A 225,047-nucleotide genomic window follows, 5' to 3' on the forward strand; every position below is an offset into this window, starting at 1 on the left:
TAGCAATTAGATCTTGACCAGTATAGAGAAATCAAGTTCAGCCATTACATGGTAAGGCCTGACTCTGAGATACAGGTAGTTCCTTCTAAACAGCTTTGATCTGAAATAATCAAATTTGAGAGCATTTGTTTTCCTGATGAGATAGAGTGCATCTGAATTCATTGGCAAAATCAACAAATTAATAATTAGCCAAAGAATTGTTTGCTAAAAGCAGTATTATTAATAACTCACTATAGCTTGCTAGCTATTGCAGATATGATGAACTTTAATAATTATCCTATTTTGTGGTGACCATACAATACATGGAATTCTTTTTGTTTCTTTACATCTGCAAACCCTCGTTTCCTGCAAATTTGACATAAACATGCATCATACTGCATTTTGACATGGTTCAAAAGAACTCCAATACAGTCTCTGAAGAAAGAACCCTCATTCATAGAGTGTTATATCACATTTCCACCAATGCCTGAATAATAATCATCCACATTAATATGGATGAAAAACAGCAGCTGAGCTATGGATAAGCATTCTGTTTGGAAGTAAATCTATATTATGAATAAAAAGATCATATATTAGGTTATGACAGCAATGTACTGTAGTACAAAAGCTGTTGTCATTTGTTGAATCTCTAAACATTATAGCTTATTTGCAGATGGTATATTTGTTTACTGAAACATCTTTAAACCACTTTTCATCTTTGCAAATAGAGTTAACTATGCACAAGTCAGATTTCAGCTATCTAATAAATCTATTTATATGTATTTGCTTTAATTGGTTTTTGTATACTGTTTTAATCCTTGGTTTTATGGGTATGTGGCCTGGAGTCACCTTGTGTGAGATAGGCGGTCATATAAATTTAATAAATAAATAAATAAATAAATAAAGCCTCGGCAAGTTGTAATACTTGGCTGGCCTTCTCTGGGCTTGAAAGTTAAGCAGGGTAAAACAGTTGCCTATTTTACCAGCAGGCTATAGCAATTAAAAGGTAAAGGATCGCAAGTTGCTTAAGGCAAAGAACAGACTGGGAGCTAGGGCCAGAGGCATCTGACCCATGGATCCTCATTAAGTTTTGGAAAGCTGAGATACAAAAAATTTGCCAACCGTCTGTTTGACTTAATATCAGAGGCTGGGAAGTATTTCATAATAAACTTTAAACTGATTTTTTGTGGACCTATATTTCTGCTGCCCCAACTGAAGCCACCACCAGAAAATTTATTTCTAGGCCAAAAGAATGAAGAGAATGTGAACACTGCTGGCTGTGTCTCCTATCTTCTTCCTTCATATTAGTTCAGAACATTTTTTTAAAAAGGAGCGAAAAGGTGGATCATGCCTAGTTTTGTTTCATTTGTGCAAAAAAGGTGCAAGCCCTTACAATCTTAGCTTTATAATAGCTGCAGTTCTCTTCTTTTCTGTCAAAATGTTCCCTTTTTTTGCCTTTCTTTGGGATAAATGGGGGGGGGGTTGTTACATGCCAGCAGTGAGATGGAGCCACATATTGTCCCATTTCTGAGCTGCCCCTGAAATTTCAAGCACATAAAAACAGCCAGATAGTCCTTGGATGACTGGTTCTGCACTCTCATACTACACTTTGTCAGCTGCTTTTCTGTTTCTTCTGTCTTGGATTAAATCACCTCCTAAGCAATTAATGATTCACTAGGCCGGAGTCTGCAGTTTCATCTCATTTATTTTTAAAACTTCTTTCCTTCCTCCAAATGGACCTCTTTTAGGACTAGTGGAATCACTATCACTCTGAACCTAAATTAGCTAGGCATATTGTGGGAACCCAGCTGCAGAGAGATTACCTTGGAAAAGCTATGCGGCACCAATTACAAAAAGATGTAGTAGTCCCCAGGTTAAGAACACCCAGGTCACGGAGGGCGGAGTTGGCGTCGCGGCGATACGGCGGGCGATCCTGGGCTCCCAGGATCGCAGCCGATATCTCCCCCCCCGGATGGTCCCGATGGACCTAAGCCGTCCCGTAGAGATGGCGATCGCAAAGGGCGCGTCCTGTGGATCTCAGGGACACCGCAAGTCCCAGATTGATCCCAGGAGAAGCTCTTGAAGCCGGCGGAGGAGAGGCAGCCATTTAATGACTGCGAAAGCCGGGACAGCTCCAAAGGAAGAAGAAAGAGAGGGGTGTCAACCGGGTGAGATGGACCTTTACTATTCAACTATTCTTAGAGAACACCTTAAGTAACTTAAAGAGATTTTTAAAAGTGAAGAAAAGTGGATTAAGCGGCGAGATTGAGCCTTAAAAAAAAAGGGGGGGAAAAATCTTTTCTTTTTAACTTTCCCTTTTTAGTGGAATTGGCAAGATGTTTTTCTTTTAAAAAATATATTTTTAACTGGACTGGCTTTTTCTTTTCAATACTCAATAATCTTTTATCTCAAGCTTCTTTTTTGATTAAGATTTTTCTATTGTTATAAGAAATTTATATTTTTTGATTTGGAAATGGGGAAAGTGGAGTTAAGAGAAAGTAAATGAAAGAAAGTTGCACTGCCATCTAGAGGCTCGATATAGTGTCTTTTTTTTCATTGTGACGTATGCTCAAGGACCCTGGGCTTTCTAAAAAGATAGTGGGATGTGCATGTTTATACAGGTGCCATCCGAATAACTATAAACAAGAAAGCGGAGTTGAAAGCGACTTTGAAAATATTCAAGATGGAAAGTTTGAGTTAGTCACAAGAGCCTTGATTAGTGGCAGTAGCTCTTCTTTCTGCTAGAAGCTCTGCTTTGCTCTCTATTCCCCCCCAGTTGGATTTTTAAAGAGATCTAGCCTTTCCCCTCCTCTTCTTCTTTTTTCTTTTGCTTTTTTTTTTTTTCCTTTCTCTTGGCAAGAACAAAGATAAAGAATCCTTTGACTTAATGAAGGTTTATACAAGATAATAGACTATACGAGAAACACAATGCAGAAAAAGATTTTTAAACTATTGAGGATGACTATAAAAAACTGGAAGAAGAGCTGCAGAAATTCCCGCAAAAAAAAAAAAAGATATTAAAGCTAAAATGGACTTAATTAAACATAAAACGGGATCAATGGAAAAGGAAGAAATAGCACAAGAAATCAGAAACACTAAACAGAATTATTTTGAGGCTTATAAACTGAGAATCAAAAGGGTTAATCAACTGATAAATGAAGAGGGACAGACTTCTTCTTGGTACTGAGGGTGAGAAAAAGATTATACAAGATTATAATGGAAAATCGTACTAAGAGAATGCATAAAAAGAAGAAGTAAAACAATATTGAAAGAAACTACTCCAGATGCCTAAAGAAAAAACGAGGGGAATACAACAATGATGGAACTGACAGAAGCTTCAAAAGCAGAATGCTTGAAAGGACATTTATTATTGCTTTCTCTTATCCAATAATATAGAAAAAGGAATAAACAGCCAGATATATTGGGATATTGAATGAAAAGGGTGAACTTAAAACTATGCAAGCGTTTGAATAAGGTATAAAACTGAGATATATAGTAAAGAATTGTATTTGATTGTAAATGTTTTAAGAGATTAGACTAAAATTCATACATGGTTGGATATAGTAACATATAGATTTTAAACTAGAGATATTTTTGTTGAAACATGTAGTGAAGAATTAAGTATGTTTTGATAGTGGTTAGAACTGTAACTTTTAAGAATTGGAAGAATGAAAAAGTACCTATGCAGGAGGAAGTTATTGAAAATTATGGAATGTGCAGAGATGAGTTAAATTGATATTTGAAATTAGAGTAAGAAGATAAGCAATTTTATATGACACGGGATTTGTTTTATTAATGATTGGATGAGAAAATATAGTAATGTAATGGATTAGGAAATTTTATAATAGAAATTTGATATTAATTATTATATATATACACATATAATCGATGGATAAAAATGTATTACTAATCCTATTGAAAGCTAAAATTTCTTGTAATAAATGATTCTATAGACTAGCCATGAATGATTAATAATTGATAATTGATAAGTATACAAGTATATTTTGAATAGATGATATGAGAATTTAAGACTATGAAAGGGGCACCAACGAGTTGGTAACTGGTTGACACACGGTATAAAATGGAAGATGTTTTTTTTATGCCTTTGTATGTTTTTGTTTGTTTGTATGTTTTGTGTTTGTTGTAAAGAATAAAAAATTTTATTAAAAAAAAAAAAGAACACCCAGGTCACAAATGACCCATAGTTAAGAATGGAGCCTATTGTAGCAAAATTTGAGTTAAATACAAAATGATTTGAGTTAAATACACAATGGTTCAAGTTAATTACACAATACTACCTATGCAGTATTATACAATAATACTGTTCCAGCTTGCATACAAATTTGACTTAAGGACAGACCTTGGGAATGGAACTCTTTCTTAAACTGGCAGAAATACGCTTTAAACCTGGGAAACAAAACTTTAGGAAGAAATTCTGAAGGGCTCCGCTGTAATCTCAATAAAGTAGAGTTCCAATCAAACTGGTGGCTTCCTGGTCCGGCCTACCTCTAAACACTGAGTCCAGCCCTCCAACTCACTGGCTTAAAGGTATGGCACTTTCCCTCTTTATTTACCTTTACACTTGCAGAGAAATACTGTGCTGATTTGAATTAAACCAAACCAATCTACATATTACTTCTATCTTTCAATCTTGTTTCCCTTTATCTAAGCCAGTGCTCTTATTTTAATCTTAAAAAACCCCTCACAACAGAAAGTACTAATCCAGTGTTTCTCAACCTTGGGAACTTTAAGATGTGCGGACTTCAACTCCCAGTATTTCCCAGCCAGCCAAGCTTGTTGAAGTCCACACATCTTGAAGTTCCCAAGGTTGAGAAACACTGTACTAATTTAAAGCTCTTAAAGGTTAAAAATTGTATAGCAATGCTGAATTGCTTGTACATAACATGTGTTTTGTGTGTGTGTGTGCCAGTCAGTGCGGACTCCTGGAAATTGCCTGGACTGCCTGCATTTTCTTGGCAAGGTTTACAGAAGTGGCTTGCCAGTTTCTTCTTCCTAGGGCTGAAAGAATGACTGGCCCAAAGTGAACCCAGCTGGCTTCATGCCTAAGGTGGGACTAGAATTTACAGTCTTCCAATTTCTAGCCTGGTACTTTTAACTACTACACCAAACTGGCTCTCCGCATAATGGTTTATAGGTACAGTACATTTAATCAGAAACTATTACTACTTGGTACACATAAGGAATTAACAATCTTTGTTGTTAGATTAAAAGGTTAATTTCAAGAATATGACTTTGTGTTAGCATGTTCTTTGCCATTTAATCAAACATTGTTCTAATTTGGTACAAACAGCTTGGAGAGGAAAATTGGATAAATTTCCCAATGCAGACAAAAAAGAAACAAAGCCAGTGTCTCCCAGATATCCATATAAAATCCATTTACGGATTGAGGCAAAAACTAAATTAAAATTTAAAATGTCTTTACATTCAGAACCATTACTTTCCATTCCAGCAGCCTATTATGCCTTCTTGTTTATTTTTTTAAAAACAACAGTGTTAAACCAAAGAGTGGAATCAAATGGAATGCCACAGGGTTTGGTCTCGCCCTGTCCTATTTAACATTTTTATTAATGACTGAAGAGATTTACTAAATTTGCAGATGACATAAAATTGGGTGGGATGGCTAATATTGTAGAAGACAGAAACATAATTCAAAATGAATTTGTAGATTAGACAAGTGGGCCAACACTAGAGAATGAAGCTTAACAGAGACAAATGCAAACTTCTTCATTAGGAAAAAGAAACCAAGTGCGCAGGTTTACAATGGGGGATATTTGGTCTGGTTATAGTACTTGTGAAAAAGATCCTGGAACACAACAGTGAAGTATGGTTGCTAAAAAGATAAATGCTATTTTAGTCTGCACCAATAAAAGCACTATTTCCAAATCACAAAAACAGTTTCACTATTGGTCAGACTTCATTTTAAATTGTGTGTCCAGTTCTGGACACTGGACTTGAAGGCGGCTTTGGACAAACTGGAACAGGTTCAGTGGTGGATAATCAAGGAATTAGAAATTAAACCCTCTGAGGAAAGTTGGAAGTATCAGGAGCGTTTAGCCCTGAGAAAGGATAGTAATCTTTTCTGGGGGGGGGGGGAGATGAGAACACTTTTCAAGTACTGGAAGGGATATCAGAAAATCAAGATGTTCTCTGTTGTTCCAGAACTCAGGACAGAAAATAAATTATAAAAAGGCAGATTCTTGGAGAATGTTAGGAAAACCTTCATAATAGGTTAGGGAAATCCAAAGGGGTTAAAGCTGTGCAATGCTTTGGACTGAGTTCCAAAAAGGTGCTTCAGGACACACAGGAGCACAAACATAACATTCAAAGCAACCACATTTATTCCTAGGATTGGGTCTCATGCACACACACCTACATACATGTATGCATATATGTAGCACAATCATCCCTTCCAAGGATATGCAGTGTGATTCCCTCGATCCTTTACATTTTGTATTTTTTTAAAAAAACACCTTGAGTGATGCTATTAAATGATATTTTCATAAGTAAGTTTAACAGTTTGTGTGGTTTCATTTCTGTTGAAGGGCAGTCCTTACTTTCATGATATAACTGTCATAGACATAATTTTATGAAGTCATCTTAAGAGTTGCTCCATTCCAAATTCTCAAGGAAGTGTTGATTGGAAGATCAGTCAAATATCATTTCTGGAGAAATGAATGTGCTAAATATAATTACAGCTATTCATTACCTGAATCAGGATAATAACACTTATCAGCTTGAGAAGCATGAATAGTAAAAAAAATACCACTGCTTGCAGAAATGTCACAAAGACCTGCATATTTATGTAGTTATTTGAATTACGTATCACCAAGAATTGCATAATGATTGCCCATGTATGATTTTGTTCATTTAGATGAAGCAGTGCAATCTTCATGTTATTTTTATCTCAAGATTTCTTCCACTGATCCCAACTATTGTTTAGCCAAGCATTAAGACCACTTTAATTGCATCAGCCTTACACATCAACTAAAAATACACCAGGTCTGAATTTACTCTTTATGATGAAATTAAATCATGAATGAAGAGTAGTTTTTAGATACTGCACACAATTATATTTGGGGATCATTCTAAAAATAAGAATGAATTCATTCTATGCTTGTTGTTAAAAAATAAGGTTTAATTATAAATCACCCTTTTAATGAAATCCAGGAATTTAAGATTCACTTTTTAAATGAAGATTAATTTAACATTAATTCAAGTTTTTAATGAAGATTATTTCAATTCCTTTTATATATACACTATATTATTATTTTGTTAAATTACAATACACCATCACCAAATTACATTAGTTTAACCATATTTAATGTTGAATGAAGTTTTGTTTGTAAAGATTTTCTCTTACATAAGTGAGCAACTGCCCCTTTTCTAGTCTTACTTTCTTTTACAAACCTAACTAGAAATAAACTCATATCTCAAAGGTATTGCAAAGTAGTGCTGGTGTCAGTTTGGGAATGAAGTAGAAAATATTAAACCTCAGATTTTTGCATTCATATAGAGTTAGACGAATGAGCCTCCAGCTGTCTGCCTGCATTGTCTATTTTTTCCCAAACTGATTCTGGCACCTTGCCAGCAGATCTTGTTCTTACAGTTCTTTATGTGTAATTAGTATATGAGCATTCAATTAAATGAATGTCAATGGCTTAGCTCATACACTGCCAAGCCACTGTTGGTTTTAACCATAGTTTGTTGAATCAGCCATAATGGTGGGGTAATGCTAAAACATAATAATAGAACATAAGCTATGATTTGCACACTATAATGAGTGAATCTAAATGTATTTAGCTTCAAACAAACAAATCATACTATTGGCATGCTACATGATCAACCCAACTGACACAGACAAGTGTGGAATTAATTCAAGATCTTTCTGCTTTAATTATAATTTTCTAGAACATTGATTGCATTCATGTTACAGGAAATCACAGGATGGTTGATTCAGTTTTCAGCTAGCATATTGTATTTGAGTGAATAAACCATCGTTGAACAAATCATGGCTTATTATCATGAGGTAATCTCAGTGATGAAAAACGGAACTTTAATATTATGTGGAATAACAGATTTCTACAGATATCTAGTTTATTATACATATTTATTTAAGGTTCCTCTAATATAAAGCCAATGAAGACGCTTGAGCCTTGTCCGTCCGTCCGTCCTTCCTTCCTTCCTTCCTTCCTTCCTTCCTTCCTTCCTTCCTTCCTTCCTTCCTTCCTTCCTTCCTTCTAAAAGTAATAACAGAAAAAGAAAAGAAAGAATAAAACACAAAGATAATCAAGACAGAAATACATACATTGTCAAGGAAGGAAAAAAACGCGTAACAAGTGCTTTAAAAAAGGTGAAAAAAACAACAGTAAAAATAAAAAATATATAATTATAACAGTAAACAGTTTCAATTCTATATATGCTTATCTAATACAAATATTATGCAAGTAAAATATATTTATTCTAATATACTTATATAACTATCATGCTTTTTTTAACCTATTGTATTTTGTATAAATGAGTCCCATATTTCATTATACTAGTCCATACAAAGTCTACGTCTGTTGGCAATCCACTCATAGATGGCAAGTATAATCAGGTCTTCAATTCATTGAGTGAACGGGACCACTCGTTTATCTTTCCAATGCTGCAATATCAGTCTTTTAGCCACAGTAAGGGCACAGAGAATCCATTTACATTGTCCAATTGTCAAATTCCATGTACTAGGCATGTAGTTCAAAAGAATATTATCCTCTGAAAATTTTAACTTTTGTCCTGTAGTCACATTTATATAGTCCACTACTTTCTCCAAAACTTAGTAAGTATAGAACATTGTAAAAACATGTGTTTTAAAAAAGCATTATCCTTATTACTTCTCCAACAAAATGCTGTCCTTTTCTATACAAACGTAGTGGACTCCAATAAATTCTAAATATTACTTTGTTGTATAAATTGTAATTTAAGATCCATTGACACTCTTGCTATAGAAATTAAGACTCCTTCCCATTGTCTAGGCAATATGGGAACCTCTAATTCTTTATTCCACTGATTTCTTAGCATCTGCATATCAAATTGATTTATTGATAACAAATATTTATAAAAGTCAACAGTAGATTTTTTAGTTTTAAAGGATTTAACAAGTTGTTCTACTATCTCAGGTGTCTCAGAAGCTGAAAATGCTGCTGGTCCAAACAATGTTATTAACAATACTGCATCCATCCTTGCTCTTCTTGACCTCTCAGAGGCTTTTGATACCATTGACCATGGTTTATCCTTTTGGGCTGACCTGGAGAGTTGGGAGTGAGCGGCACAGTTTTGCACTGGTTCTCTTCCTTCCTCCAAGGCCAATCCCAATCAGTGTTGATTGGGAGTGAGAGGTCCAGCCCACGGCCCATCCCTTGTGGGGTGCCGTAGGGTTCAGTACTCTCTGCTCCTTTTTAACATCTACATGAAACCACTGGGTGAGATCATCCACCACCGTGGGATGGGGTATCATCAATATGCAGATGATACCCAATTATACATCTCCATCTTGGGTGACCTGAGTGATGCCGTGACCACCCTTTCATGGTGCCTGGAAGCTGTGGGGGTCTGAATGGGGTACAAAAAGCTTCAGCTAAACCCTGGTAGGACAGAGTGGATTGGAGGTCCCTCTGTATCCAATAATTTACCATCTTTGATTTTGGACAGGGTTGCACTGCCCCAGACAGACCTGATGCATAATCTGGGGATCCTCCTGGACTCATGTGGCATGCCAGTTATGCCCTTTCCTGGATCAGGAGGCTCTCCAGTCAGTCACTCACACCCTGGTCATCTCTCGGTTAGACTACTGCAATCACTCTACATGGGGCTACCCTTGAAGAGTATCCAGAAGCTATAGCTGGTTCAAAATGTGGCCGCATGATCTTAGGTGCCCCAAGGATGGCACATATAACACCTTTGCTGCGGGAGCTGCATTGGGTGCTAGTTTGCTTCCGGGTCCAAGTCAAGGTGTTGGTTATCACCTTTAAAGCCCTTCATGGCATGGGCCCAGGTTATCTAAGGGACCATCTCACCCCCATCACATCAACTCGTCCCACCTGGTCAGGTAGAGAGGGCATGTTGAGGATCCTGTCAACGAAGAATGTCAGTTGGTGGGGCCTGGGAGGAGAGCCTTCTTTGCTGTTGCCCCCGCCCTTTGGAATATTCTCCCCCCAGAGGTGCGGTGGGCCCCTACCCTCCCAGTGTTCCAGAAAGGACTAGAGACCTGGCTCTACCAGCTTGCATGGGGTAATAAGAGTTCTAATCAATCTGGGGGGTGGCTGGTGCCCTGATGACACTCCCTGACCTTTGTCAATTCCATTATTCCTTGGAATTTATTTATTATTTATTTAAGACTATTTTTATATTGTATTTTAATCGATTTTATCTCCTCTGTAAACTGCCCAGAATTGTTTTTTTAATGATGTGGGTGGTGACAAATTTGATATATAAATAAATAAAGTAAATAAATAAATTTTGTAGCTGTAAATATTGCCATTGGGTTGCATCTTATAGATGACATTTATCTCTTAACACAGCATATGTTAAAAATTCATCTTCATCATCTATCAATTGGTCCGAGCCTTGTATTTCTTTAAGTCTGGTTAGTCTATTAAATAGTTTATCAACAAATAAAAGAAATAATGAAATATAAATCTACATATAAATATATTCAGAAGTTAGTTCCAATCTCTCACTTGTTTCTAGTGGGTTTAAGACTGCAGTTTTAAACAGTTATTTGTACAGAATTTAGTTGATTAACTGATTAATAAATACAGTACTTCTAAAAGTGTACATATTATATATAAAACATCCACCAAATATCTTTACACTGAATATTATTGTTAATAACTATGAGTTAAAAATACAAATGTAATTATAACTGAAACATAAAAAGAATTAAAGAATAAACAGCATTCACAAGTGCAGACTCTGTCAGCTGACAAGTTAGCATAAATGTCAAAAGTCTCCATATATTTTTAAGTACAAATAACTGCATCTTAGAAATAGCATTCTCCCTGCTGTCTCACAGGAGGGCATACTTCTTTTAAAATATCATGTGCAATTTTTATAAGTAAAAATATAGATATTTTTGTCATCTACATTTGTCATTTGAGATCCAGTTTGGTGTAGTGGTTAAGGAATCAGGCTACAGACCATGAACTGGGTGACGTTGGGCCAGTCACTTTCTCTCAGCCCTAGGAAGGAGGCAGTGGCAAACCACTTCTGAAAAACTTTGCCAAGAAAACCGCAGGGACTTGTCCAGGATGTCTCTGCGAACTGGACACAACTGAATGGATTAAAAAAAAATGTTTATCTTTAATTCAAAATTCTTCCATGCATTAGAACTTGATTTCCCAAAAGTCTTATGGGAGTTTCAATTCCAACTCAGCTGAGAAACATGGTGCTCTGTATGCTGGTGAAGCCAACATGGTGGAATAATGTACTGTTTAATTGCTATGAGGGATATGAACCAAAAAAATCCTATAGGCATAACATACTAAAATGTTGTGGGGAAAATGCCCACTTAAATAAGGAACCAAAGCATTTGGACATAGATGCAACAAAGTATCTTTAACTGACATGCACAACCCACAACCACAGTGATCGCAAGAGGAACAGAGAAGAGCCCCAAGGTCCGCAAGGTTACAAGTTATATACCCTCTGGAAATGATACATGGGACTTGTAAAAGCACTATAAATTGTAACACAATCTTTATTTCAGGAATGTAGGATCTGAGAACAATGTGGGGTGAACTTAGATTGGCTGACCTGGCATGTCTACATTTTCCGCTTCTAAGCCCACCCTTTCTATTGATACAAACACCTTCTAACATAAAATCTAACATAAAAATGTCCTTTATTGTACCCATACATTGACTCCTTTCACATCACAGAAAAAACAACAACCTGGTTTTTTGTGATTTGTCTCCATTCCTTCCAGGGTCATCAGGCAGCTTCAGCTTGCCTGTTCTGGCTACTATGCAGTTCAGTATCATGTATGCAAGGAGAATATTATTTCTCCTCCAAAGAAAGTAAAAACATATAGCAATAATACATTAAATGACCTAGAATTTGCTGCTTTTTCATGACATCTAAAATAATCTGCCTATAGCACCTGTCACCGACTACTGAAAAGTCCAATGACTTAATGAGGGGAACAGGCCTATCATTACAATTAAGTCTTGCGGAAGACATTTTCATAAAAGTTGTAGAACTTCAGATTCCCAAGAGAAAATAAAGGACTTTTATGAGTTTTAGATTTAGCTAAAATTGCTATAGGCTTCTCTGGTGATCACTTGGTGTGGCACTTTCTGTATGGTTGCCCCAAAATGAGGAAGATGAGCTTGTTGACTTTTTAACAAGTCTTACAAATATATGTTAATATCTTTCAAGTCTTGATAGTTTTCCATTTTAGCGCTTCATTTTAGTGGTTATTGCAATGCTTTTATTAATCTGCTTTATGTTTTCATTGTAAACTGCAGAGAGATTAGGGTTCTCAGTGGTATAAACATTTAATAATAAATAAAGATAGTGTACATTTTAATTGTAATGGGAAATTGAAAGCATATTTTCAATAGAGCTCTTGTGGATTTTATCTAATGTTGTGCAACATAGAAGGAAGCATAATTTTATGCAACATTTACTATGATACATTTTGTTTTTATGAAACTTTGATAATTTTGCATTCTTAGAGCAAGGAAAGTAATAATGGGAGAGAGAATTTTCTTAACCAAAATCAGTACTGTATTTCTTTTCTTTAAAGGTTAGTATTTGAACTCAGAAATGCAAGACTGCAGCTTTATAATATTGGGTCCACCTTTAAAAACAAGTGTAACTTTCCCCCCATATATAGTTATCAATACTTTAATATTTGAGTGAATTATAATTGACAATTTTAGGTATTCTGTAGCAAAATTGTTGTAATGTTTTTTGTTTATCTTCTAATCAATGGAATATTTTTATAAAGGAAATTTGGGGTGATGAATTCTCAAACCCAAGCAAACAATAGTGCACTGCTATTAAGTGCTTGCTTTAACTATCGTTCTAAACCTGGACTTAAACAAAATGTAGAAAAAAATATGCAGATTTGGTGCCCCCTGATGTCACGTAAAATCATCTAAATGTGGAACAATTGGATATCATTATTAAAAATTTAGATCTAGAAACCCAACTGGCACATAAGAATAAATCACTTTTATTGCTTTACACCTTCGTAGGGGTCACACATAATGCAAAGCTATTACTCTCTGGGGGAGGACTGAGCACATTGTATGAACCCAACCACTGATTAGTAAACTATGGCTGACGGCTTAACATAAGCCTACATCTGATTACAAGATCTCTGAAACCAAGTTATCTCCCTGTTTCTCTCATTCTCTCTCTCAGTTTCCTTAAAACAAGTGAATATTTTTCTATCAGTGGACATTTCCAGTTATTTCTAATTAGAAATCCTATCTGATCAACTACAAATAAGTTCTTAATTAAATTCTCTACCCAATTTATCACTTCCTTTTTTTATATAAATTTCATTGAAGTTTTTAATAAACATAGTAAAAACTAATGCAAACTAAACTAGAAGAAAAAAAAGAAAAAGATAAGTCCAGAAGGTATAGAAAAAAGAAAAAGAAAAAAGAAGAAAAGAAGAAAAGAAAAAGACAACAAAGGAGTGGCTTCCAACCTTCATCACACCAAACATAAGCTAATATAGTAACTTTTCACCTCCTTTTAAAGTTACAAATAAAAAAAACCCTCTTCTCCCCATAGCCTAACTTTTATCTATACACAATCCAGAAATCTTCATCTTTTCAGTCCTAGTTCAGCAAAAAGTCTGTTAGGAGTTATCAGAAATATCAAACAAATAGTTTATCCCTGGCCAAACTGTCCAACTTTATATTCCTTCTTTTTGCTCTGCACAATCTTGACCTTTAAATTATTCTTGTGGCATCACAGGATTTGATCTTTCATCACTCTTTGCCATTTAAAAGGAATCTTCAAAGCTTTCACCAGCCTACTTTGCAAATCCCATAAAGAGGCATCATCCAAAATATCTTGTTGCAGCTGTTCCATGTCCAGAACCTTTTCTTGATTTGTCTTTTGTATACTCATTTTGGTAATCTCAATTTGTTATCTTCCATGCTTTCAAACTCTATAATGTCTATATAAGGTAAATGTTTTTTAAAGTTTTTCTCATCATCTGTGATGGAAGACATGAGCAAGGAGGATCGTGGCACAGAGGTCCAAGGTCACAGGGAGGGAGAGAGGAATCCCAAGCATCTCCTCAGCCCTCTACCAGAGCGTGTGAAAGTGAAGAGACGGAGACTGGCACCACCCTAAGGAATTCAGAGTGTTTAGTTGCTGTCGTTAGGGGTTAGAGTTAGTCTGGTGAGATTCTGTCTAGTAGGTGTAAGCTAATAAAGTAACTGAACTGTTCCTGAACTGTCCCGCTGAGTTTCTTGGGCTGAACCTGACACCAATCTCACCAGACTCCCTACTCCCTTCAAGAGGGAGGAATTTTTAAGTATGGCAAAATAGGGGGCTAATATGACCTCCCCAGCTTTTGGTGGCAGCTTTGTTACAACATGAACAGCAAGTAGATGCGTTGATTAATAATCTACAAGCAGCGATGGGTCAATTAGCACAGCAGCTCAGACAAGTTGGCCAGCAACTTCCCACTCCACTGCTGGTGTTGTTGCGTTCTCCTGGAAGCATGCCATAGAAGTATGGAGGTGAGGTGGAACAGATGAGAACCTTCCTGGCGCAGTGCGAGTTATTCATGGATGGCAGACCGGCGGAGTTTCCTACGGACCACACGAGGGTGTCCTTTGTGCTGAGTTTATTGAAGGCAGCTGCTGCTACATGGGTGACCCCCCTGATAGAGGCAGGCAATCCGGTGCTCAACAACTATCAAAATTTCGTTGGCGCCTTTAGGGAGCATTTTGGGGATCCAATACAGAGACTGATTGTGTGTCAGGACATTCACAAGCTCAAGCAGGGTGGCCACCAGTAAGGTTGTACATTGTGGATTTCGAGTTGTTGGTGGGGGATGTTGAGTGGAATGACACAGCTCTCATTGACCAATTTTGGGAGGGGTTGTACCCCGAGCTTCGGTGTGAGTTGATAAAGCAGAGCATTCCAAATACTCTGGATGATCTCTATCAGCTCTGTATAGTAATTGATGCCAGGCTGGAGGACTTAAAATAGTATTTGCCTTCCAATCCTCTTGGTCCCTTGCAGTCTCCTCTGGCATTTCTCTCTCCTCCTCGTGTTGCAACAGCCGAATTAGCAGAGGGGGAGCTGATGCAAATCGGAGCTGCTAGAAAGGCGGTTTCAGGGGAGGAGAGGCAAAGGAGGAGTGATCTGAAACTCCTGTTTTACTGTGGAGCCCCAGGGCATATGGTGAAAGCATGTCTGGTGAGGAATGTGCCAGCGGGGACCAAACACATACAGCAAACCTCGACCAAGCGCACAGGTTCAGTCCTGGTGCCGCAGCAGGGAAACTTTCAGAGCCCCTCTTTTCAGAGCTCACAGGGGAGGGCATCAAGCAGTTAAGGAGAACTCATTCTGGAGATGACAGGCAGGCATTTATACTAGTTCTCATCACAGTAACCTTGGATTCTGGCTCCAAGATAGAGTTGGAAGCTCTTATAGATTCAGGGGCTACCATAAACTTCATAGATATTCAAACTGTGCATAAGTGGCAGTTGCCTATGGTGGATTTGAAGAAACCCATGGAGGTAGAGACTACAGATGCCCAGCCACTGAAGGTGGGTCTAGTGGTGCAGTCTACGGTGCCCTTACAGTTGACCATCAACGATCATACAGAGCTTTTGCCCCTGTATGTTATGGCATCTTTACAAGTGCTGGTGGTGTTAGGCACTTCATGGCTTAGACTTCACAACCCTACTATAGACTGGACTGCGGGAACAATCTCATTTTCCTCTCCTGACTGTCAGCACCACAAGGCACAGGGAGCCATCCTCTCCATTTCCAAAGGAAACATCCAGGTGGGGGGAGGGGGTTTACCTCCAAGTATGCTGGTTTTGCAGACATTTTTGGAGAGGAGGAGGCCACAGCCCATAGAGACTGTGATTGCACAATTGATTTGAAGCCAGGGACGAAAATCCCGGCAAAGAGGCAGTACCCCATGTCTGTAAAGGAGTTGGCTATTCTCAAGGAGTACCCGGATGTGAATCTAAAGAAAGGTTTTATCAGGCCATCAAAGTCACCAGCTTCAGCTCCCATATTTTTTGTGCCAAAGAAGCCAGACCTGCAGGCTTTAGGGAACAGGTCTAGCAGGGGAGCTTCCATGCGCACAGTCCATGATTACAAGAAGCTAAATAAGGTAACCATAAGGGATCATTATCTACTGCCATTGATATCAGATCTTTTAGACTGGCTACAGAAAGCCCACATTTTTACAAAGCTAGACCTTAGAAATGCTTACAACCTCATTCATGTCAAGGAGGGGCATGAGTACCTGACTGCCTTTGATACAAGGTATGGAAAATATGAATACACAGTGATGCCATTTGAGCTTTCTAATTGAGGGGCGGTGTTTTCCAGATTAATGAATCAGATTGTTTCTGACATAATTGATTCCTATGTGGTAATTTATATGGATGACATTTTTATATATTCTGGGGATGCTGAGTTGCACATGATGCACATCAGAAATGTACTGCAGAGACTGAGAGAAAAAAGCTTTTTGCCAAGCTGGGGAAGTGTGCATTTGATTTGCCTCAATTGGATTATTTGGGATTCAGAATTTCGACAGAGGGGCTGCAAATGGATCCAGCCAAGGTGCAGGCAGTGTTGTCTTGGCACCCACCCCGTAATGTGAAGGATGTGCAGCATTTCCTGGGCTTTGCTAACTTTTACAGAAAGTTCATCCTGAATTTTGCTGAGAGGGTCAAGCCCCTCACACAACTGTTAAAAAAAGGGAAGAAGTTTGCTTGGGCTGAAAAGGAGCAGGCGGCTTTCCAGGAGTTAAAGCAGCTTTTTGCCTCCCAGCTCCTCCTCTTTCACCCCGAACCTTTGCACCAGTTTGTCCTGCACACGGACATTTCTGATGTGGTGATAGGAGCGATCCTGTTGCAAGCTGAAGAGGGGAGCAGGGAGAAATTGCTGATGTGCGCCTTCTTCTCGCGCACACTCTCTCCCACGGAGAGGAACTACGATATTTTCAACAAGGAGTTGCTGGCAATTAAGGCAGCTTTCCAGGAATGGAGGCAGTGGCTGGAAGGGGCAAGGTTTCCCGTGTGAGTGTGCATGGACCATAAGAACTTGGAGTCGTCTTCTAAGTTCTGGAAAGCCTTTTTTGGGTTACTAAAGGTCCGCGTTCATATGTTTTCCGCTCACCATCCTGCTACCAATGGGGAGGCAGAGAGGACTCACCAGGTGTTACAGCAGTATTTGCGGTGCTACACCACATACAGCCAAGAAAATTGGACTGCACTTCTTCCCTTGGCAGAGTTCTCCTATAACAATTTGCTGCACTCATCGATTGGGATGTCCCCTTTTCAACCGCTGTATGGGGTAAACCCACAGGTGTTGCCAGAAACCGTGCCGCAAGGAGGGGTGCCGGGTGCAGCACATTTTCTTAAAGAGCAGCAGGCAGCTCAGCAGATGTTGAAGGACCAGCTGGCAAGGGTGAAAGAGGCATATAAGAGGTCTGCTGATGCCTGCAGGCAGAGAGGTCCACAAATTTCGGTGGAGGATAGGTTCTTAGCTTCCGCCAGGCCCTCAAGAAAATTGGACTCTCGGTTCGGTGGGCCTTTTAAGGTGTTGCAGCAAGTGAACCAGGTGGCTTTCTGCTTGCAGCTGCCACCTTCAGTGAAGGTCCATCCTGTGTTTCATCGCTCCTTGCTAGTTAAGGAGGCTCCGCCAAGTCCCTTGAAAACACAATTTCCCCCACCTCCACCAGTCATAATCGAGGGAGAAGAGGAATACAAGGTGGAGGCAATTTTGGACTCTCGCAGGAGAGGTAGGGGACTTCAGTATCTGGTTCACTGGAAAGGCTATCCTGAGGCAGAGTGTTCCTGGGAGAATGTGAAGAACGTCCATGCCCCGGAGTTGGTCAGTGACTTCCATTGGCATTTCCCCAGCAAGCCGAAGCCTCGTATACTGCCCGGCACTCCACAGGTTAAACAGTGAGCAGAGGCTGTTGAAAGCAAGCTGGAGGAAGGTTTGATGGGGGCCTTCGGGTCAGAGAGGGCTGGCGCACGGAGCCCGCAGCCTTCCACTTCTGGCTTGCATTTTATAGGGGGGAGGGGGGCTGATTCTACTAATGCTGTAGCTGTTTTGCAGGGCCAATCGAATGAGTTGGGGGAGGTGCCAGGAAACGCAGAGCCTCATCACATGTACTTTCATCTCTGCCGCCACTGCCCAGCTCCCATGAGAACTCAGAGGGAGAGGCTAAGTGTGAGGAATGAGGTGATGTGATGGAAGACAAGGAGGATCGTGGGTTGGAGGTCCAAGGTCATAGGGAGGGGGAGAGGAATCCCAAGCATCTCCCCAGCCCTCATAGCATGTGAAAGTGAAGAGAAGGAGACTGGCACCACCCTAAGGAATTCAGAGTGTTTAGTTGCTGTTGTTGGGGGTTAGAGTTAGTCTGGCGAGATTCTGTCTAGTAGGTGTAAGCTAATAAAGTAACTGAACTGTTCCTGAATTGTCCTGCTGAGTTTCTTGGGCTGAACCTGACATCATCTTCTAAAATTTATCCATTGAAATTTGTATCCTTTCTTAATTATTAGTTAATAATATTTCAGTCCATGTTTCAAAAAACTTATTAAGATAAGAAAAAGTTATAGCTGGATTAGCCATTTTAACTCTTTCCTGTCTGGTCCTTTAGTTCCCTTTAGTGTCCATTTGTTCATCAAGCCTGAGTTCCTAATATGGGTTTAGTTCTGTTTCAGTCATTTCCCACGAGTATATATTTAATTGTTTTTCAAATCTTACAGCAAAAATAACCAATATTGCAAATCACTCTGGTCTCCCAATCCATTTAAAATTTTCTTAAATCAAAATCCTTTTTTTTTTTTTTACTTTTTGCCAATTATATATTATTTTAAATCCTTAAATCTTTGTTTAAAATTTTTTAAATCCAAAGAAGAAGGTAAAACTCACTAGGTGTCAAATTGAGCTTGCCATTTTGAAGGTCCCTAATATCTATAAAGTGATTAAATTGAACATTCTGAATGTGATTAGAAAGTGAGTTCAGCTGGCTTAGTGTCCTTATAAAAGGCTCCACCACTGTTGAGAGCAAAGATGTCATCTCCTTCAGCTCCTGATGCTCAAACCCATGGGACACTGCTGTTTTACAGTCTCCTTGAGAAGAGCTGCCATACAGAGCAGTCATGAGTGATCTCCCCTTCTCCCCATCTCCAGAGAGATTCGAAGGACTGGTCTACTTGCCAGTTTTTTGTCTTCACAGTGGTCATCATCGCTGTTCATTCGCAGAAACATCTTCAGTCAACCATGACTCACACCAGAAGCCCCCAATCTGTCACTTCCAACATGCATTGCTTCTGTTTGCTGCACTTATTTGGGGTAGATCTGTATGATACAAAGAACATAGGACTACCACAATCCTGGATCAACTTTCCCTGTCCGTGTAAAATCAAGTTCAACTTACCCATGGGTTTACATCACTGTAATATAACATGTGTTATCGTAGGCAGAAATATATTATATCAGTATCAAGATTTAAATTAAGACTAGGCAATCTGTGACCCATTGGGTCATCCTTTCAGAGATATTTCCTTACCTAAAGAGAGAAACAGAATGACCACAGGCAGGCAAAAAATCAGTGAGAGTGGGAGCAACTTCTGACTTCTTGCCAGCTTCCCTATTGACTTTGCTTATGGGAAGCTGGCGAAGAGCCTCAGAAATCACTCCTCCTCCTTAGGTGACTCATGGAACTGACTGCCACTTTGCTGGGGGGAGGGGGAACAAAGGGAGCTGTGGACCACGAGGAAAATTGCACCCCTGCTCCCCATCCCAGCATGTTCCCAAGGGCCCCCTCCCTCTAGGGAGGAAGAGGGCTCACCCATTGACTACTGATGCCCCTCAGCCAGCCCTACCTTGCCAGGAGGCATCCGAGTCTCTCCCTCGTCCTTCTCTCACTACCCACCGCCATTAAGAAATTTCAGCCTAGGATCCAAATAACCATTAAACATCACCAGAGATAGCAACTCCTTATTTAACCATAATCAAATAAACCAATTTTGTATTTTTTTTCCTTCCTCCCAGCAATTCTTAAGTCCCATAAATAAAGTTCTAACTTCCACTATCTTTGTCTCCTCTCTTGGAATTCTTGTCATCTTTATCCAGGTCCATTTGTAATTTTTGTGTAGTAACTCCAGTAGGTCTCTTATATTCCAATTTAAAAAGGTAATCCACATCACTCTTGTAATACATTATTTGTATGTCTTTTTTAATTTTTAAATTATAATCCAATTACATTTGTAAATCCAATGTTTCCATCTCTATCTTGTAGGTTATAATTTTTAAGTCCACCTTAAAGTCCATTGTGGTTATCTTCAAAGGGATTTGTTCCTCTTCAGTAACTTTTGGTTCCAATATATAGTTAAATAACTCAAGCATTTCTTGAGCTAATAGCAAATGCTTCCTTTAACGTAGCCATCTGGTGCCCTCTAGTGATCAACCTTCAAAGTCTTGTTATCAGCTTGGAATGTAAGCAAGAAAATTATTCCCGCGTGAGATCTTTCTAATTAACTTCAAAATATTTCTTTAAATCAATTTCATCCAAACCCTTAGCATTTAAAAACTTTCCTAAAACAAAACTATAATCACCCTTTTGCTGTATATGGCAAAAAACAAAGAACTTACAAAGCTGGAAACACATAGTTTTCTTTCTTTTTAAATGGATCGAAGAGAAACTCACCCAGTGAATACTAAACTTGCGGTTCCAAAGGTTTTTCAATCTTAAAAAACCAATAAAAGAAAATTAAGCTCCAAAGTGGTTAAAAAGAGGTTTGGTCGAAACTTAAATCCATAAAAGACTGAATCAATGGCTTAGAGCATGATGGAACTTGTGACTCCCAGCTGATCGCAAACAACTGCAAAAACATCGGTTTCTCCCGCTTACTCACAAAAGCCAGCTGTCTGGAATACATATGAGTAATCTCAAGATCTCTCCTTGATCCAGAGAGAATTTTGGCAGCCAGATCCTGCATCCAGCTGCCTTTTCGGCCATAACACACCCCGTGATCCACAGAGCAGGGAAAATGAAGGGCATTATTAGCCATTCCTCACCAGAAGTCTATGCAACAACAATTTCAAAGTTTAAACCAAGTTGGATAAATGCCTCACCTTTCTTTTCTTCCCTACACTAAGTGTTTACAAATTATGTAGGAAGAATCACAGACAGAGCTGTCCATGTGAGGGTTCTTTCTGTGTATTCACTGAGCCTTGTTTAAATGCCTAAAAAGGGCTACACTTTGCAACATATAATGTCATCCCTTGTATCTACACACTGTCAGTGCTAGGAACTAAGCTCTTTTAATATATTGGCAGTAGGAACTATGTCTCTAAAACAGCAGACAAGGTATAAGATTGTGTACTCTAAGTACAAAACTTCATAGTAGCATGAAAAATATGGATTTTATTGTAACTATGTTGTCATCGTACTAATATTAATAGAGAGCTAAGGATTACTCTGTGCCCCTTTTTGTGAAACAACGAGTAGGGTAACAGACAAAATGATGATTTCACTACTTGTTGCCTTTGTTCCCAGAGACACACAGACACACATAGAGCACATGCTCTTAGACTCTCCTCCTGGTAGGATGTAGTTACCCTAAGTGCTAGGCTCTTCCTATTCCTATTAGAAATTTCCTGTAAATAAATCACCTTCTATTATAGATATAAACGTTTCTTTAATAATCCTTACTCAGGACAGATTCCTGGACTCAGGAATGTTCACATGCACATTCAGAAATTTCAGCTTCCAACAGTTAGGAGGCATAAGCAGTTTCCTTCCCCTCTGCCACAGCCATTTCTCTCCACTAGCACTATGTTTACTAAGTCCCTTCCATGCCTATCATGCCTATCATCTGACTCTACTTTTGATACCAACTTCTCTGCAGGCCTCCACTAAAGTACAGGAAAGGTAAGCATAGCCCCTCGACTTTATATGGGGAAGGGGCTGTATGACTCGTATTCCATTTAAACTGCATTCTGAAACGACCAGACCTCCACTGTTCTGTTGGGGAAGAAGAGGGGATACTTTCACACTATTCTACTGAACAGCATTCTGAAATATGTATTTACTGTTAGATACAACAGGCTATTTTTCTTTATTGAAGTGTACAAAAAATAATGAGGGATACTGAACTGGTGGCTTTGGACAGTTTCTCAATATTTCACAGAATATTTTGTCAATTTCAATCAATTTCTCCCATTCCTAGTGAAGTAAGAGACCTGACTGAACTAAGAGTCAGTTTCAATTATCTCAGTCTCATGAGAGTATACAGTCATGGCAGGATCTGCATCCCTCTCTCTGAGACTATTTCTGCCTTGGCATCTTTCCATATCTTTATTTCATGTTATTGTTAATTCAATAGTGGAAAAAGGCCATAATGTGGGGCAATGATCAGCCATCCCAAATGTAGGAGAAATTGCTCCCCAAAATTAGAGAGATAAATGTTGATCAATATAGGAGAGAAATGAGATAGTCACTAAGTTACATTTTACATGTAATGCTGTCCCTCCCCCCCCCCTTTTTTTGCAATTATGGATGAACCGGCACTGAGTAAAGTTTGCTGTTGGATGCTAGAGCCTGAAAGGTTGAGATAAGGTAACCATTAGGAATATAGGTATAGAATGTTTTAAACTTACTGTGGACAAAGTTCCTTTATGTACAAGTTCATTTTCCCTTTGTTTCCCATCATGAAAATGCTCTTTTCTCCCACATGCACCTTCATAAGATATAGCCTTTACAAAAACAAAAATCTCAAGTGTTCTCAGTGATGATGCCATAAGAATTGTGTTCCCTTGATACCTACTAGTTAACATCTTTGTCAGAAATTATTGGCTCTCCAGCGGTTCGAGCCCAGCTCCGCGGGACAGGGTGAGCTCCTGTCCCTTGTCCTAGCTCCTTGCTCACCCAGCAATTCGAAAGCTATTCCATCTGCAAGTAGATAAATGGGTACTCCCGTTTAGATGGGAGGAACCGGCGGTGCTGCGCAGGGGAGCAAAATACCGGTGCTGGCCGAACTCCGAATGCAGCCGGCATGAGCGGCGAGCGGTGAGGAAGATCTACGGAGGAGGAAAAGCCCGGATGACCCCCTAGCGACCCCTGCCGGTCACACAGTGTAATTAATTGTATAATTGTATTATATGTACTTTGTGAGCTGCCCAGAGTTCCCCATTGGGGGGAGATGGGCGGACAATAAATCGAATGTAATAAATAAAATAAATAAATAAATGTTTTCTTCCCAAAATTTACACCTATAGGCTTCTCTTTGGAGGTATGGCCCAGGCATCTCAGCTTCAGACAGTTCCCTGGAACCACTGGAACCAATGGTTCTAGATACTTTAGTATGGCTTAGCAGAAAAGGGGTCGTCCCACTGCCCTGCTTGCATCTGCTGGCTCCTGAGTTGAGTTTGGAAATCATGCATCCATTTCACCACTCACAGGGAGGAGCCAAGTGGCACAAGCATGTAGTGAGTCAGATATGCTTATTGCCAAGCCATATGGTTTAGTGTGTCATTTGAACATCTCCAGGATATCACTGTGGTACATTTGCATTAATAGAAAGTAGTGTTTTATATTTTGAATTGTGCTTTTTAAACTTTTGTTAGTTATGCTACATGTTCATCTGAACAGAAAGATGAGCTGTAAATCACATTAAAAATAGTAACTGAGGGAAGATTGAATGACTATCGGGGAAGAAAGTATGAGGGCCACCCAATGCAGGAACAGACCCACCAGAGTGCATTCCTGAATTCAGAAAATAAATGAATTTTGCTTACTGCTCCAAATATTTAATTATTCGCACCAAGTTAGTCTCCCGTGGGGAACATTGTTATTGTGATACTCACAGAGTACCCCCAAAAGGGATGAAAGACATCCACAAATCTCTCTCCAGGCATGGGGAAAAATGCCCATCCATCTCTCTTGTATGATTCCAATGTAGACTCCCTACTAATCTTAGAAAAAGGTTAAGCAAAATGGGTGAATCTTCATCTGGATTGGAAGAAAGGAATATATGAACGAGATTGTGTGTGTGTGTGTGTGTGTGAATGCTGTCCATTCTTCACCTCTGGTTTAGGAGATAAGTGAATAGTATTTATCCAACAGTGTTGGCTAAATGCAAGTGAGCACTCACTTTTTTCTTCCTTGCTTCCTTATCTGCAAACTACCTTTAGTTCCTAATCTAGCCACTTTGCAGAGCCAATCATGTAAAGGCAATTAAACTCCATGGGAAATGTTTAACTTACCCAGAAGTTCCTTTCCTTGATTTTCATGGAGTTATTCTCACTTATAGCCATATGTGAATCTAGAACAAAGCCTACATATTATTTTATTATTTTTAATTAGATCTCTTTTTTAAATATTGGAGGTACTTGACATTAGATTAGATGTCTTCTTTATGAATCTGAAGCTAAGTGATGCCTTTAGAAGAGATAGCATTACAGTTAGTTTACATATACCAAAGAATTAGGCATACTTCCCTGTCTCTGAAAATATATCTTTCAAATATATTTTAACAATATTTTTCTAAGTTCCAGCTGAACAAAATTGAAATTAGCTTTCAAAGTAAAACTTTGTGACTTCACTGATTAATCCATAATATTTTGTGATTCAAATAAAACATTGAAAAAATAAACCATATGCGCAAAGAATTCTGCCTGATGATGATGATTATGCGCCATCAAGTCAGTGTCTTAGCCACCACATAGATAAGATTTTCTTCAGGATAATTTGTCCCAACCTGATCCTTCAGATCTTTCAATGGTGCACTCATCACTGCTATATCTGAATCCATCCAGTTTGCTAGTAGTCTTTTCTTTCTCCTTCCACCTTTCTCAACATTATAGACTTCTCAAGGGAGCTGGATCTTTGCATAAAGTGTCCAAAATATGAAAATTTGAGTTTGGCCATTTGTGCCTCGAGTTGAGAACACTGGACTGATTTGTTCTACATTAATGTTTTTTTCTTGTCTATCATGGTATTCTCAGCAGTCTTCTCCAACACCAAAGTTCAAAAGAATCAATACTCTTCCTATCCTGCTTCTTCAAAGTCCAACTTTCGCTTCCATAAAAGTGTCACAGGGAATACCATTGCCTACATGACTCTGATCTTTCTAGGTACAGACATCATAGCATGACTGAGGGGAAAATGCTGTCTAGAATGCTAAAATGCCCAAACTCTTTTAATGACATGGTATGAATATAGTACAGTGTGACTAGAGATACACATAGCAACTCTCTGAATATATTTTAATTTGTGCTTATGATATCAGTGACATCATAACTCACAATCACTTACCTTGGATGAATGTTGCTAAAGGCCTGATGGAAGCTTTTTTGCTTTTTACTGGAACATATTCATTTTGTTCTGACTAAGCATGTTGTACAAACTTGGCTAGTTGTGGTTTAATAAACCATGGCTAAATAAACCAAGGCTTACAACAATTAAGTAATGTTTGTACTAGAACAGTAATTTGTACTATCATTTCTCTCTGCTCTGCTCCTGTCGGTTGTATGATTTTGGAACATTCCAGATCAGAGCAAAACATACCCTCTTTACAATAATTTTTATATAGACAAAGCAACAGGATCATTGTTTTACTTTATTTTGAATAAAATTATTTGTAGCCAAGATGTTTACTGAAGCTGTTTCCAAATGATGTTTTTAATCTGCATCATTCTGTCCCATTTGTAGAATTTCAGCAGAGATACAAATGATGTTGTTTTCCACTCGCAATCATCCCATGTTTGGTTTCTCCTTCTTCTCTGTACCAAAAATCTCATATGGAGGGAAATATTATTACTATTGTTAGTGTTAGTGTTTGATGCTATTCATTAGGAAGTATCCTGACTCTTTGTGCTTGCCTCTCTCTATGATGCACATAAAAAAAGAGGCAGAACTTTAATCGCATGGTTGCAAACATCAACCTGACTGCCCCCTTCCCAATCAAGAACACCTCTGTACATCCCAATTCATTTAGACAGTAACATGATGCCAGATATAGTTTTCAGTGGCTGGACTTGCAGATTCCAGTAAGTCATAATGTGGTTTCATTCTGGCTTGACATCTTTGTAATCCCAACCATTTGAAGCTTATTTGTAACTAAAATAGCTAAACAAAACATGGCTTATTACAGTGTGAACTTAGCCAGTAACTAGTACAGAAAGGAGGGCCACAATAGGATGCCACAGATCACAAGTCAGAAGTCTTCTAAATGCTGACAAATTGGGAACTGCAGGCACGTTCATGGACACAGTTCAGTCATTTCTGATTGTCTCCTCTTGCCAATATGGCTAAACATATTGGGAATCTTCAGTGTATTTATGCATGTGTGTGCATTGGCTGAACTAGTTTGTTACTCTCCTAATGAGCCAGAATTTGAAACCAAGTTTTTTTTTCTTATTTATTTATTTATTAAACCAATTTATATAGCTGCCCATCTCATCACAGGTGACTCTGGGCAGTGTACAACAAAGCTAAAAACAATCAATGCATTACAATACATTAAAAATATAAAAAACAAAATAAAACAGAGAATAAAAGGATGTTAAAAATAAGGGAACCACCTCACTAATTCCCCCGTCTCCTGCTGGCATAACCAAGTCTTAAGGTACCTCTGGAAGCTCAACAATGATGAGGCCAACCTCCCCTCAGGGGGGAGAGAATTCCACAGAGCAGGCGCTGCAACAGAAAAGGCCCACTGCCTGGGGCTTACAAATGTACCTCCCTAGGCAACAGAACCCGTAACATGCCCTCTCTGCTGGATCTGGTAGGACGGGCAGATGAAATTGGGGAGAGGCGGTCCCTCAGGTAGCCCGGCCCCATGCCATGAAGAGCTTTAAAGGTCAACACCAGTACCTTGAATTGGTCCCAGAAACAAACTGGTAACCAATGCAGCTCACGTAGCAAAGGTGTAATGTGTGTTCTACAAGAAACAGACATAACTGCTCATGCCACTGAACTTTGAACCAGCTGGATATTCTTCAAGGGCAGCCCCATGTAGAGCGCATTGCAGTAGTCTAACTGGGAGGTGACCAGGGCATGAGTGACCGTGAGTAGTCCCTCTGATCTAGGAATGGGTGCAAGTGGTGCACAATACAAAGTTGTGCAAAGGCCCTCCTAGCCATGACTGCTACTTGGTCTTCAAGCAGGAGTTGTGAGTCCAGGAGGACCTGCAGTTTGCACCTAAGGTCTATTTGGGGCAGTGCGACCCCATCCGGTACAAAAGATGGTAAAATCCTAGAACCAGAGGGGCTCAAAATCCAAAGCCACTCAGTCTTGCCAGGGTTCAGTTGAAGCCTGTTGTTCCCCATCCAGACCCTCACAGCCTCCAGACACCGAGATAGGACACCCACAGCATTGCTTAAGTTGCTAGGGGAGGAGATGTACAATTGAGTATCATCATACCTCACCCCATGCAACAGATGAGCTCACCCAGCGGTCCCATGTAGATGTTAAATACGAGAGATGAGAGCAGGATCTCTCTTCCCCAATCACCACTAATTGGAACCGACCCTGGAGGAAGGAGGTGAACCAGCACAATACTGTGCCATCCACCCCCAATTCTCTGAGTTGGTCCAGAAGGGTACCATGGGTGATGGTATCGAAAGCCGTCGAGAGATAAAGAAAGGCAAGGACAGATGCACAACCACCATCCCGCCCATGCCAGAGATCATCCAAAAGCACGATCATTGCTGTTTCTGTACCATACCCAGGTCTGAACCCTGACTGAAAAGGATCCAGATAATCCACTTCATCCAAGGTCCTCTGAAGCTGCTGCACAACCACCTTCTCAATCACCTTCCCCAAAAAGGGGAAGATGGATACTAGAATGAAAATTGTCCAGTATCGTGGGGTCCAGCGATGTCTTCTTGAGGAGGGGGTGAACCAAAGTCTCCTTAAGGGGTGCAGGAACAACCCCCTCACTCAAAGAAGAATTCACTATCGCCAGAACCCATCCACACGACACCCCCCGGGCTGCTTTCACAAGCCAGAAGGGGCATGGATCTAGAGAGCAGGTGGCTGAACTCATAGTCCTAAGGATCCTGTCTACTTCCTCAGCTCCAACAGGTTCAAACTGTTCCCAGATAACCAAGCAAGACCCTAGGGATCTCCCACAGACCTGCAGCAAAGTCAGTGTCCAACTGTGAATGAATCTAAGTGACTTTCTCTGACAGATACCAAGCAAATTCCTCCACACGACCCTGCAAAAGGTTGCCCAGGCCCCCTGTACCCAAGAGGGCCCATATCACCTGAAACAGGGCTGCGGGGCAGCGATCTGCGAATGCAGTAAGGGCAGAGGAGTGCTTTCTTTTTCTTACTTAAAAGAAACCTACACATAAGATTTCAGTGCATGTTATTATTTATTTCTAGTCATAAAATACTAAATAAATGTTTGTGGAAGACAGGATGTCCTTTTTAAAAAGATGCAGAATGGTTGCTTCAGTTTATCTCAAACAGGAACCTCACCATTTGAGAGTGATAAGAACTTTTCTTCTAAGTTCTTTGTAAGATCTCACCTAAACAAATGGGCAAGATTGGTAAGATCTTTGTTTAAATAAATTGGTAAGATTGGTAAGTGTAAATGAATTGGTAAGATCTTTGTTTAATGAATTGGCAGCTAGAAGCTAATTTTATAAATCTGTTGAATTCCATTTTTAAAGTGTCATTTTGTCCTAATGATTTGTTTAGGCCTACTATAATTTGAGCTGCAAAAATTTCAGAAAATTAATCGGTATTTATTTGCAGCCATCTAGCGGTCATCTGAATCTTTGCAACCCAGATACAGAAGCTCTATCCTTACTTTCAGCCCTGTGCGAAAAAAAGGAACTCTATAGGGAATTAGGGTGGGAAAATGGTCAGGAAAGGATTTGTACAACATTCTGTTTCACCAATTATTTACTATCTTTGTAGATACCCAGAAAAACCCAGAATAATATCTGTAACACTGCATGAACAACTGCTAGGGTAGATAAAGCCAGAAGATGTAGTACTTTTTCCACCATCATTCCCAGAGCATATTCTTCTAACATACAGCTAAAGTATTATGTTAGGACAGAAGTAATGTAATACCTGGTACATTGCTGATGCTAAATAAACCTAATTAAATAAAAAAATAACAGCACAAATAGTCAGTTAGTCAAATAGAAGGCTACTTTGGTGAGGATTAATGACATTGTTGTTGTTGTTCAGTTGTTAAGTCGTGTCTGACTCTTCGTGACCCCATGAACCATATTGTGCCAGGCCTTCCTGTCCTTCACTGCCTCCCTGAGTTTGCTCAGTTTCATGCTCATTGCTTCAGTGATGCTATCTAATCATCTCATCCTCTGCCGTCCTCTTCTCCTTTTGCCTTCAATCTTTCCCAGCATCAGGGTCTTTTCCAAGGAGTCCTCTCTTCGCATTAGGTGACTAAAGTATCTGAGCTTGAGCTTCATTATCAAAAATTTTTTAGAGCTACTTGGAATTGCCCTCCGCTCTTCCCCAGTAGCATATTGGATACCTTCTGACCTGAGGGGCTCATCTTCCGGCGTCATATCTTTTAGCCTTTTGACATTGTCCATGGGGTTTTCTTGGCAAGGATACTGAAGTGGGTTGCCATTTCCTTCTCCAGTGGACCACATTTTGTCAGAACTCTCTGTCATGACCTGTCTGTCTTGGGTGGCCCTGCACGGTATAGCTCATGTCTTCACTGAGTTACGCAAGCCCCTTTGCCACGACAAGGCAGTGATCCATGAAGGGGATTAATGACATATCCCACAATAAATGGAAGAGTTTTTTAAAATAGTAATGGAACACTATTCATTTTATATCTATAAGAAAATAGTTGTGAGCGATGTGCCTATATATTAGGCTTTATATCTGTACTTTAAAGCTCACTGCATCAGTCAATGCGATACAAGACATAGTCTCATATTTATAGTGTTCAAAATCTGAATACAAATCTCTTTTATGATGTAGATAACATGTGATGGCTGTGATTGCTACCCATAATAATAGAATGGCGGAAATGAGAAAGACAATTGCATTCCATTGAGATTGAAGGTATTATTTAAGTGTGTGTGCCTTCAAGTCAGTTTTTGACTCCTGGTGACTGCCTGGACTAGTCCCTGCAGTTTTAAGTCCCTGAAGTTCTATTATTTAAGTAGACTGCAAGTAATCACATTTTATAAAGTGGAATTAGGCAAAGCACAGTGGATAACACCTGTATCTTGTGAAAACATATTAGGATCTTTGCTGAAAAGAAATAACAAATATTTTGAAACAAAAGTTTCAAAATAATCCTATTTTGAAACTTCTTCAAAAAGATTGGCCCATATTTAGTTTTATTATATATATGAAAAACAGCAGAGATACAAGGAAAGATAGTCTAAAATACAGAACAGAAAAAAAATTCTGATTGCAAATTTATAAATGAATAAATACTACAAATATTCACTTTTCCCAAAAGATTAAGTGCATCTCCTGTCCACAGATTGCTCGTCTCTGCCATAAATCTTGGTTTCTATAAACCATGACAGGGTACACTCTATATTCTAAGCTAAAATTAAACAAGCAGCATTATGTCTTAGTGTGATAAGTGAACCAAGCCACTGTAGTTGGTAAACTATGTTTAGTGTTGTGTTTGAACTTGTGCTTATTCTAGAAACCAAGATTAAAGCAAACCAATCTTGAAATGATGTACAACCCAGTCAGGCTAACTTTAACTTCATTATGTTTAGGCTTAGGCATTTCTTCACCAGTGGTTTACTCCACTTTGTGAGATCACATGGTACAGACCAATCCCAATGTCTGTTTGGGGAGCTGAGTCAGTTTATTTCTGACTCTGCTCCACTTTCTTAGAAAGTACCTTGCTATTTTCCTTTGAACAGCTGTGCTCCACAGACTTTACAGACAATCTGTTTCCCTCTTGGTGGACATCCTTGCCTCATCTCACCTTCTGGAGCTCAAGTAATTTATTAGTATCTCTCTCTCCCCCACTCCCCCCCCACCCCCCAGGATTTCAGCATTATGTTCCTCTGTATATATTGGTTAGAACTGATAATCTGACTGACACATACAAACTTACACTCTTCAGCCATTGTAGCAAGAGTCAACATTGAGCACAATAACACATTGGTTATTGAGGAAACTAGCAAACTACAAAATTGCTGATAGGCTGTTCTTTCACCTTCACAACTCACATGGGCTTTTAAATGTAGCAGAATGATAGCAAACCAGCTGGGAAGCTTTTGGAAAAGATAAAATTTTACTGGTATTTGTTATAAAAACTTTCCTTGCATAACTTATCATCATAGCCCTCCTCAGCCACCAAATTCATGCAGATACATATAGTGGAAAGCATGGAAGGAAAGAGTGCCAGCCCTGTTCCCCCCCCCACCTTTTTATGTGGGAGTGAGGTGACACTGGGGCAGGAGACTTATTGGATTAATTTCCTTTCATGTAGTTTTAAACTGCTTTGTGGGGAATTAAAGCGTGGAAATGCTGATGATCTGGAAGTGCTTGTAGTGTTTCTGAAATGAGAACCGCTAGCATTACAAAATTAATGAAATGAGAACAACTAGCATTTTGCCAGTATTCTTTTTTCTTCCTTCCTTATTAGATCATTTCTGGTACGGAAAAAGGATGAGAATGTAATATGAAAATACAAAAGAGTTACAAATAGGAGACACTGTTGTCTGCACATCCTGTACAATTCTGAACTTATGCCTAGACAATGGTAGAACAAGCCTCATTTGGAAGCGCACACAGTTACAGTAGAGCACTTTTGCTATATATTCTGTGGAACCTACATATATACATCTTTTATATTCTTAATTTTCACTTAATAAACAGTCAGCAAACCATTAATACTTTGTTGGATAAGACGTGTTGTATGGAGAATGATCATGAGCACTTACTGGATAATGCCTGGGATATTATAATAATATCTAATTATTCTTTCTTTCTTGTGTACACTATTGTATTGCCTGTGAAATAGTTTTTTTTATTGCATTTTCCCAGCATAGTGGTACTTTTAAAAAGATTAACACATTAATAAAGAGGCTATCAATGGTGACTAATCATATATGATCATTTATTAACTGGGTTCCTAGATGTCCAGTATTGGAAACTGTATGCCTCTCAATACTAGTTGTAGGGGAACACACAAGATGCTCCGGATATACTCATGGCCTGCTGTGAACTTCCAAAGGCATCTGGTCAATCTCAGCAAGGAGAGGATGTTGGACTACAGGCTCTTCCAGACAGGGGTACAATCCTAATAGTGGGTGACCACAGTAAGCCATAACTGAGTGCTTATCATTGTGATAATTACTGAATTATCATTGGTGTTCTGTTCACTGATGAGGAAATCACATTTTAAGCAGCAATTGTCCCCATAGAAGCTATAGCGTATGGCTGCTTTGCGTTTTAAGGAGCGGCCTGTGTTCTCACTAGAAGTTGGTTATCAGACCTGGACTGCAAAAAACTGGAATGACCAATCCTAATTGTTATAGCCTGTATTGGAGGGCACACTTGGCTTGACTTTTTTCCCAGGTCCTTCTGCAATCTTACTGTGGTGGTACGATGGCATGGATCCAAAATAAACAGTAATTTTCAAATCAGCCTAAGGAGTTTGAAAGGCAAATGAGATTTTGCCACATAAATGCTAACAATTTACTCTCTCTCTCTCTCTCTCTTTCTGTGTATGTTTAAGAATGGGTGCATTTTTAGGTGCAATACTCAGGAACAGGATGAGATGAGCTAAATAGTACTGATTGGCTCATGGTTCTCTGTGCTCAGTTACAGGCCTGAAAAGGCAAGTACTAACTGGCTTTCATTTTTAGTGTGTTCTGTATACTTACAAAAGGATAAACATTCCCATGCTCAAAGCCTCTCAGTGTCTCTAATCAAAACGGCCTGGATCAGCCCTGGCTTGAAATGGAATCAGAGAACTTGGAAGACAGAAAGGCTGATTGCTGGGAAGTACATTGATAGGATCTAGTACTGCTTATCCTACTGGCATGGTTGACAGGACAAACTGAGCAAGTCAACCTGATGAACGAAAACGTGCAGGCCAGTATCTTATTCCCCACTGTGGTTAACAGGCATACCTTAGGCTAATTCTGTTATGCAAATCTATGCCATTTACGTTTATTAATTTATTGAATTTATATCCTGCCTTTCCTCTAGGAACTCAAGAGCAAATGTTCCACAACTGGCAGCTGTTCTGAATTTACACAACCCAGGTAGCTTTAGGTAAGCTTTCTACCTTTTTTAAAGAGCAGTGTGAGGTGATAGGGATGACAGTAGCACAAGAGAGTGGGTGCAGGAAAATATAGTACTGCATTATGCTTTAGTATATCATGCAAACTGTCCTATTACAGAACTATTCAATTTTTTAAGGGAAAGTAAACACAGCTGAGGCTACGTCCCTGCCCTGCAGAAATGTCCATAATAAGCTTTTACCAATGTATTGAATAACCCATATTTTCTTATTTCAAAGTTATAATAACTCTTCTCCAATACCAGACCTCTGATTCTTTTTTCACTATTGAAAATAAATGGGAAAAGTTCTATTTTCTATAGCTATGCCAGGCTTGATATACAGCTTGCCATGCCTGACCTACTGAATGAGTAGCTCTGGTTTAAATACGGATCACAGTAAAGGGGGGAAAGTTTTTCTTCTGCTACTTTGAAAAAACTATATAACCCATGTTGTTCTTTTACAAACATCAGGGCACAGCATCTCGATATTTATTTACTAACTACAAAGTACAAAAGAACGCACTCGGACTGAAATCATTTTAAAAAAAGGAGCCATGTCAGCCTGGGGTAGTTAAAAAAACCAAAGGAGTTGGTATTTTAAAAGCGGACACACTGAAGGCTACAATGCCACAAGGCTTTTTATTATTCAGGAGGGACATCTTTAAAAATTGGAACTGGAGAACACAGAAGGACGTTCAAAATTTGAAACCGCAGGCCCACAGAAAAATAGTAATTACCTCTCACGTGGACCCTTTAGAAAGAGATCCAAGTGACTGTACATTTATTTGCATATGTACCTGCAGCCTTTCTCTGCTCCCTATATGGACATCTGAAGCGAGTCAAGCCGAATCATCACCAGCCAGTCTCCTCCCCCGGCAGGTGTTATAACAAAAGCCCTCTGAGTCGGGGTCTACGCCCGCCCAGGGGGTGGTGCTGTCGAGACCGTCCCGAGCTCCTCCGCCGCCTAACCCCAAGCCTACCCCAGGCGGCGGCGGCGGAAGTGAGTGTAGGGGGCAGTATAGGAATTTCCTGTGACGTCCCGGGCCAGACTCCATTAGGCTGCGGCTAGGCAGAAGAGCCACAAATCGACCAGCTAGTGGAGAGGAGTGGGCCGTGCGCCTGGGCTGCCAGGCGGGGGCTGTTTCGGGCCGCGTTCCCTGGCGGAACCGTAGAGAGAGTAGCAGCAGCTGCTGCTGTCTAAGGGCCCCGGGGAGAGGGACAGCTCCCCCGTTCCTTACCCCGCCACCTCCCCCATCCCACCCTACCCCTCCTCCCCTTCCTCGCTCCCCCCCCCCCCGGCTTCCCACCACGGCCGCTCTCGGCGAGGAAACTCTGGCCTCCGCTTCCTCCTCCTCCGACTCGGACACCGGCGGAGCCTCCCCGCCACCGCGGAAGAAAGCGCGGGCCTCCCCGGCGGCGGCGGCGGAGGGAGCAGGAGAGCCCGGGGCTTCCGCGGGCAGAGCAGGCCTCACCTCGTCTTCATCCCCCTCGCTCTCCTGCGGGCTCGCCCCCCCGACTGCCACCCCCCTCAGAGCCAGCGGCAGCGCCATGCAGGCCAACGGAGCAGGAGGGGGTCAGCAGCAACAGCCGCCGCCGCCGCCGTCATCGTCGCAGGGTCCGGACCTGGGCTGCCTCAACGCCCAAAACGGCGAGGCCTCGTCGGGATCGACCACTGGGGAGCAGTTAGCTCACGCCAATGGGTTGCTGCCGTCGGCCAACAACGGCGACGGCGGTGGCGGCGGACCGAGCGTCAATAATGGGGTCTCAGCCCCCGGCGGGCCCGCGGTTGAGATGGGGGGAGGCAGCGGTGTCGGCGTCGGCAGCAGTGCCCTGAAGAAGAAGAAGCGACTTTCGCAATCCGATGAGGACGTGATCCGGCTCATCGGGCAGCACCTCCACGGTTTGGGCCTCAAGTAAGTGGGGCGAGCATGAGTCGCAGTGCATCCCCCCCAAATAATGTGTGGGCTTAAACCTGAGAAATGTGTGGGGGAGATCGTCCGGAGGATGAGTTTGCCCACCATGTTGTATTCCTAGCCGCCTACCCTCGCGTTGCCTTTGGGGGGAGATTTTGAGGTGAGGGTAGATGGATGATATTCCTCTTGTTTAATGTTTATTTTTGTAAGGAAGCAAAATCAGATGATTGTGAGGCGGGAGTATGGATCTAGGTTTGTGTTGATGGGAACAACTCTGGCAGACTTGTTTATTTTAAGAGCTGTTATATACCTGAGGGAAAGAGGCCAACACTTCGTATGTTGATCCATATTTCTCCAGGGGGACATTTTTTGTTCAAAATTAGCCTGTTACTATTTAATATCAAAGATAGAAATGTGAGGGCTAATAAATCTAGTGAATGTAGAGATGAAGGCAGTGAGATGATCAGGCCTGTTTTTCAGGCCTAGTCCAATGTGAACTTCGTATTGAGAGAACAGGTAGAACTTCTGTCATCTGTGACAGTAGGGAGGCCCAACAGCACTTTATTTAAAGGCAAATAGATTACAGAGATTGTATTGGTAAACTAGCATTTTGAACACAATAGTGTATGAATATTTCTTTGTTTAGGTGGGTCTAATACAGAAGTGTTTAGATTAAAAGAATCTACAGATATAGATGTTCTATAATTTTAAACTTGCTGGATAATTTAGATTGATAATGTTAAAACTGAACTTATGTCTACCTATGTCTAACACCCTTGGAATGTACCTAAAATTAATGTCAGATATGTTGACTCTTATGTAGCTTGCAGCACTGCAGTACTTTGAGCTGAGTAATAGGCATGCACTGGAGTGGGGGAGGGTGAAAAGCAAATAAACACAGTACAGTAATTTGGATTAAAACCTGACAGTAGTATAATATAATAGCTAGTTTAATTTTGAGACTTTATTAGGATGTATGGGAATATAGATATAGTGTCCTTGGAAAACTAAGGCCTTTATAAGCTGAGAACTTGAACCACTATAGGAATGGATTGGTATTAATTAACTTAGAACACAGAATAAGCATATCATTGACACAAGGCAAGTTTATAGCAAGAGGCAACAATTTGTTACAGACGTTAACATAGTGAAAACACTTTAGTTTTTACATAATGGGGGGAGTAGGAATCTAGGTTTATAAATCTATTAAGTAAAATATTTTTTGACAGAAAAATAGTGGGAAAAAATGTCATATTTGCTGGAATGTATTTTGAATAGTCCAGGTAATTTTTGTTATATTTTTAAAATATGTTGGACTAAGGCTATAATGGAGGGCTTATCTATAAGGATAAAGAATGGTCAACTTTTTAAGAACACTATGCCTCTCTCTCACAGCCAGACTGTTGATCTTCTCATGCAAGAGTCAGGATGTCGTTTAGAACACCCTTCTGCCACCAAATTCCGCAATCATGTCATGGAAGGAGAATGGGATAAGGTAATAAAAGAGGCATAAGGTTGCCTAATTGTAACAGTGATTGTAACCTTATGCATAGTGTCTTGAAATTAAATCCAATCTGTTCATTACAATGAAGCTTAATTCTGAGTAAATTTTCACAAATCTAGGATATTAATTTATAGATAATACAGTATATATCACCAGTTTGGGTTTACCTTTTTTTCTTTCTCTTACTGTTTTTTAACATTGCATTTTATAGGCTGAGAACGACCTGAATGAACTGAAGCCATTGGTGCACTCTTCTAATGCAATTGTGGTAAGAGAGGCTCTTCAACAAACTCTAGATATAAATAATTAACATATGTTTCTTTTTAATAGTTTAAGTTGATGTGCATGTTTAATTATATCTGTATGTCAACAGCAATATAATTTTTTCCAATTAAAAAAACCCTAAAGAAAACCCTAGTGCTTAGTACGCAAACCTTGGTGTTTGAACATCCCGATGTAACAATGTGGCTAAATTACATATATCTTTGGGATGTTGCTTAACTTGTAGCCAGGCAATAAATACAGTTTTTACATTTTATTTCTTAGTGAAATCATTCGGTGTGTGTAATTTAGGGGCATGGTTATTGTACAGGGTTGGCATATTTGTACAGTTACCAAGTATGTCATCTTGTTTTTTATTTAATAAAGCAATAAAGTGATCACTTTAGTGTTAACTGAGGCATATAGTATATAGAATAATGTCTACAATTAAGTAATTAACAATATATGTTGAATTAAAGAGACCTTAAAGATATCGCTACCACCTTTTCCCCCTTTTCTTTGTATGTTTTTTATTTTACGCTTATATTTGACAAAAGTGCAGCTTATTTTCCTCTAATTCAAGTGGAAAATAGCCCTGCTTCTAAAAACAGAGGAATTGACTGATGTCTACTTAGCTTTCTTGTGGTTGCTCTGTGTGTTATCAAAAGAATATTTTTCCTATTCTTTGCACCCTCCCCCATTGTATTGGAAGTGGTGTGTAAAACAGATGTTTTGCTACAATTATGCTTCTCTATGAAAGTATATATTGTTTTATTCAGGTTGAAGGCTAATCAAGTTAATTCTTTCCTCGAAGCAAGTACTTCCATATATCTTTCTTATGAATGGATAGATGATAACATAACTTATAGAATTTATGTAGTATACTAAAAAAGAATATAATCAAGTACTAAAAAGTGAAGAGGTCATGTAAGGCCTGATGAGAGAAAATGACAAAATATAATTTTTGTAGAACACTGTTTTCTGTAAAAGTAAAACTAGTTCTGTATGGATTGGAAATGGTGTGTAAAACAGTTTAGTTTTTTGTGCATTTCCTTGTGTTTGGATACCAGATGATGTTGAATTACAAATCTTAATATTCCTAAATGTTGAGTAGAAAGGATTAGTCTTATAATTCAGCATCATCTGGGGATCTTTTTTCAAAAGGCTATAGATAGCAAATCATGTTTTTATTATATAAATATACATAGGCTAATTTGCTAAAGGTATATTGAGCTACACTGGAATTGTCTTCTGTTGTAAATGGAACAAAACATTCTTAATCTTCTCTTGTAGATGAAATTAATACATTTAAAATATGTCTAGGTTAGAAGAACAATAGTAAGAAAAATCTTTCATTCTGTAAGATGTTGGTGTGTAAAATCCATTCAGTTCATAAATAATTGAAATTGAGATATGGAGGTACCTTTAGAATCATTCTTCGGTGCACTTCAGTTAGATTTATAAGAATGGATACCATAGTATTGCCTCTAGCAGTCATGTTCATCTTCATACCCAAATTACTGTATTGTGTGAAATGGGAAGGCTCAAAATCATGTCCACTGAATTATTTTCCTGAATGTATTAATTTGATATATTTTGCTTGGGAAAAATGTCATACTCTGAAACATGTTGCAGGAAGCAGCTCAGCGACTTGTGAAGTATTGCTTTGTGGGAAGTGATAACCTGTTTTGTTAAGGGAACTCAATGAACTATAATTTTTTTAAAGTTTAAGATAATCCTGGTTTGGGCAACTGACTGTAAAGTTTGATTCAGGCAAGCATTTACTTTATTAGGAAAATAGTTGATTCTTCAAGTGAACCTTGGTGATAATTGGACCCCCCCCCCCCATGACTTAAAGGGTAGAAGTAAAGTGATAGAAGATTTCTGTGATGTGTGGTGGCTGAGTTATATTGACATTTTGCATATTATATTACAATGTTTATATTGGATTATATTATGGCCGGTCTAAAATAAACTTTTGTATCTGCTGGTTGAAAGGCAGTATTCTCTTTAAAAGCTATATTTAGAAGCTATATTCTTCCTCTCATCTCATCCTGAAGACTAAAAACAAATAATAGTGCTAAAACATGCAATACCATGCTCCCCTTCATGGTAAATGATATGTATGTTTGCTCTTTTACTGACTTGATATCAAAAACTAACATAGAAGAAGTTTTCATAATATTTTTGAAAGATGTTTAGACCTGAAATTTGATGGATTGTCAGGAAAGGAATTCTGCAACTGGGTCAGTCATTTCAAAAATTTCCTATATATGCATACATATTCTTGCAATATATGTAAAGCTGTAACAAAGAGCTGTAGTCTGTTGATATTTTGGATCTTTATATGGATTTCCAGATAAACTATCTTGAGCACAGATTATTTAATGTTGTATAGCCTGATCCTCTAAATGTTTATTTAGAAGCAAGCCTCGCTGATCCCATTGGAGCCTTATTACTAAGTATGGACTTAAATGTTTATAGTGCTGTTCTGAATTGTACCAATTTTACTAGGGACTCTATATCTTTTTTTTTTTTTCCTTCATCTCATTTCAAACAGCGGTCATAGAACTGAAAGTTGACATTTAACTGTCAAGGCAACCAATACTCATTGCAGAAATCTAAGCTAAGGTGTTCCATACAGTTAGTTGTCCAGTATCTTTTTGAATGCATCTAGTAAAGGATAATGTATCAATTATAATCTTAAATGGATTCATTTTTGTGTGGCTTCCGAGCATCTTGTTTCATAAGAGTGTTAAAGAATTAGGGATGTGCAAAATGCTTCAAAGTTGAACCATTTTGAATTCACAGAGTCACATTTCAAGTGTGAAACAGCTATTCTGAGTGTAGAACAAGTTGTTTTGAGCATTATAGAAGGGTTCTGAGCTTGAAACCACTGTTATGGGCACAGGATGTTTCTAAAGCAGTTCTAAAAGCTCTATTTTGCATGCAAAATGGTGTGTTTGAATTTGAAACATTTCAAATTGAAATGTTTTACACATCTTTAGGAAACCTGCCAGATCAAACCACAAGTCCTCATGCATACAGCATTGACAACCCAGGTTCCTCTAGGCAATCCACAAATAGAGCATGAAATTGGCATTATTACTCTGGTATTGCTTGGTATCTATTATTTATATCTAATATTTAGTCTACTGCCATGTGAGTATTTTTAGTCATGATATAACAACAAGAGCACTTTTAGGACTGCAGAACTTAAGTTGGACTAATGAGGTAGAGCACATTGATGAAGCCTAATGACATTTCTCTATTCTCCTACCCATTTGCTTTGATGAGACCTGCAAGAACTTGCCAAGATGGTTTCTTAAGGGGCCCACTTGTAGCACTGTTACCATATTTTATATTCTTTTCTTTTAAGACAAAACAAGCAACACTGAAGAGGAGCCACAGCACACTCACCATTGCCATGCCACACAAAAGTCTAACAAGATCAATAAGGTTTGGTTTCTTATCCATTTTTAAACAGAACTCATCAGTCGAGGCCACAGCTCTAGTTTGGAAGTCATACATGAATATGTATGGTTCTAGAGAAAATGAGAGCCTCCACACATGCCTGCCTTGAGTGGTTGGGTATATTTCATAAATATATCCAGCTGGCAGTTCTTCACAATTTTATTCACAAATTGCCATCAGCATAAATTATTTCTTAATATAGTGTCCAACAGTCCTTTAGTATGTGCCATTGAACTTCTTGTGGGAGAGTCCATTTGGTTCCCCTGCATTCTTTAGAGCAGCTGCCGCAAAATGATTGTTGTGAACATGCTTTGCAATGGTTACTGCATTTGTCTTAGTTTTTGAAGTAACTGTTGTCTTTTGCTAAGTATGTAAAGTTAGTGCTGCATTGTATGTTATTTTAAGATCCTTCTAAGTTGTTTATCTTGGATGCATTTGCACTATGAATGACAAGGCTGGATAGTAAGGATTTGAAATTATTTGTAGTGCTGATATTTGTAAATATATAGGAGTGTTTGCATTTTCTGATATATCAGATATTTCATAGGAAAGATGCTCCATTCTTTGAGTACACAAACCCATATTATTGAATTGTATTGCCTAACATATTCATCAGTTTACTTCCTGTAAATGCTCTAATGGGTTGACTATATCCTGGTTGAAGTGATTGAACTATATTAATGAAATACACATTCTCGGTTATGTGGAAAGAAGAGTTTGTTACATTTTTCTCATCAGTTGCTTATTGCTGTAATCTTCTGGTTTTTATTACAAAGTTATGTATGTCTATTTCTGTGTGATTTGAGTTTTTTTTTCTTTTTTGCAGCTGTGGGTGATATGCTATGTCTTTGTGGCATATGTGATGTTGTTGAAACAGTACTGTCAGAAAACTCTGAAATATTAGATAGTGATCATAACATTAAAAATGATGCAGGTCGACTGCCGTCAGAGTATTGTATTTTGAGGATGGATCCGACTGATCAAACAAGTAAATGCAGTTAGTTTACCTACTCTTTGTTTAGCATTACTGAATATGTGCACTTACAAAAAATAGAACAGAAGAATATCTGCCGGTTTAATTGTGTTAAACTACCAAAATGTAATAACTGTATTTTTGTTCAGCTGTGCAAATCCAAGGACACAGAACTACTCTGTGACAGGAAAAAAGAGCATGATGATATGCTAATCTAAAGATCCTATGCATGCTACCTTCACTATCTTCAAAGCAGGAACAGTTCTAATAATGATGCTTCAGTTGGACAACCAAGCCTTGCATTTTATAGGCAAGCACACAAAATTCAAATCTAATCCCAAGCATGCGAACTTTATGCTTACAAAACTATAGATTTTATAAATAATAACATTAAAATATTAACAAATTGGGGTCCTTTAATGCCTGCTTTCATTATTAGGTTTTAGCCAAATAGAAAGTACTCTTCAGGACTACAAACATATTCCTCAAATCATCAGAATTGCAGGACTGTGTTCTGCTCCCATCTGGTTTATATGTAAACTTCTCCTTGCCTTTTTGCCCAAATATCATATATCCTTCTTGCCCAAATCTCTTCTGTCACCTCATTCTCTGTTTATTGATTTTTATACTTTTAAAGTGTGGTCAGTTACTGGGTCTGTTAACTTATCTTTTATTTCTATATTCTAGCAAGTAGAATATTATAATCAGTTATAGTTATCTCTGAACTATGTTCAGCTTTTTAAAAACCTTTTAAGAAAAAATTTAAAATCTTATTTAATTTTTTAAAAAATCTGTTTTCTTTAAGAGAACATTTTTACCTGTCCCATAGATAAGTAATATCTTTATAATTCCATAAATTATTCCAAACCCACCATTAATCTTTCAGATGCAGTAATTTGGGCAACTGAAAAACTCCTTTTAAAAAGCATTTATATTTTAGGATACTATTTTACAAAATGTATCGTGCATAGAAATGCATAGACTTATAAATAAACCCAGTGCAAGTATGTTCAGGTCATGTTACAGTTGTGAGAGAAGCAGGGCGGAAGTCCCATGTCAATTATAATTTGTTTTAGTTGTTTATTTGCATGTGTGTTATAGCAGTTGCTGTTCGTATTGCATTGAATAGCTTTTTCACTTGTGGAGTGACCGTCCTTAGTAAGCACTGGAGAGATTGTTGGGTAAGCACAATTTCTTCCAGATACTTCATCTATCTTAGATAGATACATGAAGGGGTTCCAGTGTGAAAAGAAGATTTGTAAGTGAAGATTTATTTTCACTCTCTAGATATATAGCTATAAGATATATTGGTGAGAGATGCAGTCTCAAATAATTAGCAGATTCTGAAATGGAAGAATTAATACCTTCTTCTCTTCCATTGTTTTGGAAGAACAATGTACATGTTTCATTATGTAAATGTTTGTGAAACTATGAGTAATATATTTAATTGTGATTTTAAAATGTCTTGTAAGCTGCCCTGGGAAGGCTTTGTCATGAAGGGTGGTGTTCACATTTTAAATAAACAAACATGTTGGCCTACTTCTTGCATAACAGCATGATGTTTTCTGTTTGCTTTTGGTTACAATAACATGTGAACCAACTTACTATTGCTTAGCATGTGAAGAATAGAGTAGAATCAGTCTACTACTATATAAATATTTCAACAAACCAAAGCTAATAAATTCTGGGTTAGTGGTATATAAAAACATAGTCTTTTTTAATTTTTCATTTGTTTTAGACTTGGTTTAATCACTTGATCATATAAATAATTGAAAGTTAAAAAAATCACAGTTGTAATTTACCTGAGTGCAAATTTAAATAAGTGAATGATGTACTTTTTCCTGAAGTTTAAATTTAAAAATAGGTGATAGCCGCCTATAAGGGAACCTATAGAATGAAAAAATGGCATGTAGTACACAAAATACTTAACTATCATATTTCTTACTTCAAGGTTCTTCAATGTTTTGTTTGGAAATTTGAGATAATGTTGTGAGTACTATCAGAAAATGGCTTCTGGATGGCTGTCCTCTTCATAGGACTGTTGTTGTGGGAGATATAGTGCTGTTTTTTTAACTGGCTATATCATCTATCTCCCTTGTAAGCCCCTATTTCTGGTTAGGACTCCCCCTGATATCTTTGCTTATTTTTGTCTTTTCTCTGGGCTGATAAGCATATTTCCAAGCAAAGCCCTACGTATTAGCAACCATTATTTTATTTTCTAAAAAAACTAATGGGTCTCATTTGGCACCCAAAGATATTCTTTGAAAAAATGATGACATTGGATACTGGTGCTTTGTTTTGCAGCATGGCAGCTTCCCATTTTTAATTAACATTATTATTTGTTTTAACTGGTAAAATAGGCAAGGCAAAGGGCCTGCCAGGTGCCAAAGAAATTGTCTGTACTCACACTGGCACTTCTGAGTGCCATTTTAGGAATCTCAATCCTAAATAAGTCTTTTAATTTTTGGAATACTTTCCCAGGCAATATAATAAAATTTTGTAGAGTGTATCATGATGCCAGCAGACACCATGGCACCTGTAACATCTATAGATAAATGTTCATATACTGTCCATATAATCTCCAAATTAAATGAAAAGTAAATTTTAAAAGTTTCAGAATAGACAGAGCCTCAAGAAATTGCTAAATCTTACTAAATTTCATTGCTTCCACATAAGTTTTCCAGGTTGGGATTTAATGATCTTTCAAGTTTTGGAGCAAATTATTTTATTTTACCAGACCCTACAGGTATGCAATTTTTGCAATTTTACAGTAGATAGATTTAATTTTTCTTAATTCAGAACCTGCACTTTCCCAAAAGCCTGGCTGTGATCCTCAGAATCCTCCCAAAAGTTGCCACCAATTTGTAATTGAAAGTGGTGGTCAGACAAGGTGAAGCCATTGTCTGAAACAGATTTTTTCACCTCTGCTTTAATTTGGGTTCTTATTGTTTTGTTTATTACTTTTAATCTCTTATCCCAGTAGTTTGTGCTAAAATAAATGTTTCAAATGATATTTTAAACACAGACAATAGCAATACATTTTGTTGACTTCTACTTCCTGCATTGTATGCTCAGCTGATATAGTATATGAAGCAATCCAATTTTTTTCATCTTTGTGATCTAGCTGTAGATTGCTACTTACCCTGTTCCCCCAAAGAGAAGGAACCCATATAAAAGATTTGGAGTGAATTGTTGTTGTTATTATGACTCAAGTCTTTTCTAGTTGCTGTGTGAGTAACAGCTTCAGGAAAAGTTCTGTAGTAGGATGCTTTTTTCAGCCTGAAATTTGTCCAGTCTGACAGTTGTTTGTTCTGCTTTTCCAAATTTTGGGTTTCTTGAAGGAGGTTGGGGTTTTTTGTTTGTTTGTTTTTATTAATTGTACCTTATGATGCAGTAGATAACTTTCAAATTATGTTATTCATGTTAGATCAAATATGGTACTGTATATTAGGCATATAAGAAACCAAACATCGTTTATGATTGATACTAAATTTATCATACAATACAAAATCTATAATCAAGAGCATAATCTTTTTGTTTGTTTGTAACTTTCATTTTAAAAGTGTAAATAGTCCTCCAAAGTAGAAAAGGTAGGTGGCAAATACAGTACAGCCGAAGCTTTCAAGCAATCAGACTTTTTATAGAGAAATAGAAAATTCTTAGTATAGATTTCTATACAAATTGAAAAATAGGAAATCCATTAAAATAGTAAACAGTGTATACAGATAGTCATCATTTAACAATGGTAATTGGGACTGGAATTACGAGAGCTTTGTGGTCGTAAAGCATGACATCATGTGACCACGCTGCTTAACAACAGAAATTCTGGCACTTCCTGTTGCCATCATTAAGTGATCATTGTGGGTCGTTAAGCAAGGACATCATGTGGTCGCAGTTTGCGACCTCCTGCTGGTTTCCCCATTGACTTTGCTTGTAGGGAGCGAGCAAAGAAGATCACAAATGGCAATTGTGTGATTGCAGGAGGCTGCAATGCCATAATTGCAAGCAGGTGCCCAGATCGTGATCACATGAGCATGGGGACGCTACAACTGATGTAAGTACAAGTACTGGTCTTAACTATTATTTGTTCACTGTCATAAGTGAACGGTTGCTGAATGAATGGTTAAGCGAAAACCACCTGTAGCTTCAGGTAAATATTTGTATGAGAAACATAGTATTGTACACTTCTGCAATCATTGTGGAATAATATTGAGACATTTTACCATTTTAGGATAGCACTTCCCAAGCCATTATAATATTGTGATATAATAGGTGATATAATTAAAGTCATTTGTATAATTTCTTTAATTTTTACTTTTAAAATTCATATTCTGGTCATTTCAACTTGTAATCAGGTGGAAGAAAAGAGATTAGTGTGAGTCACATGGAGACATCCATTATTATTATTACTACTACATCTCTTTGGAATGTTATCATGCAAGATTCTCCCATGTAGCTGGAATTAGTGGATTTTAAGTCATAATATTGTTTCCTGTTTATAATTCATATACTTCCTAAACAAATGTACAAATTGATTGCTTTAACAATTAAAACATTCGTTTGCAAATAATTAAAAGCTTTAATGCTGCCCAGGGGCATATTACGAACCTCTGGTCCCATAGTTAACATGATATCCGTAGCATTTGTAAAATATAAACATGTTTGTATGGCTATGAAACTACACAAGCATGCTAAGCACAAATATGTATTGGACTTGTAAATGGTTACATTTTTAGGAAAAGGATTGTATTCTTCTAATAGTGTGAATCTGTGGCCTTCCAGATGTGGATGAACTACACATTCCACCATTTCTCAAGATTGGTTATGCTGGCTGGGGTCGATGGAAGTTGTAGTTGCAATCAGAACTTATTGGAGAAGAGTGGAGCTGCCACCTGTCAAATATGTTCATTTGGAGAGTCACTTTTTTTTTTAAAAAGCATATTATTTATATATATTTCAAATTTGTCACTGTCCATCTCACTGCAGAGTGACTGTGGGGGGTATTACCTGCCTGGTTAACAATGAAGATTGGATGGTAGGCCTTTCCAATTCACTGAATATTAAATTAAATCTTTCCTTACTCTAGCTTTTGATCCTAAATCTTGCATAGTTGAGTAGCTTTCCTTGTTCCTCTCATTTCCAGTGAGTTAATTTGTATATGTAACTGCAGTGATGGTGCATGGTTCACTTGCTTATCTTTTTCAACTTCTCTAGCTTTACTTTGTTTTTCTTTTATGTAACTCTCTAGAATCCAAATGATCATCCCTTAGATAGGACTTCTATTATTCTTTGTAAAGTAACATGTAGATGGGTGGTACCAAATAAATAACATTCCTAATTAGAAACAATGATTAGAGTATTATCCATTTTTATTAGGCCAGCACAGGTCACAGAATAGTGCACTAGAATTTAAATTATATGAACTCTACATCAGGGAAGATGGCAAAAATGGAGATAGGGAGAGCAGTAAAAAATGGGAAGAATTTTAAAATTGTGACATGTGGCTTAAACAGCTGTACTTAGTAAAAATTGGTTGAAATGTGGGAGATGGAAAATTGTAGATGTAAAAGATGTTAATACTGTTTCAGTATTAATATCAGTATTGTCATAAAAGGAGCTAGAGTGATTATGGTTTCTCAGGGATGGAAAGTAAAGTGCTGACTTTCTTTTGAGTTGAGTTTCCTTTGAGTTAGTAATCAAGTAAACACTATTACTATCAATAGACATTTACAGAAAAATTCCTCATCCTATACATTTCTGAATGTTAGAGTAACACACTTTTTCTGAACTTAGCACACAGTTGCTTTGAAATGGAGGCTGCTTATGATTATTCAGTGGTGAGTTATGCTTGGGTTCAGAGATCATTCACATTTCCAAGACTTAGCCATGACCTTGAAACAGGATCTAATATTATGGACCCTTTTCCAGAGTAAACGCTCTTCTTTGCCTGTTTATAAAAGTTAATTAGTTCCTTTGTATTTAAGAAAGGGATTTACGTGATGTTTGAGGAGCCACATGATTTTGGTGTTTTCAACTGCATGTATTTAGAAGCAAATGTCATGTTACATCAGACCTGCACAACTTGGCAGTAGGTAAGGGCCGAAATTAAATAGGCTAAACTTCTTCAGGCTGCAGATAGGTTTTTAGTGCCTTACTTTCCAAGTAAAGTTATAATAATGGGATAATAATGTTTTTTATTTGCAAAATAGTTTAATCATTAATTGTACTATATTATAGTATAATTAATGATTAAACTATTTTGCAAATAAAATAAACTGTATTATAAAAAAGGGAAATTTCAATTATTACACTTATTACTTAAGAAAAAAAATATTACTTTGGTAAGTTTGAATATATTTTTAAGGTTTTCTTACCGTTTACATTTCATTAATGGGATGTATTACACTTCTTGTCAGCAATCAGTTTATTGTACTCTCCAGAATCATGTTTGAAATCGATGTTTTCAAAATATCTTCCAAATGTTCATCAGTTAGAGTTTCACTGCTTTGGTGAGTAATTTTGCTGCCCTTGTTGCTGTCATAACGTGTCAGCGCTCACAGGCTGAGCGTTGATTGGTTATTTCCCGGAAATCACTCCTGTGACAGTTCATCGTGGAAACTTTATTTAAAAAAAAACATACTGCATTTTTGGACCTCACGCTCACAAGCAATGCGGGCCACGTGAAATCCTTTGGCGGGCTGCAAGCAGCCCGCGGGCCGTATGTTGTGCAGGCCCATGTTACATTATTATTAGGGCTATGTAGCACTTCATTTTCAATTCCAAATGAGTGCTTTTGAATACATGAGAATATGAATTTTGTCTGCAACTCTTTAAAGCAGCTGTATTTTTTCTGGGATTATGCAATTTTCATTTGGAATTCAAAGCACTGTACAGGCCTTTTGTATACATTTGCTTCGGTTTGGGCAAGAGATATGTATGTGTTTCCATTATAAAAATGCAATGTATTATGACTGAAATAAGAGAAGCTTAATTTTGGAAGTCGTACTGTTTCTTATCATATAGAAACTGGTTTTTTTGTATGTGTATTTGTGTTTGGAGGAGGAAAGAGTATTTTGTCTTATGCATATTTAAAAGCACAGTTTCTTCAATATTGAGATATGAAAGGTGGGTGCTTAAAATTTTTAGCCTCATCAGTTATGGTTTTCTGTGATTAATGATGGATGCAGGTACCCCATGAGCATTATTTCACTCATGAAGCAATTGCATCATGAAAGAGAAGGAAGTTATGCTAACATTATGTTTTGCTGTTTTTTTTTTTCTGACTTCCCAATAGCTAAAAAGATGCTCTTGAAAAAAGCAACAATGCTGCAGGATTAGGATGCTTGTTTTTTGTTTTTTTTACTGATTTACTAACTTTCATTATCAAAAGTCAAAGAGTAATCACTGCCAGAGTCCTAGGGCTTAGGTTTGTGGTGTATGTTCCCTTAAACATTACTAAGCAGTAATTAGCTAATGATTGCTGATATATACTGATGCTTAAAGCCATTCTAATTTCTTTTGTATTTAAAAATTAATAGAGCATATGACACTTTTGCCGTGAGCTGAATGTGACATAAAGTTTCAGAAATAGTTATAACTATGCTTGTGTGAAGTCTGACAGTGACTGGTCATAAGTATCTGAGGCAATCTTCATAGCCCCAGTCCCATTTTATTTTAGTTTTAAGGAGAAGGTGACTGCTCTAAAAAAGGCTTGAGTTTAGCACCGTGTCTGCTTGCAGGCAACTGTGGTACCACCAGCTGGCATTGTAGTGGGTAATGCTGAAGAAGGAACTAGTGCTGTGGGAGGATCTCTTCCCTCTACACAAGCAGAGGAGGTGACTATCATAAAACTTCAGAAAGGAAACAATAATAACACTTCTGGCAATCAACTCACTCTTCTCTGTTAGCAATTCTGGGTCTGGAGGTCAAGAGGAAGAGGAGCTGCTCCTTCTGAATCTGAGTCAATGACACATTGTGTTAATGTGAAGCCAAAGTTTCAGCATACTGCCTGCTACCACCAAAGCCAGCAGCATACTATAGGCCCAAGGACAGCATATTATAGGAGCACTTCAGGATTGCACATGAAGACCTATGCTGTGCTATCTAGGATTACTTTGAGGCATGGATCTGCAGGGGAAGACATATTGATCTTGGAAGTGTTTAAGCATCTCTTCAGATATAATCCAGTTGTCCTTTACCCTTCTGGAAGCATCAAGCAGCTCATGTTGCCAATTAGTGGCAAGGTAGTCAGCCTGAAGGTGGCAAGCCACTGTTGGTCCAGAAGTATCCTATATGGTATGTGCAGTTGCACAGATAATGGCTTTGTATGACCAGCTGTTCAGCATAGTGGAGGATCCTAGATTCCAGAACCATCTCCATCTGGTTTCCTGTGATTACCAGATCCCCTCAAGCAACTACTTGAGGGGGTGATACCCTCTTTGTATAAGTGTCATGGGGAGGAAGGGTCAGAACTGCTGCAAGCAGTAAGTCTAGTCTACTTTAATCCAGTCTAGCTGAAATTATGTATATATTTCTTACCTCTCCCTCACTGTGTGCTAGCAGGGGTAGAGTGAAAAGGGACATGGAGAGCTCAACATATAGGTGCAGTTTGTTGGTATCAGCTATATGTTCACAAAGTGCAGTTGGTGATTCAGGATTGTCTTGGTCTAGAGGGGGCCAGCATTAGGGTCATCCCAGCTGGTTTCTTCCAGTGTTTTTATGGACAAGTGCCATAAGATTACTGGTTATTTTCTTCCTTTCATATAAGAAAGATGGATGCTGGACCAGGTCAAGTTCCAGCTATTCTGACATCTAATCCCTTAGGATGTCCTCGCCTATTAAAACTCTGCTTGCCTAGTGTTCAAGCATTCAGCTATATGTCTCCTTGACCTCCAGGAATGGGACTCACAGCTGTGGCTATACTTGAGTTCTTCACAGTAAAACTCGTAAATATAGAGACAGCCATGCTGATCTAGATTCTCTCCTTGGCTAGAACTCCTAGAGAATCTGCACTCTAAAAGACAACAGTTTTACAACTGGACTTTGCACTGGAGTTGTGTAAGGCTTGATGTTATTAGGTTCTGACTAAGCATGTGTGTTTTCCAACCTATATGGCCCAAGGATGAGGGGGACAGTTGCCAACACCAGCGATCTCTCCTGGCAGGGAGAGTTCCTAGTTAGGGTGCTGCTGTTTGGTTCAGGTAGCAGTGCAGAATGCTCTGTTTTGTACTAACTAAACAAGCCAAAGGAAATAGAGGGGATAGATCTGCTCCAGTTTTGAGCAACCATTGCCAAAATCTGGCCACACATACCTGTGGTTTTCTGGCAACACATCTCTTGCCCATCAGCCAGCATTTTAAGCTAGAGATTCTTCTCCGTTTACATGGTGTGGTGACACTCTCTCACTCATGCCCAATCATGGACTCAGTGAAGCAACTTATCTTCCGTAATATGAACCTCCCCTTGCTGGATTACACCAGTCTCCCACTAGAAGGGACTAAAGGCTAGCCCCTTATTTCCTGCTAACATCAATCTGCTCATTGTCCAGATACAGCCAATTCACCTGGGTCATACATCATCCACTCACTGGAGCAAGTCATAAGAGAACCTAACTCATGTCACCTGAGAGATATGAGTTGAATGATATTCATCTGGTTATCTGTTTCAGTCCCTGAACAACCACTTAGTGAGGGTTACGCTGGAAGAGACCCCATTCAGTTTACTGAGTCCTTGCACTATCTGAGTTACAGTGGGATTCATCCACCTTCTCTACCCTACCCATTCTCCCTCAGTCCTATTGATGTGACCTACCTGTCAGTGGTGTTACTGGACTGCAATTCTTGACCTGTTTGGTCAAACATGGTGCACTGGCTCTGAGGCCATATGCACTCATAGTATCCACATGTGCAGCATAGAGATAATACCCTGCCAATAGCAGACTGTTCTGCCCAGACAAAAGAAAAAAAGGACTATAAAGTACTTCCATACTTAGTAGGCCATTGCGTGAGTGCCTGGAGTGTAAGCTATGGTTGATTTTTGTAAAAATTCCTGTGAGAAAGCTGGATTTCTTGTGGGTGGGTTAATGCATGTGGACTTAAAAAAAAAAAAGGTAGAATGCTGGAGGTAACATCAAAGTTGTGGGTGTTTACGTGCACTATCATCCTTAAGTTCAGACACATGTAAGTGCTAGTATGTTTTGGTGAGGTCAGTCAGCTTATCTTTCCTTAATTCTTTTCATTAAAAATGCTTATACTCTCAGGGCAAGTGGTTGCTCTTAAGTGTCAAAAAGTTAGAGCTAAGGCTACCATATCAGGACTGAAAAAATCCAGACAGTGGCTAGAAAGCTGCAAAGAATTGTAGTTTTCTGTGTCTCTTTGCTAGTAGTTAAACAGGTTTTTCTAGCCTTGGAGGCTTGTTCTGAATCCCACTGCTTTCCATAGCTGAAATACTTGAAAGCATTTTGGGATTTGATTCTGCCAAAGCGTGGCCAATCTGAAACAGTTCAGCAGAACTTCTGAAGATAAGGTTTTGTTTCATATTTGAAACAAAACGTGTATTCTGTTTTTGTGTTCACTAGTTGGATAGCTTTGGAAAATAGGACATTAATACATTACTTTCTGCCTTCCTATTTAAATTCTGTTTTATGTTACAATTTTGAACAGTCATTTTCTTTTTTATTTTTATGTGTGAAATATATAATCTCTCATACTGCAGTAATTATATTCAGAGAAGTTGTTTAGATTCATTTTTTTTTAATTGAAGTGGCTTAAAAGCATTTGGAACAAATGAGTCCAACCCCCCCACCCCCAAAAAAGAACAAGAAATGACATCAATTCAGCAAAATACATACTTTACATCTTTTCCTGTATCTCATTTAGCCAAGATACAGGAAAAGTACTTGCAGTACTTCCTTCTATATATTATTTATTTACATTATAGGTCCTATAAATTCCATATAAATTTAGTATTTTCTGGACCGATCCTACTCATCTGGTGTTCAATATTAGATCTCTACTGAGAATGCTACTTCAAAAATGTTTATTTGATTCAGGGGATCAGTCCTTGCTTAAGAGTTTATTTGTACAGTTTTCTGTGGCTGTGGACTGGACTGAACTTTCTTAAGGCTGCTGATCTTGTGTATTTAAATTTGATTTTAAGCTTATTTTTACATATAATTTTTATTAAGAATTTTGATTATAATAGTAAAATCTAAAATTAAAGGAAGTAAAGAGAATAAAAATAAGGAGTTTAGTGCAAGAAAAGGGAAAAAAGAGAAGAAAGAGAAAAGGAAGAATATAATAAAGAGAAAATATATAAAGAAGTGACTTCCAACCTTCATCATAACAAGTATAAACAAATTTAGTGACTCTTCACCCCCTCTAAGGTTGCAAACATTTATCCTTTCATCCCATATCCCATCCCTTATCTATAGACAAATCCATAAGAATCATCTTTTCAGTCTTGGTGTCAGTAGAAAGTCCGTAAATGGTTGCCGGAGGTAACAATATATCTTATTTTAACCTTGATTAAATAAACAAACTTTATATTCTTTCCTTTTACTTCTAACAGTCTTAATCTTTAGTTCATTCAAATATTGTCATAGGATTTTATTTCTCTTCATTTCTTCTTTGTCCCATCACACCGAGTTCTTCAAAACTTTAACAGGCCTCTTTTGTAAATCCAGTAGGAAAAAATCAGGTCACTCTCTTGGTTTGTCATTTGTATTTCTCTTTTCAATTTTACAGTCTCAGCCAATTTCTTTTGTCTATCCAGTGAAACATTCTTTTCTAAATCTTTCTCTTGGACTGTCAGTTGTAAATCCATTTTTGATACCATCTCTATCTTGTCAGCTAAAATTAATTCTACATCTATCATTTATTCAATAGCATATTTTGGACATAGTCTATCCATAGAAGCAGACATCCATTCTATACTTCAGAAGTCTTTTTCAGTATTTTCATTGTTAGAACGTTTTGCAATGTTTTGCAGGTTTGCAAATCTTTCTTCTATCTAAAAATGTTAGTCCTCTCTAGTGTCCGGTTTTTGAAATCAGGAAATTGCTTATCTTTGTTTTGTCTTATAAAAACCAAAACAGAATCTATTTTCTACAAGAAGCTGTTTGTTCTTTATAGTTAATTCCAAAATCTTACTGTAAAAGTTTCAATATTCTAATAGAAGAGAATATATGTACAGTAGCTCAGGGTTGAACTGTGAAATCCTTGGTGCTCTCTGAGCTTGGTTGTTGGCTTGCAGACATTTCAATACCTGACTAGGTATCATCTTTGATGTCTGCTCACTGGTTCCTTGGTCTTTGCTGCGGCTGTTGGCTCTGCTTTTGCAAAGTGATCTTCAGTTCACTATACCTCCCCCAGAAGTCTGATGTTATGCTTATTGGTAATAATGTTTTAAAATGAGCTTATATTAGGATCAGTTTGCAGAGGAAAGTGCAATATGAGCATTTAAATATTATTGGTCATGGATGGTTAGAATTAGAAATTGGAAGAAGATAATTCAGGCTCCCATCAGTCTTTAATTTGAATGACTTCTAACAAATATAAATCAGTACACCTTTTCAGCATTAAAGCTTTTCAAAACACCCATTTGTCATGAAAGTGTACGTACTTCTATTTCTAAAGGGCAAAGTAGAAAGATGTATATACTCTTGTTTAAGTTCAAATGTTTTCTGAAATTTCAGTCAGTCTTTTCTCCCCACCTGATCTGCTGCTTTCTGTCATGTCAGAAGATGAAGTTTTTGCTGCTGCAGCAAAAGTATCTAGAATATCTGGAGGATGGCAAAGTTCTGGAGGCACTTCAAGTTCTGCGTGGTGAATTGACACCACTGAAATACAACACTGAGCGGATTCACATCCTTAGTGGGTAAGTGTTTTAGACTGAAATTGTGTACATACTTGAATTTAGTTATATTTATCTTTTTATAGAGCTGCATAGAATTGCATGGCCAATTTCAGATAAATAGCATTTTCTAGGCATTTTCAAAATAGAAAATTTCAAAATCAAAATTTGAAGATGAAGGAGTTCAAAGCATCTCCTATATAACAATAATCCAAGCAACATGCTAATGAGGGAGAAAATTGGAAGGCTTGTGCAGAAGTAGAAACATTAGTAGAAAAATTAGAGAAAAAAAAGGTTAGACCAGTGAAGACTGAACAAGCCTGGAGGCTAAGGAAAGCTGACTGAGTGAAAGTCAAGGAGATTAGGTATGGTTGACTAAAACCCTTAAGTATGTGAGTGAATGAATGAGTGTGTGTGTGTGTGTGTCTATAAATCTGTATATATATATATAATGGGTCTTGGTAGTTTTAACTTTAAATCATGTTGCTATTAAATTATTACTGTTCTGAAATTAATATACATATTTTTCCCTCTGATTTTGACAGTTGTTAGGAACATTCAGGGGAAAGGGGATATTTATCAAAATACAGAAGACAATGTATCAGTTATTGATAAAAACTAGAAATTGTACTGCCTGGGGATTTTTCCTTGCACAAAGGAAGGCATATCATTTGTTTTTTTAAATACAGTTACAACATTATGCCCTTAAAATTTTATGGTTTCATTTATTTATGCCTCATTGATTACATACTTGAACAATATGTTTGAATAGTTAATTAGACAATCAATGTATTTGAATGTTACAGATTAAACTTTTTCCCCATATATTAAAGTGTGCTTAGGATTCAGACTACTGTGTTAAATAGCTCCTTAACTAAATCAGTCTCTTGTTTCTGAGTATATAGAAGCTGTATCCCAAGCACTGATTCATAATCAATTCAATGTATAGTTCCAAAATGCTTAACCCTTGTGTTTCTTTTCAATATACAGATATCTGATGTGTAGTCATCCAGAAGACTTGCGCACTAAAGCAGAATGGGAAGGAAAAGGAACAACGTCTAGATCTAAACTTTTGGACAAGCTCCAAAGTAAGGAAGAAAATTAGTTTCGAAAGGACACATATCTCCCTGTCTAGATTTCCAGCATATTTCATTCTGAACATACAAATTTTGATCTGAAAGTATAAATTCATGATTGTTAGGCAGTTTTGATTTCAGTACTCATAAAGACAGACAAGAACTTACTAGGTGTTATGCTATCAAATTAATGCCTCCCCCATTAATGGATTGCTTCTTCCAGCAGAATGGAGAAATGCGTAATTCTACCTCTCTGAGATATTCCCACTTTTACAGTCCCCAAATCTGTTTTGGAGAGTTGGGAGATTCTTGGGCAGATTGGGATGTGTTAAGAGACTGAAGGGTAAAGTGAAGAAGAAAATGGCATTATATGAACAGAACCCTACTTACAGGATGATAAAATTTCATTTGTTATCTAGTAGCTTTGGCTTAACTAAAATTAGACACATAGGTGGAGAATATATATGCAGAGAGTCACTTTTTATGAGATGGGCGGTATCTAAATTTGAAATATAAATACATATTTCACAAATTTGTTTTTTTTTTTTTAATGAATTGGTTGCACTGAAATTGCCTTTTCATTTATTTAAGCTTACCTACCCCCATCAGTGATGCTCCCCCCAAGGCGTCTGCAGAATCTTCTACGTCAGGCTGTAGAGCTACAGCGGGACCGGTGCCTCTATCACAATACTAAACTTGATAATAATCTAGAATCTGTATCACTACTCATAGACCATGTTTGCAATAGGTAAGAAAATCTTTTAATTTTAAGGGCAATGGCAATATCCTTTAATGCAGCAAAATTAATTTTAAACAATTAAAATTAATAATTACTTGTGATGGTTGATTTATTCTCTACCTTTTACACAAGTAAGTATTCAGAGTGACTAACAAGAAAATAAAACATTAATCAATTTTTAGTATTTTAATTTATCTTTAACAATTTAAAATTAAAAAATGTATATTTTTGTTTGAGTATGTAGAAAGTGGAGGGAAAACATTTTTCTTAGCCAGTTTACTTATTTAAAACTGTTACATTTTTATAGATGTACTAGCGATCAGCTTGGAAAAACAATAATAATCAAGATGAAGAATTATATAGGCTTTATATCCTGATTCACTGAGCATAACATTTTTGTTAACCACATTTATCCTGAAATAGTTAAGAATGTCTGATAGTTCTGCTGTTTGCAGAAAGTGGTGATTTTCACTTAGAGGTAATAGTGCTTTCCTGTAATATTAACTTAGAAGTAAGTTCCACTCAGTGGGGCTTACTTCCATCTAAGAGTATGAGTAAGACTGCAGAAAAAGATTTCAGTTTTTTTTTAAAAAAGAGGATGGTAACATGAATGGCAGTTCTTCACACATTTAATATGCATTATGTTAAATCCTATTGAACTCAGGAAGATCCAGGCAGCCTTGCTGTATGCAGGATTGCAAGAATAGATTCCTCTATCAGACTTTAAAGTGGTAAGTTAGAAATGAAGCTTGCAGGACAAGGCTTTATTTCAGAAATTCTTAATTTTTAAAATATATTTCAGAATTCTTTCTCTAAAATCTGAAAAATCATAAAAATAAATCCTGTGAGGCTAGTATTGTAGCGAGGCTTGAGTCTGATCAATAGAGATATGCAAGACATTTGAAAGACCACTCTGCAAAGTGTAGATAAAGCACCAACACATCAAGGGCAGCTGTAGTCCTCTAAAAGGTTTAACATAGCTGCTTTGAGGCCTTTCTCTGATCAATCTGCATGCACAATTGCTTTGTTTTGCAGTCTCAGCAACAGCATTGACACATGCACAGACAATCTGAGAAAGCCCCCAAAGCTGTTGCTTCAGCCTTTCTGGAGGATGCAGCTGACTCGGTGCTTCAAGGAGGAATGCTTTACTTAGGCCAAACATGCCTTGCAAAGTGTTCTTTCAAATGCATTGGACAACCCTACTGATCAAAACTGAGGCCATATTTGTCTTCGAATTTTCAGGGCACTGATTCAGAGAGCTCATTTCAGAAGAACTCATGGCCTTAGGTGAGGGTAGGAAGCCTTGTTATAAATAACAGACCCATATGCAATTTCACCAACTGATTTTGAAAGTCAGTTATATTTTAAAAGTAATTTGTCTTGCATCATAGGAGGTTGTCTTTGAAACAACTGAAGTTTCATGCCCCTTTGGATCCTGATCACATTTGGCAGTCCTCATATTCACAAAGAGATATATGGCAAGTAGGAAAAAAAATAAGATAGGAGACAGGAAAACAGGAAATTTGATAAGAAGTATTTATGATGTGTTTTTCCTTTTTGTGCATGCTATAGTAGTTTGTCTGATGCTGATACAGATATTTATAGTGGTGAGAGAATGTTTGTGAATCCTTTAGAGCTGTCTGCAATCCTGTAGCATTTGGCCTAGAGTGTAATCAAAGCTTCATCTAAATCCAACAAACAGATGTTAATTAAACAAATATCAGATAAAACAACGTACTGTCTCATATCTTCATTGAACATATTGAGCTAATATTCACTATCATGGGAAAAACATGTAAAACCCTAGTAAAATCAGCTCTTTTAAGTGGGTCAGTGGAGTCAGATTAGGATTGATTGATTGATTGATTGATTGATTGATTGATTGGATTTATAAGGCCACCCAACTCAAATGATGAGACTCTGGGTGGCATACAACAAAATGCTCTAATCAGTGAGATGATGATCAGGTGTGATTTTGAACTGCCTTCTGCATTAAACACACACACATACTCACTAGAAGTATTGTGGCATTACCTGAAGTGAGCAGTTTATGCAGGACAGCCTAAAAATGTAAATGAGGATGGGGCAGGTGTACTTCCAAAATGATGTGCAGGATTGATCAGCGGGTATAAGAAACATTGGGCTGAAGTCATTGCTGCTAAAGGAAATGCCACCAAATCTGAAGCATTGCATACTTTTCTCAACAAAGATGGTGAAGTTGGCTCAGTATGTTCACTGGAAACATGATACAGTATACTGTCTTACATATTGTTTATTAAATTAGAATCTCTTATTAACAGGACTTAGACGAAACTCAGATCAGCTTGCAGGTCACAGTTCTGCAAGATGACAGATTGTTCTAAAGGGTTTACAAACTCTTGGTTTCCACTGTATATTAGCTCACATAGAATTGATCATACTTTTACTACGTAACTATTTGTTTGCTTTTTAGGAAACATTTTCCATGTTATACACAGCAGATACTTACAGAACACTGTAATGAAGTATGGTTCTGTAAATTCTCCAATGATGGCACTAAACTAGCAACAGGATCCAAGGATACCACTGTTATTATATGGCAGGTTGACCCTGTAAGTGTAATTCTGTGTTGCAAAATGTTTTCCATAAAATTAGATGCTTTTCTCCTCAGTTTAATTTCTAGTTATTACGTGATTTCTTAAATACCTTGGTATGGTTCTGTTTGCATGCATTTTTGCCTTAAGCTTTTTCTGTCTTGTTTAATTTTTTGTTTCTGTTTTTATGGGAAGTATAGCCCAACAAAAGGTATGCAAAGTAGCTGCAATCTGAATATTTTTTGAGCAATACAGTGGAACCTCGGGTTACGAACTTAATTCGTTCCGTGACTCTGGTCGCACCCCGAATTGGTCGCAACCCGAAGGAAATTTCCCCATAAGGTTCAATGTAATTACCGTTAATCTGTTCTGGCATGGAGGACGGGGAGGCGGCTATTGCTTGGAGGGAGAGTTCCCCTCCCTACGACCGCATGTCAGGGGCGGAAAATGGCTGCGGACCACGTGTCAGGGGCGGAAAAATGGCCGCGGACCATGTCATGGGAGGGAAAATGGCCACGTATCCTGTTCGTACCCTGAGGCGGAGTTCGCAAACCGAGGTAAATTTTTGCGGCCGGAGCTGGTCGTAACCCGAAAAGTTCATTAACAGAGGCGTTCGTAACCCGAGGTACCACTGTATTCTGTCTCAGTTTCTTGTGTAAGAACAAGAACATGAGGCCAGCATTCTTCATGATTCAGTGGCCAGTTTCAGAAGCCAACAAACATAAACAGGAGAAAAATAGCCCTCCTCCATTTTTCACTAGATAGTGTACAGTGGCTTTCCAATTATTTAACAGTACCAATAATCTCATTCCCACTAAATTATTGAAATAAAGACATTTGGAGTAGCCAGCAACGCTCAAATATTTCAAGTTCATTTCTGGCACTAAAAAATAAAATATGCCCAGAAACAATATAATTCACGTCTTTTTATTAACCGTAATTCTGGCTTGTAAATATTGTGGTTGAGTAAAGTATTTAGAATATACAACAAATTAACATCTGCACATGCCTAGCAATTGAAAATGTCCTAAAAAAAGTATTTCTTAGACTTGCATTAGATTGATGGGTCTTCTATTTGCCTTGTTTTCCTCTAGGTCTTTTTCACTATTCCAAAACTGTGTTTATTCATTTTAATTTTTTGTGTGTATGTTCCTTCATTATAGCTACATTAAATATGTTCCATGAATAGTTTATACATGAAGAAATTTAACATTTTAAAATTAAACAAAAATGCTTGAGGTACAAGTCTTAAAATTAGATAAAGAGAACCCAATTAAACAAATGAGTCAAAAACATACTTGTTCATTTATTTATTAAGGAAAATGATCCAAAGAGACATATTTGTGTGTATGCAAAAGTAAGGGAAACTTTGCTTTCAGTAATTAGTGTGCCCCACTTATAACTGCAACTAAACGTTTCTGATAACTGTTGATCAGTGCTGCACATCGGCTTGGGGGAATTTTAGCCCATTCCTCCTTACAGAACAGCTTCAGTTCGGGGATGTTGATGGGCTTCCTCGCATAAATACCTACTTCAGGTCCTTCCACAACATTTTTATAGGATTAAGGTCAGGACTTTGACTTGGCCATTCCAAAACTTTAACTTTCCTCTGCTTTAACCATCCTTTGGTTGTACAACTTGTGTGTTTTGGGTTGTTGTCTTGCTGCATGGCTTACTTTCTCTTGAGCTTCACTTCACGGATAGCTACCCTGACATTTTCTTGTAGAATTTGCTGGTACAATTCAGAATTCATAGTTCTGTGAATGATGCACTATCCTGGTGCAGAGGCAGTGAAGCAGGCCCAAATCATGATACTGCCACCACCATATTTCACAGATGGGATAAGGTTCTCATGCGGAAATGTGGTGTTTGCCTTTCGGCAAAAATAATGCTTTTCATTCAAACCAAAAGGTTTTATTTTGACCTTATCCCTCCACAGAACATTCTTCCAGTGGTTTCCTGGCTTATCCATGTGGTCTTTTGCAAACTGTAGACAGGTAGCAATGTTGTTTTTGGAGAGTAGTGGCTTTCTCCTTGCAACCCTGCTATGTCTACCACTGTTGTTCAGTGTTCTCCTAATGGTGATCTCCTGACCACTGACATTCACTGATGCATGAGAGGCCTTTAGTTCCTTAGACGTTACTCTGGTGTTCTTTGAAACCTCCTGGAGTATTTGTATTCCTTGCTCTTGGTGCAATCTTGGTTGGTCGACCACTCCTGGGGAGGGTAACATTGATGTTGAATTGCTTCCATTTGTACACAGTCTGCCTGACAGTGGACTAGTGAAGTCCAAACTTTTGGAAATAGCTTTGTAACCTTTTCCAGCCTGGTGAGCATCAATAACTGTTTTTCAGAGGTCCTCAAAAATCTCTTTTGAGCCATGACACACTTCCACATATCTGTGTTATGAAGATCAGACTTTAATAGTGAATACCCAGAATTCTGTTCTTTAAATAAGGCAGACCCTCCTACACTTATACCTGATTATCATCCCATTGATTGAAACACCTAATTTCCCCTTCAATGAATTAATAATCCTAGAGGTTCACATACTTTTTATGGATCATTTTCCTCAATAAATCAATGAACAAGTATAATGTTTTTGACTTATTTGTTTAATTGAGTTCTCTTTATCTGGTTTTAGGGCTTGTATGGAGAGCAGGTCACATTTTAGATCATATAGGTGGTCCTTGCTTAACAACCCTAATTGGGACTGGCAAGTGTGTTGCTAAGCAAAGTGGTCACTAAATCACATGTTCATGACTGCTTTCCAGCTGGAAAGAGACAAAACTAGCCAGTTTCACACCTTTGGCTTTTGTTTGCCTCCTAACCACTCCCCTGTCCTTTGAAGTGCTTGAGTGCTTGCTTACTTTTTTTTCCAAATAATTTTATTAAGAATTATAAATGAAAAGAATAAAAGTCAATACAAACTACAAAAAATATAAACAGAAAAACACAAAAAATGGGGGGAGAGTGTAGAAAAGAAAAAAAGGGAGAAAAAAAAGCACAATTGCATTGCTTTTGATGTGTAGAAGAGCAAACAGCTTGCTCTCTTGAATCCCTCTCCAATCTCTCTGCTCTGCTGGGGAGGGGAAGGGTCAGGCAAGGGAGAGATTAGAGAGGAAATGATTTCAAGAGAGTACTGTAAGCTGTTTGTGTAGTGTGCCCACGGCTCCCAACCCAGGGAAAAGCAAGCAGTTTCTATAGGCAATCTCTCCTTTGCCTGACCCTTTCCCACTGCCAGCGCAATCACATTGCTTTCAATTTGTAGAAGAACAAACAGCTTATTCTCTTGCAATCCCTCCCTCTCCAATTTGTCTGCTCTGCAAGGGGGGAAAAATTAAAAACCATAGGTTAGACACAGGACAACACATACTGACTGTAATGGTGATCATGTGACTGAGGGACGCTGCTGGTTGTAAATTGGCTGTAAAGTTATTTTTTTTGGCACCATCGTAACTTTGAACAGTCACTGAATGAATCGTTCGTAAGCAAGGACTACCTGTATTTATGTAGAAATAGTGAAAATTCAAAAGGGTTCACAAACCTTTAAGCACCACTGTATGCATATAGTCCATGAGTTTTCTGTTTATGTGTGATTTTATATTTTATGTATCACTGAAGCATAGTTTTGGAAAATTCTTTTCAACATCGATGATAGCACATGGGCACTCTAGATGCTAATATCTCAAATTCTGATTCATATATAGTAAAATCCTTAGTCATTGAGAGCAGCATTTTTAAGTGTACTTCAATACCACCATGGAGAAATATATTTGAGACTTGGCATTTGCACTGAAGCTAATTTTCTAGGGGAAGAAACTATTGCTGAGTAACATTTATATGTAATTTTGAAGGTTCATTGTATTTAAGTAGTAAGGTTGGCCACTACATGATTGATACAGCTCTAATACTGTTAAGTTGATGTGGGACCCCAGAGTAAGCCGAAAATCATCTCTCTCTGATACAGTTTATTAAAAAAGTGTTTTTAAAACTATTATTTCTCCTGTTGTAATTCTGCTGATTAGACAAATAAATAGAATTCTCCCTTTTTGTTATGTCAGAGAGTGTTATGTCGCTTGTATTTGTTGCCTTATTTTTCTTAGTGCTTCTTTTCCAGCACAGTACTATTTTAATCTATTTGAGAGTATCTTGCTTTGCATGAGTTAGTTTCAAGAAAAGTCATTGACATTTTTTAACAGACTTCCTGCTTACCTGCTTTTTGGTTTTCCCCTGGTGTAGCTTTTCCAGACTTCTATTATTCTAGGTAGGAAAAAAATGGGTGTATGTCTACTATTTGCTGTTAAATAAGTGAAAATTAAAAACAAGTTTCTGAATTCTAGTTCCTGATATGTTCCTTTGCTAAATGGTTTCTGGGATTGTGGGAATAAATTATTCTTTTAAATGAGCTACTTAAGCTATATAAAAGGCTTACCAACTAGTTAAATTACTGGAGTTTTAATATTTTCTGTTTTTAAAGGATACACATCAGCTAAAACTGCTCAAGACTTTGGAAGGCCATGCATATGGAGTCTCATATATTGCTTGGAGCCCTGATGACAACTACCTTGTTGCTTGTGGCCCAGATGACTGCTCTGAGCTTTGGCTCTGGAATGTACAAGTAAGAATTACAAATGTGGAAGTGTTAATATGGCATATTAAATAATATATATAGATGGACCATACTCAAGTTATTTGATATTTTTGGAGAGAATCCCTGACTATTACAGATGTAAGATAGCCCCATTTGGAAATTCTGAAAAATTCTAAGTTACATGCATTTTGATAAAACTCAAAAGAGGATGAGTGTTCTTTGTGCAATGGAACAACATTCAAAATGTTTTTAGTGTTTTGTCTATAGGAAGCAATAGGAACTTGGAACAAGCCCTTTGTTTTCTTGTTTTTCACTTTAAGGCCATGAGAGTAAGTAGTAGCTACTGTCTGTCATCCAACATGCAGAAGCATTGGCCCAAACTTTGCACATGCTCTACTGTTGGGGAAACCCTTATTGGAAAACATCACTTTAGAAGAAGTAGTATTTTATTCATAGATATGTGAGTTAATTGTAGCATGCTGGGCACATCTAATGTTTGTATTGCAGTTCAAAGTGAGAGACAGGTTGAGAAAGATCAATTCAGACTGGGTAAGCTATTAATGGTGGGAAGATTTGGAAGTGATGTCTCCTTTGTTCTAGATGAGAATTACATTTCTCTAGAACATCAATTGCTGGAATAATGGTAGACTCACATATATCAGCCATAGCCAAAACAGCTTTGTGCCAGTTTTAAACTGGTTCTCTTGATTAAAGATGAGCTTAAAGCAAGAATGATCTGGGCTATGTACTATAATAACTTTCAGTTAGTTATTACAAAGTTACTATAATAACTTGGTAACATGTTCTTTATAGGACTATTTTTGTTTAGAACTTTAAAATAATTAAATTGGGAGCTGCTCAAATAATTTTGGGAGTGAGCTGAAATAAGTCTATCACATCGGTGGTACAGTGGGGCAAAAAAGTATTTAGTCAGCCACCAATTGTGGAAGTTCTCCCACTTAAAAAGATGAGAGAGGCCTGTAATTTTCATCATAGGTATACCTGAACTATGAGAGACAAAATGGGGGAAAAAATCCAGAAAATCACATTGTCTGATTTTTAAAGAATTTATTTGCAAATCATGGTGGAAAATAAGTATTTGGTCAATATCAAAAGTTCATCTCAATACTTAGTTATATATCCTTTGTTGGCAATGACAGAGGTCAAACGTTTTCTGTAAGTCTTCACAAGGTTTTCACACACTGTTGCTGGTATTTTGGCCCATTCCTCCATGCAGATCTCCTCTAGAGCAGTGATGTCTTGGGGCTGTCGCTGGGCAACACGGACTTTCAACTCCCTCCAAAGGTTTTCCATGGGGTTGAGATCTGGAGACTGGCTAGGCCACGCCAGGACCTTGAAATGCTTCTTACGAAGCCCCTCCTTCGTTGCCCAGGTGGTGTGTTTGGGATCATTGTCATGCTGAAAGACCCAGCCACGTTTCATCTTCAATGCCCTTGCTGATGGAAGGAGGTGTTCACTCCAAATCTCACGATACATGGCCCCATTCATTCTTTCCTTTACACGGATCAGTCGTCCTGGTCCCTTTGCAGAAAAACAGCCCCAAAGCACGATGTTTCCACCCCCATGCTTCACAGTAGGTATGGTGTTCTTTGGATGCAACTCAGCATTCTCAAACACGACGAGTTGAATTTAGACCAAAACGTTCTACTTTGGTTTCATCTGACCATATGACATTCTCCCAATCCTCTTCTGGATCATCCAAATGCTCTCTAGCAAACTTCAGACGGGCCCAGACATGTACTGGCTTAAGCAGGGGGACACATCTGGCACTGCAGGATTTGAGTCCCTGGCAGCATAGTGTGTTACTGATGGTAGCCTTTGTTACTTTGGTCCCAGCTCTCTGCAGGTCATTCACTAGGTCCCCCCGTGTGGTTCTGAGATTTTTGCTCACCACTCTTGTGATCATTTTGACCCCACGGGGTGAGATCTTGCGTGGAGCCCCAGATCGAGGGAGATTATCAGTGGTCTTGTATGTCTTCCATTGTCTAATTATTGCTCCCACAGTTGATGTCTTCACACCAACCTGCTTGCCTATTGCAGATTCAGTCTTCCCAGCCTGGTGCAGGTCTACAATTTTGTTTCTGGTGTCCTTTGACAGCTCTTTGGTCTTGGCCATAGTGGAGTTTGGAGTGTGAATGTTTGAGGTTGTGGACAGGGGTCTTTTATACTGATAACAAGGTCAAACAGGTGCCATTACTACAGGTAACAAGTGGAGGACAGAGGAGCCTCTTAAAGAAGTAGTTACAGGTCTGTGAGAGCCAGACATCTTGCTTATTTGTAGGTGACCAAATACTTATTTTCCACCATGATTTGCAAATAAATTCTTTAAAAATCAGACAATGTGATTTTCTGGATTTCCCCCATTTTGTCTCTCATAGTTGAGGTATACCTATGATGAAAATTACAGGCCTCTCTCATCTTTTTAAGTGGGAGAACTTGCACAATTGGTGGCTGACTAAATACTTTTTTGCCCCACTGTAGATTATGCTAGCTCTTTATTTGTTAATTAGTATAATTCTGGGGTTCTGATTTGATAATTAAAGGCTTATATAGCCTAGTTAACTAAATGCATGTTTTTGCTTCACAAAATTGATCTTTAGAAGTGAGCCCCCTCACAAATTGATCTTTAGAAGAGAGCTGCTCTAAGTTTATTCTGTCCATTGGAAACAGTAATTTTTCGGCAGTAGCCTTCTTGCTTGGGAACTCTCAGAAATTAATTCCAATTTCATTTTCTGAAAACCTTTCGAAGATGGCTTATTATTTTGCTGACGTACTTTTGAATGTATGTATGTATGTATACATGTATAATCAGCCTTCCCTGCCACCTTCCAGATGTACTGAAATTAAAATTTCCCAAAGGCACTGAGGAAGTCTGATTCATGCTAAGTACCCAATAGCTATTTTAATAGACACCAGAAAGCACTTTTGGATTTTATCGCAAATTTAAGTAAACATTAACTAGAAATATGGTTCTTAAGTGTTTCAGCTCCACTGATGTCCATGTGCATTACAATTTCAAAGAACCTTAACTATATAACTTCATCTACAGACGGGGGAGCTAAGGACAAAGATGAGTCAATCACATGAGGATAGCTTAACCAGTGTGGCCTGGAATCCAGATGGAAAACGTTTTGTGACAGGAGGGCAGCGCGGGCAATTTTACCAGTGTGTAAGTTGGAATGGGCAACCTTTCTGCAGCTAGTGACTACATTGTTATTTTTATTTATTTGTCTTCAAAGAACCACCCGGGGTGTGCATGTTGAAGCCACTAGAGTGGGTGGGGGTAGAATTTTCACTCTGTTTTGGGGGGGCTTTCCATGAGTTCCTTGGGTTGGGGGTTCATTTTAAAACAGATTTGTTAAACCTAGAAAAGGCTTATCACCTATTTTCATTGCTATTTTTTATAAAGAAAAAGGTAGAAACTTTTAAGGGATTTAGGCAATAATGGTAAAAAGAAACAGTTCTTTTACAATGCAAAAATACATCAGTACCTGATGTCGAGACTGTCACTGCTGATATGTTCTTCGGTTGGATAGCCATAAATATATATTTTCCAATGAAAAGTTGTTTAGAGATGGCTAGTTACAAAGGTTCGGCAAAAGCAATGTTAGTGTCTGTGGAATTTAGTACCTGAAATATATATGAAATTGTGTATATTGCTTTTCATACAAAAAGTATTCTGTAATGTCAAGCAATTAATAGATTCAATGTGACATACATTTTCATGGGCTACATCTTATTTCAGCATATAATCAGTATGCATAATAAGGATTATTCTGGTCATTATAGTAATTACCAGCTTTAGCTAGTAAATATTCACGTGCATATAGCAAAATTGGTAGGTCCAAAAAAGCCATGAAATGTAAAATAAACCACATATAACCTGCATTCCTTTCTACATTTTCTAAGTAGTCTGAAAGCACTTTGTTACCTGTTTGCACAGGTATTTTAAAAGCTGCACCCCCCCCCAATATCCATCCAAAACAAAACAGCATGTGTTAGTTCAACACTTTCCCCCTCCCACTGAGGTGTAGAGGTTGAGAACCATCAGGACTCTATTTGGGAGACAAGTAGAGAAGAATGAAGGTTCCACAGAACAAGGTCTGCTTTTTTAACATTGGATGGTACCCACAAAATCTGTTTTTACAATACAGCCTCATTTACTGATGGAGGTAAACTATTTTTCATGCTGTTGGTAGCTTTTTAAAAGTATTTTGCTTTATCCATTTCCTGTCTAGGATTTAGATGGTAATCTCCTAGACTCCTGGGAAGGAGTGAGAGTGCAGTGCCTGTGGTGCTTGAGTGATGGGAAGACTGTGTTGGCATCAGACACACACCAGCGAATTCGGGGATATAACTTTGAGGACCTTACAGACAGAAACATGTAACTACATTCTTTTCCTGTTGCAGTAGATAAATTAATCCTGTCATATGGTTGGCTGAACATTTAAACTGAGCTGGATGATAATAATGTTCCAGGTGACTTCTGGATCATGTGTTAATTCTAAGTTGGGCTTTCTGAAAACAGTTCTATATAAATATGAGGAATATAAATGTGAGGAATAAATAAATAAATAATAAATCCTAAAGCAAGAACTATGGTGTAGTCATAATTGGGGGCATTGTAAGACCCCAGTAATAAAGGATGTTGAAACTATATTTACATTTTTGTACGAATGATAATTTTAAATCATGATTCTAATACAGTTGTTTATATTTTCAGAGTACAAGAAGACCATCCAATTATGTCTTTTACTATTTCAAAAAATGGCCGGCTAGCTTTGTTAAATGTAGCAACTCAGGTAAGTGGACATTGTTGCTGTTTTAAGTATAGGTATATTCTTTTGAGAAATATTAAGAGTTTTGCCAAAAAAAAAAAAAGTAACTTGCTTGTGACAAATATGCCCCACCTCCTGGCTTGTCATTTGAACTCTGGCTGTGGTTCTTTCTTGTTAGAGAGAGAAAGAGGCCAGACTTTCTTCACTTTGTTCCCATAGTGGCTAACACAATGGGGCATGTTGGCAGTGTTCCTTTCTGGGGGAGAGTTTAAGAAAGAGCTCTTTCTTCATTGTATCACTGTGGATACTATGTGTGGACTTACATTGATTCTTTCCTTCTATTTCAGAGCAATGTATTTGGAGTCACTCAATATCTGGTGACTGCCACACCAAAGTTCAGTTTCAGACTGATCAATTTGTAGCAGTGCAGTTAAAAAGAAAATTAAGGGTGGGAATGAGAGAAGGCAAATCACTACCATTTTCATCTTTAACTCCCTAAATTAGTTATTTTGGATCATTTCCCTTTGTATGATAAGATTGATTTATATTTATTGTTACTCTGTTGTTATATTTTTATATGATATGATTTTTATATATTGTTACATTACATTGTTATAGTTTTGTTATATTTACATCTGTTGAGATATAGATAGATATAGATATAGTGTATGCTGCTTTGAATTGAAATGGCATATAAAGCCTGGGAAATTAATTAATTAATTAATTAATTAATTGTGTTGTCAACATTTGGTCATTTTGTCGCTGAACTTTAGTAGTACCATTTCATGCCACTGTAGGAAATTTTAAGAATGGAAATGGGAGTGATTGCCTTGTAATGCTTTTCAGTTTCCATTCACACACACCCAACCCAAATAAAGGAAAACATCTTTTTTTAAAAAATAACCAGAAGCCCCTGCAGATATGTGCGAGGTTATGAAACTGAATTGTAGTTCCCTGACCCCCACAAAGATTGCCCAACCTGCTCTAAATTTTAAGAGCCATAATTCTGGAAAAGAAAAACCGCTACTAATGCTGCATACTATTGCCATAGTATATTATTGCTTCAGGAGTGAAAGGGGAATGTTAGAATAGGTAAAACTCAGTTTTGGAGCAGAATGAGATAGTAGTTCAAATAGAGTGGAACCTCGGTTTACGAACTTAATTCATTCCGTGACTCTGGTCGCACCCTGAATTGGTTGCAACCCGAAGGAAATTTCCCCATAAGGTTCAATGTAATTACCGTTAATCCGTTCTGGCGTGGAGGACAGGGAGGCAGCTATTGCTTAGAGGGAGAGTCCCCCTCCCTACGACCACGTGTCAGGGGCGGAAAATGGCCGCGGACCATGTGTCGGGCGGAAAAATGGCCGCGGACCGCGTGTCAGGGGCGGAAAAATGGCCACGGACCACGTGTCAGGGGCGGAAAATGGCCACGGACCACGTGTCGGGCGGAAAAATGGCTGCGGACCATGTGTCAGGAGTGGAAAAATGGTCGCGGACCACGTGTCGGGGGGAAAATGGCCGCGGACCACGTGTCAGGGGCAGAAAAATGGCCGCGGACTGTGTCACGGGAGGGAAAATGGCCACGTAGCCTGTTCGTACCCCGAGGTGGAGTTCGCAAACCGAGGTAAATTTTTGCGGCCGGAGCTGGTTGTAACCCGAAAAGTTCGTTAACAGAGGCGTTCGTAACCCGAGGTACCACTGTACATAGATCAAGGTTGATTGATTACAACTCTTTATATTTAGAAGATTCAGTTCATACAAAAGTATTAAATTGGCCTACCTGAAGATATTCACAGCATATAAAGTTGCTCCTATTACAACATGCTTAAGGCTATTCATGAATGTATGCCTTCAACTATCTATTTACCTGTCTTTTATTTATTAGGGCTTATATACCATTCTAATCCAACAGGACTCTGAGCAACTTACATTTGCTTCCTGTGGTTAGCGTTAAAATATAAAAATAGTATCATAAAATGGTGAGAACAAAACATCCAGCTACAGCTCTGGGTGGAGGTTCCAGCTTATACTAGTTGCCCTCCTAGGGCTTTCTTAAAAAATCAGGTTTTAGCAGCTCTCTTAAAACATCAAGGTGATCACATTCAAATGTCTTTTGATTTTTCCAGTCCAATTAAATAGTTAAATCCATTTTTTAAAAAAATAATGAACTGCATAAGGAAATGAAACTTGCTTAACCCAAAATGCTTCCTATAGGATAGGCTCTAAACATTTGAATAGATATAATGGTTGGCAAATGGAAGAGGACTGTGGAAAATTTATATCCAAACATTATCAAGTAAAAAGCAATTTGTGCAATGCCTTTTGTCCCCTCTACAATTTTGGAAAAGACCAGAGTCGTAGAGCATATATTTTGCTTGTGAAGGGTCCCTTGTGCAGTCTCTGGCATTTCATGGAGCAACAGGGGAATCTTACTGAAACTTGGAAAGGCTATTGTCAATTGGTGTGATGAATTGACAGTCTAAGATAGCTTCCTATATTCTACTGCACCTTCCCACCACCAAAAGAATCTACTAGAAGCCTAAGATATGACGCATGAGATAGTGGGTGGGGTGAATTGGAGAAAATGTTATGGCAACTTGCATGTGTGGGAAACAGCATCTGCTCACTTCTTTCTGGTGACTTCTTCACATTGCAGCCCCCATACTGCTTCCTTCTTTTTCCTGAAGGTTCCTTGATAGAAGCTTTCAGGAAATACAGGGTTCTGCTTTGGGGAGAAATAAATAGAAAAGTCCTGCTGAACAAAAGACCTGTGCTCATGTGATTTTTCTTGTGGACAAAAAAAATAGGCCTTTTTTTCCAGTTTTAAATTGATATGTTGCATCTTATTCAGATTAAGTATTTTATTAAACAGTGAAGCCAAAGAATGGAGAGGAAACTTATCTTACGGTACACTATTTCCATCATGCTCTTTGTCCTCAGGGAGTTCATTTATGGGATTTGCAAGACAGAGTTTTAGTGAGAAAGTACCAAGGTGTTACACAAGGGTTTTACACAATTCATTCATGTTTTGGAGGCCATAATGAAGACTTCATCGCTAGTGGCAGTGAAGGTAATATTTTTTAAGAAATATCAATTTCTCTCTCCCTTTCCCTTTCTCTTTCCCTTTCCCTCTCTCTCCCTCTCCCTCTCCCTCTCCCTCTCCCTCTCCCTCTCCTTCTCCCTTTCTCTCTCTCTCTCTCTCTCTCAAGTTCAAGCACAAACTTTCCGAGTAAGTGAATATTATAGTTTTCTCACTTTCTGTCTTTTAATAAGCATAGTGGGTGTGCTTTATGTTTTCACAAATGGTGGTAATTAAATATTCATTGGAAAAAAGTTTGTACTTCAGAGAACAATGGAATGCACAAGTAGAATATTTTATACCTTTTCTGATAGTGATGTCTGTAATTTTGATATGAGTTGTACAGTACTGAGTATTGTTGCTCAAGTAGTTCTCTGAGGTACTAGCATTTATTTGCTATAGATATGTTTTCTAAAGGTAGGTGTGGGTATGTAAATCCATCTGTCACCTCAGTTATAATCAATTATGGTAAGAGAAGTGTCTCCTATACTGCAGCAGATCTATTATATTCAGTATCTTCCGTTGTGAGCAACTTAAAACAAACACGGTTGTCTTTTAGCAGGTTCTCTTGTCAATTGTGTGAGTAGCTTGTTCCTCAGAACTTCTTGGCATTAAGGGTGCTGATTCACTCTCAGGTTCTTGCTCTGTATTGGTAGTAGAAGTGTAGCTAATACAGAGTGGGCAACAATACTCCTGTGCCCCAAAAACTTCAGGAAGATGTGGTTTTGGTCTGAACAGGAGTGCAGTCATAGGTTGACTCAATATAGTATCTTGAAGCATTATTTGTCTTTAACTGGTGAAATGCTCAACTGAGAACAGCACCTTTATTGGACCTTATATTAATAATTTGCCATTGTAAATATTTGTCAGTCCTTATATGCATGCATTTTTAACTCCCTTCCCCTTCCAAACAGTCTCTGGCCCAGAAATATCTGTCAGCTCTATTGACTTTTGGTGTATAAATTAATTCATACACCACTTAGGACAGCATGGGCAAGTCACCTAGCTACAGCCTACTGTTTGTTTGACATGAATGTGCCGATTAACTTATCCAGGTCAACTTAGAACAGCTTTTTATTTTTTTCATTTTCAGTGTCTAAAAACTACCCAGCTGTAGTTGAAGCTGATGGCACCTTATTTAGATTCGGACTGCCTGAGGCTGTTGCCTCTTTGCACTGAATTGTTGCAAATATGGCTGCTGTGAAAGTCTCTATGTACAAAAAAAGTAACAGATTTAAATGTCATAACCTCTTAAATGTAAAGGTATGTTTTCAGCTAGGTAGGCATTTCACCTACCAGCCCCAAACATCAAATGGTCTGCCCTGGGAGTAAAGTTCACATCTGATTCTGTAAATAAGCATAAAGTACCATAAAAACTCTCATGGGAGTAAGTGCTGAGTGTTGTTGCCTTAAGATGAATACTGAACTTTGAAGCTATGCAGATAATGTGTCATAGTTTAAAACTGGGAGATTAAACATAAAAATATAAACAGGAGTGTTTAATGTAATTTAGATGTCATGGCACTGATTTTTAAAAATCTTATATGAGCTGATTTAGCTAGTAAGTACTTCTGTCAGATAATGTGGCATGTAAGTAGAAAGATTTGTAATGTTTGGGAAGAGACTAAAATATTTTGGATCCTTTATCATTGTCTGAATTTATTGTCAAAGAATATGTTTTTAACACTTTTGTACATCTTAAAGTTTTTCTTATGGTGCTTCTGTTTCATCAGATATTTAAATAAAGCCACAAACTTATTTTAGTCCTTAGCAAAAAATCTAATTAATGGCAATTACTGTGATACGTGTTTTTTTTTTAACAATGAAGATGATTGCACATTTAAGATTGCACCAGCCTTGTGCTATGATCATTTGATGTGACAGGATTAACAGTGGCACAGAATTTTCCATTCATATTGTTCAGTTATGTAGACTTTTTACGTGAATATTATAGAATGCACCAACACAGTTATAGCTGTAAATTGCAACTTGATTGTGTTGTGAACTTCCTTCAACCAGTGAAATAGGTTGCTTATTGGCTTAAAATATATTTAGAGAAATTGTTTTTATATTGGGCATGATATTTAAAGACAAGCAAGAACTATCTGAATATAACTTCCTCTTACTCTGCATGTGGGCTGGCATTGCCTGTTTTCTCTGCTGTCTTTTTCATGTAGCAGTAAGTTCCTGAATAGGTATATCTCACAGTTAATTCAGTGTAAGATGGCTCGCTTAAAGTCATAAATAAAGAATCATGTTTAAAAGAATTTTATTGCATTATCCAAGCACAGGAGTCCTTTATTCAAAAGGCAGAGAGTTCTCTTGGGAGGTCCCCATACCTCTCATTAAAATTGTCAAATTCAAAAATGAGAATCTAGAGCTTGATTTCAGTCTTGCACATAAATGTATTATGAGAAGAAATTAACACTCAGACAGACTCCTAATTAGATAATATAAACTCTGCCTATATACTTAATTCTGTACAAATATCTCCATTTTGGAAAAAAAATCAGTACATGCTGTTAGTTTAAATATGGAATTTTAAAGGCCTTCTTGAAACTGTTGGATGAACCATTCAGCAGATCTCAGTTCTGGGGTATGCATGGAATTTTTAACATGGAAACACTCTCCATATATGGATCGTTGTCATATTGATTATAGAACATATTTTAAATTTTAGGATGGTTCTCATGTTTTTTCAAACCTATCTATCTTAGATCATAAAGTATATATTTGGCACAAACGTAGTGAGCTGCCAATTGCGGAACTGACGGGGCATACACGTACAGTCAACTGCGTGAGCTGGAACCCACAAATTCCATCCATGATGGCCAGCGCCTCTGACGATGGCACTGTTAGAATATGGGGACCATCACCTTTTGTAGACAACCAGGATATTGAAGGTAAAAAAATAAACTAATTTTATGAAAGAGAAAGCTTTTAAGATTCAATTATTTTATATTTATTTTTTCTTGTTATTATATTTAAATACTGTCATTTGCAAAGTTCAAGGTTATAGGCATAGTTTCAGTTTAATCATACAGTGAAAGGTTTGAATAGCCTTAGTCTAGTCCAACGTTCTGTCCAATGTAGGAATCCACTCTTACAGTATCCCCAAAAGATGGCTACCTAGCCTTGGTTTAACTGCCTCCAGCAAAGCATTCTGCTAGTATTGTAAAATGTAAGGTTTGGGAGGGACATTAGACAGGGTAAGGAGGAATTCAACAGTGGGTTAAATCCAACATCCCAGAAAAAGAAGGATCATATGATTTAAATTTCTTCAGTCCTTTCAAAGATGGTACACAAATAGCTTAGGTCTCATCCACGTCTTAAAAAAAAATAATAAGAGAAGATTACTGCTCAGAGGGCTAGTATTAAATCATTCTAATGGATATGGAAGTAAAGCAATGTCTAACAGATCTAATTCCATTTTTCCTTAAGCCTTCTCATGCCTTTGAGGGGACTTTCCTTGACTGGATATATACAGAGTGGTTGGGACCTACATTCAGTATTCAGGGCTTTAATACCTATATTTTTTCTCCTGCCCCTTCTTGGAGGAACAGCTGGAACCACTGTTCAGAGCCAGATGGATCTAGATCTACATAGCTTATATATCACATTTGACAAAGTCATTCCACATCCCAGTTCATATTACTACAGCAGTGACCACATCCAATGCCTATTTCAATGGTGCATTTCACAATATGGCTCAAACATTAAGGAAATGTTGGACGTGGAATATGAATGTTTGTTCTGGCTTGCTATCATAGAGAAACCAACAATATTTTGGATTACTCATTTGGTCCAGGTCTAGTTTTGGTTGATACTGCACTACAATTTGTGCTAGTCTTAATTGATTTACTTCTCTTAAAATAAACTTCCCAGATTAAGCTCTATGTCATGGGACTAGAAAGTAATCTTGCTGCTTAATGCATGATCTGTTCAGCACTGGGAGTTAGCAATCATTGGATGTACCTGTCACATCAAACTAGATGGGAATGTCACATTTAAATTGAGATCACATTCAAGATCTCCCAGTTGGATTGACTGCTGTGGAGGTTTGAATCTTGTCTCTCTGGTATTAATTCAACATAAACTACTGAGGATAGGCTAGATTTTGCTTTCATTATGAATGTAACAGTTGGGTTATGAAGCTGCATTAGAAATAGGAGTCAGTGAAATCCAGTAGCTTGAGATTCAAGTGTAAGACCACATTTTAAAAAATCTCAAGCTCCTTTTAAAAATCCCAAAGGCTCAAGTACTACATGTTTGCACAGCTGATAGACTGGTTATACTCCATTTCAGATGGATTGAAGTATTGGTTCCAAGGTACATGTGTGGTGTAGAATAGAAAATGCTGGCTGTTTATGGTAGAAAAGTGATAGGTGAAAATGATGTTTGTACAATTTATCTATTAGTTACTGTAATACATTCTTAACAATTTTATATTGCAGGGGTTCTCAAACTGTGGATGAACAAATTTAAGGGGGGTTGCAGCCATCAGAGTTGGAATTTAAATTGGCTTTCAGCTCTTGGCCAGAGGCCATTCTCTCAGCCTTCAGCCACAAAGATGGTGCTGGATTGCTCCACTGGCACTGCTTCTGCCTCCTTCCTTGTCCTTGATTGAGCTGGATTAAAAATAGCCTTGACAGTATCACCCAGAAAAGTTTGGCAGGGAAGCTGAGCCCATCTTGGTCTGAAAATGAGGCTTCTCATATTTGCATGCCCAGGTTATCCACCTTGCCCAAATATGCATGAATATTTATGCATTCTAAAGATACTGGTAGTCCTCTTTTAGTGACCACAGTTGGGAGTGGCAACTTGATTGTTAAGTGAAGCGGTTGCTAAGTGAAACCTCAGCCATGCTTGCTATCTTACTTAAGCTTTCCTTTGCTTTATGGACCTGCTAATGTCACAAATGCGAGAATTGGTCACAAAGTTACTTTTTCATTATTGTTGTAACTGTAAACGGTTGCTAAATGAGGTGGTCACTAAGCATGGACTACCTGTAATGAGTAAATTCATCTTTTTTTCCCTCCATTGCCCCTTGTATCATCATTTTTTATATTATTAGCAACATTATTATCATAATCCACATACTTTCCAAACAGGCAATGAAGTAAATACATTTTTGTGTCTGTGTAAACACTTCTGCCCATCCCAGCTGTCCCATCTGTACTTTGGTACTGCTTTCACATTAGTATCCATGCTAGATAGTCACCTCATAGCCAGAGTCATTGATAAGTGGGCAGCCTTCAAAATTGATTTAATAAACAAAATTTTCTCCCAACTCTGCTGCCTCTCAAATAGCAGCCTTTCTCATTTTGTCATTTGAACTTCTTGAGCCCCACCAGGCTGGAGGTGGGATTACAATCTTGGCTGTGCCTTTTTTAGTCTTTCTAACTTAAAGATATGTTGGAAAGAAATTATATAAAAGGGCTTCAGCGTAAGAACTTCCTGAAAACTAAACAGAATCAAACAAATGTGTTGTTGGGGGAGAACACAGCCCCTCCAAACAAGTTTGAAAATGGGCTGCATTAGATTGAGGTCTACAGCAAAAGAATATTTTCAGAAATTTTCCCCAATGCATCTCTGTGGGAGAGGCAGTTGGATAGCTGGTACTCCTTGACTTAATGACAATTGGGACTGGAATTTCCATTGCTAAGTGATGCGGTCATAAAGCATGACCACATCGCTTAGTGATGGCGATCCCTGCAGCCCCGGTTGCTGTCATTAACTGAAGTGCAGCAGTCGTTAGGCAAGGACCTCCTTATAACTTCCCGCTGGCTTCCCACAACCAAAGTCAGTGGGGAAGCCGGCAGGAAGTTGCAAGTCCCAGGCAGATAGGTAAGTGGCTGTTGCTGGCTGGGGGAGGGAGTGAGGGGGTGTGGGATAGGATCAGGGAGGGGGTGCAAGAGGTGCCACGCAGGTCAGTAAGGGTATGCAAGAGGTGCTGTGTGGATTAGGAAAGGTGTGTGGGGGTGCGTGAGAGGTGCTGCATGGGTCAGGGAGGGTACGTAAGAGGCATGCGTGTATCGGATGCATGGGGATGCACGAGAGGTGCTGCACAGGTCTGGGAGGGGGGTGCAGGGGTGTGGCATGGGTCAGGAAGGATGCATGAGAGGTGATACCGGGGTTGGGGAGAGTGCATGGGAGTGCAGCGTGGGTTTGGGAGGGTGCACAGGAGTGCGCGAGTGGCCACCACAACTCAAGCACAGAGAGGCTGGGGAGGGTGCATGGGTGGGGGAGACTTACCCCAGTAACTTGTGACCTTCCCTGCCAGCTTCCCCATTGACTTTCTGGGGAATCCGGCAGGGAAGATCGCAGATGGCAATCACATGATCGCGGGGTGCTTGGTAACCGATTGTAAATGCAAACGGGTTGCCAAGCGCCCAGATGACAATTATGTGACCGCAGGGACGCTGCAACAGCTGTAACTTCGGGGACTGGTCATAAGTCCCTTTGTTCAGCACCATAGTAAAACTTCAAATGGTCGCTGAACAAATGGTCATAAGCCAAGGACTACCTGTACGTCAGTAAGTGTTCCATCCCAAGATCTCCTCCTTCTCCTCAATCACATGATCCAGAATGGCATGTGTGCAATCTGCCCCAAGGTTCCTAGTGCGCATATACACAAAGACATATGGTCACTGCTAGTAGGGTTGGAAAGAATTCCAGAAGTCAATTGCAGAAGCCACGTTCTCTACACAAACTTTGTTGGAACATGGATTCTGCATATCACATGTCCATAATTGCTGGAAAGGAGGAAATCTCAAGGCCTGGTTTCAGTTGGATTTGGCAACATACATTAATATGAAAAGTAGACATTGCCCAGAATTTTTGTCTTGTGCGTGTGTTTTTTCTATCAGTTGCTCCTTTTTTTGGTAAGGATTATCTTAAATTTCCAAGGTTGTGCTGGCTGGTGAGTTCTGGTGTGCCATCTGGTTAAGTTGTATTTATGAAAGGATGGTTCATTGCACCACATTTGAGAACCTCTGTTATATTGTACTGCCCTCGTGACATTGCAGTTGACATTAATTGTGAATTTGCAATCCAAATTCATTGGAAAAAAAGTAAGACAGTTTATATTAAAATATGTTAGGATACCTGAGGCTTGAAATAAAAGTGCTGGGAGATAGTAAAGGTAAAAAAATAATTTGTATAAGGAATGAGGGAGGGAGATCAGAAGAAGTGTTGTAACTTACTATCAGGACAAAGATAAAAGCAAGGGAACTAGGTGAAGTAGATAGCTAGGGGTAAAATGGGTAGCACTTATAGAAAAAGTAGAGATCTGCAGCAACCTGTGATTGAAATACAGGGCTAGATCCAAATACTACATGAATAGAAAGTCATTATATGCAGTGGATTTTTGTTACTGTTCCTTCCTGTCTCTGTAATGCCATCAAAAGCCTCTCTTGAGCATCAGTGTGTGCTTCACACGATGGGAGAGTTTGTAGTGAGGCAGAAAAGTTGTCAAAAATGAGACAGCGTTGTTGCATGAGAATGAGAGCCATTTAAAGTTTTTCATATTTCATGAATTCATATCCTAATATACGATAGGTAGATCTATAGATGTTACAAAATGATACAGATTCTAGCAAACAAGAATGAAGCTTTTTTGAATCTGAAAGCATTTTAAGAGTTCCCCTGCCTTGGGGAAAACTTACTTTGTTAGCTGCACTTGAGAAGGCACTAGTCACGGCTGTAATTTATCTGGAACCATTTGTCATTGGTTTTGGCTCCCTCAGCCACCAACTATCCAATACAAAGTATTCTATTTGGCCACACAATAAAGCTGCTTGATAGTGCAAGGAAAATTTCCATTCAAGATCTTACTGCAGTTGGTTTGGCTCCTCTTTTGAAAGTAAAACCCTTGTGACTGCTAGAAGCATTTCTCCCTTGCATTGCTAGGTGCTTTGAAGCTTCCCAGTATTAAGCAAGGAACTTGTAAAAGCTCTTGCTGGGCAGCCAGAATGAATGCAGTCCTTATTGTAGTTGTTCAGTTAGCTTGCAATGAATGATTTTTTTGTGTCTGCTTGAAATGTGCATATATCATGACTGAGATATACAAAATAATACAGATTTTCTTAATATTTTTCTTTGTTTACATTTTATTTCTTCCCCTCTCTCCCCTTAGAGGAATGCAGTAGCATGGATAGTTGATGGTGAATTTGGAGCAGACGACTTCTGTTTAACTTAAATTTAGTCGTATTTTAAATGGCTTGGGATTTGGTGCAAACAAACATGATTGATAGCTGGACAGACATGCTCATCATGAAAAGAACCATTTTTTAAGCCCGACTGGGGCCAAACATTTTACCACCTTGCTTCATAGTAAACAGTTGAGATGAAGCACGTCGTTAGAACGTTGTTGGACACCATGTTGAAGTAACCCCCCATCGGTTGTGAAGAACTGTGCTACATTCAGGCTAACCATTGAACTCCGTATATACATTTTCCCCTTCTGCCATTTTGTCAGGCAGACTACTGTTCTTGTTGCTCTTCTGTGTAATGAAGTTTAAATGCTTGTTTGGAAAACCTTTTATTTAACAGTTTAGAAAGCTTGATAGAAAGAGTGCTTTAGTCTGAAGAGTACATGTTGGATAGGAAAGTATTTCCTTCTCTTGTTTCTCTGAGTCTATCTGCCTTATTTAGCTCGAGATCTTTGCAGCTTGGTTCATGGATTCTAGCCTTGCCCATTGCGCAGTATATCTAAATCCAGATGTTAAACCAGTGAATGACATGAAAAGCACTCTCAGTATCACACTTGACAAAAGGTTTTGTACTTTTCACGTAGCTTGTAACCCTGTAAATGGGTGAACAGCACAAATTTTTTTAAGAATAAATTATTTATAGCATTAAAATGACTTTGATTTGTATACGTTTGGAAAATAAACCAGCTTAAAAAGTGTCATCTACAAGTTAAAGCAGTATAATTGGTGCTCCTCTGAGTGTTGTGTAAGACCATTTGGCTGGCAGGAGTTTTACACAGATTATATAAAGTATTATTTAAAAAAAAACCTTTGTTTACCAACAAAACAATTTGAAAGCTTTCAGAATCATCAATAAAACTATTACAATGTAATTTCTGAAGTTAATAAAATGAAAATTCCAGATTGGCTAAAACTTGTGCAATGATTCTTATTTGAAACATAAAAACTAAAATGGGAGTGGGATAATATTTTAGCATCATCTTCCAAAACTAGTGGATTGACTGTGAATTTAAACATGTACATTATACAAGTGTTCCATATTATGTTCACCCCATAATTGTTTTCTCAGGGGATGCTTGTCAATTGCTTGATGTTAGGAATGGGTTGTTCTTATTTTTAGTTTCTATATGCAAAAATAATAATAAAAAAACTAGCCTGGTGTTTCCCATTTAACTGTTCTAAATTAAAAGATGAAAGGGCCATCCGTATGTCTAACAATGAAATGACAGCAATTAATATGGAAAAAAAATCAAGTTCATTTAGTACTAGCTAAAATAGATGGAAAGAGGTCTTTAATTTTGAGAGGAAGGTCCCATATTTGGAAGAGAATATACATTGCTTGTGCTTTATGTGCTTTTAATGCTCAGAATCTGTGATAAGGAATCACAGCCAATGTACTTCAGTGTATTTCCTAACTCAGATTTAGCGCATGTTTATCTTCATAACATTTGATTTAATCAGTTGTCTGACAAAATTCCTTTAAATACTGTCAAATTAGGAAAAAGGTGGTACTCCAATTACTTAATGTAATAATTTAGTTTTTATAACTCAAATGGCAAAAAATGTCTTAGAAGACCAGGTTATGAAAGTCTTTTAAAGTAACAAAATGCTTTCCTCTTACGTTCTCTAATAGATTGAACATCTGTATGTGGCTCATTTTATTTCAGTTCATTTTATGGAGTAATTTTTCTTTGTTTGCTATAGTCAATTCATATATATTCTGTTCATTTGACATTATGTTCTTTATTTGAAATTGTTTAATAGTTATTTTTGAGCTTCAGTAATTCTTGACTATTACAGATACTTGCAGATATTCCCATTCAGCATCTTGAAATACTTTACATCTCTATAACCAACATGGTACTGGCACTGAACTTGCTTAACTCAAAACTATTTTAGGAGATTAAAGCAAAAATCAGGAGTGACTGAACTTGAAACAGTTTGCATAATTAAATTTCTTCAGGTTATTCAAAGCAATCTGTGGCTTGCAAGTAAAACTTCATGCACAGACTCTAACAAACACCTTCTGAATCTATAGCTTTCCCTTTTTTGAAATGTAACACTAAAGGGAAACTAAATTAAGAGCTCTGAAGTGGGCATATTACTTCCTTTGATTTTTCTTCTGAGGAATTTCAAAAATGCATGTAAGCATTTCAAGAATGGAGCTGAATAAGAGGCGCGTTTTGAAAGTGCCATTTCTAAATTTCATTGCATAATAGAAGTGATGGAGTTTTTAAGTAGCAGCTCCAGATGTAAAGTTAACATCTGTTGCCAGGCGCAACCTCCTGTTTCTATGACTACATTTTGAGACAAGAAAATATGTCCAACTGTCAAATTGTCTCACAGTGTTAACACTGCTAAGACTTTTTGTGGGTGTGAATTGGAAAGCACCTCTGCCACATTTCATATAAACTAAAATTGTAAGAATCATTGTAAGAACACATGGAAGAGGCGTATCTGCAATATTCTCATTTTCGTACAGTAGATATTTTCTAATCTCAGCTGTAAATTATAGAGCAATCACTACTTGTCCATGTAACAGAGAAGATGATCTATGAAAACAAGTTAGCATCTTGCCTTAGGATTTTGACCATCAATTCCAAACTAGGCACACAAGCTATAAATTATCTTGCCACAATGCTTCTCATCTTAATCAGGTAAGTCACTTTAAAAATAGGAGCACAAAAGAGGAAAAGAAATTTAATTTTTATGTAATCCATAAATAGCCTTGTAAATGTGTAGCTAGCTTCCCTCAGTTTTGAAATGAGGGGAGCATAAGAAAAAATTAATATGAAGTCACAGGTGGAAAACTACCCAATTTTTTCCAATAATTTCATTCTGACTTCTAAACAGGTATTGTTGAATGTCATTTAACTAATGCTAGATATTTAGTGCCATGTTAACTACAAAAATCTCCCACCCCCTTAAAATGGTTATAAATTAAAATATTTCTCATACCAATTCTATGCTGGCAATAGATATATTAGGGGAAGGAGTAACTTTTTTTTAACAGCAGAAGAATGTCTAGTTTGTAATTTGGGGTAGAAAGGGAAAATGAACCAATTTTCAGTAAGATTTGGTGCCCTTTACCTGTACCCCAAAGCACACAAGTTGCCTCGGATTGATGCATTTCAGATAAATTATTAACCATATATAATTTTTTTTAAATAAATAACACACACACAAATGCATTGGCTTGTCTCCATTTTCAGCTGCCATAGAACAAACCACTTGTTTGACAGATAATTAGAATTTTGGAAATGCTTTCTGAACAGGGAGAACTTAATTGATGTGTGCAGTGTTGTCTACAATAGCTGCTCTTGTTGCTGGAACACAAACTAGAAACTTGTTTCCTACTTGCTGGCTTCATATGGTTTGGATTCAGCAAAGTGTGTATGGTATGAATGTGTGTGTGTGAAACAGAATCGGTCATGGAACCAACTAGGTACATGTCATGTTTTACTGAATAATTTTAAGTCATGTTGTGTGTGTGTGTCTTGTCCTCTAACGTTAACATTTGGTTAATACAAATATATTTTTATAAATATTAAGTACAGTGTGCCCCATCTTTTAAGTGTTTCATTGTTAAAATAAGTGTACTAGATTTTATTCTTAACACTTACTGGCACAGATGGAAAAAGCTATTGGCTCTGAAAATGTATGAGGAAGAAACATTCTCAAAGTGTGTGTACTTACAAACCAAGCTGTAGAGATCAAGAAAAGAACTTTTACTGTTCTCAAATTTCTAAATTGTCAAGATTTATATGGAGTTGTGGTTGAACTAGTTAACTCTTAGAGCTTTTGGTATGTAATGACTATTTGCTATGGACTGATATTAAATGTTTCAAAGGATTGCGTTATTAAACTTTCTGGATTTTGTTACTTTCCTCTTGAATTATATTAAATAGTTTAAATTTCTTTTCTCTCTGACATTAAAACATGAATTTTGGGGCACCATATTTATATTCACTTGTTTATTTATGGGACACATTAAGTTATTTTATAAATATGTAGTTATTAAGCATATCTCAAAACATTCAATTCAAACTACATTAATTCCTGACTTGTCTGGGTTTTTTTTAATTACACTTTACCATGTTGGTGCACAGCAATTAACAAATATTTGTATTCCCTTTCCAGTTCAATGAACTAAATAAATAACTGGATTTGGTTAGTTCTTAGCTTTATAAGCTTTGACTTCTACTTCACACTAGAAAGGAACAGAAGTTCCTTTCTAAGATTTATCCACATGATGACGCAGCTGCTCAACCCATGTATACCCCACAGGTATTCTTGTGAGAAAGAACCTGTGGTCCGTGCTCCAGCCCATACTGCTCAGGCTTAAGCAGAGTTACACAGAGCACAAAGCCATCCCCATATTCTGAGCAACCAAATCTTAAGACAGGCTGCCTAGTTTTTGTAGCCTAACAGACAAGCAAGATCAGGCTGTTACTGAACCAGTGGTGGTGGGTGCGTCTTCAGCTTGGAAGATCGCAAGCTGTATTAATTAGGACAAGGTATCCAGCAGCAAATGGGATTGCCTCAATTGGGATGTGGCTTACTGACATTATGGCTGTCCATATATACTGCAGTACATGCAAACTTTTATGAATATACAAGCATACATACAGGGGCTGTGAAAAGTATTACAAAGAGGTGCTTAAAAAAGCACTTCGAAACATAGCAGCTATATGTGTCCTGAATGTTAAAGTGAGCTGCAGCAGTCTAAATGGAAGGAAATGGAACTGGTTGTGCACATGGAGAGTGACAGTGAACTGACAAATATTTAGTCACTGAACATATTAGGGGCCTTCAATTTAAACAATTGCATGAATGGGTTGTATTTAAAATGTTGCCTATAGGAAAGAAAACATTGGTCATTCATCTCTGGTAAGCTGCTCTTTATGTGACAAAGCCTTATTCAATGAAACTCTTATACCTGTTGCTTCACTCTAATACGTGAATTGGTTCCATTGGTATTCTTGCAGAATCTTTACATTACATCAGAATTAAATACAGTAAGAAAATGGATTGGAGTAAGAACAAAACAATAGCTGCAGAAACATAGTATTGTCATTTCTAAAATATTTTATATGTTAAAAATACAGCAAAAATATGTTTTGTTCAAAGAGGAAAAAATATACTGCATGACGTCACTGGTCTAGATTTTCTCGAAAGTTGCTCATGGCTTTATAATATTTCAATGGCGTGACACATCAGAATTTGGCAATCATAATACTGCCACTTCAATTTCAGTCATTTATTAAAGCCAGGATCATACTGTAAAAAAAATGAAAAGAAAGATCATGTCAAAAAGTACTACTTGAAATAAATGAATTATTCTCTTCTGCAATTTATGTCAGCAAAACTGTCAATGCTTCTGAAGGGACAGAAAAGAGTATTTCTAACAAATCTAAGATCCATGAAACTAGAGTTCCTACTGAGGTAAAGTGGCATATAATCAATTACATTTTGTAGTTTTAAAAAAAATTAATTATATGGATTACCAGAGTACTCACATCAGGTGCAGAAAATGTGGCATAAACAGAGAAAGTTAAGAGTAGAATGGTTTGGGTATCTTACATACACTGCATGATAAGAAGTAACAGACTGTTTCCATTAAAGCTCTTCCAAAGGAAAAAACCACATTAAAATTATAACAAGGAAGTATTCTGATAGGAATCTTAAGAAAAACTTTACTAGTCTTCTCAAGGTGCAAGCCTTGAGATTTACCTGTAAAGGTACATGAAGAAACACAGGAGATGAAAACCAAGCTTAATCATGGCCTCCTTCATGTGCGATTTTAGCTGCCCTCTGTTGTGGATCTCTGTAGGGTCAAATACTCCCATGTTTCCACTCGGAACCATGACATATCTGAAATGGTTTCAGGAAAATTGTTTCAGTACCAATTGTGCTCCAGCCCAATGGATGAGTGATCTCCATACCAAAGGACACAAAACATACAAAACAGGATAGAGAAAAGAATAAAGGTAAGTGAACTGAATGGGTGGCTGAGTTCTTTCCAAAGAACAGCATGATGGAACAGTGCAGCATAATGGAAGACAGGTTTCAGAAGAATGAAGCAAGACAGCAAAAAGAACAGAGGAGCTTCATTTGGAAAAAGGCTTCAAATTCCAGTAGCAACAATGCTGGGATAGAAACTGCTTCATTTCTGTATTTTTCAGCAATTTCTGCAGGCTCCATCTAGCATTACTCAAATACACCCTGCTTTTGCAATAGGACTTTCCTTCTCTTTGCACCCATCATGTATCCCCAAAACTTCAATACGTGTCTCCCAAGCCTCTGAAGCAGTAAATAGGCTAGACATGGGCCCTTGTGCAGTGGAGGTGCATTACTGGCATTAAGCTGAAGATTTATTCAAATCTGATGCCAGCCTGTGTTTTCGTCAATAAATATGAATTTCTGGATTCCGCCATGTTAAAATTAACATATTAGCAGTTTTCAATCAACCTTAAACCTTTTTTTAAAGCTTGGCTACTGTTTAATGAACTATATACTGATGAATTCTCTAAAATGTTTATGTCACTAATCTTCAAGATACTACATTTAAATAACTTTAATAATTTTTTTGTTCAATTATTGCACTTGAAATAAATACATGCATAAATAGCTTTTGAGATATTTATAAAATATCCTGCATTTTCATTTGTTTACTAAATAGAAGACTAAAATAAGTCAGCCCTTAGTCAATTCACAGCAGAAACACTGCATTTTTTTTTTCTTCCAGGAAACACACTTCCAAAGAATTTATCAACACCTTGCTTTGCTTCAACACTGTATAATGTCAAGTGTTATTATGTAGGCAGATAAGATCTTAAAGCATCTTACATGCACCCTAAAACTAGCAGTATTGCCAAAGTTTAAAAATAAAATAAGAGGCAAAATTTAGGCCTGGGCTATAATTTACAAACAGAAATTCTTAAAAGGGAGTTCAGGTTTCTTCTTTTTCCCCTTTGAGTGAAAGCAAAGTTGATAAAATTCCAAAAGTAGTGGTTCACACCATCTGAATATGTGTATTTTATTTATTAGATTTATATCCTGCCCTTCCTCAAGAAGCCCTTCTGTTTTTACCATCAACAACCCTGTGAACTAGGTGGAGTTGAGAAAGACTGGCCCAAAGTCATCCAGTGGCTTTCACCGCTAAGCGCAGAGTTGAATCTAAGTATCCCCAGTCCTGATTCAATGCTTAACTACTAACTACCACATTACTAAATATTTACTAAATATTTTTCACACCAACAAACAAATATGACACTTTTGCTCCTAGCAAAGTACAAAGGTGGCTTTGTTCTGTTTTCTTCTCAGGATGTGGTAAAAAGTGGGTTTTGAGTAAGATCCATGATGCCCTAGATTTTCACGTTATCATGCTCAAAGTCGCAATATTTTTTAAACTTCTTAAGAACAATGGTGTACTAAGAATTTACAGAATAGAAGTTATATATGCACATACACTCCTTGGGAAAAGACAGGCCTGGTAAATCCACTGTTGGTGTTATCCAAAATCCACGCTGAAATCCAATGAGATAGGGAAAGTAATGTTAAGTTTCTATCACTTCCTGCTGACATGGCTGGATTAATAAATTATGGAACAAGGCAGACTTTATAAAAAAGGCTATTCAATAAAAGAGGAAAACAATATGAGCAGCAGCATGCAATTATTTAAAAAGTCACCAAAGCAATGGTCTTACCTATATATATTCCAAGTTGCTACAGGTAAATTGAGGAGGAAGATGAACCAGTGCAGTGAAATAAGCATTAATACAGTGACAATGGTATGGCCAATCAATTCAGGGATCACCCACTACAAAAAGATTTTTTCAAAAAAAATAAAAAGTTAAACAGTTATACAAGATTCTGCAGGAGTCTTTTACCTGCAAGCTGACAAGAAAAGGTCTACAAAATTGTCGTTTCATTATAAAAACTCAGCAATTTGCAGACTCTGTTGACCTCTATCAAATGGTCCAGATGTAAATTAGAAAAATACTGCTTTGAAGAATATTCATTTACAACTATGGACTATCCTTCTAGGATGCCATCAGAATATTTGAACTACCTTACAAGAATCTGATCTGCATTTCTGATGTGATATACAAGGAATACCACCACAAAAGCAGCAGCTGTCTCGAGATATATCCTATGTATTCAGCAGCTCTATGTAAACTGAAATGCTAGTAACAGGTTTATAAATTTCAACCTAATTTTTAAATAGGCTCTATTTTTCATGATTGAGAATTTGCTGCATATGAATCTGAATTCTTGCATCAAGACAATACTATAAAAAGGGTGAGTACTGTATATACATTTGACATATGGTAGCAATGGATTCTAGTCCAGGGCAGGTTGCTAAATAAAATGATAAATTATAAAGACTTCTATGATGACATTCTAGACAACTCTAATGTAACTGACAATAAACTAGTAAATAAGGAATGGGGAAGGCAAGCACAAAAGAACAATGTCTTCTGAGAGCAGCAGTTACACATAAAACAGACTGTGGGATGCTGCAAGGGGAGAAGACTGGGTATGGTCAGCATCCAGCAAAGAAAGGGAAATGTAAGTTTATGACACACTGAAGGAAACAAATGAGATGGAGGAATAAGTACAAGCTTATTTGAAAATCCTCCTATCATGTTTCTCAACCTTGGCAACTTGAAGATGTATGGACTACAACTCCCAGAACTGAATGCTGGCTGGGGAATTCTGGGAATTGAAGCCCACACATCTTCAAGTTACCATGGTTCAGAAACACTGATGTAGACAATCCAGATTCTAGCATTAGGTCTCCAAGATTATCATCTTTCCCCACATCAGTGATTCTTGCTTTCTGTACTAAGAAAAGTACTATTAAGGAAGCAATTCCAGGTTTATTGTTGTCCCTCTCTGAATTAATAATAGAAAGCAGATGAATTAACAATATTTTTTGAAAATGTTTAAAGAGTACAAACAATCTAATGCTGGACATAAGTTTGAACTGCAAGTCCCACAATGTTTTGGCAATGAGGCTGATGGGTTAATTCAAAATCTCTGAAGGACATAAGTTGGCTACTCCTGCTCTAGAAAGACATTTTCCCAAAGCACTCATTCCTGCGTTTATGAATTACATATAATCACAATATCCCTTTCAACTACCACCAGTGCAGTCCTATGTCTGCTAATCCTACCGAGTACAACACTAGTTATCTTCAGATAGCCATAGAACTACAGCCTACATACATTCTTATATGTTTAGAAATAGGAATTGCCAGTGCTTCCAAAGAAACTATGTTTGGGCTATGTTGGTTTGCATATTCTATTTACTGAACATAAAGGAGCCCTCTGGAGAAAACTAAAACAACCCCAGATGCATAACCAACATAGAAGCCATTCTCTGGCAACATGCCTTTTACTGTTGGGGCCAATAATACAACACTTGTAAAAATTTACAACATTTACTACATTATTGTATTAATAATATAACATTTAAAAAAATAGAGAAAAGGAAAAACAACTTACTTTATTTAGTTTTGAGCAGCAAGATCTGGCATTAATGTAGTCACATTCCAAATCTGATAGTGTAATTATCTGATTATCAAGATAAGAACAACTATTATGGCAGCTATACCCCTGACCCTTCCAGGTAAGAATTAAACAATTTGTGCAAATTGTAAATAGCACCATGAGGAGATTTTTATATAAAAATCAGCAAGCAGGTCTGCAGCTTAGGACTTCCAGAAGCAGGCAAGCATTTTGCAAAAGTCACAGATAACAGCAGAATCCACACTCCTACTACTCATCTAATACCATCCAAACCCCAAACTATAACATGCACAATATAGATGTAGCTGGGACATACTAATCACTCATTTCACAAAGCAGTTTGCTCTGTGAGTTTGTCCTTGTATAACCATTTTAAAGTTTTAATATGTATGGCAGAACTCCTGCTGGGGCACAAGCAGTCACTTACTGATCTGATTCAGATGTGGCAAAAAAAAAAAAAAAATCAGTTTTCCATTACCTGAATATCTGAGTGCAAATCCTCCTCCCTTCTTTTCCACCCTGTGTACAGGTAGTCCCTGGGTTAAGAATGCCTGGGTTACAGATGACCCATACTTAAAAACAGAGCCTATTGTAGCAAAATTTGAGTTAAATACACAATGATTCCAGTTAAATACACAATGGTTCAAGTTCATCACACAATACTACCTGTACAATATTATACAATAATACTGTTCTGGCTTACATACAAATTTGACCAAAGGACAGATCTTGGAAACGGAACTTGTTCTTAAACTGGGGACTACCTGTATGTATTTATTTAACTTTATTATAGCCACCCAACCCCAATGGACTCTGGGCAGGACACAAAATAAACCAAAAAAAAATCCATAAAAACAGAAAAAAACTAAAACCACACAGACAGCCTGGACTAAAACAATCTAAAAGCAACACAAATCAAACAAAACTGCCCCCCCCCAAAGTACAACAATCCATTAATCCCAGGTCTGGGACCAAAGCCAGGTTTTAAGAGCTTTCCAGAACCTCAGGAGAAAGGATGATGTCCTTATCTTTGAGGGGCTGCTGCTTCAGAAGGTGGGGGCTGCAACAGAGAAGGCACACTTCCTCATTCCCATAAGATGACAACATTTAATAGAGGGGACCCCATGCACCCACTCTGCTAGAATATACTGCATGGACAGAAAAAATTGGAGATAAACAGTCCCTCAGATATCCAGGCCCTATGCCATACAGGGCTTTATAGATAATAACCAGCACCTTGAATTGCACTCAGAAGCCAATTGCCAACAGCTGGCTGTGCAGCAAGAAGTTAAAACTATTTGCTTCAAGATTTAAACTAACTAAAGTTTGGTAATGTCTGAATTTGGAGAATATGAGTTATTTAAATTCTAATGAACACAATTTGAATCAACTGTTTGATATTCATTGTTCAAAACAACATCTGTTGAAAGCAAATCAAAATTCCTAAGGTTTAAACTTCAGAGCAAAACATGGAATGGGCAGTCCTAAAAAAGATGGCTTAGTATGCAGGAAGAAGTTTTATCATTATCTATTTGCATAAGAAACCATGCATATGTATCTGATACATATATATCAGGCCACTAGGATTTTATGTTGAGCAATAGCAGATATATCCTTTTAAAAATTTGGGATGGGACCCTAATACAGGCCACCATCAACAAATATGCTGCCTAAGACCAAAGTCAACTGATGCAAGACTTACGTATAGTAACATATTAGGCATTTCATTATGCCTTATATATGAAAGGATGCATACCCTACTTAGCCATATCAGTTACCTATTACTCATACAGAATAACAACATACTCAGAAGAACAGCTTGCTTTTTAAACTGTTTTACAAAACACCCTAATTCCTAAATAGGCTGTAGTGAAACAGAAGAACTTTTGTTCATGAAATTAAAAAGTCAGATGAAAAGCTCCTTTTAGAAAGTTTAGTCCTCTAATGACAAAATAAAAATAATGTATATTCATGAAAGATATTCATCTAAAATAATACCTTTCAGGACAACATAACTTTAAGTGCTTGAAATGGTATCTGAAGTTCATGTTTAAAAAGCTGCCCTTTGTATCCTATGTCATGAAATAACCACTGAAATGTTCATACAATAGTCAGAATAAAAATCATAATATTGTACAGAATTAATTCTAAGCAAATGCATCCATCACTACAGGGAAACCTCACTGCAATTCTACATATCTTAACCCACATTTAATTAATGTGCCACAATAGGACAATGAGTGTCAATTTTTAGAAATGTGTTATTTCAACTAGAAAACTAAAAGTTATCACCATTGTACAGAACAGGCAACAATCAATAAGCTTTATACTCCAATGAATGCATTATCCAATATCACAATCACAGAGGTTTTATGCAAACTTGAAGATGGGGGCATATTACATGTGCTGGAAATATTATGCCCATCTTTTCTGGGCTGGCATCAAGAACAAGCACAGTGAACTAGGTCCACCAACTGAGACCCACAGCATTATCTGGACAAGTCTTACACTTAAGCACAAGCCTGGCTGTTTGTGATAACCAAACAGAATGCAACCAGAAAGACTGCTCTTTCTGATTGAAGATCAAGCAGTTCGGTGAACAAATTATCAAAAGGGGATGAAGCATTGTATCTTTCTTCTGCAGCTAATCTAAAAACTGTGGCCTTCTAGAGGAAGGAAGCCTCCTTGTTCTCCTTATCCTCTGCAACCAATACAGATACAGTATAAGGCTTCCCAGCCTGCTTCTACCAGACCTCAACAGACAACATGCAGTCAACCCCCTGCAACAATATACCTGGGGGGCGGGGATTTGTGAAAGACTGATGCAGATGCATTTTTGACAATGATTACTTGACAGCTAGCCAAGTAAGAAGCAGGACACGCTATGTCCAACCTGTGTAGGTCCTGGAGAAAGCGAAAGCACGCTTCAGAGTCTGCATGGCTCTGAGATGGATCCTGCCTCGCCCTCACTTGGCTGTGCCTTCAATTCCTCTCACTCCCCCAGAGACGCCCCACCTTTCTTCCAATCGCGCCTCCTAAGCCTCAGCCTCTCTACCACGTCACTCGAAAGGCAGCTTCTCCCTCGCTTTCCCCAACCAGCTCTTGCCGCTGCTGGGCCCCGCACCCTCATTTGCCCCTACCGCTACCCCTGCCTCTGCCAGACCGCCATTAATGCTCCGCCTCGGCCAGATCCTCTCCCTGCCCTTCCAACCGCAGACCAGAGGAAAGAGAGAAAGGGTGGAAGGGCTGGTCGCCACCGCTCTCCAGTTCCGAGACCCCTCGCCGAAACAAATGAAGAGGATACAAAGTAAACAGAAAGGAAAATCAGGGCGCAGCAATCAATGAGCGAAAAAATGAACACCATCGACTCCATCCTGCTACAGACACAGACCCCGCCCCGATCGTCCCCTCGGCCACCGTAGCCGCCCCGCCTCTCTAGTCTCTTCGCGGCTGCCGTAGCGGCGCTTCCACCTCTTCCTTTCAGTTCCTATGATTTGCCCCCCTATTATCCATTTATTTGGAAAGGATTTCTTCGCACTGCGCGCTGGGAATTGAAGTCCCTCTTAGGCACATAAAGGAAGCGCCCGTTCTCTCGAGAACCCAAAGAAATTACGGGTAAAATCAACAAGGACGCCCGAGAGAACGACAAAACGTGGACTTCCGTGACTCAGACTCCTCTATAGGCGTCTAAGAAAGTGCCTGTATAGAAATCCGAATGAACTGCTTTCTGCTCATTTCTTTCCCTTTACACTGAAACTTAACAGTTTCCCTCAGAGGTAATCATAGTCCGCCATTTAGCAGGACGGCCTGGAGAGCCTCGCGGCTGCCAGTACATTTAGGCTGTTCAAAGGCAGCCTTAGCTGGGGGCCTATTCTCGTCCGGAAAAGCTTTGCCTGAAAGAAGGACTGAATTTGGCACGTGGGAAGCTGCGATGCGGCATCGCGGAGGAAGTCATCCTCTTGGAGGAGATCCCAGGCTGAAGCAGCGAGTTAAACAGGTGATCTCGCCGTTCTTGTTCCGTTGCTATTTGGCTCGCTCGTGATGAGCAGCCGGCCCAATATAAAAGACAGGCTGTGGTTGAACCCCGATCTTCTTTTTCATAGCGGGCTTAGGACACGAAGTCAAGAAAAGTTTCCTCGTGAGTGTAACTATTTATTAGTTCAACTTGTACACCGCCCGACTCCCAATAAATATGGTTGATTCACAGAAAAAACCATGAAAAATTATAAAACAATACAGCTATTAAAAAAAAGAAGCAAAGATGGCAAAACCGGGCAGCAACCAACCCCCCCCCCCCGCTCCTCGAAGGGGACTAGTGTCCATCCTGGCCAAAGACCTGGGCGAAATGCCAGTAGGGTGAGAGCCACCCGAATGTCATTCCAGAGGGCCGGCACTGTGACAGAGAAGGTGTGCTTCTGTGGTGCCAATACATGGCATCTTCAATTGCACCCAGATGCGAATTGGCAAACAGTGCAGCTCTCAATGCAGAGATGTTATATAGGCATACCATGGCATGCCCAACACTGCTCGCGCTGCCATATTCTGGACTAGTTAAAGCTTTTGTGTGGTCTTCAAGGGCAGCCCCATGTAGAGCACATTGCAGAAGTCAAGCTGCAAGGTGACCAGAGTGTGAGTAACTGTCTGAAGGGTCTCCCAATGTAGGAAAGCTTTTAAAGGCTTTGGATACATTCATGAAGAATAGATTTATTAGGGGTTGTTAGTCTTGACACATCAGATTAGGGTTAACATGCTTCTGAATTCCCGTTATAGAGGAACTACTGCAAGACATTATTCCTTTGGAAACTTCAAGAGGGAGATACTGTATTAATCGGTAATGTGGCTATACAAAAAACTTTTTATCAGTATTACTCTAACTTTTATTAAGGACATGATATTCCCTTGGAAAAAATAGATGATTACTTAACAAAAAATCAAAACAAAATTTACCAAGGCTTACAGAAAATCAAAAACAGATTATGAATGGACCTATAAGAATAAGGAAAGTTTTTGAAGCTATAAAAAAGATTAAACCAGGAAAAGTACCAGGACCAGATGGACTGTCAGTTCTTGTTATAAATGTTTTGAGGATGAACTTTTACAACCCCTTCAAAATATGATGAATTTTATACTACAGGGAGGAAAGATGCCAGAGACTTGGAAAGAGGCTAATACAGTATTCATACCTAAAGAGGGGCAAAATCTCACTTTAACAAGAAATTATAGACCAGTATCATTATTGAATAATGATTATAAGTTGTTTACAACGACTTTAGCAAACAGGTTTGAAAATAATTCTGCAAGAATTTATTTATGAAGATCAATGCAGATTTTTACCTAATAGATAGTTAAAAGACAATATCAAAACGGTGTTGGATATTATAGAATACTTGGATCAGCATAATGAAAAACAAGCTGCATTCATTTTCTTAAATGCAGAGAAAGCTTTTGACAATTTAAATTGGCCCTTTTTATTTAAAATTTTGGAAGATATGAACTTTGGAGAGAACTTTATAAAATGAGTAAAATCAATTTATACTTTACAGACAGCACAAATTATTGTTATAGTGATCTAACAAAACCTTGTGAGATACAAAAAGGAACAAGATAGGATTGCCCATTATCCTCTCTTCTGTATATTTTGGTTCTGGAGGTTTTGAATAGAGATATAAGGCATGATGAGAGGATGACAGGTGTAAAAATTAAAAAAGAGACAAGTTGAGAGCTTTTGCAGATTATCTGGTGCTGGTTTTGGAAGGTCCTTTAAAGGGGACTGAACCACTAATGAGAAAATTAAAAGAATTAGGTGCATTAGCTAGTTTTAAGATTAATAAACAAAAGACAAAGATACTAACAAAAAATATGAAGGCACAAAATCAAACAAACTTGATGAACAAAAAGGGTTTCAAGATTGAGAAAAAGCTATAATATTTAGTTGTTACTTTGACAAATATGAACTGTATGTTATTAAAAATAATTATGTGAAGACATGGAATGAAGTTAAAGAAGATATGTTACAGTGGGATAAATTACAGTTGTCATTGTTGGGGAGAATTTCTGTGATTAAGATGAATGTTTTGCCTACAATGTTATTTTGTTTCAGATAATACCTGTTTTGAAAACTGATATACCAATTAAACAGTGGCAGAAAGATATAGAGGAGGTTTGGGTTTACCTGATTTGAAATTATACTTTGCAGCTTGCTGTTTAGTTTGGTTGAAAGAGTGGGTGATGTTGAGAAATAGAAGATTATTGGAGCTAGAAGGACATGATTTGAGGTTTGGGTGGTATGGTTATTTATGGTATGATAAAGCTAAAGCTAATGTTGACTTTAAAAATCATTTTGTTAGGCAGGCCATCTTGAGAATATGGAATAGATATAAATCCAGATTGTGTCCGAAAATGCCTCTGTAGGTCTGACTACAAAAAGCATATTATAGAAGAGAAATGATAACCAGACATAAATGGTTAACTTATGGTGATATATTAGAATTTTCCCAGGGAGAATTCAAAATGAAATCAAGAAATGACTTGACATTAGAAGGATATACATGTCAATGGTTTTTCTGTGTACAATTATTAGAAAGATTTAAAGTAGATAAAAGGACTTTTGATTTTGAATATTTGAAGATTTAATTTGAAACAGAATTATGTACAAATGATAAACATGGTATTGCTAAAATATATTAACTTTTATTGAGATTTGACACAGAAAAAGAACACGTGAAAGAATGTATGATAAAATGGGCCAAAAATTTTGGTTATGACATACAAATGGCACAATGGGAGAATATGTGGATGAAAGTACTGAAATTTACATTATGTTATAATCTTAAGGAGAATTTTTGTAAGGTGATGGATGTATTGTTGGTATTTGTCACCAGAAAAATTGTCTAAAACATATAAAGGTCCTTTGAATATATATTGGAAATGTGAACAAGAGGGGACTTTTTATCATACTTGATGGACATGTAAAAAAGCTAAAAAAATTTGGATCCAAATACTTACATTAATTCAGAAGATTTTAAAGATTAATATACAATTGCATCCAGAGATGTTTATTTTAGGACTGATTGACAAAGAGTTGGAAAAAACTCATGGAACTTTGTTTTTATACACGATAACAGCAGCAAGACTTTTATATACACAAGGGTGGAAGGATTTGACATTGACACAATGGAAGAGTAGATCATGAAGAGGGTGGAGCTTGCTGAGATGACTGAATTGACAGCTTTGATCAGAGAAAAGACACTGATTACGTTCATTACTGATTGGCAACCCCTTTTGGACTTTTTGTGCGAAACAGAAAAAAGTGAAATTATGATATATAGGTTTGATGATTATAAAAAATATTAGATGATAGAAAAATAAAAGTTATGTTGTAACCTTAGAGTAAGAGTTCAGTTTAAATCTATAACCATAGCTGTTGTAAAAGAAAATTGGAAGTCATTTCATTATACTTCTTTTTTCTTTCTTTACTTTCTGCATTTTTGGCTTTGTTCTGTCTTTATTTTATTTTCTTCCTTTATTTTAAATATTAGTTCTTGTTAGTTTTTATCTTTCTTGTTTAAGAAAATTAATAAAGTTATTATAAAAAAGATAACTGCAGTGATAAGGAAATAGCTCCCTCTTTTTTAAATTGTTCACATATGATTCTATGCTAATATAATTTTTGCAGATTGCAAAGGAATTGTATGTATCTTTAAATACACTAATTCAACTATATTTATTACAGTATCTAAGCAGTAATAAATGTGGCCAATACGTTGACACTGAAATTCTAGCAGTGGAACTACAGAAACTATATAGGTGAGTAATAAGATATTTAATACTTTACATTTTTTCTGAAAGGGGCAGTGGAATAGTTCACACATAATAATAAATGATCTAATAATGAATTATGGGATAGGATGTGTTTGAGCCTAAGGGCTTAACATGGTCTTCTCTATTTCTTGCCTGGTATAGTTGCAAGAATGAAATCAACACAGAGAGATACAAGTATCGAGATAAGCACCATTATACAAAGCACATAAAAGGAATAAGAAATAGTAAGCAAAAGAAACTAGAGGCATGAAATAAGAGAAAAGAAAAGGAAATGCAACAAAATATGGTTAACGCCAACCCCATTCACTATATCTCTCCGTACCTTCCTGTCCTTTAAAACCATCCATGCGACACCATGTTCGTATACTGATTCATGCATTGTTTTTTGTTCTTTAAAGCCTCCTTTCAACTTAGGTTGTTTTCTTTTGGTTACACTTGGTTTGTTATTCTACCATCTCTACCCGTTTTTGTTTCTTCTTGTTTTTAGTGTCATGTTTCATGTTTTATTTATTTATTTTCAAATTTGTATGCCGCCCATCTCTCCCGATGGGTGATTCTGGGTGGCTCCCAATAATAAAAAAGAAGAAAAGACATTTGTAATCCGCCCAGAGTCACTGGGAGCCAGGTGGCATATAAATTTAATAAAATAAAATATATATAAAAATCTATCTATCTATCTATCTATCTATCTATCTATCTATCTATCTATTTATATATATTTATATATATATATATATATATATATAAATCTATCTATATATCTATCTATCTATCTATCTATATATATATATATATATATATATAAATCTATCTATCTATCTATCTATCTATCTATCTATCTATCTATCTTCTGGTCTCTCTCTTCTTGATGGTCTTATCAGCTCCATCCAACTACAACTATTTCAGTCTTGCTCTCAAAGAATGAATCTCAATCCATTTAATTTTCTTTCCTATATTTGTTCTGTCCTTCTCTGGCCAGATAGTCATGATAGATATTGTCTTTATTTGGTTTCTAATTATCAGCTCTAAGAAGCATCATCTAGTAATTATAGTCTTGCATTCTTCAGCTCTTTTATTGTCCTTCCCCTTTTAACCTACTTTGGTCAGCCAAAATAGAAGAATGCACATAGAAGGATATTTTTTAAAAATAGTCTAAAGTTATTATATTGGAAATACAAGCCTGTGTTTTATATCACTACCAAAAGATACCAATTAATTGCATGCTCTACTTTTTCATCGTTTATATGTAAACTTTTGTTTTATTTTTGAACTAACTACTTATTATGCCTGATATAAAACATTTAACGATGGTTTGTTATGGAAATAATATTTAGTTGTAGTTAAATAGCTACTGCAGTTATGAGAATTTTAAGCCATGAATGTCTACATTCACTAAATTCATCAAATAAGTAACGTACTGGTGCAAATTGCTCTGATTCATCCTCCAACCAGCAGATATTCTTACAAATCTGTATGGTTGCTTTCAGAAAAACAAGCTACCATGGGCAGACAGTCATGGGCAAAGCCATTGGTTTATTAGCTGCACTCACTGGCAGGAAGAACCACCAGCAGCCATCAGAACAATGCACTGTGATCGAATTCTGAGGAATTGTAGCATAACATTGTGTGAATGCAGCCACACTGAGGCAATGAAAGCACTGTAATCATGAGACTATTAGGTGCAATCCAGACTGTTAATATTTTCAAAATGGGGGCCTCCAGATATATTACAAAATATTTTCTCTCATATATTCTGCTTGAAGAATAGAAAGCTGAAATCCTAAGCTAACTTGTCTAGAAGAAAGCCCTAATTAGGTGCATATAGAATTGTGTTGTTAACTTTTTGAAGGTGATTCAGCAGTTAAAAGATACGTAATAACTACCTTATAGAGTTCTTTATTTTTATGCTTGCATGAGTTATACATGATTTTTATAGCAGCATTCCAGTGTTTTACTACAGTACAGACTAGATTTATTCTTAAACAAAGAGGATCCCTTCAGGACTTAATGGGTACTGATTTTCCTTTCTTCCACTTTTGTGTTCATATGAAAAAGAGTGAATTGGTGATCCAATTGCTTATCCTGTCTGTTTCTCCTGTTGTCCTTAATGTCAATCTTGTTGCGAGGAATGAGTAACTCACATTGACAGGGAAGGAAAGCAGAGTTGAGATCTGAAAAACATGAGCAGATTCTAATGTGAGGCTTGCAGGAGTTGAATCTTAAAGTAACTCTTCATGTGGAAACTGCAGATTGCCAAATAATCTGGATAATTTACACACTATATTGTAATATAGAATATATGTATTTGAATGTATCTATTGGTCTTTTTTTTACTTTGACGTTGGTAATTATACATTAGGCTATTATTTTTCCTTATGATGTTTGCACTAGCTTTCCACATTGAAAATGAGTTATACAAAAGAAGCATTCACTGAGGCTTTAACTTTTAAAATTGATTTTCAGTGCTGATTATGGACGAAGAAAAAGAAATGCCTTTAGAATACAAGTTGAGAAAAGTAAGTTGTTAATACTGTATTTGAAGTGAAATTATGCCATCAAAGCTAGTCTACACAAGTAATCTAAAGTATATTGGAGACATCTTCTCTTGGGGAGAGAGAGAGAAAAAGATGTGTGTGTGTGTGTGTGTACCAGCTAGGTTTAACATTTTAGATTTTGATCTTAATTTAAGAGTAAATATCTTTGAACACACTGATATTTGCTTTTGCTAATCTGTCTAGCATTTCTGGCTGTTGGATGCATTCTTACCAAGTACAGTTTGATTCTTGTTTCACATATGAGAAAGTTATCGTTGTAATTTCATCTGTATTTTTCTTCTACAGTTATTGGGATAATCAAAGATGAATTAAAGTCTGCAGATTTAGCCACTCTAGAAGATGAACATTTAACAAAGAAAGCAAAAAGGGAGGAAAAGTAAGTTGCAATCACTACAATCCCCCCAAAAAGCTTTAAAAGAGCTTTGTGGTACTTTAAGGATTAACAAATTTATTATCATATACACTTCTGCAGACACAATCCACTTCATCGAATGCATGGTGACCTTCCAAAAATTTTTTGGTAATTATTCTAGTGCAAATATAGTCCTGTACACTTTGCAAGCAAATATAAGGCAGTTAGGAATACTTTCCCTCCTTTCTCTATTCTTATGTAAGTATTAATATGATTAATTTTTAGTTTTGGAGCTAACTGTAGCTAGCATTATATCTGTACTTGTGTTCTTTCTAACCCTAGATTAAGGTAAAGGAACTCATAGTTTGTTTCTAGCCATGGTAGCAAGGTACACATATTAGCAAAAATATTAATATATACAACTGAAAACAAAATGTTTGGTAATGGTAATGTTTGGAAAAAGGAGCAGGATGACTCAAGCCTAATCATAGCTAGAAAATTCTGTAGCATTACATCTTACTAAAAGTTTTTATTTTCTGTTATGTACTACTATTATTCCTTCCTTAGGCTCAAAACACTAGAAACTATTGCAGCTCATCCCTGAAACAGAAGGGTTACACACTAATATCCTGGTTAACAATTACTGGGGAAAATAAATTGCAATATTTTGAAAAGAACATTTTTAAAAACTGTGTATTCTTCATTCACAATATGAAAAGTTGATTTAAGGGAAATGTCATGCAAATGGTTCTGCTTTTAAAAAATGACTATATATCAGAAGCTTTAATTTAGTTTTAATTCTCTCTCTCCAAAAGTGATTCAGAGAGCAGCATGGATACTTCCGATACTGATACCGAACATCCTGTAAGTGTGTCTGTTTACATGAGATACTAGTAGTAACAGTAACGTACATGTTTAAAATATGTATTTATAATTCTGAAGTCAAATTTATGCTGGGAAGTTCTTTGTTTTTTAACCTTGGTCAAGCCAATTGTGCAACTTACATAACTAGCTCAAAATGGTGAGAAATTTTGCCACCAATTTTCAGCAGTGGAGGTCAGAAGTCTAGGGGCTTGAAAGAATTGGCCTGGGGGCATCAGGCTACTCTTCCCCAAAATATATAGCAAGTATTTAATCAGTAGTGACCAACCTTTTCCAAGGGATTAACAGGTCTGGAATAGTGCTACTGCAGGTACAGCACACTTCAGTAGTTTAGTTCCTTCCTTTCGAGATTGGAATGATTTTTCTTCTAAACTGTCTATACAGAGGAAGATGCCTAAGACCAGTTTTGCCATAATGAACCAGCTGCTTCCATGTTCCCATCTATATATGCCAGTTTCCCATTAGTTGTATGGGAATAGCAATGCTCGTTTTGCAGGTTAGCCACTTGTGCTATATCTGCACAAATCCTAGATCTGCAAAATCACTGTCTTTTTAAAATAAATATTGATATGTACATTTAATGATAATAATAGATCCCTTGTCATCTTTATTTTCACATTGAGCATATGCTTCCTGACAACTATCTGGATACAAATTCCACTTATGCTTTCCATTTACACACTTATATAGCTTTCTCCTCTCTTTTCTTACATCAAACTGTGAGAAAGAAGGGATCACAACTCCTCAGTCAGCTGTATATATAAGAAGATCTTATCCTCCTCTTTCAAGAGCTAATGACCTTTTGTACCAGAAGGCCTGATACGAAAAGAGACATAGAAGGATATAAAAGTTGGGGGCCAAGGGATGATCACAACAGTACTACACAAGAGCAGTTGAGCCCTCCTAAGTAATTTTATAAGACTGAATTTAAATTCTGTCTAATAAAAGAAGTATATTCTATAATTATGGATTTAGCTAGGCCTCTAAATGAAATAAATCATTATATGGGGAGAAGTATATGACTGAAGGAGATGAAGAAGCATTAATGAATATGCTATACTACATTTTTGAAGAAAAAGCCAAGTTTTGTAAGAATTGGCAAAGAGGTAACACTCCAGATTTTGCAGCCAATGTAATATAATATTGCAGTCATGCTGAAACAAATGATTCTGAGACTACTGTTAGACTTCTAGTAAGCAGAGTTTGTGATGAAGAGTGTGGCTGGGAGAACTATACATGCCCTAGTATAGTTGGTGGTGGCTTTCATTACAGGTAGTCCCCATTTAAGAATGAGTTCTGTTCCCAAGATCTGTCCTTAAGTCGAATTTGTATGTCAGCCAGAACAGTATTATTGTATAATACTATATAAATAGTATTGTGTAATTAACTCAAATCATTGTATATTTAATCTGAATAATTGTGTATTAATTCAAATTTTGCTACAGCAGACTCCAGTCTTAATTATGGGTCATCCTTAAACTGGGGACTATGTATATTGGGAATGGGCATCCCAAGATTATTGGAAGCGCAAACTTTTTTTTTAGCTGGGATTCTCATAATTCATATATATTTAGAATGTTTTAAATGCTGTGTCTGCTTCTGCTTTGTTCCTATTTTTGTTTTTATAATTTTGATTGCCTTTGAATTTTAAATTTTGGAATCATTGTGGTTAAGTGGCTTTTAAAATTAACTTAAATGTTCAACGGTATTTGTTGTGTCTATAATTCATACTCTATTTATATTCAACATGATTTTGAAAAGATTTACAATTTGAAAAGTCAGTCTCCTGTACATAACATCTCTTTCAGCATTCAAATCACATGAACACATCTTTATTGAACTTATATCGGAAAGGAAATCCAGATTCTTTACCTTCATCTCCTAAAAATGACTTGATGATGTCTACCACTCCTTCACAAACGATGTCTAGATCAGATACTCTTTCTCCCCAAGCATCATCAGTGACCAAAATTTCAGAAGGTGGATGGTTTATTGATAAGACTCCAGGCCCAAAGGAGGAAAACTTTTTTATTGATCTTTGTGCAGAAGAAGACAGTGATAACATTAAACAGAAAGCTGAGGTATTCTTCTTAACATCTGTGCCCTCTCTCATTATCCCATCCAAAAGGTTCAAGATCAACAGTAATTTAACTTTTAAACAATATTTTAGTACCATAAGATAAATAAGGGAATATGAAAAAGGATTTACATACACACCATACTAATAATGTGATATAACATAACATTAAAATTAAAAATGAACATAGGGAGGGACCCAAAACTGTCAGAAACAAAACAACTTCATACAATGTTATCTAATTGTTTGAAGTCCTTTGTTTCCCCTTTGTCAAAAGAAAGATGAATGTGAATGTTATCAACATGCTTCAAGAATCCAGTGTTTGAAATCAGATGTAAATTTATCCTTCCAATGTTGTATAACGATTCTTTTGGCCACCACCACCCTCTGAGGAAAAGCTCCATAATTCTTGATATCTTATTAAATTTCAGGTACTGGTGATATAGCCAGAAAAAATGTACACATTCTTAACATGAAACAAATGGTTTGAAATCATATGAACAATATTCTGGGTTTCAGCCCAAAATAGGAGGATTAAGATAAATCCAGTCCATATGAGTTAATTTCCTGTGCCTAGATTGTATCCATCAGCTAAATGATGCAATTAATCCTTATTAAATATTTTCTGAGATATTAACAACGTTCACAAAACTTTCTGTGTATTAATTTCATAAGATCAAAGGAGGCTGATTCTTTAAAGTTATGTTCACTGATTTACAAGGACATGATGTTCAAATATTTTATCCTAAATATACCAATGTCTCTGCATTCTTTCTCATAAAAATGGAATATTGGCTTTGGAGCCAGAATTGATTCCTCTGACAGATGTAGAACTACTTAAGCAGCAGTAGCATCAGGACTGAATAGTCCAAATAACAAAAGGTTAAATTAAAGAAAATGGCTAGGAAGTTCTCTGAGATAAATCAAACTAGGTTTTTAAGTTCTGCAAGATTTTTAAGAATGGCTTCATTTTTAAAAACTGACTTCAGTCCAAAGTAATGGTCTGAGAGGCCATTTTATCTAAAAATGAATTTATCAGATTTATCAGATACTTTTAAACTATGGTTATCACGTAATGTGAGCTATCCATAGGCAGAAGTTTCAAGATATTCCATATTTTAAAAAGTAAAATGAATAAAAAGAGAAAAAAAGTGCCATAGATAGGAACAGCAGCAGAGGCACCTTGTATCTCAGTTTAAAAGCCCATTATGTTGCATAACCTTTGCATTGTATCTTGTTAGATGAAGTGTATCAGCAGTCTCTGTACTTTTTCTTTGTGATATAGAATGCAGGAAACATTTCCATTTTGGAGACTGCGAAAAAGAAGTCCAAGAACAAAAAATATAAACGGAGAAAGGACGAATTTCCTAATGTAGATGAAGAAATAGAGTCAGTTTTGAAGCAACAGAAAAGTAGGAAGTGACTTTTTTGTATTTATATGGGAAAAATGCAAAGTGATATTTCACTGTTTATCAGTATAAAATGTATTCAGCTTTATGAAGTTTGTGCCTGTTTTTCTTCTGTTTAGAACAGCCAATCAGCTGCTGTTGTTATTCTTTTAATATCTTCATCTTTTTTCTGCAGTTAAAGCAAGAGGAATAGAACTTCAGACTTCCTCCGTGACATTTGAGGATGTAGGAGGCAACGATGAGATTTTGAAGGTTAGAGTTAACTAATCTCTTTTAAAACTTTTCAGCCAAAACACTGCAGTATAGAAGGCTGCAACCATAAATCCAGTTTAAGATTATGAATACTGTGTGTGCTGTGTTGAAAAGCAATTATGGTTCTTTGTTAAGTGAATTCCAATTAGTTTATAAGAAAAGCTGCAAGCATGCTTAACTGCATATTCCATGATTTAACCAAGTATTAGAAGGGGAATTGAAACACTGGCCTCCTTAAGTCTTAATCAGGCATTTTTCTTGATGTTGACACTGTATTGTATATCATTCATAAACTTTCAAGCACATCTTTTGTAGCCTTAAGGACTAGAAAGCTGCTGGGTTTCAAAATGAAAGCTGCGGTTTTCAAGAAATTGTAGGCAGGTCTCAGTATTACAATTTTGCTATCACTACAGCTCTGGTGAAAACACCCATGTCTGCTCATTACTTTTGCTGAAATTACTTTGTCAGACTTTATTTTTCTCTGATTAGCATTCACGTATAAACAGTACGATTATTTGAAAAGTAAAATAGATTAACTTTGTTGAAGAAAATTCTCAAATCCAATTTACAAAATGAGGTATGTGTTTATGGAGTTCATCAATAAGAGAAGGTATTCACTGTTTCTTGTGCCTGCCTTCATCAGTACAGGTAAACGTAGCAGTTAGGATCTACTATATTCAGCAAAACTACAACTTCATTAACTTGCTCCCAGTTCACAGCGCAGTGTTTCTCTTTGAAATTGCTGAGACTGAATTCCACCTCCTTTCCAGGAACATTAGAGCTACAATTGTCTTACAACTTACTCTTATCCAAAGCAGGGAGAAAAGTTGAGATTAAAGGGCCATTGATAATGACAGAGTATATCCAGCATAATCAACAAATCCCTGTAACTATTCCCTACACATACTGATTTGGCATCTAAATGCACAGTAGCAAATGATAACAGTCAAATAAATTTTACAACATTCCCATTTTTATTGTAGGAGGTATGTAAGATGCTGATACATATCCGTCATCCTGAAGTGTACACTCATTTAGGAGCTGTTCCTCCTCGAGGATTTCTTTTGCACGGACCACCAGGGTGTGGGAAGACATTACTAGCACAGGCAATTGCTGGGGTGAGACTTAGAACAATTACTTTTCCTTTCTCTGTTGTAAACTGTGTATGATATTTAAAATGTTAAACTACAGTCACATTTGTTCCAATAGAAGAGAATGTACGTACGTAGCTCGTGGTTGAACTGTGAAGTCCAGTACAGACTCAACCATAGTTTCGACTGGGAAACTCTGAACATCCTAGACCAAGCTAAATCCAAAAACAGTAGGGAATTCCTGGAAGCGTGGTCGGGTAATGAAACATCTGCAAGAAAACAACCAGGCTCAGAGAGCCTGGGACTCCACCGGCTCATTTGTCTGTTTAAAATGCTGCGTCTTCCAGGCACATATTATGTCTTCTTCCTTGCCGGCCAGGCCCCCTAGAAAGTCACAAGGCTGCAGTCTGGGCTGCAATCTTCATGGGGTGCTTTCCTTGCCTGTGGTATCATATTGAACAAAGCAGTACCTGCAGGATAATTATCTGCAAAGCAAATGCCTTTTTGATCACTGCCTGCTGAAAGGAATGTGACCCCATCCCTTCTTTCCACTATCCATTCTTCCTCTGTTTAGCCCCTGAATCTTGGCAAATGTTGTTATCTAGATTAAGTCTGTTTGTTTTCTTTTCTTTTGTTCTAGGAACTTGAATTACCAATACTCAAAGTGGCTGCAACTGAGATTGTGTCTGGAGTATCTGGTGATTCTGAACAGAAGTTAAGGGAGCTCTTTGATCAAGCTGTGGTGAGACCCTCAAGAAAAAGTATTTTACTACTACACCCAACTTATGGCATCTCAATTACAAATTGATTAACACAACCTACATCTTCTTAACTTAAAGTTGTGCTGATGTATATACCTGACTTCCTATTGGAACCCAAATATGAATACGAAAGAAGAAATTAATAAACAAGATTTAACATTATATCATCATTAGCATAAGATTCCAACTCATTTTTATTCCTTCCTGTTTCACTTTTTTGTTCCTTGAATAGTGAAACCTGCTAAAACGAGAATATCACTGTATAAATGTATTATATTTATTTTTAACTTCAGCATAAAACTAGGTTTGGAATGCCTGTCGCCATCAAGTGGCCATAACTTGACATACTAGCCTCACCAGCATTCAATCACCAGCAATCATCACCCAGATAAGCAAAGGTCACCACCAGGCACACAATCAAGCAGTCAACATATGCTAATCAATGAACTACCAGAAGAGCAAAACAGAACCCCCACCCCCATCAGCACTGGCAAAGCAGGCCACAGCACATAAATAGAGAGCAAACCCCAGCCCATTTTAGCACTGAAGATGTTACCTAGCCGGGTAATGAAACGTTTGTAAGAAAAGAACCAAGCTCAGAGAACCCCAAGGACTCCACATTTTAAAGTTTGTTAGACTACTAAATCATTGATAGATGTCAAACATTTTTTTCAAAAAGATGCTTTATTTCAAATATTGCATCTTGTTTTCAAACTTAATTATTTGCTGTTCATGACAAAAGTGTGCTTACTGAATGGTATGATAAAAATTAAGTATAAAGAAAGATTTGTGGTGAATGGGTTGGGCAGGGCAAGAACGGCACAAAGAAGAAAGGAACACAATAAGATATTCTCTTTCATGTGCAGAATCCCATTTTCCACACACCTCAAATACATATCGCATAGAAACATTATGTAGATCTCTTTCTCTAGCATGGGGAAATGTCTGAGGTTTGATTTTCTAATATATATGTGATAAAAAGAAAATCTTAGTTCAGATTCTAAAAGTTGATGTGTCACAATACTTTCAGTGAATGTTTAATTTGAAATTATAAAATGAAAATCATAGCATGCTTTAATTTATGTAATTTCTGGGCTTGTACTGATAAAGTATTTGTCCTATATTTCTAGACCAATGCACCATGCATTCTCTTCATTGATGAGATTGATGCTATCACACCAAAAAGAGAAATAGCTTCAAAGGACATGGAGCGGAGAATTGTAGCCCAGCTTCTGACTTGCATGGACGGTCTGTATTTTAATTGTTTAAAGTAAATTGTTATTTTTTTTACTTCAGTCAGATTTTATTTTATTTTGAAAATATGTATGCTCTCTCCAGATTTTGCAGATTCATCTTCCTTTAATTGAAATTTTCAGTTGAACATCTTGCCAAAGTAGCATTCATAGATTTCTGAGTTTCAGATTTCTTTGTGTAGCAGCACATCCAGAAGGGCATTTGTTTTATTGATTCATTGATACGTTTCATAGCCTATCGTTCTGCTTTAAGGCAGCAAAATGGTAAAAAGGTTTGGTAGCATCTTAAAAGCTAATTAAGTTATTGCATTAGAAGCTTTCACATGACAAAATATAGTTTGTTTACCATACATTCTTCACAGAGGCAGACATTTGTGCATTTATGTATGTTATATTCATTCCTGTGCACAATTGTTTATGTATTACAAGGAAAAGAAAACAAATTATTCAAAATAAACCAGTCATTGTGTCACAGCTGCATGCAGGGCACAACTGAATACAGGATCCATTCAGATAACCAAATAAGTCCACCAGAATAGTTATGAGCCACATTCCTTTTACATATACATAGATAATTTTATTAAAGATTTTTTTTAAAGGAAGATAAAAACTAATACAAACTAAGAAAATGTAAGAAAAAGAAAAGAAAAAGATCAAAGAAAAAGCTAAAAGTGCAAGAAAGGGGAAAAAAAGGAAAAGAAAAATAGAAAAGAAAAAATGATACAAAGAAGTAGCTTCTGATCTTCTTTATAGCAGTTACAAGTATGATTGTAAATTTACCTCTTACTCTGTGATTACAATACTACTCTCTTCTTTCTATAATCTATCCTGTCTAATCATCAAAACAATAAATCATAATTTCACTTTTTTCTGTTTATGCAAAAAGTCATAAGGGGTTTCCAGTCAGCAGTAAACATAGATATTGTCTTTTCTCTGATCATAAAAATCAATTTAGCCATCTCAGTAAGTTCCATCATCTTGAACAACCATTCCTCCATTGTGGGTAATGCTGAATCTTTCCATCTTTTTGCATACAATAATCTCACTGCAGTTATCATATACAAGTGCAAAGTTTCATTACTGTTTTCCAACTGTTTGTCCATCAATCCCAGAAGAAAAACCTCTGGTCCCAATTGTATATTAATCTTTAAAATCCTCTGAATCAGCATTTGTATTTGAATCCAAAATTTTCTAGTTTTTTTTACACATCCACCAATCATGACAAAATGTCCCTTCTTGTTCACATTTCCAAGATAAATTTGAAGTGCCTTTATATATTCTAGACAATTTCTCTGGTGACATATACCAATGATACATCATTTTACAAAAATTTTCTTTAAGATTATAACTTAGTGTAAATTTCAGTCCTTTCAACCACATATTTTCCCATTGTTCCATTTGTATATTATGACCAGAATTTTAGCCCAGTTTAACATATATTCTTTCACTTGTTCTTTCAGATTTCAGTAAAAGTTTATACATTTTAGCTATTACATGTTCATCATTTGTGCACAATTCTCTTTCAAACTCAGTCTTAGAATGTTCAAAACCATAAACTCTTTTGTCTACTTTAAATCTTTCTAATAACTGTAAATTAGAAAAACACTGCCAACTATATCCCTCTGCCCCCAGTTCTTCTCTTGATTTTATTTTACATTCCCCTTGACAAAATTCTAGTATCTCATGACCTCTACTAAGTTAGCCATTTGTGTTTGCCTATTTTTTCTCAACTTTAAAATACTTCTTGTGCTGAGAGCCATAAAGGTGTTTTCGGGCACAACCTGGATTTATATCTATTCCATCTTCTCAATATGACATGTCTAACATAATGATTTTTAAAATCTTCATTAACCTTGACTTTATCATACCACAAATATCCATGCCACCCAAATCTCAGGTCATTTCCTTCTAACTCCAAGAGCCTTCTATTTCTCAGCAGCACCCACTCTTTCATCCAAACCAAACAGCAAACTGCAAAATACAATTTCAAATCAGGTAAACCCAATCATCCTCTTTCCTTTGCATCTTGTAACAAGAATAGTTATGAGCCACATTCCAACTGCCAACCACCTATGATTAAGAAATCTTGTAAGATCACATTTTTTTTACTGGCTTTTTATGTGGTCATGAGCTTCTGTTTAACATGATAATAATGGATGTTTTGCCAAGTAGCAGAGTATCACTCTATTTCTGCTGTGTTCCAAATATTTCCCTCCTTTTTCTTTACTGCCTGTGCTTCTCAAGCTTTTTGCATCTTCAAACATATATTTAAACAAATGGTAGATAGGAAGATCTAGTATGGTTAATAACGAAGTCAATTTTTTTGGTATATTTATTTGCATTCTCATATTAACACAGGGTTCAGAAAGTCACAACCACATCTAGCCTCAGACCTACTGTTGTAATTCCCAGAGCACCCCAAAAATGTGCCATTAAAATTCGATAGCAGAATTAGCAACTTTCAACAGCAAGATTTTCAGCATTTTTAGGCAGGCTTTAAAGGTAGAGATTTAAACACCATCAGGAAGAAGTCAGAAGGAAGCCATTACAAACCAACACAGATGGCTTGGTGGGGTTGGCAGATGATGATGGAAAGATCAGAAGATCAAAGGTTTACCTATTAGAGGAGTGCTGGAGGAAAATAATCTACCAGCCAGATCCAAGAGACAGAATTGCCATTAATCTCTGTAAGGCCTTCCCTAACTCTAGAATTAGAACCTAGAGATGACTAAATAGAGCAGTGCATGCAGATGTTGTTTGTATTATAATCTGCAAATACATGCTTAGAGTTGCTCTGAGGCTGAAAGTTGTTCAGGAAAAAAATGAACAAAATACTAGTTGCAGCAGACTGTCTTGTTGGTAGAAAAGAAAGGAGACATCATTTAGAGTGGCATATTAGGCAATTAATTGGCTGTAAATCATATTTGCAAAGCTTAGTTAGAAATGAAACTACTTCTGGGTGTTACCAGAAACTTGAATAAAATGAAAAAAACCCTGAACCTTTACTTGCACTGTCTCCTCAAATTAAGGTCCCTGAACCCATATGGGCATACAGTATGATAGACTGAATCCTGCAGATGCCTCTCTGTACTTTACAGTTTGTCCAACATTATCCTTATTTACTTTTATGTGTTAGAAAGAGTGCAGTAGCACATGCACTGCTCAGAATCAGCATACATTGTAAAATGTGTGACTTCTTGAGTGTGCCATGTGAATAGTCTTGTCCTGGTAACACAGCATCAGCTCTTTCTTTAATGGCTGCTAGCTTATTGCTTCTTTCCTTCCTCCTTCAGACTTGAATACATTGGCCACTGCAGCTCAGGTCCTTGTAATTGGGGCAACTAACAGGCCAGACTCAATGGACCCAGCCCTGAGACGTGCGGGAAGATTTGACCGAGAAATTTGTTTGGGGATTCCAGATGAAGCGGCAAGAGAAAAGTCTGTCAGTTTTCTTTTTAGTTAATAAAGTGATTTGAAGTCCTAGCATTCTTTTAGATAGATTTTTAACAAGGGAAGATTAGAGGACTTAACTACTTGTTAAGTAGTAAATACTGTTGCAGTATTAAAAGAAGATCATGGAAACTACATAACTGCCTATTATATAGATTTGTAAGTCATAATTGTCCTTTGCAAACCCAGCAGCAAAATCTCCAATAAATTGACAGAACAGTCATAGAAAATGAAATATTTTATTTACATTAGTTAGGCTTATGTGTTGTTTTTTTTACCTCTTTCAAGAATGTATTCCTTTTATATTCCAAAAGATGGGAAGAACTGAACTTGGTCTATCCTCCCTTCCCAGTGTGTGCTCTTCTGCCATCCCATAGTTGTTATAATGTTTGAAAAAAAAGCTTTCTATTGGCTGATTGGGAGATGAGTTTCTGTATCTGCCATCTTAAAGAACAAGTAACATATTTCATCTTGAGCAAAGTTGACATGAGCATTTGATTACCAAATTTATGAGCTCTTATGCAAGAGAAAGGCAGTCAATTCTAATTATTATAATTTAATAAAAATGACTGCATGATAATACTGGTTATCTTAACAAGTAATGAAAGTAAATCTGAAGGATATTAACTTTTATTTATTGGCTTTCATATAGTCAATATTGTTTCAGCATAGTAATTGAAATACTTCTAATATTTTGTAAATATTGTCTCAGCATAGAATTAGAAATACTTCTAATATTTTGAAGACCCCATATCTTAGTCTTTTCACTGTTTATGCTGTTTGGGGGTTGGGGGGCTAAATAGAAGTGGTTTCATCCAGTTCTATCTTATGGAGGATGATAAAAGAATTAAAAAATTAAACTATTAAAACAACATTAAAGTACAAATAATTAAGTAATTCGGGATTTTTGGATATAACTTCAGCTGCCAAATCATCTTTATTTTCTCTTCACCAGAATTCTGAAGACATTGTGTCGAAAACTTCGACTTCAAGAATCTTTTGATTTTGGACATTTGGCTCATATGACCCCAGGCTACGTTGGTGCTGACCTCATGGCACTTTGCCGTGAGGCAGCAATGTGCACAGTTAACAGAGTCCTTGTTAAACTAGATGGGAAGAAATATGAAGTTATGAAAAATGAAGGAGCAGCACCTGGACAAGGCATGCAAAGGAGAATGGAAGAAAATGTGAAAAAAGATACTGAAGAACCAGATCTTCCTACTAAAGTATATATTTCAGATGTAGCTTACTGTATCTATTTTTCTATGTTTGGGTATATCAAAGAGGTTATTTTCCTAGAAGAAAATGCCAGCATATATTTAAAAATGAAAATAAAAAGGTGTAACTAAATACAACATTTGAGCCAGTTTAGTGTAGTGGTTAAGGTACCAGGCTAGAAACCAGGAGACTGTGAGTTCTAGTCCTGCCTTAGACATGAACCAAGCTGGGTGACCTTGGGCCAGTCACTTTCTCTCAGCCCTAGGAAGGAGGCAATGGCAAACCATTTCCAAAATCTTGCCAAGAAAACTGCAGGGACTAGTCCAGGCAGTTGTCAAGAGTCAACACTGACTTGAAGGCATCTGTCTATCTATCTAGCTATCTGAAGCTCTGTCTGAAGGATATAGGGAAAGGAGCCATGTAATGGGAGAATGACCCTTCTAATGTTGCTTGATCTCTCTGTGGCTTTCAATATAATTGTTCGTGTTATTTTTCTGGACCGCCTCCTGGCTTAAGGGTGGGGAGCAGTGAGTTTCAGCGGTTCTCCTCCCTTCTGAAGGGGCACTTCCAGTCAGTAGCAATAGTGGAGAGGTTGCGCTCTAGACTCCTCAATTGTAGGATGCCACAAGACTTGATGTTCTCCCCACTCATGTTGAATCTTTACATGAAACTGCTGGATGAGGTCATCTGTTAACAAAGGATGAAGTATCATCAGCAGGTGATGCCATCAAGTCCCTGGATGCAAGTTGGTGTGGATGGAGAAGAACAGGTTAAAGCATAATCCCAGTAAAACAGAGTTGATTCTAGATTGATAAACCATATGATTCCAGAGAGATTCTATCTTTAATTCAGAGTGGCATAACACTCCCTGTGCTGAGTGGTCTTGTAACTTGGGGGTCCTCCTGGACTCAAAGCTGCTGTTCAAGGCTCAGTTAATGGTAATGGCCAGAGGACCTTGATACATCTTCATCTAGTGCACTAGTTGTGACTCATTCCAGAAGTTTATGTTATTAAATGTGCCTATCACGTTATGTGTGAGAAAATCCCCAGAAAATTGAAAAAAGAGGATTAGTGAGCATTATGTAATAAAAGGCAAAAGAAAACTTTCCCATTCCACTAAAGGCAATTACTCATCAGTACTTTTTGTTTAGAAAAAACATCACAACATTCCTACAGGCGGCTGTTCTAATTAATTGTTCTAATTGTTCTAATTACAAATTGTTATTAAAATAATAATAAATTGTTCTAATAACAAAGAACAGTGAGATAAGATTATCTTGAAAAATCCATACTAGCTTTCATTAAGTATTTTAAAATATCTTATAATTGGATTCCAGCTTTTTGTCAGTAAACTTAAGGGTGTGCTTCCTTTATCCCTGGTCTAATCTATTTTTGTTTCATTTTCCTCCATCTCTAATCTTCCTTCTTTAGGATGAATTGCAAAGATTGCTCGAGTTGCTTAAGGAACCAGATCCCCTGGGGGAGGCTCAACTGCAAAAGCTGTGCATTGAGCTGAAGGATTTCATTTTTGCTCTCTCTTCAGTGCAACCCTCTGCAAAGAGAGAAGGCTTTGTCACCATCCCTGATGTGACATGGGCAGATATTGGAGCCCTGGAAGAAATTCGGGAGGAGCTGACTATGGCTATACTGGTATGGGTGGATGCTTTCACCAAATATTGATGTACTGTATACAAGGTGATCCTCGCTTCCTGAAATTAACTATGTGGGTCTGCCAGCCACTCTGAACTAAAGGCATCTAATGCTTTTTGCCTGAAAGTATGTGTGAGGAAACAAACTCTGATTTGATTTACAGAGTTAACAGCAAACTCAATTGCTTATTATTATTCCATTTTGAAAGGGAAAATTATTGCTTTAAGTTTTATTATTAATCAGTCAGAGGCTTTTTGGTCAAGCTTTGGTATAATGAAGATGCTAATCCAAGGAAAGTAAACAGTGCCTAAAGAAGACAGCACAGGTGATGGTGAAGATGATTCCAAAGGAGCTCAGTTTGGTTGATAAAAGAACAATAAATAAGATTCATTGTTAAAAAAAATAGTTATATAATAGGCACTCTAAAAGACAGTTTGGCCCTGAAATAATGTTTACACTCCAAATGTCTAGGTATAGAGACCCATCTTCAACTGGCATCCTAAAGAAGATGAGGGGGAGGGGAAAGGGGGCATCTGCATTTCCCTCAGAATAGTGTGTAACAACGAGGGTGCTGCCATCAGGAAGATCCTATTCCTGGCTATGGCACTGCAAGCTGAACTCAGGTTGAATGGTATGGGGGAGGAAATCTTTTAAGGATAATTTAAATACTTACAATTAACCAATGTCAATGCCTTGAACTGGACTAGGGTAGGCTTTCAGAAGTGGTGGTTTGTGGTCCCATTTATCTTCCCCATTTAATAGCTGGGCAGCTGCATTCTGCACCAGGTGTAGCTTCTAAACCATTTTCAAGAGAGATCCACACAGAATTTATTGTAGTAATCCAATTAGGGCATGAAGCTATGCTAACTTTGTCCCAGCAGCATTCTAACTGGCACATAGACATAAAGCTGAGCATAGGACCTCTTTGTCAGTGAGCCCATCTGGGTCTCTAGTAACAGATGGAAATCTGAGAGCCACCAAGCTATGAACCTCGGCTGTATTGCCCTTGTAGCTACAGCCTACAGAAAAAAAATATGCAGAAAATTCTATTTGTTTCTTAACCAGCCAGCTCTGTAAATAATTGTCAGCATTAGTGCCCATTATGTGTTCCATTCATAATAAAAGCCAGATGATAATATCTCAGGGTTCATTACATTCTGTTTTTTATCCCAGCCCTACCAGGGTAGTTGCCCACTCTTACCCTATCACAGTTGGTTTGCCATCCTTCATCATAAGAATAATTGTGCATACTTGTACCTACTTTTGGTAATGTTGGGGCAGGCTTTTTAAAGAATGATATCCTCAGGTCATTCCTCCCGTAGGAGTTTATTGACTAATCTTGAGTTACCCTGTTTTTTTTCCCCCTCTCCCTATTTGGCATCATGTCTTAATTACAGGAAGTGTTGCAACCAAGTTATCTTCTGAGTTCAATTTGGTAATTTAAGCAGGACTGTCCTTTTTTTAAAAATTTAGGAGATCTTATTGTGATGATTTGGAAAACTGATTCCCTTCCAATTACAGGTAGTCCTGGTCTTACATCCATTCATCCAGCAACCATTCAGGGTTACAGCAGCGCTGAAAAAATGGACATACGACTGGTCCTCAAAGTGCCGGCCATCCCAGCACCTCTGTGGTCATGTGATTGCCATTTGTGACCTTCCCTACTGGCTTCTCACAAGCAAACCCAATGGGGAAGTCAGGAGGGTAGGTTGCAAGTTGCTCCTGCCACTTTTTCTTCCACCCACAGCATCGCCCTGCCTGCGTGCAGCCTCTGCTGGCTCTCCCAAGGCCTCCCCAACCTGCACAAGGCCTCTGCTGGCCCTCCCAAGGCATCTCCAGACCCATGCGAGGCCTCCAGCCCTCCCAAGGCCTCCCCAGACCTGTGTGAGGCCTCTGCTGGCCCTTCCAAGGCCTCCCCAGGCTCCCCCACCATCCTGCAAGCACCCTCTCACACTCCTTACCTGGACTTCCGCCTCTTTCTGCTAAACAACCCACCCGCCCTAAGATTACAATGGCAACCAAGACGGCTGGGATTGTTGTTGCTAAGTGATGTAGTCATGTGACGTCATAGTTTACATCCACATCACTTAGTGACGGCAACCCCAGTCCCAATTGCTGTCATAACCCAAGGACTATCTGTATACTAACAGCAGAAGAAAGCTAACATATGGAAGGTGCTTTTTTAAACAGGCGCCTGTGAGGAATCCTGAACAGTTCCGTGCTCTTGGACTCTTAGCTCCAGCTGGTGTACTGCTTGCTGGTCCTCCTGGATGTGGCAAAACACTACTTGCGAAGGTAATTTTGGTTGCTTATTTGCTCAAAGGAATCCAACTCTTAAGGATCACTTCTCCCACCAATCTGATTGCATCTGGTTACTGATGTTTGGGATTTTGTACCCTAATACATTAAGAAACACCTCCCCACAAAATGCAAAGTTGTATTGCCAAGCACTTGTCAGATGCAAGACAAGTTGTTCTTTTAGTTCTTTTAGACCCAGAGACAATGAATACACCAGCATGTGATGGCATTTTAAGCTCTAGCAAACAGATTTAAGCAGTAATATAAGAATATAAGATACAAAATTAGCAGGTAGAGTTAAACAGAAATACAAAAGCATAGTATAAAAGCATAACGTACCAAGCAAGATAATAAAAACTCTTCCCCTACTGTCGGGAGTTATCCTAAGGCGGCAGCAAGAGAGCCCAAGATGGCTTAGATAACACAGCTCCTGGTACCAAGGCCTGTGTCCATGCTCCAAGCTCAAGAGGCAATACCTGGGTCTTTTATCACCATCTTACACTAAACCTCATGACCTGTTTCCATGATACCGAGGCTATGGAACCCAACCTTGACCAGAGGGTTCCCAGGGTCTGAGAATTATGCAGATAAGCTAGTGCTTAATCTAAACAATCCTGAGAGTTTTCTCTCCCTCCCCCACTTCTAAGTAAAAGTGAAAAACAAGCCAGCTAAACATTATTATAACTCAAACCGAACTTTCTTAACATGTGCAAGAGAAATAAAAATGTCACCTAAACTCCTCGAAATAACAATATTCTTCTGCATTGCCGCTACAAAGTATCCTTGGGTTTGCATTCACCTCTTACCCCAAAGGTTAAAGACTCCTATCTGTCAACATCCAGAGAAACCTCCCTCTGGGTCTTAATCATATTTAATGCAATTACTAGAAAAATAGCACATGGAATAAAAATACCTAAATAATTAATGAATTCAGGACATATATGGACATTATAATTACTTAATGCATTAACAAACAAGTCTTTGTCTATTGGTATCATTTCTGACTTAGACCAATGGACAGAGTATCTCACAGCTCACCCAAACACATTAAGCAAATGCATCAAGGCCAGAATTGAAGTAGTGTATGAAGTTCAGAAATAAACAGTAAGGTATCATCAACATATAATACTAAATTATATTCTAATGAATTTTGAGAAAAACTACAGATGTTATAATCTTATTAACAGCACAGGCTGAGAGTTCTAAATATACATCAAAAATCAAAGAAGAAAGAGGACATCCTTCTCTAGTATTTTATAAGGTAAAAAAGGGGATTTTAAAAAGTTGACCATTTTAGGTTTGGGATCCACATTCATAATCCTTTTGAGAAATCCAGATTTAGCTAAGTAGCTCACATACACTGCCTACAGAATTATCAACATGGTTTTTCTGCATCAAGCAATATTGCAGTTTGACTGATGCAGTTTGGTATTTTCTATCTTTATTCAAATCAGTCACATTCACAATCAGTCACATGATCTTCAGTTATGTTGAGTATGTCTCTGATTTCCTGGGTTTGTACTCCTTTCTATACATTTTTAAAAAGAGATCAAGAAAACCAGTGTTGCATCATGGTAGTATTTGTTGCCTTATGGATTTTTCTAGATAAAAGGCATATGCGATGATGATGATGATGATGATGATGATGATGATGATGATGATGATGATGATGATGATGATGATGTACAGTAACTAAATTAGTTATTTTTTTATTAGGCTGTGGCAAATGAATCTGGGCTGAACTTCATTTCAGTGAAAGGCCCTGAACTATTGAATATGGTGAGTTTTTTCTGGTTTGATGCCCATTGTCTTTTAAGTTTTTGCTAATACAAAAAGTGGTCTGACTCTGAACTACATCATTTACATATATACATACAGTCAAAATGAATGTTGCATAGATACATATCAACCACACTTTTCCTTTTAGAGTAAGCAAAATTATTCAAAGTACAGAAAAAAAAGTAGAAGTAGTGAGCAAAAGAAATTAAAGGCAGGCAATAAGAGAAAAAGAAAGGCAATCTAATTAATTCTGGCTTGCTTATTATATTTATTAGAGCAGGAACTGGCAAATTGAATTTGGTCATTCCATCTTATCTCAGTTCTATAAATTTACAACTCATTGGCAGGTGGTGGTGGTGATTGTAGCTAGAGGAGAAGGGGTGCATGACTTCAAAACTTGTTTTGTATCTGGTCATGGGTAGAATCCTATGAATTAATCTGTGACCTAGCCCTTTAAGATGAATTCCTCTGAACAATCCAACTTACTATAAAATAAGATTGTAAAAATAAGAGATTCCACAGAGTTTTATTGAGGTTTCCTTTTCCTTCCCGCTTCTAGTACGTGGGGGAAAGTGAACGTGCTGTTCGTCAGGTTTTCCAGCGTGCAAGGAATTCAGCACCTTGTGTCATATTCTTTGATGAAGTTGATGCTTTGTGCCCACGGAGATCAGACCGTGAAGTGAGTCTCTAAAAACATTCCACCAGATACTTAACTGAGATGAGATATGGGTATAAATGTATATTTCTTGTTAATTCATTATGTTTTCAGAGCAGCCCTGTGATGTAGATTACAATTGTCATTGTACAGATGCTACATCTAGATGGAAAGTGAGGGATTGTAGTATAGTTGCGTTGTATAGTACTTTAGAGTTAGAACTTCAACCCATATTTGCAGATGTGCCTTATATACTATATTACCGTGGCTAAGCGATTCCTTGCTTTGAGGTTTAAAGGTGACTTTGGAGAAAAACACTGAACATGTGGGGAATTAATTTAATGAGGTGTACTATAAAGTTTTAGTGGTATTTATTTATTTATTGATCAATCAATCAATCAATCAATTATATTTCTATGACTGCCCATCTCACTATTGTACACTCTTTTATGGTGTACAATAAAAACCGTAAAACAATAATATGAAAAACAAGCAACAAATCCAAAGAATTAAAAATTGTGAAGCAGACTGGTAACCAATGCAGCTCACAGAGCAGAGGCATAATGTACCATTCTAGGGGCCCACATAACTGCCTCTGGTGCTGCATTTTGCACCAACTGACGCTTTTGGATGCTCTTTAAGAGCAGCCCCATGTAGAATGCATTACAGTAGTCCATTCAGGAGGTAACCGGGGCATGAGTGACCATGAGCAGAGCCGTCCCGATCTAGGAAGAGTGCAATTGGCTCAAAACACAAAGCTGTGCAAAAGCCCTCCTAGCCACGACTGCCACTTGCTCGTCAAGCAGAAGTCGCGATTCTAGAGGGATCCCCAAGTCGCACACTAGGTCCATTTGGGGCAGTGCAAACCCACCCAGCACCAAAGATGGCATAACTCTAGCACCAGCAGGCCCCCAAACCCAGAACCACTCAGTCTTGCCAGGGTTCAGCTGAAGTCTTTTGTTCCCCATCCAGACTCTCTCAGCCTCCAGGCACCAGGATAGGACATCAACAGCGTTGCTTAATTCACCAGGGGCAGAGATGTATAATTGTTTTGACAGGATATACCATTTTCAGGCCTTATCTTTGGCAGTCTGTGATCCCATTTTTGGTTGTGCTGTAGATCGAACTTAATTCATTCAAAATATGAACACTTTTACTTGGTGCCCCAATCAGCTTTTTGAACAGGTTGCCATTTTAATTGGTTTTATACTTAACTTCAGAAGTAGCTTTGTGTGAACATTCATAGTTCTTTAAAAGAAGAATTAAAAAAAAGGTGTGGGGGGGCTTGGTGGTGCTTATACATTGGATAATTACGTTTATGTGTGTACTAGGAGTTCAATGCGAATGACTTTATAGATGAAGAGCAGTTAATTTTGTGTGATAGAGGATTATGTGATTTCACTGTTTTCCTTTATAGAAACTGCATCCCTTAATTTTTTGAAGTGGACATCCTTTCAGGATAATTAAAACATCAGCCATCCTTTCTTGCTTTTTCAGCACTAAATGATGTTCAGATATACACTCCCTCTGAACTTGCAGAAAGTTACCATATCTAACAGCCATTTATGCATCTGTTGCATAAAATCCTTCAGGCATACTGTCATTGTTTCTTTTCATTATGTATTCTGAGAAAAGCCTTTACAGGTAGTACTTGCTTAATGATGGTAATTAGGACCGGAATTTCCATCACTAAGTGATGCGGTTGTAAAGCATGACATCACATGACCGCATCACTTAGTGACAGCAATCCTGGCAGTCTCCGTTGCCAACATTAAGCAAAGATTGCAGGTCATTAAGTAAGGACCTCATGTGACCATGACTTGTGACATTCCTACCAGCTTCCCACAAGCAAAGTCATTGGGGAAGCCAGCAGGAATTCACAAGTCCCACGATGCTCACAAGCAGGTGGGTGGGGAGATGAGTACTATAGAATGAGGCAGGGTGGGGTTGCTGCGGCAAGTACATGTGGGCTGAGGAGGGGATGCTGCAGCACTGTGCAAGTGCAGCTGGATTGGGGAGAGATGCTGCAACACAAGCAAGCACTACAGGAGAAAAAGTGGCCAGAGCAACTTGCAACCTTTCCTGCCAGCTTCCCCATTGATTTTGTTTGTGGGAAGCTGGCAGGGAAAGTCACAATGGCGATCACAGGATGCTGCAACCATCGCAGTGTGAGCCAGTTGCCAAGCACTTGGATCGCAATCATTGGACTGCAGGGGCACTGCAACAGCCAGAACGTCAAGGATCAGTCATAAGTACCACTCAATTCAGCACCATCACAACTTCGAATGGTCGCCATTGTGACCTTCCCTGCCAGCTTCCCACAAACAAAGTCAATGGGGAAGCTGGCAGGAAAGGTTGCAAGTGGTCATTAACCAAGGACTACCTCTAGATCAACGGTAAGTAACCTGTGGCCATCTAGAGGTGGCTAAAGTACAACCTCCAGCATCTGTCATCATTAGTCAAGCTTCCTAGGAATTGTGGGAGTTGTGGCTCAGCAATACATGGAGTGCCAGTGGTTGTTTACCGTAGCTCTCTTGAACCAGTTGGCTTAATGCATGCATTACTTGGTGAACATGGCAAAACATCTGCTTAAATGATTAGATGCCTGTTGCCTAAGGCATAATCCTGGAATGACAAAGTAGTATTTACATAAGCAGCTGCTAGATTAGAAGCAGTTCCATAAATCTGCTTTTCCACTTGGAATTGCAATGTAACCCTGCATATCCAAATCCATTGACAGTAATTCTGCTATACAACCCTATTTTGTTTTTTAGAATTTCATGACATGATAGATTCGAAATGCTTCTATTTTGTTTCTTTGGAGTGAAGTGATCAAATGTTAATAGGAAAGATAGCCAAGGATATGGGAATGATGAATGTTCCAGGAGTTATCTTTTCAATCGATGGTAGTCATTTTTGTCTTACCACTGCATTCTTACTCTTACAGTCAGGTGCCAGTGTCCGTGTAGTAAACCAGTTGCTTACAGAGATGGATGGCTTAGAATCACGTCGTCACGTTTTCATTATGGCAGCCACAAACAGGCCAGGTATAAATAATTAAACAATCAGATATAATCTCATGTATTTGTATTCTGTTCGTGTGCATATGTCTGTGAGCTGACAGTTCATTGGATTGTATTTATAAGCTAATGATATGCCTGTGTACTATAGTGGGTAATTAATTTGGTGGCCTAGGACCAGAGAGATCTTGGTTCAAGGCCATTCACAGCTATATATGCTTACTGGATGCCTTTGGGTCAAATGTTATCCCTCAGCCATACCTATCTCACAGGATAGTTGAAGCAGGGAAACATTAGAAGACGAAATGTTTATCCACTACCCTGCTTCTGGAGGAAAGGTGGAATATAAATCTAACATATGAAAATAACTGATTTTTGGATAGACTGAATTATGAAGCTGCTAGATTCGTATGTGAACACAATAAAAGTTTGTTGAACTTGGTGAACATGGACATGTTCATTTTTTTTGGAGTGGAAATGATTGAATGGAATTGGTGTGGAGACGAGAGCCAGTTTGATGCACTGGTTAAGGGACTGGACTAGAAATGGGAGGCTGTGAGTTCTAGTCCTCCCTTAGGCATGGAAACCAGCTGAATGACTCTGGACCAGCCGCTCTCTGTTGTTGTGGAGAAGATATGAGGAAGGAGTACAGTGGTACCTCAGGTTATGAACTTAATCCGTTCTGTGACTCTGGTTGCAACCCGAATTGGTCGCAACCCGAAGCAAATTACTTTCTTTGGAGCCATGCTGACAAGCACACCAAAAACCTTCCAAAACGCCACAAAACACACCACAAGCCTCACTGAACGTCTCCTTGCTACCGCGATCTCGCCCACAGGAAGCCGCGACCGCGTGGCAGCAGGGAAAATGGCCGCGTATCCTGTTGGTAACCCGAGGCGGAGTTCACAAACCGAGGTAAATTTTTGCGGCCGGAGCTGGTCGGAACCCGAAAAGTTCATTAACAGAGGCGTTCGTAACCCGAGGTACCACTGTACTATATATATATTAGCTGGAGTTGAATTTACCTTAGTTTATACCAAGTTCTGCATCTTTAGCTTACAGTATGCCTTCTTTTTTAGCTTCCTTTACGCCTTCTTTTTTAGTTTTCCTGATCAAATAAAGCGGTTGCAGGAGTACGTTTCTTTATATCTCTGTAGATTGTTCTTGTGATCAACTTCTATGTGGCCCAAAAGTTGGAAGTTATCAAGACTGCAGGGTTCAGAAATAGAAGTGTATCATTTCATTTCCATTTTAGAGCTGCAAATAACAACAAATAAGAAAATTCTGCAGAAGCTTGGGTTATTTTGAAATTATCCACCTGGAATTATTCAACCCAGTTTATGCTTTTCATCAGATGATTTAAATTTGATTGGGAAAACTGGACTTCTGGTGTATATTAAGGCAGGCAACCTATTGAAGACTAAGGATCAGATGGCTAAATGGCTTCAAGCAGGTTCATTTTATGCTTCTAGTAGACCTTTTTACCATGTCATCTTCGTTTTGCCTCTTCTAAAGGCCAGCAGTGGGCAGGATCACAGTTTGAAGAAGAGAGGAACTCCTAGTGAGGTGGTAGCTACTGAGGTGCTCACCTGGAGCCACCCAAATGCTTGCATATTCCACTCTTCCACACACTGCCAGAAATCTCTTTCCTCCCCTCTGTCCCCAATATTTCCTGCAAGCCAGTTATATTCCAGATGACTTCTGTTTCCACCAATGAAGGCTGTTTTAAACCCATAAACTCTCAGAGAGAGCGAATTTTTTCAAAGTCACTATGTAAAATTAGGAAGGATGCTGTTTGTCTCCTTCTAAGGGCAAATCTACCCTCACTCAAAAATACAGCAGTTAGGCTTCAGTATGACTTCTACTAACATCAGTCAGTGTTGTTTTAAAGGACTGCAGACAGTCATAGCTCTTGTTGCTGATCAGCTGCTGAATGGTGAGGAGAGATAAGCCTTTTATCTGGCATTAATGGGGCTTGGGAAGAAGTTTTGTGGACCAGATATAAACCTTAGTGGGCAGCAGGCCTAAATCCCCCATGTCTTGTTTGGACAAAGAGTAACAGATGAACAAGAAAAGGAAATCCTTCAATGAAACCTGGAGTTTCTCCGAAGTATTTTGAAAAAAGCTCTCCAGTGTAATGCAAACAAAATTAAAGCATTGGTCCTCTAGTGAGCCTAACAAGCCTAGTGAGCCTCTGTGATCAGTGGAAAGTCTGCTACACAGTAGTCAGTCTAAACATATCCATGCTTTTTGTAACATACTTCAGTAGGTTAGTTATTGTGTCCAGCGGAGATAGTCTTTAGCTGCCCTTTAGCTGCCTTGGAAAAACAAGCCTGGTGCATACAAAACACTAAGCTGTCATCTCCTACAATTAAATTGTGCTGATAGAATGCTATAAGGTGCTCAACATGTGCTCCCAGCATTTCCTTAAATCATATGCATATTTTTCCTGGATCCGAAAGCTACCTAAAAGTTCAGGAAAAGGTAGCGCTGCTTTAAGGAGGTGCTGCGATTCTCTTCATCCCTGTTCCAAAGCATTGTTTTGGCTTTGTGCCAGAAGCACAGCATGTTCCTAGTAGGGATTTGCCCCAGCCTGTCCTTTAAAGGTTAAAGCAGTAAGTGCTATAATTATGAAGCAAAAGATCTGCCCAGACTTCTTCTTGCTTAAGAGCTAAACTGGTGATGGTAAGCTATGGCATATGTAGTTTTAGAAATGTTGCTTTTGTTATCAGCAACATCTTGTATATATGGAAACCATTCTTGCTTGAATTTGACTAAGCTTCTGTTATGAATATATGCTGTTAGTTTTGCCATTGCTGCATATTTTGCAAGTTTAAGTTCCCAATCAGATATTGTTGGAATTGTATCTTTCCTGTTGGGCAAAATTATTCTTGCTGCTCTGAACATATATCTCAATAAATTATGATATTTCTTGTTGATATATTCTGGGATGTTGCCTAATTAAAAAAAGTTGTGATTTCATTCCAAATTTAATTTCCAAAATGTTCTGCCTTGTAGTATGTATGTCTTTTAAGTTTTTTTGCATGTCCACCACTTGTGGTAAAATGTTCCCTCTGTTTCTTGGCATTTCCAATATTTATTACTGTATGATTTTTTATTTTGGAGATTATTCATGAAGTTGTGTACCATCTGTAAAACATTTTGTACCAGTTTTCTTTTAGGTTGTAACTTGGAGTAAATGTTATGGATTTGGTTCATAATTCTTCCCATGTGTTGTAGCTGTTTCTTTAAATTTTTGCATCCATCTAATATTCTCTTCCCATTTTTCCATCAGATATTATAGACCCAGCTATTTTGCGTCCAGGAAGGTTGGATAAAATACTCTATGTTGGTTTGCCACCACCTTCGGATCGTCTTGCCATTTTAAAGACTATTACTAAAGTAAGTTTTTTTTTTTTAAAGCAATATTGTATTGTTCTTAACCATGAGTCTTACATATGCAGTAATATTCTGTATACTTTTACCTTCCTTGGGGGTCATGTGCCTGTAAAACCTGCAAGATTGGGGAGAAATGGGAGTTTAAATATATTTCTTCTAAATTCAGTTTCAATTTCTGACACGCCTCTGCACATACGTCTGTTTGACCTGAGAACAAATGAAAAATACTGATCCATCATCTCATGCAAATGCAATATGATGCAAGTAGCATTGCTGCATAGCAGTTTTTCAAGAATTGTGTATGAGGGAAGAGATCTTTTTTATTCTTTCTGACTGTTAAAAGCTAGATTATACAGCATTTTGTTATTGCTCTTTGGGATGCAGTGATTGGGACTGTATTCTGTAGTGTTCTTTTAATGATGATATAACTTTTGGTAAGTTACACCAAATCCAAAGCAGAAGTAAACTTCACCATACCCATAGATACTCATATTGTGAAACTAGGAAATACCTATATTTACTCAAATATATATCCCACTCTGTCCAATAGAAGTGAATCCATAAAGATACAATCAGGAATGCTTGACCTTTGTAATCAAAATGATACGAAAGATGAGAGAGAAAAAAGCAATATATACAGTACAAAGGGAGAGAAGTGCCCTCTTATGCATCATGCCTTAGATTATCTTTTTGTGTTAGAGGCATAAAAAGAAAAGAAAAGTTTGGTAATAAAAAAGGAATACTCTGATATGTGCAGCATTTCACATTTTATGCCTGCTTAACTCAAAACACTATTATATTCAGGCATAAATGGTGTTTCCTTCAGTTGCCATGAGCTGTTTTATTCCAGAATAAGCACTGTTGTATTGTAGAAAGGGCTAATACATCTTTAAATAAAAAGATGGAGATTTTGAGTCCATTTGATTTTGGTATTGCCACTCATTGAGAAAGGAATATCGCAGAAATGGTGCCATAGGATGGGAGAAGTTATAATTACCTTTTCTCCAGGTATGTAGTTTTATAAAAGCACAAACCTAGATAATACAGACGGGAATTCTAATGTAACTCATCCAGAATGCTGTACTAATGTGCAGAGATAATCAACAAACATTGAATTGGGTGTTACCAACCTACAGTACTGGTACTTTTGTCTGAGTTGTGAGGGACTAGTCTCTTAGCTAATAGCATCAGTAGACAGCAAGACAAAAAAGAGAAACGGAAAACTGAGATACCATCATAACATCATTATTGTTTATTTATTTGATTTATATTGCATCTTTTGTACAGAATATGTTAATGGGATAGATAGTGTTCCCTTCTCTAATTTTCCCCACAACAAAAACTCTGTGAGGTAGATTGCACTGAGAAAGAGTGACTGACCCAAAGTCACCCAGTGAACTTCCATGGTAAAAGTAGGCCAGAACCTGGGTTTCCTAATCAACACCTTAACCACTACATCACATTTTTTAGACAAAGGGGAGGAGGAAACGTCAAGTTAAAGCTCTATCAAATTCAGGAATATTTGTATATTTCTGAGTAAAAACGTACAGATGTAAAAGGAGAAAATAAGAGATGAGAGGGATAAGAGACTGGGAATTAAGCCACAAGAAAAAAGAATGAAGGAAAGAATGTATAAATAGCTATAGAAGGGTAGGTTAAGGAAAGAAGGAAAGATAAAACGGGAAAAGACCCTTATTCATGAAACGCAACCTTAAGATTGCATTTATCTGTACAGTGGTACCTCGGGATACGAACGCCTCCACTAACGAACTTTTCAGGTTACGACCAGCTCCGGCCACAAAAATTTACCTCGATGTGCGAACTCCACCTCGGGGTACGGTCATTTTTCCGCCCTGACATGTGGTCCGTGGCCATTTTTCCACCCCTGACACGTGGCCCGCAGCCATTTTTGCACCCCTGACATGTGGTCCGCGGCCATTTTCCGCCCCTGACACGTGGTCGTAGGGAGGGGACTCTCCCTCCAAGCAATAGCCGCCTCCCTGTCCTCCACACCAGAATGGATTAACGGTAATTACATTGAACCTTATGGGGAAATTTGCTTCGGGTTGCGACCAATTTGGGATGCGACCAGAGTCACGGAACGAATTAAGTTCGTAACCCGAGGTACCACTGTAATGTGTAAAGACTGTAACTGCAGCTGTTCAACAGGAAAAAAAGGCATCTGGGAAACTGAAGCAGTATTAAGCGATAAATATGGGGTGTGGAATCAAAACGCAGGACCCATATGCAAAATAATCAAGGCTTCGCTGCAGTGTTTATTAGACAGTACATACTAGAGGGGGACCCCACCAAGGGATAGTGGGAGACACTCCCCTGCAGACAAAAGAGATGCTCTGATATTTATATATTTCAGGAAAGGGGAAGGGAAAAGGATGCATACGTACATATTCATATGATGATGCAGGCATACATAAGTAAGTAATAGATCTCAAGTTACTTTATGCCCCTCTGTTTATCCACTATCTACAAGGAAAACAAGATCCCTCAAATCTTGCACAGTGGCTTTTTTAACTCATAAGGAATTGTCACTCAGGTTAAACATACCTGGAAATTCCTTACACCCATGGGCCATTTTGAACAACATAAAGTCAATGGCCAGTCTTTCTGCAAGATTTTTGTTCTTAGCTGTTCCTGTTCTTCATTTAGGAGAGCTGTAGCGTTTGAAGACTTGTTTACAGAAAACGTTTGACCTCTGTCATTGCCAACAAAGAATATTTAACAAAGTATTGAGATGAACTTTTGATATTGACCAAATACTTATTTTCCACCATGATTTGCAAATAAATTCTTTAAAAATCAGACAATGTGATTTTCTGGATTTTTCCCCCCATTTTGTCTCTCATAGTTGAGGTATACCTATGATGAAAATTACAGGCCTCTCTCATCTTTTTAAGTGGGAGAACTTGCACAATTGGTGGCTGACTAAATACTTTTTTATCCCACTGTAATTAAATAACTGCAGGAGCCTAAAAGGCAACCTTAAACTAGCAAGAGTCCAGTAAAACTTATCTTCAGAGGTCTTTGGGGTTTTGTACTTCACCCTTCTTTCTTCTGCTTGTTTTCCGGGAGTCTGGAACAAAGTCCTTGGTAGTGCTTGCTTCTGGAGCTGGAGTGCACCTGAGATGATTTAGGTGAACCCACAAAGTCAGACCTTCAAACTTTGCACTGCTGTGAGCTACTGATAGCACTTGGTACGGGCCTTTCCACCTTAAGGAGAGACTGTCTTTCCTCTGATGCACTTTTCGACGCACCCACTCTCCTGCTTACAATTGGTCAAACGGTTCAGTTTCAAGTAGCCCATTCTGGTCATGACGTTGTCTGACTCATTCTTGGGTTTAGCACTGCTCCTGTTGAAACAATTGTATAGCGTGTAAGTAACTTGACCATGGGTCAGGATGAACACCTTCTGGGATGGGAATCATTACAAGGCCTAAAGACATTGGTAGCCCATAAACAATTTCATAAGGAGACATTTTTAGTTCCTTTAAGGTTGCCATGGGGAGTACCTCTACCCATCCCCAACCAATTACTTCTACTACTTTGGCCAAGCAATTTTTCAGTGTTCCCACCATCTGAAAGAAGCCCCTCATAAGCAGTAGCAGAGGGAACTTGAAACAGAGGTACAAAGACCAAAAGACACAAGGTTGTTGAGCAGCCTATTTAACAGCCTGATTAGTAGAGTGATTGTCTTTAGTAATAAAAGGAAAAGTGCATCCAAAGGTGAAACAACATCAAAAGCATACTTAGACTCAGTGAAGATATTAATAGTTTTATCTCTAGCAATATGACGAGCTTGAGTTAAAGTTTAGCTGCTTGGGCTCCGAAGGAAAGTGGCAAGTGCTCCACTCAACAGATTAAAAAAAATAAAAAATGTACCCCCTGTTAAATGGACTCCGTCAACCACAAAGGAAAGACCCATCCAAAAAGAGTTCAAGGTTAGGATTTTGTAGGGGCACATCAGTAAGAGTTGAGTGAGATTTCTCTACCGGTTCTATGGTCTGCAAATGGTTAAGTTGGTAACTTCCTTATCTGTAGTCTCAAGAAGTAGAATTGCAGGATTCAATGTTATACACCACTTCAAAGTTACGTTTGGACTAAATTGAGCTGTTTCATAAGAGGCTAAATGCTGATGGGTAAAGGCTTGAGTTCAGCAACTTCATGAGGAACAAAATTAATGGAAAACCCATAACCAAGTCTTTTGATATTTGAACAGGAAGGATAGTAGCAGCCAAAGTTCTCAGGCATCCTACTGCACCATGAGCAACAGGGTCCAGCTGTACAGAACAGTGGGCTACAAGTCGCTCTGGCACTCAATAGAAGGCACTGGCAATTGAAAAATAGCATCCATTCTGGCAGGGAAAAATTCTCTTATGCCCAGGTGTATAATATAGTCCAGGTAAGCGACTTAAGGCAAAACAAAACTGTAACTTGGCAGGTGAACCTTTGTGATCCCATTCTGTGAAACTAAAGAGTCAAGTATTTGGGTCTCTGTGGTAGGCTTCAGCCAGTTTTAGAAGCTAACAGATAAACCTGGTAAAGAAAATTTTAGACCATCTAGAGTACAGTGGATGATGGCTCTCTGTTTACAAAGTTGTCAGGGAAAAGAAAGGTATGCCTCAAAAAAAAAAAAAAAAAAACAGTGTACCAACAGCTGCCAATGCACAGATTTCCCAATCAAATCGCTTCTCCCCCCACTCCAACCATCCTTCCCAATCCCTGCAATTTGAAATCAGCTTTCCTGGGTGCCAACAAGGAGCAAGAAGTTCTCCATCAAGTAAACACCCGCAGTCTTCTCCCTCAACTTGTAATGTAATATATGGCTCATCTCTATCAGAATGTTCAATAGGCAAAATTATAGTTTCATTAACCAGTTCCTTGCCTTTTCATATACTCAGTTGGTTAACAAGAGATTGCTGCATCAGAGGAGATGGTGGTGGTGAAGTGCAGTGTCAGTCGTTTTCCCCCCCCCAAAAAAAATTGCGGCCTGAAAAGAACTATAGCCATTGGAAACAAAGTGGTAATTCAACATAAATCAGTTTTTCAGTCCCAAAAATGCAAGGATAAGGTACTTTCAATGTGACATAATTTGCACTCTGCGTATATAGAGACACGCAGTGAAATCTTGGTGCAAGCTCAAAGGATTGAAGTTGATGTGTGTGAAAGTATTGCAAAAATCCTGAAAACGGGGTGGGGAAGGATTTTCTGTAAAAGCATTGTACAGTAATACCTCGGTTCATGAACACTTCTGTACATGAACAATTCGGTTCACGAACAGCACCGTTCGCAAAATTTTGCTTCCGTTAGTGAACTCCGCATCAGGTGACAAACACAACCCGCGGCCATCTTCCCTGCTCTGACACGTCGTCGTGGCTTCCTGTAGGCAAGGGGGACTCTCCCTCCAAACAATAACCGCCTCCCCACCCGCCTTCCTGTCCTCCATGCCAGAAGTCATCTCAAGCAAGGTTAGTGTTCTCTCTCTTCATACTGTACTGTACTGTACTTTGTTTCATATTTTTGTGGTTTAAAAAAAAATACATATGGTTCAGAACGGATTAACCTTATTTACACTGAACCTTATGGGAAAATTTGATTCGGTTCGCGACCAATTCAGTTCGCGACCAGAATCATGGAACGAATTAAGTTCATGAACCGAGGTACCACTGTACTGTATTCCCCTCTGGCCTCTTCCTCTTCCTTTTGACCTTCAGTCAATGTAACAATGTAAGAGGCAGGCATGGTGAGAGCAAATCTTGTAGGCTTTGAGTCTAGGTGAGGCTAAGGCAAATATGAAAAAAAACTTACACACACTTCAAACAGTGAAGAATAAATTGCAGCAATAAACAACAGAAACCTCTTACTTATCACAATGCACAATTATACACAAAACCTACACACCAGAATGAATGGTGGATGGAGGCCTGGCCAGGGCCTGCATGCACCACAGAGAGACTGAGCTTTTAAAGGAACAGACTGAAATATAGTTTAAAGTTTTTCTGTGCAACTCAAAACAGTTTCTCAGTCTTACATGCACACACAAATCTACACAGACAAATGCCCACAAACAGAAAACACTGGCACCTTAACATTGACAATGCAACAACAACAACACCTCCCTGCCTATTTCTACAATCCATCACAGCTCTGCAGGAACACAGGAATGCCTCCTTCCCACCTCTCAACTGGGGGAAAGAGATGGTTGTTGGATGGTCACGCCAAACACAACTTTGTGTAATAGCACAAAGCAAAAGCTGTGGAAGCAGTAGTTCTCAGCAATTTGCTTTGCTGAGAGAGAAATTTCCTTTCCAAGGTCCAGTGATAATAGAGCTAATAATTTCTAGGCCACTCCCTCCCCTCCCCTTGAACCGAATTCTTACTTAACACCAGTGCCTAAGCCAAAATTTGTGTTTTTTAATTAGCCATACTGTGACTTTTTTGGCCTAGTTTGAAATAAAGTATTTTGTTGAGTTTAAGTTTAAATTATTAAATCCCACTGAATTCATTGTATATAGGTTTTCAGCTTCAGTATTTTCTACTGAGTAACTCTGAATCTATTGATACTGTAAGGTCCATGGCTACCCAGAAAACTTGAAGTCAATCAGCAGCACAAAACAGGAGACTTCAAGCAGGGACTTCTCTAAGCAGCTTTTTATTTGGCCAAGCAAAAGTCTGGGTGCCCACACCATGCACCAGGAGAGAGCAGGGTGGCACAACCTTGAAGACAAAAATATAGCTTTTTCTAGCATTTTAAAATAGCAGAATTTAGTACCATTATAATAAAGATGAGTTTTTACAGCCAAAGAAACTTGAACAGAATACGTTATTCTCCGCCCTTGTTTGTTTATATTAATTCCAGAATATATTATTCCCCTCCCCTGTTTGCTTATATTAATTCAAATGAGTTCCCTCCCATGAAAGCCCCTAACTCTTATTCCTTATAAGTCCCTGTAGATCCCTGTTCTGGGTCATTCTTCCCTTTTTTAGGCTACAGGTCTAGTCATGGGAGGCACTTTGTTATTTTCGGAGCTAGCATGGTTCATTTGTGGTTAGTTGCTTCCTTTTGTAACTTTGCTAAGTTCTGTTAGTATTGAAGCTTGGCTATAAAGAACTTTTGTGCATGCTTAAAAGCTATGCAGTTAATATTGCCAATTTAAATATTAATTCATTACCAGTTTAGATATTGATCCCTTCAATACGGTACTGTTTTAATAGGACAAAGCAGCTGTAGTTTTAGGATTGTGGCCAGCTCCTGGCCTGGTTTTCAGGCAGCCTATTAATTCAGAACTTGGTCAGGAATGATCTAACTGACCCCGTCCCAAATAGACACAGACCAGTTTCAATTCTTATCTTATCCATCTTTGAGTTTATCCTGTCTACTACCATTGTGCAGCCCGAAGTAGATAGCAACTACAAAGGCAAAGCGCATTCAAGTTTGATTGATTGAACATCTAAATGGGTGTAATCCTTGATAGATTCCTCATCTCTGGATTAAAAGATCAGATGGATAGTGCAATTACCTGTCTTTTTTTTTTTTTTAATCTGCGCTCAGTCGTTACCGACTCTGCAGTGACTGCTTGGACGAGTCCTTGCAGTTTTCAAGGCAATTGTTTTTCGGAAGTGGTTTGCCAGAGCCTCCTTCCTAGAGCAGAGCCCAGCTGGGGAGCGCAGGAGGCGGGGTTTCCGTTGCTTCGCGCCCTTTTTGGGTGCACACGGTTTTTCGCACTTACCGGCAACTGCTCCCAACTCCTTTTTTGCAAGGCGCCGCCAGCATTTTTCCTCCCACCGGAGTGAGAGTACCCATTTATCTACTCATGTGAGTTTTCGAACTGTTGGGTTTGCAGGAACTGGGGAGGAAACAGGAGCTCACCCTGCTAACACGAAGGCTGGACTTGAACCGCTGAAGCGTCGACCATTTCTGGCCGGCAACTTTCAGCGTCATTAAGCCGCTGCGCCACCGCGTCCCCCTTACCTGTCTTCAGTTCTGTTTTAATTTTTTTTCAATATTATGTATTTACTACAAATATTCCACAAACATATTTACTACAAATATTTACTAAATATTGTTTGTTTATTGCATTTGTATCCTCCTTGATCAGTGATTTCAGGACTGCATAAGAGTTTATCCCCAGTATATTTGTGGGGGCTATGGGATGACAAATGGGACCAGGGATCTTACAGGCTGCAATCCAGAGATTGCATTCTCCCAGTGTATTGTCATGTATTAATCCTGCCACCGACGGGTTCAAGGTTGCTAGGTGATTTTTCTTGGCTGAATGAACCAGATTTTCTGAAATCCTATTCCAAATATGGCCCTTGTACTCCTCAATGTGAGCATAAATTTATTTTGTAACCAACTCTCTAGAAATCATCCAAATTTAGTTTAGAGAATCAAACAAAAGCTAGTTTGGCCTAGTGGTTAAGGCACCAGGATAGAAAGCAGGAGACTGTGAGTTCTAGTTCTGCCTTAGGCATGAAAGCTGGCTGGGTGACTTTGGGCCAGTCATGCTCTCTCAGCCCAACTCACCTCACAGGGTTGTTGTTGTGGGGGAAATGGGAGGAGGAAGGAGCATTAGGAATGTTCGCTGCCTTTAGTTGTTTATAAAAATAGTAAAGGCGGGATAAAAATATATTTTTAAAAAACCCTGTCCACTCATGCTTAAAAGAGCAGATTCTTCAGATTGCACTGAACTTTGTCAATGATCACTGGAGCTGATGAGAGGGTGAGACTAAAAGTTATACAATAAATTAACTTTAGCTGACATTTGGTAGACAATGTCAGCACTGAAGTACAAATCATGTCATGAATATGCAGTGTCTTATTTTTTAATTGCATAGTTTTGTCACTGTGCAACTTAAGACTCATATAGAGAAAGGTCAGTAGCACCTTTCATGAATTTGGGCAACACCTATTGAATGTTCTCTCTTCTGATGGGAACAATAATGATGTACATCTCATGTTGGCCAGGACAAATACCTCTTTGTGCCAGACGGAAAAGAGCTGAAGGAAAAACAAACTTGGCTTATATAGTGTGCTAAGCCAGGGATTGCAGCCTGTGGCCTCCGGACTGAATGCAGCCTCCTAGCCCTCTTTCTAGAACCTTCTCTGATCAAAATTGATGAGAACTGACAGCACAATTTCTTGGCCCTTTTGAGGTAGAAAATAAATATGGCTGAAAAAATGTACATGTTGTCTTAGGCTGTATCAATAGGAGGATAGTTTCCAAATCACAAGAAATAATACCAGTTTATTCTGTGTTGGTTAAACCCTTTTCAAATATCATATTCAGTCCAGACCACCACACTTTAAGAAGGGTTCACACAAACTATGTCAGATTCACAGAAGAGCAACCAGAACGAACAGATTAGAAACGAAAACCTATGAAGAAAGGTTGAAGATTTTGGAAATATTTAGCCTTGAGAAGAAGAGGTTGAGAGGGATATGTTAACACTCTTCAATTAATAGAAAGAACACCATACAGAAGAAGGTTGGGACCTGTTCTGTCTTGTTCCACACTTCAGGATGTGGTATAATGGGTATAAACTACAGGAAAGCTGATTCTGACAGAACACTAGAAAAAGTTGCCTGAGAGGAAGAGCAATGCCAAGTAATGCCAATTATTTAGAGAACAGTGGGCTCCCCTGCATGAAAGATGTTAAAAAGGAGGCTAGCCAGCTATCTGTCAAGGATACTTTAATCTGGTTTCTTGGCCTAAGCAGGAATTTGAACTCAGTGATCAAAACTATCTTTTCCATCTTCTATGAAAAATGTGAGTCCTGAAATAAACCTATCTCGTTTTTTAACAAAACAAAGTTTTTCCCACACACTTGCCCCAGCAATACATATGATATGGCCCCACCCATTTTTCAGATCTTGGGAGAGGCATATTAACCGTGATCCTTGGCAGTTAAAAGGATACCTATGATTTATGGCTTAGCAGGATGTGAGAACCCAGCCAATGTAGTTTGTGTGTAAATGGGAATTAGTGCTTATAGCATGACTTACAGATAGTCCTTATTTAGCAACGATTTGCAGTTACAACAGTGGTGAAACTTTATGACCAATTCTCGCATTTATGATTTTTGCAGGTCTGTAAAATAAAGGAAAAGTGAAGTAAGATTATAAGAACAGTTTCAGTTTCACTTAGTGACTGCTTTGCTTAACGACCAAGTTGTCAGTCCCAATTGTGGTTGCTAAACAAGGACTACCTGTATTTTAGAGCAATAAACCACAGTTTGTAATCATGGCTTGATACTGGTTTACTGATTCTTATGGTATACAAATGGAACTAATAAATGTGCTGACAAAGCAATCAGTTAATGTAACTTTAGTCATTCTTAATTAAACGATAAGAAATACCCTTTCTACTATGATGATACATAAATCTGAAGAATGCCAAACAAATATTTTCTAGTGCTTTCTGGAATATTTTGAAATGGAATACTTTGGATCAATAAATTAAATAGAGCATAAATCTGCAGATGCATTGCCCCGTGCAAGATCAGCACCCCCAGAGAAATCTAGAGTAGGCAGAGATGTTTGAATGGTGGCGGTTGTGCTAATTAATCCGTCTGTGAAAGATCAAATAATTTATATTTTGTGACATTTATTTATTGCATTTATACCACACTGCGGTCCCACAGGACTCATTGCAACGTTTGTTATTTGCCTCCTAAAATCTAGTTTATATGTAGATACAAGGGATATTGGATATTGGATAGATATTCATAGTAGTTGTATCTGTGTAACCATCTGGAGATTTATGAAAATATACTTGTGCCATTCTTGGTGTTGAAGGCTTCCCTTTTTTCCTTGAATATCCGTACATCTGAATGCATTTACTATATAAGGTAGGCCTTAGATACATGATAAAGCAGTGCCTGGTTTAAAGCTGATACTTATGGAGCTTTTTGAATTGCTTACAGGAAGCAAACCAAGGTGCATGGATAAGAACTTTTTTATTTTTTTGTTCAAGTTAGCAAAGTGAGATGAATAAATACAGAGTTGCTCTTATGCAGTGTGAAGAGAATGATTTCCTTTTATGGCATGCATCTTGACCACTCCTGCATGTCTAAAGGCAAACTTAAAACCACCACTTGCTTGAGTGAGAAATTGGCTGTTTTTAAAAATGTGGCTATTAAAGAATGCATACTTGCATATACACACACAGAGGGGAGTGGTGGGTTGGTCCCTCTGACTCCTCAGTTGGGGGCCCAAAGCTCTCCCCCATAATCTCTAATATGGCAACTTTCTACGATCTGTGGAGGGGACTCTGTTTGGTCATGCCACTTTCATTCAAGAACAGATTCCTCCGCCCCCAGCCCTGGTGCTTTTTACTCCAGAGGAAGAAGGTCGAAGAATCTCCTGTGGCATCAGAAGCGCATGGCATCATTGATGATGCTTTGGCAGAATCAATGTACAAGCATAATGAGAAAATACTTAGATAGGATGTCTTTGGTTACGTATATTGCAGCTAATGAATTGGCTAAGCATTAAAAGGCCAATAGGGAAATGAGAAAAGAAAATCAGGATTCCTGCCAGCAGCGCCCGCGCCCGCACACACACACACAGAGGTAGAATGAAATAGTAACAAAGACATAAAGAAAAACTCTGATCACGCCATAATATAAATTAACAGAAGAATCCTAACCACAACTGAGTTCAACTTCATGTTTTCCCTATATGACTAATGTCTTCTGTTTCACCCAGGATTGGAGCAACTGATCTTTAACCCTCTGGGAGAGATTTCCTTCTCCCATAGAGAAGAAAGGCATAGTAGTGCCTGCTTCCTCCTTCCTTCACAGCTTATCTGAGAGAGAGGGAAATCTGTTCTGCTACTGATTGCTTATTTAGAGTTTGCATTTCCCAGCTTTGCTGAACTCTGCTCCTTGTCTAGACTGGCAGGTTCAGTTTGGACAAGTAAACTCATATCTGAACCTCTGGAAGTATTTTCTCATCCTTCATGCTAATCTAATTTCTCAGGTCTCCTTATGATGTGCATCACCTAAGTGGTGAGCATTTTTTATAAGAATTGTTTTTCTAGAAACATCTAAACATTAGATTTTATAATCTAATTCTAAAATCTAAAAAATAGATTTTCTTTGCAAATCTAACCCAGTAAGTGTATTAGAATTACTTTCCCTTTCTGTAAGGATAATTATTTATTGCCTGAGCTAGGATCTTTCTTTAAATGAATGTAGATATTGTTGTGTCTAATCATGCAAAGAATAAGTTGGTCATTTGTTTTAATTAGAATTATTCTTTGCATTAAAATATCAAATTAAATTATCTGTAGAGCCAGGTGACATCAGGAGGAGCAGCTTTTTTTCTCCAAAACTCCTGAAACCCTGTCCTTCAACATAATTCCTCTCACAGCATAGCAGGGAATCTCTTTCTGTGTACAGAAAGAGGAATAATAGAGATCCTAAGGAATAAAGTCCCAGGGATTCTTTGCATCAAGACACTCCCAGAATTTTAAAGCAGCCCCCTACTTGTGATTTTGCAAAATGAAATGGGAAGCTTTGGCCAACCGAATTCAGCCTATGAATCACTGGTTCCCTATAATTTATTGTAGGTGTAGAAAAACCTGCAGAGGCACAGTTTTGCCTGTGGTATTTATTACCCAATCTGTATCCAGAGCAGAGAAGTCTCAGCAACTACATGGAAAAATCTTTTAATTAGAAAGCCAGTTTTAATCTTTAACCTTTCAATTACCGTTCAGAACTACGAAGATCTGAACAGAGTAACTATTCAAGACCACCACCCTCTGCCCCTTATTTCAGATCTCCTAGACCAGCTACCAAAAGGCATGCATTTTTACAAAGTTGGACTTAAAAAGTGCTTACAATTTGAATGAAAGGACACAAATACCTAACAGCATTCCATACTAGATAAGTCTGAATACACAGTGAAGCCTTTTGGCTTAGTTAACTATGTGGCTGTGTTTTCTAGATTCATGAACAAAATAGTTTTGGACATTTTAGGCAAGTATGTGCTGGTGTACTTAGATGGCATCCTGGTTTATTCCGAAGATCCCTCCTTGCATGGCATGCATGTCAGAAAGGTCCTACAAAGGCTCTGGGAAAACAAGCTTTTTGCCAAGTTGGAGAAGTTTGTCCTGCCTCAGTTAAACTATGTGGGGTACAGGATCTCAACTGAAGGCATACAAATGGATCTTGCAAACATGCAATCTATTCTATAATAGCACCTCCACTCCCCACCCTACCTCTCAAACGAAAGATGTGCAGTGGGCTTTGCTAACTTCTACCAGAAATTCATCCCTAATTTTGCCGATTGCATAAAACCACTGTCTCAGCTCTTTAAAAATGCGTGGTGATTCTCCTGGTCTATTCAAGAGCAAAAGGCATTAAAAGAACTCTGCTTCACAACCTCTCCTAAGGCACCCAGACCCTACCCACCCATATAGACAGACTCTTCAGATAGGAGCAGTTCTACTCCAGGTGGAGAAAGAAAAGGGGTCAGATCTACTGCCGTGTGCCTTTTACTCCATGGTGCTTTCCCCAGCAGAAAGGAATTATGACATTTTCAATATGGAGTTGCTGGCAGTGAAAACTGCTTTTCAACAATGGAGGCACTTGCTGGAAGGAGCTGCCCACCTAATACAAATTCATTCAGATCGTAAGAATTTGGAGGTTCTGCAGAACGCATAATTGCTCACTCCTCGACAAGCCAAGTGGACGCAATTTTTCTCCCATTTTGATTTTTACATTTCCTACATTCCAGGCTCACAGAATAAACTTCCAGATGCCATCTAAAATAAGCTGGAATATAGTGTGCTACACACACACACACACCACCGTGCTACAGCCAAGCAACTTTGAGTCCCACCATAAGTCATACCTATCCAAAAAGCTGGGATTAGGGAGACAGACTGTTGATCTCTTGGATTGGATTAGAGCACAGCAGCAGCAGATGCATATACCAGGATGACCTCCAGGGATGATCTCCAGAGATGACCTCCAGGGAGCCTAACAAGGCTATTTTTTACCTTTCACAGTAGAGGAGGGGCAGCTGTTGCACAATGGTCCTCTTCCCCTAAGAGAAGTAGTACTTCAACTCTGCCATGACAACAAAACAGCAGGACACGGAAGATGCTTAAAATGTTGATGTTCAACATCAAGTTGTTAGTGACTTCTGGTGGCCAAGGGTAAGGGCAGATATTAAGGATTCTGTTTCATCTTGTCATGTCTGCCACAGAGCAAAACCAGTTTCTGGTAAGACGGCTGGCTTGTTGCAACCTCTAAAGACACCATCACAGCTAATCAACTCATTAGAGAGCTGAAACAGGGTCGCCAGCCAGTAACTGAGTATATTAGTGAATTCTGTCTTTTGGCTCAGAATTTGACATGGAATGAGACTGCCTTAGTGGATGAGTTCCATGAAGGTCTTCCCTCGAAAATATTAGTCAAGTTGGCCCGGACTGAGTGCCCACAGACCCTGCAGGCTCTTACGCATTTGTGCCTTCATATTAATGGCCGCGTTCAGCAACAGAAGGCAATGATACACACCTCAATGGCACCATTACCCACACCATCTCAAAATCCCAAGGAATTTCCTACGGAGGAGCCTGTGCAAGTCGGGGGTGCTCAGCCTCAGCTCATTCAGGAGAAAAAGGACAGACGCTGGTGTGAGGGTCTGTGCCTATACTGTGGAAGCCAGGGTCACCTGGTTGCTACATGCCCTTCCAAAAAGGCCAGACCTTCTGTTGGGAAATGGACTGAGCCCAGTCTAGAAGGGCAGTTAAACTGGGCCAAGTTGGTGGCTAGCCAAACCCAGGCATCCCATGTTACTCCTGCCAAACACCTTGTTGTGACTGTTTTTTTTTTTTTTTTTACAGATCTCAGGAAGGCCAGCTTTACAGGTCCATACCATGATTAATTCAGGGGTTACTGCAAATTTCATGGATGAGAAATTTGCCAAAGAGTGGGATATTCCATAGCATGCAGTAGTGCCTCCTCTGCTAGTAGAGACAATTGATGGCTGGCTGCTACACTCCGGACCAGTGGCCTCAGCAACAGACCCAGTGCAAATGTAAATGGGCAGTCACATAGAATGGCTTAGAATTTTCCTATTGTTTTGGGGCTGGAGTGGCTTCAAGCCCATGATTCTCATATTGTGTGGTCCTCGGGTGCCATCACATTTGGGAGCTCTTCTTGCAAGTCTCATGTGTCCAAAATACTGAACACCCTTGCTGCTGGTGAACCACAGCTACCTCTCTAGAGTCTCCCTCCTCAATTTATGGACTATGCTGATGCCTTCAGTGAAAAAAGAGGCAGACCACTTCCCACCACACAGGCCCTATACTTGCTCTATCAGTCTGGTTCCTGCCAAACTTCCAGTAAGCGACATACATCCCTTATCAGAACCAGAATTAGCAGCCCTCAGACACTTTCTTGGGAAAAATTTGAAAAGGGGTTTTATAAGACCCTCCTCTTCTCCAGTGGCTGTACCCATGTTGTTTGTTAAAAAGAAGCCAAGTGAACTGAGATTATGTTCCAATTACAGAAAATTAAATGATATCACCATCAAGAACTGGTATACTCTACTGTTAATCTCAGAGCTCCTGAAACGTTTGCACAATCCTCAGATCTTCACCAAACTGGACCTGCATGGTGTAGACAATTTGGTAAGAATCTGGAAAGGGGATGAGTGGAAAATTGCCTTTTGTACTAGATATGCACACTTTGAATATACAGTGAGGTCATTTAAATTCATGCATGACGTGTTCCAGGATTTCCTGAATCAGTATGTCATAATTTACCTTGATGACATACTAGTCTCCTCCTCCTCTACATCTGAGTACACATAGCATGTTTGAAACATGTTACAGCACCTCCGAGAACATTGCCTCTACACCAAGCTTGAGAAGTGTGAATTTGAACATGCAACCATTGACTTTTTGGGGCATCATATTTCCTCTATCAGCTTCTTCATGGACCCGGTTAAGGTTGAAGCACTCCAGACGTAGCAAGCTCCATGTCGCGCTAAGGAAATACAACGATTATTGGGGTTTGCCAATTATTATCGCACATTCATACCCCAGTTTGCTGAAGTCACCACTCCCCTGACTTAGCTTGCTACATAAAAGAACCACATTTACCTGGAATGAGGCAGCACAACAATCTTTTGAAGCGCTTAAGAATGCATTTGCCTCAGAGCCCATCCTCAGGCATCCAGACCTCTCACAGTCATTCATATTAGAAACGGATGCTTTGAGTGTTGCCATTGGGATGGCATTACTGCAAGTGGATAAGCAGTCAAGTTATCTTATTCCCATGTGCCTACTACCAAAAGCTTGTGCCTGCAGAGAAAAATTACACTGTTTGGGACAAGGAGCTTCTGGCTATTAAGGTCATTTTTGAGGTTTGGCAACACCATCTGGAGGGGATCCAACATCCTGGATGCTACTATATGCCAGCAGACCCGCCACATGGCATAGTCTTGCAACTGTCCCATGATGGCCCTGCGGCTGGCTACTTCGGATTTTTTAAGACTCTGCACTTAGTTTCAAGAGATTTTTGGTGGCCATGCATTCAGAATGACGTAAGTCAATATGTAGCGTCCTGTCCCACTTGCCGCCAAGCCAAGAGGCAGTCACAATTTTTTTCCTGGTTCAACTTCAGAATAACCTATATTCCTAGTGGGCATAATCAACAAGCAGATGGCATCTCCCGTAAACCAGAGTACAGCCACTTGGAGAAACAGCACTTGGAGAACCAAGTACCACCATGTCTGGCCATTCCTTTGGAAGAGTTTGCTGCCACCCAGGTTCTGATAGACCTTCTCCAACAAATTCAGGAGCAACTAAACCAGGACCCATTCACCTAAGCACATTGGCAAGACCTCTCACAGATACCTGAAGACGAACCCAATCCTTGGACTTGGAAAGAAGACTTGTGCTTCCACAGAAGCTCCTATGTGCCAGCAGGCCCACTGCATGGTATAGTCTTGCAAAGGTGCCACGATGCCCCTGCGACTGGCCATTTCTGATTTTTTAAGACCCAACACTTAGTTTCAAGAGATTTTTGGTGGCCACACATTCGGAATGACATAAGTCAATATGTAGCATCTTGTCCCATTGCCGCCAGGCCAAGAACGTACCCAGAAAATCTTCTGGACTCTTGCTACCATTTTCTATTCCAGCACATCTGTGGGTGGCCATATCTGTGGACTTTATCACTGACTTACTCAAGTCCAAGGGGCCCTCAGCAATCCTTGTGGTAGTTGACATGTTGACCAAAATGGCACATTTTATTGTGTGCTCCAGTTTACCCACTGCTCAGGAAACTGCAAAGTTGTTGATATGCCTCATCTTTCAACTTCATTGATTATCCAAGTGTGTAGTTTCCTATCAGGGCCCACAGTTCACTGCCCGGTTCTGGGGGACCCTTCTCAAGAACATGGAGGTCCAAATCCACCTATCATCTGTGGACCATCCAGAGTCAGATGGAGGGACTGAATGGGTTATTCCCATCTGGAACAATACCTGTGGTGCTATGTTAATTTCCAACAGGACAACTGGAAAGACCTCTTGGCCCTTGCAGAATTTGCATATAACAGTGTGCACCACACATCCACCCAGATGACATCTTTTCTAGTCAACTACAGATATCAACCTTGGTTTTTCCCATTATCTTCTCCAGACTCTCCCGTTCCAGCCACTGACCCGTTCTTGCAAGAATTGTGAGTGATTCATCAAGTCCTCCGAGACCAACTGGGAAAAGCTAAGGAAGATTACAAACGATTTGTGGATCAACATCATCAATCTGGTGCTTCTTTAGCCATCAGGGATTTAGTATGGTTATCCACCAAACATCTCTCCACATTTCGTCCATCACAAAAATTGGATCATCGTTTCTTGGGACCATATCCTATAGAGGCTATCATTAACCTGGTGGCCTTTCAGATTACATTACCTCCCAGCATTTATGCACATCCTGTGTTTCATCAGTCCCTCTTGGTACCTGCAGTGCCCATAAGTCCTTATTGGGCTGTGGCACCTCCACCACCACCTGTCAATGTCCATGGGAAACCTGAATATGAGGTGGCTCACATCCTGGACTCACATCTCCAGGGACAGCTCCAGTATCTGGTGGATTAGAAAGGTTATGGATCAGAGGAGTGTTCCTGGGAAGATGTGGGTAATGTTCATGCTCCCCATCTTACATGCCTTTTCCATCAGTGATAGCCAGAGAAGCCCAGGCCTCAAACTACAGAGGAGGAGGGTTCTGAAGGAAAGGACAGTGTCATGGCGAGCTCAGACTCAGATGAGGAGACGGACAATGAGCATCCAGTTCCAGAGTTCCCAGACGAACTGCTGCCTGAGTAGCTGCAGGCAGAAGAGGTGGGGTTGTCCAGTAACCAGCAGGCACAGCTGCCACCAGTCTCTGAAGATGAGTCTGAGCTGCCACCCCCTCCCAGTGCAAAGGCTCACCATACGGAGAGCAGACCAGAGCAAAGGGGCTCTGCAAGGCTCCTTGCAGGAAAGGAGCATTGCCCTTCCAAATGAGCAATACTGGGGCTGCTTCTGTTTAAGAAGAGCAGTGAGCTCAAGCCTCCCCGTTTGGCAACAACCATTCGTTTATCCAGACTCCGTGAGCCTTGACTCCCAATTTGAAACTTCATGACCTTGACTGTGGACCTGGACTAGCTGACAAACCTTCTACAACATTTGGACCTTTGGACTTTGTTTAATCACCTTGTGCCTGCTGTTTTGGATTGGAACTCTTTTAAGGCAAGCTTGCTGAACTTTTGGGGACTTGTTTCTCTACTTTGTGCCTGCGTGTGTGCGCATGTGCATTTGCACTCACATTTCCTTTGTTTATTTACTTCTCAAAACTTATGAGTAAAGTTTGCAACCACCTCTCTGTGCACTTGTGTGTACTTGGCCTGGATCAGCACGCACTGTTCTTTTCCCAAACTTCAAAACTTAATTCAAGATGGAGAGGATAAGATTCTGCTTACCAGTTAATTAGCTAGGCAGGCCTATACAGTCCAATTAAGAATATTTCTTCCAAAGCTTAGTGGGAGAGTTCAAGAACTGCAGATCATTATCATAGCCAGAAACTGACCATTAAGGGCTAGGTTGATGGGCACCATGAGTGTTGGCAGAAGCTTCCTGCTTTCATCAAAGTGGTAAAAGCATCATGCTGCAAACTCCATACCCTTTGGGGCATGCATGCAGTGTCATAATATATATTCAAAAGGAGTGGGGCTTCATCACAACAGCACAACACTGCTTTCATCAGTCTGCCCCCCACCCCCCACTGCCTCCCCTGATGCTGCTGATGGCCATACGGAACAGGGCCTTTTCAGTGAAATACTCCAGTTGTGAAATTGTCTCCCAAAGGAATATAGTTCTCCCCTTTGTTTGAGACTAGTTGTTTTGTTCAACTTCACTTTTGTATGATTTAATTGTATTTTTCCAATATCTGTTTTCAAAATTGCTTTTCTCTTGCTCTAAAACTTGCTATTTATGATTGTTTAAGTTTGTAAACTTAACTTATTATTTTGAATTATTGGTCTCTTTGGGAAGCTTTCAGATCCAAAATGCAACTCAGCAATCTTATATATAAATTAAATAATCAATGTGTTTTCCCATATGTATTGAAGTCATTAAATGTCTTTTTTATGGTTATAGGATGGGACCCAACCCCCGCTTGACATTGATGTGCACCTTGAAGAAATTGCTTATAATTCCTGCTGTGATTGCTTTACGTGAGTAATGTCCTACTTGTAATCAGTTTCAAGAGCAGATAGAGGAATGTGTAAACTCTATAGCCAACTTGTTCAAAATTAATTGCTTGGTTAATGGTAGGGAAGAAGGGTGATTTCCAGCATAGAACATGTGAGTTCGCAGATTAGTAAATTTATTATTAATTTACAAGGCTGCATTAGGACAATCTACAGTTTCCCCTGTAACCTATGCTGCTATTGAAAGCTTCAGCATGGCTGTAAGAGATTGTTTGCATTATAAACATTCAGTGTCAATAGAAGAGAATATACGTAGCTCAGGGTTGAACTGTGGAGTCCTTGGGGTTCTCTGAGCTTGGTTGTTTTCTTGCAGATGTTTCGTTACCCAGCTAGGTAACATCTTCAGTGTTAGAAGGGAGTGGGGTTTGCTCTCTCTTTATATACAGTAGCTTGCCCTGTCAGTGTTGGTGGGGGTGTTGTTTTCTCCTTGGTAGTTCCTTGATTAGGCTGTTGTTTACTGCTTGATTATCTATCTGAGTTAGTAGTTCCTTGCTTAGGGTATTGTTTACTGCTTAATTGTTTGTCTGGTGTGAATCCTGGTGTGAATCTCTGCTTATTTGGGTGTTGATTGCTGGTGAGGAGGTGTTCTGGTCTTTTTGTTTCCTTTTTATTGTCTCTTTTGAATAGTGTGTAGATGTTGTTTATGTGCCTGCTGATGGCTGACTTGTCTTGGAAGCTTGGTATTCAAGCAGTAAACAATATCCTAATCAAGGAACTACCAACTCAGACAGACAATCAAGCAATAAACAACAGCCTAATCAAGGAACTACCAAGGAGAAAACCCTAATATAACATGTTTACATGGGACTGATTTTGTATCTAACCTAAATATTTCAGTTACTACAAAACTTGGTAGGCAGGCTGGCCTGTGGAGAAATCACATTCTGTCTGTGCTAAAACCATTTCCAGTGACTACCAGGTTATCCCAGTGCAATACAGAATTCAGATCTTTAAAGCCCCATGTTAGTTGAACCTAAGCTACTTGAGAGAATTACTTTTTCTGTTTTTATTTATTTATTTATCAATTTTATTACGTATCTTTTACACACACATTCCTCTGTTCACTGAGATCATCTGAGAAAATTCAGCCAGTTTTCACAGTGCATCTCATTGTCAAGCCTTCTCTGATCTGCCTCACATCTCAGGGTTTGGTTTTGGTTTTTATTGTTGGGAGTTTCACTGTTGAGTTTAATTACTGTCGCTGGTTTTAATTGTGGTTTGATGTTTTTGTGATACTGTATACCACCAAGAGACAAACAAATTCAATAAATAATTTGCTCAAATTGTTTACTAATTATAGCAATTTTTTTAGAAGTTTTTATATAAGGAAATTGTGAATATTAACTGTTTCATTTAAATTAGTTTAAATCAAACACCTGATTTGCTAACAAGGAAGATGACTCTGAACTGAAAGCAGTTCCCCCCAGTTAATAGATTTTAAAGGTGTTAATAAAAATCTCTGCCCTGCAATGCCCCCCTCCAAGTATGTACAGCCCATGTTTTCTGATGTTTTGGAAACAGCTCAAGTTCTTTTCCAACAAGCTCCAGTTGGCTAGTTGTGAGCACCTATCTGGAGCTTGTTTTTGCTTTCTAATGATGTTTTTATTGTGATGGGGGTTCTTGATTATTTTTGTTCTATTTGTCATTGTATGCTACCCAGAAGTCCTTCAGAGTTGGGGAGAATTTTAAGTACCATTAATATCACAAATAATGCCCAACTCCCCTACTTTGTCAACTTAACATGCAACCCCAATGAACCAGCCCTAGAGTTGCTCTTCCTGAACAAATGTGTGTATGTCTGTATAGGTGTATGCATATATATGTGTGTTATATATGTGTACTGTATGGATATACACGTAGGTATCTATGTATGTCGTACCCAGAGGCTACACTCAGAAAAAGGGCAGGCTGAGAACAAACACTTAATCTAATTGTAATGAAATCAGTGACCACCTATTAAGATTATTAATTTGGAAAATAAGGCAGATGCAGTTGTAACACTAACTGATCTGGCATATTTATTTTCTTACACAAACATATACACAGAAATAATAAAATATTTCTGTCAATTCCCAGATTATACTGTAACAGCTGTAATGCAACATGGTTTTCTTTAAAATATAATGGATGTAGTAGAAGCAAAGATAGGGAGGCACAGAGATGTAATAGTTAATGGAATTGGTATAAACTAAATTTAGCTTTCTGTCCCTTTCTTTTTCTAATCTTATGTTTTTGGGGGGTTTACTATTTCATACTGCTTTCTTATTCATGCATAACAGCTTATCCCGAAGGGAAAGTGTGATCAGTATGTATTTGTATTTCTGTGAAATACATTAAGAAGTATTGCAGTATCTTGTTACCAAATCTAGATTATCTATACTAAAAAACATATGAATTTTCAAATGAATAATGCATCTTCAGGTTTATCTGCCTACCCTGGAAGGTAGTTAACAGTGATCTGATTTTAAATCAGTCTATCAAAGAACATCTTAAAGGAACGGGCTGCTACCATTGAATACTAGCAATTATTTGGTTATGCTTCTGTGTTTTCTCTTTAATGAGTTTTATCTTAATATAACTGTTTTTCTATTTTCTTTCTTTATAGGGGAGCAGATCTTTCAGCTCTAGTGCGAGAAGCTTCTGTTTGCGCCCTGAAACAGGAAATGACAGTGTTCAGTAGTGCAAACAGGAATGGTAAGGAGGGGAAAATTAATACTATATTTAACTTGACAGATTTTCTTAGTCAACATATGTTAAAGAACATTAGGATGTTTGCATTACTTTATTTCAGAGTTCCAATAAAAGCTACAAAACTGTTGTGTGATTGTTCTAAACTAAAGTCACTCACACTAAAAATAGTGAAAGAAAGTTAATTAAAGGTTTGGTAGCCATGAAAAGTAGTACTTTGCACTGGGCTGACTGGCACTATAATTTTAAAAAAAAAACCTGTCTCCAAATAAGTATGAAGAAAAATAGGGTAAAATATCCAAAATACTGAAATGTAATTGGTTGGCCCTGACACTGTTGAGCCTCTGTAAAAAGTGATAAAATGAAGGATGCTGTTGCAAGACTAAGCAGCTAGTGTTAGATGCAATCTGGGAAAGAGTTGAGCCTGAAACACTGGGGTTTTCACCAGTCAAAACATTAGAAAGTGCGGAGTTTAATTGAACCAGGGATGTGATTTAGAATAAAATTCATTGATAGGTAGAACCTCTTTGCTGCAAGGGGAAATGCAGAAATGTAGCTGAAATCTCATTCTGGCATGCAAGTGTTGCTCTTGCTAGATAGAAACCTTTTCTATCTAGTAGAAGTAAGTAGTATGATTCACACAAACTTTTGCATTTCTCTTTTCCTCCCATTAATAATAAACATATTTATTGTAATGTTTACTTGAAGGCTTTGTGAAATAAGCTTGTGATGTATAACCACCAGTATAATCGCCTCCTTTGTTTGCAGATAAGAACCAGCAGGCTATAGAAACTGAATTACTCTCACCTAGATATTTTAGGGCAGTTTCTTCTCAACATGGTATACATACAAGTAATTTGGAGTCAGTTCTAAATAATGTGAATTCTGGTTTCAGATTTAAGATTGAAAACGAACTATCACGAAGTAGAAGAGGATTAACTAGTTCTTTACTTTTGATGAATGCCAAGAGATCAGAAATTTATTTCCACAATGAATTTCCTCTATACTAGTGCAAACACTTTAAAGGTTAGGATTTAAATTAATCAAAAGGGAAAGTTCTAACATATCATAGACTGCCCTGATTTGTTATGACAGTTTTAACATTCTTTTAAGTGGGTTTGATTTGATGAATGTTTCCAGATGTTTGTGTGTGTGTGTGTCAAAAATAGTGTTTTCCAAGTTGCACCTGTGCAAGCAATGCTATTTTCTTGCTACACTTCTTTTTTTTTTTTTTGTAGGCAAAACAGGAGGAATAGAGTGAGGGTAATCACTTTAGCTGGGAATGCGGAGTTAGATTAGATTATTAACCCTAAAAATAAGCGTATCATTACTGTTTTGACTCTTGGAGCTTTGCATATGAAATCAGCCCCTATAAAATTGATAGGCAAATGCTATGAAAAGCTCCAAGCAAGGCAGCCATAGACCCTATGACCAAATAAAAAGGAAAAATGCATTACTGTAGTTCTAATTTTAAAAACCAAGCACCCAAGGTCTGGTTCATACCTTTTAGCTGAGGATGTACTGAAATTCTGTGGTGAATCATTTATGAAATACATCCTTGTTTATAATGAAGGGGGAGAAGGCATGTGTCACTTCACTATGTTTCAGTGCTGTCTTAATATATAAACCAGGACAAAGTCTTCATTAGTCACTTTTGAGCAGATATCTGCCCTCACTGAATAGCCAGTGGAAAATAATCATTTCTGAATATGGATGCTGTTTTTTTCCACTTCATATAGTTCCTTATATAGTGTAACTCAACTCTCAGAGAATGCTAGAAACAGTTGTGGAATTCAAGTTTCTCACCTCTTTAAGCAGAAGGGTATACTGAATTAGTTGCGTGTGAAATTCTTGAATACCTTGATCGTTGCCTTCTCCATTGTGTGGTGGTCAAATCCCAGTAACTACCTACTTTGTCTTGACGAATCTTATAAAGGGAATTGACATGGGGATGTTTTCCCATTGAATTAGACATGAGGATGCACTCCAGATTTTTTCAAGAACTTTCTGGCTCTGGTCAAATCAGCATGGAGATGCATGGAAACTAAGTAGAGGAAACTATGGCAAATCCTATCTTGTTGATAAAGAACTCCTTGTTTTCCCCCTTCTGCTCTTTTAATATTTTATTGGTCAGTACAAGTTTTATTTTATCAGATTTATCATTTTCTGCAATTATACTGTTTATTGTGCTGTAGTCTTCACAGGGGAAATCAGAGTTGCCAAAAAACATTTTGAAGAAGCTTTTAAGAAAGTGAAATCTTCTGTAACTCAAAAGGTAAGAAATGCTTTTAAGTTTTGAATTGATGACACAGACCTTTCATAGAACATTGTAAAGAAATATGCAAGGCCCAGAGCTTCATACTTGTTTAAAATGCCATGTAATATGCCAAGATCAAATCTGAGTGAAAGCTAGAATGCACTGAGTATCTTAACTGTTCAAAGCTTGATGCCTTTATTCACTCAAGTCTCCTACCTAATGCCACATCTTTCTTTTCAACTGTACTGGTGGTAAGTATGTCTATTGCAGAAATCTTTTAGGAAGGAAGGTGTGGTTTTTGGAAGATTATTATGCTAAATTCCCAGGACAGGTAGTCCTCAGTTAACAATGGCAATTGGGACTGGAATTGCCGTCATTGAGTGACGTGGTTGTAAAACACAACATCACATGACCGCACCTCTTAGTGAAATTCTGACACTCCCAGTTGCCATTAAGCAAATCACCACAGAGCATTGAAGATGCCGTGTGGTCGCCATTTGTGACATCCTGTTGGTTTCCCCATTGACTTTCCTTTCTGGAAGTCAGCAAAGAAGGTTGCAAATGGTGACCATGTGATTGTGGGACACTGCAACATTGTAACTGCGAGTCGGGCGCCAAGCACCCAGTTCATAATCACATGACCACAGGGACACTGCAACAGCCAGAACTCTGAGGACTGGTCATAAATACCACTCATTCAGCACTGTTGCAAGTTTGAATGGTCAAGTGGTTGTTAAGTGAGGACTACCTATAATTCCAATAACATATAACAGTAGCAAACAAGGACTCTTTCAGGAATATCATGTTCTATCAGTGAAAAATGAAGTTTCACTGAAAGTTTTTTACTGTTACTGTAACCCAATAATAAAAGTAGTATTAGCATTCATAACTTTGGTTTCCTGGTGTGGACTACCTTGAAGGGCTGACAGGAGGTGACCAAGGCATGAACAGAGTCTTGTGGTCCAGGAATGGGTGCAACCTGCACACAAGAGGCAGTTCTGCAAAGGCCCCCTTGGCCACAACTGCAACCTGCTTTTTAAGCAGGAGCTGTGAATCCAAGGAGAACCCCAAATTGCACACCATGTCTGAATGGGTAGTGTCACCCCATCCAGAACCAAAATGCAACTCCTGGATCTGGGGAACCCAAAATCCATAGTCACTCAGTCTTGGCAACTTGTTCTTCCCCATTCAGACACTGGAAAGACTTAACGTCTTGGACAGGTGGGGACAGAAATTCAGACTGGATTTCATCTGCATATCAATAATACCTCAGCCCAAACTGACAGATGACTCCCCCCAGCGACTTCATATAGATATTAAAAAGGAGGGGGGAGAGGCATGACTGTCAGTTGCAAGAAGTTGTATTAGGAAATCCTGGTGTGTGTGTGTGTGTGTGTCTCTCTCTCTCATCATCTGTCTGTCTCCTGACTTCTTTCTACAGATGTCACTATACATATGTGGATAGAGATACAGGGGACAATTGATGGATAGAGTTTTTTTTTTAAAGAATACTTCAGTTCCACTCATGGCATGATTTCTCACAATGTTGCTGATCTAAGCTCTCAACGCTTAGCTCTCTTAATGTTGACTTCTGAATTGAATCATAAAGTTGTTTCATACTGTGACTACAATTCTACTTTGCTTGGTTTTGCTTGGTTTCTTTTAGGAATTTTTTTAATGGAACAGTGCAAAATATCTTTCGGAACTTGTCTTGAAGTAGGCAAGCAGAGCATACTGAAAACAGGAACTGCTGAAACAGCAATCTTAACCTATTGATATAGCAACGTAACACCCAGTTTAAAGTCTAGTCCTTTAAAGTATTGTATTATTAAAGGAATTTTCTATTTTTCCTCCCTCTATTGTCAATATTAGGACCAAATAATGTATGAAGAGCTGCGCCAGTCATTGAATAGGTGACACCTGAAAGACATAGAAGACTCCTAATGCTTGCCATGCACCTCCTGATCCCGCGTAGAACGTGGTCTGTTTTATATGTCTACTGATTTCAGAATTGTTGAACTCCTTTTAAATTAACATATAAATTAGCTCTTCCTTTAACAGCAGGGCTCTTTGAAAACCCTGTCTCCATGAAAGAGCTCACTGCCTGAGATCTGAATGCCTGGGAATCTGTTGCTAAATAGCTCAGCATGCTTACTGCGTAGGTGAATTGCTGACTTGCTATAAAACTATGCAAGTCCCCACTAGCCATAGTTCAAGTAAAGGACAACAAAGTAGTCTGTAAGCATTACAGCCTTCCCATGTAAGGAGGACATCCATGCTTGTATGTATTGTCAAATGATATAATAAACTAGGCTCAGCACGAGTATCTGTGTCACTTTAAGATTTTTTTTCCTTTGGTATAACTGAGTGCAAACATAGTAACAGATTATAAGTCTCCTGTTGATTATTCCCTTTCTAAAGAAGGCACTATATGTAGTTCATGGCACAGTGTGGGTGAACTTTTATTTATTGGGACATATTTAGTCTTCTGAAGCTTGCCAAGGACAACGCATGTGATTGGGTGGAGGCACAGTAACTGCAATCCTTGTATTTCCATTATCAACATGAATTTTACTTTATATATTGTGATGTAATGCAATGTAACTAAATGTAAATAATTTTAAAGTGCTGAATTTTAAAATAATTTAAAATAAAATAAATAAAAAATAAATTAGTTAATAATTTAATAATAAACAGCTAAGAATTGCTTTTACCGACTATGATTATGGATCACTATACAGTGGTACCTCGAGTTACGAACGCCCCTCCTTACGAATTTTTCGAGATACGACCACCTCCGGCCCCAAAAATTTACCTCGCTATGCGAACTCCGCCTCGAGCTACGAACCGGATCCGCGGCCATTTGCCCCGCTGCCACGTGGTCGCGGCTTCCTGTGGGCGAGATCGTGGTAGCAAGGAGACGTTCGGTGAGGCTTGTGGTGTGTTTTGTGGCGTTTGGAAGGTTTTTGGTGTGCTTGTCAGCATGGCAATTTCATTTCCGGAGGGTTATGCAGCACAGGAAAAAACAACTGACTTTAGACAGGTTTTTCCCCAGAACTGAGCCTGCAGCTAAGAGGCAAAGAAGAGAGGAAACCCCTGAAGGAGATCTCCCCGATGTCCCTTTGGAGGGGGACTCTCCCTCCAAACAATAACTGCCTCCCCACCCCATTCTTCCTCTTCATACTGTGCTGTACTGTACTTTTTTTCATGTTTTTGTGGTTTAAAAATAAAATGCATATGTTTCAGAACTGTTTAACCGTATGTATTTACATTGAACCTTATGAGGGAAATTTGCCTCGTGGTGCGACCAAATTCGGAGGGCGGAATGGATTAACCATATTTACATTGAACCTTATGGGAAAATTTACCTCAAGTTGCGACCAACTCGAGTTGCGACCAGAGTCACGGAACGGATTAAGTTCGTAACTAGAGGTGCCACTGTACCTATTAATTTCCTAAGGCTCTTCAGGTTAGTTGGAGCTTTAATGATATGATAGCAGCACTTCTGAAACTCAGCAATAAAGTGTTTCCTCCTCAAAATAACAAATAGCATTCTGGCAAGTCAAGGGTTATCTTGCAAAACTTCTGCAGCATATTAACTTCACCTCAGATGCTGATGGCATTTACCACTCGTCCTCTCCAACAGTATAAGTGTTATGGATTCAGCCTAAAGGAGGCACCCAGCACTGAGAAAAACCATGTTTAGGGCAAACAATGGAAAAGCAAAGATTTTTTTTACAGAAGTTGAGAGTTACAAGGCAGGAAATCCTAGGGCTCTGATTTGCTGGCCAGTTTGGGGAAGCCAGGGAAGTCTTTGTCAGCATATCTGGGGTTCTACTGTTAGGCAAAAGGGGCCTTTCAGGAGGGCAGCAGAGCTGGGGAAGTCCACTGCTAGAGGAGACGGAATGTTGAGCTCATCAGCTGAGAGAGGATGGACCGCTGGGCTTTCTCTAGGCTGCAGTTCCCTGGTTAGGGCTGCCCTGGGCCTCTGTTTGAGAAGGCCACTGTTCTTTGGTTTGGATGGGCCTACAGGGGGACTTTGTCTGGGGCAGGGAGGGTCAATTTTGTTCTGATAGGATTAGGCAAAGTGATGAACTGGGTTTGACCCTGATCATGTCCAAAAGACATGGGGAAAAGGGTGCAGGCTCCATTTTATTTGTTAAGATTTATTTTTTCCCCTAGGCAAGTACTTATACTGGCTGGCAAATTAGAAAGTGTATTTGAGTGTCATTTTACACTCTTTAAGAATCTGTCTTTGCATGCAGTTCAGTCAGTGCACCAATTATAAAAGTTAACTCTATCATTTATCATTACTCTCATTTTTTTAAAGCTAACAATAACCTTTATTTTTATACTAGTTTTTTGTGCACTGAATATATTTTTTAATGAGTAGATTAACTAATGATAAAAAGCTCAAAAGATACAGGAGAGATTTGATTTTAGAGAACAATCTTTGTCTTCTGCAAAAAAGTGCAGGGGCTGCAGGGGCTTCCCGGGGCACAGCAGCTTTGGGCTGTGCTGCTCGGGCTTCCTGGGGCGCAGGGGCTTTGCATCACACCATGTGCTGGGGCTGTTAGGGGTGGCCGCGGCTTGGGGAACAGTCTATGCTGCCCGCAACTAAGAAATGTCCTTGGGGTCATAATGGATAACGCAGTGAAAAAGTGAACAAGATATCCAGCAGTTGTGAAAAAGGAAACCCCATGCTAGACATCGTTCAAAAATGGACTAAGTATAGAAATATCAACACTGTAGCGCCATTATACACATCTATTTTTAGAATTTATTTCTTACCAGGTTCATTTGAGCCGGGATCAAAGAGACAACAGGCAGTTGCATGAAATTAAGTTCTTTATTCTTCACCCAAAAGTACTGATAGAAAGCTGTTACGTGGGCAGCCACAGCTTGGACCCCCCCCCCCCAGCACATTATATACATTCCATTCAGTCCCTCCTACAGAATACCAGCCCTTTCTCAGTCACTCATTCCATATAAGGGACTTCCTTCTTTGCTTACTAGGGTCCCTTGACCGTTAGCTAAACATCTTTTTCTAGGAAGAAGTTATCCTTGGAATGTACACCTTATAATATTGTTTCTATGGGTAGAGTTTATCAAGGTTAGTGAAAAGGGCCTCCAAGCTTACAAACTTGAATGAAACAGGAGTCAAAGATTAATGAAAGCCTAAGTGTTTCAGTACTAAATATATGAAATATATTTGTATGTAAATTCTACATAGATAAACTATCACTGTGATGTGCCCACTTCTGCAATATTGTGCAGTTATGGCCCTTAAGTAGGATATAACGAAAGTGGGGAAAGTGCAGAAAGGGGTAACCATGATGATCCGGGATCTTAAATACCTTCTCTGTAAGAAAAGGCTGGAATGTTTGGTATACTTTGGGGGGGGGGGGGGAAGGCTACTATGGGAAAACACGACAAAGGTACAGGTAGTCCTTGCTTTATGACCATAACTAGGACTGGAATTTAGGTCACTAAGCTATGCAGTCATTAAGCAAATCACACGGCAGCCACCCCTAAAAGCCCTAGCAGCACAGCACAAAGTCACAGTGCCCTGGAAGCCCCAAAAGCGTGAAGCCCCAGGAAACTGCAGCCGCTCTCACCACTCTGCTCTCCGAGGCCACTGCTACCCCCGTCTCCACTGCCCCAGCTGACCTTCGCTGTCTTCTTGCTCCCACTGTTGACGAGGTGCGCCCACCCTGGCCCTTCCAAAGGCAGCTGCTGGCCACAGGCGGCCATCTTCCCCAGGCCTCATGAGGAAACTGGTGCACAACCTTGGGACGAAAGTGCGAAGGGCCAGGCTGGGCATGCTTGGTCAGCAGTGGGAGCAAGAAGACAGTGAAGGGCAGCTAGCACAGCAGAGGTGGCAGGGTACAGGGGGCGAAAAGGGCAGAGATGGGGGGGAGTTGAAGCATCCCTGTGTTCATAAATGCAGGCAGGCTGCCAAGTGCCTGAATTTTGATTGTGTGACTGCGGGGCGCTGCAACAGCCATAACTTCAGGAATGTAAGTCCTTTTGTTCAGCACTGCCATTATCTTCAAACAGTTGCTAAACAAATGGTCATAAGTTGAGGACTACCTGTATGTTAAATACATAATTTTCAGCAGCACTTCTAGCCTATCTAGCTTCTTTGAATATGTTCTATTTCAAGGTTCAGTGTAATGGTATAGTCTCTTTATGCCACTCCCCTCCCAAACATACTGAAACACCATACATGAATAAGATTTTAGAAGCTGTGAAGAAATTAACTTCATCAGACAGACCACGCTTGCTATTAACCTATAATCCAGAGGAGCATATTTATTTTTACTATGCTTTCACGAAGATCACGCATAGTTGTATTGATGAAATTTAGCACATACCTTTATTCAAGTATTCAATAATTTTTGTTACAACTTATTTTCTATTCCTTATTTGCAAGATATGTTATATTTGCACACTTCATATTCTACACACATAATTTATATAACTCTTACTCTGGTAGAAACAAAAAAAAGCACAAGAGGTTAACATACAAATCTGGGTTCAGTAAATTGTACGACTAATGAAGGTTACCAAGGCAGATTAATCCAACACTTAATCTGAAGCAAAGCAGATATCCTATAGAGTAGCAACATACCAACATTTGCAAAACAAAAATGGCTTTCTACTAAATGACAGTGCTGGCAAGTTAAATTCCACTATCCATAAGTACGCAAATTCTTGTTCTGAAAGTTCTGGATATTCTCCAAATAAGATCAGATGACATGCTCTGGGGCTCCAAGTAGAGGAAAGAAAGAAAAACTACTCTTTCACAAATGCAAAATATGCTGGCATATTGTTGAATTTAGTCCACAGAATAAAAACTAATTTTCCACAGACAGGCCTTTCTGGTTGGTGTATACTGATTTTAATTACATTTAATGTAATAGTTACCAAATAGCTAACATGTTTATTTTGAGGTCAGAGAGAACTAGTAGATTTTAAGGATCTTATACTTTCTTAAACAGCAGTTATAATGCAATACTGTCCATCTACTATATTAGCATTGCATATGCTAATTCATGATATACATGTATTTGGAAGAGACTGAAGCCAGACATTTTAATATACCATGTAAATTAAAATTAATGTTAACCAGAAGTTTATTTAATAATTACCATTAGCAAAAGAAGAAATAAGCAGAGGAGTTGTCTATGTAGTCAGCAGTTACTTATGCTTTTTTCTTGAAACCAATTGTATAAACGTAAACAATTAAGTTTAAAGAACCAATGTTTGAGAGAACAGGTATCAAAACACATCATGTAATACTAATACTAATGTTATGCACAGAACAGTTATACCAGGAAAAAAATTGAAAGGGTAGGAACATTTTAATTCTACTACCAAAGTTTTCAATTTTTCAGAGACCTGTTTTAAAATGTAACAATATATCCATATTCTAGCCTTGTTCAAAATAACAAACCAACAAGTATTTATCAAGTGACATCTTGTACCAAGTTACCATGAAGCTATGCCTCGAGTTCGTGAAGAAACTTTTTGGTTGAAAGGTTACTCTAGTTTCTCATCACCTTTTGTGTGTCTTTTCATGCGTGAGTATGGGCTGACAGTGTCATCCATCACAAAGTCATAAAGCACTTTAATCCAGGAGTTATATTGTGGTAAGTGGTCATAGTATTCCGGAGCCATTTTCTTTAGCTAAAATTGAAAACAAACATACACACATGTATTTACTAATCCAGTACTCCATCTTTAACTTTAGAAGATGCAAAAAGCTGGTTTTCAAAACCTCAAAAGCACCATGCTGAATAAGCATCAGCAGGCAATGTAACTCTTTATTCCACTCCCAACTGAATCCTGCCAACCAGTAAGAAAAGCTTGCAAGGATATCCCAGCTGGGAACAAATTAAGAGCTTCTCCATCACTTGAGTCCTAAACATTGCTAGTTTGAGGCACCTTCTTTAAATTCTACCATAAAATGATTATTCATACTACAAAATCCATTATCAGCACTAGAGACAATGTCTCTTAATTGACTGATTTTTTAGCAAGTAAGTAAAAATCTTTCTAAATGAGATTGAAAGAGACATTGTACCTAATATTTTGCATTTTGTGTATGAATATTATACAGTTTTTATGGTTTGTCATTAAAATCATTTCTAGTAATTTGGAATACCAAAGCCTAGAATTAGAATACTAATCCCATTTCTGGGCTATAGATATCCTTGCTATTATCAGCGTAAATCTGTCTTTGCTGTTAACATTTTCATTTTCTCCTTCAAGCAATGATACATTCTGGTATTTGCTAGAACTGGTGGTGTACAGGTTTTACTTATCTTCCTAAAAAATGATTTCCAAAACTGCTGGATATTTAGGCAATTCCACCAAATGCACCAGTATGTTTCAATATTGCCACATCCCTTCCAACATTCCTTAAATATTTTCCTTACATTTTTTGCTAAAAGAATTGGGGTATAATACTGTCAATGTATTAATTTCAAATAATTTTCACTAATTCTTCCAAAAGATGTATCTCAGCAGTTTCTTCCACATAAAATATTCCATTTCCTAATCTCTTGTATAATGAAACTCTCATTCCTACAAATATTTGCTTGTTTATTCAATTTGGGTTTATTAATTGACTTGTATGGCTGCCCAACTCATGACGACTTTGGACAGTCCTTGGGTCTGGACACTGTATTCCAGATACCCTCAATCAAGCACTATACATTTTGACACTGCTCCTTCAGTATGTTCTTCTACCCCATGAATTATTCTTTCAAAATCAGCAAGGCAGTACTGTATAAACCTATTTCCTCTAGCTCCTCAGTCAGACTACTAACAAAACGATTAAAGCCACCAAAGGAAAAAACTAGTCACAAAACTAGCAAGGCTAAAAAGAGCAGCAGTTAGGCCACCTTATCTTTAGGGGGAAAAAACCCTAGGGGCTATCAGGCTAAAACAGAAATGCCTTCTCGCAGTGGTAGCAACTACATCCTTGAGAAATTATCAGACTAATTTGTATTAATTTTCAAGCTTTGTTATTATACAGTGGTCTAATTTCTTTTGTTTTCAACTTGCCAAGAAATCCATGCTTTCTCTAAGAACTGTGACACATCCAAGTAGCAGCTAGATTTTATACTTTAAGAAATGAGGTAAGGAAATCAACCACCGTAACACCTACCTTAATTTATATATTTCCTCTTCAACACTCTAACATAAGGCCATGATAAACACAAATGCCAGTGTTTCAGTACCAAACTCTCTCTTTACTCCCTTCACCTCACCCTATTTTAACATCTAGATGGACATGTGGTTTGGCTTTAATAACGATTCTGTTCTTTTTGGATTTTGGAACTTTTCTGAAGGGCCAGCACAGCCTATGTTTGCTTCTGATCTGAGTGGGGCATTCGCTGTAAATCTAACAGGTCTTAACTCTGAAACAAGCCTGCTAAAGCCACAACAGAATCTCTACATACATAAACTGTGTAACATAGCAATTATGGACTAAATCTGATGATTCTGATGTGACATAGGACAACTCATTAGTTCTGTGATGGAAGTTATGTTAAATCTGAAAAATCAGCTAACTTCATAGAGCAATTTTTGAGAAAACGTAATGAACTGTAGGCTATACATGTACAGTACTGTGCAAAGGTTCTAGGCAGGTGTGAAAAAATGCTGTAAAGTAAGAATGCTTTCAAAAATATATTGTAATTGTTTATGTTTATCAATTTACAAAATGCAAAGTTAGCAAACAGAAGAGAAATGCAAATCAAAATTTGGTGTGACCACCCTTTGCCTTCAAAACAGCATCAATTCTTCTAGGTCACTTGCAAAGTTTTTGAAGGAACTTAGCAGGTAGGTTGTTCCAAGCTTCTTAGAGAACTAACCACAGATCTCCTGTGGATATAGGCTGCCTCAAATCTTTGTCTCTTCATGTAATCCCAGACAGACTTGATGATGTTTTGATCAGGGCTCTGTGGGGGCCAAACCATCATTTCCAGGATTCCTTGTTCTTTATGCTGAAGATAGTTCTTAATGACATTGGCTGTATGTTTGGGGTCGTTGTGCTGCTGCTGAATAAATTTGGGGCCAATCACATGCCTCCCTAATGGCATGGCATGATGGATAAGTATCTGCCTGTATTTCTCAGCATTGAGGACACCATTGATCCTGACCAAATCTCCAACTCCATTTGCAGAAATGTAGCCCCAAACCTGGAAGGAACCTCCACCGTGTTTTATTGTTGCTTGCAAACACTCATTATTGTACTGCTCTCCAGCCCTTTGGCAAACAAACTGCCTCCTGCTACAGCCAAATATTTCAAATTTTGACTCATCAGTCCAGAGCATCTGCTGCCATTTTTCTGCACCCCAGTTCCTATGTTTTCATGCATAGTTGAGTCGCTTAGCCTTGTTTCCATATGGGAGGTATGGCTTTTTGGCCGCAATTCTTCCATGAAGACCACTTCTGGCCAGACTTCTCTGGCCAGTAGATCGGTGTACCTGGGTCCTACTGGTTTCTGCCAGTTCTGTGCTGATGGCACCACTGGACATCTTCCAATGTCAAAGGGAAGTAAGCATGATGTGTCTTTCATCTGATGCATTAAGTTTCCTTGGCTGACCACCGCATCTATGGTCCTCAACCTTGCCCACTTCTTCAAAAGAGCTTGAACAGCACATCTTGAAACCCCAGTCTGCTTTGAAATGTTTGCCTAGGAGAGACCTTGCTGATGCAGTGTAACTACCTTGTGTCTTGCTGCTGTGCTCACTCTTGCCATGGTGTATGACCTGTGACATGAAACTGTCTTCCACAACCTCACCTTAGTAGCAGAGTCTGGCTGTTCCTCACCCAGTTTTAAGCCTCCTACACAGCTGTTTGTTTCAGTTAATGACTGTGTTTCAACCTATATATGAAATTGATGATCATTAGCACCTGCTTGGTATAATTGGTTAATCATACACCTGACTGTTCCTCACCCAGTTTTAAGCCTCCTACACAGCTGTTTGTTTCAGTTAATGACTGTGTTTCAACCTACATATGAAATTGATAATCATTAGCACCTGCTTGGTACAATTGGTTAATCATACACCTGACTCCTAGAACACTTTGTACAAAGTGTGCAAGTGTAAGAACTGATGCTGGTTTGAAGCCAAAAGGTAGTCACACCAAATATTGATTTTAGATTTCTCGTTTGCTCACTTTGCATTTTGTAAACTGATAAACATACAATTACAATATATATTTTTTGAAAGGATTCTTACTTTACACCATTATTTCACACCTGCCTAAAACTTTTGCACAGTACTGTATATTTTTGGCTAAGGCCTGCTTGGAAAAGTTTGCCCTGTGGCAAATATAAATCCCTTTCTTACATTAATGTTTGTGAAGAGCCTATTTTACCAAAAATACTTGAACTTTATAAAATGGTAATATGTGGTGGCACTATCCCTTGTTCTCTGTTAAAGAATCTTGGCATCTAAATATATGCTACTGCTCTGAAGAATAAGCTTTATTATTTGAAACAAGGGACTATGTTTAGTTTACTAAACATTTACTTTCATAATTACTTTCTAAACACTTACTACTGTAGTTGTAATGAAAGCATGCACAGAATCATCTCATTTTAATTTCAAAGTACTATGAGTATGCTACATTGCAAACCATAGCAGGTGTTGAATAGCAGCCAGAATCTATAGAATAGCTCATTCATTAGAAATGGCTGTTTAAGCATTTAGCTGCAAAAACAAAATAAATGCACTGATATTTACTTACCAGTGGAAGACTTGCTCCAGGAATATTAGGAAAATCATGGTGTTCATTATGATAACCAACATTGAATGTAAGCTTATTCAGTGGCCCATAATACGAATATGTTTCATATCCCTTTAAAAACATATAATGCTCAGCTATGAAATGTCCTGAAATAGGATGCAAGCCCAGCCCCAATATTATTCCTGCCAGCAGATAAAACAATGATTTTATTCCCAGAACATAGTATACAAGAACATCAAAGATAAACTGAATTGATAAATTGATGATTTCTAATCGAGATATTGGTTTGGGGTTAATATAGAGGGGTCGAACAGAATAAAAAAGTGGCTGAAGAATAATCCATATGAGTTTTCGAAAACGGGTACAGAAAAACCATCCTTCAAAATCAGTAGGAATATCTACATCAATTCCATCTGCACCAAGATAACGATGATGATCCATGTGGTATCTCTTGAAAGATATGGAGTATGGTACACCAAGTGGGAGATTGGCAAACATTCCAAACCATCGATTCCATGAGGATCTCGAATTGCCAAAGGCACTGTTGTGAGCAATCTCATGAATAGCCAAAGTCATGGAATGATTGAGACAACTGCCAAATATATATGCCCAAAATACAACCCATTTCCAATCCAAATCTTTAACAAGATAAAGAGCAATAAGTTGTGCAAGCACCATAAGTACAACCAACCAGATCACGTTGTAGTCTGGTTTCATCAAGGTTTTTATCTCTGGATGTTTACCTGTTGAAAGAAGAGAATAGATATCAACTGACAATTTCAACAGAACTGAAATTTCAACAGAAGCTCATTCAAATGTGAGAAGTTTACATTAGAGCAGTTGAGTTAGCACAAACTATGGTACTGAACAAATGCACTTATGCTCAGTCACCAAGGTTATGGCCATTGCAGTGCCCCCACGGTCACGTGTTCAAAATTTGGGCACTTGGCAGCCCACCCGCACATAGGACCGTGGGGGTGCTTTAAGTCCCCCCATCAGTTATCTCCCCCCATCTCTGCCCTTTTGGCCCCTTCTACTCTGAGGCCCCTGTCATCCTGCCCTCTGTCATTCCAGCTGACTTTTGCATCTTCTTGCTTCCACTGCTGCCCAAGCATGCCTGGCCTAGTCCTTCACTAGGCAGCTGCTGGCCACGCAAGGCTTTCTTCCCGAGGTCAAAATAGAGGTTTCCTTGCAAGACCTGGGGAAGAAAGCCTTGCGTGGCCAGCAGTTGCCTCGCGAAGGGCCATCCTGGGCATGCCTTAGCAGCAGCAGGAACAAGAAGACAGCAAAGGTCAGCTGGGGCGGCAGGGGCCTCGGAGTGCAGGGTGGCTGGGACTCAGGCTTTGTGCCATGCAACTGAGCTGAGAGGCTGGAGCTTCAAGCCAGCCTGATGGGCCAGGCTGGGGCAGCTGAAGCTTCCGGACTGGGGCTTCCTGGGGTGGCACCGTAAGGCAGGGTGCAGGGTAGCAAAAGGGCAGAGGTTGTGGGGGGGAATAGGCAGTTGAGGGATGTTAAAGGGGAGGCAATCCCTTACCTTGAAAGAACCAAGGCTCAGGGCTGGGAGGGACCAAGCCGGGAATGGCTTGGATCAGTGTGGGTCCTTGGCCAATGACCAGTGGGTTTCAGTTAACAATGACAACAGGAAGTGCTGGGATTGCCATTGCTAAACGATGTCATGTAACATCGAGCTTTACAACTGCATCATTTAGCAACGAAAATTCCAGTCCCAGTTGCTGTCATAACTCGAGGACTACCTGTAGGGCAAAAAACTTAAGAATGAGGGTATAGGACAAAACACAAAAACATTTCAATTTCTCATGCCAAATACTCATCTTCAAGCTAAAAATTATGGATAAGCACTACTCCATTATACCACATCCTTAGAAGTGTAGACAACCTATACTCCATATGTCACTGGGCCTGAACTCTATTAGTCCAAGTCAGCAAGACAATTTTTAAAATTTAAAACAGGATTAAAAAAAAAACAAAACCAAGATGTAAGATATTTGTGTATCACTTAATGTCAAGTTCATGTTATTTGTCATCGTACAGCTAAATACAGTAAGCCCAAGAAGCTAGTAACAAAAGAAGAGTATGAACTTGAGGGTAAGTTGTTTATTTATTTATTAAATTTATCTTCACCCATCTCCCCCCGATGGGGGACTCTGGGCAGCTCACATATCCCATTAAAACAATAAATATATATACAATCACATAAAACATAAAAACTGCACAAAACATTACTAAAAGAAGAAAGAGAGGAGTGTGTTAGGAGTTTAATCTAGTTAAATATTCTCTGTTTCCCAATACTTCAAATTTTAGCTAGACTACTGCAAAAGCACGACATGTGATAGCCCCCTCCATATTTTGCCAGATCCTTGTGCAGCTGTACTTCAAAGCTCTAAAATTTTAGCTATTATAACAACAACAACAACAAAGCGAATTCTGGAATTCCTTATTGAGGAAACTAGTAATGGTAAATTTTGAACAGCATGCAATTAAAATTTAACGTATACCATTTTTTCCTTCAAAAGGCACAGGCTATTGTCATATCAACTATAAATATTTTAATGGCATTCCAGAAATTCCCCATATTAATCGCTTCTCTATTTTTTTAAAAAAATCTATTTTTGGCTGTTATTGATCAATGTATTTTTTGAAAAAAATTAATGTTTGCTTTTTTCTGTCTATATTGTTTAATTTTTTCAAGTACATAGTTTTTCCCCCCCTTTAGTTGTTTAAAATGGGGTTTATGGAAAAAAAAATTAGCAGAGATGGCAAAACTGACCTATGTGGTCAGGGATAAGACAATAAGTACTTCAGCTTCTTCCTTAATACTTCATGGAATATTGTGTGACATCAGAAAAACAAAATCTCTCAGTCTGCGTACAGTAACAAGTAATTGGATACCATCAAATTGTATTCAATTCTTGATGGCAACTTGAACAAATACTCACCTCTGCCTGTTTCCAACCCATAGGTCATTCAAGAATACTTCAGCATTCTCTTTAATATTGTATATCCATCTATTTCCCTCAGCCTTACCAAGCACAAACTTTTATTCCCCTTACATCTTATGCACAAAGTATGTGAGACTCTACCGGCTCTCACCACATGAAGAAAGCAGGCAACCTTTACTTGGCCAAAGACTCATGAACAGTGTTCAGCTTTCACAACCAGACATACCACTATAAAATAAAGATTATGCTTTTTAACTACCTACCTGCAATCAGCAGCATTTTAGATAAAGAGCACATTCCAAAACCATCACACACACCCCTACACACAGGACTTGAGGAGGTCCAGAATAATTTAGTAGTTAAGGTGTTGAACTAGGGGAGGCCCAAGGGCAAAATGCATGTAAAAGTGTCCAAGAAACTAAGAAAGAGAAGCCTGGAAAAACTGTGAAGGGATGGTTAAGGAGTGTTGGACTGGGGTCAGGGATACCCAGATTCCAGTCCACCGTCAGCCATGGAAGCTTCCCGAGTGGCCATCACACACCCTTTCAGCTGAACCTACTTCAGAGAGTTGTTGTTATAGGGAAAAAATGGGAGAAGGGAGTGCTATGTAAACTACCTTGAATTCCTAAAAGGTAGACAGAGTATCAATCTAACAAACTAGCAAATAAACATACATCATACATTCTGAAAGTAGGAAGAGCCTGAGTTGAACTTGACTTCAGCATTTTTCTTTGGTGAGTCAACCTTAAAAACCGCCGCTAAGATGTCACGTGAAGCCTTACATGAATAGCCCCTGCGTGGAGGGCAAAGATCGGACCGCCTGCCACGAAGAAACCATCATCAAATCGCTTTGGATTAAGCGGTGAATCAACCCAGAGGCGCAGAAAGACAACAGGGCGCCGAGAAGAGCCAGCGACGCCCGACTCCTTGCGCCTACAGATGCTTCTGCTCTCCCTCCCCGCCATCGCGTCAGCCTGTCCCAACACGAAAAACACGGCACCCGGAGAGGCCTCGGAGAAGACGACGCCCCTCCTCGCCAGACCAAAAGGCGAGACGCCCTCGCTTCTCCACATATGGCACTGGCGGAGAGCGGAGCCTGCCGCGCAAGAGGCAGGAGCGGCCCGAGTTAAGCCCAGGAATCGAGTGAAGAGGAGAAATAATCGGTACTTACTCAAGATCTCCTTGCGTCGGTCGGCGTGCGGCTGGTCGGTATAGACCCACTCGAAATCCTCTCGGGCCACAAAGTTTCCCATGCCTGAGGAAAACCCGCCACCAGGCCGCGGCCTACCGGAGGCTCTTTCCACAGATCCCCGCGAGCCACAGCACGCTCTCGCCGCTACTCGACTGACTCCTTTTCGCTTTCCAGGGGAAGACGATCTCCCGCTGCCGGCACACCTTTTTATTGCGGTCTCATTGGTTCCCGCTGGCGGTGACGTCACGGAAACAGCGCCGCTTGAGAGGGGGCTGGACGGCCCAAATTTGGAAATCGCTCCTTCTCGTAAAAAGTTGGAGGGGATTCGCGTTAGGTGTTTCATTTCAAAATTATCAAGACCTGTGGTTAATAATGTTACACCGCTGTTATCATGACTTCTGCAGAGTGTGTCCATCCCGTGTAATCAACCTGGGAAACGATGCTCGGAGCCCCCTCCTCTTGGAAGTTAGGCCGACGAAGGTGCGGAAGCGGGCTTGCTGTGGGGCGCCCCCTCACTCGGAAATGCTCTGCAGCCCCAGATCTTGATGCCGCCTCAGCTTCTACAATTCAGGAAGCCGATGGAAACGCCGCTCTTTCGCTGCCTGAGACCTCGGCTGTTCTGGGCTATATTAATTATGTCTCTTTTTTTAATGATAGGTCGGAGGTTTTAATGTATGTAATGTATAAAGGTTTGTCTTCTGCAATTGTAAGTTTTATAAGTGATTGCATACATGTGTATGTGCAGACATAGTCACATATGATTCTCTCTGGGTGCGTTTGCAGCATGTGATGTTACGGGTCGTATCTGCTCAGGTAGAAAAATTGCAGCTCTGGTAGTGGAATGTGAAATGGAAGGCACGCTGGAGCCTAAGATAATTTTTTATACGCCTTGGGCATTCTGACTCAGAGCCCAGCCAACAGAGTTGCAGAATTCGCTTTACCACCGCGACCCTCTATACATCTTAACTGTCCCCATGTTTGCGCTGCCTTAGCGTAGCTGATTGAATGGAGAGAGCCCGGAGCCTAAGGCTCCGTTCAGGCCTGCCATCGGACATGGCCCGTTTCAGTAACAGCAGCATTTTGGCAACAGGAGCCTCGCCTGAGCGGCGTTTAGCCTTGCCCTCAATCCAGGAGGTCCACTTCTAGGATGTATGTTAATATGGAGGAAAACTTCATTGACATTAATAGGACTCTCAAGGGTACATTGGCTTGCTACTCCAAGTCTGTGAATGGGTTGTAAAAACGGGGGTGGGGGGAGATGGATGTGTGGACCGATCTTAACCAATAAGGTTGCCCTCTCACCTGAGGGTATGCATGTGGTGGAGCCAGAAAAAAAAAGATTGAGTCAAGTAGATCAAATGAGGGGATCCACACTGAGTCCAAAAGCTATTATTCCTGGCAGAGATATATTCATAGAAGCATTACAGTATATACTTTCTCTAAAGTAGCCCTACTTCTGAATTTGATGGGCATTAAGAAAAACCTCCTTGTCAGCCCCCATCAGGATTTTTCTGCAGATGGACAAAAGGCAGCCTAAATATTTTCTTAATAAGGTGACAACAGCTACATTGGGGAGGTATTTGTTAGTGTGCAAAGAAGACTCAGAGATCCCAAAGGCCCAGGCTACTTCCAGGTTTTAAAAACCTTAATCATGATAATCAGTTTTTAAAATAAAAAGTGAGAATCCCTGAACAAAAAAAAAAAACCTCATACAAAAAGAGTGAAGCATTTTTGAATAAAAAGAATTAACAAGACAGCCTTTGTATGCTTCAAAAATTATTTGGAGGAAATGGTAACACAAACAAGCATCTCTGCTAGTCATTAAAGCTACAGGAGTCTGAAGGAAGGCAGTGCTGCTTTAAGAGTAATATGAATAAGTGTGATTCTTTATTTTTTTAGGTTGAAAAAAATCAAGCAGCTTTACTGAAACAATTTGTTTCTATAGTCAAAACAACTATCAGACCAACCTAATAAGGGGGTCCAGGTCAAAATGCATACTCAGTTCTTACAGTGTATATTTGATGATGCTCTGAAATAGAAATTCATTGGGTAACAAGGATATTGAAGGAGAAAATTTCCTCATGACCTAATTTATGAGTGAAGACCACACAATCTGCTTGCGCCAAATTTATTTGAGCAGTGCTGGGGACAGACCTGCTTCCTGAAGGAGGGTACACACCACCTTTATATATTATAAATGCTAACCAGTAATGTCAAATATCAATCATAACATGGATTAGGTATTCTGTTTATACTGAGATAAGCAGAATAATAAAGTGGAGGCTGGCAGTTTATGTGGTTAGTTACTCCTAGTTTCCATCTAAAAATATTAGTCCTGATTAAAGATGACTTGTGAGCCAGCATCTGCAAATACCTAACCAAGCTATTAAGGAGGCTTACTTGAGTTCAGGGGCCTTAGTAGTTTGGAGGTTTTGGTTCAGGTACAGGTTGTCCTCAACTTATGGCCATTTGTTCAGCGACCATTCAAAGTTACAGCAGCGCTGAAGGAAGGGACTTATGACTGGTTCCCAAAGTTACAGCTGTTGCAGCGTCCCCATGGTCATGTGATCAAGGTGGAGAGGAGGGCACTTGGCCTGCCTACACTTAATGACCATGGGGTCATTCAACTCCCCCCACCCATCTTCCCCCCCAGCTATGGCCTTTTGGCCCTCTGCACTCCACAGCCCCTGCCACCCTAGCTGATCTTCACTGTCTTCTTGTTCCTGCTACTGACCAAGCATACCTGGCCTGGCCTTTGTGAGGCAGTTTCTGGCCACATGAGGCTTTTTTCCCAAGGTCACTCTTGGCAGTTTCCCTTTAAGACCTGGGGAAGATGGTCTCACATGGCCAGCATCTGCCTTGCGAAGGGCCAGGGTGGGCACACCTTGTCAGCAGCAGGAGCAAGACAACGGCAAAGGTCAGCTGGGGCGGTGGAGAGTAAGGCAGCAGGGGCCTCAGAGTGCAGGGTGGCAAGGGTGACTGTGGCTGGGACAGCTGCAGCTTCCCGGGGCTTCTCAACTTTGCGTACGCTGCTGGGGCTTCTTGGGGTGGCTGTGGCTTCGTGCTGTGCTGTGGCTCAAGAAGCCCGAGCCGCAGCATGGCAAGCAGCCCCACAGCCATGTTGTTCTGGGGCTGCTTGTCGCCCCACAAGGCAGGGTGTGGGGTGGTCAAAAGGGCAGAGATGGGAGGGAGACAGGTGTGGGGGGACAGTTGAAGATGAGGCAGTCCCTTACCTTACCGAGGCTCGGGGCTGAGAGGGCTTGGATTGGGTTGGGTCCTCAGCTAACGACTGGTGGAATTTGATTAACAATGGCAATGGGGAGTGCCGGGGTTGCCATCAGTAAGCAATGAGGTCACGTGATATGCTTTACACCGCATTGCTTAGCAGTGGAAATTCCAGTGCCAATTATAGGTCAAGAACTACCTGTATTTGTTTTACTCCTTCAGTATCAGGGACCAAAAAATGTAGAAAAGGTTCAGTGTTTCGCTTCACATGCAATGATAACCCTTCAGTGAAGAAAAGGGTATTGTGTACAATATCAAAATGCTTTTTTGTATCAATCTGTGGGGTTTCTGCAGGGGGGTGACTTTTGACTTTGACTTGATGAAGTAAAAATGGCAGCTGGAACCATGCAATGGAAGCCCTGCCCCTTTTTTACATACAATGTATGTAAGAAGGGGGAAGGGCTTCAAGCACATGGTCACAATCACCATCTTGACTTTTTTAATCTCCTCCCACAGGCACCCCTGCCTGCCCACGTTCATGGTAACTACTAGTCATCTGACTTTCCTCCAAGCTAAGGAAGAAAACCTTGAGGATGTAGTTGGGCAATGTTTGAATAAGGGAGAAAATGCCACTATAATACTGGTACATCTAACAATCAGGGCCATCTCAGTCATGGGGTGGAGATGAGATAGACAATATCCTATAGACAAGGGAGAAAATAGGTGTTGCCAAGGAACCATTGTGCTGTGTTTAAGTAAAGCTGTCATATGTTCTTTATAGTCTGATAACGTTCTTTATCTGAGAAGCTCTATGAAGTTAAGAGTGTCATTCCTATAGGAAAGTGTTAGGTATTCACCATAAGTGTTCCCTTTAAGGAGTATATCATTATGATAGAACACATTTCAGGTGAGGAAGGATGGCTGTGATTGGATAGCCGAAGTATAACAGTAGGCTGTATCCCAAGCAAAGTTGTTGGGGGATGTTTGGAGAGGAGATACTATTGTTGAACTGCTACATTGGACTGAACTGTAAGTGTATGACCTTGGATTGTTTAACTGACCATTGCCTATATTGTATATACAGTGGTACCTTGGGTTATGAACGCCTCTACTAACGAACATTTCGGGTTACGACCAGCTTCGGCAGGAAAAATTTACCTCAGGTTACAAACTCGCCTTGACTTACGAACCGGATCCGTGGCCATTTTCCCCGCTGCCACGTGGTCGCGGCTTCCTGTGGGCGAGGTCACGGTAGCAAGGAGACGTTCGGTGAGGCTTGTGGTGTGTTTTGTGGTGTTTTGCGAAGGTTTTTGGTGTGCGTGTTAACATGGCTCCAAAGAAAATGCAGAGCAGGCTTGGCAGGAGTAAGGCTCTGAAGAGAAAATTGCCTCGGGTTGCGACCAAATTCGGGCGGAGAGTGGAATGGATTATCCGGATTTACATTGAACCCTATGGGGAAATTTGCCTCGGGTTGCGACCACATTTGGAGGGCGGAACGGATTAACCGGATTTACATTGAACCTTATGGGAAACTTTACCTCGACTTGAGACCAACTCGAGTTGCAACCAGAGTCACGGAACGGATTAAGTTCGTATCCCGAGGTACCACTGTATTTGCCCACTGTAAATACAAGTCTGTTGGACTATCAGCTGTGTTTGACTTGTTATTTACCACTGTGCATATCTACTGGTTTAGTAGATATCTTCTCCAAGCCTATCCCCTGATAGGTTATGGGCCCAGGCACAAGTGTGAGCTAAAAGGCTTGGTCAAAGTTCCAGGTTGATACCTAGTAGAACAAGTAGAATGTCTTGCTGTTTTTGCTCCAGGGAAAAAGTTTTAATAGTCTGTAGGAGATGGCAGCTACAGCCCTTATGCAGCTACCTCTCACATCCCTGAATGAGCAAAATTATTTGACATGGGCTGTGAAGATGGAAATGTTCCTCAAGAGAGGAGGTTTGTGGACTATAACAAATGTACCTCCTGTTGATGCATTAACCCCAGCCCAGGAGAGGGACAATGTGAAAGCACTGGCAAGCATTATTCTGGGCATAGAGGATTCACAGCTGATGCATGTGAGAAGGCTGGATTCCGCCCACGAATGCTGGAATGTTTTGTGGTGGCTTTATGTGCGTGACTCCGTTGTCTCTAAAATAAGTTTCACGAGAAAGCTGTACAGGACAAGGATGTTGCCTGGTTCCAGTGTGGCTAACCATCTACAGCTGATGCAATCAATGTTTATTGAGCTGGAAGAAAGAGATGTGTTATTTCCAGAGCTCCATAAAGTTTTTATTATTCTCTCGTCTCTTCCTGAAGTCTTCGACAACCTAGTAACATCTTTAGAGTCTCTCCCACAGCAAGAGTTAACTCTAACCTTGATAACAAGTCGGTTATCAAAGTATCAAAAACTGCAGTTCAGGATGAGGAGGGGGCGTTTTCTAGCATCAATGTAACAAAGCGTTTTCGCTGTGGATCTTTTTCCCATTTACAATGAGCCTGCACTTCCCGAGCTAAAGAAAGACAAGGGGTGGAGGAGGAGTTGGAAAAGTTCTCAAGTCTCTGTCATTCATCCAATGGAAGAAAAAGTTGACAATCATTGGCTTCTTGACAGTGGAGCTAGTCATCATGTCTGCCGAGTTCGGACCTTGTTTACATCTTTGGGACCAGCCCAGTAACCTCAGTGAAATTGGCAAATGGTGTTTGTGCCAAAGTTGAGGGTGTTGGGACAGTGTTTATACAAGAACTTGGTGAGTCTTTAGAAGACGTATTGTTTGTGCCTCAGTTAAATCACAGTTTAGTATCTGTTTCTGCATTAGACCAGAAAGGGTTTAGTTTCTTTTGAGAAAAGTATGTGTACTATATATAAGGAGCAAACCCAGTTAGCACAAGGTACCATGAAAGGTGGTTTGTATGTATTAAACACACCTATATCTGCAAATGCTGCACAAACAGTGTTTGGTAATAAGCCAGAGCATGATAATTGTATTCACCTGTTGCATAGACGTTTAGGGCATGTAAGTTTTAGGGTTCTACAGAAAACAGTGGAGAACTCATATGGATTAAACTTAAACAAATGTTCAGCTTATTTAGACTGTGCCGTTTGTAAGAAAGAAAAATCCAAGGCCAGTCCAGTGTGTAAACAAAGTGAAAGAGTAACAATTCGACTGTTTGAGCTATGTTTTGCTGACTTAATAGGGCCTTATCCAAAGTCCTATGGTGGTGCGAGATATGCTCTAGTAATAATAGATCATTATACACGTTATACTTTTGTGTATATTTTGAAAGCAAAAGAACAAGCTACAGCGTTTATCCAGGAATGGGTTAACTTTGTTGAAAGAAGATATGCATGTTTAGTAGGACAGCTGCAAACAGATAAGAGGTTTGGAATTTACAAATTTAAAGCTACAGAAATGGTTAAAAGCCAAGGGAATACGCCACAGATTATGTAATGTGGCAACACCAGCAGAAAATGGCATGGTGGAAAAGAAAAATGATGCTTTACAACAAATAATGAGATGGTTATTAGCTGATGCTGGTTTAGGAAAAAGTTATTGGGCTGAAGCTATGTATACAGCATGTTATATTACTAATAGAGTGTGGCATTCAACACTTCAGAAGACATCTTTTGAAATGTTATATAGAAAGAAACCCATTTTATCCCATCTGTGTATTTTTGGTTGTGGAGCATGGGTTAAAATTCCCAAGAAATTTCGGAGAAAGGCTCAGGATAGAGCGACTAAGTATTTCTGGGATATGAACCTGCTACAAAATCATACCATTTAGCGAGTAAGAACGTAAAGATTGTTCCGTAAACGAAACAGATCTAGATTGAACTATCTGGGTGGAATAGGGTTAAAGACAGCGTAGTATATCTGCCACTGAGCCAAGATAAAGAAACAAGTGAAAATAAAGGTTCAGCTGGGAGTAATATTACGGATGAAAGTAGAACGACTCCTGCAACATTTAAGCAAGAGGAGCAGGATTCAGATATACCAGTAAGTGAACCTCCAGAAGTAAGGAGAAGTCAAAGGCAAAATAAGGGCTTACCACCACAGAGGTATGTACCAGGGGATATTACGTTATGTAATGTGGCTGTAGAACCACAGAATTATGAGGATGTAATGAATTTGCCTCAGGTAGAAAGAGAAAAATGGCTAAAGGCAATGCAAAAAGAATATGAAGCTTTATGTAGAAAGCAAGTATTTAAAGAAGTAGAGTTACCTGAAGGAGAAAAAGTAATAGGATCAAGATGGGTATACAAAATAAAATGCACAGTGAATGGAGAAACCCAGTATAAAGCTAGGTTAGTAGCTAAAGGGTATGCACAAAACCACACCACCTATGATGAAACATTTTCCCCCACTGATAAAAGTGTGTCAGACTATGTTTAGCTTTAGCAGCCATACATCGTGATCATGTACATCATTTAGACATCAATACAGCTTATTTAAATGCAGAGCTTAAACACAGTTTATTTAGAAGCTGCACCAGGATATAAGGGACAATCACCTGGACATGTATGGTTGTTGAAGAGCGTGTTATATGGGCTACGACAAAGTGCCCATGAATGGCATTAACTGTCTAGTCTAACATTAACTAAGTTAGGCTATAAAGCAACAACAGCAGATCCATGTGTTTTCATTAAGGATGTTAATGGAAAGCAAATAACCATGTTAAGTTTTGTTGGTGATTTATTAGTAATAGCCAATGAGGAGGGGCTAATTAGTAATGCAAAGAAAGAGCTAAGAACAATTTTTGATTTAAAAGATCTAGGAGAAATAAAAAACTATCTAGGAGTCAGTATAGTAAGAACGACATCTGGTAGTTATTTGTGGCATCAGAAGGATAAAATTAAACAACTATTAAAAGATATAGGAATAAGTACAGAATACCCTATAAAAGTTTACGAAGACAGTCAAGCATGTATCAAAATGGCTACCTCCGAATGGATGAAGGCGAGAACAAAACATGTAGCCATTCGCTACGAAAACGTAAGGGATGCTGTCAATAGGGAATTTATCCAACTCAAGTATTGTCCATCTGAGGAGATGTTAGCTGATGGATTCACAAAACCATTAGGTGTGAAGAAACACCAAGATCTCATATCAAGACTGTATATCAAAAGCCTGATCTAAATGTATATATGTATATATCATTGTAAATAAAACGTGTTTATCTCCATAAAGGAAAGGAGGGGTGTTAGGTATTCACCATAAGTGTTCCCTTTAAGGAGTATATCATTATGATAGAACACATTTCAGGTGAGGAAGGATGGCTGTGATTGGATAGCCGAAGTATAACAGTAGGCTGTATCCAAAGCAAAGTTGTTGGGGGATGTTTGGAGAGGAGATACTGTTGTTGAACTGCTACATTGGACTGAACTGTAAGTGTATGACCTTGGATTGTTTAACTGACCATTGCCTATATTGTATATATTTGCCCACTGTAAATACAAGTCTGTTGGACTATCAGCTGTGTTTGACTTGTTATTTACCACTGCACATATCTACTGGTTTAGTAGATATCATCTCCAAGCCTATCCCCTGATAGAAAGACCTATACAACTTGTTCCGTGAAACCAAATACAACTCATACTAATAACACCCTAACCTGTTTCTTTTTTTTTGCTTGGGACAACAAAATAAAATGCTCTAAAAAAACAAGCAGACTACAATTAAGCTTTAGTAGAGTGGGGTTGACATAACAAGAATTAGACAGGAATAATGTTGAATTAGACAGGAATAATGTAAGGGAATTTGCAACAAATGGGGAGAACTTAACATCAGCCTACACTAGAAAGATCTCAAGAGACTTCCCCACTTCATTCTTTCCCCTTTCTTTTTTCCCTTCTCCTTTCTCTTAGACTATAAGGCTGAATTTTGTAATCAGTTACCAAACTTTGGGTGTTTAATTCTGTAATCACTTGCCAAATCTTAGACACTCAATTTAGTAATTTTTCAATTTTACAATTGTAAAGAAACAATACAGACTGAAATGTCACCTGATTCTTAAGTACACAGCTTACTCATTAAATAGAAATTAAATAGAAAATAAAACCATAATTCAAAATTTCCCTGACAAGCTGGAATGGTAGCCCAAATCCAACAGTATGATGTTCAGTTATAACAACTTAAGCTCCTGTATCTGGGTAGGAAAAATAAAATATTAGTACTTTTAACAGTACAAAAGGGAGGCTGGAAATGTTAGTAGGTGAGCGTGGGGGATGGAGGGGGAGTACCCACTTCACCCCCACTTTAAATCTATTGTGATTACGCTGTGGCTAAAATAAATATGGAAGTGGCTTTCAGTGTGAGGACTCCCTCTGGATGCCCAAGGAGGCTGACGACATCTTCAAAGGCAGTGAGAAGAGCTGCCAACTAGTGTATAGAGATCTACAATTTAATTTCAGGAGAAAGGTAGATAGGTTCCAGGTGGTTAAGGACTTAATAACCGCCACCATGGAGTCCAGGGACAAAGGCATCTTCAGGAACTAGAGGGCAGGGACATTCAAAAACAGGGGAGTGGAAATCGCGTGCTTACAATCCGATCTATATGCCATATCCCCAATGCTGCACACCCAACCAGCATTGCTCTCAATAGTATTATAGAGCACTCAACCACATTCCTGGCCCAAACCTGTGAGTGCTGGCAGCAAGTGATTCCTAACTTGAAAGGTTATGCAGAAGTGGATAGAGGGAACGGTCTGCCAGGCAGAAGCCCTGCCACACATTGCTGAGGATATGGGGTGGGGACATATCCCTGTGCCATACTTCCTGCTGCCCCTCTAAGCCCAAGGACAGCCCTCTATCCATTTGGTGCCCATGAGCTATGCTTCATCTTTGACTCTCATGAGGGGGATGGGGATGCGTAGGGAGTCTCAAAAAAGGTAAGGTTTCCGTGAAACACACATAAAAAAGGGAGTGGGACTTCAATTCCACACTCAGAGAGTTCTTTTTTGACTCCTCCCTTGATGAACACTTTGACATTATGATTGGGAACTACTGCCAAGGAGTGGGGAGGGTGATTAGAAAGTTGCCTAAGCATAGGAGTAATATAACTCCACCCAGGCCAAACAGAAAATATGATCGAAGTTCTTCCCCAGAATCTGGAGCTATTAAGAGTTCAGAAGAGAGAAATAGATTAAATTCAGTGAACAACTATAATACTTTACAGCTTGAGAATAAGTTCCATACACAGGAAAGTGACATCTGCAAGCATGTATTCAGACACATACAAATACATACTGTATTCCCCTGTAGGAATTCATGAACTTGATCTTACTTTGACAAATATCTGATGGGGAGGTGCAAACAGAGTATCTTTTTATGCCCTAGTACCAGCATACTGTATTGTACCCAATACTGCTTGTTCTGTGGAGAAAGGCAGAGAAGGTAATATGTTTATCCTCCTCCTTGGGCACCACTAATATGGAAAATGAAAGCACAGCCCTGATAGATTAGTTCAGATTCTAGACCAGGTCTAGCATTCTCTGGTCTAGCATTTTCAGGGTGCCCAAAAGATGCATAAGGTAAGCCCGCAAAAAGAAATCAAACCCAACAGTGGACTCCCGAGGAAAAAGTAGTGAACTGAAGATGGTTGCAATGGAGCAAAGAGCTGGCGAGCAAACCGGCTCTGTGAAATTCCTCTCTGGACAAGGAGAGGACTTGAGATCACCAACAAGTGCTCCTCATGAGGAAGCTGCAAGACACTGGTCTCTGGAGGGTTTAGAGCTCTGGGACATAAGGGAAAGTCATCTTTGCTCAAACCGTGGTTGGCGCCTTAACGGACACTGGGTTCGCATACTTCCTTTTCTAATCACTTTTGGAAATTGCTTGTTAATTGCCTTTCAGCTATTAGGAACCTTTGGATCAACAAGTTTTATAGTGCCAGATGAGTTTCCTTCAATCCTTAGTGAATGAAGTTTTAAATAGAAGTTTAAGGACTTTTTAAAAAAATCTTTTTTTTTTTTTGGAATAAACAGCAAAAGGATGATTGGAACATTGATTTTGGAAAGTTACAAATGGACTATGGGTCCAGATGGATTAGAAATAGTATTTTGAAATTTAATTCTAAGAATCCTTCCCATAGGAAAACGCTGTTGTTTTCAATTCTTAAAAAAAACATGATAGGATGGAATTTTGAAGGTTGGACACTAGAGGGAACCAGAAGGAATTAAAGATTACAATTAAAGGAGAACACTTAAATTTGACTCACTAATACAGAATGGAGCAAAATATTTTAACATTGGACGTACTGAAGGATATTTGTGAACAATGGACCCAGAAGTTGATTTTAAGAGAGTGTGCCATTATAGACAGACTGTGTTTAAAAGATATTATGGAAGAGGAACAAATTTGACTGGACAAGACTGAGACCAATCTGAAAATGGATTTAAAAATGACTGGCTACAAGAATTATATGGAAAAAGATGCTACACTGGACATACAAAAGAAACCGGCTAATGTCTTAATAATTAAAAGGGATATACAAATAACAAACCAAATGAGTGACGTGGATAACTTTCCCATATTGAATTTACAAAACAGACTTGTTAAAACTTTGAAAAATTTTGTGAGAAGGGACAAAGAAAAAATGAAATCAAGTTCTAGGACGTTATTTGAAGGGATTAAAGCTCAAAAGTGTTAAAAGTAAAAGGAAGGAATATAAAGTTGGTTTATTTGATCAAGGTTAAAATAGATATGTTGCTGACCAAGACTGAACCAACAAGGCTTTAAGGATTTGTTTACAGATAAGAAATGAGATATGGGAAGAAGAGATCATTTGTTGTAGTTTAAGAGTAGGTGATAAGTTACTAAAATTGTTTATACTTGCGATGAAGGGGGAAGTCATTTCTTTATATATTTCTTTTATTTTCTTTTATTTTCTTATTTTTCTATTTTTCCTTCTTTTCTGCGCTGTCTATTTTTTCTTTTTATTCTTTTAGGGTTTTTTTTTTTAGCTTATATTAGTTTTTCTTTTTAATTGTAATGTTTAATAAAATTACCATTAAAAAAAAAAGAAAGCAAACCCAACAGCACCTTATCACTGGTGTTCCCCAGCAACTGTTATTGAGAGGCATACTGTCTATAATCCAGGAGATAATGTGTTATTACTGATGGCCTCCCCCTCAATGAATTTGATTCTCTTAAGATATCCAGATTGAAGGCCATCACTACATCTTGTTAAATGTGATTAGATCATGAAAAAAATAAATATCAAAATGCACCAAGAGTTGACATATAAAGGAACATATTCACTTAAAAAAATATTGTATCCATATTATTCTTTATAAACTAAGAATTAAATATACTGGTGCTGATTTGATACAACTGAGATATATCAATTAAGAAATGCTCGAGTGAATGTTTCAAAAGTATTATATTATCTGAAATAATTCAGTGTAAGCCCACTGGTAAGATACATAGCCTGCTCCCATTTAAAATTAAACAAATACACATTGTAAAAATGCCTTAAGGTAGCAAAACAATATAATTTTTTTAAAAAAATTAAACACTCCAAACTCTTGATATCAATTTGCAATACTTTGTTTTAGGGAATACATATTCCAAATTAAGAATTAACAGGCTTTTTAAAAGAAAAAGGCAAGAAAAATCCTTGGCAAAGCTTTTTTTCGTCTTTGACTAACAAATGAAAATGAATAATCATCTGTTTTAAACCAAGGTACTTTAAGAAGATTATCTCTTAAGAGGAGCTTTTTGAATAACCACTCAGATCCATTTTTCCATTCCCATTTCAAATTTCAACATTACCAAAAAGCTGAATTAGTAATAGCAGGTTAAGGGAAAAATGTAACAGTCAAGCAATAGAATTACATTATTTAGCAATAACAAATTAAAGCATGGAGAGCAATATTTGTTGTAGGTTTAAAAGAAATACAACTGGGGGAAAACACTGTACATTACAACTTGGAAGCTGTTAAAGTGACAAATCCAGAGACTGTACAGTGCAACACATGCTTTTCCAGTTCAATTTCAAAACAGGAGGAGTGCAAAAGAAATTAACATTTTTATATCTGAACTCAATGTATTTCTTAGGATAATGAGAGCTAGAACACAGGATTACAGAGAGTTCTTTCCACATAACAGTAAGATCTTTTTCTCAACACACATAAAACTTGGATGGTGACTCCGCAAGCCTGTGTACTCTTATCAACAAATAACTTCTGTCCAGTTTAATGGTCTTTCGATCTCTGAATCAGGACCAGTAGTGTATAACCAGAAACCCACAAGCAAAAGGAGCCAAACTGTGCAATCTGGATTAAGTCAACAAGCAAGCAAAAGCAGCAAAATAGCTTGGCTTATATATTCCCTTGTAGTATTCAGGCAGAATAGCTCCAGAAGATAAGCAAAGCTGTGTTCAAAGCATATGCAGAGTCATGGATGAGGAACCAACAAATGTTCTATCAAAAGATGGGAGAGGCCAACTATTCAACAGTGATTCCAGGCAAATGCTTTTACCAAGCTGACTAAGCAATGCATGCATCTCTCCATGCAAGATAAAAATATGGCTCCTAATGCTTAGAAGTAGGGTATGCATTTGTGGAAACTAGACTGATATCCCTCGCTTGTTACATTTACAAAAATATATATAGCCAATACTGTAAGCTTACTTGTTATGTAGACTCTCACACATATAAACTACTTTTCAGATGTTCTAAACAAGGTCACTTGCAACAAAAAGTCAACCTCCCCCACCCCCACACAAAATTTTTTAAAAGTGGGTATTTTCAAGACAACAGGACGTCTGTTGTTTAACCGTTTCTAATTTTATCATTGATTAAGCCTGAATTTATTCTGAAAATACTAATGTATGGAAACTGATGCATAAACTTAAGTTTCACTTTAATAGTCATTTTCTGCGTAGAAAATGAAAGCAAACTTTTTAGGACATGATAGACTGGGTCTGGTGGGTACAAATTTGTGACAAATTATAATTGTCCTGTGCAACAGACCCACTCAAACTGAAATGGGGTTGTTGGGGTGGGTTGTGAAGTAATGTCTCAGCAATGAGAGAAAGTTCGTTCAAGTCTATGATGTTCTGAAGAACCAGCAGCCTAGATGATACATGCTGTAAACTGCAGCATCCAGACCAGACAACCCGCTTCAGCTATTAAAGCAGTGTGTTCTCCTGGAAGTGCCATTTATCCCAAAGTTATTTATTATTTCGAAGGCGTTTTGACTTTCTAGGTGAACCTATTGATTCAGCAGCCTTCTTCCGTTTCCTAGGGGCCTCCTCAGTTGGTGCTGACCCAGAGGAATTTCCTACTGCACTTTCCATGACTTCTCGCAATTTGCGTTCAAGCTCTGCCAGTCGGGCATTCTGCTCACCTATGATTTGGGTTTGCTCAAGCAGTTTCTGATCTTGGTCTTGGAGCTGTTTCTGCTGCTCTTGCACTTTGGTGCGAAGCTCTGAAATTTCACGTCGCAATACAGTCACACCTGCACCATTAGTTTTAATTTGTTGTTGAAGTTTGGTGACTTCCTGTCTCGATGGGTTTTGTTTGGAGAAGAGCTGCATTGTAGTTAAAGCTGCAGAAGGACCTGGAACTGAAGGGGGGGAGAGAGAAATTGCTTTCTGCTTAATATCTGTTTTCAATCCCATAATTCAAAAACTGAACATCAAATTTACAAAGTGAATGCATCATCCCATGAGGTTTTATAAAATATTTAGGGTGGCCAAATAAGTAAGCTGTATTTGAGTATATGGCTTTCTTCTACAGAAATAAGCACTACCCTACTGCTGATGAAATTCTGATTCTGTACTGCATAAAAGCTCTATTTGGAATAACTGCTAATGATGTAGATGAAATACACAAGTGTGCAATATTAATGTGCTGCTACTGGAAATCTGATTGGAATTGTGATAATTGTGGAACTTTCTACCTAGCTTGCATTCCTTTCTCATTGACTGGTTTTCTTGTCCTGTAAATATATTAAATATTTAATCTCTCAATGTCCATAACTCCAAATTTTCTACTGAAAAGATCCTACTGAGGATACTTAAAAGCCTTTGAAACTCCCAGAATAAAATAACCAAAGCAAAAACTGCAAATGTATTACTTTTAAATCTTTCCTTTTGCATTTATTATAGCAATATCACTCTGCTATCTCCTTAAACTTTAAATGTAAGTATGGAGTAGATCTTTTGACAAAAAGTACATTCTATAATAATTACAATAATTTGTTTTTTAAAAAGTCATTGAAGGAAGCGTATACACTGAGCAACATAAGGGCACATTCATTCATTAATCTTTTACGCTTTCTAAACCTCAGCACCTAAAGATCTCTTGCCATTTTATGTGAAAATCATTAGTGATCTGATTTTATTTATATTTCAAATTTAGTCACTGCCCATCTTACTCAAGACCTTAGTCTTGGTAAAACAAGAATAAATATTAATTAAAATACAATTTTAAAATTGTAAAGATTTTAAAACATATTCTGTTGTTCCCACATCATGCCACCAGTAGATTTCTAGAGTGTGTCTATCTTGAATCAAAAGTAACAGTGCTACATTAATAGGAATCATACACTCACTGAACTGTGAAACTTTCCTATATTTATTAAATTTTAAGTTCTATGGTACTAATATAAATATTTCTATTTTAACTGATATATTAGCTATGCTTAGCTACGCTATGTTCTGTTTTTTTATAATTGTTAATCATTGATTGCCATGTATTTTGGGAAGATTATTCAGAAGTTCAGTAAATTTTATTTTTGACTTGTCATGGAAACACACAAAAGGAGACAAGAAAGAGTACTTCATCCATTAGGGTTTCCAGCCTCAGGAAAGATTGTTAGCAGACATATGAAGTGGTGTGGTTTGTTAAATGACTTGTTGCCAAGATGAAAATATCATAAAGTTCTAAGAGGAAACTGGGGGGGCAATGTATTATTTGTAATGATGATTTGTTTGCCCTAACAGAAGGAGGGCCAGTTTGGTTAAGAAGGTCAAAAGTAATTGCAGTTTTTGAAGAAATAAGAAATATATAGCATCTGGTTGCTAGTTTTAAAAAATGGGAAATACATCACAATGCATGATTGCTAAATTTTCTAATGACAGAAACTTTTATCCTACACAAATGACCTTTTGATTTAGAAGTACAGGTAGTCCTTGCTTAATGACCATTCGTTTAACAACAGTTTGAAGTTACAAAGGCCTTGGAAGGGGTGCTTTACAGCCTATAAAGCACTTCTGGCCATTGTAAAACATCACACCGCCCCCCCCCAGCGGTCACATGGCCACAGTTTGGGTGCTTGGCAACCAGTTCACATTTACGACTGGTTACCAAGCGTCCTGCAATCACGTGATCACCATTTGCAATCTTCATTGCCAGCTTCCCCAGAAAGTCAATGCAGGGCTTTGGCAGGCTTTAGGAACGTTTGAGAGCAAAAGGGCTGTTTGCCTGGAAGATTTCAGCTCTTTTGCTCTGTCCACTTAATGTCCTGGGAGATCACTTAATGACCGCAACGAGGATCAAGATTCTGGTCCCAATTGTGGTCGTTAGGCAAGGACTACCTGTATGTACACTGGTGATAAATAACCCTTTTTTGATTATTAAAAAAACCTTTCAACCAGATAAAGAGGCTGGTATTACAACTGTAAGTTAACTCTGGTCCACCCCCCTAAATCAAATGAGTGACTGTCTAGGGGTTGATAATGTATGAATTATCTTGATTCATTTAAAGGTTGGTTTGATTTGTTAAATATGCTCTGTACGCACCGCCCCCCCCCCCCGCCCCAGCAAGTCCTGTGCTACTGCCTCATTGTGGCAGGGAGGGGGGTTCCTGGGAGGGATGAAAGAAGAATGTCAGGAGTGTATGCCAAGAATGTATGTTCCCAGCAGGTCACCCAAGACATGAAAGTCATCCCAGCTGTAAGCTAAAGCAAGCAGGTGCCTATATTGGGCAGCAGCAGTATAGGAAGATGCTAGAGTTAGATGATTGCTTTAGTGCCCATGGCAAAGGCATTAATGCATACTGGGTGGGAGAATGCCATGGTAAACTACTCCTGTATTTTTACCAAGAAAACCACATGGATAGATAATATAAAATGACTAACGATATAGTGCTGGATGATGGGCCCCTTACGACGGATAGCACTCAACGTGCTACTGAGAAAGAACTGAGGATCTTTCGGAGTGCCAGTGGTGTTTATGATGCGGCTAGAGTAAAGCCTTTGGGACACCTAGTTGCTGACATTACCATACAGGAAAAGAACATCTGAAGTTGCAAAGATAGAATTACAGTAGGAATACAGAATGTAAGAAACATGAACACAGGAAAGCTCAACACAGTGAAAGATGAAATGACTACAAATTGACATCTTGGGCATCACCAAATTGAGATAGACTGGGATCGGATACTTTCAGTCAGAAGATCACACCATTTATTACTCAGGACATGAAAAACAAAGAAAAAATTGTGTTGCTTTTATAGTTAGGAAGGGTATAGCAAGAACAGTACTTGGCTACAATGCAATCAATAACCAAATAAAATCAATTAGACTTCATGGACAACCCTTTAGTATGATGATCATTCAAGTTTATGCTCCAACCACCGATGCAGAAGAGGAGGTTGATGACTTCTATGATCAAGTTCAATTTGAAATTGAAGGAACATGCAAGCAAGATGTGCTGCTTGTGATTAGAGACTGGAATGCCAAAGCTGGAAACATGAAAGAGGAAAATATAGTTGGACTGTGCGGCTTAGGAAACTGAAATGGAGCAGGAGACCAACTTACCAATTTCTGCCACTAGCTAATACTGTCTTCAAACAACCAAAACTATGCCTCTATACATGGACAGCACCAGATGGAGTATAGGTAGTCCTTATTTAGCAACTGCCTTGTTTAGCAACTGTTCACAGTTACGATGGTAATGAAAAAGTAACTTTTTAACCAGTCCTCGCATTTACAACTTTTGCAGGTCCATAAATCAAAGAAAAGCTAAAATAAGATTGTAAGCACAGTCATGGTTTAGCTTAGCGACCACTTCACTTAACAACTGAGTTGCTGGTCCCAACTGTGGTCGCTAAACGAGGACTATAGATATATAGAAATCAAACTGATTATATTATTGCTAAAAGGAGATGAAGGAGTTCAATTATAGCATCAAAGACATGGCCAGGTGCTGACTGTGGAATGGATTATGAACTGCTCATGTGCAAGCTCCAAGTTAAGCTAAAGAAGAAGAAAAAAGCCAGTCAGTTTCCACGATATGATCTTGATATGATATGAAAATGACCCACCATTTTCAAGGAGAACATCAGGAATCACTTTGAAGTCCTGAACCTCATTGATAGAGAACCAGAGGAATTATGAAATGAACTTAAAGAAGTCGTTAAGGATGAAAAGAGACTGTCAAACATGAAGAAAGAGAAGGAAGCTAGATGTGTCAGGATTTTCTTTCTCATGGGAAAGGATTCGTCCTGTTATCTTTACAACAATAACAAATAATATTTTGGCTACAGAGATCATGTGAAAAACACCTGTTATTGTGTGTTGTGTATTGTGCTATTTACTGCCACCTATTGGTGTGTGTTTGCTAGTTACCCAGTGGGGTTGGCATGGAGCTATAATATAATGAGAGGAAAATGTTCAGCCTCTCAGTGTGTGTCTCAGTGTGTGTGTGTATAGCTTTAGCGCAGTATAGTACCATGTAATCATTTTTATGGACTATGTAGTTGTAACAAAGTACCAAGTAGTGTACCTCTTCTCTGAGAGTTTGTAGATAGAGATTTTGTTAAGCTTGTGTTGCTAATAAGTCTTGGATACTACATTACATGAGAAGATGTGTTTTTCTTTATATTTTGTATGATATTTACATTTTATGGAATTTTGCATTTTTATCAATAAACACCAGTTAGTATATATTTTCTGACTGGATTTCTTTGGGAAACAAGAAATGGACATTGCATTGTGAACAGCTGCAATGCTGATGTATATCTTTCCTGGGTAACTTTTCCTGGAGTTTTTGCTGCGCTCTGCACAAACAGGAGTGTTTGTGATTTGCACTCTGCTCGACAAGATGTCAGAACAAACCATGGAAATTTCCAAGAAGAAAAGAGGAGCCAAGGACAAAAAAGACAAAAATTTCAGAAAGAAACTTAACAAAGAGTTTCAGAGAGCTGTTAGAAGAGACAAGAAGCTGTATTACAACAACGTATGTAAAGACACTGAAAATAGACATGGAAAAACAAGGAAAGCCTTTCAAAAGATCTCTGAAGTTAGAAGGAGGTTCCAACCTCAGATTGGTATGCTAAAGGACGCCAATAGACAGATAATAACTGATTCAAAGGAGATCCAAGGAAGATGGAAGGAGTATACTGAAACACCGTACAGTAAAGATGTCAACATCCAAGATACCTTAGAAGATATTCCCTACTTACAAGAACCTTTAGTACTAGAAGATGAAGTTAGATCAATACTCCAGTCATTACTAAGTCAAACAGCTACAGGAATGAATGGCATACCCACTGAAATATGGTAAGCAACAGAAGAAGAATCAGTGAAGATTCTAACCAAGCTATGCCAGCAAATCTGGAGAATGACACATTGGCCAACCGATTGGAAAAGGTCAATCTGCATTCCAATACCAAAAAAAGGAGACTAGCAAAGGATGCTAGCAAAAAAATGCTTGGGATCATCCAACACCAATTAGAGCCCTACAAAAAGAGATGCCAGATATTCAATATGGCTTTAGAAAAGACTGAAGAACACAAGACATTATTATTTATGCATGCTGGATAATTGAGAAAGCCAAAGAATACAAAAAAAAAGTCACTATGTGCTTCATTAATTATAGAAAGGCATTTGACTGTGGAAATCATGTCAATCTGTGGAATGTGCTCAGAAAAATAGGAATCCCAGAACATCTCATTGTCCTCATGAGAAACTTATATACAGGTCAGGAAGCCACAGTATGGACAGAACATGGAGAAACAGACTGGCTCCAGGTTAGCAAAGGAGTGTGACAAGGCTGCATACTCTCCCCTTATTTATTCAACCTATATGTTGAATATAAAGGGAAGCTGGATTGGAAGAAGATGAGTGTGGTTTTAAAATTGGATGAAGAAGCATCAACAATCTCCACTATGCTGATAACAGTACCCTGATAGCTGAAAATGCAAAGGATCTGCAAGCTCTAGTACTAAAAGTCAAAGAGCACATGAAAAAATGGGACTAAAATTAAATATAAAGACCAAACTAATGACAGCAGATAGAATAACTAGCCTTATAATTGGCAATGAAGATATCAAAGTGGTGGGTAGCTTCTACCTTTTAGGATCAACTATAAACAGTAAAGGAACAAGCAGTCAAGAAATATGCTGCAGACTTCTTGTTGTTGTTTAGTCGTTAAGTCGTGTCCGACTCTTCGTGACCCCATGAACCATATCGCGCCAGGCCTTCCTGTCCTTCACTGCCTCCCTGAGTTTGCTCAGTTTCATGCTCATTGCTTCAGTGATGCTATCTAACCATCTCATCCTCTGCTGTCCCCTTCTCCTTTTGCCTTCAATCTTTCCTAGCATCAGGGTCTTTTCCAAGGAGTCCTCTCTTCGCATTAGGTGACCAAAGTATCTGAGCTTGAGCTTCATTATCAATCCTTCCAATGAGCAGTCAGGTTGATTTCCTTTAAGATTGACTGGTTTGACCTCCTAGCAGTCCAGGGGACTCTTAAGAGTCTTCTGCATCACAGTTCAAAGGCATCAATTCTTCGGCGCTCAGCCTTCTTTATGGTCCAGCTCTCACAGCCATACATTACTACTGGAAAAACCACAGCTTTGACTATGCGGATCTTTGTTGGCAAGGTGATGTCTCTGCTTTTTAATATGCTGTCTAGGTTTGCCATAGCTTTCTTCCCAAGGAGCAAGCGTCTTTTACTTTCATGGCTGCAGTCTCTGTCTGCAGTGATCTTGGAGCCCAAATAAATGAAGTCTGTTACTGCTTCCATGTCTACCCCTTCTATTTGCCAGGAATTAATGGGTCCAGATGCCATGATCTTAGTTTTTTTAATGTTGAGTTTCAAGCCAGCTTTTGCACTCTCCTCTTTCACCCTCATCAAGAGGCTCTTTAGTTCTTCACTTTCTGCCATTAGGGTGGTATCGTCTGCATATCTGAAGTTGTTGATGTTTCTCCCTGCGATCTTAATTCCAGCTTGTGATTCTTCCAGCCTGGCATTTCTCATGATGTACTCTGCATATAAGTTAAATAAGCAGGGTGACAGCATACAGCCTTGTTGTACTCCTTTCCCTATTTTGAACCAATCGGTTGTTCCATGACAGGTTCTAACTGTTGCTTCTTGCCCCGCATACAGATTTCTCAGGAGACAAGTAAGGTGGTAGGATCAACTATCAACAGTAAAGTAAAGTAAACAGTAAAGGAACAAGCAGTCAAGAAATATGCTGCAGACTAGCACTTAGAAAATATATTTGAATGCCACGATGTCTCTATACCTACAAAGATCAGAATCATGCAAGCCATAGTATTCCCTTTGACACTCTACAGAAGTGAAAGCTGGACTTTGAAGAGGCAAGATAGGAAAAGTATTGACATCTTTCTAGAAGTATTGGGAGTTTTGAAAGAACAGCTAACAAATAGATTGCCATGGAGAAAATCTACCTATGTGGTTGTTAGTAGTTGAAAACGGCTTGACGGCACATTATCAATCAATTAAGTACTTTAGATTTTTACAGAGTATTTTAGATATTTGATAAGTAAGTTTTAGATAAAATAAAAAAAACAAGACTCTTTATTCTTTCTTTTTAAATTACTGATTCTTCTAAACCTCAAGGTACACATTTTTGCTCTATGGTAAAGACTTTATTTGGGGATTTATTTTTATTATAATATCCAAATCTTAAACTATTAATTTTAAACACATTTGAGAGGGATAAAAAATATGCAGGAAAATATAACCAGTATTAGATGTCTACTTACTTGGACATCAGATGCATCGAACAGAATCAGAGCTAAAGATTTTATGCAAGTTTGTGATTCAACTGTTTCACAGCATCTGCCTATCTCTTACAAGGCTTCAAAGCTTTTGTTGTGCAGTCAGTACTGAAGTATTATTTCTAGCTGCACAGTCTAGAGAGAGAGCTGAATAAATCTGTTCTACTTGCCCATCAAAATGAATCACTATTCATGTCTCTGTGCTGCATCTGCAATTACACCTTTGTCGAGTAAGGTGGTACATCATGGTGAAGTTGCATTCATTGGTAGAAAAGATGTTAATGAGCAAGAGGCCTTTAGTATAAAACTTCTCCTTTTCAGAAGGCACAGCCTGAGTCAGAAGGATTTCTTCTGACACAAAAGGCATACAATTTATTAGGATTTCCATTAAAAGAAAGAGGATCTGAATCCAGTCAATAATGCTTAATCTGTGGATATTTACATTTGTAAATATCCTGATTTATCCAAAGAGTGCTGTGTCAATTTAAAGTATTGCTTACTCTATTTTGACTCTGAAAGTAGAATTTTTGCTGCTGCACTTTGACCCAGATAGAATTGGGTATGAATACTATTTCAGAATCTCTTCTAGCTGATTAAATGTTTAAAGAAATATTAAAACTTCTTCTGGAAGGAGGAGGAGGAAGCCTTGACTAAATTGTATGTTTGCCTAAACATATGGAGTGGGTAGAATTTTCCTAAAAACAGATCCTAGCTTATCTGATATATTCCTATCCATCTCCCAATCATGTGCTAATCCAAAACAAAGCAAAATATACCAGTTAACAAGTCAAAGTTTTGTTCTTTCACAATATTATTGCTTTTGCTTCTGTTCAGTTATGTGATCTTGTTATATCAGGAGTAGGATGTTTTTTTATCTCTCTGGGCCAAAGCTGAACAATTTACCCACTGTACTCTTTGTCTGGAAACTAACCAGAGTCTCCATCGACCGGAACTTTTTCTACTCTTTGGGCCACTCTTCATGGCCTAAAGCTAACCTGTGTAAAACTCCAAAATTCTTTTCCTGGAACTTTTCAGAAAGACAGAGAGAGGTAAGAAATTTTACCCAAAGAAAATACAACTACAAAGGAGCCCTTGTCCCAGAAAAACTGGAAACTGTGACCATATGGAGGAATTTTCAAGTGAGCGAGCCAAAAATAAAATTGATTTAGTCTAACTGCACTTTGTGGATTGGCCAAGCTAATGCACCTCTTGCTTAAGTCCAAGTGGAGCAAACCAAGAGAGCAGAATGTGCCAAATGCTGTGAGCAAAGATTTTCAATGCACAGGGTTCTAAGGTCTTGTCTTGGCCATTCAAGTTAAGAAAGGAGGGGGAAAGATTATCTCTGCTATCGTTTATGTGGCATTGATTACTCTGTTTTAAAATCCCTTTTTGTTGCTCAAAAAGGTTATAATCATCGCTACCTCTTCTTTGCCTTACATTGCAACAGGTCTAAAGGGAAGATAGTCTCTGAGTCCTCTGTCTATTTTTCAGGAGGATTTTTGTCTCATCCTCATACTTTCAGCTCCAATATTTTTCTTAAGAAAGCGTGCTTCAGCATTTTTCTTATCTATCTTTGATTTTTAATAAGTGAAATAAGCCCTGGAATGCAGTCTTATCCTGGCTGAGTATTAATTTCTTCAGTGCTTCTGTGATCCCTTCAACTTTATCTGGTCATATTGATACCTAATTGAATAGCTATCTGAATATGCTCTCAGAAGTGCCTTAGAACAAGGTCGCAACTGTTTTACAATATCATTTCCAAAAGTCTGTATAAATCAGACTCTACTAATCATCTATTCCTCTGCTCTCTCTGTCAATACGATTATGACTTTGTTTCTTTTCAACCCAAACACTTCTGGCAGCAGGAAATAACCTTTTATTGGAATCTCCCAAATTCTACTCTTTTCCCAAACTGCTTCCCAGGATGGTTTCTTCACTCTACTCCAATTTACAAACACCTTGAATCTCCAATTTGTCTAAAGCAGTGTTTTTCAAACTTGGCAACTTTAAGATGTATGGACTTCAAAACCTAGAATTCTGGGAGTTGAAGTCCACATATCTTAAAGTTTTCAAGTTTGAAAAACACTGCTCTAAACCCAGTCTTTGCTACTGATTCTAGCTGGAGGCCTAATCAAGCTAAATTAATCAAAAGCCCTGAAAAATTCTCAGTCCAAGCAAGCCTCTTTAAATTGAGCCAAGCCATATTTTTAAAGCTCTCTTTGGCTACTTGCATTTTGCATTTATTCTTCAGCCTCATTTAACTAACACTTTACTTTTTATATTGTATGAGGAACGTATTTTCACATATGGAATTACTAATTGGTTATATTTTTGCTGTTTTTCCAAATCATTTGATTGTTTTTGTATGCTTTATATGTGCTTGTTAACAGTAATTGGAAAATGTCAGTATAGGCATGTTCTCCATAAATTCCCCAAAAAGTGCTTCTGCCATTTTTAAAGAATACTTGAGTACATACAAGAAGAAATCATCTCAACAGCATTTGAAAATGTATTTTGTTCTTATCATAAATTCTCTATAGCAAGCCAATATTTATATTAGAAGAGGAAACAATAAATCATACAACAATTTAACTAATATCGTTTCTCACTGGCTGAACAGAATAAGATGCTCAAAGCAGCTGAAAGCAGTACCTGGAGCTGCTGCCATGAGACGTCCTGATACATCTGAACCAGGCAATTTTCTTTTTAGAATTGGAACAATCTTCTCATCAAAATATTCCATTGCCATAGATGAAATGTCCCTTAGCTCTTGAAGGACTTCATGGGCTCTTTGAGGAGCTTTAGTAGAGTTTACATACCTTAACACACGATAAATTTCATCTATTACCTAAAAATAAATGGGAAAAATTGAGACTTGGCTACCAGCAAGATCAAGTGAACATACTTTTCAATAGGGACACAGTTTTCTATAATGACCTTTTAATTATTTAAAAACAAATTAAAAAGTATTGGAAATAGCCTGTAAAACAACTTAAAGGTCATGTATAGTTAATCTTACTTACAGGCATAGCAAATCTGAGGCCTGGGAAACAAGCCACTTTTAATCAGTATTTTATACACATCTTTAGTTTATATACCATATGATTAAAGACTTTCCAACCAGATAAGCCAATTTGTTATAAGAAAGGAAAAAGTCTCATACAAGATTAGATAATAAATAACGAACATCACAACATTTGTACAGGAGGTCCTTAACTTTCATCACTGACCTCCTCAAAACAATTTAATGCTAAGATTTATTTCCTTAACTTTAATGGAACTCTTTTTTAACATTACCTTTCCAGGTATGAAGCAGCAGAGGTTGGAATCTACATATTTCATAAACGTCATATTTAGCAGTGATAGCCTTGTTTCTACTGCAGCAAGAATATCTGCATGGCGAGCTAGTGAATGATTCCTCCTTTCTGATTCCCGTCTAAAAAAAATTCCAGGTTTGTGATTAAGTGATATTGCAAATAATGGCTATGAGCAAAAAAACCCTACAACATTAGAAGACGTGACAAGAGAATTTGACATCAGAATTCATATATTATATGAACTGTTCAAAATTCCTAATTCTATTTATCTTATTCTGTTAAAAATTGAAAACTGAATTAGAAACAGCTTTTCTAATTTCTTTTTCTGTATTCTTTTTCAAATACTTTTCAGGCACAGGTGAAATTTATAGGCATATCACTGGTTAGAATATTACTTACAGACATCATATTCCTATAGCTCATGTCATCAGTCATATTCTTAGACTCCTGTCAGTTCTCATATTCCATCTAGGGAAGATTTTAGGGTCTATTGTTTAATGCCTCCAGTAAGGTACAAAAATATGCTCTATGCCTACAAAGAATCACAAAAGTACTCCTTCTCCCGAGGACAGCCTTTTGAAAAGGTGAGAGAGGGCATGTAGGTCACTAAAAATATTTGAGAATTACCCTTCTTCCTAAATGTACGTACTAGTTTTTTTTTAATCTAGATCTATTAATCTAAATTTATAATTTATTAATATTTTGTATTTCTGAAATTTATAAGAGGATGCAATAATGAAAAGCAATTCACATATTTCCACTGGGGAAAAAATGTCTCTTAATACACAGGACAGATTATACTTCAAAGTCTAGTAATCTTCACCAAAACAAAGATTAGCATGCTTCCATGGCCATTTATAAATTATCTGGCGCAATATGGTTCATGGGGTCACGAAGAGTCGGACACGACTTAACGACTAAACAACAACAACAACAATTTTCTGGTACAATTCTCAGAATTTGAATTTAGGTGACTTTGCTTCTACAGAGCTAGTAAAACTGATCAACTGCTAGGTTATTTTAATTCCAATGTGTTTTTAAAACTAACCCCCTTTCATATGTCATGAACAGTGCAGCAAAGAATAACAGGTTAATGATTTTATTTCTATTAAAACTTATTTCCATTGTGTTTTGCTGAATACAGTTCTCCAATTAGCAGCAGTTTCTAGTTTTGTCCAAATATATGGGAGTCTTGTTTTCACAAACTAGTCATTGTTAGCTAATCAAAATTATCAAACTAGTTTAAGTATTTGGAAACAAGAAATTACAGTTACAGACCATATTGCAAACTCCAAATTTTCTCTAATTATGCATGAATTAGGGTAGAAATGATGGGGAATATCATGCTACTCCACAATAGTTTAGCATGCTATATGAATAAGATCAATAATTTCTCTTACCGAAATTTTCAAATAATAAATATAATATCAGAAAAGGAATTCCTCTTGCGTGAAAGAAAAGGGACCACTTCTAAGATATTACTGCACCAACTATTTTCTTCCAAATAGAATTAGTTCATCATGCATTTGCATATAATGAATCAATCAGCTGAGATTCATGATCAACTAATAATTCTTTCCTTGAGGCCCCTAAATATTAACTATGATCAAAGACACTTCATAAATAATAAAACATAGTTGAATACAATACATTAAAACTTATCATATAGCTAATATAATAAAGAATTTAAATATGCCAACTCGGAAGCTCTTAAAAATAAGGTAACAGTACTTACTTAATGTAATGAATGCTGAGAAAGAGTTATATCAAGAAGTAACCAATTTTACTTTAAGCAGCAATGGAATCCATAGAATGGTTTTATTTACAGATTGCAAATAATTACAGTCCATATGAGAAACATTCTTGGAGTTGGTGCTTAAAATCTGCTTTTAAATACTGAACATCTGTTTCTCATGTATGGACCTTAACTTCAAACTTCAGATGCAGCTGATGCAAATTATTCATGGTGCTTTTCTCATGAATGAACATTGCTCTACTTAGAGCAATGAAGCAATGAAACTCCCCAAAGACTTGGTACAGTCACTTCAATGAGTGGGTCCAGAGGGGAGCTTTAAGCAAAGTGCTTTGGTAAATTATCTGTACAGTCTAACATATGAAGGGTCCTAATTTTCTGTCACAAACATTAAAAACTGGTTTATTTCCTGCTATAACACAAAGCTAAAAACTAGAATTCAAAACAGTAGTCTGCAGCAAATTATACATTCTGGATCTAAATACAGAGGCAAAGAATTCTGGAGCAGATGCAGGTGATGTAATGGATTGAAACTGAAAGAAAAGTGGGTGAACCACTATGTGTACACCTTTTGTACACATACGGATTTAATTATTTATTTACTTATTAGATTTTCCTTTTTCCAAGAACTCAAGGCGGTTAATATTTAATACTTGCTAATTTTTATAATTATAATGCATGTAATGCACAAATACAGTTACAGAAAATATTGCTTGCTCCTCAATCCACACATTCACTCTGCTCTGTATTTCTAAAACGTATATTCTGTCCTTTAGTAACCAACTGACACATATCAACAAACCCCTATTAACATGCCTAGCACTCTATCTTCATACATGAACTATATATCCAAGCTCTGTCATATTTCATGTTGCAGATGATTTAAGATGAAATCTTGCTGGCCTGAGATATGATGATTCTTAGCACTGCTTTTTTAGGTGCAATTATTTCTAGCGTTAGGACATTTTAATGATGCTATTTAAAATTCATTTTAGATTTGTTACATCATACACTGCTTTGTGAGACGCTTTGTGTAGAATATGGCAAACTAAATGTAAATGAACAAGGGAGATATAAATTAGAAGAGCTTTGATAGATCCTGGCAACAATCAAGAGCAGAAAACTAAAGAAGCAGACAGAAGACTGGGAGATAGACACCTGAGCAAAATATTGCAATATCAGGCCTCTATCAACAAATTGAATTGGTCAGCACATTCTAAAAATAAGTACTGTGGCATAGTAGAAGTTTCTTATACTGAAAGGAAGCTATTATTATATAGTTTAATCTATCAGAGTGTACTTTGGGTTCAGATTCCCACTAGTAGGTTGTTATAGATTGTTACCTATAAAGCCCTACAGGGCATAGGGCCTGGTCACTTGAGGGACTGCCTGTCTCCCATAGCATCTGCCTGGCCAATTTGATCCCGCAGGGTTGGGACACTCCAGGTTCCTTTGATTGAACATCATCAATCGGGACCTCGGAAGTGCACCTTCTCTGTAGCAGCGCTGTCCTTGGAACGAGATTCCCCCAAGATCCAGATGTTGTTTAGAAGAGCCATGAAGACCTGGTTGTTCACCCAGCTGTTTGGTGAGGGAGACTGAGACCTCTTGCTTCATTCTATCTGTTTGTTGCGCTTGCCTTCTTTTATCTTTATCTTTTATTGATTTTATTGTAATTTCTTTGTTTGACTGTTGTGAGCTGCCCAGAATCATTGCGAATCAGGTGGCTTACAAGTTTAAAAAATTGGTAGTAGTAGTAGTAGTAGTACAAACAACTGGCCCATATTTGTGGAGTCCTTGGGGTTCTCTGAGCTTGGTTGAGAACCTCAAGGACTCCACAGTTCAACCCTGAGCTATGCATATTTACTTCTATTGGACCCATAATTGTGCATCAGCCACCACAGAATCAAAGGGTTGGAAGAGATCTTGGAGGTCTTCTAGTCCAGCCCCCTGCCCAGGGCAGGAATCCTCAGACCATCCTGGACAAATGGCTGTCCAATCTTCATGAGTACCCATAACTTCACGAGGCAGGCTTTCCACTGCTTAACCACTTTCACAGTCAGGAAATTCTTCCTTATTTTGAGTTTAGATCTCTCTCTGTAAAGTTTCCACCCAAATGTACTTGTCCTACTCTTAGGCACTATAGGCCAAATATCAATAATATTCAAATAATAAGCAGCTTTACTTCTTTAACTCATGTGAAGTAATGGATGACTTGAACTGATGCCTAAGCACAATAATGGAGTGAATGAGCACCTTATAATAACTAAAACTCAGTAGTGAATTGTTTGCCTGGATGGAGAGTCCTCAGTTTGCATTTCGTTTTGAAATATCCCATTTGATTATCCTCCTGGAACCAACTCTGTCACTGGAGACACAGATAGCAATTGTGGTTAGGAGCACCTTTCATCAGCTTGGTCTGATGCCCCTATCTGAGCAGGGATAGCATGGTACCATTGTTCTTCTGGATGGCATGCCTGGTATATCAGGCATTGCTTTAATTTATGCTTAGTTTAAATGTCTGTTCTATTCTGGGATGTGAATTTTACATTTTATATCTTTCCTGTACTGTTTATTTATGAAGTGCATTTATAGTGTTTTACCTTTTTTCAAAATGTTTTAGTAATTTTCTTATCTTCTCAGAAAACCTTTTTTAATGAAATAATGAACAAATAACTAACTCTGAGAATGATGAAATCTGGATCCAGTCTAATACATATAACATGCATAATCAGAATCACCTGCAACACTATTATAGCTTATCATCTGCATGTCATCATTGCAGAACTGACTCTGAACTTGAATGCAGCAATCTCAGCTGAAACAGAGGGAGAAAGTGATGGTCACTTTCAAAACATTTCAGGCTCAGAATGCCAAGTACCAAATCACTAGGCAGACACAAAGGAGGCAAGTGGTACATCTCCCTGCTGTTCTGTTTACATGTCATAACAGTGGTTCTGCCACAAGATGGGAATAATTTCATCTGTTAAATATTTGCTTTACATGATTGCATATGGAAGTTTTTCTTGAATATCATCTGTACATACAGATTTTTAGATCATATTACCTCTGACCCTCAATTTTGTTGACCACATACCTTGGAAGTTGTGCTTTAACCTGTTTCTGACACAAGTTATGGTATCTTTCCACTTTCAGAAATCCCTGGTTTAGCATTCTCTGGCAGACTAAATCCATTCTCTTACAAACCTAGATGGGAAATACAAAGACAAAATTTAAGACACCTGAGGCAGTGAGTATGTTATAGGTGGCATTATTATTATTATTATTTATTATTATTAGCCATTGCCCCCTTCCTAGGGCTGAGAGAGAGTAACTGGCTCAAAGTCATCCAGCCAGCTTTCATGCCTAAGGCAGGCCTAGAACTCACAGTCTCCTGGTTTCTAGGCCAACATCCTAAACACTACACCAAACTAGCTCAAACAAATTTATAATCATTTTTTAGTAATAAGTAATAATTAAATAAATTAAAAATTTTAATTAAGTAGCTTATATAAAGCATTGCAAGGCTGCTTAGTACAACATGGAATGGGCTAAACTTTGAATAAGTGTATTTTGCTTTTCCCACACAATCTTTTCCAGAGCTCCGTTTAATACAACCCTCATCCCATCATTAATTTAACATTCTTTTTTAAAACCGACATTTTCAATAAAAGTTGACATTTTAAAAATTGATGTTTTGGGGCTTCCAGGGAAGAAAGGGCCAAATGAATATGGCTCCGTTCTTTGTGGAGCCAATGCCCACAACAATTAGAGGAGTTGGCCTCAGTCCAGCTCTTCGAAGTCATCTCCAGATAAAGGAGATCAACAGGATCACCCATGGGTACTCCTGACTGTGAAGAGATTGCAATCTAGCAATCTCTAGCGGGTGGAGGGCTCTAGGAGTCGAGGGAAACATCGAGCCCAAGCCATGGTGCGGAGCCTTCAAACAGAAGCTAGATCTGCTTTACTTCCTCTTTTAAGTAACATCGTAAACTGCCTATTTGTGATTTATTTGGCAATTAAAAATCTCCTGAAAGACAATTTGCTGTATACCAGGAGAAATTCCTATTATCCTGGGAGAAAGAAGACCAAAGTAAGTTTAAAGATCAAAAATAAATATTTCAGTGTTTGGAAACAGCGAGAGGGAATTAAGAATGTTGATTGGGGACAATTAAGAGACTAGATTTGAAACAGCTTTTTAATGGATTGTTTTAAATGTTTAAGAAAATACAGTAAGTGAATTTGGATTTAATTGCAAGAAAATCTGCCCTGGGTAAGTTTGGCTTCTGAAAATAAGCATAAGACAGAGCCTTCGGAACAGACACTAACAATATATCTCTTTTAACATAATGGAGGAGTATCCTTCTTTCAAAGAATTTTTAGCTGTTTGGAATCAATATGTCCAGGAACTATCTATAAAATTGGGCCTGACAGAGGTTGTAGAAGAAGAAAAGATTTTACTGGACAAAATAGCAGAGGAGGACAACTTGAATAAGTATTCTAAAATGGACTTTAAAGAAATGCCAGATTATAAGACAGACATGGAAGATATGGAAAAAGATGCTGTGGATCTGAAGATGGACTCAAAGTTGCTTGATTATGTGAATGATATGGAGAAAGAAGTTGTAATGGACTGGAAGAGTGACTTTGAGAACTATGCTATTTTGGACATAGTGAAGGGAAATACCAAATCTCTGAAACTTTTTCTGAAATTATATAGGAAGAGAATGATAAAGAGATGTTATCTGGGGTTTTATTTGGAGAAGAGACTGAAGACTAAGCCTTTCAAAAAGAAGAGAAAGGTATTCAAAGTGGATTTATCACATCAAGGTTAAATTGTCCATGTTTTGAACTTGGATTGTTAATACTGAATTTTTTTTTTCTGACCAGGACTGTAAAACAATGATTTATACCTGTAAAAGTGATTTTATTTAGTTTAGTTTAAAACACATACAGTGGGGCAAAAAAGTATTTAGTCAGCCGCCAATTGTGCAAGTTCTCCCACTTAAAAAGATGAGAGAGGCCTGTAATTTTCATCATAGGTATACCTCAACTATGAGAGACAAAATGGGGGAAAAAATCCAGAAAATCACATTGTCTGATTTTTAAAGAATTTATTTGCAAATCATGGTGGAAAATAAGTATTTGGTTAATATCAAAAGTTCATCTCAATACTTTGTTATATATCCTTTGTTGGCAATGACAGAGGTCAAACGTTTTCTGTAAGTCTTCACAAGGTTTTCACACACTGTTGCTGGTATTTTGGCCCATTCCTCCATGCAGATCTCCTCTAGAGCAGTGATGTCTTGGGGCTGTCGCTGGGCAACACGGACTTTCAACTCCCTCCAAAGGTTTTCCATGGGGTTGAGATCTGGGGACTGGCTAGGCCACTCCAGGACCTTGAAATGCTTCTTACGAAGCCCCTCCTTCGTTGCCCAGGCGGTGTGTTTGGGATCATTGTCATGCTGAAAGACCCAGCCACGTTTCATCTTCAATGCCCTTGCTGATGGAAGGAGGTGTTCACTCAAAATCTCACGATACATGGCCCCATTCATTCTTTCCTTTACACGGATCAGTCGTCCTGGTCCCTTTGCAGAAGAACAGCCCCAAAGCATGATGTTTCCACCCCCATGCTTCACAGTAGGTATGGTGTTCTTTGGATGCAACTCAGCATTCTCTCTCCTCCAAACACAACGAGTTGAGTTTAGACCAAAACGTTCTACTTTGGTTTCATCTGACCATATGACATTCTCCCAGTCCTCTTCTGGATCATCCAAATGCTCTCTAGCAAACTTCAGACGGGCCCAGACATGTACTGGCTTAAGCAGGGGGACACGTCTGGCACTGCAGGATTTGAGTCCCTGGCGGCATAGTGTGTTACTGATGGTAGCCTTTGTTACTTTGGTCCCAGCTCTCTGCAGGTCATTCACTAGGTCCCCCCGTGTGGTTCTGGGATTTTTGCTCACCGCTCTTGTGATCATTTTGACCCCACGGGGTGAGATCTTACGTGGAGCCCCAGATCAAGGGAGATTATCAGTGGTCTTATATGTCTTCCATTGTCTAATTATTGCTCCCACAGTTGATGTCTTCACACCAAGCTGCTTGCCTATTGCAGATTCAGTCTTCCCAGCCTGGTGCAGGTCTACAATTTTGTTTCTGGTGTCCTTTGACAGCTCTTTGGTCTTGGCCATAGTGGAGTTTGGAGTGTGACTGTTTGAGGTTGTGGACAGGTATCTTTTATACTGATAACAAGGTCAAACAGGTGCCATTACTACAGGTAACGAGTGGAGGACAGAGGAGCCTCTTAAAGAAGTAGTTACAGGTCTGTGAGAGCCAGACATCTTGCTTGTTTGTAGGTGACCAAATACTTATTTTCCACCATGATTTGCAAATAAATTCTTTAAAAATCAGACAATGTGATTTTCTGGATTTTTTTTCTCATTTTGTCTCTCATAGTTGAGGTATACCTATGATGAAAATTACAGGCCTCTCTCATCTTTTTAAGTGGGAGAACTTGCACAATTGGTGGCTGACTAAATACTTTTTTGCCCCACTGTATGTGATTATTATTGGTCTTTTGTATGCTTAACGGGAGAGATCTTTTAGGTTTCACTTCTCAGAAAAAACTTAAAAACTAAAATGCAAAATTGACTTATTTGTTTAAGCTTAAAATTTATAGTTTATTATTACTGGCACTCTTAATCCTTTTGCTGACTAGACTGTTGAATATTTTTTATAATTCGGTTATTATTTAGGGATGAGAAAGGGGATAAAGAAGGTGCTTTTTTTTTTTAGTAATAATAAAGTGTTAAGTTACTGTTAATACATATACTTGTTTAGAGGGAGGGGGAAGTCATCTTTTATATTCCTTTCTTTCTCTTTTTCCCTCTTTCTTTTTCTTTTTGTTTGTAGGCTTTTTAGTTTTGTATTAGTTTATATATATATAAACTTTAATAAAAATATTTTTAAAAATTGATGTTTTTGATGTGATTCTTCTGTGCATTAACAGAAAATGGGGTTTTTGAAGCTCTGAAGAAATAGTTCACATACAAAGAACCTTTAAAGAAAACCAAATCATGCATACAGCTTTTTAATGTAGTTAAAAAATTTTATTGTAATCATCTTCCCAGCTGTTTAGTAAATAAGATTTCCATGCAGATTCATCATTTTGAATATGACTTTTGTAGTTTCAGCAGCCTAATTATGCCAATTTAGATACTCGTATATATCTAATGGCTCTATTTTCTTTTTTTCCTAGTGGAGACAGGCATAATGTAAAAGTCAGAAATAACCAAACAACAGATACATGGATGGGTAGGGGATGATCAGTTCTATTGTTTGGTCTTTCTATCAACTGAACATTCTCTTTTGCTTGCCTAAAAGCAGTTTAAACAGATGTAAACATCTAAAAGAGTGTTATATAATGCTGCGGCTTCTTTGCAAAATAAGAGAGAGGTGATCCAAGTAATTTATTTCTATCATTCTGCAGTTAATCCCCCCTCCCCTCGTATTTGTGTTGATCATGATGGAAAAGCCTTGGCATCATGAAACATGATGTTTGTTTTTTAACCTCTAGCTAGAAAATAAAGTCAGAATCCAAAACTGGGTATTTTTCATATATAAAATTATTTTGGGGCAAATAGTCTTCAAAAACTAAGTTTATGACATGGGATATGAATCTACCATTTAAAGGAAGTTCCAACATGCCCAACCAAGGTCCTGCACATAGTAGCTACTTGGATCTTCCTTCCACGGCAATTTAGTCATATCTAAAAACTGGGCTTCCTCCCTGAAAAGAGTAAGCCTTACATTTCCCTAACATTTTTCTTCAGTTGGTTCAGAAGTGTAGGTGAAAATTCAAATTCAAATTATGGTCAGCTGGAATTGAAACCTTTTTTTCTGGAGCCATAACAGAGGCCAAAAGCAGATTTAGCTAAATCTTTGGAATATAAGCCACAAAAAGTTAATATTAGTTTTACTATAGGTTTACTACACATCTTATTCCTGGAAATAATTATAGTAACAAAAACAGTGTTGTTTCCAGGCTATTATTCAAATATTGTAATTTCATGTGAAATTCTTCTATCAATTACTTCCTTTGACTACACTACAACAGCCATCCTCACAGTTTCTGTTAATCACTTTAATTTTGATAACAGCAGCAAACAATTGCTTTCTCTTACTAAACTAGATGTGGCAAATTTGGGGCTCTCAACATCCTCCTTCTCTTCCCCTGTCACATTTATTTATCTATTAGTTATTTACTCCACTGCAGTCTGTACATATATGATAGAAGAGGGAGTCAATCTCTGTCTTGCACCATGAAAATATATTCCTTCCACATACTTTACTGCTTCATTGCAGATTTTAAGAACCACCCTCAGTTATGCAGGCTGATGAACAAACAAAAAGCAAGCAAACATAAAAATGAGTTTGTAAATAAGAATTACTATAAGGAAGTAATAAATAGAAGTTGATTTCTTTGAGAGAGACATAAAAATAATTTCCAAGGCTTTTTAATCTTGATTCTGAACACCTACTTTTGCTCTGCCAAAGAAAAGGGCACAATATTTAATTTTCAGAAAGAAGCCTAGAAGAAGATCAGGTTTATGGAGATAAATACTATCTATGTTATTAGCCCTCCTTCATCTTGGCTGAATTTGAAAAGCTAAGCAGGGTTCAACCTGATAAGTACTTGGATGGGAAACAATCAGGAAATCCCATGGCTGTAGGGTAGACTGGAAAGTTGAAAAAATATCCTGGAAGAAAACAATAGCAAACCATTTCCATATTGTTGCCAAGTAAACTAAATGAAAGTTTTATAACGTTACTAGGAATTAAACTCCACTACTTTTTATGAGAGGGACAAGCTGCCAATCTGTGTTTTCAATCATGTTTCAATATGCTTCCTAATTTTTTGGCTATTAATCTTGGATATGATTTCTGGGTCCACAATACCCTTATAATAGCTTATTTCTTTAGTAGAAAAATGCAAGAAAAACACAATTTAGTTTCTAGCACCTTGAATAACTGTTTTTGACCCATCACTTCATATCTTTCAATCTTTTTTGCCCAGATAAAACATAACCACTATGCAGTTCATCAAAATCTGATTTACAAGAGATTTCTTAAAGTTTGACACAACCAGCACATTCCTCCAAAGTGAAAAGGAAAACATTGAGCATGAAATCATCAAGATGAAAAGGTTGCCTGCACTGAGACTAAGCTGTAAACAAGTAAAATAAATTACTTTAAAAACAGTTTACTGTTTTACATTGCCTAGAAGGGTAGGTTTTTTAACCATGCATTTTTATCGCTTTTTGGCACTTGGGAATTTGTAACTGGTTTAATGTCTTAAAAATATTTTTTTGTTGTATTCACTCCAGTTCCATTTATTGTTTATCCCTTTTTCAGAAAAGATTGTACCAAAAGACTTACCATCGACAAAAAAATGGGACAAGCTCTGCTCTAAAGCTTACAGCTGAAATGCAAGCCTATCACACAAAGAAAGGGGAACAGAAAGAACATCTAGGGGAAAAAAAGTTAAAAATAAAGTTGTCTCACAATGTAATATTAAGCTATTCAAGATAATATTACTCTATTAGTATTGGCACTGGTTGCCAATTGTTTCCAAAGCAGTTAAATATGGCTGGTGTGGGTCTTCCGGGCTGTGTGGCCGTGTTCTTGAAGTTTTGTTTCCTAACGTTTTGCCAGCACCTGTGACCGGCATCTTCAGAGTGCAGGAGCACAGACAGGAGCAGTTCTCTCTGAAGAACCTCTGTTTTCAATGGACTTTTAAAAGAATGTAAAAACCCCAAGATTATGAAGAAGGCAGAGATGATGAAAAGGTTATAATTGCATATGCAGGAGGCAGTACTGAAACCACTGGCTTTATTTTAAACAATAACTGAAAAGAAACAAAAGTAATAGGAGGGAACTTAAGGAAGAATAGAGAAAACAAACAAGTTCTCTGCAATAAGAGAGGAGAACGAAGTCCTTGGCTCTTTGAGTCATGTACAAAGCAGAAGCAGAGATTTAAGAGTAAGAATAGAAGCAGATATTCAAAAGAATAAGATAGCTGTCCTTCCAAAGCAAATAAAGTGTCTTTCAACAACTTGAAATCAGCTTGTGGTGTCTCCAAATCAGATATCATGAAAAATCAGTTAACATTAAAAACAAGTGTTCACTTGTACAATCAAACTAGTTTCTAAGCAAAGCAAGATTCCAGAAGAATATACAACTACTAGCTGTTCTGTCCTCTTCAGCAGCTCCCATTCATCTCACTAAATACAATTCAAATATTGGAACAAATCCTGAAGTTAAAGAAAGAAGCTCTTTTGTAGCCCTTTCCTCACTTTGCTGAAATACACAGCTTTTGATTTACAGCTATAAAACATTTTCTCGATATTATTTTTCTGAAACTTACAAACAGGGCCAAAACAACCATTTCTGAGATTTCAACGCATCTGAAATATATGCTCAAGTATAAATACACTGTGTTGTGCTTTCTCGATTTTTCTTCGCAATGAAAATAGAGGTAGATGGAAAGCAAAAGGGAAGCCAGCTACTATATTCTAAACAGAGTCCCACTTCTTCCTCAGAATTCTTTTATGCCGCTCTGCAGTTTAGAAACAAGTTAGGATTCTAAAACACAGCAATGTGATTGATCCTACAAACATTTTGCATATTTTTCTTATATCAGTACCTAAATGCAGTGTATGAGCTTCTACAAGTTTGATTTTAACACCCAGGAATGTGAAAAACTTTCCAGTACTGCTGCTCTTACAAATATATAGTGATTAATACAGACAGAAACAAAATAAAATCATCTGCCATTCACAATCATTTTAGAGGTAATAATGCAACACTTTCAAGATATACACAAGGGAATTAAATACAAAAACTTCCAAATGAATGTCTTCTAGCGGACATTACAGATGATAGCTATCCCATTACGGCAGAACTGAATTAGAATAACAATAACATGCCGGCCGTGAAAGCCTTCGACAATACAACAAGATATTATATTTAACAGTTTTTTGATGGGAAGATTACACAGAAAATTATAGTAGTAAATTGACATCGAGTAGCAAAGCAGATTTCTGCAGCCATAGCCCAACACCAGTTGGAGCTTGGAAGGAAACAAAATGGGTTCAGAAAGATCAATGTTATTTAATCCACACATTAAAAATCACTAAAATCACTAACCAGGTGTAAGAAGGTTCTTTCAAGGAAGGCAAAAAAAGATTAATACATATATTGGCAAATCAGTCTAACAGATCATATGCAAGACCTAACCAAAAACAAACTGTAGCCATTATTATTCCACTCCAGGAAAACAGTCTGTATAAAATATCCAAAGTCTGGAACCAGTGAAGTGGATCTACAAAAATTACCTTTTCTTAATGTCATATAAACAGTTTACAAATTTTATGCTTTATATCTAAATATCTGATATATAAATGGTTAATGCATGTAATCAACTGTTTCTAGAGGGTGAGCAGGGAGGGGGTTAGATTTGTTCATGAGGTTAAACTATTCATGATAATAAACTTAGAAAGGGTATTGTAAGGAGCTCCATAAGATCTCTAATTGGGTAACCAATCCTTTGTTCAATTACAACTTGTGCATCCACTGTGGCCATTTTGGGATCAGGTGGCATTGTGCATACTCATTGATGTTCTTGTCACTTTGCAGCTGGGCTAATACAACTCATTCCATATTGGGATGTTCCTGAAGACCACTAAAGTTTCAACTGAAGCAGCATGCAGTAGTCTGGTTAATTACAGAGCACAGGCAGGTCAGCAGGGGCCACGGGCAAGTTAACAGTGGCCGCAGATGGGTTGGCGGCGGTCTGTGGGCTGGCACTATGGAGCACAGGCAGGTTGGCAGGAGCCATGGGCAGGAACTCCAAAGCATGAGCAGGCCAGTGGTGCCATGGATGGGCGCACCCTATGGAGTGCAGGCAGGGGGATGCTACAGAGTATGAGATCCCTGGGAGTGGTATACTCCATAGTGGGGCTTCTCGGGGGAAAAAGTGGCAGGAGTGACTTACAGAAGTGACTTGTGACCTTCCGTGCTGGATTTCCTATTGACTCTGCTTGTGGGAAACCATAGGGGAAGATTGCAAATGGCAATCACATGACCATCAGATGCTTCAACTATTATAAGTGCAAGCTGGTTGCCAAGTGCTAGAATCACAATTACATGAGTGTGGGGGTGCTGTGACAGCCAGAACTTCAAGGACCGGCCATAGTTACCACTTGTTCAGTGCTGTTGTAACTCTGAACAGTTGCTAAACAAGTGGTCATAACTCGAGGACTACCTGTATAGGCTTGCATTTGAGGATTATCAGCTTATCAGTTTAAAGGGTAGAACCCTTAAAGGAGATTGGGAAAAGAGGAGCATACGAATTCCAGTTACTGCACATCCTTTCTTCCACAAGGCAATGTATTTTAAATACCAGGTACTGCAGAACTATACCGGAAAAGAGCTAGCACTATCCTATGGGTTTCCTGAGTGCAACTGATTGACACTATGAACTAGCCAGGTCATTACTAGGCTGATCCAGAGGAGCTCTTTTTTTTACCTTGTTATGACAGACTTTCATACAATACTGTCACAAAATTTCCACTCTGTACTGAAGAATTACATGATAATGCTCATAATGTGAATACAGAAAGATGCTTTAAATATACTTTATTTTTCATTATGATAGCTTGACATTTGATAGATCTTTCATATTGGCCAGAACTTTGCACATCAGATAAAAAGAACTGTAATCTTGCAAAAACTGAATTTTACTGCAGTCCTATTGTCATCAGATATACCAGAGCATTGCTCACCACCTCTTCTTATAATTCCTATCAAAATGCTTAATGGATGAACCAATTTACTACATGCTGAGTGGATTACAATTCACAAGGCTTAATAGCTTTCTATTATGCTCCCACATATCAAACTCTCTTTGGCTTTTTGATAATTTCATGAGCATTTATGACTGTATCTCACTATATTCTACCCACATCATCTGCAACTTTGATACAGAATTGTTTTCCTGGAATGTTTTACCTACTTTGATATTTGTATTTCAGCATTCAAAAACAATACAACAAAATGCAAAAATAAAGACAAGGGCTGTAGAAATCCTTTGAGAAAGATACTTCAGAAAGCACAGAAGCATATACAAAGAAATCCTTTTTGAACTGTTTAAAGTGGCTGCAACATTTTCCAGGCTTTTAGAGGGGCTTCTGAAGCGGCTTTCTGCTGTCTCTGCAATGCACTTGCACAGGCACTTCCCTTCTTTGATACATACCCCAATGTGTTCCAGAGGACCTCTTCTGAAGAATTTGTGCAGCCCTAAAGGAGATTATCAACAATAGCCTTTATTTGTTCACTTAAAAGGACATTTTGGGTAGAATTATTTTACTGTCAGCATCTACTGAACTAAAGAAGTGTATACCGGAAGAAATTACAAAACTGACTGAAGCTATGGTATATCATTTCAAGGAATCTGGCAAGGCAGGACCGAAATTCACAATAAATATCAAATGCTCATTTTTTTAATGTATTCAAGACTAAACTGCTAAAACAAAAGTATTCACATTAATAACTTCTTAAAATGTCAGTAACCACGTGGTCACTATTCCAGAGGAATGATTATATGTGGTCTCAAATTAAAGGTTCTCTAAATATTGCTTTGATTAGAACTACACAGAAGGGAGCCTGAGATCAAAGTAGAAAATTCACTAAAGATGCTAGCGCATTATGCTGTAAATGGAAAAAAGAAACAAAGGCAATTCTGGGAATTATTACAAAAGATATTAAAATGAAAAAGGAAGAATCACAAGAAAATAGGTCTCTTCTGAATCAAGCTCAGTTCTTGGGGACTTCATGGACACATCCACATAGGTTTTTCATCAACAACATGGAAGGGATTTACTGCTACTTCTTTCAGGATGTATTTTGCTTTTCCTATCTAGCCTATAGCATGGCCTTCCCTGAAAGCTTCCCATCAAACTACTAACCAGGGCCAATCTTGCTTAACTTCTGAACACAGCATCACAAGGTTCTACCATTTGTTCAGATACATAAATATATTCTGCACTCACATTTGAAATAATTATATATTGTTCCATCACAAAAAGGTATCTTGGAAGTGGAAAAAAATATGTAAGGGCAACTAAAATAAGTATGGGTAATGGCATCATTCATTTACAACCCAGATAGATGACTGTAAAAAAAATCCAGAAGATATCCATAAATTAAATGACCAATATATTGTGGCTGAGCTATCCTATTGTAACTTGCTTTATCAAATGAGTAAAGTAGTCATGTACGTGAAATAAGCTAGAAGATACGAAAGTCCCCACAATTATGCATGTCAATATTTCCATGTCCTTGAAGCACAAAGATGATGCATAAAGAATAAAATTTATAAATAGTCAAGATGAGAGGAAATCTAATGAAATACATAGCAGCAAAACAAATACAATACTTATATAAAATAATAAAGTTCAGCAGACCTTAAAGAGTTTACTACTGCCTGATGTTACAGTAGCACATACAAATACTACCTTTTAAGGTCTGAATTTATTAAGGATGCTAGAAATTGAACTTAAATGGCAGCTGCCTACTGATTAATAGATGAGTATCTCCAGAGCTATGGCCAAATAAATAAAGACCAACTTTGGATATGATGCTACAGAACAAATTCTATACTATTATGGCACTTGGATCTCTCTTTCCATCATATACAATTAAAATATATTTTCATTTTGGCTTTTCACAAACAATCTTCCTCCTAACTTACCATCTTCCTTCCTTGTATGCCTAAACTGATAATATTGTAATTTCCAGGAAAGTTTTCCTCCTTAGTTTTTTGTATAATATCTAATAGCTTTTTTTACAGTTTTCTTGGCAAGATTTTTCAGAAGTGGTTTGTCATTGCCCCCTTCCTAGGGCTGAGAGAGTGTGGTTGACCCAAGGTCACTCAGCCAGATTTGTGCCTAAGGCAGGATTAGATCTCACAGTCTCCTGGTTTCTACCCTGATACCTTAACCACTATACCAAACTGGCTCTCCAATGGCTTTATTAGTTTCAGGTTAATAATCCAAGTTGTAGATAAAGAGTGCTGCCACCATCTTGAGACAGACCTTCCAAAATCATCTTCCATAACTATTCAGTTTCTACTACATTAATTAGTAATATTGTGACATTAATTCTTAATATATCCCACTGGCAAAATACATATTACCACAAAGGGGATTCTAATTCCAAGTTGGAAAAAAATAGGAATATTAACAGCAATTCAACCGTGGAACCAATTATCAATTTCTCAGAGAGATGTTAGGTTGCCCTTCACTGGATGTATCTAAATGGAAGCTAGACAGTCTTCGGTTTGGGATGCTTTAATCGGAATACCAGCACTCAATGGCTAGACTCACTGGCCTAAGTGGCTCCTTTTAGCTAATTTCCCAAGCAGTAAATAATAAAAAAAAAACTTGATACTTTAAAAATGAGATGTCAAACACTGTCATAGAAATACCTCCCTGCCCCAAATACACAGTTTAAAAAACAATAACTTCAGAATATTCATTATTCTAGTCCTTTCTAGATAAAGATTTGATTTCCAAGGGCTTAGACCAATGCTGAAATGGCAGTGGGAGGAGGGATATTTTACCTTTCAATATTTAGCAGACCCTGTTACTTAGAGAATTGAAATACATGGACATCAATTTAAGGCAACCAATCTTTCCTAGACATTTGGTAAGATTAAGTTCATTCTTAATCATCGAGTATAATTATTAAAGTAAGGGATATAACAATCAATAGCTATTGCAACACTATGTGCATTACTATTTTCTCATGACCATTCAGAAACTTTATGCCCAATATTGAATTCATGTGGTAGATAGTAATTCTGTTTGCGTCCATGTTCTCACTGAAACTATTGAGGCTAATGAGATTATGGTATCTGGAATTACTCTCTGTTATGTTTTACTTAAGTTCTTACTTAAGTCAGACAACATTCCAATAATGTATTCATTTTACATGTTTATATTCTGCCTTTCCTCAGAAAAGCTAAGGAAGTGATCCTCCTCTTCTATTCCTACAGTCAGTCAGGGTTGTACAACTTTTGTTGCCAAAAAAAAAAAAAAAGATAAATCAAAATCATGTCCATTTTCATACCCAAGAACTTACAGCGTATTGTTCTAAGTCTGGGCCTGTGTTTCCCAGTAGTCAAGGCTATCATAACAAAGAAACATATACAAGAACTGCTTTAGGCCAGCTACTTCTGGAAACTTCTAGTAATATCTGGGACTTAAAAAAAAAAACTTTAGAAATGGAAGGTTGTTATAACCTATTACCTGTTACATATGTCAGTGGAGCTCAGCAAACAATTATTAAGAGTAAAACAAAAGACTGCAATTAACAAAGCATGTTAAAAAATACACTCCTCTCATTATGCTAAGCCATCATTTGCTTAATCATGGTTTGCTGAATAAACCATGATTGGCTGCTTTACAGAGTATACAAATTATAAAACATGGTTTACAAACTGCAGAGTCATATTATAAGGAGAAATATTTATAAAATTGGATAATTACATAGTAACCTAGATTTTTCTTTTTCCTTGTTTGCATGACTACTTGCTAGTCTATGGCTCTCTACAACTATTTGAAGAAACACCATACAGGTACAATATACAGCTTTAATGATAATATAAACTTTCAATGTTTAGTTTTCATTTAAGCAGTATATCAACATTGAAATTGAAAAAAAAACCAATTATACATGAGCAAATGTTAGAAAAGAAAAAAAACTTTTTGAGAGCATCTCAAGGATATCTGTATTCTTAAGGAGATATATAAAATTTTAAACATCTTTATTCAATATTTGTTTTAAAGTTTGATAGAAGATGGGATTCCAAAATAATTTATCTCAATATCTTCTAGACAAGATATTAGCCAGGTTCAGATACACCAGTAAAATAAATACACTAAACTATGATTTTAATCATGCTTTGTTGGCTATATTGTAATGGCTGTTTGTACATACTAAACCATAAATCATGATTTACAAACCACAAAGCTGAGTTCACACACACTCTTAGCCAAAATCCAACAAGTCACAGTAAGGCTTAGAGCAAATTATAGTTCCATCCACTGTTATCATGAATCAAATTATGGCCTACTGTGAAAGTGTATTTCACATATTATATACAATGATGTCTTGTACTGCATTAAAGGTATATCATGCCAAATTATTACTGTATATGATTACTTTCTCTTCCATATACTGAAGCTGGAAAAAAACTAACTCAGAATTTTCATGCAAATTGCTAGACACAGTGAAAATAGGTTGAGTGTGTTTGGTTGCTTAGCTACATCTGTTTGATGCCTGCAGTACATCAGTACTTACGTTAGCTGATCAAAAGGGTTTACTGTTTATTTTACAATCAACTAGAGGCCCAATGTAACTTTCTTCTAATGCTTTCACTGTGTACACACACTAATTTTAAACATCATAATGATCAATGGAACACAATAATGCTTTGTCACAGTTTTTTCAAGGCAAGGATTCAGAGCATCGAGCTATATCAATTCTAACAACATCAAGTCTGCAGTCCTAAACTCAATTACCTGAAAGGAAATCCCAATGAATGCAGTTAAACTTGTTTCTGAGTGAAAAATGCATAAGACTGGACTGCAATAAGTCTGGACTTCAGTTCTGATCAAAGGGATGCGACACAAAAGCAATGCTGCACATTTTCTTTTATAACCCATTGTTCTAACCAGGAGACATTTTGTGAGGTTCCTAAGATATCTAAACATGTATCTATTTTTAAAGAGCTGCAGTCTGCTTGATGCAGAGGTAGGAGACAATGAAAACTGCAAGGTGGAAATGGAGTTTATAATTGGATAAATTTTCTCAGCTCTAAAACTAGTTAACTCCTTATTCTTCTGAGCACATGCCATGGTGTTCTAACAAAACAGACAAAATTCTGTGGCTAATTTAAAAAACTGCCACAAAATGCTGAATAATCTTAGCAGAAGCAAAAATAATTTATTTTTAAAACTCAACTATGTGATTCTCCATATAAAAGTATCTTGCCATGCAATTCCAGGTAAGGCAATATTGATTACTCCCTGATAAGCCAGCACTGATCTGTCTGTATATCTGACTTTTAAAATATACTGTACATAGGATTAAACTGTTGGTATTTTTGTTGCTAAAACCAAACCATATTCTCCACAGTAATATCAAGAAAAAATGGTTCTGGAATTTCTGCATGTGTTGGTGCATACAAAGATATGGCAACTGTCTCTAGAGCCTTCCTCATATAGAGGCCTGCAGGGTTTAGACAATAACCTCCATCAGCCCCAGCCAGCATTCTACAGGATGATGGAGGTTGCAGCCCCAAATGCCTGGAAAGCTGTTAGGACCATCCTAAGTTAGATAAGTTATCTGATTCCAAAAATTTTCAGGAAATATTTACAGGGAGAGCAAGCTACAATCATTTTCACCAGTGCTATTTTTTTCACTACTGTATTAAAAAATAATACATTCTGCTAATACTCAATAAGGCTAGATAAAGGAATGTATAATAAAGCCCTGCAAACACAATAATTTAAGGATATGACTATTCAGAATATTATGTTCCTACTTAATTATATTCAAGCTGATTGTATTTAACCTTAATTCTTGTTCCTGCACCAAAATGCTTTAAAAGATGCAATAAAGACATCCCTAGTTTTCCACACATTTCTCCCCCTTTCCATTAATCCCTTAAATTTTCTATATCTGGACTAATTTGAGTTCTTCAGCATATGGCTCTTTACCATACGTTTCCAATGGCTATAATGTTAAAGGGTATGCTTATCACTTAAAAAGCATTACCTCCTCCCCCCCCCCCCAATTATACATATAGGCCCCAAATATATATTATCCACACACTGCCTCTAGGCAGCATAGAGAAAATGAACTCTGCATGAGAAAATCTAATCCATGAGACACAGAGAAGCAGTTGTGGAAACTGCTATAAAGATCTGAAAAAGAAGCACTTTAAAGCAAGTCAAAATATAAGAAGTGGGTGGATGCCAGCACCACGGGAACCCAAATAAGATGGAGAACTTGAGGGGTTCCTTTCTGTCACAAAGCTGTTACATCACGGGATCCTCAAATCGGGGATCTGTTCTCCTAAAGAGTAGACCTTTTCACTCCAAGCAATGCTTCAAGGAAAGAGGCCCCAGAGGTCATCCACTCTGACTCCAACTTCGGCCACACTGGCCTTTTCCCGTCTTGTACTGACCCCAGGCCATTTCCAATCAATAAAACAGCCAAGAAGCTAATCCTGGAGTTTAGGGGAAAGGAAGATTTACACTTCGATTCGGTTTTGCCCAAGAGGAATATCTGCAATCCGCAGAAGCGGTCGGGAAGGTGGGAGACAGAAGACGCTTGCCTACGTCTCGATGGGTCCCCAAATCCCCACCCAGCCAAGACCGAGTCTCTCCTCTTCGCTACCCCCCTTCGCTCCCACCCCAACTCGGCCCCTCACCAAACGGAGCTGGCTGGTCTCGTCGTAGGAGAGGAAGCTGAGGATGCTCTCGATGGCCACAATGGGCAGCCCCACCAGCGTGTTGCTCTGCGGGAGCTGCTCCAGGGACGGCGCTTCCCCCCGGGGCTGGGGCAGAGGAGGGGGGGAGAGCCGCGCCGAATCCATGGCGCCTCCTTCCCCTTCCGACAGGAGCCGCTCAGCCGCTACAATTGCCGCCATCTTGGGGCCTATTCCCTTCCTCGACTCCGGGAGGGGGCACTTCCTGTGGCAACGTTACCGCCTCCTTCTTCGGCGAGACAGTTAAAGGGACAGGAGTCTCTCCTCCCTCCAGCTTCTGGGTCGACTTGCCAAGAGTCTCTCGTACTCCGTAGTCTCAGGTTTAAGCTGCTAGGCTTCCGTGCTCTCTCCAAGCCCGTCCCAGACACATTTCGGCTATTGGTGGTTATCGAAGGGCGTATTCAAACATGCAGGCATATGCCAGCACAATTTCTCTTCTCTTGACTTCAGTTAACTGGCACAGTGATGCCGCCGGGCAGAGCTTTGGAGAAGTCAATAGAATGTACAGGACGACCCGCAAAATACAGCGCAACCAGGGTTCTGAACGATGTGACCCCTGATAGAAAACCCTCACTAATATCAGGAAAGCTGCAGTAGCCTAATTCTCTGTGTTTGGAATGAACGCCTTTTATGATTACCAAGAGTCAGACCACGCAACCTATATACAAAGATTCACATGGAATCCCTCATGTATGCTGGTGTGTGGGCAAGAGAAACTCAAGGCAGTAAGTAATGAAGCAGTGCAGTCCAATTTGAAAAACAACACAAAGCCTCTTTACAGCCTTCCTGTGCTGTGAATAATCTTTGCTTACGAAACGTTAGTTGTCACTTAGCTAACTTTTCTGGTTGAACTGGTTTGCAAGTTGAATTACAAGGTTTTGCAATTACGATGCCTGAATAATTCATAGTTCCTAGGAAAGCTATGTGTGACACTCATGAATGACTGGATTCTTTAGATATGTAATCACGGTGTGGCTAATTGCAGTATCATTTAGGCAAATGGATGTGCAGCCTCTACCTGTGAAAGTAGAACATCCTGTTAAAATGCCAGGAAGATAAAGTCAGTATCAGAAATTGTTAATTAAAGGTAGTTTACAGGGTCTGTAAGTCCTAATCTATTAAAGGTGGCATTGTAAACATGCATTAGTTTGGGATATTCCTTCTCTTAATAAACTATCTCTTCTGCTTCATTACATCCACAAATACAAAACCCTTTACATTTAAAATTTTTGGGCCTATTGTCCTTTTTGTTTAGGAAGGTGGTGCTACAAACAGGTTCTTATTGCAAATGTTTAAATATTTAGCTAGTAAGATGTTCACACACTCTGGAAGCACAATAGATGATCTGACAATTGGCACAAAAACAGAAATGAGAAGGGAGCTTCTTCACTCCTGCTTAATAGCTACAGTAGAAAACCATCTACTCAGGCAACCCTGCGTCCAATCAAGATCAGAGATACTGTGCTGGGAATTTATTTATTTAGAAAATGTATATAGCCACCCATCTGAAGTACATAACTCTGGGCAGCCAACAATGCATACAATGTAATCCCCCAACCAAGCCATTCTCAACTGTTTTATCCTGGAGGAAAGCTTGAAATAATTGTCAGATCTCAGGGAACCCCTGCATAAAAATATTACATCTACAGCTAGCATTGCACAGTGTGCAAAATTTATTTTCTTAATAATCTCTCATGGAAACCTTAGCGAAGCAGCAGGCCAGAAGCTGAGGCATGGCACATAAACATTCCAATACTGCAAGGCATTGTGCAGTGAGTGAAGATTAAAAAAAACTATAGTACAAAGCAAACAAAGTAACTGAGACACCACATAACAATTCCATAAAACCCATACATGTATTGATTATGGTAGAGGAGACACCTTTAAATAAGCACCAATGTATAATTATACCTGATTTTTATTAATGCTCTTTAACAGTATTAGCACCTTAGGAGATTGTTTTATTACTTGACTCACTATTAAAATTTCTTGAGAGGGAAAGCCTGTTCATTAGTTACCTGTGCCCTCCTCAAAAAGTAATCTGGAAACTTTTGTATCTGTATCGTTCTTTAAAAATTCTGAAACTCAGAACATAGATAAAATTAACCCAGGTATAAGTCATTTGGTATTGTACATGACATATAGTTGATACTTTCCCCTTCTTTCTGGAGGGTGAGGGCTGTATTAGCACTCTTTAAGTAACCTGTTCGTCATCACTATAATGTACAGGTAGTCCCTGGGTTAAGAACACCCAGTTTACAGACAACCCATAGTTAAGAATGTAGCCTATTGTAGCAAAATTCAGGTTAAATATACGATTTGAGTTAAATACACAATGGTTTGAGTTCATTACACAATACTATTTATACAGTATTATACAATAATACTGTTCTGGCTTACATACAAATTCAACTTAAGGACAGACCTTGGGAATGGAACTTGTTCTTAAACTGGGGACTACCTGTACTGAACTCTGATAAAGTTACTATGCTCCCACTCCTTTAACCATACTATAGATGTATTCTCTCATCGTCCTGTTGGCTTGGGAGAAGGTACCTTATGGGAATTTAATAGAACTGCTTATACCTCGGTTGGGTTTATACATCACACTGAGCCATAGTGAGGTTTGTTTGGTTTTAATGTAATGCGGGTGAAACTAGTCTTATTTTAAATCATGACTTATGGCATAGTGTGAAGTAACTCCAATCAGTTGTGGCTTGTTCAATAAACTAGTTTTATCAAACTGTGCCTTATATTATGAACTCAGTCTATAAATAAGAAGTAAGGAATCTTTGAGGAAACAGGGTGAAACTCAAATATCCTACTCACCAATACTGGCTTGTCCATATAAATCCTTTTTTGTGAAACGGCAGATCTGTCAAATATATACTTATTCAAATTCTTTTCTGCCCTCGCATCTATCATTATCCTTCCCTTTAATTTTCAGATAAAAACAGGTGTTCATTCCCTTCTTCCTTCTCTGAATATATGTCTGAAATTCAGATGGGTTGCAATACTGTAATACTTATACAGTATTATACAATACTACTGTTCTGCCTTACATACACTCTCTGGAGGGAGAAACTGTAGCCTAGTTGGTGAAGTAGCAACAAGAGCAATGGCAGTGCTGGTGGGTGACAAGTGTTATTACTTTACATTTGCAATTATGGTAGAAATACTTCCCAACACTGGGCATCAGTAAATTAAACAAAAAACCGGGGTGCCTTTGCATTTGAAAAGCAAGTCTCACTTTAAATTAGCCACATTGCAGTCTTCAATGTATAGTTACCCAGCTTTTTGTCCTGCCAAGTTCTCAAGACAGCTCACATTAAAAAAATAAGGAACACATTCAAATTAGACTCAGTGTCAAAATTTCAGTTGATAATGCATATTATTCTACAGCTCTCTGCATAATGAAAGACAAACAAATCTGACAGGTAGAACATTTCAGTTCTTACACTAAATCAAAATTAATTTGGTTTTTGCTTCACATAATGGACAGACCTTTCTGCTTTCAGCTGTAAACCATGATTTCTTTCTTGGGGTAGTTTTGCATATTATGTTAAATTCCAAATATGTGACATTATGGTTTAGCAGTATACATCAGACAAAGGTTGAAAGGAGCCAGGTTTTAATATCAGCAAAGTGCAGTGATGTTACCATGCTAATGTATGCACAATGATGTTATAAAGCAAATGCAGCCATTACATAGTTGCAGCCTAATAGTTGATGCAAGTAGGAAAGTTACAGTGTTTATCTGATGATGTCAGATGCACGATTGATCATTTGCAACTCTGTTGATGCCTAGGGACCTAGAGCATTAACAACTTTGTGAATCCAATTGTAACCATTATTTCTCAGTATCTGGAAATGGGTTGTGAATATATACAGCCTAACTGGCTGATTTCAAAAAGCTAAACAGGACTAGTACTTGGATAGGAGACTATTAGGAAATACCAGGGCTGTAGATAGACTGGGAAGTTGAAAAAAAAATCTCAGAAGGCAGCAGGGGCAGACCCCTTCCATAATATTGACCTGAAAAGTACATGAACATATCCATGAAGTGATCAGGAGTCATGCTTTACTTGAAGAGAATTTTGTTTTTTTTAACAATCTAATGTTATTTTTATTACTTCAATTTACATAGCTGCCTGCTTGGAATATGACTCAGGGAAGTGTACATAATCAGTAAACAACCCACTGTTGAGTCCAACACAATGAACAAATTAAAAAAAAACTAAACATAAGGATATAAAGTAAATTAAAATAAATTAAACATAGGATGTTAAATTCTATTCCAGTGTGCTATATCCAATGCAGATATGCTGCATCTGGCCTGTGGTCTCTTTAGGAAAAGACTATAATAAAACTATTCATTGTCAACTATTGATATGCACACAGAAACGTTGATTGCCTCAACATTTTGAAAAGAAAGTTAGAGGTTGAAGACATACGAAGGTAGGTGAATAAGAACACATATTTGGCTTGAATTGTTTGTTGAGAAGAATGTTAACAGAGCTAGTATTTGAAGCATGAGGTTTCTTATAACAGCTGCCCCCAGTCTCATGCTCTGTAGGTATACTGGACTATAACTCTGACTCCCAATTATTCTAGTTTATGGAATCAAGCAAACAATGCCACATGGTGTTGTTATCAATTTCTGATCTCTTCTGGATAAAAGAACCAGCAAAGTCTGCAGCAACCAGTTTATTTATTTATTTATCAAATTTATACGCCACCTGTCTCACTATATAAGTGATTATAGGCAGCTCACAAATAAAAGCCATAAAAACAGTAAAAAACTACAAAAACAAAGTTAAAAGATAGAACATCCTCAAATCACCAGCCACGCCCAGTGCTGTGAGCCCCCATTGGATCCCCAAGCTAGTTGGCAGAGCCAGGTCTTAACACTCTTCCGGAAGGCCAGAAGAGTGAGGGCCAATCTCATCTCAGGGCAAGATATTCCACAGGGCAGGGGCAACAGCAGAAAACACTCTCCTCCTAGACCCTGCCAGTCAAAATTCTTTAGTCAACGGGGTCTGTAACATGCCTTTCCTGCCGGACCAGGTGGGATGGGCTGATGTAACTGGGACGAGGTGGTTCCTCAGGTAACCTGAGCCCAGGCCACAAAGGGCTTTAAAGGTTATAACCAACATCTTGAATTGGACCCGGAAGCAAACAAGCACCCAGTGCCGCTCATGCAGCAGAGATGTTACATGCACTGCCCTAGAGGCACCCACAACTGCCCTTGCTACTGCATTCTGCACTAGCTGCGCCTTCCAGATACTTTTCAAGGGTAGCCCCATGTAGATCATGTTGCAATAGTCCATATGGAAGATGACCAGGTCATGAGTGACCGATTTATGATGATGTAGTAGAGTCTACTCTAAGATATAATATAATTGAACATTTTTTTTCATGGTAGAATATGAATTTAGTACCTAAATATAGCACATTTCCCCAAAAGATTCCTATGCAGACTCTTAATTTCTGCTATTCTTCATGGCAAATGCAACCAGCAAACCTACTTCCTTTCTTCTTTGCATTTTAACACTGACATGTAACCACATTTGGAGGGCATGATTTTTATTCAGGTGTATTTTAATAGTCTATAACAGGGGAAATCTCTCTGGCATTATGCTTGTTGATCATGCAAGCACTGCAAAAACATACTAATCCAATAGTCAGCCACTGCAAGATGTATGGAATTTTGCAGTTCCCTGTTGGCTTAACAGAAGCAAATCCTCAGTTAACCATGACGCATTAGAAACCAGCTAGGTTTGGGTAGTAACTCATATTATTTGTGTCTTTGATTAAAGATAGTACTTTTCAAAAGGCTTCAATTATGGCACTTCTTAGTGTAGGCTTCCCAAGTGTGCAGTAGTGCTGTGGTAATGTCTTGATGTTTAAGCCATTCTCAAATTGAATAAACATAATTAGCCTTTAGAATTCAAACTAAGAGGATTAAATCTTTCACGGCTAGCTTCAGGATTGACAAAAGCCTAAGTAAAGTAACTGCTAGTATTCTTTACCATCTCCATCAGTAGGTACAGACAACAGTTCTAACTGGAGAATCTAACTGCAATTGTGATTCCCCACAATGCCTTAAGGCAGTGTTTCTCAACCTTGGCAGCTTGAAAATGTGTGGATTTCAACTCCCAGAATTCCTCAGCCACAAATCTTCAAGCTGCCGAGGTTGAGAAACACTGATCTAAGGCACTGTGGGAAATTTAATGGTAAACACAGAACCTGGCATTGCTTGAAGCAGTAGATTAAAAAAAACAAAAAACAGCAATGGGACTTCCCTGGGAGCTTGCCAGGGATACTAGGTGCTGATCCCTGTCCCAAGCTTTTATCTGATAAAGCAGTCCTGGGGTAATTTGTGGGTTTTGACATGTCTGCAGTTTAAAATAATTATTGAGTTACCAGTTATGGTAATAATTATAATTAAAGCCTTTTAAACCACATGAAGGGTGTGTAGGGCATCACACAAGAAAAATCAGGGTATACAAGAAAAATCTGGGTACAGGAGGAAGAAGAGGATTTCTAAGGGTTGACTTATATGTGGCAAGATCCATGAATGGCTCTCTTGAGCCTTTATTAGTTCTTGCTATGGGCACATTTATTCTGGACCGTTGGTTGACGCTTCAGCGGTTCGAGTCCAGCCTTCGCGTTAGCAGGGTGAGCTCCTGTTTCCTCCCCAGTTCCTGTCAACCCAACAGTTCGAAAACTCACGTGAGTAGATAAATGGGTACTCTCACTCCGGTGGGAGGAAAAATGCTGGCGGCGCCTTGCAAAAAGGAGTCGGGAGCAGTTGCCGGTAAGCACGAAAAACCACGCGCGCCCGAAAAGGGCACGAAGCAACAGAAACCCCGCCTCCTGCGCTCGCCAGCTGGGCTCTGCTCTAGGAAGGAGGCACTGGCAAACCACTTCCGAAACACCTTGCCTTGAAAACTGCAAAGGACTCATCCAAGCAGTCACTGCAGAGTCGGTAACGACTGAGCGCAGATTAAAAATATATATATATATTTCATAGCCTGATTGGCTGGATTTTATTTAAATTTAGGGTCATCACTGCCAGAAATTTATCTGAGAAATCATTGTAGCCATAATACTGAATGCAAATCCTGTACTGCTCCTATGACTTTGATCTTTTTTTTTTATTCTTCCCTTCAAGTTAACTCCTAGCCTACTCATCCCCATAGTAACTGATTGTTTAGATTTTCATGCAAATTCTGAGGATGATCAATTAGACTATAGAATGACTTCAAGCAAGCTTTAGCCTAGTAAACTCTCTTTTTAAGAAATGTAAGCAGTGATTATATACACATGAGATAGGTACTATGCCACCTACAATTGAGGAGATTTTGTTTATTTTCCTTTTCCCAACCCAGAATACTGATTTTGCCTTTTTAAATCCTAAATGGTCTATGACCAGGATATCTCAAGGATGTTCTCCTATCAGTCTCTCTGGATTTACATAAGCTTCAGAAGTATACCTGCAAGCTCCCAGTACCTGAAGTGCACATGGGGTGCAAAAAACAAAAGTTTTATCTCTTTTCTGCTGACTTTCTGAGGGATATCTGGCTGAAAACTGCAGATACTTTCGTTTATATTGGTGAGTTATCTACTGGAAATCTGTGATGTGGTTTTATTATGATTTCAAAGTCATAACTGAATAGCAGAATACAAATACTTTAACCGTGACAAAACATTATTGTGTTATTATACTATATATTTCATTTAAAAAGCCACTGTATCTAGCTTCATGTATCATACAAAACCAAACTTACATTATGGCTTAGTACAATGTGTAAATAGAGAGTGTGTGGACATCTATCTGAGAAAGGTGGTGAAGAATGACTCTTAACGTACTGTAATTCAGTTCAGTTGGATGCCTTTGGATGCCTCCATGGAAATGGAGGGGAGGGGGAAAATACAAAAAAAAGTTGATAGGTATTGTATAGCACAGTATATATTCCCGTTTCTTTTGCTCTTCTGAATGGGGTGCTCTCTCTGGTGGTTGTTGGAGGGGGGTTGGATGGTCATAACTGGAATTTTGAGGCAGGAAGTATCAGAAATGTTAGCAATCTCTTCATAATTCCTGTCAATAGGGCTCACCTGTTCATGGTAAAGTGTTCATGATAAAGAGGTTAGTAAAACAAAGCCTAAAGGCTCTGCTTTTAGTTGTGGTTTTCCTGTGTTGGATGTACATATTGTCAGTGGTATGATTTGATTAAGTGCCAAGTTTCACAATATCCTATACTCTGTTGTGGCAATATCTTTATGCTTGGATGTGGTAGAACTTCCCCATTCAAGAGTGGTGTGCAATCTAGGGGGCTTCCAGACTCACAGCTCCTGCCTGATGAGCAGGTGGCAGCTGTGGCCAGGAAGGCCTTTGCATAACTTTTTCTAGTGTGCCAATTGTGGCCCTTCCTAGATCGGGAGGTCCTTCAGACAGTCATTCATGCCCCAGTGACCTTGCAGCTTGACTATTGCAATGGGTTGTCCTTGAAGAACACATTGAAACTTCAACTGGTTCAGAACATGGCAAAGCAAGCAGTGAACCTCAGTGTGCCTGTGTAACACCTCTGCTCTGGGAACTGCACTGGTTGCCAGTTTGCTTCCAAGTGCAATTCAAGGTGTGGTCACTACCTATAAAACCCTACATGGCACAGGGCCCAGCTACTTGTGGAACTGCCTATTTCCCTTAATATCTACCCACCCGCTTCGATTTGGAAGGGTTGGCATGCTCTGGGTTCCTTCAGTTAGTTATGGCAATCAGAAATTAAAGCGATTAACTAGAAATTGGTGGAGATTCAAATATTTTTTATCTAGAGGATTTAACATTAGATGCTGGAACTTTCTTTTGCAGTAAATGAATATAAATTTGTAGTTCTTCTTCCTCCCACTTTCTTTGCAGGACCAGTCCAGAAGCTGTCCTTCCAAAAATATGTTGGACAATATGCAGTTGTTCTTGAATATTTTTAGACTGTAAATCTTTGTCATCCTATTAATAGCAGAGTAGTTGTGACGAAGAGGATCAGATTTAATAACCGGTATGTTTAATAGAACTTCCTTATGGAAGGATAATGCTATTTGAGAGGCATATCCGGCCAACATTGTTATATTCAAATATTTTCTAATGGCAGTTTTTTTAAGGTTTCCATATCTGAAAGAAGCTGGCATTTATTAATCTGAATAATAAGATGCTATGAATGTTATCAACATTAGGTTAAATTACATGGTTATTCTACAGAACTTTTTCACAGAAACAGAAAACAGCCCTCTGGAATCTGCTACAGAGCTGTGTAGGGGAAGTCCCTAAATAGGGAAGTCCCTAAATAGAAGGATAATATACCTAAATACCTTTTCAGGATCTTGCATATATTCTACAAAGACTCTTGATTTTAGCAGTAAAAATTATTGGAAAATGTCCAGGGTTCTATGTTTTACATAACAGTTACTGTTTGTATTCACCACTGTATTAGAAGCTTAAATTAAAGATAATTTGAGCAACAATGCACAAATAATCAGAGTGAAAGGAACATGAAAGTCATTGGATGGATTGCTTGGAAGCAGAATCTCTTTCACACTGTTGCTCTGTCTCATTCCCCTCAGTTTCTAGATTTAATTTTAGGAGGACATTATCTATTATCTGATAATGGAGCTGAGCTGGTTTAAACAAGAAAGGTTTATTTATTCACATGGCGTCCACAGTTGTATCTGCACACATTTACCATGGTTATCAACCATGATGCCTTCAATTAACTTGATTTTCTGAATTTGCATGACACAGAATCGTAACGTATAAACACAAGAATTATATTTGAATTCAGTACATTATACTAAAATTTGGTTATCTAATTTATGGTTCAATATGGCATGCAAGTACAGCTTGAAAGTTTTAATGTTCAACCCATCCAGGTTTTGACTGGGTTAACAAAACATCAAGACATAATGTACTTTATTTGCTTAATGTTTTTTTCATGAATCCAATCATTGTGATTTGTAAATCATGGTTTGTGGCTTAACATTTTGTGTGAACCCAGCCAACTGTGATTTATTCAATAAACAGTTCTTAAACCATTCCCTTATATCTTGGTTGTATGTTGAATGAAATTCAGATTGTCAATAGAAGAATAGGAAGGGAGATTAAATTGGGACACAGTAAACTTTTATTTTAAATTTACAATTTGCAGATTCATACATTTGAATAAATGTATGAAAAAAGCAAGCCTGGTCTTTCTGAATTAATTTTGATTACATTATTTATTCAATTTTTTTATACCATTGACTGCCAAAAAAATCCAAATAATTTGCAGCAAAAGTAAGAAATTATATGATGCAATGAGGAGCTTAGATTTGAAAAGGCTATTAAAAACCAGGGTTTGGGGAAAATTGAACAATTGCAATTTATATATAAATGGTGAAAAACTACAGCAAGTAGATGAATGTGTATACTTTGGCAGAATGTTTACTAAAGGTTGGAAAATTGATGGAGGAATTTTATGTTGTGCAAATCTTAGTACCTTAGAAAGGTTGTAGTATATGGCCTGTAGCAAGGAATGAACGTATGTTGAAAACAGTGAACATGGTTGCATATAAGAGCATAAATTTGCCCAATTTGTTATATGGGAATGGGAGTTACATATATCAAGAAAACAAAAAGTAAGCTGAATGCAGTTACTTAAGGTATGTGTTGTAAAACAAGAAGAAATATGGTAAAGAATGAATGGAAACTGAATGAATACAAAAACAAGTTATCAATATAAAAATAGTATGTTGAAATGGTTTCATTATACACAGAGAATGAATGAGGATTGAATCGCAAAGCAAATATATGAAGGATGAATTAGTTGAGAATAAAGAGAAGACTGAGAAATCTGTGGTTGGATGAAGTTGATAAAAACTTCACTAAGAGAGAAGTGAGATGTTTAATAAACAAAAGGCATTGTATGAAGCAATGCATGGATTTGTGGAAGTGAGGATGGTTAACAAGGATAGAAAGAAATATAGTGAATGGCTTTGGTGCAAGTTAGCTACATTTCCTTTTCTTATCTCATGTCTTTAAATTTTTTGGGGGGGATACTATTTTTTCATTTTTTTTCTGTTTTATACAACACTGCTTACCCTAAAATGGAATAGCATAATGGCTATGTATGAGTGTACAAATGTATATGGCATTCACTCCTAAATGGCTTTGGGTGGATTATGCTATATAATAGTCATATCTGCACAAACAGATTATTTAAAGGATTGTTGGATTAATTCTTTTATTAACTATGTTTCTTGGGTACTACCCAATAAGAAAATAGGAACAACAAAACACAAGCTATCAACTGTGTAGCACAGACAAAGAGATAAAAGGTATACTCATCAAATTTGCAGATGACACAAAACTAGGAGGGATTGCTAACACCTTGGAAGACAGGTTCAAGGTTTAAAAGGATCTTAATAGAACATAGGCCCTATTCAACAATAGCAAGAAATGTAAGGTTTTGCACTTAGGTAGGGAAAACCACATGCACAGGTACAAGATAGGTGGTATCTGGTTCAACAGTAGTACATGTGAGAAGGATCTGGGCCACAAATGAATCATGAACCAGCAGAGTGCTGCAGCTGCCAAAAAAAACAGCGCAATCGTGGGTTCATCACTAGAGATATAGTGCTGAGTTCATGAGAAATAGTTCTACTCTATGCTGCACTAATCAGATCCCACCTGGAATATCATGTCCAGTTCTAATTGCCACAATACAAGGAGGATGCTGAGGAACTGGAAAGTGTGCAAAGAAGAATGACAAAAATGTGAGGGTCTTGGAGGCTAAATCCTACAAAAAATAGTTAAAAGGAACTGGGTAGTTTTAGCCTAAAAAGAGAAAGCTAAATGAGACATTCTAGCAGTTTTCCAATGCTTGAAGTGCTCTGACAGGGAAGAGGGTGTAGATTTGTTCTCCATAGCACCCAAGGTTAGGACAAGAGCCAGCAGGTGGAAGCTTTAGAGAGGGAGATTCAAACACAAAATAAGGAATTTCCCATGAATGCTATTAAGCAGTGGAACAATATGCCTCCTGGAATTCCCCAAGAGTTGCTGGGAGTTGAGCAGAGTACAGATTTAATAAAATCATCACCATCACGGGTGCTCCATTACTGGAGGCTTCTAAGTAGAGGTTGGTATCAGGATTCCTGCTCTGGGCAGGGGGTTGGATTAGAAGACTCCATAGTTCCTTCCAGTTGTAGGATTCTATGAATTATAGTACTGTAGTAGATTTTGTAAATAGGAGGCAATTTTTCAACACAAAGATGTATCTTCAGTTAGGTACTGCTATGTATCTAATAATGAGGTTATGTAAATTAAAGATATATGGGATACAAATGTGAAAACTGAGTCAGCATAGAGAGTCAGCTCCCTTCAGATGTGGGCAAGGCATCCTCAATAACATATCTGAAAAATTATAATGCTATTGGAACACGATTATTAAGTTTACTCGATCTATGACTTAGTGCTTT

The 225,047-nt window shown here is 38.3% G+C and overlaps 5 protein-coding genes across 10 annotated transcripts; 2 read left to right on the top strand and 3 right to left on the bottom strand.

The window, feature by feature from the left end:
• The first annotated feature begins 34,522 nt into the window (after nt 1–34,522).
• WDR26 (WD repeat domain 26) lies at nt 34,523–83,399 on the top strand. 3 transcript variants are annotated; one of them, XM_088146195.1, is made up of 14 exons: nt 34,523–35,397; nt 36,793–36,892; nt 37,113–37,169; nt 54,349–54,485; nt 55,452–55,549; nt 56,129–56,285; nt 58,729–58,867; nt 63,330–63,470; nt 66,514–66,633; nt 67,703–67,848; nt 68,188–68,266; nt 71,183–71,312; nt 74,039–74,224; nt 79,459–83,399. In XM_088146195.1, exons 1-14 carry the CDS (start codon nt 35,033–35,035, stop codon nt 79,482–79,484), a joined length of 1,881 nt encoding a protein of 626 aa, XP_088002321.1. In that variant the 5' UTR covers nt 34,523–35,032; the 3' UTR covers nt 79,485–83,399. The 3 variants fall into 3 exon arrangements, 2 of the variants coding, with proteins under 2 accessions (XP_088002321.1, XP_088002314.1); XR_015797140.1 differs by lacking the exon at nt 79,459–83,399 and adding an exon at nt 72,415–72,584 and having other exon boundaries at nt 34,890–35,397; nt 74,039–74,167; XM_088146188.1 differs by having other exon boundaries at nt 34,890–35,397; nt 54,352–54,485.
• On the bottom strand, nt 83,011–92,518 carry CNIH4 (cornichon family member 4). The gene is made up of 5 exons (XM_007426290.4): nt 92,376–92,518; nt 89,048–89,116; nt 87,244–87,356; nt 85,268–85,408; nt 83,011–84,814 (listed from the first exon to the last, which is right to left on the bottom strand). The coding sequence occupies exons 1-5, from the start codon at nt 92,442–92,444 to the stop codon at nt 84,787–84,789; spliced, it is 420 nt and encodes a 139-aa protein (XP_007426352.1). The 5' UTR covers nt 92,445–92,518; the 3' UTR covers nt 83,011–84,786.
• A 74-nt stretch (nt 92,519–92,592) lies between these two features.
• Nucleotides 92,593–152,983, top strand: NVL (nuclear VCP like). Of its 4 annotated transcripts, none has more exons than XM_007426289.4 (23): nt 92,593–93,068; nt 96,804–96,877; nt 99,356–99,408; nt 99,733–99,823; nt 100,615–100,663; nt 102,490–102,762; nt 104,044–104,170; nt 104,343–104,419; nt 105,403–105,537; nt 106,151–106,252; nt 107,402–107,519; nt 110,818–110,962; nt 111,930–112,200; nt 113,624–113,842; nt 116,033–116,137; nt 117,857–117,919; nt 118,479–118,598; nt 121,522–121,621; nt 124,890–124,996; nt 144,670–144,746; nt 147,388–147,476; nt 149,666–149,745; nt 151,600–152,983. In XM_007426289.4, the coding sequence occupies exons 1-23, from the start codon at nt 93,003–93,005 to the stop codon at nt 151,642–151,644; spliced, it is 2,586 nt and encodes an 861-aa protein (XP_007426351.2). In that variant the 5' UTR covers nt 92,593–93,002; the 3' UTR covers nt 151,645–152,983. The 4 variants fall into 4 exon arrangements, with proteins under 4 accessions (XP_007426351.2, XP_025021232.2, XP_088002299.1 ...); XM_088146178.1 differs by lacking the exon at nt 92,593–93,068 and adding an exon at nt 93,096–93,209; XM_025165464.2 differs by lacking the exons at nt 144,670–144,746; nt 147,388–147,476; nt 149,666–149,745; nt 151,600–152,983 and adding an exon at nt 139,867–140,269.
• Nucleotides 152,984–155,124: 2,141 nt separating this feature from the next.
• Nucleotides 155,125–165,851, bottom strand: DEGS1 (delta 4-desaturase, sphingolipid 1). Its single transcript, XM_007426288.4, has 3 exons — nt 165,631–165,851; nt 161,500–162,242; nt 155,125–157,419 (listed from the first exon to the last, which is right to left on the bottom strand). The coding sequence occupies exons 1-3, from the start codon at nt 165,710–165,712 to the stop codon at nt 157,273–157,275; spliced, it is 972 nt and encodes a 323-aa protein (XP_007426350.2). The 5' UTR covers nt 165,713–165,851; the 3' UTR covers nt 155,125–157,272.
• Nucleotides 165,852–173,718: 7,867 nt separating this feature from the next.
• FBXO28 (F-box protein 28) lies at nt 173,719–212,736 on the bottom strand. The gene is made up of 5 exons (XM_007426287.4): nt 212,481–212,736; nt 196,017–196,126; nt 191,147–191,285; nt 190,502–190,697; nt 173,719–180,441 (listed from the first exon to the last, which is right to left on the bottom strand). Exons 1-5 carry the CDS (start codon nt 212,697–212,699, stop codon nt 180,047–180,049), a joined length of 1,059 nt encoding a protein of 352 aa, XP_007426349.1. The 5' UTR covers nt 212,700–212,736; the 3' UTR covers nt 173,719–180,046.
• Between the last annotated feature and the right edge of the window lie 12,311 nt (nt 212,737–225,047).

Source organism: Python bivittatus, unplaced genomic scaffold (genome assembly GCF_059951505.1).
Source record: "Python bivittatus isolate LINGU-HERP-01145 unplaced genomic scaffold, Pbiv_v1 ctg000020_np1212, whole genome shotgun sequence".
Classification (NCBI taxonomy): Eukaryota; Metazoa; Chordata; class Lepidosauria; order Squamata; family Pythonidae; genus Python; species Python bivittatus.

Coding starts and splice junctions, on each gene's coding strand:
- WDR26 (XM_088146195.1), top strand. CDS start 35,033: ATGCAGGCCAACGGAGCAGGAGGGGGTCAGCAGCAACAGCCGCCGCCG. Junction 36,893..37,112: donor TGGAAGGAGAATGGGATAAG/GTAATAAAAGAG, acceptor TGCATTTTATAG/GCTGAGAACGACCTGAATGA. Junction 55,550..56,128: donor ACTTTTGGACAAGCTCCAAA/GTAAGGAAGAAA, acceptor CATTTATTTAAG/CTTACCTACCCCCATCAGTG.
- CNIH4 (XM_007426290.4), bottom strand. CDS start 92,444: ATGGAGTCGATGGTGTTCATTTTTTCGCTCATTGATTGCTGCGCCCTG. Junction 89,117..92,375: donor TTTTCCTTTCTGTTTACTTT/GTATCCTCTTCA, acceptor CTTGATAATCAG/ATAATTACACTATCAGATTT. Junction 84,815..85,267: donor TTCTTCATGTACCTTTACAG/GTAAATCTCAAG, acceptor TTTTTTTTACAG/TATGATCCTGGCTTTAATAA.
- NVL (XM_007426289.4), top strand. CDS start 93,003: ATGCGGCATCGCGGAGGAAGTCATCCTCTTGGAGGAGATCCCAGGCTG. Junction 93,069..96,803: donor TGAAGCAGCGAGTTAAACAG/GTGATCTCGCCG, acceptor TATTTATTACAG/TATCTAAGCAGTAATAAATG. Junction 117,920..118,478: donor GCCCTGAACTATTGAATATG/GTGAGTTTTTTC, acceptor TCCCGCTTCTAG/TACGTGGGGGAAAGTGAACG.
- DEGS1 (XM_007426288.4), bottom strand. CDS start 165,712: ATGGGAAACTTTGTGGCCCGAGAGGATTTCGAGTGGGTCTATACCGAC. Junction 162,243..165,630: donor CCGACGCAAGGAGATCTTGA/GTAAGTACCGAT, acceptor TTCTTTCAACAG/GTAAACATCCAGAGATAAAA. Junction 157,420..161,499: donor CTGGAGCAAGTCTTCCACTG/GTAAGTAAATAT, acceptor TTTCAATTTTAG/CTAAAGAAAATGGCTCCGGA.
- FBXO28 (XM_007426287.4), bottom strand. CDS start 212,699: ATGGCGGCAATTGTAGCGGCTGAGCGGCTCCTGTCGGAAGGGGAAGGA. Junction 196,127..212,480: donor AGACCAGCCAGCTCCGTTTG/GTGAGGGGCCGA, acceptor TTTCCCATCTAG/GTTTGTAAGAGAATGGATTT. Junction 191,286..196,016: donor GTTAAAGCACAACTTCCAAG/GTATGTGGTCAA, acceptor AATTTTTTTTAG/ACGGGAATCAGAAAGGAGGA.